Source organism: Oenanthe melanoleuca, chromosome 28 (assembly GCF_029582105.1).
Source record: "Oenanthe melanoleuca isolate GR-GAL-2019-014 chromosome 28, OMel1.0, whole genome shotgun sequence".
Classification (NCBI taxonomy): domain Eukaryota; kingdom Metazoa; phylum Chordata; class Aves; order Passeriformes; family Muscicapidae; genus Oenanthe; species Oenanthe melanoleuca.
This window is the reverse complement of record NC_079361.1, coordinates 743,272-1,013,574: the sequence shown is the minus strand read 5'-3', so window position 1 is coordinate 1,013,574 and position 270,303 is coordinate 743,272. Positions and strand designations below refer to the sequence as shown.

At 57.2% G+C, this 270,303-nt stretch overlaps 19 protein-coding genes across 54 annotated transcripts; 6 read left to right on the top strand and 13 right to left on the bottom strand.

Moving 5' to 3' along the window:
• Positions 1-17,811: 17,811 nt before the first annotated feature.
• Positions 17,812-56,389, top strand: NFIC (nuclear factor I C). 6 transcript variants are annotated; one of them, XM_056512516.1, is made up of 11 exons: positions 17,812-18,173; positions 36,734-37,265; positions 46,996-47,067; positions 47,575-47,649; positions 47,785-47,908; positions 48,416-48,540; positions 50,175-50,303; positions 50,418-50,602; positions 52,190-52,349; positions 53,908-53,993; positions 56,126-56,389. In XM_056512516.1, exons 1-11 carry the CDS (start codon positions 18,171-18,173, stop codon positions 56,141-56,143), a joined length of 1,509 nt encoding a protein of 502 aa, XP_056368491.1. In that variant the 5' UTR covers positions 17,812-18,170; the 3' UTR covers positions 56,144-56,389. The 6 variants fall into 6 exon arrangements, with proteins under 6 accessions (XP_056368491.1, XP_056368495.1, XP_056368490.1 ...); XM_056512515.1 differs by lacking the exon at positions 17,812-18,173 and adding an exon at positions 19,937-20,488; XM_056512517.1 differs by lacking the exons at positions 17,812-18,173; positions 53,908-53,993 and adding an exon at positions 19,945-20,488.
• A 6,924-nt stretch (positions 56,390-63,313) lies between these two features.
• Positions 63,314-64,532, bottom strand: SMIM24 (small integral membrane protein 24). Its single transcript, XM_056512537.1, is given in 5 exon segments — positions 63,314-63,431; positions 63,590-63,628; positions 63,740-63,857; positions 64,302-64,457; positions 64,460-64,532. Coding segments are annotated over 5 exon segments (459 nt in total). The 5' UTR covers positions 64,518-64,532; the 3' UTR covers positions 63,314-63,343.
• A 1,083-nt stretch (positions 64,533-65,615) lies between these two features.
• Positions 65,616-68,279, bottom strand: SMIM44 (small integral membrane protein 44). Its single transcript, XM_056512538.1, has 2 exons — positions 66,111-68,279; positions 65,616-65,987 (listed from the first exon to the last, which is right to left on the bottom strand). Exons 1-2 carry the CDS (start codon positions 66,349-66,351, stop codon positions 65,773-65,775), a joined length of 456 nt encoding a protein of 151 aa, XP_056368513.1. The 5' UTR covers positions 66,352-68,279; the 3' UTR covers positions 65,616-65,772.
• DOHH (deoxyhypusine hydroxylase) lies at positions 68,241-71,743 on the bottom strand. 3 transcript variants are annotated; one of them, XM_056512528.1, is made up of 6 exons: positions 71,676-71,743; positions 71,046-71,365; positions 70,579-70,655; positions 70,170-70,407; positions 69,012-69,349; positions 68,241-68,858 (listed from the first exon to the last, which is right to left on the bottom strand). In XM_056512528.1, the coding sequence occupies exons 2-5, from the start codon at positions 71,317-71,319 to the stop codon at positions 69,033-69,035; spliced, it is 906 nt and encodes a 301-aa protein (XP_056368503.1). In that variant the 5' UTR covers positions 71,320-71,365; positions 71,676-71,743; the 3' UTR covers positions 68,241-68,858; positions 69,012-69,032. The 3 variants fall into 3 exon arrangements, with proteins under 3 accessions (XP_056368503.1, XP_056368501.1, XP_056368502.1); XM_056512526.1 differs by having other exon boundaries at positions 71,552-71,706; XM_056512527.1 differs by having other exon boundaries at positions 68,241-69,349; positions 71,552-71,704.
• Positions 71,744-72,686: 943 nt separating this feature from the next.
• Positions 72,687-75,374, bottom strand: LOC130264396 (uncharacterized). The gene is made up of 2 exons (XM_056512524.1): positions 75,132-75,374; positions 72,687-73,989 (listed from the first exon to the last, which is right to left on the bottom strand). Exons 1-2 carry the CDS (start codon positions 75,324-75,326, stop codon positions 72,871-72,873), a joined length of 1,314 nt encoding a protein of 437 aa, XP_056368499.1. The 5' UTR covers positions 75,327-75,374; the 3' UTR covers positions 72,687-72,870.
• A 3,265-nt stretch (positions 75,375-78,639) lies between these two features.
• FZR1 (fizzy and cell division cycle 20 related 1) lies at positions 78,640-101,343 on the top strand. 3 transcript variants are annotated; one of them, XM_056512521.1, is made up of 14 exons: positions 78,640-78,762; positions 88,890-89,031; positions 89,400-89,525; positions 89,749-89,812; positions 90,551-90,678; positions 91,071-91,153; positions 91,579-91,762; positions 91,959-92,024; positions 92,401-92,503; positions 93,751-93,935; positions 95,285-95,518; positions 96,062-96,166; positions 97,276-97,368; positions 98,404-101,343. In XM_056512521.1, exons 2-14 carry the CDS (start codon positions 88,963-88,965, stop codon positions 98,443-98,445), a joined length of 1,482 nt encoding a protein of 493 aa, XP_056368496.1. In that variant the 5' UTR covers positions 78,640-78,762; positions 88,890-88,962; the 3' UTR covers positions 98,446-101,343. The 3 variants fall into 3 exon arrangements, with proteins under 3 accessions (XP_056368496.1, XP_056368498.1, XP_056368497.1); XM_056512523.1 differs by lacking the exon at positions 78,640-78,762 and adding an exon at positions 79,079-79,285; XM_056512522.1 differs by lacking the exon at positions 78,640-78,762 and adding an exon at positions 79,079-79,289.
• Positions 101,344-102,589: 1,246 nt separating this feature from the next.
• LOC130264398 (GRAM domain-containing protein 2A-like) lies at positions 102,590-106,745 on the bottom strand. 7 transcript variants are annotated; one of them, XM_056512533.1, is made up of 12 exons: positions 105,745-106,744; positions 105,237-105,513; positions 105,068-105,143; positions 104,686-104,859; positions 104,498-104,596; positions 104,297-104,368; positions 104,162-104,221; positions 103,843-103,894; positions 103,488-103,598; positions 103,285-103,387; positions 103,012-103,119; positions 102,590-102,943 (listed from the first exon to the last, which is right to left on the bottom strand). In XM_056512533.1, exons 2-12 carry the CDS (start codon positions 105,341-105,343, stop codon positions 102,928-102,930), a joined length of 978 nt encoding a protein of 325 aa, XP_056368508.1. In that variant the 5' UTR covers positions 105,344-105,513; positions 105,745-106,744; the 3' UTR covers positions 102,590-102,927. The 7 variants fall into 7 exon arrangements, with proteins under 7 accessions (XP_056368508.1, XP_056368511.1, XP_056368509.1 ...); XM_056512536.1 differs by having other exon boundaries at positions 105,237-105,399; XM_056512534.1 differs by having other exon boundaries at positions 105,237-105,361.
• Positions 106,746-108,069: 1,324 nt separating this feature from the next.
• MFSD12 (major facilitator superfamily domain containing 12) lies at positions 108,070-118,062 on the bottom strand. The gene is made up of 10 exons (XM_056512513.1): positions 117,592-118,062; positions 112,758-112,968; positions 111,822-111,945; positions 111,414-111,611; positions 111,089-111,181; positions 110,909-111,001; positions 110,049-110,219; positions 109,720-109,814; positions 109,174-109,304; positions 108,070-108,595 (listed from the first exon to the last, which is right to left on the bottom strand). The coding sequence occupies exons 1-10, from the start codon at positions 118,040-118,042 to the stop codon at positions 108,501-108,503; spliced, it is 1,662 nt and encodes a 553-aa protein (XP_056368488.1). The 5' UTR covers positions 118,043-118,062; the 3' UTR covers positions 108,070-108,500.
• A 1,452-nt stretch (positions 118,063-119,514) lies between these two features.
• Positions 119,515-126,563, top strand: HMG20B (high mobility group 20B). 3 transcript variants are annotated; one of them, XM_056512508.1, is made up of 10 exons: positions 119,515-119,683; positions 120,264-120,324; positions 122,572-122,671; positions 122,930-123,133; positions 123,322-123,442; positions 123,546-123,598; positions 123,845-123,920; positions 124,086-124,301; positions 124,693-124,825; positions 125,488-126,563. In XM_056512508.1, exons 2-10 carry the CDS (start codon positions 120,287-120,289, stop codon positions 125,498-125,500), a joined length of 954 nt encoding a protein of 317 aa, XP_056368483.1. In that variant the 5' UTR covers positions 119,515-119,683; positions 120,264-120,286; the 3' UTR covers positions 125,501-126,563. The 3 variants fall into 3 exon arrangements, with proteins under 3 accessions (XP_056368483.1, XP_056368484.1, XP_056368485.1); XM_056512509.1 differs by having other exon boundaries at positions 119,676-119,703; XM_056512510.1 differs by lacking the exon at positions 119,515-119,683 and having other exon boundaries at positions 120,134-120,324.
• Positions 126,564-126,656: 93 nt separating this feature from the next.
• Positions 126,657-129,462, top strand: GIPC3 (GIPC PDZ domain containing family member 3). The gene is made up of 6 exons (XM_056512511.1): positions 126,657-127,108; positions 127,550-127,735; positions 128,007-128,187; positions 128,601-128,713; positions 128,847-128,928; positions 129,084-129,462. The coding sequence occupies exons 1-6, from the start codon at positions 126,869-126,871 to the stop codon at positions 129,233-129,235; spliced, it is 954 nt and encodes a 317-aa protein (XP_056368486.1). The 5' UTR covers positions 126,657-126,868; the 3' UTR covers positions 129,236-129,462.
• Positions 129,463-129,580: 118 nt separating this feature from the next.
• On the bottom strand, positions 129,581-135,778 carry TBXA2R (thromboxane A2 receptor). 2 transcript variants are annotated; one of them, XM_056512506.1, is made up of 3 exons: positions 135,467-135,778; positions 130,473-131,383; positions 129,581-130,010 (listed from the first exon to the last, which is right to left on the bottom strand). In XM_056512506.1, exons 2-3 carry the CDS (start codon positions 131,277-131,279, stop codon positions 129,759-129,761), a joined length of 1,059 nt encoding a protein of 352 aa, XP_056368481.1. In that variant the 5' UTR covers positions 131,280-131,383; positions 135,467-135,778; the 3' UTR covers positions 129,581-129,758. The 2 variants fall into 2 exon arrangements, with proteins under 2 accessions (XP_056368481.1, XP_056368482.1); XM_056512507.1 differs by having other exon boundaries at positions 135,488-135,778.
• Positions 135,779-138,303: 2,525 nt separating this feature from the next.
• CACTIN (cactin, spliceosome C complex subunit) lies at positions 138,304-144,229 on the bottom strand. Of its 2 annotated transcripts, none has more exons than XM_056512488.1 (10): positions 143,397-144,229; positions 142,617-143,106; positions 141,786-141,881; positions 141,185-141,330; positions 140,925-141,087; positions 140,703-140,820; positions 140,295-140,487; positions 139,843-139,965; positions 139,443-139,735; positions 138,304-138,992 (listed from the first exon to the last, which is right to left on the bottom strand). In XM_056512488.1, exons 1-10 carry the CDS (start codon positions 144,227-144,229, stop codon positions 138,502-138,504), a joined length of 2,946 nt encoding a protein of 981 aa, XP_056368463.1. In that variant the 3' UTR covers positions 138,304-138,501. The 2 variants fall into 2 exon arrangements, with proteins under 2 accessions (XP_056368463.1, XP_056368464.1); XM_056512489.1 differs by having other exon boundaries at positions 139,443-139,711.
• PIP5K1C (phosphatidylinositol-4-phosphate 5-kinase type 1 gamma) lies at positions 143,820-194,915 on the bottom strand. Of its 14 annotated transcripts, none has more exons than XM_056512494.1 (18): positions 194,495-194,912; positions 169,570-169,601; positions 167,290-167,376; positions 166,890-167,020; positions 166,168-166,285; positions 163,974-164,126; positions 161,165-161,464; positions 160,436-160,641; positions 159,238-159,321; positions 158,757-158,805; positions 157,728-157,812; positions 156,878-157,057; positions 156,707-156,736; positions 155,807-155,948; positions 155,490-155,522; positions 153,076-153,180; positions 152,708-152,840; positions 143,820-147,705 (listed from the first exon to the last, which is right to left on the bottom strand). In XM_056512494.1, exons 1-18 carry the CDS (start codon positions 194,592-194,594, stop codon positions 147,703-147,705), a joined length of 1,971 nt encoding a protein of 656 aa, XP_056368469.1. In that variant the 5' UTR covers positions 194,595-194,912; the 3' UTR covers positions 143,820-147,702. The 14 variants fall into 14 exon arrangements, with proteins under 14 accessions (XP_056368469.1, XP_056368474.1, XP_056368475.1 ...); XM_056512499.1 differs by having other exon boundaries at positions 156,896-157,057; XM_056512500.1 differs by having other exon boundaries at positions 155,807-155,945; positions 156,896-157,057.
• Positions 194,916-195,152: 237 nt separating this feature from the next.
• On the top strand, positions 195,153-206,460 carry TJP3 (tight junction protein 3). 3 transcript variants are annotated; one of them, XM_056512485.1, is made up of 21 exons: positions 195,153-195,941; positions 196,328-196,427; positions 199,293-199,460; positions 199,553-199,677; positions 199,877-199,979; positions 200,157-200,580; positions 200,878-200,981; positions 201,856-202,015; positions 202,101-202,188; positions 202,379-202,443; positions 202,546-202,621; positions 202,768-202,924; positions 203,134-203,242; positions 203,683-203,902; positions 204,224-204,420; positions 204,622-204,717; positions 204,937-205,007; positions 205,109-205,420; positions 205,544-205,810; positions 206,010-206,044; positions 206,163-206,460. In XM_056512485.1, the coding sequence occupies exons 1-21, from the start codon at positions 195,748-195,750 to the stop codon at positions 206,260-206,262; spliced, it is 3,171 nt and encodes a 1,056-aa protein (XP_056368460.1). In that variant the 5' UTR covers positions 195,153-195,747; the 3' UTR covers positions 206,263-206,460. The 3 variants fall into 3 exon arrangements, with proteins under 3 accessions (XP_056368460.1, XP_056368459.1, XP_056368461.1); XM_056512484.1 differs by having other exon boundaries at positions 202,531-202,621; XM_056512486.1 differs by lacking the exons at positions 195,153-195,941; positions 196,328-196,427 and adding an exon at positions 198,629-199,172 and having other exon boundaries at positions 202,531-202,621.
• Positions 206,454-213,141, bottom strand: APBA3 (amyloid beta precursor protein binding family A member 3). The gene is made up of 10 exons (XM_056512487.1): positions 212,067-213,141; positions 211,559-211,598; positions 211,029-211,174; positions 210,804-210,890; positions 210,120-210,278; positions 209,629-209,808; positions 209,224-209,436; positions 208,581-208,700; positions 207,696-207,836; positions 206,454-207,600 (listed from the first exon to the last, which is right to left on the bottom strand). The coding sequence occupies exons 1-10, from the start codon at positions 213,078-213,080 to the stop codon at positions 207,529-207,531; spliced, it is 2,172 nt and encodes a 723-aa protein (XP_056368462.1). The 5' UTR covers positions 213,081-213,141; the 3' UTR covers positions 206,454-207,528.
• Positions 213,142-215,771: 2,630 nt separating this feature from the next.
• Positions 215,772-222,670, top strand: LOC130264381 (mucosa-associated lymphoid tissue lymphoma translocation protein 1-like). Its single transcript, XM_056512483.1, is given in 18 exon segments — positions 215,772-216,046; positions 216,752-216,893; positions 217,033-217,199; positions 217,567-217,697; positions 217,809-217,962; positions 218,297-218,475; positions 218,586-218,682; positions 218,825-218,872; positions 218,967-219,002; positions 219,360-219,593; positions 219,596-219,664; positions 219,667-219,880; positions 220,201-220,275; positions 220,667-220,794; positions 220,860-221,006; positions 221,263-221,420; positions 221,508-221,642; positions 221,736-222,670. Coding segments are annotated over 17 exon segments (2,364 nt in total). The 5' UTR covers positions 215,772-216,046; positions 216,752-216,756; the 3' UTR covers positions 221,991-222,670.
• Positions 222,671-224,577: 1,907 nt separating this feature from the next.
• Positions 224,578-227,426, bottom strand: RAX2 (retina and anterior neural fold homeobox 2). The gene is made up of 2 exons (XM_056512481.1): positions 227,184-227,426; positions 224,578-225,348 (listed from the first exon to the last, which is right to left on the bottom strand). The coding sequence occupies exons 1-2, from the start codon at positions 227,424-227,426 to the stop codon at positions 224,905-224,907; spliced, it is 687 nt and encodes a 228-aa protein (XP_056368456.1). The 3' UTR covers positions 224,578-224,904.
• Positions 227,427-235,572: 8,146 nt separating this feature from the next.
• On the bottom strand, positions 235,573-238,124 carry LOC130264379 (complexin-3-like). Its single transcript, XM_056512480.1, has 3 exons — positions 237,296-238,124; positions 236,581-236,668; positions 235,573-236,278 (listed from the first exon to the last, which is right to left on the bottom strand). Exons 1-3 carry the CDS (start codon positions 237,448-237,450, stop codon positions 236,054-236,056), a joined length of 468 nt encoding a protein of 155 aa, XP_056368455.1. The 5' UTR covers positions 237,451-238,124; the 3' UTR covers positions 235,573-236,053.
• Positions 238,125-238,229: 105 nt separating this feature from the next.
• Positions 238,230-245,273, bottom strand: MATK (megakaryocyte-associated tyrosine kinase). 2 transcript variants are annotated; one of them, XM_056512479.1, is made up of 13 exons: positions 245,101-245,273; positions 242,600-242,656; positions 242,268-242,381; positions 241,997-242,112; positions 241,474-241,693; positions 240,558-240,651; positions 240,400-240,465; positions 240,156-240,255; positions 239,984-240,068; positions 239,731-239,804; positions 239,430-239,625; positions 239,007-239,093; positions 238,230-238,883 (listed from the first exon to the last, which is right to left on the bottom strand). In XM_056512479.1, exons 2-13 carry the CDS (start codon positions 242,606-242,608, stop codon positions 238,701-238,703), a joined length of 1,344 nt encoding a protein of 447 aa, XP_056368454.1. In that variant the 5' UTR covers positions 242,609-242,656; positions 245,101-245,273; the 3' UTR covers positions 238,230-238,700. The 2 variants fall into 2 exon arrangements, with proteins under 2 accessions (XP_056368454.1, XP_056368453.1); XM_056512478.1 differs by lacking the exon at positions 242,600-242,656.
• Positions 245,274-270,303: the final 25,030 nt, after the last annotated feature.

Below are 270,303 nucleotides of genomic sequence, written 5' to 3'. Positions count from 1 at the left end.
GTCCTTGCCCCAGCTCACTCCAGGTGCTTTAGTCACATGTTTTTGGAGAAATCTTTGCTGTTGGCAAGAAACAGCATCTCCCTGCTTGGCAGTGAAGGTCTCTGCTGGTGTGAGCCCCACACCACTGCCAGCCCCATCCAATCCCTTCAGCTCCTGACCCTGAGATAGCACCAGCAAAGGGGCTTGGATATTTGTTTGTCCATCCCTCAGCACCTGTGCTGGCCCAAGGCAGGGGCTGTGAATTGCCTTAAACTGGATTTAAGACTGCTTTGGACACAACCCCAAACTGCTTTTGGGAAGCAGAGGAACCTCTCTGCAGCTTCACAGCAAAATATTGAGCCAGGGGATGAAGTTACCAAGCTACCAAGAACCTATCACCCTTTGCAAGGGACCCCCCAGCTCTCCCAGGACAGGATAAGTGGGAAGCAGGCAGGCTGAGCAGATTCCTGCTAGGAAGCACAAGCCACTACTACCACTGAAGCTTGCAAGGGAACCCCAAAAACTCAGAGCCAAACCCTGGGGACACTGGGGTGTCCCCCTCCTCATGCAGAGATGGTGCCTGGCATCATGCCAGCTCTGCTGTGCCTCAGGCACAGAGCACAGGGAGAGGAGACCAGATCCTGCCCTGCACGACCCTGCCGTGGGCAGCTGCAGTTTCCAGGGCAAGAGGCTGGGCCAGAATCAAAGGGCGGGAGGTGGGAGCACTGGCAGTGCCCCTTCCCTCGGGAGCACCCACGCTGCCCCGGCATCCCACTGCCCTGCCTGGTGCCGAACAGAGCCGGGGCTTCAGCGCAGGAAAATCGGGCCTTTGAGGCAGCCCCCGCAGCCGGGGCAGCAGCGCTGGCGCGGGGACGCTGGGTCGTGCCAGGGCTCGGGGGCGGCGGGTGACGCTCAGCCGGCCGGAAGAGGGGCTGGCAGGAGCCCAGGGTGACCCCGCTGCTGCTCGCCCTGCGCTGCGCCCACCAGCACTGCGTCCACTCGGGCAGTGGTGCCGTGCACTCACAGGGTCTGGGAGGGTCCAGAAGGGGTGTGGGGGCAAGTACAAACAGGAGCTGAAAGCCCAAATGAGACCTGTCCTTTGAGCTCCCTAAGCTCACATTTCCCAACCAGGGGACAAGCCTGATCCATCTTCTGTGCCCGCACCCCTGGGAGATGCCAGCAGCCTGCAGGACTGTGTGTCCTCATCCTGGGTGCAGCAGCAATTGGGAAAACACTGTTTTGCTGAATCAGGCATGAGTGCTTTCACCAGAGACAACAGATGTGGGATGCTGCAGCCTCTCCCTGGCTCCCATTTTGGCATCTATGGCTGGGAAAGGCTCAGCTGGTCCAGGAGTGCCGGTACAGGTCAGCACACAATCCCAGAACCAATTTTGCCTCTCAGGTGCTCACTGCTGCATTCACCCTGGCTGCTGGGGGGGCACCTGAGACAGGGGTTTTCTCAGCACTTGGGGTCCCTCATACAGGTGTTTTGTTTTACTCCATAGAAAACACAATCAAATGAAGCTTTCTGAAATGGACTCAGTGTCCACGTTTTGCCTCAGCCCCTCCCAGCACGCCCAGCTCCCAGCACACATCCATCCACTGGGGAAGAATGTGTGATGGATTGGCCAAGGGAGAAAAAAATTAATCAGGTTGAGGTAGCTATGAATTACATGGCTAAAAATATCTCTGCAGCATCTCCAGCCGAGATGTCCCTGAGCAAAGCCCCAAGGAGCCTGAATCTCTGCTGACACCCCATCGATCACCCCCTCCTCGCTGGGCAGGGCCAGCATCCGCACACGACTGTTCCGTGGGCTCGCTTGGCTCCGGCACCGCCGATTTACTGCTGAGCCTCGGCAGCGATGCAGAGGTTGATCCGTCAGTGCTGGCGCAGGAGTCCCTGAGTCAGCAGGTATCGAGCGCAGGGTGAGGCTGTCCATCCATCTCAGGGAGCTCGGGACAGAGGCAGGAAAGCTGCTCCCAGCATCCTGCAGAGAACGGCTCCGCCGGGGTTCACGGTCGGGCGTTCAAGGCTGTGGCAGAGAGGTGGCTGGTGCTGCCTGGGCTTGGTGCCACCCATGGCCCCTCCATGGCACTGTCCCTTCCAGGGAAAAAGAGCACCAGGATAGTCTCTGGTGGGTAAAACCAGCATCCTGCACCCCTCCACCGCAGCCTGTGCCCGGTGAGATGGGGGTGGCTGCGGGGAAGGGTGTGGTGGGACATCTAAGTGCCATCGCAGCAACCCATGCCACCAACCTCTTCCTGGGCACCATGGATCTGTTGGGTTTCTCCCAATTTCCTGGGGAAATGCTGCTCCCCATGCCCCCAGAGCCAAGGGCCCACCACCACCTCAAGGTCTAAAGCCATGGGGGCCCAGCCCACCGGCACCCCCTTAAGAGCACCAAGGTGTCCCCCGGTGGCTTCTCCGGGGCAGACCGAGCCGAGGCACTGCTGGGCAGGGAAGGCCAGGGGCGATGGGCGCACTGCGGGGACTCGCCCGTTCCCGGGCACTAGATGGCAGCAGAAGAGCGCGCACTGCAACGGGCACCGGCACGGGAACGGGAACGAGATGGGCACCGGCACGGGAACGGGCATGGGAACGGGAACGGGAACGGGCCTGGGCACCGGCACTAGCACGGGAATGGGAACGGGAACGGGAACGGGCCTGGGCACCGGCGCCGGCGCCGGCACCGGCACAGGAACAAGCAGGGAGGGGAACGGGCACCGGCACCGACACGAGCACGGGAAGGGCACGGGAACGGGCAGCGGCACCGGCACGGCAATGGGGCACTGCGGCGATAGTCGGGGACGAGCTCGGAGACATCGGGGGTCCCGCTGGCCATCCCCCGCGTGGGACGCTCTGCCGTAGCCCAGCCGGAGCAATTTGGGACAGTTGAGGAGAGGAGCCGAGGTTTGCAGGTGATGGTGGGCCCGGGGCAGGGGAGCTGCGGGGGTGTCTGGGGAGGGGCGAGGGGACATGGGTACCCTGGCCAGCTGGCACCCAGTGTGTCAGTGACACACTGACGCCTCCTGCCCGGGGTGCCACACTTTTTGAGGGGGCTCTCTACACACCCCAAAAAACGCACCTCCAGGTGCTGCTCCAAAAGGCAGGGAGGAAACCAAATGGTTTTGCAGGAACACCCCAGCACCCAGGAAGAAACTGGAGCTGTGGGAGAAAGGTTTTCCTAAACAGAGGGGGGAAAAAACCACAGGTGCTTGTACACAGAGGTGTGAGGTGCCCACACAACATTTCACGTGCACACCATGTGCTGGCCCCCATGCACACAAACATGAAAATACATGTACATGCACACACAAGCACACACAATGAACACAGGCATACACACACACACACACACACACACACACACATGCACAAAAACACACACAGCTCCTTACACCCACACCAACCTGCTCTGGCACACCTGGGCACAGGTAGGTGCCTGCACACAGCCGTGTGCCCTCCTGTGCACGTTTGCAGAGCTCATACATGCACACACATCCCTGCAAGCGCTCACACACCCATGCACACACATGCACAGCCCTTCCCAAGGTTTCTCGTTAAAAAGTACCCGGGTAGGTAAATAGGGGGCAAGGCTGGGGGCCGCTGGCAGGGGCTGGGGCCAGGGCAGTCGTGCTGGGGGGGCTCAGCCCAGCTGCTAATGACCCACGGCTGGTGCCAGCTCTCTAATCCGTGCAGAGGTTCAGGACAAACTGTACCAGCGATTATATAAACCGACTCGCCTCTATTTATTTAATTCCCTTTTATTTATTTATCGCTCAGCCAATTGAAGGCAGGGGAGTGTTGCATCCCCCAGCCCTCTCCCGCCCGGGCCACCCGCCAGCCGGCACCGAGGGCTGCTGTGTCCCCTGGAACCCCACGTGTCCCCCCAGCACGGAGCTGCCGCGGGGTTCTGACACGCCGCCTGTCCTCTGCCACAGGATTGCCGTGTCCCCTGGCTCTCAGTGTTGCCACACGGCTGCTGTGGGTCCCACAGCCCCCGTGTCCCGTCCCTGCCATATGTGCATGGTGTTCCTCGGTGTTTGGTGGTGCCCGTGCTGTGTGCTGAGAGGACAGCGATGCACACGTGTGCACACGTACCTAAGCAGGCGTGCCAGCACAGCTAGGTGTGCACACACACCTGCACACGCACAGGCATGTGCACGTGCCCACGTGGTCGCACGTGCACCTCCAGCCACATGTGCGAGCGCATCTGTGCACAAACACCCCCATGTTTGCACACCAGCACCGTGCAGGCGGCAGCTGCTCTGCCAGCTCCTGTCCCCCGACCCAGGAGGTGACGTGAGGACACGAGGCCCCAGCCATGTCAACAGGCTGCCGGGGCCCAGGCTGAGAACCGGGGGGGCGGGGAGGAGGAAGTTCCATGGGGAAGGCACGGGATTCTCTCGGGGTCCCCCATGTTCCCCTGGCACCCGGTGGCACACTGAGCCAGTGGGCTCCCACCCTGATCCCCTTCTCCTTTCACATGGGGGAGCTCAGGAAGCAGCAGAAGGGAGCACTGGGGGGATGCTGCACTGCACCCCACCCCCCCCTCCGCTCCCCACAGCATCACCCACCCTTGCCCTGCCGTTACATAAAGGCACGATGACAGTAAATCAAGGGGCAAAACGTCTCCCTCGAATTAATAACTGACTTCCTGCGGTTGCAGATTCACCCTCAGTGCCTGTTGTACCCCCCCTTCCCGCCCCCCCGCTTGGGTTAATGCTCCCAGGCGCCGTTTGCCATTAACCAGCTCCAGCACCATGCAGAGTGAGAGGCTGGGGCCCAGTTATCCCAGTCTAAGCCAGGCAGGGATGTGGTGAGAGCCCTGTCTCCATTCTGGTCCCACTCGGGCAGGAGTGGAGGACCTGTGGTTCTGCCACCACTTGCCTGGTGTCCTTGGCCATGGCACCCCACCAGCTCCTGTGCAGGGCCGGGGCTGGGGGCACGGGGAATAATGGGGCATGGCCAAGGCTGCCTCCTGTCCTCACACCGGCTACAGGGTCGCTCTGCAGGCTGCCCAGATGGGGTCTGGCAGAGCCTGGTGATGTCCCCATCACCAACCTCGCCATCCCCGGATCTGTGTCCTTCCCCCAGCAGCCTCCCAGTGCTCCCTGCACTCCCATTTTGTAACTGGGAGCAGGCCCTGCTCGCCGGGAGCTGGGACTGGAGCTGGAGCTGGGGCCAAGCCATTGTGCTGTGCCGCTGACTCGAGCGGGAAGAGCGGGTGCTCCCGGATGAACCCGGCTGGCGCAGCCGTTTCCTGGTGCATTTCTTCTATATTCCAAAAAAAAAAAAAAAAAAAAAACCAAAAAAACAACTAAACGAAATTCTTCTTAAACTAGTTAAGGTTGCTAAGAGACAACAATGTGCTTTATATGGTGCCTTATTGACAAAGCCCAGCTCTTAATAAGCTCTGAAATGAACGGCGAGCAGCTTGGGAAGCCCACACGGCAGGGCCGGACGCCGCGCGCAGTCGCATCCTTCCTCCTGCAGAACAGCCCTAACCCTTCCTGGCAGAGCCAGGGAAGGGGCTGCTCCCCCAGGGCTGGGGCTGGTCCCCGCTCTCACCCCCCATCAGCTGCCCCAGGAGCCCCGGCCAGCACTGGGGTACAGCCGTGCCCCGCTGGCACCAGCAGCATTTGGGAGCCGCCTGCTTGGCACAGGTACAGTGCCGAGAGCCGCCTCCGCGCCCGTCTGCCAAGCACTCGGCAGCGCGGGCACAGCCGGCGATGCTGCGGCTCCCCGGGAGGGGCGCGGGGCTGGCTGGATCCGCTGCCCGTCCCAGGCACGGCGGGCCCGGCACGGCTGCGAGAGCAGAGCCTGACCTGGGCCAGGCTCGGTGTCGGCAGGGTCAGGCTGCGCTCCTTGGCACGGGGCTGAGCGCCGGGGCTGGGCCCGGCTCTGCCGCTGGCGTGTGCGGGCAGGAGCGGGCAGGCCCCGGTGCCAGGCAGGGCTGGCAGCCAGCTGGCACGGCGGGGAGGCTGCGGGCTCTGCGAGCAGTGGGCACCACCCTGGAGCTGGTGAGGGGCGACAGGGGGACGGGCCGAGGAGAATCCTTCTGCCATTCACCCCCTGTGATGGGCCACCCCCAGCATGTCCCCTGCTGGGTGGCCGCAGGGAATGGCTCCTTCCCAAGCAGCAGCCTGGCTGCTGGGGACCCCAGCGTGGGGCACAAGGAATGGGCAGCAGGTGATGAAGGTGACAAGGAGCTGGTTAGGGGAGAAGTGAGAAGTTTTGGGCTGAGACCAAGGGCACTCAGCACTTTAGTGTCTCGCCCTGCCGTCTCTCCTTTGCCACAGCTTCCAGAGCAGCTCAGCACCCTAAACTTTTCCCTGCACAAATGATACGGATGCTTCCCAGTATCCCCACAGTGGGATGAACTGGGCCCCAAGCATCTCCATGGCCTCAGATCCAGGTGCTGGCTCTGAGCCCAGAGCAGTGCCAAACCCAGCCTTGGCCCCGCCACAGCCTCAGCCCCTGAGGAAAGGGGATGCTGCAGGTTCTTGGCTGCTCCCAAAACAGTCCCAGAGGAAAAACACGTGCAGGAGCACACGTGTGAGGAAGAGGAGGATCTGGGGGGGTGGATAGCAGCCCGTTTGCCCGGGCCCCAGGCACTGGGGCGTCCGTCAGCACATGGAGCCTGGGAATGTCGGTGGCTGAGTTGACTTTGGCTGGGGCCTGCTCCCACCTCGCCCAGCCCACGGCGGCGTTTCCCAGCGCCAGTCCCCGTGGCCTGGAGGGGATCCAACAGCCCCATTTAGCCCCATTTCCCCCATGTTACTGCCCTGGCACCCCTGGGCATCCGGAGGGTGACAGCAGAGGCAGCAGGATGGGGGTACCAGCCCACAGCACCCCAGGCTCGCCCATCACCCCCTGCCCAGAGGGCTCCGTTCCCTTGCCCAGCACCGGGGGCAGGTGGGGGCCAGGGCCGGATCCGTGCCTGCCTTGGCCACGTCCCCAGCTTTTCAGCTTAGTGCTCAAATCAGCTTGTGAGGTGCCGGCTGCTTAGCACCCAAATCCCCAGCCAGGGCTAAAAATAACCCCCTAGGCCTGGAGGGTGGCAGCTGGCACTGCTCAGCACTACCTTGGCACCGCCATGGAGGGACCCTAGAAATGGCACTGGAGTGGGGCAGGGACAGGGACTGGGAGGCAGGAGCTGGCCCCATCCCTCACCTGCGTGCCTTTGCCCACCATGGGCTCAGGGCTCCTGTCCCCAGGGACAAAAGAGGTGTCAGAGGGGTGATCCAGTATGCCACCAGTTCCTCCCACTGGCACAACTGGGAGGGGTGCCAGGCATGGTGGCCTTGCAAGCGGGACTTTTCCCTGCTGGCAGTCTCTGCAGTAATCCAGGAGAGAGTTTGGGGGGACACTTTAATGTCCTCATGCTCCATCTGTGCCATGGGTACTGTCCTCACACCACCCAACCACCCTCGTCCCTGGCACAGCCCCGGTGCCCAGTCAGCCTGTGATGAGTTTGTGCAGCCTCAGCCCCAGGGGAGGAATTTGGGAGTGCTGCTGCTGGGACCCCTTGGCTGGAGGGAGCAGGAGGTTGTGGCTGTGTCTCCTCTGCAGCAGTGGCCACCACTGTCAGAGGAGGAAAGCTGAACTCAGGAAGCCTCAAGCTGTGTCCTGCAGCCACCGAGTGCTCAGTGAGAGTTGTCACCTGCCCTTGCACCTGGGGGACAGGGAGGGGAACAAAGTGCCCCCGAGCTCCCTCGGGCAGCCCCGGCGGCCTGGGCCGTGCCGTGCCTGTCTGCAGCACGCTCGGAACATCGCTGGAGTCGTCACCGGTTTAAAAATAGCGTCTCAGCAGAGTGCAACCGCGTTCCCTAAAAGCCATGTGGTTCAAGTTAGAGGATTAATTGGAAATGCTTATTTTGATTTGCAAAGTGATTGGATTTTTCCAGGGCATTTTGAAAGGAAAAAAGTCTGAATTTAATTATCACTATTCCAAAAAGCACCATGGGACTGAGTGTTTGAGGTCGTCTCATGTTTGCTTCACACCCCGCTCCAAAATGCAGACGGGCTGCGGGGACGTGGTGGGACGTGGTGAGGGTGTCCTGCTGTGTCCCACTCCCGCTGTCAGGCTGGTCCCAGCTCCCGGCCATTCCCAGCTCCCGGCCATTCCCAACACGGGGGAGTCAGAATGACCAGCGGCCGTCGGCGTGCGGCACCCAGCAGGATGAGAGCTCAGGGGGAACTGTGTCAGCACAGGCCAGGCCTGGTTTGGGGAGGGCTTTCTTTCACCAAGTTGCTTTGTTTTCACCAAAATGGATTTTTAACAGTAATTGCCTTTTTCTTCTTTCTCAGGGAAAACGTCATTTTCAATTACATTTCTCTGGGTTTCCATTGAAAAATGAAAAGCAAATGCTCTTTCTTGCTGGCAAAACGTGGAAAAATGTCTAGGAATATTTTTGTCCAAATGAAAACAGTTTCAGTTCTTTTTTGAGATCTCTTTTTTCCTGAAAAGAAACCACAGTTGCCTTCCCAGTTATTCTAGTCGGACTGGTTTCGAGACAGACTTCCCAGTTCCAGGGTTGGAGCTGGGTTTACGGTGCTGCAGGGCTGCTGTGGGGTGCCAGTGCTGCTGTGGCCCCTCCATGGCTGGTGGAAGGATGGGGCAGGAGCAGGGTGACACCTGCACCAGCACCTTGGGATGCACCAGGCTGGAGAGATCCTTGCTCTATGCAGAAGGCTGGGGCTGCAGGGTTGTCCCCAGGGATTTGGGAATGTGACCTCAAACCTACATTTCTGAGACACTCTGGAGCCCAGGGATTGCACTGCACTCCCCACAGCCCTGCTCCCATCTCAGTGTCAGACACAGGTACATGGTGGTGTCTGGGGGGTGTCAGGGCTGTTTGGGGTGTCAGGGGTATCCAGAGAGCAGGGCAGGGCTGGGATTCAGGACTCAGTTTGGCACATGCTGGACACAGCAGAGCACCCAGGAGGGCCTGCTCGCAGCCAAGAACCTCCTGGATTCAGAAATGGTGCCTCCATTCTCCAAAATACCCTTTATTTGGAGGCTCTTTCTGCCTTGCAGTTCCCCCTGGCAGCTCTGGGCCCCAGAGCTGGCTGGGATGCAGGGCTCACACGGATGCAGGATGCCCCACGATGGAGGCTCCGGCTGCAGGAGCTGTTGGCTCCACACACCCCCAGTCCTGCCAGGCCGGAGGAAGGGGAATACAGAAATCAATGTTCAACATTATCACTGGGCTGAGATTTGGCTCAGCTTGCTGGCCCGTGACGCTGCCTTCCCCCTCCTCCTGCTCTGGGAGCACAGCCAGGATGGCCGGGCAGGTGGGGAGTGCCAGCGCGGGCATTTCGGGAGAGCCTGCAGGTCCTGCTGCCCTCCTGCACACCTGGGCTGGGCACCTTCCCCACCTCCCTCCCTGCTCAGCCAGGGATGCTCCTTGCTCAGAGTTCACCCATGTCCAAAAAGCCATGAGTGGCCTGCAAGACCCCTTATTTCTGCCACGGCAACAGCCTTCACCCCAAAAGACCCCAAAATGTTGATGTTAAAAGATTTAGGATCCAGCAGGAAAATCATCCCCCATGGGTCTGATTTGCCCCTGCAAGGAGCTGTGCCTCGGTTTCCCCACTTGGAACACAGAGGGACGTGGTGCTTCTCCTGCACCTCCACAGGGATGGGACAGCAGGACAGATCCTGCCTTGGGCCCGGGAGGCAGCCTGGGGTGGGGACCACACATCCCCTTCTTCACCCCAAAACAGCTGAAGGGCTGGGCTGAGCCCCAAGGCAGCGTTTGGGTGCAGCAGCTGGGAGGTTTCAGCCCCAATCCTACGGGAGAAGGAACAGCCCTGACGCTGGCAGCCAGCAGAGGATGTTTGCTCCCGCTGTCACGTGCCTCCACCACATATTTAGACACTGGAGCAAGCCAGCCCCGGTGACAAACATGGTGCCACTTGGGTAAACACAGCCCCTCGGAGGCGATGCACCCGGGGCCACCATAGGGAGAGACCCAAGAAACCAGAAAAAAAGGAGTGAATAAAGAAAAATAAAACTAAAAAAAAAAAAAAAAAAAAAAAAAAAAAAAAAAAAAAAAAAAAAAAAAAAAGTGGGGGAATAAAACGGGTGAAAGGTGAAAAAAAAAAAAAAGAGGGGGAAAGTAAAAAAACAAAGGAAACAAAAGGCAAGAAAAGGAAAATGAAAGACAAAAAAGCAAAATGAAAGGCCAAAGAAAGGAAAAATAAAGGAAAAAAAAAAAGGCAAAATAAAAGGCAAAAAGAGCCAAGCAATTGTCTTTAAAAAAATATTTTCCTCCCGGCTCGCTGCAGAGCGGCTGGGCGAAACGCCGGGAGCCGAACGCCCTGTTTTCCTTGCTTCCTATTAAAAAAAAAAAAAAAAAAAAAAAAAGAGGGGGGAAAAAAAAAAAAGCAGCAGCACCCAGCAGCCCAAAGCGGGGATACAAAGTCCGCTTGTGGCCCTGCGCTGCACCCTGGGCCGGCGGCAGCTGGGTGCTGGCGCGGGGCGCCTGGCACACAATGGGGGCTGTTGTTGCCGGAGCGGGAGCTGGCGGCGGTTCAGGGCCGGGCAGAGCATGTGCCGGCGGCCAAGGGCTGGCGTGGCTGGTGTTAACTCTGCAGGCCCTGCTCCGAGTTCCCCGAGTGCGAAACAGGCAGGGAACAAACCCAAACCCACCCAACTGCCTCGCCCTGGCACGGGGCGGGTGGGGAAACCGAGATGTTTGTCCCCACACAGCTCGTTAATGCCCCCAGCCCCTGGCCCTGCAATAATTTGGGGTTTGTGAGCCAAGGCTTGGCCAGGACCATGAAACAGCTCCTGTACCCCCTTCCCAGGGCTATCCAAGGCCCCCCACTCTGCAGAGCGTGCTTGGCCCTGGCAGTGACCCCACGGGGTGTCACAGAGCCCACTGCCCACTGGGCACCTGCCCCAGGCAATGCCTGGCCTTGGGGCACTGTCACAGCCAGCAGCATCCACAGCCCCGAGTGCCACCACATCCCCCAGGGAGCCTCTGGCAGGTCACAGCATCCCTTGGTGCCTGCTCCATGTGCCCAAGCTGGTGCCTGCCAGGACACCTCAGTGCAGGTGCCACGCCAGCTCTGGGGGTGCCCTGCCACCGCCCTGGGGTGCTGCAGAGGAGGTGACCCTGCAAACCCCACGTTCAAACAGAACATCCCATCATCTCCTGGTGCAGCTCCATGCCCTGTGCTAAACACTTGGGCCACGTGCCCCCAAGCCCAAGGTCCTTGAGCTGCAGGTGGGAGCTGCTGCCCCCCCAGCAGTGCCTCACGCAGCCCCCCCATCACAAACCCCACTTTCCCTCCCTGCTCTGCCGAGCTGCCTGGTCCCGCTAATAAAAAAAATAATAAGGACATGGAAAATTCTATAATATCCCTTTCCAGCTTCTTGGATTTGGCTTTCGTTAATTCGAAGCAGACCCCGGGGGGGGCAGAAGGGGGGAATCAAATCAAACCAGAATCACGGCACGGAAAGCCAGTTTTCACAAAAAAAGACCCAAGCCAGAAACCCCAACATTTGAATGCAGCAGGAAAGGGAGAAAAAGTTTAATATGTGCTTAAAAACAAATGAGCAGTGGTATCATTTTTAATTAGGAGCCTATTTTCAAAGCCCTTATTACTTACAGTACACTCAGCATCCGAGTAATTTTCCTCTCTCGTAAAATCCTGTCAGGGAAGGGGGAAAGAGAGTGAAAATGAGGGAAAGCGGGGAGGGAAGGCGAGGAGGGAAGGCGAGGAGGGAAAGCGAGGAGGGAAGGCGAGCCCTTTGTGCCGCCGAGAGCTCAGTGAGGCGAACGTCCATGCCAATTTGTCTGCAGTAATTAGTTTAGCTGCAGACAGAGGCTGGCAACGGAGTCTGTGAGTTGCCAAACTTTTCCCCGGAAAGGGACCCTTCACCCAATATCACTTTTGGGTATTCCCCCCATTTGTGTCGCTCCGGGACACATCGCTGTGTGCCGGCACAATTGGAAGTTCCTTCTGGAAAACTAATATAATAATTCTTTGCCATTCCCCTCAAACTTTCTTCTTGCAAATTCCAGCCCAGTTTTCTCCTCTGGCAAACAAAATCCTCAGAGAAACCATTTCCTACCACAGCAAAGGCCTCATCTAAGGGCTGCTGGAGGGTGGGAGGCCAGCGCTGCGCTCCGGGGCTGACGGGGAGTGCGAGCCCCGCACGTGGCCCTGGTGTTGAGCGGGTACCATGGGCAGTGGTGGTTTTGCAGGGCTGCTGTGGGGTGTTTGCCCCAGCACTGCCCTGGGCTGCTGCGCCCGGCACACACCGTGGCAAGGGGGCTGGGCGGGGGCCGAGCCGGAGGTGTCGGATCCGGCGGCGGAGCAGGTACCTCGTTACCTCCCCGCGCTTCTGTTTGCTTTGGCAACTGATTAAAATTCCCCCAGGATTCCTTCACACTTGGGTTGGGGCTCCAAAACACCACCACCGGCCACTTTTGCCTCCCCCAGGCCCGGCTCCTGGGCACTGAATCTGCCAGGGGACAGGGTGCCAGCTGGGTCCCCAAAACACTCACGGTGCTCGCCGCACCCACTGCTCGCCACTTTCACTTTCAGCTCCCCAAAGCTTCCCTGCTCCTCCGCCCTCTCCTCCAGCAAAGCCGTATTTAGGGGGATTTTCATCCTCCCCTGACCCCTGGGTGCTGCTCCCCTTGGCACACAAACATTTTGGGGGCCCCCTGGCATCGGGGTGCTGCTGGGCTCAGTGTGGTGGGGCAGAGCCACACCCCTGTGCCAAGGATGTCACCGGTGTCACGGCACTGAGGTGCTCCTGCTCCCAAAACGGAGCTGCGGGGGCCGAGGGGCTGCCAAGGCAGTGTGACCCTTCCATGGGGACAGTGGCAGGACCCCCTTGTGCCAGCTATGTCGGCAGGGAGGAGACAAAAACCAAACTGGGATTCAGTCACTCCAAACAAAGAGTCAGGGCCATTTTCCTCCCCATTCCTCCCATTCCAGAAATTTCCCCAAATTCCCCAACATCAACACGACAAACCAGCCCTGGGAGCGTGGCCAGATTTGATTTATGTCTTTCTGCGGACACAAAAAAAAAACAAAAAAAAACCAAAAAAAAAAAAAAAAAAAAAAAAAAAACCAAAAAATAAAACTAGTGAGGAAACGTTTCCTGGTTGCATTTGGGGTTTGGTTGTTGGGATTTTTTTTTTTAAATGAGTTAAATTCAGGGCTTGCAAGAATTCCTGGTGCTTCCATCCACACGAGGCTGCAAAAGTCCTGGCCCAAGTCCGCAGCATAGGGAGGGCAGCAGCACCATGGGCTCGTGGTGATGTTTGAAGCCATTTGGAACCCCCCAAAGCCCCTTTTTGATTTAAAACCAAATTTTAGGGTCATTTTGGGGGAGATTTGCTCCACTGAGGTCACGTTCCCTGTGCTGCGCTGTGTGAGAGCAAGGAAAGGGCTACATGAGCTCTTTGAGGGCTGGCTTCCAACAAATCCAGAGGGAAAAGGTGATGTTTGAGCCAATGGAAAAAATACAGAGTGGGGGGGGAAAACTGGGGATTCATATTATTTCTTTTTACATCTAACTTGCAGTGAAAAAAAAACAATAAAAAGCCACAGCAAAAATACTAAAACCTCTTGAAATTCCTGCAGAATAATTCCCTGAAATCTGCTAGCAATTTTTAAACTGAAATCCCCCCCTTGTCAGCAACAATTTCACTAGTTAAAAACCTGCTTTAGAAAGAAAAAGAAAAGGGGGGGAAAAAAAATCTCTTTTCATTGCACGTTTTGGCTTTGAATCGAGCCAGGCCAGACCTCTGCCTGTTTGGGACCTAGGCCAAGAGCCATATGCAGGAATAAAGTAAATAAATTCTGGTCAAAACCAGAATATTCTCCTTAAAAGTTATTTTAAAATCAAAGAAAGGCAGCAACAAAACTATCCCAACATGGATTATTTCCCTTTCTCTCCCTCTTTCCATAGAGGGACGTGGCTCGGCCGTGCCGTTGCGCCCAGGAGAATGGGACTCTGGAGAAAAACCTGCAAAAATGCTGAAAATGAGCTCCAAAAAAGGGTTAATGAGGCTGGGGGATGTTTTCCCGTGGCAATGGGGGGGCATCCAGCCCTGTGCTGCTCCATGGGTATCTGCACCCCCTTGGCTGAGCCCAAAAGTTGGCATCGAGGTGTCTTAGCAGCACAAATCAACCATGAAATGCCCTTTAGAAATAAAACCCAGCTTTGAGGGGGGGGCTCACAAATTTCCACTTGTTCTAAGCACTGGTTTTATAGACAGGGGGTCGTGAGCTCACAAACAGGCCGGGATAAAAACCCAAGGAATGAACAAAGGGCCTGATCCAGCCCCTCCCTGGAACTGGAGTAACTCAGCTTCCACCTCCGAGCTTTAATCCTTGTGAAAAACCACTGAGAAACAGAACTGCACCCCAAACCCACCCCACACTTTTTGTTTTATTTGAGGCAGCAGGGATGGCCTGCTCGGGAAAATTAAATTGAGTTTAGATTCCACCTCCATCCTCAAAACACCGTTTACAGGCAGCCTAGAAACACAGACAAAATTTGGGATTTTTGTATTTTTAGTGTTTTTCTGCCTTGAGGTTGCACTAGGAACTGGGGTTCAGGCTGAGGGGGCTGCAGTGAGCAGGGGGGAGTGGGGATGGTGGCTGCAGGGTCTGGTGGCAGCTCTGCAGCCCCATGGGCAGCACAGCCCACAGCACCCCAAACCCTGCAGCACCCCCAGGGACCAGGGGTCAGGATCTGGGGTGCCCTTTGCTCTGCTTCTTGCCCTGCCAGTGCCAGGGCACAGGTGCCACTCACTGCACTGAAATTATTTCCACCCTCGGCCAGTGCTGTTATGGTTCCTGCAGGATGAGTCCCCCCTGACAGAGGAGAAATGGGATCATTTTAGGGGGACAGGCTGCAGGATGAATTTGGGGGGACACAAAGTGTGCCCCTGGGCCACTGGAAACCCATGGGGATGTCTCAAAACCAAGGCCAGCAGCCCTTCAGCTCCAGCTTTGGATCACCCAGGAAATACTTTTAAAAGCATTACAAAAATAAATAGCCACAGCAATTGTTTATTTATTATAAATAAACTATTATTTATAATAAAGAAATAAGAAATAAATAAGAAATAAAAATAAGAAATAAGAAATAAAGAAGAAATAAGAAAGAAATAAGAAATAAGAAATAAATAAGAAATAAGAAATAAGAAATAAGAAATAAGAAATAAGAAATAAGAAATAAGAAATAAGAAATAAGAAATAAATAAGAAATAAGAAATAATTTCTTTATCATGAAGAAATAAATAACCCCTTCCCCATCACCCTGCACCTCAGGGCCTTGCAGAAGAGAAAATAAAATCCCAGCCCTGCTCTTTCTCTCCCATTTTCCCTCTTCACCCACCCTGGCACTGCCAGCCGGGCACGGCCCAGCAAAATCCCACAGCCTGAACCCAAATATCCACATCCCCCCAAAACCACACCAGGCCAGGGGAGACGAGGAATCGCTGGAGAAAAATGAAACCCTGGCAGGAGAGAGGGAGCTGCCAGCGGGCACCACGGCAGCCTTGGAAGCGGTTAAAAATTGGCAAATTCTTCCCAGGGTTTATTTTTTGCGCCGTATCGCGCTCAGAGCCGGGCAGAAAATGCAAACTGTGCTCTGCGAGCGGAGTTACCGCCGAGTTTACATTCCTCGAGGCTTCTGGAGCTGGGACGAGGCGAGGGAACTGCTCATTTCAGCCTTTTTTTTTTTTTTTTTTTTTTTTTTTTTCAGCTTTAAAACAGGGAAGTGGCTTTTTTGGGGGGGAGCAGATGGTGATTTTTTTTAAATAAAAAAAGTTTTAGAGGTTTTAAATTTAAAGAATTTTTCTCTCTTTTTTATAGGCAGCTGGAATAAAATTAGAACTCATTTCCATAAGGCCGATGGCCGTACTTGTGTCTGACAAATAACTCAGTAAATATATGCATATATATAATATATATATAAAATATAATACACCATAATATCCTGTGAATGTACAAATTAATGTCCAGTATCTTGGTATGTATTGGTGGGTTTAGTAGGCAAAAGGGATATGGGAGATGGATAAAATAAACCTCCCATGTATCCAAAATCCCTGCTAAATTTGAGCTGAGCCCTTGTAAAAATGATCAGTCTCCGAGTACCCCCCTTAAAAAATACAAATCTAAAAAAGAGGGAGAAAACTATGGAACAAAAACTAGTGAAATGACTTAGTAGTTTGCTTTAATTTTATTTTTTAAATATATAATAAATTATTTAGCATATTATTTATCACACTGAAACCATTTGAGCTCAAGGCAGACGGAGATTATGTTCCAGTTTGTTCAGGACTACAGAGCGTGCCGAAAAATCCAGGCACACGATTCATGCTCCGGCCCTCAGCAAACTGAAAAAATATCTAATTTTTGTTGCCTTCCTATAGAAAAATATGGTTATTTGAAAGGATTAAGAGATTAAAGGATTACTCGATAACAAGGGTTAAAAATCCAGGGCCAGACACAAAAGGAGTCGATAGAAAGGAGGGAATCGCTCTCCCCCTCCCTGCACAAGCCCTTCGCCACTCCCGGACCAAACCCAGGTCGCTGCCAACTTTTGAGTGGGACTGGGAGGGGGCAAAGCCCCCAGCCCGCCCAGCCCCGGCTGCAAAGCAGCTGTGGCTTTAAGAGATGGGGGCATTGGGGGTGTTCCTGGGGAAGGGGTGAACGACAGGCTGGGGAGAACACGAGAGCATCGGGGGACAGGGATGGGTGGGGAACCCTGGAGGGGATGGAGGGGCAGGGATGGAGGATGCTCGAGAGGGCTGGAGTCCGGGGGGACACAGCCGGGGGGTGTCCGCCCCAGGGACAAGGGGGTGGCAGCGAGGGTGACCGGGGCAGGTGTCTACACTCGGGGTGGGGATGGCGGGGGGGTGACACGGGAGGCGCCCGCGAACAGGGGTGACAGGCGGGGTGTCCGCACCGGGGGATTGGGGTGACGGGGGGGGTGTCCGCACCGGGGGTGGTGAGGTGTGTCCGTGGAACGGGGGGTGTCCGTGTGCCGGGGATGGGGGTGAGGACGAGTCTCCGCGGCGCGGAGCCGGGCTGCGTGCCCGGGGGATGCCCGGGCTGGGGGCTGGCGGCCAGGGCTGAGCGGGGCCGGGGGTGCCCGGGGATGCCCGGGGCGGGGGCGGGCGGTGGGCCCGGCGCTGCCCGCGGCTCCTCCCCGCGCTGCGGTAGCTCCGCACCGGGGCCGCGCCCCCCCAGCGCCCCCCCCCGCTCCGGGCAGGGCCGGAGGGGCGGCCCCGCAGCCAGCCGGCCCCGGGGGGGCCGCGCCGCAGCCCCCGCCACCTACCCGCACCATCCGGGGGCCGCCGTCGCGCTGCCGGGCGAGCGGGGCCGGAGCCTTCCTCCTCCTCCTCCTACACCTCCTTCTTTCCCTCCTCCTCCTCCTCCCTCCCCGCCCCCGCACCGGGAGCGTCCCCGCCGCAACGCCGCCGGTGCCCCGGGCGAGGGGAGGAGGCAGAGGAGGAGGAGGAGGCGGGGGCGGCGGCGATGGGGCCGGGGCGCTGCGGGCTGCGAGGAGGAGCTGTGCCCGGCCGGAGTGGGGCTGCGCCGGGGGGGCGCGGGGGGGATGCCCGCGCTGCTCTGCCGTAGGCGCCGCCCGCCCGCCCCGCTCCCGGGGCTTTATTTTTTTTTTTTTTTTTAATTAATTTTTATTTTTTTCTTTTTTTAAAATTTTTAGAAAAAAAATTTTTTTTGCTTGCCTTCCAAAAATACCCATCGCACCCCCCCCCGCCATCCCCCAGCCCCGCCACCCCCGCAGCGCATAAGGCCGGGCCGGGCGCGGGCTCCGCGCTCCCGCCGCCCGTCACCGCCGCCCCGCGCCCCCCGCCCCGCAGCCCGGCCCCCCCCGGAGCATGGCCCCCGGCAGCGCCACGGAGCCGGAGCGAGGGTGACCGCCCGCGGGGGACACTGTGCTGTGCCGCTGGCCTCGGAGGACTTTTGCTATAATTACCATCATTGTTATTATTATTATTATTATTATTATTATTGGGGTTTTAATTTTTTTAATTCTTTCGCGGGGCAGCGGTTTTTTCCTCCTCCTTCGGCGCGGTGGAAAACACACGTTTTAGACCAAAATCCCAAACCAGCCCATCCATCCTCTTTGCTTTGCGCTTCGCAGCAACTTGGAGCCCGTTAATTGCACTTGGCGATGGTAGGTCCCATGACACTTTCGTTTTCTCTTCTACTTCCCCACCTCTTCCCCCCCCCCCTCCCCGTGTGCGTGTGTTTGCGGGTGCCCCACGAGCAAAAGTTGCTGCCGGGGAGGGGGCGGCGGGGCGAGTTTAATACGGTGTCGGGGCGGGGGGGCGCGGGGCGGCGGGGGCGGGCGGGGGGAAGCTGCCGCCGTCTCTCCTCCCCCTGCCCACCCGCCCCGCGGTACCGGGGGGCGGAGGCGGCGGCGGGAGCCGCCCGGCGGGGAGGTCGCGGCGCGGCGCGGGGGGAGCCTCCGCAGCCAGCGGAGGGCTGGATGGAGCTGAAAATGGCCGCTAAAAAAGGGGCGGAGAGGCCGCCAGCCGCACCGACTTGAACTTGGAAGTGACGCCCGGGAGGGTCGCGCTCAAGTCCGCGCTGCTGTGCGGGGCCGCCCTGCCCGAACTGGGGTGGGAGAAGGGAATCACCGTCCTCATGCGAGAATAAAAACATTTCCCCCAGCCCCGCTATGCGGGGCTTGGCCCGCTCCTCCTCTTGCCAGGCCACGGGGGCAGCGCGGCGGCGCGGCCCGAGCCGCCCCGGGAGGATGCGGAGAGCGGGCCAAGTTTGCGCGGAGCCGCCGCATCCCGCGGGGACGGGGTGTCCCTGCGGGGGGGAGTGTGCGGGGTGAACCCCAACCCCCGGCGGGGATGGGCCGCGGGGGTCGGCAGAGTTTGAGAGTGAAAATCGGTTGTGCGGGGAGAGACGCTGCGGGGGCTCGTCCCCGCAGAGGGAAAAAAAAAACCAAAACCAAAACCAAAAAACACCAAAAAAAAAAAAAAAAAAAAGGAAAACAAAAAAAAAAAAAAAAAAAAGAAAACAAAAAAGCGGTTTTCGTGATTTTGGGGGAGAGAGAGGCAACGCTGGAGCCGCGGCCCCGCGCTGGGAGCCGCCGCTCTGCGGGTCGGGTCCCTGAAGGGAGCGGCGACCCCCGGTGCGGGAGGGGAGCGGGGCGCGGCCCCCCCGGCCCGGGAGGTGCCCGGGGATCCCCTTTGTGTTCCGCCCGTGGCGCTCCCCGCGCGCTCTCTAATTAGCGTCATTAGCGCCCGCGATCGGCCAGGGCCGGGGGGTTGCGGACTGAGAACTTGCGGTTGGGAGTTTGCCGGGCGCAGGCTCCGCTTTTTTCACCTCCCGCTCCCTTTGTGCGGGGGGGGTTGCGGGGCTCCCCGGGACGAGGGGGGGCCGTGGGCCTGCCCGTGGTGCTCTCTTCCCCCGTGGCGCCGTGATGCTGCCGCTGGTTAAATACCGCGGGGGGGATCAGCGTCTCCGCGGGATGCGGCGGGGCGGCCCCCCCGCACCGGGGCTGGGTGCGGGGAGTATCACCGCTACCACCCCCCGCGCCGGGGCCGCTGCCCAGAAGTTGCACATGAATCTGCAGGGCTTTTTTTCTCTCCCATCGCTGGATTGGCTCCGTTTAGTTTAAAAAAAAAAAAAAAAAAAAATTAAAAAATAAACCCCCAAAAGAGCCAAAGCCGGGCGCGCTCGGCGCTGGCCGCGCCGGGGCGAGGGGGATTCGCCGTCCCGCGGGGGCCCCGTCCCTCCCCCGCCCCCCCTGCCCCGCAGCGCCTCGGCCCTGCGAGCCAAAGGGGGTTCCTACATCTTTAAATGGGATGTAATATTTTGGGATGGGCTTTTTTCATAACGTCACTTCATTCCTCGCTCTTTTTTTTTTTTTTTTTTTCTTTTTTTTTTTTTCTTTTTTTTTTTTTTTTTTTTTTTCATTTTCTCATTCTTTCTTTCCTCTCTCTCTCCGCTGCCCGGGTCTCGGATGGAGCCGCTTCCCTTCTAACTTCCCTGCCGCCCGTGCCTGCAGGCTGGGTGCGGACCCCCGGCCCCCCCGGGGCGAGGATGACCCTTCTGCCTCTTTAAACCGCCCCCCCAAAACCCCCAAACAAACAACAACAACAACAAAAAAGCGCTTTATTTTCCAAGGGGGGAAAATTTTGCTTTTTATTTTTATTTTTTTTTTTTTTTCTAAGGGTTGGTTTGTTTTGGTTTTGGTTTTTTTTTTTTTAAGTTTTTTTGGCGGGGGGGTGGAAGTTGGAATCTTTTTATTTCCTCCTCGGCCCCCCCTCCCGCGGGGCCGCCCCCCCGAGCCCGGCTGCCCCCCCCCGGGCCCCGCAGAGCCGCTCCGGAGGAGAGAGAGAGAAAAAACGCCCGGACTGCTCCAGCCTCCGAAATGACTCAGTAACTTTTACGCCTCGAGTCTCAGCCCTGCAATTAGGCACTTTCCCAGCACGGCTCGGGATGTATTCGTCTCCTCTCTGCCTGACCCAGGTAACCGGGACCCCCCCGCGCCCCCCCTCCCCCAATTTGCTCCTTTGGCCGCAACAGACTTTAACAGTAGCAATGCAAAAAAAAAAAAAAAAAAAAAAAAAAAAAAAAAAAAAAAAAAAAAAAAAAAAAAAGAAAGAACAAGAAAACCCATGAAAACGCAACACCCCCCTCCCTAAAAATAATCATAACAGAGAAAGGCGGGTTGGGGCCGTGCAGGGCTGCTCAGAGGAGCCGCGTTCCCCTCTTGTCCCCCTCCCTTGCCTTTGCAGGGTTTTTTTATGGTGTTTCTGGTGCTTTTTGGGTTTTTCAGCCTTCACTTTCACTTGGGGCGTGGGGGGGTTGGAAGATTGCGTTGTGGTTTGGGTTTTATTTTTTGTTCGCTGCGCCCAGAGGTGGGTGGTGCGGGGAAGCCGCCGGCTTTGGGGGTGCGGGGGGGCACTGTGGGGTGCGGGGAGTCCTCGGTGGGTTTGGGGAGCCTGGGGGGGGCTCGGTGCTGCAGATTCGGGCTCGGCCGTGCTGCCTCTTGCGTAGCGTGAAACTTTTCGCTTTTCCCCCCCCGCCCAAGCCTAGCTGCACATGGTGGGGTGCAGGGGGTGGGGGGGCACAGGCATTTTGTTCAAAATCCTCCAACTTTGGGACAATGTGCACCCGGCCGTGCCACGCTGCGCTGGCGGCCGAGAGGGCAGGGGGTGGCGCACGGCAGGATGTGGGGGCACCCCCTGAGTACCCGAGGCCAGGGGTGATGCCAGTCCCCGTGGGGTGACGAGGGGCAGCCCCAAGCTGTGCGTGGGGACACTGGTGTCACCCCAGGCCACGCTGCCATGGTCCGGCGGCACGCGGCAGGGTGGCTGTGCCTGGGCCCACGCTGCAGGCAAGGGGGTGTCCCCAAACCTCCCCCCAACAGCCCGTATGGCCACAGGGGGAGATTCAGGAACCCCCCCCTTGCCCACAGCACGACCACTGCGGCTCTGCTTTTGCATTGTGCTTATTGATCGCTGATATTTATTTAATTATTGAGCAGGCAGCTTTCCCCGCCTCGTAACCTGTTCCCTGCTGGCAGCCGCTGCCCGCTCGGGGCCCGGCCTCGTGCTGCACCCCGGGCTGTGCTGTGGGGAGGGGGTGCTGCTGCGGGACCCCTGCCCGTCCGGCCCCCCCTCGGGACGGATCCGGCTCTGCCTCGGGGCTCGGGCTCCGCTGCCCAGGGGGGTCCTGGGGGTCCCCTCGTGGCGCTGGGAGGAGCGGGGACAGCGTGGGGTCCGGCCCCGGCTCTCCCCGGCCGCAGCGTGAGGCTGGTGAGGACACGGGCAGGGTGGGCAGCACCAGGGCTGCTCAGATGACCCTGAGGTGGTGCTCCCTGTCGTGTGGTTGACTTGGCAAGGGTCACACCTCAATCTGGCTTATTTACTTCTCTTTCTTTCTTTTCCTTTTTTTTTTTTTTAACTCTTTTTCTTTCTTTTTTCTCTTTCTAATTTTTATTTTTTACTTTTCTTATTTTTCCTTCTTATTTTTCTTTTTAATTTTTCTCTTGCTTTATTTTTTTTTTTTTTCTTCTTGCTTGCTTGCTTTCTTTCTTGCATGCTTTTTTCCTTTTTTTTCCCTCTCTTTTTTCTTGCTGGCTTTTTTTCCCTTCCCCCCCCACCCTTTTTTTTTTTCTTTCTTTTTTTCCCTTTCCTTGCCATCCCACCTTTCCCACCCTGCCTCCATCCCTGCCAGGGGTCCCACTACCTCCCAACCCTCCCAGTCTGCAGCTGGTGCTGGGTTGGCAGCGCCTGTTGTTGCCAGCTCACAGTGCTGGTGTGATGTGGGAAGCCGTGCGGCGCTGGCCGGCCCGGGGCTGGCAGAGCCCTTCTCCTCACAAACCCGCGCTGTTCCCAGCGTTCCTCCTGGCTCCTCGGAGGGGAGCTGGCTTTCCCTCCGCGGATCCTCTGCCCCACTGCCTGGGCGCAGGGAAGGCTCTGGTGTCCTCCCCGTCACCCTGGCACAGCCTCAGCTCCGGTCCAGCCCGGCTCGGATGGGACCAGGCATCGTTCCCCGCCGCCAGCCCAGCCGTTCCCGTTCCCATTCCCGTTCCCATTCCCGTTCCCATTTCCCATTCCCGTTCCCATTCCCGTTGCCGTTCCCATCCCACCCGCGGGCAGGCTCGCCCGGGCTCGGGAGCTGCGGATGGTGATGTGGATACATTGGAACGTGCGCGGGAGCCGCCCTGCCCTGGCCTTTGCGCATCTCCCCGCCACCAGCGCTGCCGGCCCTGGAGCCCGCACGGCCCCCGGGACCGCGGGACCCCTCGGGCAGGCGCTTTCCCAGCCGGAACAGGCCCAGGCTGGAGAGCCCAGCGGCACCAAAATAGCCCTGGCAAAGGCATCGCCCGTGACACGCTGCTGGCCACGGCCTCGGCCGTGTCTCCCGTCGGGCAAGAGGGTGGCTCTGTGCCCTCCCCAGCTCTGTGTCCCTGCTTGGGGACTTCCTCCCGCTTCCGCAGCTCACCTCTGTCCCCCCTCAGGGACAGGCCGGGAAGTCAGGAGGGAGCTGCCTAGATTAGCAGGGAAGCAGCGCCGGAACCAGCGCCACGCACGAGGCCTCACCCTGCCCACGGGGAAGCAGGGCGGGGGGCGGGGGGTGTCCGGCTGCCCGGGCTCCAAAATAACCCTGGAGCTGAGCACCTGCCAGGGACCTGCACGTGTGTCCCCTGGGAGCCTCTGCCGAGAAGCCGAAGGGATTTCCAAAGCTGTAATGGTTATCCTTGGCTCCTGGATCCGCAGCGGGGGGAGATTTGGGATACTTCTAGTGGGAGAATATTGCGAATTTTATGGCTGGTGATGCTTCTGCATCTCTGGCTCGTGCCTGGTACCTGGCAGTGCCCCCAGCACACCCCCGGTCCCCAGCCCTGGTACCAGCAGGGGGGGAATGAAGTGAGATGGGCGCCATCCTCCAAGGCAGCTGCAATGTTGGAAGCCGGGCATCCCACCGGGGTCTGGTCAGAGACCCTCTTCCCTCTCCCAGGCTCCATGCTGGGGGTGCAGAGCTGATTATGGGATGGCAGAGGCAATGCACCCACACTGTCTCACCGAGAGCCAGCGCTCAGGCACGGACCACAGTCAGGGGCTGGGGGTCCGAGGGGTGTTGGGGAGCACCTGGCTAAGCTGGCCTGGCACAAACCTCGGTACCAGCAAACGGGCACAACTCGGGGCTTGGAGGTGGAGCTGGGCTGCCAGAAGCATTGCGGCCACGTGGCACGGTCACAGCCACATCTCCAGGCATCCGAGGGGCTCCCACCTCTCCCCGGCCACGGCTGGGCTCCACACATCACTCGGCTGCCACCGCTGCTGCAAGCACGTGGCTGGAGCAGGGAGCTGCCTGCTGGGCACGTCTCATGGGGCATCCTTTGGCAAGCCCCCTTCCCAAAAGCGCCGGGGCTTTTCAGCACCGGTGCTCACCCTCCACCAGTAGCTCCGGAGAACTGGTTTCCAGCCGGGAGCTCAGATCGGCTGCCAAAGGATGGGAGCAGCAAGCCGGGCATGGCGGGGGAAGAGAGGGAAGGTTGCAACACACTTTCAATTCTCCCATCTGCTGAGTATTGTTTGGGAAAAACAATGAGGCTGTTCTTTAAATGCAACCTTCGGGAGATCCTCGCTTTCCCCGCGGCGCCTGCCGCGCCGTGCCCGCCTGCCCTGGCGAGCCCTGCCCCGCTGCTCACGCCCGCTGCTCCTGCCTGATCCCGTCTTCAATCCTCAGCCGGGAAAAACAGATCCTGTTTTCAGTGAGGTTTCTGATGCTGGATCGAGGGCCGAGGTGGGCATGCGGGCAGGCGGATGGGATACAGCCTGCTGCAGGAGGGGCTGCTGGCCGGCGCTCACGCTGTGCCGCTCTCCCCTCATCGCCTTGAACTTGTCTGGGGCCTCGTGCAGTAAATCAGCCGCCCTTTTTCGAGGTACCTGCCGATTTCTCCCCTCCCTGGGCAGCTTTGCCGTGCTCACAGTTCCCTCCCTGACCGTGGTTCAGGTCCCTCACGCCCGCGGTTCCCTCCATACCGGGGCAGGGAGCGATCCCACCCCGTGCCCAGCGCTGCGGGTGCGCGCACGCCTTTGCAGACTGCTGAACAAAGCCCAGCTGCCAGAGCCCAGAGCACTGCCCGGAGCTCTTGGAGAAACTGGGAATAGCTCCCTTTGGCACTCTTTATTCCCTGAGCCTGGTAGGGTAGGAGATGGGTGCTGGGAGCCGTAGCCTGATCCTGTTTTGGCCTGGCAGTTTTTGACCTGGCTGTTTTCCCCACTTTCAGGGGTGACTGTGGTGTGGACGGTGTGGCCAGGGTAGTGCTGGCGTGGCAAGGCTTGCTGGGCAGAGGAACCACGGCAAGGGCCAGCCCAGCCAAGCCTTATCAAGGCACAGCAAAGACCAAGAAAGGCGGCTCCCCGAGGAGCCCGGGGCTCCTGGAATGGGGAGCTCAAGGGCCCAGAGGAGAAGTGCCACGGTGGCACCGAGGGATCCGTCCCGACTCAGGGCTGTGCACGGCAAGGGGGGCCTGAATAGAGATTTGGTACTCACAGGGAAATGGAGGGTCAGTGTCTCCCACTTTTCGAGGTGGTGGAGGCAGGCAGGGCTCTCTGGGAATGGCCCCAGGGACAAGGACAGCTTGCACTGTCTGCTCACCCTCCTTCCTTGCCCGATGGTGCCTGTGCCAGCCATCCCTGTGCCTGGCCCCTGGACACGTTCCTGCAGCCCAAGGGGTGCCCATTTTCCCAGTATCACTCCCATTGTGCCTGCACCTGTTCTAGCCACAAGCCAAGTCCTTGGTGGCAGGATGAGGATGGTGATGGTGATGGGGAGCATCCCCAGAGTTCCTCACTGGAGGGGAAGGAGAGTTGTCAGGGAGTAACATCCCTCCCTGTGAAGCTGGCATGCTGCCTGCCACCCCCGGCTGTGCTGTGTCTCCTCTGCGCAGGGATGGCAGTGCCAGCACAGAGCGTCTCCAAGGGGGCTGGCTGCCCGTGGGAAGGGGCTGGGGGGGCTGCTGTGCCCATCAGTCCTTGCACCCAAGCTGGGAAGTGCAGGCAGGGCACTGGGGTGGCAGGGATGTGCTCCTTAGGGACCCATGGGGAGAGGATTTCTCCCACAGCACCCTGGGGTGTGCCGGGCAGGTCAAGGCAGGGTGGTGAAGGCGATGGGAGCAGCCAGGGCATCAGTGGGTGCCAGGCCCTGCCAGGATCATGTGGCATCACTGGTGACGTCCGCGTGGCATGGCTGAGGGCTGCTGATGGGGCTGAGTCTGAGTGAGGCAAAGCTTCATGGTGGACCAGGAGTGCCCAGTGCGCAGGCAAAAGCCTGATCTCAGTCTCCCTCCCTGCCCTGGCAGCCAGACACCCTGAGATCCTCGAGGGGGGTATGCAGACCCCTGGGACATGCCAGCTGCAGGGAGGGGACGCACAGGGTGCCCCCGGGCATCCCGGGCCTGGCTCGCACCCGGGCGGGCGGCTGAGCTCGCCGTCCGTCATGTCGGCCCTGGGCAGGCATCCCCCGCGGCCGGGCGCGCTGTGCCAGCTTGGCCGGGACCCAGCCCTGCGCCGGCCGCCAAGACCCGGAGCTTCCCAAGTCCTGGAGAGGAGCTGGGAAAGGATCCCGTGGCCCAGGTGCGGCAGCGCTCACGCGCTGGGGGACCTGGGGCCAGCCACTGCCAAGGATTGATTTCTCGGTTAACTCACCACTGCTCTAAAAGCACATTAATCCTCCTTCCCCGGCCAGCAGCCAGCGCTGAGCAGCATTTTGGGCGAAATCCCCAGGTCTGGGCTTCAGGCTGCCTGCCGTGGACATTGCCCTCCCTACCACCGCCACACTCCAGCAGCACTGCCTGGCACGGGAACACCGGGATCCGGCCCTCCTGCTGACCCCTCTTCCCTGGGAGCTTGTTCGAGTCGGTAGCCAGGTGGATTTTTTTTAAAACTGGGTGTTTTATTTTCTTTTTTAAGAAGACTTTCGCTCTCCTTGCAAAGGGCCCCTGCATTCCCTTCACGGGGAAATGGTATTTGACCAGCTGTTGTCCAAAAAAACCCCCAACATGTTTCTGCTCACGAAAAACCAAGAAATATTTTTGCTTTCAAAGGAAAAAAAAAAAAAAAGCCCATGAGAGAGAAATGTTGATTTTCCACCCAGACATTTCCCCTTTCCCCAAACCAACCCTGAAAAAGAGAAGCACCACTGCTCCCTCCACACCCCAGGATGTCATTCTGGGGGTACAGCCCAACCAGGGGCACGGTGAATATCACCCAGGGCTCATTTGGGCACTGGTGGGTTGTGGCAACGCCAGCTGTGTGCCCCCCTCTCTGCTCAAACCCCCTTTTCCAGGTGCTCCCGCATTGTACAGGCACGTGGGGCTGCCGGAAGGGCGGCGAGCCCCGGTGACCTGCTGGCTGTCCCCAGGGAGCCACCCATCACTGTGTGCTGCAGAGGCGCCGCCGCCAGCCCGCCTCGCCCCGCTGCCACAGGCGACGAGGCCGCTTGGTCCCACGGTTGCCTGGCGGGAGCTGTGATGTGCCGGATCCTGCACCCCCTCCCGCCGTCCCTGGCTGCTGCCCAGCGATTTGGGAAAGCGAGACGGCGCAGGCTGAAATGTGACCCCCGCCACGCTGCGCCGCAAAATCTCCTTTAGTAACCTGTGCGCCAGGACAGCGAGCGCGCGGCGTGAATACCAATGAGGGGAAAAGTGCCGAGTAAAGAGTTTTTGATGGAAATGGCATCGCACGAGAAAGAGAGCGGGAGCGAGCGGGCGAGTGCGCGCCCGGAGCCGCCGCTGCGCACGGGCACAGTGGGGCACGCACGTGTGCGCACCTGTGGCCCGCGAGGTTGGAGGCTGAGCGTGGCAGCGCGCCAGGGCCGTGCCACCCCGGCGAGCACGAGGGACGTGGAATGGGGGTGACGCGAAGGGGCTGCGAAGCAGCAGTTGAGGGGACACGTGGCAAGGGGTTACCACGGGCAGCGTGTCCGCAGGGTCCGGGGCAATTCCGTGGCACATCGTGGCCCCGGCCGCAGGGAACGGCTCCCTTTCCCCGGCGCAGTGCGCTGCTGATCAAAGGTGCAGGCGGGGAGGGAGCGGGCCTGTGTGAGCAGCGCCCTGGCCGCGCGCCACCCCACCTTCCCTCTCCGCTCCCCCGGGAGTTTGTTAAACAAATTTCTCTAATTGCACAAGCCAAGGAGTTTGTTGGAGAAAAAAGCCGGGGAAATTCCCCTCCTCTGGGCCACCCCTTCCCCGCTTCCCCCGGGGCAGCTGGCGCAGAGCGAGCAGGTCCTCCCCACGACCCCCGGCTCTGCGGGAGGCTGTGACCCCGCCGCCTGCGGGGCGCAGCTGCGGGGTGTCCTCATGTCACCCCTGCCTACGCGAGGACGTCCCCTGCGCGACCTCTTCGCAGCCGGGTCACACACATTCCCTGCCGTCCAGCCCCCGGGGTCAGACCCTGTCACCTAACGCGGTGACACCCAGCACCGCCGTCTGCCCTTCCCGGCTGGCGTTCTCCATCGCTTGGCTGAGCACCCCTGGAAACGGCCTTTGTGAGCCTCCCGTGGGCAGCCCCTGACATCGAATCCCGCCGGATTAGCGAACGTACGGGATAAAAGCCTCGGCTTGGCGGCAGTTCTGTGCCGGGTGGGGGCTGAGGCGGTGGCCCTGCCAAGAAGGGACGATGCACGGCCGGGTCCTGCCCCGGCTTTCGCTGAGGTCATGGCTATAGATAGCCCGGGAGGGCGCAGCGCCGAGGGCAGGATCCTCATGCCCTTGCCAGCTGCACCGAGAGCCCTGTGGGCACCCGCTGCCTGGGAGGAGACGCTGCCAGGGCGCTGGGGGTTGCTGATGGACGGGTTGGCTGGGCCAGCTGCTGGCCACCGCCAGGTGACAATCTGGTGCTGCAGGGTGTGACCCTACACCTGCAGGGATGTTCATCCTCCATGGTGAGTGGGGTCCTGCAGCCCCCACTGACGCAGTGACCTGGGGTGGCTTTTCCTATTGCTTCCTACCATGTTTCTTTCTTCCTCTGCTCCCAAGCAAATGCCAGGCTGGGCACCCCCATCCCCACCCATGAGTGCAAAGCTGCTGGGTCGGGGAATGCAGGGCCAGGGTTTGCCCCCTCCAGCTGCCCAATCTGGGTGCAGCTCAGCTCCCAGCAAAGCCAGGCAGGCGTGTGCCCAGGGTGCCCCCACCAGCCCCATGGGGCTCTGGAGCGCCGGGGTGGCTGGGAAAGGCGTTGTTGATGAGGGCACTAAAAATAGAGTGGGACTGGGATCTTAATGGGACTTTGTGGGAAACCTGGAAACATTTTCTCATCCCCATAAATGAGTCCAGATGCATTAACGATGACTGCATCGCATCCTGAGGTACCGCCGGAGGGAACCGGGACGCGCTCACCAGCTTCCTCGCCCTGCGGCGGGGAATTGGTTGGAGAGAGGAGTCACCAGCGGCAGCCGGGGCCGAGCCGTGACTGCTGTCTCATGACAGGAGCTTGCCCAGCATCACCTTGGTGAGGACCTCAGACCCCATCCCAGGGTCTCTGTTGCCACAGTGCCCATGGGCGCTCACAGCTCTGCGTGCGGCAGGCACTGTGCAATGTGTGCGGGTTGGTCATGGCACCGTGCCCCCGTGAGCTTTCTGGAGCCCCCCAGGCCTTGAGGTGGCCAGTGGGGGGAGGGTGAGGTGATGCAGGAGGGCCCTCAGTCCCAGGGCCATTGGTCTGGTACTCTGGTACCCCAGTGTGCCCTGCGGTGGCATCGAGCTGGTGGGATCTGGCCTGTTGAGAGGTTTTTCCTGTTCTGTTATGGAGCTGTGACTGGGGTATTGGCTCCCAAAGCGCCCGACCCCACTGGGGGACCTTGGACTCCCCTAGAGCATGGCTCGGGGCCAGCCTGGGCAAGTAGCCCAGGGCGGGTGGCTGTTGGAGCACCACGAGGCAGATTGTCACGGCTGTCTCTGCGGTATGGCAGTGTCACTTAGCGGTTACAGCAGCACACGGGAGGCAAGGGCAGTCCCACCCCGGGCCTCAGTTTACATCCAGGTGGGGAGCAGCAGCCGGCACGGGAGGGGACCCATCACGTGGGGGACAAGGGCACTGCCACTGCCACCAGCCTCCGCGCCGGGCACTGCCGGAGCCCAGCGTCCCGAACAGAGCCCCTTTGTGCAGGTCAGCCCCCACCCACTTCTGTCGCTTGGGAGGCATCCAAAACCCTCCCGAAATAGGACCCAGCCGGGCTCAGCCTTTGAATCTCCCCAGGAAGGCTCTGCTGAGCTGCCGAAAGAGGATGAACATCCCCTTTCCACCCCGTTGAACCAGTCCCATCCTTCAGTGCTTGGGGTGCAGGGCCCGGCCAGGCTCCGAGCTGACCCTTTGGGGACACGCCCAGCCCCTTTGATCTCCAGGCACCACCCCGTGCCTCAGTTTCTCCATCTCTCTGTGGAGGGTCCTGGCAGGTTGTCCCAAGCACACAAGGAGCCGATGAGGTACTGGAGGAGGGCTGAGCCTTTGGCACATCCCTGGCACAGCAAAGGCACTGGGGCTGTGGGGGGGGGCCATGAACTCTTCACCTCCAGGGCCCCGGGGTGGCTGATCCTGCTGCAAGGTCGCTGATTCCGCGGCAAAAGGCCGGGGCTATTTTTAACCACTGACTTGCTCCAGGGATTGGATTTGCAGTGGAGTGAGACCCATAAGCCCATCAAAACACTGCCCATCATGGAATGCAGAGATACCCCTAAGTGCCAATCCCTCCCAGCAGGCACCCAGGAGGGAGCTGGGGACACCTCTCTGCACCCTTACACCTTTAATGGTGCATTATGGGGGGGAAATTAATCCCCCTCAGAAAGGCCAGGACAAAGCAGGCAGGGCTAAAAATATGTTGGGAGGGAAATAAAACCTCCTGCGTCAGGGGCTAAAGCTGGGCTGAGAGCCCTGGGCCTGGCCCGAGGGGGCTGGAGGGACCCTTTCTGGTGGTGGCCCCTCCCCAGAGTGAACACGATGCTGCCAGCCCCAGCACATCTTCTGCCTCAGTTTCCCTCTGTGCTCCTGGGAGCAAACTCCGTCCCTGGGTCACATCCTGGCAGCTCCCAGGCTGAGACCCTGGGATCTGGGACGGGCAAAGTGCTGGGTCTGGGACACCGCAGCCCCCGCCATGTGCCAGGAGCAGGGGTGGTGGGGACGGGCCACCCCCAGGGCCCCGCGCTGACGCAGGGCAGGGTGGAGGAGCTAGCAGCGCCAGGACCCGTTGGCAAAGCTTTTTTTTTTTTTTCCAGTTCCATAAAATATTTCCCTTCCTTGGAGCCCCGGGGGGGTTTCGGCTGGGAAGCCACGTGGCTGTGGTGCTGCTGGCCACGGGATGCTTCCCAGGACGAGGGGACATCTCCTCGGCCATGGGCTGGGTCCCCCCTATGCTGCTTCCAGACCTCTCCCAGACCTCAGCAGTCACCGTCGCATCCTGCCTCTTCTGTGGGGTGGCCTGGCAGGTGACGTGCCTCAGTTTCCTTATTTTTGGAAAGGCAGCGCCTCACCCTGGGGGCACGTGGGGTCACCTTGGGAAAGTGGCTGAGCCTTTGGCTCCCAAACCCCAAAGGAGACGCGCAGAGACGGCACCTGGGGAAACTGAGGCACCCGGGAAGTCCAAGTGAGTCTCCGGGAAGGTAGCAACTGGTTTTGGGCTCTCACACCGTCAAGTCTCTCTGAGCAGAACCCTCTTGGCTCCTCCACCACCCAGCGCTAGCCGTGTTGCTACTGGATACATCCCTGGGGCATCTGTACCCCTCCCTGCATCTTGGGCACGCTGCTCCCTAGGACGGGCTGCATTTAGGAAACCCGGGGACCGGCAATGCCAGTTGTTGCTGGGGTGGGGGTGCACGCAGGCAGACCAGAGGCGGTGCTGGGCACGGTGTCGGGGCACGTACCGTGCCGCCGGAGAAGCCCCCTCCGGCTCCATCCCACCTGGGCCACCCCCAGCTGCCGTCTGCGGGGCGGGCTGCGCTGGCTGGCGGGGGCCCAGGCAGCGCTGGCACCGGAGCCCGGGGCTGCCAAGAGAGCTGCTTTTCTTGCTGCTGTTTTCCAAAGCAACTGGCAGGTTCTCTGCCGCCGCGGCCTCCTGTGACCCGCGGCCTCGGCGCGCTCCCCGCGCCCCCGCTCGCAGCCGCAGCACCTGCGAGGGCGAGCGCCGGCACCGCTCCCGCCCCGGCACGTAGGCGCGGGCAGGTGGGCACCGGCCCGGCCCCGGGGCCGCGGGGACCCGCCTGCTCCGGGGTGCCTCAGAGGACCAGGCGCGGCGTTTTTGGGCAGCGCCAGGTGTGGGGACTCAAGGGCAGCTCGGTGAGGGGTGTGTGGTCACCGTGGTCCCGGGTGCGTGGTGAGAACCGGGGGCTGTACGAGCCCACCCACCCACCCCCTACTGGGCTGATCCTGAGTGGGGCTGAGCATCGCGGCGGCAAATGAGGGGTGGGAGCCCCTCTCTGCCCCACCTCTGCTCACCCTCCCACCAGAACCCGTAGAGGGAACAGTCCAGCCCACCCACAGCCCCCAGCTGTGTGTGGATGTTGGCCGGGTATGCTTTTGGCTCTGGAGGGGAAAAAGAAGCCACAGACAGGATGAGGAGAGAGAAGCTGCGAGGAAGCTGCACGGTGTCCTGCCTTCACCTCCACCTGTGCCGGTGGTGCCAGCCAGGTGCCCTGGGCACCGAGGCTCTGTGCCCCGGCGTGGGCTGCGGGAGGGGTTTTGCAAGTGAGGGGCTGGGTCAGCCGGGAGCTGGGGGGAACGCGGCTGTAACAGAGTGTTCTGCCCCACGGGCAGCTATGTCGAGGGGCCGGGTGTGCATAGGCAAGGCCCGCACAGCTCGTACCTGCCCTGGGAGCCTCAGCTGCCCCCGTGCGCCCTCGCTGCCCCCGCCCCAGCGCAGCGCTGCCGCTCTCCCGAGCCGGGGAAGCCGCGATCCGATGCGGAGCAGCCGGGACGCCCGGCCGCGCCACACCGGCGAGCAGCAAAAATTATGAATAAGCTCTTGTTAATAAATACTTTATGATGAATCCAAATAGATTTCCTCCTCTGGAGCAATTATTGTAAAATGGGCTCTAATAGGGTGCAGGGCGGCCCCGGGAAGGGCTGGGTGCCTTTCAGGGCCTAAGTGCCTCCTTCCATCCCCTCTAATGAGCACTTCCCAATCATTTGCATCTGTCTCGGCAACAGGTCTCATTACCAGGTTAACTCATTACCCAGAGCCGCTTCGGCGAACAGTTATAAGCAGCTACCGGAGGCTCCGCGGTCCGTGCTAAGGGCATCCGCGGGCTCTGGTGAGGGGAGAGCAAGTCCCCGCTGTGCTCTTTTAAGGTACCGGGATTTTCATGATTACCGGAACCTCTGTAGTCGCATCCCCCGCCTGCCACCACGCCAAGGCTTCCCATAGGGGCAGGGAGCCCGACTTGCCAGCCCCTGTCCGGGCTCGCAGGGCCGCGGGAGCTGGCAGGAGCGGCGGCCGTGGGAGCCGGCAGCGGTTCGGAGGTGTGCGGCTCCTGGGGGGACGGCTGAGCATCTTTTCGTGGACTAAACCCTGTGTGGTCCCTGCAGGGCTGCGGTGCAGCGCGGCTGTCCTGCCCGCGGTGGGGATGGCACCGCGCTCCTCCGCACAGCCCAGGCCGTGCTGCTGGGGAGCAAAACCAACTGCCGAGGTGTCTGACCCCTCCCGTCCCGCTCCTCCTCCTCCGCCCCTCACCCCAGCGCCTCCCCCGTGAAAACTGCTCGGGAATTTCCTGAGGAAACGTGGTTTCTTTTTTTTTTTTTTTTTTTTTTTTCCCTTTCATTGGAAAATTCAGGCTGTTTCACTGAGCCCAACCTGTTTGGACAAGGCGCTGGAGCGGAGGATGCTCGGAGGGTGGCCAGCCCATGCCGTGGTGCCCGTGCCAGCTGCCGTGTCCCTGCGTGGCACGGAGCATCCCCGCTGCCCCCAGGGTGGAGGGTCCCCGGAGTGCCGAGCCCCACGCTGCCGAGCCGGTGGCAGGAGCACGGGAAGAGGCAGCGCCTCAGCTGTGCCTCTTCCCAATCCCTGGCGCTGCCAAACTCTGGGCTGCAGAGGAGTTAATCCTCCATGGCATGCCCTGCTCCACACAGAGCATCCCTGCTTCCTTTCCCCACTCCACCGCAAGACAGAGCCGGGCTTGACCCGTGCCTCAGTTTCCCCTCACAGCACCTGGCACGGAAAGCCAGCGCCCCAGCAGCCCCTGGAAAGGGGGTGCAGGGGAGCCTGGAGTGGGGCCGGCAGCACCCGACGCAGGCGTGCTCCTGCCTGGGTTGCAGGGCTTTACAAGCCTGGGTTGGATGAGGCCCAAGCGCAGGCTCTGCTGCCAGATTCCCATCCGGAAATGCCCCGGGAGCAGCCTCGTCTGGGGTATTGCAGCACGTCTCTGCTTCCCAGCCCCGCAAAGGAAAAACAGCAGGAGAAACACTTAACCAGTCCTCTGCCGGCACTCGGGCTGCTGGATGAGGGGACCCCGGTGGGAATCCGGGACTGGGACGGACAGACAGTGCGTCCCTGCCTTTGCCTTCCCGAGCGGACCCGGTGCGAAGCCGGCTGGTGCCTACTGGGATGGTGTGCCCGGCTGAGGGGCTCACTGGCTGCGCGGCTGGGGACAGTCCCCACGTCCTTTAGCGTGTCCCCTGAGCCCCCAGCAGCAGCCCTTCCGTGTGCTTGTCCTGCTGCCCCCCAGCCGCCCTCGCCTGCCCTGCTAAAGCGGCTTAACCGCGGCATCGCGGCGCGGGTTAAGCCGGGCGGGAGGGAAAGTTGGCGAGGGACTGATTGGCTTTGGGTGCAGGTCCCGGCCGGCCGTAATCCCGGGGAAGTGGGGGGGCTGCCGTGGCCTCGGGGGCACCGAGGGCTCCAGGGGCTTCTGCACGCAGCGGGTTTTTGAAGGCTGTCAGTTGTGTATCCGAGTGAAAATTGCAAATTCTCGGCACCGTGGCGGGGGAAGGCACAGAAACTCGGGTTTGCTGCCGCCGTGCCGAGGCAGAGCACCAAGCAGCCCCGGGCCCCCCAGTGAGCACCCAAGGGTGCTGCCTCGCCCAGCCCGGATAACCTTGTTCCTGCCACGCTTCCCTGCAGCGGTGCCTGGGGTGGCACTTCCCAAGCGGGAGAGCAGGGATGGGGACAATGGCGCGGTGTCCCCCTGGCCCTGCGGCCAGCCCTGCAGCCGGCTGCCTGGGGAGGGTGGCGGGGCCAGGGGATGGCAGCAATTTGTCGGGCTCGTCTGAATAACCGGCCACCAAGGAAGATCAGCCGCCCACCGCCCCGGCCAAGTATTGTTTTTGGAACTCACTGCTGCTTTTTTCGGCTCCTGTCTTACTTTTCTTTGACCTTCTTCCCTGATTTAAGACATATGCCCAGCCCTTGCCCAGCTGCACTGAATTAGCGGCTGCTGCTGGGGAGGGAAGCGGCAACCAGAGCCTGTGGCCGCCCCGGGAGCAGCCGGCGGGGACAGGTTCCCCAGGCAAGGAGGGGTTCCTCTGCAGGATGAGCCCCCTGGGCAGGGACGGCTCCCCAAGGCTAGGATGGATTTGCCTGCAGGTTTGGGTCCCTGTGGGTACCATGGGCTCCCCAGTGAGGGGACAGTCCCCTGTCCTTTGTTGGGCATGGGAGGGACATCTGTGGGGCCACAGCTCCGGGTCCAGAGAGGGGCTGGTGGCCCCCAGAGGTGGCATGGTCTGTCTCATGAGGAAGGATCTGTGCTTGCAGGGACTTTTGGGCAGTTGGTGGGGCTGTGCCGGGGATTGGGGTGGGCAGTTACCTGTATCTGTGCTGGGTTCAGGGACAGTGGGGTCTCTACTGGGATGTCTGTGCTAAGTCATAGCAGAGTTGGTGGTCAGGGGACACCCAGGGCTGTGCCGTGGGACCCATGCTGGCTGCTGTCAGGGTTTGTGCTGGGGGAGCAGATTTAGTGTTAATGGAATCTGTGCTGGACTTGGGAACAAGTGGGAGTTAGCAGGGTCTGTATGGGGCTGATCCTTGCCGGGAGCCTGTTTCAGGGGGCATTGTTCCCTCCAGGCAGGGTCACCCTGGGACACAGCTGCTTCAGCCAGGGAATGGCATCACTGCTCTGGGATGAGTGGGGCCAGATCTGGAGCGCTCACCCCATCCCACAGCCACAGCTCTGTCCTTTCCCAGCTCCTGCCTGTGGCCACCTCCTCACCTCAGAGCAGCACTAGCCCTTGGCACCCTCCCCAGGTGTGACCCTGTGGCATGGCAGCAGCAGTTGTCACCAGCTACCCCCCTCTCAGCCCTAACACTCCAGCTGAGCTCCCTCCTCCTCTTCCCCACAGTCATGAAGGACTCCAAGGGCCAAATCCTGCCCTTGGAGACCAGCTTGGTGCTGCCCTGGCTGCACAAGGGGATCTTCAACGCTCTGCCTGCTGCTTTCCAAGCTGCACTGCTCCTCACCAGGAAGGCTCCCAACACCTTTCCATCCCATGGTGGGGTTGTGGGTCCCCCAGCCAGGAAGCACTGATTTTCCAAATTGGAAAAAAAGAACGGGATGCAGGAAGGAGGGGCCAGGGAGGGGGATGCATTTTCCTTGTTTTCTTTTTGGGGCCGGACTCATCCAGCAGCGCTCACCAAATGGAAAAAGGCAGTCAGAGCACGCCTTGTGTGCCGGGCTGGGTGCCAGCCGCCGGGTTGGCTGCAACTGGGGCAAACTGGGGGAGTTTCCCACTGGCCCAGAGGGAGTGGAGAAGCACCCACAGCTCGAGCAGGAGCGCCCAGCATGCTGCAGGCATGGGGGACCCAAGGCTGGGGTGTTGTGGTCTGGCAGCGCCTGACGCCAGCGCAGCGGCTCCGGTGGGCACAATGTCAGCTGGGATTTCAGGTGGGATTTCCACACCCTGTGCGAGCAGATCCTGGCATGCAGATCCTGCAAAGGGGAGAGGGTCCAGGTGCTGCTGAGGTGGCCAATCTTGTGCAGGTGCCTGTCCCCCTGCGGCACTGGCTCCAGTACTGCCCAGCCGCTCCCTGCAGGTTGTTGGTCCGGGAAAATTGCAGTGGGATTTGTGGAGGTCTGCTGGAATGGGGATAACCTTGCTGTGTGGTGAGAGGATGCCCATCCCTGGTGGGCATGTGCCTCTTCCACAGCTTTATCTTCTGGTTGCACTGGGACACAGCCCAGTGGGAACGAGCCTGGCACGTCCCCAGGGCTCCACAGCCACCCCGGGAGGGAGCTTGGAGGGACTTGGCCAGGAGTGACCCCCTGTCCCTCTGCTCCCACAGGATGAGTTCCACCCCTTCATTGAGGCGCTGCTCCCCCACGTCAGGGCCTTTGCCTACACCTGGTTCAACCTGCAGGCCCGCAAGCGCAAATACTTCAAGAAGCATGAGAAGAGGATGACGAAGGATGAGGAGAGGGCAGTGAAGGATGAGCTGCTGAGTGAGAAGCCGGAGGTGAAGCAGAAATGGGCCTCGCGCCTCCTGGCCAAGCTGCGCAAGGACATCCGGCCCGAGTGCCGCGAGGACTTCGTCCTCTCCATCACGGGCAAGAAGCCCTCGTGCTGCGTCCTCTCCAACCCCGACCAGAAAGGCAAGATGCGCCGCATCGACTGCCTGCGGCAGGCGGACAAGGTGTGGCGCCTGGACCTGGTGATGGTCATCCTCTTCAAAGGGATCCCGCTGGAGAGCACCGACGGCGAGCGCCTGGTCAAGTCGGGCCAGTGCACCAACCCCATCCTCTGCGTCCAGCCCCACCACATCAGCGTCTCCGTCAAGGAGCTCGACCTCTACCTGGCGTACTTCGTCCGTGAGAGAGGTGGGTGCTCGTGTGCCTGCAGGGCAGAGCCGGGCTGTGCCCTGCCACAGCCAGCTCCGGGGATTAGTTTCAGCTTTCTCTCCCCATGTCCCATCTCCAGCTGAGGATGCTGCTCCCGAACACCTTTCCCATCGCAGACCTTGCAGTACTTCCCTCTCTCCACACTGCTTCTCGTGTGGGTGCCCCCCACCCTGGCCCCTCTCCCCCAGCCAGAACTGGTCCCAGCTGCCCAGGAGTAGGATGACACAAAGGGCCCTGAGGATGCTCCTGTCTCTGGGAATTCCCAGCATGGACTTTTGGGGGTTAAACCCAGAGCTAACCCCACATCCTGCACCTAGCTGAGGGGAATGGGTGGGCAGCCTGGGCAGGGAAGGGACAGCCTATTCCTGGTGCATCCCCAAGGGCTGGAGCTGGGAGAGGTCCAGCAGTGCCCGTTTGCCATGGACTAGGGTGCCAAGCCCCCAATGCCAGAGCAGGCACAGGGGCAGCAAAGCTGGGAGGCACAGCAGAAACGTTGGTGGGGGCAGCTCCTGCTGTGGCCTGAGGGGATGCTGGTCCTGACCCTTCACCTGCCTAGGGATGCCAGGGACTTGCTAGGAGAACTGGCTATTTTCAATGTAGCAAGGAGGGTCAAACCTGCCCTCAAAGCTGTCAGTCAGAAAACTGCAGTGTGTGTGTGCGGTGCAGGCAGCAGATCTCAGTTTGGGTCCCTGAGCCGTTGTCCTCACCACCAGCTCATGTCAGGTCCTCACATGCTGGGAAGGGGAAGCTCATGAGTATTTTACCTGGCCAGGTTTGTTGTCCCCGGCTGGTGACATGCTGGCACAGACACCCTGCCAGCAGCTGGGGTCCCCCACAGACCCTGCCACCCCCCAGCACCCCCAGGTGTGTGAGGAGCCAGAGGAGAAGCCCGGGTGAGGGCTGGGCTGTTGCACGGGGCTGCTTCACAGACAGGAGGGTCTATGACTTGCATCCGTAGGGGCGATCAAGGGGCTCACGGCCACCTCTGGCCAGGCCAAGCTCCCCAGGTGTGTGGGGGTAGCAGGATATTGGTCTCCTCCTGGCAGCACCTCCTGCCCATGCCCACAGCACTGGGTGATGTCCCCCAGCCCCGTGAGCCCACCCTCATCACCACCACGGCAGGGGGAACGTGGGCCTGGTGGCTCTTTGCCTGGTACTGGCCAGAGCCCAGGGACAGACAGTGACACCACAGAGGCCACCGTGGTGCCGGCAGTGCCAGCAAATCAGGTGCCAGCATTGTGAATCATGGTGGGCACATGCTCTGCCCAGCCATCCGTGGGATATGCTGGGTGTCACTGGGGAAACTGAGGTAGGGTGGGCAGGTGACCTCCCCCACTACCCAGGGGAGGGGTCTGGCAGGACTACCAGGCTCTCGGGCTTTGGGGAAAAGCGAGGCACAGCCTCCAGCAGGGAATAGCCAGACCCTGCCCCAGGGCCCAGGTGGGACCCTGGTCTGGTGTGGGGCACATACATGGCTGCACACATGTATGTGGCCAGGACCTGCCTGCCCAGCCGTGTCTCCCGGTGTGTGAGCACGTGCTGCCAGCACCCGTGCCCATGCACGTGACTCGCCCGCAAGGGACCCAATGGGGCCTGGCACCGCCAGTTCCCAGCGTGGGAAGGGTGGGGGCTCTGCTGGGAATGGGGGGCCCAGGGTGCAGGCTGGGGGCTGTGGGTGTCCTGTGCACCTGGGGAGGGAATGGTTCTGGGCTGAGGCATGGCTGTGCTGGGCTGAACTAGGGTGCTGCATGCTGTGTTGGAGGCACCCTGTACTGACTGGGAGGTGGTTGCTGCATACTGGGCTGGACTAGGGGCACCCTGTGCTGGCTCAGCTGGAGGTGTAGTGTCACACTGGGCTGGAGTACCCTGCACTGGGCTGAACTGGGAGCACCCTGCTGCTGGACTGGAAGCCCTACAGTAGCCAAGCTGGAGGCAGGGGCCAGGACCCCCCCCAACATCTGCAACGGGGTCCCCACGTGCCACCTAGTGTGTCTCACTGGGGTGCTGTGCTGGCAGGTTCCCTGGCCATGGTGTGTCCAGCTGCTTTCTCCAGGATGTAGCTGCCCCTCTGCCACCCCCGCCCCTCCAACAGCGACCTTGACCCCAGTGTCTGGGTCCCCAGCAGCCCAAGTCACCTGACTGTCTAATTGGGAACACAGCGGCTGTAAATACTCTCTGATAAGGCCTGGCAGCCTCTCACTTTCACTGTTAAGGTCGCTCTGGTCCTGGTTAAGGGGGACCAGGATGGGCCAGGAGCAATAGCGTGGGACCCCTGGGGTGCTGCAGGGTGCTGAGTGGTGGGTGCTCAGCATGGCTCGGTCTCAGCCCACAAGTGGGCATCTTCTGTCAGGCTGTGGCTGATGAGAGGGGTCTCTGGCCTCCCACCTTGGTGGGGAAACCGAGGCAGGGAAGCAGCCCCGCATCGATGGGACGCTGCATGACATGGCCAGGCTGCTGGCAGCACTGGAGGTGCCCTGGGGATCACTGTACCACAGCCCTGTGTACTCAGGGAGCGTCTCCTGCCCTGCACGCTGCCCTCCTGCTCCCTCCTACCTGCTCCTGCCCGGCACACTGCCCGTTCCGACCTGCCCCCTCCTGCCTGATTCTGCCTCCTCCCTCCTGCCTGCCCGCTCCTGTCCTCTCCTGCCTCCTCTCCCTCCCCGAGCCGCCCGCAGCATCGCCAGCCCCAAAGGCAGGCGGTGGGAGGGTCTGTCCCGCAGCCCCCCCGGCCGGGCAGTGCGGGCTCCCGCAGCCCCCGCGGCTCCCCGTTATCAGCCCGAGCACGTGCGCCCGCGCTCCCCGCCCCCGCCGCCGCTTTTGCCGGTGTCAGCACAATTTCCCAGCCGCTGCTCTGGCAACGCCGGGGAGGGGAGGGATGGAGGAGCCCCCGGCCCTGCGCTCCCCACCCGCTGTCTGGGGCAGCCTTGGCAGGGGCTGAGCGCCCGGACGTCACCCCCAGGCCCGTGCCAAAGGCGAGCTCTGCCCCTCGCTCTTCCCCTTGTCCTCGGCTTTCCGTGCCCCCGAGTGGGCGAACTGGGACACGACCTTTGCCGGATTGGGGAGAGATCCCGTCCCAGCCCTGCTGGCCCCAGGCGTAGCCGTGGGGTGCAGGGAGTGCCGGACGCCTGGGTCTCCCCCAGAGCAGCACCGGCCCTGCTCCCATCCTGCAGCCAGCCCTCCGCCTGCCACCCCCGGTACCTTTGGGGCAGGATGGGGGCGGGATAGGAGCAGGGCTGGATGCAGGATGGGTGCGGGAAGGGCAGGGAATGTGAGCAGGGCTGGATGCAGGATGGGAGCAGGGCTGGATGCAGGATGGGTGCGGGATGGGTGCGGGGCTGGGTGAGGGCTGGGCTGTGCACACCGCAGTGGGGGAGGGGACGGCGCTGCAGCCCAGAGCTGGGTGTGCGGCGGGGGGGCGGGGGGGCTGGGGGGAGCTCGGAGGTCGCTGGTGAAAGTCAAAAGCATTGCAGTAAAATGGTAATCAATCTCCCCAGCCGATGGTGCCAGGACCTTCGGAGCATTACGGAGAGATTCCTCCCAGCATCTCCCGTCGGCAGCAGCCAGTCTGGAGTGGGGACAGTGCCCCCCTCCCTGCACCCTCCCACCAGTGCTCCCCACCTCCGTGGGCTCCCCTGCTGCGCCCTCACCACTAGTGCCTCCATCCCTGCATTCCCATCTATGCATCCCCGCGCCCTTGTATCCCCGTGCTGGTAGCTCCCATCCTTGGACCCCACCCCCATCGCACCCAGGCTCCCAGAGCAGGGTCACTGCTGGCCCCTCACTCTGCCCACCCCCCCCGCCCCCCAGCCGTCATGCTCAGCGGGGCAGGGGTCGAGGCTCTGCCCTGCAGTGAGCTTTCCTCGGCAGTGCCCCTTGGCTGAGCCCCCAGCCCGAGCAGGGTGGGAGCAGATGGGTGTCCAGGGCAAGCAGGCAGTGGGCCCCAGGGTGGCATGGAGCTCCTGGCAGCCCTGGCCATGCTGCCACTGGCAGACAGCACCGTGGGGGAGGCAGGGACCCCCGCGCTGTGCCAGCATCTGCGTCTCCCACCGCCTGGCAGCCCCTTATCTCCCCCCACAGCCTCACCGCTGGGTGCGGGCGCGAGGCAGATGGCACCAATCTGCCGGGGAGCCCGTGCCAGGGCTCTCGGCCCAAGCGCGCTGCGGCCGTGCCAGGCCGGCCGTGCCAAGCGTCTGCTCAGCCCCTCCAGATGGAGGGGCAGGCGTTTCCCCAGGCACCGCCGCTCCGCCAGCCCCTGCGCAAATATTTATCGCCAGGGTCGTGAGAAGATTGATGGGGTTCACAATATTTGGGGTTTGCCATTCGCAGAGCTGGGCACCGGCGGGCAGGCAGGCTGGAGAACACCCCAGCACACAGATGAATACGGGCAAACCCTCCCCCTGTTCCTGGTATCTCTACTCCCAGTCAAACAGCCAGAGAGGCCGGGGTCGAGGGGAACGAGGTAGGCAGAGCCCAGCAAGTCCAGGAGGAGACCCCCTGGGAAAGGGCACAAGGGTACGAGACAGCAGAAAATCTTCAGCGGTTGGATTTCTGTCCCCAGGGCTGCGTGCTGCAGAAGCGGGATGGGAGGGGGCTCCCCACGGTGCCACCCCTCCCCCGCCGCCCCTGTCTTCTGCAGCGTCACTGTCCGGGGTCCCGCCGTTCCTGAGCCCGGCCCCGCTGCGAGCCTGGTGCTGGCACGGCCGGGGCGGTTTCCATGTGCTCGAGCTCTCCGGATCGATGTGCCGGCGACCTTGGGGAGGTCAGGGCTTCCCCGGCTCTCCCGCAGTGCGCCGAGCCGGCGGCGTGCCGGAGCCGGACGGCTTCCCCGCAGTGCCCGCTGCCAGCCGCGGCCTCGCGTCACCACTGAAGCGAGCTGCGCCGTGCTGAGCCCCGGCAGCGGGAGCGGTGCCTGCCGGGGACCTGGCACAGGGTGCCACGTCCTGTGCCGCCGGAGGGGACAAGGGGCCAGAGCTGTTCCGCGCACCGTTAGGCACCCGATGAATAAAAGATGAGCGAGCTCCTCTCACGAGCACCTGCCGTCCCCCGCCCTCGCCACCCGCCGTCCCCCCGCGCTGGCAAGCGCCGTGCCCTCCCCGGGGCCGCAGTTGCCATCCTGGCCGGGTGCCCGGCTTCGTGCTGCGCTGGCAAGGGACAGCTGGGACGGCAGATGCCCACGGTGCTCCCTCCCGCCCGTGGCCGCGGGGGGGCGGGGGGAACAGACGCCGGCAAGCCCCCGGTGTGGCCCTACACCCCCGATCAGGGTTGGCACTGCCAGCTGGGGCATGGGGAAGGTCCCCTGTAACACTGGCCCCTGCACTGGGGTCTTGGCCAGTCCAGGGGAGGATTTGAACCTCCCGACTCAGCCCTGCGATGTGGTGATACAGGGGCTGGTTTTGGGGTGAAACAGGGGCAGAGGCAGGCTGTGCTGTGGGGCTTTGCCACGGGCTGGGATTGGTGGGGCAGCAAGATAGTGGTAGCATTTCCCTTTCCCCGTCCCTTTTCCTTTCCCTTTCTCTCCACTTTAATTTCTTCCTTCCTTTCTCCCCCCCTCCCTCCCTTCCTTTCTCTCCTTTCCCTCTCCCATCCGTCTCTCCTCTCTCCCACCCCCTCCCTGCAGCTGCACCCCCAGGTGCCCCCAGCCCAGGGCGCAGGGGCTGGATGCCAACACCCCGCAGGGGAGAGTCCCAGAGAAGCGGGGGAGCTCTGCCTTCCCTTTGTCTGTCCCACTCCCCCCATCCCTTTCCCCGCTGCCATCTGTCCCCGCTCGCCTCCGCGGGCGCCGGCAGCCCTGGACGGAGCCCAGGCCTGGCAGGGCTGAGAGAGGGGGCGGTCGCGCCGCCCGCCTGGGGGGGTTCCCCCCGGCCGCTGCCATCGCCCCGTGCCGGCCGGGGTCGGCCGAGGACAAACCCGCGCTCCCAGCGCCGCTCGCTCGCAGCCGCCGGCCAACGTGCTCGCGCCTCCCAGGCTCCCGCCCGGGCCAGCTGGCCGCGGCCGGCGTACGTGGCAGCGGGGCGCGTCCGTCCCCCCCGCCACCGCCACCGCCCCGCCACCTCCGGGGATGCCTCCGGCCAGGACCTCCCCGGGGCTCCGCTCGGCAGGGGGAGGAGAAGCTGCCGCCCCCGCAGCGTTCGTGGCCGAGGCCCAGCAAAGCCCCGCAGCTCCGGGCAGGGCGGGGGGCGCCACGGGCGGGGCGTTCTGAGCAGCGCGGAGGGGGGACCAGCGCCCCGGCGCGCCGGCCGGCCCGGCTCAGCCAGGATTTACCCGGCACACGCGGCGGTTCAGGGTATTATATAAAGGAGGTTACACAAGCAGGACTGTTCCGGGTTTATGTAAGGGCCACCCCAGCCTGGCGGCAGGGGGATGGACAATGGGACGGGCAGTGCCGCTCGGACCTGGGGATCACTGTGAGGCTGAGATGAGAAGTTCTGGGAGGTCTGACAGGGCAGGGCTCCCAAATCACACCCTCCCACAGCCTCGCTCGCCCCAGCCCTTGCAGTGGGATCTCCCCCACGGCACATTGGCTCCCTCTGGTTTCCAGGGGTCTTCCATCCTGACCAGGCTGTTCACTCTGGGCTCTAGTAGTCCACGCCGTCGCCATGGACAGCCGGAGGAGTGCAGTGACAACCTGAGGAGGTGCTGGGGCTGTGTGGCCAGAGAACATGAGGCAGAGGGGCAGTTTCCCCCCACAGCCAGCCCGAGGGGAAACTGAGGCACGGGGCAGAAGCCTGCAGGCAGCAGTGCTGAGCGCTCGCCCCTGCCCTGCCCTCGGCTGGCAGAACTGGGGAAGGAGGAAGGCTGCTGCCCTCCATGGGGGGCTGGGACTGCTCACAGCGGCGCCAGCAGCTCCCCCAGCCCCCGGCATCCTGCAGCCTGTGCGCCTGCGCCCCGCCGCTGCCGGTAACACCGTGCCCTGTTACCGTCAGCGCCCGGGCACCGAGCCAGGGCTCTCCCGCAGCTGCGCCGGCCCCGGGGGGCACCCGGCCTGCAGTGACACCCCCCGGGGCCGGCCCTGCCGCCCGGGGGTCGTTCCCACGCGCTGGGACCGCGGTTGGGTGTCGCCGTGGGGCCCGGGAGCACCGTGCCAGCCAGCGGGGCCGGGGTGCGGGATCTGTAATTCAATGGGTGGCACGGGGCCAGGCTGCCAGCGCGGCCCGGAGCCCAGGCAGCCCGCTCCCCCCCCGGGCACACTCTTGGCTATTTTTAAAAGAGATTGGATCGACCTGTTTGGGCACTGAACGCTCCTGTGCCTCGCCGGAGACGACCCTGGCACTGAGCCCCCTCCCCCTGAGCTCCCCACAGGACCACCCCCACCCCAACCCCCATCCCGGCCGTCCCAGGGGTGTGGGGGGCGCAGGATCAACGGAGCAGAGGAGGCATGGGGAACTTTACAGGCTTTTTTTTTTCTCCTCTCTGGTGAAGTTGAGCCATTTGTTGGGTCCCGGATTTGGAGTCTCCCCAAAACAGCCCTTGTGGGGAGCGAGGCCCGTGAGGCCAGGCTCCCTTCGCCATTTTAGCGCGCCAGCCGGCACAGGCGGCCGTCACATGGCGGTGAGAGCAGCGCTTGGCCCGGCCGCCCGCGCCGAGGAGGCAGCCAGAAATCTGCTGGCGAGCTCGGCCACGGGGAGCGCGGGGTGAAATATCACCGGGGGTACCGAGCTCACGGCCCCCCTCGCACCCACGGCCTCCATCCGCCCGGACTCGAGCTGCTGGGAGGGGCTGGCCCTGCTGCCAAACCTCCGAGCCCAGGTGCTCCCTGGGCTGCTGTGGGGGTGAGCAGAGTGCTCGGTTTGGGAGCAGGTCCCCAAAGAGCCCCTTAGGAGCAGGGGTCGGTGGGGTGGCACTGGCGGTGCTGGGTCAGAGTGGTGCTGTGGGATGGTGCGGGGACACAGGGGCATGGGGCCCACCCAAGGGGCACCCAGAGCTAGTGATGGCCCTCCTGAGTGTCCTGGGGCAACAAGGACCGGGCTGGGGTGATGTGGTATGGGCAAAGGTCCACGTGGGGCACCTCAGGACGAGCAGTGGTGGGGATCCCTGGGCTGAGACAAGGGTGCCTCAGAAGTACCAGGCGAGGGCATGGCCTGGGGGGCTGAGCATCCGAGGACTGGGCCAGTGGTGCCATCCGGGAGGCAAGTGGGGTCCCAGGGAGACTGAGGCCACGCTGGGGGCTGTGGGGAGGCGGGCCGGCCTCAGGCTGTGACCGCCAGCCTCCGTCCCGCGCCTTGGCTGGGCTCCACCACTAACCACTTCCAGAGCCGCCGCCAGATTTGTTGTTTTTAGAGGCGAGGAGGGGCCGTGTCCGGCCACGCGGTGCCCGTGGATGCACGGGGGGTCCCTGCTGCCACTCCCCCATCCCAGCTGGTTTGAGCCCCACTCACTCCTCAAGGGGCATGCAGCCGCTTCAAAATGGGGGAATAGGGTTAGAAAAGTAGAAATGGAGAGAAGGGAAGGAAAAAGCCTTGCGCCAGTCTCCAGGGGGAGTTTCTGCTCCCTAAAATGGCTGCCTGGAGGGAGGCAAGGGTGTGGGCACAGGGGGGTGGCAGTGCTGAGCAGCATCAAGGCAGGATGCCATGGGGCTGCCAGCGTGGTGCCAGCCTGGCACAGGATGGGTGGAGGGGATCGCAGCAGATGAGCAGGGAGACAAGATGGCTGATTCGGCATCGCCGTGAGCAGTCCCGGGGGTGTGGGCACACAGGGGCGTCAGGATGGGACGTGGCACAGTCCCACTGCCCCCATGGATAATCTGCCTGGTGGCCAGCACACAGGGGTGTCAGGGTGGGGGATGGCATGGGGCCCACTTGGACAAGTTACCCAGCCAAGAATAACTAGTCTGGGAGCCACATGTGAGTGCAAGAGACTCGAGGGGAGAAAAAGCAGAAAAATAGGGAGAAAGGGAAAAATCCCTAGGCAGGCACATGGGCTGGCAATGGCAGCTGCGTAGTTTTGATGGTGTTTTTGGATTGTCTCAACCCTTTCCTGACATCTGCCAAGGCTGCCAGAGAGAAATGCCGAAGGCCAAAGGGTGGGAGGAGGAGGAGGAGAATGGAGAAGCAGGGGGAAGGAGGAGTATGGGGGAGAAATACACAGCAAAAGTTATGGGAGAGCTTTGGGAGCAGCCAGGTGAGGAAGGATGCTCCTGACTGCAGTGTCTGGGCTGTGCCAGGCTATGCCAGGGCCACTAAGCTCATTGTCTGAGCTGGGATATTTTTAGCCTTGAGGGAGCAGGGCCAGACGGGGCTCCAGGGGTCAGAGCAGGTGCTGCCCCAAGCCCTGGTGCCCTGCAGGAGCTGAGCAGAGGCAGGACAAGGTGCCACAGGTTATGCCATGCTGTGGTGACACTGCCTGGTGGGGCAGCACTGGTTCATGGATGTGGCTGGAGAGAGGAGAGGAGACGAGGAGGAGGCTGGAGGAGGGCCAGGTGACCATAACCCAGCCCAGCCTTGGGGATCCCCTCCTTTGGGGAGCAGTGCCCAGATCCTGTGTGTGGCAGGGAGGGCAAGGGGGGCTGCTTGGGGACTGTTCCTCAGTGGCTGGGGACATGCCAGCTTGGTGGCAGCCCTGCTGCACAGTGAGAGCTGCTGGGGAGCCTATGCCTCAGTTTCCCCAGCAGGGCAACGAGGGGGCAGTCAGCTGGTGGGCAACCTTGGCTCCCTGCAGCATGGACGCTGACACTGGCACGAGGGGCTCACCCTGGTGGGTTTTCCTCTTGCAGATGCAGAGCAGAGCAGCAGCCCCCGCACAGGCATTGGCTCGGACCAGGAGGACAGCAAACCCATCACGCTGGGTGAGTGCAGCGGGCAGGGCTGGGGAAGGAGGACAGGGGACACCCCAGCCTGTCCAGGATCCCTGCCATGGCAGGGGAGGGGGGCTATGACAAATAATCAAGCTGCCTGTGCTACCGCTCTGGTGTTCCCCAGGCCCAGCCAGCCACTGCCTGGCCCCTGCAATGAGCTGGGCATAGCATTAGCTTTGTCCTACACCCAGCAGAGTCCCACTGAGGCCACAGCCCTTGGGTACAGCGGCTGCCAAGGAGTTCCCATGGTGGGGGTGCAGCCCCAAGCCTTGCCAGCATTTTCAGCTACAGGGAAACTGAGGCATTGAGCAGGTCCAGGGCATCTTCAGTAGAGGGAACTAGCTGGGGTGTTGTCTTATTGGAGCAGGGAGTGGAATGGAGGCTGAGGGAGGGGACAGATGGGGATTTGGGGTGCCCTCAAGCATTGTCACAAGGCAATGCAGGATGGGAGGGGTGGTCCTTGTGCCCCCTCAGCACACCCTCCTCTCTCCTTTACAGATTCAACAGACTTCCAGGAAAGCTTCGTCACCTCGGGGGTGTTCAGTGTCACCGAGCTCATCCAGGTGTCCCGAAGTGAGTATGACTGTGATGCCACAGCCCAGGCCTCATCTGCCTGGGCACAGCAGCGTCCCAACAGCCCCCCTTCCCCACAGTGGGCTGGGGCTCCCCTCCCCACCAGGCCCCCCTGACCCCTCTCTCTCCCTGCAGCGCCAGTGGTGACGGGCACAGGGCCAAACTTCTCCCTGGGGGAGCTGCAGGGCCACCTGGCCTATGACCTGAACCCCTCTAGCACCGGCATGAGGAGGACACTGCCCAGCACCTCCTCTAGCGGGTAGGTGCCACAACGACTGTGCCAGGGCGGTGCCAGGGCCAACCTGAGCATGGCCATGGGGAAGGCGAGGGGCAGCCAGATCCTGCCATGGACTGGCACTGAACCATGATGAGCTGGGAGAGCTGGGGGTGCTCACCTGGAGAAGAGAAGGCTCTAGGCAGAGCTGAGAGACCCTCCAGTGCCTAAAGGGGCTCCTGGAGAGCTGGAGAGGGACTGGGGACAACGGATGGAGGGACAGGACACAGGGAATGGCTGCCACTGGCAGAGGGCAGGGCTGGATGGGTTCACTTCACTGTGAGGGCGGAGGCCCTGGCAGAGGGTGCCCAGAGCAGCTGTGGCTGCCCCTGGATGCCTTGAAGTGCCCAAGGCCAGGTTGGACATTGGGGCTTGGAGCAGCCTGGGACAGTGAAGGTGTCCTGCCCATGGCAGGGGATGGCAGTGGATGGGCTTTGAGGTCCTTCCCAACCTAAACCATTCTGTGATTCTGTGACCCTTCCCTGTCCCCAGGAGCAAACGGCACAAGTCAGGGTCCATGGAGGATGACATTGACACCAGCCCTGGGGGCGAGTACTACACCTCCTCCAACTCCCCCACCAGCAGCAGCCGCAACTGGACAGAAGACATGGAAGGGGGTAGGTGTCACCTCCTTATCAGTGCCTTTCCAGTGCCCTGGGGCCCTCATCCTGCTCCCAGCATTCTGCAAACCACTGCCAGAACACCCTGTGGCCATCTGTGACTGTCTGTGCCCCGGTCCCTATGGGCCTTCAGGTCGCAGGTCACACTGGCTGTGGGGGCTGCAGTGCCATCCTCAAGTCACCGAGAACATCCCTGCTACCTTTCCATGGGATCTGTGAGGGGTCTGTCAAACCCCCCTGATTTAGGCACAGGCTCTCAATAGGTGCCCAAGTGTGCTTGTGGCCCCCCACTTTGAGCAGGGCTCTGTGTGGCCATGGTGTTGCTACAGGAACCCCCATTTCAACATGGGCTCTCTCTGTAGGGCCAACCCAGTCTCCAGCCCCATGCCTGGTCCTGCAGCCTCACACCAACCTCTCCCAGCCCCAGGTCAGCTCCCCCAGCCCCACATCACTGTGGACAGCTTTCTGGCTTGGTGTTTTTTTTCCCTTTCCTGTCTAGACAAGCCCCAATTAGCTGTTCATTAAGAAAGGGGGGGCTGGGCTAATTAAAGCAGTGCTGCAGGGCTGGCACAGCAGCTCCCACACCCCGAGGTGCAGGCAAAGAAGATGCTCCTCTTCCTCCTCCCTTGGCTGTTCTCCTGCCTCCCCCAGTAGTGGGGTGGGTTCCACACCAGCCCCCTAGCCCTGCCAGAGCCTGGGGATGCCCAGCTGGAGGCTGGAGACACTGATCCTGTTGGAAGGAGATTTGGGGGATGCAGGTCCAGCCACCAAACTGTGTCCCGTGTGTGCAGGGACTGTGCCCCATCCTGCCCCATGGGGCTGGTGGATGGGGGATCCTGGGAAAGGTGCAGCCCTCTCCCCAGAATGGTACATGGAGGCAGGAGGGAGCTGTGCCAGGGCATCTGTCCCCTGCTGGCGGCCTGACCCGGGCAGGGGTGAGGGTGGCTGGCGGGGGGGCTCAGCCTTGGTGGCGGGGCAGGCTTGGCAATCCTGTACAGGATGTTCTGGGAAATCCTTCTAACGCCTGGCTGAGAAAGGCTAAACCCATTACCAGGCCCGGGCCAAATGGCCAGAGCTAAAGCCATAGTGGCAGGGGATTAACATGCCTGCCAACCCCCCCAGCTCAGCCCCATGCCCCGGGGTGGCCTCGGGGACCTGGGCAGCTGCTGCTTCCAGGGGTCTCTGGGGAGGCCACCTCTCTGCCGTCCCAGGAGCTCCTGCAGCCCCCAACCCCGTGTGCCAGGGGAGGTGGGTGCCATGTAGGGGCTGCAGTATCACAGTGGCACCCGTGAGGGCACCCACTTCTGCCACCAGAGTGAGACAACATGCACAGAGCTGTGTGCACCCACATGCACACGCCTGCAGGAACACACACCTGAGCATGGGTGTGCATGTGCACACACACAGGTACACAGGTACAACACATACACACACATTCATGCACACAAGTGCCCACACAGGTGCCCACCCTCCTGCTGGCACAGCACACACCACACGCTCACCATGCCCACCCTGACCCAGGAGTGCCCCTTGCCCTGGAATGAGTGCCCCTAACACTGCACTGAGATGGCAGCAGCCATGGGATTTGGGGTCCCATGGCAAGTCCTGACGTTACACCCCGCTTTCCCCAGGCATCTCCCCCACCGTGAAGAAGACAGAGATGGACAAATCCCCCTTCAACAGCCCATCACCCCAGGACTCCTCACCCCGGCTGAGCAGCTTCACACAGCACCACCGTCCCGTCATCGCTGTGCACAGTGGTGAGTGTCCTGCCAGGGAAACCGAGGCACCGAGTGAGCGCTGAGCGGGCAGGGGCCTGGGGCAGCCACTAGCTAGTGACACAGGTGTGTGTCCCCTTTTGCTGTCGCCCCCAGGTATCGCCCGAAGCCCGCACCCATCGTCTGCGCTGCATTTCCCCACCACCTCCATCCTTCCCCAGACGGCCTCCACCTACTTCCCGCACACGGCCATCCGGTACCCGCCTCATCTCAACCCGCAGGACCCGCTCAAAGATCTCGTCTCGCTGGCCTGCGACCCGTCCAACCAGCAGCCCGGACCGGTAAGGACGCAGCCCCGTCCCTGCACCCAGCACTTGCCTTGCCGTGGGCACCGGGGCTGCTGCCAGCCGGGCTGCCCGAGGACAGTCCCTGCCTTGGACCGGCACCGCCGCCGTCACTCTGCCGCCGCACGGGGGGTCTCCTGGTGGCACCGGGGGGCGTTTGTTCTCCGGGGCTGAGCTCCAGCCGTGCCGTGCGTTGGCTCGGGAGCGCTGCTGCGCCTGCTGCGTGTTGGCTCCGCGTGTCTGCGGCGATGGAGATGCCGTGCCCCGGCTCGGCGCGGGGCTCCGCGGGTGTTGGGTGCTGGGGCCGAGCCGTCAGTGGAGCTGGGGTGTCTGGGGGAGCGAGCTGTCTGCCGTGGTGTGTGACCATCTCCTGGAGTCACCGACCGCCACCGTGTCCAGGAGAGTGATGGACTTGACGTGCCCCATCCACCTGCTAAGCCCACGGGTGACCCGTCAGCTCCTCACTGTAGCCGTGTCCCCAGTGTCCCCACAGGGGTGGCAGAGCCACACTGTGCAGTTGTGGGCCTTCCCTTGCCACAGCACCTTGCACCCCCATGCACCCAGTGCACCCCACAGATATGGGACTCCTCACACCCAGCACTCCGCACCCCATGCTCCCATCAGCAAACAACCTCTTTAACCAGCACCATGCACACGCAGCACCAAGTGCATGCAGTACCCAAACCATCACATCATACACCCAGCACCCCAACACACAGCACACCCCACACCTCCAACACCCTAACACACAGCACACTTCACAGCACCAACACCCCAACACACAGCACACCCCACACCACCAACACTAACACACAGCACACCCCACACCACCAACACCCCAACACACAGCACACCCCACACCACTAACACCCCAGCACACAGCACACCCTACACCACCAACACACAGCACACACCACACCACTAACACCCCAGCACACCAACACACCCCATGAAGGACACCCTTCATACCCAAAGCCAGCACCCAAAGGCAGAGCCTGGATGTGTTCCTGCTTCCATACTGTCCCGTGCCACCCTTTGTCCTCCCAGATGCAGAGCTCTTGGGGAGCCCTTCTGACCTCTGCCCACCGTTTGCCTGTTTCCCCTCACCGGCAGGGACTGATGCCAGGGTGAGGGGCACGGCCGCCGTTCCCCTGTGCAGTGGCTCAGTGCTGGGCTGATGGACACCGGATAGGGAGCAGCCCACGGCTGGGTTGAGCATGAGCACTGGTGCAGAAGCCTTTGGAGGCTCTGGGTGCCCCTGCCTCTCCAGGAGTGCTTCAGAGACCCCTCTGTCACTGCAGGGAGGAGTCCCAGCAGCCTGGCTCCAGCGTGCGCCGCTGTGGGTTATGACCCCCATAGGGCATGTCCTCCACAGCCCCCCAAATCCCTCCTGTCCCGCCGTCATTTCCTGCCTGCTGCCAACGCCGACCGTTCAGGGCTGCTCTGAGACCCAACAAACTCATGTCCGCAGTGAGGGACACCCCGTGCCTGTGCCGGCGGTGTCCCGGGGCTCCCCGGCCGTGCTGGTGTGCGCCTGCGTCCTAATGGCTTGTGCTGTTTGTTTTTTGTCTGTGTTGTCCCCAGTTAAATGGAAGTGGTCAAGTGAAAGTGCCCAGCCACTACCTGCCCACGCAGATGCTGGCGCCGCCACCTCCCCCCGGCATGCCCCGCTTGGCCGTCTCTCCTGACACCAAATCCACCACGACAACTTCCGAGGGAGGGACGACCTCGCCGACATCACCCAGTAAGCACCCGCGGCGCCCACCCTGCTCCCCGGCCCGGCTGGCCCCCTCCTCTCGCAGCCCCCCAGGGTGTCCCCCCGTCCCGGAGCTGGGGGGATGTTGGCGGAGGTGGCCTCCCCGCAGCCGGGGAGAGGGCGGCAGCTGGCATGCCATGAGTTTGCTGGGTCTCAGGCAGGTCGGAGTGGACAGGCTTTGGGCACGTGGCTGCTGAATCTCAAGGGGTCGTGTGCTGGTACCAGGGACCAGCTTGAGCCCCGTGATTCTCTGAGCATGAGTGGATCTGTGACAGGGCTCCCCAAAACAGTGTCTTGCCCAGACCCTTGGTGTGGGCAGTGCTGTGGGGGAGGCTGTGCTCCCTCTGTATCTGTTTATTGCATTATGGTCTTGGTCATGCTTCTGGGGACAGGACCAGCTGGCACACGGGTGGCACTGGGAGTAGGGACAGTGTGCCTGGTGCATTGCGTGGGCTGTTGTACTCTTGCTGCCATGGGGATCCTTGGCGCCGGGGATTCTGGTCTTGTTGGGGATGTGAAGTGATACTGGAGCAGGGACTGTGTGTGGGTCCCCCAGAGCCCTTGGCAGGTGGCACCTGGGATCTTTGTTAGTACTGGTGGCTGACAAACTTTGCCCTCCGCTCCACCTCAGGGGCCATAAGTGCCTTGGCCAGGGAGAGTTTTGGGTGCTGGGCCCAACTGCCGGAGGGGAGCTGGTGTCACCCCAGACTGGCATGGGAGTGTGTGCTGCAGTGGTGGGACACTGTGCCATCACCACACTCTGTGACGGGGTTGTTCCTGTTCCCATCCTGCTGCACCCATGGGACGTGGTACCCCAAGTGCCGTTTCCCCACACAATCAAGCTGTGCCTGATCGAGCCATTACCCTGTCCCTGGGTAATGTGCCAAGGCTGATTGCCAGCAGCTGGTCAGCAGGTGTGGGGATCCCATGGCATGGAGAAGCCAAAGCCTGGACAGTCTGGAGGGGACAGCATGGGATGGCCTGGCTGATAAATGTGTCACAGCCCTGGGGAGGGTCAGAGGAGTGCAAGTTCCTGCAGGCTCAGGGAAGGATGCATTAAGGGGACACTAGCTGTCCCCAAGGAGTACAGCTGACTCCAATTTCCTCATTCCCCTTGCCAGCATTCTGCTTCCAGCAGGGCTGAACCCAGAAGCCCAGCAGAGCTGGAGGTCCCACTGCTGGATCACTAGCTGAGGGATGGAGGTGGCAGCAGGGTGACGTGGCCAAGTGGAATTGGTGGCTCTCATTGTTCTGCCGCAGCGCGGGCACAGCCAGGAGCAGCATCTGCGCCTGCACTCCGGGGCACTTCGGTCATTGCCCCGACACCACAGGTGGCACCGTCCGAGCACAGCAGCCCTGGGTGCAGCAGCCCTGGGCTCCATTCACCTGCCATCAGGTCACAGCCAGGGCCGTCGCCCGCTCGCCAGCGCCGGGTGCCAGGGTGCTCCGTCCCAGCAGTGCCAGGGCGAGGGCCGGGCCTGGCCCCGGGGGGGACAATGGCAGTGCCACCCGCAGCCCCGTTAATGAGCTCTCGTTTGTTCCCCAGCCTACTCTGCACCAGGCACGCCCCCTGCGAACCGTTCCTTCGTGGGATTAGGACCAAGGGATCCTGGGAGTATCTATCAGGCACAGGTGAGAGTGGGGGTGCTGCTGGGGGGACCCTCCTGCCCTCACCCTGGGCATCCTCGCCATGGCATCACCGTGGGCGTCGCCGGGGGCATGGCCAGGGCTGGCATCGCCGTCGTGGCTGTCGCTGATGTGACATTGCTGATGTGGGCATCCCCACCATGGCGCCCCTGCCGTGGCATCACTGCCATGGCATCCCTGCTGAGGACATTGCCACCATGGCATCACTGCCGTGGGCATTGCCACCATGGCATCACCACCGTGGCATTGCTGCTGTGTTTATTGCTCCTGTGAGCATTGCTGCTGTGGGCACTGCCAGGCGTATCGCCACTGTGGCATCACTGCCATGGGACATTGCTGCTGTGGATGTAACCTCCGTGGCCATCACTGCTGTGGCCTTGCCACCATGTCTGGAGCCACGAGGAGTGTCACCACAGAATGTCACCATCACTGCCGTGGGCATTGCCACCGCCGGTGTGGCCACTGCAGACATTGCTATTGTGGACATTCCCACCATGGCATCACTGCCATGGGTGTTGCTACTGTGAGCGATACCTCTTTGGGCACCACTGCTGTGTACATCACCATTGTGGGGTTATTTCCATGTGCAGTGCCTCCATGGGCATCACCAGCATGGCATTGCAGCTCTGGCACTGCCAGTGCTGGCTTTGCTGCTGTGGGCATCACTGCCTTGGCATCACCGCTGTGGCCCACGGGCATTGCTGCCATGACATCCTCACTATAGGCACCCAGTGCCAGGGTTTTAGGCACTGCTGGGGGCTCAGGGCACCCAGTGCCAGGGTTTTAGGCACTGCTGGGGGCTCAGAGCCACCACAAGGCCTCCATCATAGTGGGAGGTCACTGCCGGTCTCTGACTATGCCCTGCCTGGGTGCCCACAATATCCCCAAAGGAGGAGCACAGGGCCATGGGTCCCTGTCTGTGTGGGCACTGGCACCTAGTCTGGCTTGGCTGTGCCCGTGGCCACTCCAGCTGCAGCAGGAGGTTGTGCGCGCCTTTCCAGGGGCTTTCCATTAGTCCTGGATTCTGGAGCTGGCACCGGTGCTGCAGTGCAGGGCTGGCAGCTCCTGGCCTCACTTGTGACATGAGTGGTCTGGCCTCAGCGTTCCCTGCAGGGGCAGCTGTGGTGGCTGCAGTCCTGCCTGGCAGGTGGCACGGGTGACAGGACAGAGGGGTGGGGGTGTGGATGGTGCCATGTTGGGGCACCCTGGGTGCTGCCTGGCTGGGGAGCAGTATTGTGTGCTGTGCCGGGGTGTGAGCAATGACACAGGTTACCCAGCAGTGCTGTGCTGTGCCAGGCTGTGACATTTGGGAACATGAGCTGGGACACCCGAGGGTGCTGTGCCGTTCCAGAGGAAAAACACGGGGGGCCCGGCTCTGATCACAGCTCCTACTCTGCCTCAGTTTCCCCAGTCCTACACATGGGATGGGCACCCCAAGGGCCTAAAGAGGAGACCTGGGGCAGCACCTGGAGAACCCTGGAGGAGCAGGGAGCCAGAGTCCCTGTCCAGAGATAGGGGTCACAGCCACTCACAGTCCCAAGACCCCCAGGGTCCCTGTGTATAGGTGTCCCTCATTATGCTCGGGGCTCAAGGATGCTCTGCCTGGGGAAACTGAGGCACGGGGGAAGGAGTCAGTGTCCGGGAGGGGCAGCTGAGACCTGCCACGCTCTGGTCATGTGTGGCGGGGCCTGGAAGGGTTAAGGGAAGCAGCGGCCCCGAGCTGTCTCGTTTCCAACGGAAACCAGACATGAGGTAATCGGGAATGAACTTGAACTTGGGGCTGGGGGGGGAAACAATGGGAGGGTGGCAGGGGGCCACCTCGCGGGGTCCCCCAGCCGTGCCACCCCCCTACCTGTCCCCAGGCGGCACCATTCCTTGGGGAGAGTCTCCTTTGCCGTGAAGGTGCAGAGGGACCGGCCCCAAGGGAACGCGGGTGGCCGCGGTGCGGAGCACGGACAAACTCAGTGCAGAAATGGGGACGGCAGCCCCGTGCTCCGAGCAGGGGACAGCGCGGGGACAGCGCGGGGACAGCTGTCCGGGGTTTGGGGACCGGCCGGGCGCGGGGCAGCTCCGTGGGGCAGAGCACTAACGCCGGCCTCTCTCCTCTCTCCCGGCAGTCCTGGTACCTGGGATAACCTCCGCCGTGCCGCCCCTTCGCCTCCCTTCTCCTCTGCTTTAGGCACCCCCAGAGGAACATCCCCGTCCCCGAGCGCCAGGCCCAGCCTTGCGGTGACGACGGAGAGCGCGGCCTCACCACGACGACGACGACGACGACGACGACGACGACAAGCAAAACCCACACCCGAAGGAAAGAGCGAGGGAAAGGAAAAAGGAAAAGGGTCAAACTGTTTTAAAACGGAAAAAAAAAAAAAAAAAAAACACCCCAACAAAAAAAACCAACAAAAAAGTCCAAACAAAAAACAAACAAACCAACAACCCATCCCAGGAGGACCTTTCCCCCCACCCCGGCGATGCGCCAGAAAACAAAGAAACAGGAGGGAAAAAAAAAAAAAAAAAAGAAAAAAAAAAGAAAGAAAGAAAGACAGAAAGAAAGAAAGAAAAAAAACACTATTATTTACCCCGTCGGCCGGCGCCGCGCTGAGACCTGACACAAGTCGTGCCAGCAATGCCTCCCGGAGCGGCTGCGGGGCCGCGGCGCCGAGCCCCGCCGGCCCCTCGCCGAATATGCAAACGGCTTTGACTCTCTCGTTCTTGCCTCTATGTGAGTAAAAAAGATCAAAACCTCCCCGCCGACCCCCCCGGCCCCAGACTGTCGGGGGGCCCCGGGGCTGGGGTGGGGCGCGGCGGGCGGGGCGGGGAACCCCCGGCGGCCGGGCCGGGGATGCTCCGTGCTGCGTGCGCGCTTCGGGGACGGTGACATCGGGCTGCAGTGACACGGTGGCGGTTATGCGGTGGCACGGAGACGTGGTGGCACAGGAGGAGGGGACTTGTGACCACAGAGGGTGCGCGGGCACGGCCAGAGGTGGCCGCAGCGGCGGTGACACCTCGGTTCCCACGCGGACGCGGTGTCGGGACTCTCCCAGCACGGCCCCAAACGTCCCAGCGGCGGTGGCGCCCCGATTCCATCGGGGACATGGCATGGGGACTGTCGCAGCCCGGCCCCCGTGGTTCCCGTCGCGCTGGGGCACTAGTCACCATCTCTCCGGTAGCCTTCCTCCCCAAGCCCGCACCGGGCCGGGCCCCGTGTGTTCCCACGCGTGTCCTTGTGTCCCCGGCGTGTCCTCGCGCCCGGGGGTCCGTGGGGCTGGGGAGGGGGAGCGGGGAGGGGGGCGTGCGTCCGTGTGTTTGAGCTATGCATTCCTGTGGACAGGTACCAGGTGGGAGGCAGGAGAGGGTGCGCTCGTGTTGCACATTTTGTAGGAAATGCACTTTTAAGAGGGAATCGTCAAAAAAAAAAAAAAAAAAAAAAAAAAAAAAAAAAAAAAAAAAGGAAAAGAAGAAAAGAAAAGAAAACAAGATCACAAAAAAGGAGGAAGAGAAAGAGGAGGAGAAGGTGGAGTCCCCGGCACTGGCTTGCCGGAACGGCTGGTTTGGGGCTTTTGGGTTTGGTGGTTTTGTTTTTTTTGGGTTTGTTTTTTTTTTTTTTTCTTTTTTTTGTTTTTTTTTTTTTTTTTTTTTTGGTTGGTTGTTTTTCTTTTTTTTTTTTTTTTTTTTTTTCTTTCTTTTTTTGGATACAAGAGGATGGAGCAAAGAAGCCCGAGCGACGGCGAGGGCAGAGCCAGCCCCTCGGAGCCCCTCGAAGTCCCCCGGAGCCCCCGGAGCCCCGGCCCCGCGTCAAGTGCCTGAACTGCGGCGGGGAGGGGCCCCCGGCCGGGGGCAGCGCGGGAGGAGCGCCCGCTGCCCCGTCCCGTGCGGTGACAGCGTGGCCGGAGAGGGGACGCGGGGACGTGGCAGTGCCTTAGAGCAGAGGGACCCCCGCGACGGCCCAGGCGAGGAGGAGGAAGAGGACGAAGGCGCCCGTTGTCCCCAGCGAGATGAGGAGACTGGTCCTCAAACGATCTCCGGCCCAGGGACACCCGAAGGGTGGTGATGGAGAGAAGCCACCGTGGGATGTCCAGGAGCTGGGAATGTCACCGAGGCCACCGTCGGCACCCGCCTGGGCCCCTCCCCTGGCACCCAGAGCTGCCCCGAGGACCACCGGCATCGCATCCCCCATCCCAGAGCCCCCGCTGCCCCCCGCTTCCCACCCCCCGGGACGGCACGACGAGGCACTGGGGAAAGGGCTGACGCAGGAAATCCCGGGAGACAGAAAAATAATCAAAAAGGACAAGAAAAGGAGAAAACCCACAAAAAAAAAAAAAAAAAAAAAAAAAAAAAGAAAAAAAAAAAAGAACAACAACAAAAAAAAAGCGCTTGGCGGAGAGGGAAACCTGTTTTTTTAAAAAAAGATCTGAGAAAAGAAACACATAAAAAAAGACAAAAAGACAAAAAAAAAAAAAAAAAAAAAGACAAATAAACTGCATGGTGCTTTAACAGGATCTGGTGACCTGGCTCAACCCAGCCGCGGCTGGCTGATGCTGTGCATGGCAGACTCTTATTAACCGGCTCTACCTTCCCCTTCAGCAAAAGAGAAAAAAAAAAGAGGAAAAAAAAACAAAAAAAAAATCTGTATAAAAGAAAAAAAAAGCCGTAAAAAAAACACACAAGAAAAAAAAAATCCATGTTTTCCTAATTTGCACGAAATTTTATACCACATGATGTGCCTTGCCTTCGAAGCCTAAGTATTACTGGACCCGATATCAGTGCGAGGGAGTCGCTGCATGCCCGGGGCTCCCGGGGGGCCGGGGGGGCCAGGGGCCGCTGCCCCCCCCTCGCCTCCTGCATGGCTTCTTCTCGGCCAGAAAAGTCCCTTTTTCTCTCTATTCTTCTTTTTTAACCAATTTTCCCCCTCAGAAACGTCTTCCAGTTGGTAATACCGATGCATCCTCTGCGCCAACACACCGGAATATGCAATAGCTGTGGGGGGGGCCGGCCGGGGGGGCGGCCACCCCTTTGCTTTGCCTCTCTTTTCTTTGTTTTCCTTCCCTTTTGGGGGGTTTTGATTTGGTTTTTTTTCTGCTTCCAGCAACCAAAGGCAGCGAGGCGGGAGGCAGCAGGGACCCGGGGCCAGAGAGCCCCAGAAGGCTCGGGGGGGAGCCGGTGTCCGGGCGCGGCAGGACTGGCCGAGGCGCGGTGGGTCCGTGCGGGGAGGAGCAGGGATGGAGACCCCCAGGGCTGATCCTCACGGGGGGCCACAGGGTCCCACCCCTCCCCATTCGGGGACCCCCGCTTTTTAATTGGTTTTCAATGGGGCGCAGAGCCAGGAGGGCTGAGCCCAGCTGCTCTCGTGACAGGAATGGAACCGTGTGAATGTAGCTGTGCGTCCCCCGGGCTGGTGGCAGGGGGGTCACAGCCTGCCCCCCACCTCCGCTGGCACAGCAGGGAATGGCAGCAGGTGCCTTCTTGCCGCCTCTCCCTGCTGTGCCCGCTGCCGAGAGGGGCCCGACACCCCCTAAAAACCCAGAATTTGCCTTAAAACCCCAGAGTTCCGCCGGCTGGAGAGACCCCCCCAACCTCCCCGAGGCTGAGTACTGACGTGGGTTGTGACACCGGTGGGCGGGTGGCACCGGCATCGCTGCTGCTCGGGCATGAAGAAACGTCGTCGTCAACAGTTTTTAATTTTTGTTTGTTTGTTTGTTTGGTGGGTTTTTTTGGGGTTTTTTTGGTGTCTAAAAGTATTAGTGGGGGGTGACGGAGTAGTCGCGTCCCGCCGGGTTTCGCCCATAGCTGAGGCTGGTTTGAGGGTCCCAGACCCTTGGGAGGAGCCTTGGAAGACGCTTCTTTATGCAAGGTGCAGTATTGATTTCTGCAAGGACAATGCAAGGAGGGAGCGGGGGCGGTGTCCAGCTTGGGGGGAGGAATAAAAAATAGAATTTAAAAAAAAAAAATTTAAAAAAAAAGGGGTAAAAAAAATTTTAAAAAGATTTTTTTTTTTTTTTAAATAGAGAAACAGAAAAAAAAAAAAAAAAAGGAGGGGGGGTTAAGTCTGGAAAAGGCTCAGCTCAAAGCAAAAAATATTTTAAAAGAAAAGCATTTTTAAACGGTGACAGTGACAGCGGAGGGAGGGAGCGGGGAGCACCGGGGCAGCCCCTTCGGCAGCCCCGGGGAGGCGAGGGGCGCTGGCGCCCCTCGGGCCTGGGCCCCCCCGCCCCGAGGAAGCCCCGGAGCCCCTCCCCCACGGGGACACCACCGGGGCCGTCCCCTGCCCCCTCTTTGCTGCCTCCCCACCCCCCGGACCGGCAGCAAGTCTGGCCGGGCTGCGGCCGCAGCCCCCCAAAACCCGCCCTCGGAAAGAAAAGCACCTTAAACCAAATTTTAAAAGGCAAAAAAAGAATCAACACGACGCCCCCCAGCCCATATGGCGGCATTGGGGGGGGCGTGCCGGGGGCTTCCCCTTGCGGGGCCGGGGAGCCCCCCGTGCCCCCGGGGTCTTTGCACTGCTCCCCCGACACCCCCCGGGGCCGCACCCCCGGCTCTGCCCAAAGGGAATATGCAACAACCCCCGGCCCCTTCCCGGGGGGGGGGGGGGGCACCACTCATTATTTCTATTTTTGTAATCATTCTCCCTTCTCTTTTTTTCTTTTCTTTTTTTTTTTTTTTAATCTTCTGGCGGCCTCGATGGCCACGGTCGGGGTGAGCGCAAAGCCGGGGTGGAGGACACCCCATCCCTGGGGAAGCTCCGGGGGAGTCCCCCGCAGGATGGGGATACGAGGGGGCTCCGCTCGACAATCACCGCGGGGGTTTCATGCACTACAGTCTCTCCTAGAGGGTTTTTAGTCGGGCTCGTCGGCTTAAAAAAATTAATTAAAAATAGTCCTTGTGACCTATAAATAAAACAAATAACCTGTACATATATATATATATATATATATCTCCACATATATATATATGGGGCTGCCGGGCCGGGGGGGCGCGGGCCCCCACACAGTTAAGGTACTTTAAATCGCAAAGGAATATATATATATAATATCTCATATATATATATATATATATATACATATATATATATATATGTCATGTTTGGTGGGGTTTAGGCTCTTTTTTGTTGTTTTGTTTGGTTGTTTTTTGTTGTTGTTGGTTTTTTTTAGGTTTTTTTTGTACTCGGAGTTTGGAATTTGCTGCTTTCTGCTCCCCTGGGTATCCTGCCACCGGCTGGGATGGTGCCCCCGGTGATGGGTGCCCCGGGAGAGGCCCATGGGTGACCCTCTGGGTCCCCTGTGCGGTGCCCGTGGGTGTCACTGCGGGTGCTCCAGGTGATACTCGCGGGTTCCCCATCGGGTCCCTCTGGGTGTTGCAGATGATGCCCCTCTGGGTTTCCCCTGGGCGCCCCAGGTGATGCCCATGGGTGCCCCTTGGGTGCTCCAGGCGATGCCATGGGGGCCTCTCTGGGTGCCCCCGGGGTGCCTCGAGCAATACCCACGAATGCCCCTCTGGTGCCGCTCTGGATGCCCCAGGTCCGTGGGTGCCGCTCTGGGTACCCCCGTGCCCTGCTGGGGGCCCCGTGCGATGCCCGGGGACAGGCGGGAGGTGGAGCCGGACTGGGGGGAAATCCCACCCCTGGGCAAAGAGCGGCAAAAGGAGAGAAACCGCCCCAAAAAGGCGCCGAGGCGGCAGCCGGCCGGACCGCGCCTATTACCCAAACCAAAAATCCCGCCGCAGTGCCTCCGCGCCGCCGGCTGCCCCGCCGCCTTTTCGGGGGGTCCCCGCTCCCCCAGGAGCTGCACCCTCCCCGCAGTTATATTTTACTCGTTCGCCGGATTCTCGCTTTCGCTTTGCCGCAGCCGATACACACCGCGAGCGCACCAGGGCCGCGAGCCGGGGCCGGGCCCCCCCCGCTGCGCCCCCCCGCGCCCCCTGGCCCCGCATGACCCCCCCGAGCCCCCGCTTGCCTCCCTGGTGCTTCACGATATTTGATTATACCATTGTACGCAGCCATTACCGATAGCGCCGCTCCTGCCTACATACACTTACTGACCCTGATACGGATTTTTGGGTTTTTTTTTTGTTTTCTTTTTTGGTTTGTTTCTTTTGTTTTGGTTTCTTTTTTTTTTTTTTTTTCCTTTTTTTTTTTCCCGTTTTTTTTTTTTTTCTTTTTTTGTTGTTGTTGTTCCCCCCCCCTCCCCTATGCAAAAAAGAGAAAAAAGAGACAAAAAAGAAGAAAAAAACAAAAAAGAAAAAACTGACACACAAAAAAAAGATTAAAAAATGAAAAGAAAAAAAAAAAAGACAAAAAAAGAAATGTATAAAAATTAAACAAGCTATGCTTCAACTCCAGCCCGCCTCCGCCCTTCCTTCACTGCCCCGGGGGAAACTGAGGAACGGTGCCCAATAGGGGAGAACAGGGGGGTCCCAGCGGAGGAGGAGGGCACTGGGGGGAGCAGAGCCCTGCCAGGCAGCGGGCACCCAGCCCCCAGAGGAGGGACCCCCCCACGACTGCTCTTGGCCCGGATGAGGAGGGGGACGGAGCCGGGACCCCGCGGGGCGCAGCCCCAGCCCCAGGCGGGGAGAGGACGCGTGGGGACAGGACAGGGGTGGGGACAGCCGCGGGTCACTCCTGGATTCAGAGCTGCTGCCACTTCCTCGGCTTCCAGACCTTGGCCACGGGACGTCACCACCTCGTGCGCGTGACGTCATCGCCCGGCGCTGTGACGTCACTGTCCTCACCCGTAGGTCAGCGTTGGGCGAAGCTGCGCTTCACCCCCGCAGTCCCCGCGGTCGCTGTCCCCAAGCGCTGCTCAGGACAGCCACGGAGGGGCGGACCCCCACCCCCCTCGGTGCTCCCCAGCCCCCGTGTCCCCTCCGGGCCCACCCCTCGGTCTGGGCTGGTCGGGCAGCGATGTGGCCTCGCCCTGCCGAGGTCGCTGAGGTCTGACAGCTCGGAACTTGCCATTGTCCCCTGCTCTACTGGCACCGGGAGCTGCCGGACAGGCCCCTCCCCAGCACGGTGACACAAGGCGCTTGACGCCGGGGTAGGCTGGGGAAACCTTTACTGGGCACGTCTGGGGAGGGGGCTGTCCTTATCCCCCCCGGCCGCGACCCCTGGCGGCCCAGGCTTGGGGGACCCCGTCCCCGGCCGCCGCCCTCCCCGCTCCTCTCCGGCGAGCGGCTGATCCGCGCCGGGTCTTGGTCAGAGCCGGGGCGGCCGGGGGTAGGGCGGTACCACTGCGGCCAAAGCTGTCGCAGAAACCCGGCGCGGATCCCCGCCCCGCGGACGGGGTGAGGGTGCGGCGCCCGTCGGAGGTGGCCCGGCGCGGGCAGAGGGGCACGGGGGGGACTCAGAGGGACGTGGCCTTGCTCTGCTGCTTGTCGTCGCTCAGCTCATCCAACTCCGCAGCCGGGTTGACGTGGCCGGAGCGCCCCAGCCTGCGGGACAGAGGGAATGCCGGTCAGCCGTGCACGAAGGGCACCACGGCACGGCCACCTCCGGCCATGCCAAGGGCACACAGCCACCATGGCACAGCCGGAACGTGGCCACCCTCGAGGGAATCCAAGCCCCGGTGCGGGGTGTCCCGGTGCGGTACCTGTCAGCTGCCAGGGTCTCCGGCTGGTCGTCCTCCTTCCTGCGAGGGGAGAGAGGCTGGACGGTGCCCGGGGACACCCTGCCCCAGCCCACGCAACCTTCCACACAGTTTCCCCCCTGGCCAGCACCCCCCACCCCGCGGCAATCCAACCTGTGCCTCCTGAGATTCCAGAGCCGGTTCACGAGCAGCATCAAGAAGACGATGAAGAGGAAGACGACGACGGCCGTGAGGCCAATGAGCCATGGCTGCAGCACCTTGGGGCCCGTGTCTGCATGGCCAGGGGACAGGAAAGGGAAAATATAGGGATGGGGACAGCTTCAGGGGAGCTCAGCTCCCCTGAACAGGACAACAGGACAGCTCAGGGGGAGCTCCGTCCTTCAGGGGATGGGACCCCCTCATGAGATGGGACCCCCCATGGGATGGGACATTGGCAGACACTCACTGTTCCCCCTTCCCCACTGTCCTTTGGGTACCAAGGAAGCCACCCCTGACACAGCTCACCTGTCCCCAGCACAGGGAGGAGCACTGGGGCAGCAGGTGGGTGTCTCCAGATCTTTCTGCTCTGCCCCCAAAAGGTTACTGTTGGAGCACTGGGACAGACTGGTCCCACTGGAAAGATCTCCCAGGAGCTGATCTGATGCCTGGAGGGGGCCTGGCCACCTCCCCAGGCACCCCAGGGCACAGCGGTACAGAGGGTCACAGGGGCACCTACCAGTCTGTCCCTGGGTGGTGGCAGCGAGGACAAGCAGGACCAGGAGCGAGAGGGGCTGCAAGGGCTTTGGCATTTTTGGGTGGAGGGCTGAGGCACGTCTGGATCCTGCTCCTGAAGGTGAGCTTCTGTCCCCTGCTGCTATCGTGCCTGCACTCTGCACTCAAGGCAATGGGCGCCTTTATTGCCCCAAGAGGACAAAGTGGCACCAAGCACCATGGCAACATGGCTCCTGTCACCCTTGGGAGATAGTACCACTCCCCTGGCTCAGGCACTGGCACCCCACAGCACCCAGTGGCCACCACCTCCAGGACCAGAGTGGCAAAGGACAGATATGTCCCTGTGCCCAGGACTGGTGACAACGCCCAGGGCAGGGGGTGGATGGAGACAGAGGCAGACAGACTGTGGTGGGGGGTGGGTGCCCAGGTGGAAGAACAGATGGGTGATTGGGTGGAGAAGTGCTACCCTGCCTGGATCCCCCTATCCCTGCTGGCAGGGCTGGGGCAGCAGGGAGGGATCCATGGGCCATCCTCATGGGATGGGGCAGCACAGAGGGGTGGGCAATGCAAGGCCACCCCCAGCCCTCCCCTGGGCACAAGCCAGCTGCCCCCAGACAATCCCAGGTGGGACCCCATCACGTCCTCAGGGAGTGAGTGCCCGCATACCGTCAGAAATACTGACAGGGTTAGCTCAGGGAGACCATGGCAGGGTGCCCACCCACCAGGGCACAAACTGATGCAGAGGGTGCCCAGCAGCACCCTAGGGAGGGACAGTGAACTTGGGCAGGGCCACTCTGCCTGTAGCAATTCTTCAAGGGGCAAAGAAGGAAACTGGTGGCACAAGCATCCAGCCTCAGCCTGGGTTTAAGACGGGATGCAGGTCCATACAACAGCCTCCATCCCCAGTGCCCTCATGCAGAACCCAAGTGAGGCTTCAGGGTGCTTTGTCCCCCAAGGCTGGTTTGAGGCCACCTGTGGATGCCACTGAGCATGGTCTGGCAGTGCCAAAGCACTGAGGGGATGGTGGGGGCACAGCCAGCATCAGCATCCAGCTGTCCATCTGTCTGTCCCTACCCCTCTGCCCACACTGACTTGGCCCATCCAGAGGTGTATCCACGTTTCCCTGTGCATGTGTGCACCTGTGTCTATGTCCCCTGCCACCACTGGCTGTGAACCCACACCATGGCTTTGCAGCCCCAAGCACCTGCCTTTATACACCCATGGCCAGGGCTGCCATGGCTGTGCCAAGGCTGTTGCCCCAGGCAAAGGTTGGGATGTCCCAGCCCTGCCATCCCCCCCACTGTGCTGGGCCAAGGAGTGAGCAGGACTGGGCCAGGTGGCTTTATTGGCATAACAGCCCACGAGGAGCCCCGAGAGCAGCATTGCTGGGCAGTGCCTATGGCCAGGGCCACACTGTGACCCAATGGTCAGGCAGGGCTGCAGGATCCTGCTTGTGGCAGGGCTGTCCTCTGGCCTCAGAAGAGCCTCTTCTTGGGGGAGTCAGCAAAGGAGACAGAGCTGCGTGGGGCGAGTAGCCCCAGGGGGATGTCTGTGCTGGGCAGGATGCCACTGCCTTCGTCATCCACCGCCTGCTCCACCAGCACCTCGTCCTTCTCCAGCCACTCTGCCTCCAGCGTGGTGCCTTCGGCCATCCCCGCCTTCTCCTCTGGCTTAGGCCCAAATGCCCAGTCTGCAAGGGCAGAGATGGAGCTGTCAGCAGCACCAGCCCTGCCACAGCACAGTCCCAGATGGGGGGGGAACCCCTGGCCCCCTGCCCACCCCAAAGCCCCACCCTGCTCTGGGTAGCACTCACCAGCAAAGTCGTGCACCAGGTCCTTGATAAGGTGCCCCACGATGGCATATGCCACCACCAGCACCAGCGTTGCTGCCATCATCAGGTACAGGACGTAGTGGGGCAGGCGGATGCTGTCCAGGGCAGGGGGCTTGTAGTCCACGTACAGCACCCCATCCTCCTCGGGGGGTGACTGCAGCAAGTGCCGTGGCCCCCACGCGCCCCCGGTGCCAGCCAGGGGGACACCCCCCGCCAGGGCCATGGCCAGCTATCCCTGCACCCCCACCCCGAGCCACCAAAGTGTCTCCCAGGCAGGGGACTGCAGGGGAGGAAGTGGCATCAGGGTCCAAAAGGCTCCTCAGCGCTGGCAGCTCACAGGGACAGTGGTGTCCCCATGGCTGGTGGCAGTGCCACTCACCCAGAGTCAGAGCTGTGTTGCTGAGAAGGAGCTTAGCACTTGCTAATCCAGGCACAGCCCAGCTGCCTCAGCATGGGGGGTGATCAGTGGGCTCCAATGTGGGTCAGGGTCCCCAAATCCCACCCCTCTGGAAGCACCACTGGTACCTCTGCCCCCCTGGGTGTGGGGAGTCACCTGCAGCTGGAGATCCCCCAAAGACAGGGATGGGGAGGGATGGCCAAGGTCTTTCCTCCCTCCTCTGGGCTGGGTTAAATCACTCAGCAGGTCCTGGATCCCTGGAGCCAATGGCTGAGATCCCAGAAGACACAGCACCCTGGGGTGGGGAGGTGATGGGCAGAGGGGATGGGGACACATCAGCCAGGGAGGCTCCCTGGCTCTCTGCTGTACAGTGAAGCAGCCCATGGCAAGAGGCTCTTGCCTTCCCAGCTGGCTGCCATGTGTCACCCCAGCACCCAGAATCCCCTGCCCAACACAGAGCAGCCTGCAGAGGGGTGCAGAGTCCATGCTTTCCCCAAAAGCAATCCCTCCCACACCAAGAGGGTGGAGAGTTTAGCCCAGGCCAGCAGCAGCTTTGGAGAAACCTCAAACCCTTCCAGCACAGGCTAGACTGGGAGGGCTGAAGGTGCTAGTGGGGTTCAGTACCAAGGCAAGGCTCAAGGCTCAGCCCTGCTCCACTCCAGCACTTACCAGCTCTGCTGCACCAGCTTACCCCTGCCCAGATCCCAGCCTCAGAAATGCATTTTGTTCCAATTTTCTCTTAGAAGGTGTTTAGGGGAGCAGGGACAAATGTTGGCATGGAATGATTGGGAAACAACCCTGCAAGGTCTGAGTGTGTCACCCGTGGAAAAGTTGGAGAACAAAGGGGCAGCTGAGGTGGTAACTGAGGTAGCCAAGGAGAAACAGCCTGGCAAACTCCAGGGTGCTGCAGCTCATGTGCCAAGAAGGGAACAGTGGAAGTGATTACATGGCCTGGGGGAAATCACGCATCCCACTGTCCTGGGGATGGATATTGACACAGGGATACCCCAGAGGCCAAAGTGCCAGCTGGGTCCAGCCCATCACCCACAGGCTACAGAGGGTGAGGGAAGGGGGACAAGCAACCCATAACAGCTGCTGATTCCAAACAGTGTGAAATCAGATGTCCTCAGTGCTGAGGAACTGCAGTCTGGAGCCCCTCGCCTTCCACATCACACACAGGTGACCCTACTCACAGTACTCAGGCATGTGTCACTGACTCCCAGTGTGTACAGGTCACCCAAACTGGTCACATCTTGACTGAGAGCCCTTTCTGTGGGATCCTGAACTGGGTCAGACTGGGCCATGGCCAGGGCTGCCTCTTGGCTGTGTCCCTGAGCACCAGAACCCTGGGGATGCTGAGCTGGCTTCAGGGACTAAGAGGATTGAGCCTGGGAGTGACTCACAGGGAGCCCTTGGACAAGGGGAAAAGGGATGCCCAGCAGTATGCCAGGCCCTGCAGGGTCCTGCAGTGGGACCTACCAGGGCACCTCAGACAGTTCACCCTCCTCCCCAAGGCTGGAGGTTTGACCTCATGCCATCAGGGACCGCACTTCCTGCTCCTCCCAATGTGGCTGGACTCAATTTTAAAAGTCCTTTCCAACCTCAATGGTTCTACGATTTCATTTTGGCAGCCCCCAGCCTCCCACCCGGAGCTTTACCCCATGGTGCTGGGTGCACTCCACACCTGGGCACAGGTAAATCACAGCTCAACTCACTCCAGCTTCCTGTGCCGATGCTTTATTCTCTGCCAAACCCCAAACCCCAGTGCCTAGGCTGGGCTGGCTGAGAGATTTGGGTGCCAGCAGCAGCCTCAGCCCTCCTGGCCCCAGTTAAACATGGGGGAAAGCCTAGGCAGGCTCTGCCTCACCCTGCCCACCCTAATGGCAGCGCCCTTCCCTGCAGAAAAAAACCCAGCTGAATCTTCCCAACTTTGCCATGAAACAACCCCCATCCTGGGGCAGAGGCTGCCACAGGCTCAGCTCCAGCCTGTCCCAACAGGAGAAGCCGAACCCACTGCGGGGGCGAGGGCCCCGGCTCGGCACCAGCACTGAGAGCAATTTCGAAGCATCCCAACACCATAGCCCACAAGAGCGGATTCCCAAAGCCCATCCTAGCCCCCAGCAAAGCTCAGCTGGGGAGAATGGAGCTGCCAACGTGGAAGCACCAATCCAGGGCAGGCCCAAGCCCTGCAGAGCTGCAGCAGGCTCTGACGTGCCAAGCAGAGCCCACCTGGTCCAAGCCCCAAGCCACGCTCCACACAGGCAGTGCTGATCCTGGCAGGAAAAAGGGGCAGATCCAGGAAACAGTGGTGGGGAGGCAAGTAGCAGCTCAGCCTGGATTTGGAGGGAAAAGGTGGTTGTAATTGTGCCAGAGATCAAACTCAGCCCCTCCTCCAGCTCTGCGCGGCAAGGCACGGATCCACACCGACAGAGGTGGCTGTGAAAGCGCCACTGGCAGCAGGAGAGGGTGGGAGGCAGCACACCCACCTCAGCGCCCCCAGTCCAGGCTCAGGAGGAGGCCTGCAGCTTGCAGAGCCTGTCGGCGTACTGGAACTGGCTGCTGTTCTCGTACTCGTACATGTCCAGGGCCACCTGGCAGCTCTCGCGCACCACGCGCTCCTCGTCGCCGGCGAAGGCGCGCAGGGCGCGCAGGCAGGAGGGCCGGGCGATGGAGCCCAGCGCCTCCGCGCACTCGTGCCGCACCATGGGGCTCTCGGCGCGGCTGCGCAGCGCGGCCGTCAGCTGAGGGACGCACGCCTCGTCCTGCAGCTGCCCCAGCACGTAGCCGATCTCGTGGCGGAACAGCGCGCTGCCGCAGCGCAGCCCTGCGGGAGGGGGGACGGTGAGCTGGGACGCCCCAAAATGCACCAGGATGCCCCAAAACACACCAGGACGCCTGGATGGAGCCCTCACCTGAAAGCTGGGGATGCCAAGGGTCACCACCCCAATCCCATGTCCCACCCTGCTCCCCAATCCCAACCCTGTCCCAGCATCTCCTTCGGTGGCAGCACCCACCCCCCAGCAGAGTTGCTGCTTCCCACCTGCCCAAGTTCTGTCCCACCACACAACGTTCCAGGGGATGGCAGCATGGCAGGGACTCCAGCTCTCCAGGACAAAGCACCTGGAGCAGGAGCTGACAGACCTCATCTTAAGGACCTCAACAGTCCCAGATGGCTGGTGAGCCTGATCCACTTCCCTTGAGCTGGGGGTGGGTCCAAACAGTAGTTTGGACTAGTTTGTCCAAAGTAGTAGTAGTAGTAGTAGTAGTAGTAGTTTGGCTGTAGTTTGTCTCTTCCCCACTCAGGGGACATTCCCTTCTCCAGAATTATTCCCAAACACTAGCAGCCCCTGACTTTCCAGGCCAGAAGAACAGGACCCCAAAAGCCCCAGGCCAGGTCTGACAATGGGTCAGACCAGCTGGTCCCAGACCACATCACAGCTGGTGCGCCCCCTCTCTCAGAGAAGGGGATCTGGAGGGTGGCAAGGGAGCTCTGGAACACCACAGACCACCCAGCACTCCGTAATGCACCAGGGAACAGCAGCCCTAGACACAAACATGTGAGAGCAGCTCTGGCAGTCCTGGACTTGGGAAGGGCTCATCCCAGATTAAGCCTGGACAGACCCACAGCAAGGACAGCCCCTCACCTTCTGCCAGTGCCAGCACGGCAGCCTGGCCCCCCAGGTTGCGCAGGGCAAACATGGCCCGGTAGCGGTCAAACAGCTCCTGGGACTCATCCAGGAGGATCTCCCGGAGCTTGGCCACGTCCGTCTCCTCAGCCGGGGGAGCAGGATCTACAGAGAGGTACGGGCTGGTGCCTCCCTTCTCCTTGTTGTTCTGCAGCCACTCCAGCCTCCTCACAGCCAGCTGACAAGTCTCTGCCACCTATGGGGACACGGACACGGCCCTGGCTGCAGAACAGCAGTGCCAGGAGAACCCCAGCATGCAGCAAAATGTCACTGCAATGTCCCCACCCACCTGCCAGGGGGGACCCGCCTCACCCTCGGAGGACAGCAGTGCTGCATCCCAGAGGAAATGACCCCTCAGGAACCTCACCTCGACCACAGGATCCTCAGAGTAGCGTTTCAGGATATCCAGCACGTCAGGGTTCCCAATAGCGCCCAGGGCTTCACCTGAAGGATGTATCAGGATGTTATCAGGGTGTCTGTACAAGAACAACCCTGCTGTGTCCTCTGGCAATGCCATGCCTTGTTATGAAGCACAGACACAGGCCTGACTGACTGATCCCAAATGGGGCAAATGTGGACACATGCTGGATTGACCAACACCAAACAGGACAAACACAACAGAAGCCTGGCCAGCAGGAACAGCAGAGCCAGGCCAACCTGTCCTGTCAGGTCTGGCAGGGGAGGTGGTGAGATGTTATGTGACTCAGGGTTTGACACCCAAGCCTGATCAGGCCCCCCACGAGCTGCTCTGTACAGTGGAGGAAGCACCCCCAAGCCCTACTTGCCAGCCAGCGCCTTCCCCTGCCCCCAGAGCCGCAGGAGCTGCCGCCGTACCTGCCTCGTGCCTGACCATGGGCTCCTGGGCCGTGTCCTCCAGCACGCGGATGAGCACCGGGATGGCCGCCTCATCCTGCATCTGGCCCAGGCAAAAGGCCAGCTCGTGCTTCAGCAGCGCCGAGCCGTCTCCAAAGGCGCGGCTGATCCACTCCACGGCCGCGCGGCCGCCCAAGTTCCGCAGGGTGAAGAGGGCTCGGAACCGGGTGGGCAGCGGCTGCGCCGTGTCCACCAGCGTGCGGCCGATGGCCTCCACCTCCTGCTCCGTCACCATGGCGCAGGCGGCTCTGAGCACACTGCGGGGCTCCTCGGTCACGCTCCTGCATCCAGGGAAGGGAGTCAAGGCGCACCCTCAGCCCGCAGCGGGTCCCGCGGCCGGGGGCAGGGTGGGCGGTAAGGGCTCCGGCCCGGCCTGTGTGGAGAACCTGACCCCGGGGCCGGGGCTGACCCCAGAGCTCGTGTCCGTACTCGGTATCACCGGATACCCGGGACGGACATAGACCCACCCCTGCCGCGACCCCGCCAGACAGAGCCGCCGGGCCAGCGGAACCGGGTCCCGAGAGGAGCTGCTGGGGCCGGGGGATACCGGGGGGTTCGGGGAGCGCCCGGCGGCGGCAGCGCCGCACTCACCGCGCACCGCCATCTTGCTGCTCCTCCACGTGACCTACCGCCTACCGGCTGCGCATGCGCACTGTGCACGAGGTGGGGGCTGGCCACGAGGGGGCGCTGCCTCCCCTGCAGCTGAGGGCGCGGCCGGTCCCGCCACCAGGCGGCGCTGCGGGAGGCGCAGGGCGGGACCATGGCCGCGGCAGGCTCGGCTCCACCCGGCCCGGCCAGCGACCGGAGAGCGGGCAGCGCCACAGGGACCCGGGAACCGAGCCACAGACCCTCCGGAGAGGGAACGCGGCTGCCAGGCTGGGAAAACCCCCGCCCTGGCAGTGCCACGCTGGGCAAACCCCTCTGGAGAGAGGCTGGAGATGCCAGGCTGGGCAAGGCCCACCCGGGGAAGGGCCTGGGGGTGTTCCAGGCTGGGTGAAATCTCACCGGAGAGGGTTTGGGCAGTGCCAGGCTAGGCAAACCCCCACCCTGAGAGGGACCTGGAGTCAAGACTGGACAAAATCCCTCAGCAGAGGAGGCAGTGGTGCCAGCCTGGGCAAAATCCCACTTCAGAAGAGCCAGGGGTGCCAGGCTGGGCAAACCTCTTCAGAAAGGGGCTCGGTGTTCCAGGCTGGGCAAACCTCTCTGGAGGGAGCCAGGTGTGCCAGGGTGAGCAAAACCCCTCTGGAGAGGGGCTGGGAGTGCTAGGCTGGACAAACCCTCAGGGCAGCACAGCCCTGAGTTTGTGGATGCAGTTCAAGTCCAGGCTGGTGTCAGCCCTTTCATGTCAGCCTTGGGTTGGTCAGCCCTCACACAGGGTGTCAGCCCTGCTCAGCCTTTTCCTTCCCTCTCCTTCCTATGCATGTTTACACAGCAAGTTTCAAACCTTCAAAGCAGTTTTGCCTTATTTCAAGGCTCCTGCTGATTTTGGCCTAATGGAGAGGCCTTGAGACAGAGGAAAGGGAGATCCCAGCAGCCTCCCCCTCCCAGCCCTAATCCCCACTGTACTCCAGCAGCACACAACACACCACCAAACAATTTAGATCCTGGGAGAGAGAATGGGCATAAAATACATTCCACTGCCTGAAATCTCTACAGCAAACCCAGCACAAGCATGACACGGCCACCCCTCCCCACCCTGGGCCTCCCTGGTGCAGCACCGAGTCAGTTTGCCAGAGTCCACAGTGAGTCCGCAAGCAGAGATGTGCAGGCAGTTGCCCCTGGTCCATCAGCCCTCCCCACAGCTCTCGAAGTACTGGCACATCAGCTCACGCACTTGCTCAGCCCGGTTGTCCTCCATGGCAGCCGGTGCAGGCTGGCAGGGCTTGGGCAGCTCGGTGGGCTCGGTGCCCTCCAGCCACTCCTCATTGAAGGGGTTGTCGTGGGCCTCACAGACGTTATGCAGGATGCAGCAGGCGAGGACAAGGGTGGGCAGCAGCTCCAGGCTGCAGTCATCACACTTGAGGAGGATCTGCCAGCGTGCCTTGAGGCGCAGGAAGGCATTCTCGATCACGCTGTGGGCCCGCTTCAGGCGGTAGTTGAACTGCAGCTGGCGCTGGGTGAGGTTCTCATCCTCCTGGTAGGGCTTGAGGATCCAGTCTTGCAGGGGGTACGTGGCATCCCCCAGCAGCACGTACTTCTGTGCCTTCCCCATGAAATGCTTGGGAGGGTTGGGGCACAGCCGGCCCTCCTTGGCCAGCACCCACAAGCTGGAGCTCTCCAGGACCGCGCTGTTCTCCATGCTGCCTGGAAAGGCAGTGGAGACGTCCCAGAACTGTCCCAGCCCATCCACGGTGGCCTGTGTGAGGATGGAGTGCCAGCCCTGGCCGTTGCAGTAGTCGGCGGTGAGGCGCAGGGGGGGGTGGATGGGGATGTGCAGGCTGTCCAGTGCCCCGATGCAGTGCGGGAAGCCCCAGCGCGTGCAGAAGATGCGCACCATGTTCTCCAGCTCCTTCTCATCAGGCAGCCGGAGGTAAAGCGGCTTCAGCAGCAAGACGACAGCGTAGCTCACCTCCCGGACACAGCTCTGCACTGTGGAGGGCCCCACGCCGAAGAGCGGGCTCAGAGTCTGGTACTCCACGTTGGTGGCCAAGTGCCACAGGGCCACAGCCACCCTCTTCTCCAGGGGCAGGGTGGGGTGGAAGTGGGCGCTGTGGGGAGCCAGCCCAGGCCGCAGCTGGTTGCAGATGTAGAAGAAAGTCTCCTTGGACATCCGAAACTTCTCCAGCCAGTCCTGGGGCCCAAACTCTTTCAGGACCACCCGCTCCCACCAGTCCGTGCCCCTGAGGCTGGGCCAGGCGCGGGGGTAGAAGCAGCAGCTGGTTCTCCTCCGGTGAGCGATGAGGAGCTGCAGTGCAGGGGAGACACAACAGCAGTGTGAGACAGCACCTCCCTGCACTTCACTGGGACCCCCTTCTGAAGACCACCCAGCTCAAGAGACTTGCTCAAGGCAGGAGGATGGCCAGTGCCAGGTGGTCCCAACTGGTCTAACACCAGTCAAATCTTCTTGTTCCTGCAAAACGTCACTGCAAACCCACCAGGCAGTAGGTGTAACTCCAGACAAGATGCCTAGGTGTTGCAAATGGAGTTTTCTGGAAAAGCCCCTTTTTGGGGTGGCACTCCCTCTGGGGGTTTGTATTGTAATGAGCACTACTGGATTTCCACAGGGAACTGTGGGCTAAGTCCTGATTTGGAAGGGGGAGAGAGCACCCCTCAAGGGCGGGAATCATGATTTGGAAGGGGAAACTCCTGGACTGCACACAAGAATTATTTTTCTGTTATTAAATTCTACAATGCAACTTTAAAAAGAGGCTTTAGTCACCTTCTTCAGCCACTTCCCAGGACAGCAGGTTCCTTGTGTTCCCCCCCTACCTTGTCCTTGCTGCCAGGGATCCCTTGTATCCCCCACTGCATCCCCCACCTTTGATGTCAGCCTCTCCTTCACATCCCCATGTCCTCTGCATCTACCATCCTTTGTATCCAGGATCTCATCCTGTGTCCTTCAAGTCCCATCCTTTGTGTCCTACACAACCCCCACGTTCCTCATCCTTTGTGAGCTCTATGCCCATGTGTCCTTCCAGTCCCACATTCTATGTTTTGAGTCCCACTCTTTATGTTCCCCTTGTGACTTGTGCTCTCCATCCTTCCCACCACGGTCCTTTGCATCCTGCACCCCCACCCACTGTCCATTTTTTGTGTTCCTGTGACCTGTGTTCCCCGTGCCCCAAATCCCCCACGTCCACGTGTTCCGTGTCTCACGTCCCCCATCCTGTGTCGCCGTGATGTCCCCCGCGTCCCCCCATCCTCCATGTCGCCGTGACCCCCGCGCGTCTCCCGTATCCCTTTGTGACCCCGTGACTTCAGAGCATCCCCGGTAACCCCCCCCCCCCCCATCCTTTGTGTCGCCGCGATCTCCACGTGTCCCCGCATCCCCGCACCCTCCGTCCCCCGTGACCCGGTCCCCGCGTGCCGCGGCCCCGCCCCGGTCACCGTCATGAGCCGCTTCTGCCGCTGGCTGTAGTAGTGCCGGAGCCAGGCGCGCCGCTGCGGCCCGTCCCAGCCCCCGGCGCCGCTGCCGCTGCCGTTCCCGCTGCCGTTCCCGGTGCCGTTCCCGGCCATGGCCCCGCCGCGCCGCCGCCGCCGCCGCGCCAGCGCGCACAGCAGCACCAGCAGCCGCTCCCGCATTTTCAAATCGGGAGCCGGGGCCGCCCTGGAAGTGATCGGTGATGGGGTCACGGTGGCACCGTGGGGCGGGACGGGGCGGAGCCGCTCCGTTCCGTGCGGCACGACGGGGCTCTGCACGGCACCGCATGGATATCCTGTCCCTGCCAGCAGCTCATCGTAGAGACATCCCCATACCCACCGCACCGCACCGGCCTCCCCATCCCCACAACACCACCATCCCCATCCCCATCCTCATCCTCATCTGCAGGGCACAACCATCCCCATCCCCACAGCATCACCATCCCCATCCCCATCCCCATCCCCATCACCATCCCCATCCCCATCCCCATCCCCATCCCCATCCTCACTGCAGGGCACCACCATCCCCATCCTCATCTGCAGGGCACCACCATCCCCATCCCCATCCCCACAGCACCACCATCCCCATCCCCAGTGCACCACCATCCCCATCCCCATTCCCATCCCCATCCCTATCCCCATCCCCACAGCACCACCATTCCCATCCCCATCCCCATCCCCATCCCCGTCTCCATCCCCATCCCCATCCCCATCCCCATCCCCATCCCCCTCCCCATCCCCATCCCCATCCCCATCCCCATCCCCACAGCACCACCATTCCCATCCCCATCCCTACAGCACCACCATTCCCATCCCCAACCCCATCCCCATCCCCATCCCCGCCTCTCTGCACCATTCTGCACAGCTCTGCCATCTCCATCCCCATCTCTGCCACCACCATCACCAACTCTCACCAAACCACACCATTCCACCATCACCATCCTCATCACCATCCTCATCCCACCCTACTGCCTTCCTGCCTCCAGGCTGGGCTGGAAAAGGGTCACTAGGCTCAGCTGCGGCGAGGACTGGCACTACAGAAACAAGGAAAACTGCAACAACAAAATCCCAAATCTGCCTTGGATTTGCAGGAAGGCTTGAAAAGGCTGGGAAAAGCTGGAAAAGACTGGACTCACTGGGTTCAGCTTGGGCAAGGACTAGCACCAGAGTGGCAAAAGGCCCAACCACAGACAGGCAGTGACAGTGCCCTGATGGTGCCCAGTTAAAGGAATAACATGAATGTGTCTTTACAAACAGACTGTGTGAATCTGCTTGTAGATAAGAAAGTAACAGGAGAAACCATCCGTTTCAGAAAGTGTTGCTCACTCACTTGGACTGCTGCTCAGACAAGGTCCTGCTAAGTTCCTGAACTTGGAGGAGAACAAAGACAATAGAACTATGAATGTCATATGCTAAACAAAGGGGGGATGCATATTAGAGGGGGACATACAGTAGGCAATTCAGTAAGTTTGTACCTTCCAAGTACCTGAACCAGTGAAGAAAGGGAGAGGGTGATGTGGCCAGGAAAACTAGGATAAAAAGGAGGCTGCACCCCTCAACTGTTTGAGAGACACCATGGGAAATGCCCCATGGCCTCTCCCTTTGTTCATGAATAAAGTTACAGGACTCTTCTGTCTTCTTTTTGGACATAAACCTCCAGTATCATATTTCCACACACATGGGAGTAATGCCAAGGGCCTGGATAGTACCCCAAAAGTGGTGCCCACTCTCCCAAAGTGTGTTGGATTTCCGAATGTGCCATGGCCAGGCAGATCCCACAGGTCTCCTGAGACAATGGAGAAGGTGGGGATGCCTGCAGGAAAGTTCCTCATGGCCTGAGTCCAGGATCTGTTGGATGGAATCATCTGGAGTTATGGAGGCACCTTGGGCACCACAGGGTCAGAAGGAGCCAAAGCTGTTGGAGAGTGTCCAAAGGAGGGACCCGGAGCTGGGGAAGGGCTGAGGAGCAGCTGAGGGCACTTGGCTCGTTCAGCTGGAGCAGAGGAGACTGAGGGGAGACTCCTCGGGGGCTGCAGCTCCTGCCGAGGGAAGGCAGAGGGGCAGGGGCTGAGCTCTGCTCTGGGACAGGGCCAGGAGCCCAGCAAGGGCTGGAGCTGTGTCAGGGCTGGCATGGAGCTCAGGGAAAGGTTCTTCCCCCCGAGGGTGCTGGGCACTGCCCAGGCTCCCCAGGGAATGGTCCCGGCCCCAAGGCTGCCAGAGCTGCAGGAGCGTTTGGACAGCGCTCTCAGGGATGCTCAGGGTGGGGCTGTTGGGGGCTGGGCAGGGACAGGGGCTGCACTGATCATCCATGAGGGTCCCTCCAGCTCAGGATATTCCAAGAGTCTATGAATGATTCTGTTCTTTCTCAGGGCTGCAGTTATCAGCTGTTTCTTGTTGAAAGTAACATACAAGGGAGCCTTAGAGAGAGACTTTATTATGTGAGGTGGAGCTGTCAGGGAGTCCATGATGAATATGAGGGAATTGCATGCAGCTCTCTGCATTGCTGCAGTAGGACCAGAATGGTGCTGGGCAGTGTAACAGAGCATCACAGATGGACAGTCTACAGACAGACATCCCTCCAATGAGCACCCCAGGCCCAGGGCACCAGCCCCCCTGTGGGCATGGGCAGGAACTGGGGGGTTCCAGCACACACCAGCGCTGAGAAGGGCACAAGGCCTTGAACCCTCCTGCAGCACTTAGCTCCTCCCAGGCCATGTGGAGTTGAGCTCTGTTGGAGCAGCAGCCCCCCCTCCCAGTGCCCTCCCAGGACAGGGATGGACACACTACTGGCTTCCTCCCACCCACCCCATAACTCCATGGTAAGAGTAATGGGGATCAGAGACCAGAAATGGGGGAGACACTGGCACTCTGGGGTCGTGGGAGGTCCTGCACTGAGTCACAGACAATCTCTGGGGGGGCACAGGAATCCCACACCCTCCTGGAGGGGCCAGAACCAACCTCCAGAACCCAGGAGGCCTCCCAAGCACCTGAGGAGCTCCCTAAAGGACACAAGAACCTTCCCCAGAGACCCAAGAACCCCTTCAGGGATCAAGAAACTCCCACTAAGGAGCCCCCCAAAGACCCAAGGACCTCCTTAAGGACTCAGGGAGCCCCTCAGGGACATGATGATTTCCTTCCAGAGATCAAGACGCTCTCCTAAGAGCTCCTCAAGGACAGGATAATTCTCTTAAGGACCCTAGAACACTCCTCTCTCCCACCCACAGCGACCAAAAGAATCCTGTAAGGACCCAGGAATTCCCCTCCCAAGGACCAAAAGAACCCGTCTGAGGACCCAAGGGGTCCGTCAGACTCCCAGCATTCCCGGGCCCGGTTCCCTCCCGGGAGGGACACGCCCAGACACCGAAGCCCCGCCATGACGTCATGGCCATGTTGTGACGTCACCGGGGCCGTTGCCATGGCGCCGCGCGCCGCCGCTTCCTGTGTGTGTTCGAAGCGGCGGGCGGGGCGCGCTCCCGTCGTGCCCCGCGCGGGGGCGGGGGCGGCCGCCATGTTGTGGAGCGGCGGGGCCGGCGGGTGCTGACGGAGGAGGCGGAGCTGGGCCGGGCCGGGCCGGCTGGTGGCACCGGCACCGGAGCAGGTACGGCCGGGGCAGCGCCCGGGGCACGCTGAAGAGCACGGCATGGCACGGCGAGGCGGGGGGCCTGCGGCAGGCTTGCGCCCCGCATTTACCCCGGGGGCACGGGCCTGTGGGCCGGGCCGGGCTGTGCGGAGGGGCCGGGCCGGGCTGGGCCGGGCCGGGCGGGGCTGGGGGTGCCTTGCCTCCTTTAGTTCCCTTTCTCCCTCCCTCTCTCCCTCGGCAGCCGGTCACCGAGCAGCCCCGCCTCTCCCTCCCCGCCCGTTGTGGTGCCTTGTCAGCCCTGGCAGGATGGGCGCAGTCCGTGCCGGTTCCTGCGGGCCCAGGCGGGCTGTGCCCTGTCACGGCAGGGCCGGTGAGCCCCAACGCTCCGGTGTGTTTGGTAACGGGCATCCTGCACCTGCACCCGGGGCCGGAGCTGTGCAGAGCGGCTGGAAGCTCGCGGTATAACCCCTTCCTGTGCCCTGGCCCTCTGGGGAAAGACGCAAAGAGCCGGAGCCTGGATCAGCTCTTGGTTCTTGGTCAAGTTGGTTACACAGACGGTAACATAGATTTTAGTGGTGTGGTTCTTACTCCTGATGGGATCTGCCAAGCAGCAGCAGAAACTTTGGCCAGCAGTCTGTTGTTTACGTGCAGCATCGGTGGATGTGCCCCTGCCCACCCGATGGCTCTGGGGTCTGAGGGAGCTCCTTATCGCTGTGTGTTTCATCAGAGTGTTTTTAACCTGTTCACATTTTGCACGTGGGATTTGTACGCAGGATCAGCCTGAGCTGAAGGTCCTCAGGTAGTTAGCAGGTTCTTCTGGGGCAGGGAGGTTTATCAGGTCACATTGGAGTCACCTCAGGAAGATGTTGTTTGATTCATGGCACAGAGAATTGTTTTCTCTTGATTTGTAGCTCTCTTGAAGGCTTTGTGCCCATTTTCTTGTGAGGTGCTGATTCTTCCCATGTGTATTTAATGATAACACCCCAGTATTTTGTGCTGAAGGTTCTTCAAAGAGCAGTTCTGCTGTGTGCAACAAAACCTCATTGCAACCTTCTAGAACCTGAAAGAGCTGACAAAAAAAAGATGGAGAGACTGTTTACAAGAGCCTGGAGGGACAGGAGAAGAGGGAATGGCTTCCCACTTACAGAGGACAGGATTAGATGGGATATTGAGAAGGAACTGTTCCCTGTAAGGGTGGGGAAGCCCTGGCACAGGGTGCCCAGAGCAGCTGTGGCTGCCCCTGGATCCCTGGCAATGTCCAAGTCCAGGTTGGATGGGGCTTGGAGCATTGGGAAATGGAAGGCGTCCCTGCCCAAGGCACTGGATCAGTTTTGAGGTGCCTTCAATCCCAAACCATTCTGGGATTCTGTGATGTGACGTGGATCTGGTACCTGGGGCATGGTTAGTGGTGACCTTGACAGTGCTGGGGGAACAGTTGGACTCTGATCTTAGAGGGCTTTTCCAACCTAAATGATTCTTTGATTCTACACAGAATAATTAAACAAGTAAATTTCTTCTAGGTGATTACCAAAATAGCTGCCATCATATGCTGGTTGAAAGCGAACCTTTGTTTCTCCTGTCTGTCCAGTTACTTGTACAAAATGTGTTTGTGTGGGGAAAACTGCCTTCAGGTGATGGTGGAAACAGAAGGTGCTGTGGCTGTAACTGGCCCTCTCTGGAGGCCAGTGACTACCCAGAGCTCAGCTCTGTATCCAAGGGGAGTTCCCGGGGCCAGGCAGTGTGGAGAGAACTGTGGGGTTTGATCAGGCCCTGCCTTGTGAGAAGCACGTATTTGGTACTGGTTATGTCCTGGACTGAGATGAAATCTCAAAACAGAACATTGTAAAGTCCCCTCCTTGCCAAAAGTACCTTGGGGAAATCATACCCAGCGCCTTTTCCAATGCAGGAATTAGCCTCCAGTGTCTGCAGAAGGGATGGGCTTCTGTGCTGTTCTGCCTGAGCACATGAGAACCAGCAGGAACCTCTTCAACCGGCAAATGGGAGCAGCAGAACTTGTTCAGCACTTGGTGTTTCTCAGGCAAAATCTGCTGGAGCTGAACCTGCTCTTCACCCCAGCACTTGGAGTGTCCCCCAGCCAGGTGACAGCCAGCACAGCCCCGGGGTGCAGGTGCTGCTTCACCAGGTGCACTGGCCAGTTACTGCATCTCTGAAACTGGAGAGTTCCTCCTGCTGCCCTTTGTTTGTTTTGCTTTTGTAACAGATAAAGCTCTTTAAGGAGACTTCCTGTTTGTTAATTAGTGGCCTTTTGGCCCATGGGCAAGAGGTACCATCAAAGTGACCCCACGTGTTGTGCTTTGTTTCCCAGTGCAAGGCTTCCTGCACTGCTGAGGATTTCATGCTGTATTTTGTATTCCCTGGGAACAAGTGTGTCCCTCTTACTTATGGAGCATCATGGTGAAAGGGTGAAATAATCACCACCTGCAAGCAATAAAACAGGGGTTTAATAGTGGTGATTTTCTAAGAAATCCCCTGCTGAGTGTGTGGTTGTCATGTCTGCTTGGATAAGTTTTGCACTGCCAAGAGACAATGGTACGCTGCAGTGGGATGTGTATTGAATGAAAACGTCATCTGTGAAGGTAAATAACAGCCCTACAATTCTCCTGGCTTGTTAAAAACTGGCTGAGGCGAATTTGGAACCCTCAGCAAATGGCCTGGCTGCTGTGTGTCTGCATCAGTGGGGTGACTGCTGGTTCTGATCTCTGTAGTTGCCCATCACTTGTATTTGAGTTTCAGTTGAATGGTTGAAAATAGCCTTGACTGTCATTTTCCCTTTTTTTTCCTTTAGTTGTGGAGAAAGAAGGGTTTTAGCAAAAACATCTATGCTGAAAGCAGTGGTGATACATGAGCATCATCTGCCTCTGAGAGGCAGCAAGACTGACGTTCCTAGTGGGCTTTTTGGAGTGTCCTCTCCGAGGAGCACTTGCATTTAAGAGCAGCTGTTGTGTATACAAAAATCCTGATGGGCTTGTGATGGTGTACTGAGAAGATTTATTAGATATTAGGAAGAAATTCTTCCCTGTGAGAGTGGGGAGGCCCTAGCACTGGGTGCCCAGAGCAGCTGTGGCTGCCCCTGGATCCCTGGCAGTGTCCAAGTCCAGGTTGGATGGGGCTTGGAGCAGCCTGGGACAGTGAAAGATGTCCCTGCCCATGGCAGGGGGTGGCACTGGATCAGCTTTGAGGTGCCTTAAATCCCAAACCATTCTGGGATTCTGTGATGTGGTGGCAATGTTTATCTTTGGTAAAGGCCCTTCCAGAGACAGAGAATTTGCTCTTTCCTGAAGATCTTAAAACCCTGAGTTTCTGCTGGCTCGTGATAGTCCAGGCCACAGACAGAGCTCTGTGTCATGAGCATTACATCCTTGGCTACCACAGGCTTCCTGCAGCCTTGGTCATCAGAGTGCCTTAAATTTTTGTGGTTTGCTGGTCAGAGTTTTTCTGTCATCATAGTAGGATTGTGCATCACTTTGAGATGGTGGATGTGAAGCTTTACCTGAGCTTCTGAAGCTGTTATGGAGGGTTGTGGGAAGTCTTGAAGCTTATCTGTAAGTGCAGGTGGAGTTACAGAAGGTCAAATGTTTGTCACCTTTAATCTGTATTGCAAGTTGTGCCCATGTCTGTGAGGAATGGGGGATATTTTTTTGCCTGTGAGGAAGGAGAGATGTTTTCTGCCATGGGAAGTGAGGGGAGGCATGGACCACTGTGCATTCAATTATATCTCCAGCTTCTGTACTCCTGTTTCAGACTGGCTGGCTGAGTGCAGGCAGGAGATTAAATCAGTGTCTTGGCTCTGCCCTTGAACCACTCTGCCTTCAAATAAAACTGGAGTTCAGTGTGTGTGTATTGCTGGGCACTAAAAGTTGGCACTTTTGGAACAGAGGCATTGTAAGGCTGTTGCCAGTGAGTGCGTATGATGACAATGAGTGCATAAAGATGTTTCTGAGTGCCTAGGGCAGGAGGTGCTCAGCAAGATGCTTTGGAAAGGCAGAAAACCATGGGATTTTGCAGGATCTTCAGTGCAGAGCAGTTTCCCACATCTTGCACTCTGGAAGTACACTGCTGTGGTGTGACAGCTCTTGCCATAGTCCAGCATCTTGAATTTTGGTGGAGTATTGAATCTTCAGGAGTGTTAGGAGTAATGGTGAAGATCCCATCTGACACCATAACACTGGAGTAATTTTTTTCTTGTCGTTAGTGTGATCTCTGTTGCACAAAGCTGTGAACATGCTTCTCTGATGAGGGCGAGGCAGCAAAGGTTTTAGTTGGTTTTGAAATAAAGCTTTAATTGCTCCCATTGCATAGGGGTAAATGGCTGATTTTATAAATGCATCTCACACTATAGCCTAGTAAATTGCTGGGTAACAAATTATAATTGTAGCTTTACAAAGATAAATATTGGTAAAACACACAGCTCTTAACTTTTTTGTGCTATTTTGTGCTATTGCTGGTTTGAAAGGAGGCCAGTTCCTGAAAAGGTTTGCTTGCTTGGTGTAATGTTCCTGTGGGTTTAGTGTAGACAAGTTCTGCTTGAACTTGGCCAAGCATGGAGTATCTTGCTCGTTCCCAGTGGTTGCTCTGTGAAGCCTTGGCATTCTGAGTGCATTCCAAATACTCTTCACTATTACATAGCTAAAAGCTATGGCTTAGCTTTTTTTGTTGGTGGGGCTTTTTTCCCCCTTTTCCCTTACAGCTTGTTCAAGACCCTGTAAAAGAATCTTTAACTGGTAATACTCCTGCAGTACTCGGTTGAGGAGGAGGTGATGCTTACTAGACCAGCCACAAACTTCAGCCCTTTGGGGGGCTGAGTTAGGTTTTTTGTGACATGGTCAGTACCTGGACCTGTTGTGAAGAGGGGCAGGACACTGCAGCTGCCAGGGATAAAGGAACTGCCACTTCTGCTGCCAGCTGAGGACTTTACCTTATTGATTTGCAAGTGTTGTGATTGGGTTTAGTCAAATGAAAAGAAGATGAAAACTTTGGATTTGGGAAGCAGGACATCTAGGTTTGATTTCAAACCCTGCTGGTCATGACTTGGAGAACTAAGTACTTGTGTACTTTTTGCCTTAGCAAATGATGGGGCTGTTCCAGAGAGCTTGAAATATTCAACACCTGAGTAGTGTAATGTTTTTACGTTAAAGCCTGTGCCATTTAATACAGGCCCAAAGAGCAGGCAGCATCTCTGGGTGTGGGTAGGTTCTTGCTGGCTATAAATTGGGGTCTCTTTAGGACTTAATAGTGAGAAAAGCTCCAGGCAACCTTTTTCAGACTTGAGATGCTTGAAAATGGAGCATCAACTTAACCATAATTGTATATAAGTTACCAAGGCATTCTTTACCCTCTTTTGGCCCTGTATAAATTAGGAAATATATTCAGCTTTACATTTACATCCTGTCTTTGGTATTCTGAGTCTCTCACTTTTGTCAGCACCTCTCATGTTAAATGCTTACTCACCCAAATACCTTCCAGAAGAGAAGGTACATGAAGAATTTCTGGAATAAAAAAGGGCCAGGAATCATCCAGCCCTTTAACTGCTTGAGCAGAGTGTGTCTGAATTGACAGAACCAACCTGCATCTCTTACCCCTCCTTCAGTGTGTGCTGGAGAATCCAAACAAGTACAGCCTGCCTCAAACCACAGAAATCATTTTGCAAAATTACTGCCCTGTTTCTCTGCCAGGCCTGGCATTCTGCATGCTGGCTTATTAGAAACACATCCATACCAAGAAAGAACACTTTTGTGTTTGAATATATGATGGTTTGGTCAATAAAAAGAACAAAAGGCCCTTGTTCAGTGCTATGACTCTGCCTGTAAGTACCGTTCTGAAGGTAATGAGCTGTAAGGGAATCCAGACAATTCAGACAGGGACAGAAGGCATGAAGAACATAAAGTCACAATACAAATTCTTTTCAAGGAGTCCAAACCCTTCCACCAAATCCCACCTTTCTTCTCCAAGCATAAACTGCGTAATTAACGACAAAATAGTGTCTGAAGAATATGTAACACATGTAGCTCCTCAAGATCTCTTATTTCTTCAACTTAGAGGGAACTTGAAGTCCATTTATTATAGAAACACAGAATCATTCAGGCTGAAAAAGTTCTGTAACATCAAGTCAAACTATTCTCTCAGCACTGCCAAGGCCACCACTAAGCCATGTCCCCAAGTGCCACATCCACACAGCTGTTAAATCCTGGCAGGGGTGGGGATTCCATCACTGCCATAGGCAGCCTGTGCTGGTAATTGATCGTGCTTCCCATGAAGAAATTCCTCATGATGTCCCACCTAAACCTCCCCTAGCATAGCTTGAGGCTGTTTCCTCTTGTCCTGTCCCTTGTTCCTTGAGAACAGAGCCCGACCCCCACCCAGGTGCACTCGCCTGTCAGGGAATTGTGGAGAGCAAGAGTGTCTCCCCTGAGCCTCCTTTTCTCCGGGCTGGGCTTCCCTCAGCTGCTCCTGGTGCTCCAGCCCCTTCCCCAGCTCCATCCTCTTCTCCAGACATGCTCCAGCCCTCTTGTGAGAGGCTCAGAACTGTCACCAGGATTTGAGGTGGGGCCTCAGCCGTTCCCAGCACACAGGGATGGTCACTGCCCTGGTCCTGCTGACCATACTCTCTGAGTGTGTATGTGTACCATGTGTACCATTTGCCTTCTTGCCCACCTGATCACACACCAATTCGTGTTCAGCTACTGTCATCAGCAGCCCCAATCCTTCTGGCGAAGCCTTTTTTACTTGACTGGAGGGAAGTGGTCTCACTTGCACTCACTTCCCAAGGACAAATTTAGAGCAAGAGCACACCACAAACCAGAGGTGCTTGCTCCCTGGGCCTGTGTTATTGGCACAGGTTTTAGGGTAAAAACATGTCACTCTTCAGGTGCTGAACATTCACTGCTGTGTTCTGCCTCTGTGGTCTCTCTATTGAACAATCTGTGCAGTGTTTCTGAGTGAAAATTGTAGGTGAAATTTGGGCAGATGGGAACTGAAAAGCTTGATAGTCAAATGTGTTTCAGATGCAGAATTTAAAATGTCTCTGCTGTGTAAGTGGATCTGGATCTCTCACGAATACTGTGCTGAGCCATTCTGGGAGGACACTTCAAATGTGTGGTGTTCCCTAGCTGATCATGCTCCTCGTGTGGGTTCTGCAGGCTGAGCTCTCTTACTCATGGTGTTAAAACAACAACAACCCAAAAAAAGAAAAGGGGGGAGGGGGCATTTTGTTGAACTGTTTAGTTTGAGGCACATATTTGGTAGCTTGTGGGTCGGGAAGGGCGGTGGTAAGTAAACTTCAAATGGAGGGAGAGTATTTGATATGGCATGTACTAATTTTTATTTTTAAAATCTCCTTTATTAATAGCATCACAGACTTTTCTAACTTTTCACTGCAATTATGTAGTCCCTGACTCTTTGCTTCATTTGGTTGAAGCTGATTTCTGTTAAATTTGGGAGCTCTCTCCAGTTTTGCCACTGAAAGAACATATGGGAGTAATGTGTTAAATTAAAAAAGAGAAAAGCTTGGGGGAGGAGGTGGTGGAGGTAAGCAGGTGTGATCAGAACCAGCTTGGCACTATCTATTTCAGGGATGCTCTTGTAAAAGTGTTGGCATGCTTAATGTTAAGAAAAATAATTTCAACCTTTGTAAGTAGTCCAAGTTTTGGTACTGAAAAATTATGTAGCTCAAAGAACTTCAGGATCTCCTGAGCGGGAGGGGACCCTCAGGGATGATCAGTACAGTCCCTGTCCCTGCCCAGCCCCCAACAGCCCCACCCTGAGCATCCCTGAGAGCGCTGTCCAAACGCTCCTGCAGCTCTGGCAGCCTTGGGGCCGGGACCATTCCCTGGGGAGCCTGGGCAGTGCCCAGCACCCTCGGGGGGAAGAACCTTTCCCTGAGCTCCATGCCAGCCCTGACACAGCTCCAGCCCTTGCTGGGCTCCTGGCCCTGTCCCAGAGCAGAGCTCAGCCCCTGCCCCTCTGCCTTCCCTCGGCAGGAGCTGCAGCCCCCAGGAGTCTCCCCTCAGTCTCCTCTGCTCCAGCTGAACGAGCCAAGTGCCCTCAGCTGCTCCTCAGCCCTTCCCCAGCTCCGGGTCCCTCCTTTGGACACTCTCCAACAGCTTTGGCTCCTTCTGACCCTGTGGTGCCCAAGGTGCCCCAGCACTGGAGGTGAGGCTGCCCCAGTGCAGAGCAGAGTGGGACAATCCCTCCCTGGCCTGGTGCCCCAGCACACGGTGACCCTTTGGGCTGCCAGTGGTGACTCAGATCCAACTTGGCACCGACCAGGACCCCCAGGTCCCTTCCCAGGGTGCTGCTCTCCAGCCTCTCATTGCCAGCCTGTCCCTGCATCCAGGGCTGCCCCACCCCAGGGCAGGGTCTGACACTTGCCCTTGTTAAACATCACACGGTTGGGGATTTCCCAATCCTCACATTTGTCAGGGTCTCTCTCTGGGGCATTTCCTTCCTTGAGAACATCAGCAGTTTCTCCCAAGTGAATGGCCTCAGCAAACCTACTCAGGACCTTCCAGAGTCACTTCTGCCCCCAAATCACTTACAAAGACATTTGAGAGAACTGGCCTTAACATGGAGCCCTGTAGAACCACAGTGGTCACCACCTTGATGTCACCCTATTTCCTGTAACTTTCTGAGGTGCAGGGCCATCTGCTCTGCAGTGCAGAGCCTTATTTGCCTTATTTTCAAGCTTATTTCACAGAATATTGAAAAAACTTCATTGTAAAACTTCATATGTAAAACTTCATTGCATCTTACTGAATTGCAGCGTGTACTGCTGGATCCCTTGTAGTTTGGTAGCTTGCCCCCAGTTTTAAACTGTAAAACCCTGGGCAGTTCTGTGGTTCCTGGAGGCAGCCTCTTCCCAGGAGGGAGTGGGAGGCAGTGCAGGGCTGTCCCTGAGTGGGGCACTGTGCAGCTGCTCCCTGGGCAGCCTCCTCCCAGCACAGCCTTTGTGTGCAGTTGCCTTCGGGATTTTACTGCGAGTTTGTATCTCGAGGCTCCATTTGTGCAGTTGGGACTCTGGCCAGGTGCCGTAAATGTTTATGCAATAACAGGAATGAAGATCCCTTTATGTTCTGCGCAGCCTCCAGATGCGTGTGTGTTGTGGGGATTTGCTTATGTGTTAATTGCACCTTTGCCTTTGGACATGTTTATCTTGGGTTGAAAGACCAACTAGATGTGTCCTCTGGTGCTGGTGTTTTTGTGCCCATGTCAGCTGTGGACAAGGCACACGAGGTGTGTGCTGGGGGAGGTTGGACCCTGGGAGTGCTGCTCTCTGCCCTTGGGACTTGGCAAGGGCTGTGACTGTATTCTCATGCAAGTGTCAGCTCATTTCTTTTTTATTGAGGCACATGTTAATTTATCAGGCAAATCTCAGCTATGAAGCAGCCTTGTCCTAAAATATATGCCTAAAATACATGCTTAAATGATGTTAGTGTTGCTTATAGACTATATGAGTGAGCAAGGTTTGTGCCAGCCAGGAGGAATATTTGGGAGAGTGCAGGCATCAGACATGGAATTTCACTGGGACTACTAGATCCCTAGTGTGTTCCTCCAGTGGGTGGTGTTAAAAGTCTGCTGTACTTCTGACATGCTAAAAGCATCCCACCTTCAGCACTGCTCCTGTGCCCTTGACCTGAGCAGTGGGACAGGCTGTAGAGGGATCACAGAATCCCACAATGTTTTGGGTTAGAAATGACCTTAAAGCCCATCTCATTCCACCCCCTGCCGAGGGCAGGGACACCTTCAGTACACCAGGTTGCTCCAAGCCCAGTCCAATCTGGCCTTGAACAGTTTTATGAATGAAGCAGCCACCTCTTTTTGTGAGCCTCGTGCCAGTGCCTGAGCAGGATTGGCTGCAGGTGCCTGGATTTTTCCTGCCCATGTCCTGAAGGACTGCCAAACTCTGCTGCTGCAGGGCCTGCAGCACTTGTGGTGGGGACTGGCTGAGTCCTGTCAGATACAAAATACCGGCTGCTTGCATTCCTCAGCCTCACACAAGTTTGGTACCAATGCTCTGCATAGAAAAAGTGGTCTCAAGTTCAAAGAACAAGCTTAAGAGACTTTATGGAGGCTGTTTGAGCGTGGAGGACTGTAACATTTTGTTGATGTTCTCCTCCTGTCTGTTGCAGCACACTAGTTACTGCTTGGACTTTGCATACATAAATTCCTGAGCCAGCTGATCTCTCCAGCCAGCTTCCCACCATGGATCAGGACTACGAGAGACGTCTCCTACGCCAAATCAACATACAGAATGAGAACACAATGCCTTGTGTGAGTACAGATGGGCCCAGGCCCACTATGTTGTTGTCTGTCTTACTTGTGACTCTTTTCCTTCAGCTTTTGAAAGACCTGTGACCTCTTCAGACGAAATCACAGTCTTTTGTTGGGTTGTGAGCAGATGTGAGCTCCTTAGCTGTCCTATGAATATCCAGATAGCTTGACTTTAAGAGAGCTTTTGAATATATAACCTCAGTTCAGGTAGCAAAAAGCGGTGAAGATATTTTTGTGGAGTTCAGTAACACCTTTTTAATACATAATCTCAGCAACTACACATATAACATAAAAGTTGAGTGCTAACAAACCAACCAACTCTAGAGCTTGACAAGAGTAAGTTCAGTGTCTTTTATTCTTTAATTCAGGTAGCAGAGATGAGAAGAACATTGACGCCTTCCAATTCTCCAATGTCTTCTCCTAGCAAGCATGGTGACAGATTCATTCCCTCAAGAGCTGGGGCCAACTGGAGCATCAACTTCCACAGAATAAATGTAAGTTTTGCTCACTTCTCCTACAGCCCAGCCTTGGAACTGAGGAAATGGTACCTTTTGTTTTGGCTGGCATGATTGCTCTGCTTATCTTCTGTACCATGTGCTTCTGCTGCCCCAGAGGAGTTCCATTAAATGTGTCCTCAAACCCTATGCTCCCTGCATTTGCTATTTTATCATATACCGTGAGGCTTCTGTATGGTGATGGCATGTTCCTTCATTTCAGGAAAATGAAAAATCACCAAGCCAAAACAGAAAAGCAAAGGATGCTACATCAGACACCGGCAAAGGTGAGACCACCCTTCTACTGCTTGGCAATGCCCAGAGCTCTTATTGTGAGCTGCAGGGAAAGTTAAGGCCACACTGGCACTTTCATGCTTGTGCCAAAACTCATGTTGGTGTTTTGGGAAATGCCCACATCATGAAAGAGTACCAGGTCACTGCTTTTGATGAGTGTCTGGATGCAAGAGGCTGTCTCCATCCCTTGATTTATTGTGTCACAGAAGTACCTTCCTGATGGAGTGGAAGGAGGGGAAACTTGCTACTAATCTTGATTCTGAATGGAGGCCCCAGGCTTTTTAAGACTCTGTGAGAGTACAAGTTGTAGAATCCCAGACTGGTTTGAGTTGGAAGGGACTTTAAAGTCCATCCAATCCCACCTCCTGCAATGGGTAGAGATACCTTCCACTGTCCCAGGCTGCCCCAAGCCCCATCCAGTCTGGCCTTGGAGACTCCCTGAGATCCAGGGGCAGCCACAGCTGCTCTGGGCACCCTGTGCCAGGGCCTCCCCACGCTCACAGAGAACAATTCCTTCCCAATATCCCATCCAGCCCTGCCCTCTGGCTATGGGAAGCCATTCCCCTTTGTCCCCAGTCCCTCTCCAGCTCTCCTGGAGCTCCTTTGGGCCCTGGAAGGAGCTCTGAGGTCTCCCTGGAGCCTTCTCTTCCCCAGGACAGGCACACATGATCCTGACACTTCCTACTGTTGCTGCTCTGAGCTCTCTCCTCAGTGCCTGTTTGGGTTTACAGATGGCCTTGCCTACTCTGCCTTGCTGAAGAATGAACTCTTGGGAGCAGGGATTGAGAAGGTTCAGGACCCTCAGACAGAGGACAGGAGGCTGCAGCCATCCACCCCAGAGAAGAAATCTCTCTTCACTGTAAGTTGGTTACTTGCATTAACAGCAGTGGAGGTTGTGTGTGTATCACAGGAAGAGAGCACAGGGCTCTGCCAGGCTTCTCGTGCAGTGAGTTGGTGTTGGGGCTTAGCTGAGATAAGCTGCTGACAGATGTGGTGGCCTGCAAAGGGAACCTGAGTGTGCAGCAAGCAATGTGCTTCCTGTGTTTGTGCTGGCAGGACACTGGTGGAGCCAGGCTTTTCGGGCAGTGTGGTGAGTGGCCAAATCAGGCTTTTGCACTTGAGTGTTGCTATGGGGTTTTGTATGGTTTTAGAGCACCTGGAAAAGGAAAAACTGGGTGTCAGAATGAGCTTAGTACCAGTGCACGTTGGGAGTGATGCCCTAGGCCTCACAAGGTGTGTTTCTTTATGCAGTACTCGCTCAGCACAAAACGCTCCAGCCCAGATGATGGCAATGAGGTCTCACCCTATTCCCTGTCTCCTGTCAGCAACAAAAGGTAACACTGATCCTCTGCAGACTGAAAGAAGGGAAGGGCTGGGACAAAGGGTTCGGTGAGGTTCTCTAGGACTTCTGTCTAAAGCTCTAAAATTGCAATTTGAATTAAGTTTGGAAATCTGGAGAGAAATTAATTAAAACAGTCAAGTTCTAAGAATTTCTTCAGATGCCCAACCTGCCTATGTGCTTGGCATGTCTTGGTTAGCTCTCAGTGATAAATTTACCTTTCTGCTTCATAACTCCTTTGTAGAAGCAGAACCTAATTCCTTCCAGTCTTTCTGCTGAAAGAGGGTTGTACAGCCTTTTTGTCTCTGCATTTCTGTAGAAACTTCAGAGTGCTCTGTCAAGAGTGGCTACACCTGTGCCTTCCATCTGCTGTGATGTGCAGATGCCTGTAGTTGTTTTCTTTTGTGTTTTTGTAAACAGTCAGAAACTGCTAAGGTCACCTCGAAAACCAACTCGGAAAATCTCCAAGATTCCTTTCAAAGTGCTGGATGCCCCAGAGCTGCAGGACGACTTCTACCTGAACCTGGTGGACTGGTCCTCTCTTAACGTGCTCAGCGTTGGTCTTGGGACTTGTGTTTACCTGTGGAGTGCTTGTACAAGTCAGGTAAATGGTCATAAGTGCCTGGAGATTGGATTGCCCATTGATGCAGGGTTTTTGCAGCCTTCCAGAACTGTGGAATGTGCTGTATGAGGGCTTCAGCACTTGTCACACTCTATCTCAACCACAGCACTGGTCTGTGAGCCAGCCAGTAGTGCTGTGTGACAAAACCACGTTTCTTACCCCGTTCTTCTCTCTGAAGGTGACCCGGCTGTGTGACCTCTCTGTGGAGGGCGATTCTGTGACATCCGTGGGCTGGTCAGAGCGGGTCAGTATGGCACTGTTGGCAAGGACACCTGACACGTGGGTCACTTAGTCACTGTCATCACAGCTGTAGTTAACTCCCTGAGCTGTTTTTTTCTCTGCTAAAGAGAGGGGATAGAGAGTAGCCTCTTGTATCTTGAGGTTCTGGAGGCATTGCTAAGAGGAGTGGGAGGGAGAAGGAGCCAGTTTGCTTCTTCAGCTCTTGACAATAAAATGTTACAATAAATATATTCCAGACAGGCTGCTTGGGCCTCTCAGTAGGGAAAAACATGTAAGATGAAAGAATTCTGGATGCTTTCCATCTTGTGGGATTTATGTCAAGTCTTTTCATCAGCTTTCAGTTTTCTGACTGTACTGATCCTGGTTCTCTCTTTGTCCAGGGAAACTTGGTGGCTGTTGGTACTCACAAGGGCTTTGTACAGATCTGGGACGCAGCTGCAGGAAAGAAACTCTCCATGCTGGAGGGACACACAGCCAGAGTCGGTAAGGAGTGGGGAAGCAGAGGGTTCTCAGGGGTCTCTCCTTCTTGATGGAACTTTGTTAGGGATCTGCTGAAAATACAAAACTCAGAGTACCAGGATTGATATTCATCCCCGGCTGTGTCTTGAGCAGGTTCAAAATACTATAATCTCATAGCTCTGGTGTTCTGGGCTGGGTGTGATGGTGGTTGGGTGTTGCAGCAGGTGTTTCCTCCTTGCTTGAGGCTTTTTGGGTTTGGTTACAACATCTCTTCACTGCTGCTGGCTTCCGATTTCAGCCCTGCTGGCAGCTCCACACTGAGATTTCCAGTTCCCTTTTTTGGGGGACTGTTTTTTTCTGCTCGGAGATGTTTGTGAATCTAAGCTCTGGGGTGAGATTTGGGAAATCCATGCACCTTCCGAGATCTATTCCTGTGCTTACTGCACTGTGAAGTGGGGTTGATAATACCTGCAGTCAGTCTGTTCGGGGTAACCTCTTATTTGTGCCTGATCTAGGACTCCAGAGAGTGGATGTAAGGGAGGTCTGTAAGGAGTGGTTTGAGGTTTGTTAGAGTTTTTTTTTTTTTTTTTTTTTTCTTTTTAACCCTGGCAGCTGTGATAGCTGCATTTTGCTTACCAACTGCTGCAGGTCTGGAAGGGTTGTGCTTGACAATGTGGCCAGCAGGACCAGGGTGGTGACCAGGCAGTAGTGCTGGGCACTACTGAGGTCCCACCTCAAATCCTGGAGTCAGTTTTAGATCTCTCACAGCAAGAAAGACATTGAGGGGCTGAAGCATGTCCCAAGAAGGGAACAGAGTGGGGAAGGGGCTGAAGCATCAGAAGGAACTGAGGGAGCTGGGGAGACTCATGGAGAAAAGGAGGCTTAGGGGGGCCCTTCTGCCTCTGCACAGCTCCCTGAGAGGAGGGAGCAGTCGGGGGTGGTTGGACTCTGCTCCCAGGGAGCAAGGGACAGAATGAGAGGATGTATCCTCAAGCTGTGCTGGAGGAGGTTTGGATTGGATATTGCGAAAATTTCTTCACAAAAAGGGTTATAAATCATTGGAACAGGCTGCATATGGCAGTGGTGGAGTCACCATGCCTAAAAAGTGTTTAAAAGACGTGTGGATGTGGCATTTGAGGACATGGTTTGGTGGTGAGCGTGGTGCTGCGTTGACGGTTGGACTTGGTGATCTTAGAGGTCTTTTGCAGCCTCAGTGATTCTGTGATTGCATGACTCCTGCAGCACCCTCTGAAGCTCTGCCCCTGTTGCAGGTGCCTTGGCGTGGAATGCAGACCAGCTCTCATCCGGGAGCCGGGACAGGATGATCCTGCAGCGGGACATCCGCACCCCACCCCTGCAGTCTGAGCGGCGCCTCCAGGGACACAGGCAGGAGGTCTGTGGCCTCAAGTGGTCCACAGACCACCAGCTACTGGCCTCTGGAGGGAACGATAATAAGGTACATTCCTTCCAAGGGGTTGTGGGAAATGTCAGACCCCCTTTCTTTCTAGGGCAAGGGGAAATGTTGTCAAGTTGTACCAGGGGTGGTTCAGGTTGGATATTATTATATCAAGGCCAGGCTGGACAGGATGTACAGTAACCTGGTCCAGTGGCCCATTGCAGGGGATGGAACTAGATGGGCTTTGAGGTCCCCTCCAACCCAAACCATTGTACACTTCTATGATTAGGGAAAAATTTCTTCGCTGAAAGAGTTGTTAAGCATTGGAACAGGCTGCCCAGGGCAGTGGGGGAGTTGTCATTCCTGTAAGTGTTCAAAAACCAAGTGGGTAGGTCATTTTGCAATATGGTTTACTGGGCATGGTGGGATTAGGTCAAAGATTGGACTTGATCTTAAAGGTCTTTCCCAACCTGAATGGTTCAGTGATTCTTTAAGGATGTTTGGCCTCTCTGAAAAGGACTTTTGTTTTGGTTGTTGGACTGTGACCAAACATAAATCATGCTAAGCTTCTACTCAGTCTTCTCTTCCTAATAAAATGAAAAAGGCAAATTTAATTTTGCTTCTGTTTTTTGCTAATTAAATCTCTAGCTTGGCTCAAGGGGTTGAGTTCAACAAAGCCACTGCTAAGCTGCCCTTCCTGGCTTTATTTGGGTAGTATATGGTCACGTTTGTTGCAGCAATGTTTGTGTGCAGCAAGAACCTGAGGTAGAGCTCTGTGAGTTCTCATACCTGTAACGCAGGCTTGCAGCTCACTAAGCACCATATGGGAGAAGCATCTGTCACAAAAAAGCAGTGTTCCAAGCCCTTTGGAGTGGGTTGCTAGGTAGAGAATGTGCCCAGTGCCTGTGTGACAGCATGGTTGGACCGAGTTCCTCCTGCTCAGAATAACTCCTCCTAATGAACTGAGCAGATTTCTAGATGTGTTCTGGAATGATAAAGCCAGAAAGGCAACAGAAGGGTCTGAGGCCCCCTTCAGTGAAGCTGTTTCCTTAGATTTATTCCCTTAACCTTAGGGCCTGTTCCTGCCATGTGGCCTGTGGGTAGGACAGTTCCTCAGCTGAGTGTGGTGCTGGGGTGGTTGTGACTGCCCCATCCCTGGAAATGTTCAAGGCCAGGTCAGATGGGGCTGAGAGCAATCCAGTCTAGTAAAAGGATTTTAACTGAATGAGCTTTAACCAACCCAAACCATTCCATGATTCTGTGAAGTGCAGAGTGGAGCTATGCATGTCTGGACAGAGCTGTGGGATATTAGTTTGTTGCCCAGCTGCCCTCATCGGTCCTGTTGTGGCTTGTGGGTATAGTGAACACATGACTGAGGCACAGGTTTGATCATGTCTCCTCTCTGCCAGCTCCTTGTCTGGAATCACTCCAGCCTGAGTCCTGTCCAACAATACACAGAGCACCTGGCAGCAGTCAAAGCCATTGCCTGGTCCCCACATCAGCACGGGCTCCTGGCCTCAGGTGGGGGCACGGCCGACCGCTGCATCCGCTTCTGGAACACGCTGACGGGGCAGCCCCTGCAGTGCATCGACACCGGCTCCCAGGTGTGCAACCTGGCCTGGTCCAAACACGCCAATGAGCTGGTGAGTCCTGCCCTCAGCTGCTGCTGAGCTGCCCTCTCTTGGGAAGCATGGCTGAGCACGAGCCAGGTGTGTCCAGGGCAAGGAGACCAAAGACATCCTGGCTTGCACCAGTAGGGTGCAAGTGCCCTGTTCTGGACACTGCTGAGGCACCTCAAGTGCTGGAGTTAGTTTTGAGCCCCTCACAAGAAAGACAGTGAGGGCCTGGAATGCATCTGGGGAAGGGGCTGGAGCTCAGGTCTGTTGGGGAGCAGCTGAGGGGCTCCAGCCTGGAAAGAAGAAGGTTCAGGGGGGACCTTCTCTCCCTCTGACAGGAGAGTTGAGCCAGGTGGAATTCAGGCTCTCCTCTTCCAGGTAACAAGCAGCAGCACAAGAAGAAATGGCCTCAAGTTGCACCTGGGATATTGGATTGGATATTGGGAAAAATTCATGGTGCCCAGGCTGCCCAGGGCGGTGGTAGACTGTTGGACTTGCTGATCTTGGGGGTCTTTTCCATCCTTAGGAATTCCATGATTCTATGATGCATGTTCCCCTCTTCCCTTTCAGGTGAGCACCCACGGATACTCCCAGAACCAGATCCTCGTCTGGAAATACCCCTCATTAACTCAAGTAGCAAAGCTCACAGGGCACTCTTACCGAGTCCTGTATCTGGTGAGTGATGGCCGTGGCTCTGTAGCTGCTTACCTGGCTGTAGGTGTGCTCAGATGGGACCCAGAGCAGCAGTGCCAGTGGCACCATAAGCTGCCTGGACAGAGTAGAAAACTCTGTCGTATTTCTGTGCCTGTGGGGGACATTTTGAATTGCCTCTATGGAAATGCGAGGCTTTGTTAATGATAGCAAAGTCTGCTAAACTCTCCTGAGGAAACATCTGAGTTCTCTTCTAAGAAAACTCCTCTGAGCCTGAAGAAGAGAAGGCTCCAGGGAGACTTTCCAGTGCCTAAAGAGGCTCCAGGAGAGCTGTAGAGGGACTTTGGAAAAGGATCTGGAGTATCAGAACAAAGGCAAATGGATTCAGATCACCACAAGGCAGGGTTAGATGGGATATTGGGAAGGAATTGTTCCCTGGGAGGGTGGTGAGGCCCTGGCACCAGTTTTCCAGAGCAGTTGTGGCTGCCCTTGGATCCCTGGCAGTGTCCAAGGCCAGGCTGGATGGGCCTTGGAGCAACCTGGGGTAGTGGGAGTGGAACAAGATAAGCTTTAAGGTCCCTTCCAACCCAAACCATTCTGGGATTCTATGATTTTACGAAAGACAAGCTTCTCTGCTTGCTTCCAAAAGACTTTCACACCTCTTCACTGATGAGTGCTGCCCAGGGAATTAAACATTTGTTGCAGGTAATTTTGATCCATCTCATATCTGCTGTTACTGTTTCTTCGGGGTGTCAGCAGCTCACAAATGCTGATAATGTTCTGGGAGGTAGATCCTAATGTAAGCAACCAATAGAGCCCGAAGATCCAGTCATAGCATCTTCCTGCCTTCAGGCATGTTGATAATCCCAGGAGGAACAGCCTCAGTTACACGTCTTTGATTTCTGAACACAAGTATTCTTTCCACATCACTCCCCCCATGTGTTCCTTAGCTGCATCATGAGGTGTGAGTGCCCAAATTGCACCTGAGGCTGCATGAGGCATCTGGAAGCAGAGGTAGCTGGCTTCTCACTATGGAGTAGGAAGGAGAGTTAAATCTCTCCTACATTCCAGCAGAGACTTGTTTTCAGCCTCAAAAATGTGTCAGGTGCTAAAGGTTGTTGTCTTGTCCTTAGGCAATGTCCCCTGATGGGGAGGCCATTGTCACAGGAGCTGGAGACGAAACCTTGCGTTTCTGGAACGTCTTCAGTAAAACTCGCTCAACGAAGGTAAGGAAGCTGCCTGGGGGAACTCAGGTCATGTTGGCTCTGCTCTGCTGCCTCCTCTCTGATTCCCTTCCTGCAGATCAAGGGCTGGGGCAGTGAAGGATTTAATTTTGCTGAGATTTATGTAAAAGGTCATCCTGTGTGCTCAAGGCAGGTGTGACACAACATCTCTCTCCAGGCTGGTCCAGAGCTGCTGAGCAGAGCAGTGTTTCAGGGGCCTCACCAAACTTGAGCCCTTGGGTGACAGCAGGCTGGGAGAGCTGGGAGTGTCTATCTGGAGAAGAGAAGGCCCGGGGAGACCTTACAGCTCCTACTAGGGCCTAAAGGGGCTCCAAGAGAACTGAAGAGGGACTTGGGACAAGGGATGGAGGGACAGGACACAGGGAATGGCTGCCACTGCCAGAGGGCAGGCCTGGATAGGATATTGGGAAAGAATTGTTCCCTGGGAGGGTGGGGAGCCCTGGCACAGGGTGCCCAGAGCAGCTGTGGTTGCCCTTGGATCCCTGGGAGTGTCCAAGGCCAGGTTTGACAGGACTTGAAGCAATCTGTGACAGGGTGGAAGGAGATGAACTTTAAGGTCCCTTGAACCCCAAACCATTCTGTAATTCCATAATTATCCCTGGCCTCCTTACAAAACTACTTAAAATGGATTTGGATGAAAATGGGGTCATAGATTCTGCCAGTGACAACTCGCCATTACCAAAACCAGATTGTGCCTGATGCTCTGAGAGCTTTCCTGGGTGCCTGGTGGAGGGTTTTGGAGGAGGGGATTGGGACGAGCTGGCACTGCTCCTGGGGGTCCCCCAGTTCTTTCTGTCTCTGAAATACAGCTGCCTGCAGAACGCTGGACATGGGCCAGCTGCACACTTGTTACCATTTGGAAGAAACCCATGGGAATATTTATGGTGTTGGACTTTGATTTGTGAGCTGGTATTGTGCCCTGAGCTAGAGATAGCAGATTAAAAACAAACCAACCCAGAAGCACATGAAATAACAGCTGTTTACCTCCTGCTTTGTTTTCCCTTCTTCCCTTGTCAGGAGTCTGTATCTGTGCTCAACCTCTTCACCAGGATACGATAAACCCCATCCCTGTGCCCCGGAAACCTCAGCCTGACATTCCAGGATCAGACCACTCCCTCGGCCTGCATGGACCCCCGGAGCCCAGCCAAGGGGAGGGAGAGCCATAGGACTCGAGGAGAACCCAGCTCATTAAATATGTGCTTGTGACCCACAGGGCTGGGCAGTATTTGGGATGGGGTGGGGTGGGGAGGGAGCTGCCAAAGGTTATTGGATTCATCCTTCATAAAGGGAAACGGGTACAAGAGAAATGTTAACCCAGCATCCTCCAGCCGTCAGGATGGTACTGGGGAGGACTCGTGTGACATGGACCATTGAGACTGAACCGAGGCCATCTCCACTGCCATGCTGTGCCTCCTGTGAGAGAGGAGAATATCCTTGCTGCTGTGGGAAGGGGTATCATGTGCTGCTCTGTGTCCTAGAGTGACATCTCTGGAAGCAGGAGCCAGCCAGACTGGTCTGGTACAGCTGGTGTGAGGGGCATAGCTCCATGCTGGGCATCTAAGGGCTTTGTTCATTGCCTGGCATCCCCATTCCAGGAAGAAACTGGACAACTGCCTATTTTCCTTTTTTTTTTTTCTTTATTTTTCCCCCCAGACAGGTACTGTAGTACTTGATGTGATCATTCCATAAGACAGCTTGATTTTTTTTGGCGTGCTTGACAGCTGCCTCTGAACAAATACACTTTGGGGTTCTAGACCTTGGAGGAGACTTGAAAAAGCTTCACCTCTAAGGGAGCAAATTCGGGAAGTTCTGCAGTTGCTGTTTCATATTCTGGGCTGATCCTGGGAGTTACCAGAGAGAAGCAAGGACTTTATAAAAAAGAAATCCACCCAACCACCTGTGCATGTGAAGCTTCCTTTGGTGCCACCAGGTGGGTGCCTTGCTGTGGAGTCTCCCTGAGGCCAAAAGCAGTTGGGATGGATTTGAGAAAAAAAATCCTGAAGATCTGATTTTTGGGGTGGGTAGGGCCTCTTCTGGCTGGAAGAGGGGTACTGGCTCGAAGCAGGGCTGCAGCATTGCTTTTTTATTACCTTCAAGTCAACAGGGCCCTGCTGTTGAGTTTTGGTGTGTGATTTGGGGTTTTTAGGTTGTGTGGGACAAGAGTTCTGGCTGGTGTTGGAGCCCGTAGGGTGTAACACAAATGCTGTGTGTGTGTGTGGTGCTTTTAATTTAAGAGAAGCTGTCAGGCTGCACAGCCTGTTCCATCTGACCTGTGCCTGCCCTGCTCAGGCCCTGCCTGCCTCCTGCCCTCTCCCAGCGTTGCTTCCTATTCCCACGTGGAATTCCTTGGCTGTGTATATAGACTTGTCCTCTCTCTGTAGATTGCATAGGTAATGCTTTCTCTTTCTTTTTTTTTTTTTCTTTGTTGTTTTGTCTCCTCTCCCTTCTTTCCCTGAAACCTGACAGTAGGGTTATGATTGCCTGTCCCCAGTAGCACCAGTATTCTTAGGGGGAGCCAAGGTGTGAGAAGGCCAATACAGCCTTGACCACTTGTGCCATCACACAGTGCCTGGATCAGACTGGTGGTGCTGTGCCTGTGTGACACATACTGGGAGCCACTGGTGAGGAGCTGGTATGCTGGGAGCCCCCTGGCAGCCCCCTCTGAGTCTCCCAGGCTCACAGGCCACTTTGTCATCTCACAGTCTCACTTGCCACCAAAATGAAATTTTTGTGGAGTTTCTGAAACACTGTTTTAGTGCTTTAGTGTAGTTCTGGCCATGGGACGCGAGGCATGGTTTGAAGTCACCCCCGAGCCCAGCTTGTATTGTTTGTTCCACTTGTGGGCACTGTTCTACATCACTGTTGGTTGGGAGCACCCCAGAGCATCCAGGATGTTGAAAATTGAGTTGGATCATTAAGTTGGGGAATGGGTTTGAAACAAATAGTCACCTGAATTAAGAGGTGGTTGTCATCACCTGGGGAAAGGGCTGTTCAGGGAGGCTGGGGAGACTGGTGGCTGTGTTGTGGATTTTCCTGTTGTGGATTGCCTCCTGCTATGACACTGTGCAGACCCCCAGGACACACTGCTTTCTGCTCTGGGTAGGCATAGGTGCTTGGGCTGGGGGCACACAGGAGGTCTCAGCCCATTGTGGAGCAGGAGGGAGCCAGGCGCCCAGCTGGAGTGCAGGGTCATGTGTTGATGATTGGGCTCCCCAGTACCCAGGAGCTCCACAGGAATGGATTTGCCTCTCACCCTGTGATGAGGGAACTTCCTCAAGGAGTCCAGAAGCTGCTGGGGGGAGTGGCAGTGCTGTGGGGTGGACAGTGCCAGGTGGGCTCTGCAGACACTGCCCAGTGCTCCCAGCTGCAGAGCAGGGATAGCTCCTCACTGTTCTATCCCCCACCATTGTCCCCTGTTGCCAAGGACTTTACCTAACTACATCTTGTGTCTACATCTAGCTTTTCTGTCTGCCTTGGGAGCAGGTTGGCTCGTGGTAACTTCTCTTACGGCACTTGGCAGGGAGGCTGGTGATTCCCAGGCCAGGGTTAGTGGTTCCCAGGCCAGGGCTGTTCTGTGCCCACACACGTTGTGACAGAGCATGGCAAGAACATGCTGCTCACTCTGACCTGGCTGTCAGAGCCCAGTACAGCCACCTGCTCTGCTCCACTCCCAGCTGCCAGGCAGGAGCTCCCAGTTGTATCCGTGTGGAGATGGGTGTGTGCAAGTGTCTCAGGGTGATACTGTCATTGTCACCTGCTGCTTAAGAGGGAAAAGGGCAGAGCTGAGGTGGTGTGGGCACTGACTTGGGCACAAGGTCCTCCCAGAGCTGGGTGACAGAGTCTGTGGCATCATTGTATCCCAGGCATCATATGATGGAAAACAAACATGGAGCACGCTGTAATTTTTTCATGTAAAGCAATTGAACTGGCATTAAACAGGTTGTGAATTTATTGGGATTGGTCTCCATGGCTCTGCTTTGCTTCTCCACAGTGAAGGGTGCAGCAAGTCCCCAGGGTCCCCCCCCCACACCTCTGCAGGTACCAACTTTCTTGGCACAGCTCTCACCTGAGGTTTATTGCTCCCAGCTTCCCACTCCTGTTTGCTTTCCTGCTGCTGGGAAAGGGCCCAGCCCCCCTCCCTGCCCTGCCCTGTGCCCCTCAGCATGGCAGGAAGGAGGAAAAGGGGCCCCTGGCCTGGCTCAGCCCCTCGGTGTGGGGCAGCTGCCAGAGCCCCTCGGTCCTGCAGGCCCTGGAGGCAGAAGTCCTGCTGTCCCCATGCAGGTGGGACCCTCACATGGTGGGGGGGCACCCCCTCCCTGGGCAGTGGAGCCCTGTAGACAGGGGACACCTCTCCGTGGGGTACAGCCCTATGCCCCACGCCTGTGCCTTGTTCCAGGCCTTGGGAGGGAACCCGGGTAGCTCCTCCCCGCAGTGATTAGTGTCTTCTGCTGTGGGGACCAGGCTTGCTGCTGGAAGCCCCCCCCGGGCTGGGGGTGTGGGGCAGAGTCCATGGGACTGAGCAGCAGGATGAGGAGGATCCCTGACCTTGGCATCTCCCACTGCTGCTGCCCCAGGCACGGAGCTGAGCCCTGAATCTGGGGAAGGGATGGCCCAGGAAATGGCACAGGGAAAGGAGTGGTCAGTGCCTCAGTTTCTGCACCTTGGTGCTTGGGGGAAGCCCCAGGGCCCCTTAACTGGGCCAGAATGGGATTGAGCTCCAGGGCTTTGGGCTGGGTGGATCCTTCTGTGGGGTGCAGGTTCTGGTGTGCCCCCAGCTGTGCTCCCACCCCTAGCTTATGCTCAGAACCTGTGTGAACCCATTGTCCCCAGCATATACCTGTGACCCTGTGCCTGCTGGAACTCCTTCCTCTGGCAGGTGAGCCCTGTCCCAGGGAAGGAGCAGGGCAAGAGCCAGGACCTGGCCAGCTGCAGGACCCTGGGGCTCCCTGGTGCACCCCCACTGCCCCCTGTCCCTCTGTCTCCCATTGTCACCAGGATCCAGCACCCCGGGGGCTGCTCAGGGTCTTCTGCTGCTCCCTGAAACCCTGGCACATCAGCATGTGGAGCTGCCTCCCCGCACCAGTCAGAGTCAAAGCCCTGGTGCTGCTGGTCTGTTCTGGGGAGCAGGGTGCCTGTGATGGGGGACTGGTTCATGCTCATCCTGTGGCATCTCGCCCAGCAAGGAGTAACTACTAATACAATACAGATTTTATTAATCTTTATTAATAGAATATTCTATTCTCTGTGCCCCTGCCTTGCCTGGGGCTTGGCCCCCTCTGCCTGCCCCCTTTAGCAGGGAGGGCTGGGTGGGGGTTGGTGCTGACTCCAGCCCTGTGCCCTGCTGGGAGCTCCCTGGGTCTCCTCTGCTGGGCAGACACGGGGCAGTGAGATGGAGCCTCACAACACACATGGGCTTCCCAGAACATGCGGGGGGCTGGAAGGCACTTGGTGACAGAGCACCCCCTGAGAGGCCAAGGAAGGAAGGGCTCAGAGCAGCCCCTGAACCCCTGGCTGGAGCTATGGTCATGGTCCTCAGTGGCCTCACGTTGTCTTGTACCTGGGGGGAGGCAGGGTGAGGGAGAGTCTCTGCTGGGGACAAAGGTCCCCCCATGCTCCACCACTCACTTTTGTGACAGGTTGAGGTCTGGCCAAGCCCCCACGAACTCCAGCTGCTGCTCCAGCTCCGCGATGCGTAGACCGATGTACCCCGAGGACAGCAGCAAGGCCACCATGCTGAGGACAGGCCAGCGTCAGCCAGGGGGCACAGGGTGGCACCAGGGGGCAGGAGCAGTGCCATGGCCAGGCTCCCGTGTGATCTCCCTGGGGAAATGCAGGAATCCTGGCCTGCCAGTGCACCCTGGAGAGGCTGTGCAGGGCTCAGTAGGGATGGGGACTCACAGCAGCAGGTAGATGAGGATGATGATGTTGACAGGGCTCAGCTGGGGTTTTAGCTGGGACCAAAGTGCAGTGGCTCTGGCCCAGACCACGGTATGGGGTCCCCCTGCCAGGACAATGCAGCGTTAGCGGCACTGAGTCTGTGCTCGGCTCTGCAGGCTGTAAACCCCCAGGATCCTCCCCCTGTCCTGTGCCCCCTGACCCACCCCAGAGGCCACGTGTCTCTGCTGAGGGCACCCGTTCGCTGCTGCTGGGAACCAGCAGGGCCACCTCGTCATCCTCGTCCTCCGCTTGCCTCGATCTGGGGTTTGGCTCATCTGCAGGTGACCAGGAGACACTCGGTGAATGCCCCACAGAGGGGTCTAGGTGTCCTGGGGGCACACCGGGCCACAAAGAGCCGATCCTGCACTCCCTGGAGCTGTGGGAGATGCTGGTCGGGGGCTCGGCCCACACGCGTCCAGGGAGGAGGAGCAGAGCCCAGAGCTGCCGGTGGGGCACGAATGCAGGGGGACACGAGTAGGGCTGTGAGCATGCAGGCGTTGCACCAGAGCAGCCACTCACCCAGGGATTCATGGAGGCTGTTGGGCTCCGGGGTGCTCTCTTCCACATCTGACTGTCTCGAGAAAGAGGACAAGCCTTAGTCATGATGTGTGTCCCCAAGGCACCTGCCCACTGCCATGGGGACATGGGCAGGACCTGATGGGACCCATGTCCCTGACAAGAAGGGAGGGTCCTGGGGTCTGTGCTGCCCCGGGCTGGAGCTTTTCATGTTTCTCCCTGACGTCTTCCCAGGGTCACTGCACCCAGCCCACCCTATCCAGGGGGCTGGGACCACTCCTCCTCCTGCTGTACCCTCCTGCCCTCCATTTCCTGGCCTTACCTGAGACTTCCTAGGGGTTTCCCCATTGTTCAATGAGTCTCGAGGGCTCTGGCCACTGTCCTGGACAAGGAGAGGTGAAGGGAGGTGCCCTGCAATGGGTGGATGGAGTCCCCCTCCCCATCCATCCCTGCGTACCTGCAGGTGTTTGCAGACCGACCTCAGGAGCTGGTACGTGGCCTCTCGCTGGCGCAGCGACACAAAGAGGAACTGCCGGGGAACGGGAAGGGGATTTCTGCCAGAGCTGTCCCCTCGGTCATGGCCCAGAGCCCAGGGAACCAGGACACTCCAAACAGCCCCCCCAGGTGAGGCTGCCCCCAGCACTGTCCCCGCTCTCACCTTCTCCCCCTTGGCCGTGCGAATGCTGACTGCGTTGGGCACCAGCAGCGCCGTGTTGGTCTTTTTGAGGGCTGAGATGGAGGTGACAGGGACAACAGCCTGTGCCAGGGGGACAGACAGGCTGTGTCACCGTGTTCCCGGCTGCCACCTGTGCCCCTGCAACCGGCCCCACGCCCGCTCCAGCCCACCTTGATGTCCTTGAGCAGGAGGTTGGAGTGGAAGCAGATGTGGCGTGAGGACACATAGAGGCGGCCGTGGTAGGGCATCTCTCTCTGCCAGGCGCATGAGAAGCAGCCCAGCAGCACGTCCTGCTCGGCGAGCTCCCCAAAGGCCCGGCGGTAGCTGCTGTCCTGCTTGCTCAGCTGCGGGAGGTCGTGGGGGTGGTGATCGGGGCCGGCTCGGGGTCAGCCCTGGCACCGCTGGCATCCTGCAGCCCCTTGCTCCATCACCACGCCTGCCACAGAACCGGGACGAGCCCTCCCTCGGTCCCCGCCCCAAGAGAGTGTCCAGCCGAGCCCATGGGGCTGGGGCTGGGGTCCTGCTCCTCAGCTCCGGTATCCCAAGACTCACCGAGGGGGATGGGGGTCCCTGCCTGCCCGTGGCCGCCTGCTCTGCCTCCTTGCAGGAGGACTCATAGGTCCTGGATCTGGAAGGAGACATCAGAGGGGGTGACTCGAGGGGCACAAGTGGGATGTGGCGCTGGGGTGGGGGATGCGTCCCCGTGAGGTGCAGCACCCACCTGGAGAGCTTGGGCTGCTCCAGCTGGGCACTTCCCCTCTCCTCCAGGCTCCGCCACTGCTTCTCCCCCAGCACATCGCGTCTGCCGCGCCTCAGCTTCCCCGGCATGAGAGATGAGTCCGACAGCTGGTAGAGAGGCGGCAGGTTGTGGGGAAGGTCTATTCCTGCAGCACAGCAGATCCCAAAGCTGTCCCTCCACCGGGGAGCACACGGGGACGGGACTCAGGCCACGCTGGGACCGGAACAGCAGAGCTCACGCGGCCGCACGACCCCTTTGCCTGTCCCATGGAATCATGTGCTGGATGCGACCCCCGTGTGTAGCGGGGGCTGGAGTGACGGGGGAAGTGATCCCTGGCCCGAGGGGTGCCGGCCCGGGTCACGGCCCGTGCTGGCTGCGGGAGCGCGTGGCCGGTCTGGCTGCAGAGGGGACGGGAAGGCGGCTGCGGTCCCGAACCCACGGGCGACCCCAGAACCCCGGCCCGGCCAGGCCCCCGCTCCCCGCGCGGTACCTGCTGTGGGCACAGCCGGGCTCCCCCGTCCCGTCGGAGCTGTCCCGCTCCCACTCCTTCCAGCGCTGCTCCTGCTCCGCTGCTGCCTCCTCCTTCTCTTCTTCCTCCTCCTCCTCCTCCTCCTCCTCCTCCTCCTCCTCCCGAGGAAGGGTAGAGGGCGGGGCCGGGCGGCCGCGGCAGGTTCTCAGGGAGCGGCCGGGGCAGCCCCAGCCCGGTGCCGGGGGAATGCGGGACCAGCCAGCTGCTCCCCAGACCAGCTGCGAATGCACTCCAGCCGCAGCAGCGCTGAGAACCAGAGCGGCACAGCCGCGATCCCGCGGAACTCTGTTATCCTGTGCAGTTCGCAGTTCTACGGGCACCCCGCAATCCATGGGCACCCCGCAAACCCGGGACATCCCGCCATGTCACAGCATTGTCCGCCCGGTGCCCGCTCCCTGCTCCTGCCCCGGACCCCAAGGCCAGGCAGTGCCGGGGGCACGTCCGCCCCCCGCCCGGGGGGTTTCTGCCGTGGGACGGGACCCCAAAAGGGAGGTGGGGAGGGGCCGCGGCCGGGCCGGAGCGCTGGGCAGAGCCGAGACCGCGCTCCCCCCGCGGGCCCGGGGGAGCGCCAAGGCCGCGAACCGAGCCCGGCTCAGCCCCGCTCTCTGGACCTGGGCTGATAACGCCCTGCCCGCAGCGAGGAGGGGCCATAAATAAACCCGGGCCGGTCCGAGGGGGTGCGCCCCGCACGCCCACCACACTCTCAGGCTCCCGCTCCATCCGGCTGCATCCCGTTCCATTCCCCCACACCGGGCACACTCGGGGTGTCACCACCTGCCCTTGGCGACACCCTGTCACACCCACCAGTCCCGACCCTCACCCCGCACTCGCGTCCTGCTGTGCCACGCAGCCCCTCCGGCAGGGGCTCGGTGCCAGCCCACGCAGGTGCGCACACGGACCTGTGTGAGCGGCACAGGGCATGGAGAACATCTGCCATGGAGCCAGCCTGGGACAGCTAGGGGTGCTCACCTGGAGAAGGATCCAGGGAGAGCTCAGAGCCCCTTGCAGGACCTAAAGGAGCTCCAGGAGAGCTGGAGAGGGACTGGGGACAAGGGATGGAGGGACAGGAGCCAGGGAATGGCTGCCACTGGCAGAGGGCAGGGCTGGATGGGATATTGGGCAGGAATTGTTCCCTGGGAGGGTGGGGAGCCCTGGCACAGGGTGCCCAGAGCAGCTGTGGCTGCCCCTGGATCCCTGGCAGTGTCCCAGGCCAGGCTGGACATTGGGGCTTGGGGCAGCCTGGGACAGTGGAAGTTTAACGAGTTGAGCTTTAAGGTCCCTCCCAACCCAGACCATTCCATGGGTTATGCACAAACCCTCGGCAGCCTCCTGCTCACACCCAGCACATCCCAGCGCACACGTGTGAACACACAGGGCAGGACACACATTTACACACAGACACACACTCACACACATTCGCACACACAAAGACAGACACGTGCACACATGCTCACACACACATTCACACACACTCACATAAACACACATTTACACACACACACACCCCTTTACACACACACACACACACACACACACACACACACACACACACTCATTTACGCACACATTTACAGTCTCACACACACTATTTACACACACATTTACAGTCTCACGCACACACACATACATTTACACACACAGATTTACATGCACACTCATATTTACACACATTTACAGTGTCACACTCATATTTACACAGTCTCACGCACACTCACACACACATAAACACACACACACATTTACACACACATTTACACACAGTCTCACGCACACACACACTCATATTTACACACATCTACACCCTCTCTCAGTCCCCGCCCCCACTGGCTGACCTGTCCCGGGGGCGAGGCCCCATTGGCTGGGCTGCCCCGGGGGCGAGGCCCCATTGGCTGTCCTGCCCGGGGGCGAGGCCCCATTGGCTGTCCTGCCCGGGGGGCGAGGCCCCATTGGCTGGGCTGTCCCGGGGGCGAGGCCCCATTGGCTGTCCTATCCCGGGGCAGGTCCCCATTGGCTGGGCTGCCCCGGGGGCGGGACCCCATTGGCTGTCCTGCCCGGGGGGGCGGGACCCCATTGGCTGTCCTGTCCCGGGGGCGGGGCCTCTCGCATGGACCAATCAGTAGTGTCCGGCTCCGCCGCCGCCATGGCTACTGAGGGCGGACGCCCTTACCGCCCCCGCCCCTCAGGACGCCGCTCTTTGAGGGGCCCGGCGGGAGCAGCGCTGAGCCCCCTCCGAACCCCGTGCGCGTCCCAAACGTGCCCCAGAGGTCAGCCCGCTCCCATCCCAGGGCCATCAGCGCTGCGCTTGGTTTTTTCTTTCCTTTTCCTCCTCCTTTATAAAGTGCCGTTTGTACGTATTGGCCTTACAAAAGCAGGTTAAAACCTCGGTCCGGGCGCCCCCCTCTTGTGGGGCTGCTCCGGCCTGGCCTAGGCCCTTATAGTGTTCATTGTGCAGTGAGAGGTGACGCTGCACCGCACCAGGGACAGCCTTCATCGGCCCGGTGGGGTCTGGAACACGAGTTCTGGATGGGGACACGAGTCCAGGGTGGGAATACGAGTCCAGTGCAAGGAGACAGGGTGGGGGTCACCCCCCTCCCCAGAGCCCAGTGGTCCCCAGTGCAGGGGACGCTCCAGACTCAGCGTGTGGCACCGCGGTGGCCAAGGACGCGGTGGCTGAGGACACAGCCCTGAGGACATGGTGGCCAAGGACACAGCCCCGCTCAGTTGATGGTGCTGCTCTGGCTCTCTCCCTCGGCGCTCCCAGTGCCACTTTCAGGGATCCTTGTGCTGCTCAGCCCCTGCAGACTGACAGCACCTGGAGGAAGAGGAGGAAGGGACAGGTCAGGAGAGATGGCAGCGTGGGGTGACCCACATGCGCTGCTTTCGCCTTCCTGGAGTCTTCTGCTAGCACCAGGGCCTGACCCAGCAGGGCCCCAAGCAGCACGAGGGGTCTGTCCTGTTCCCCCACCCCACAGCAAGGCACAGGCACCCAGAGAGGCACAATAGGCACTGAGCCTGGGTGTTGGCTCCCCAGCCTGGCAAAGGTCACCCCACTGTCCCCCACATTTGCTGCCAGCACATCGAGCTGTCCCTGACACCCCTTGGAGCCCCAGGGCCAGTGTGGCCATGACCAGGCCAGGGGAGTGTTGTTCCCCAGAAGGGCACAGCAAGCAGACACAGCCCCTCTCTGGGGACAGCAGCAGAAGCGGGACAATGGCCCTGCCCCATGTCCTACCATGAGGATTCCCCTGCAAGCATGGCCGCAGCCAGCCCAGTGACGACAGGGCCATCTGCAAAGACACCATGGCTTTAGCCCAGGCTGGCACTGAGCACGGAGCTCCCAGTGGCCCCAGCCCCACACTGGGCTGCCCCCAGGCCCTCAGCCCCACTCACTGTAGCGGATCTGGATGGGCCACACCATGATGGAGCACAGCGTGGCGACTGCAGCAACGGCAACGCCGCCGGTGACCAGCACCATCACCCAGCGGTAGAAGCTGACACAGGCAGGGCAGCACAGCTCAGTCCTGTGAGGACAGGCAGGGATATGGTTAGAGGCTGGGACTGGAGTCCCAGGCTACAGGCTAGGACAAGGGGGAATGGCTTCCCACTACACTACCAGAGGGCAGGTTAGATGGGGATATTGGGAAGGAATTCCTCCCTGTGAGGGTGGGGAGGCCCTGGCACAAGTTGCCCAGAGCAGCTGTGGCTACCCCATCCCTAGAAGTCTTCCAGTCCAGGTGGGACAGGGCTTGGATCAACCTAGTGCAGTGGAAGTGTCCCTGCCCGTGGCAGGGGGTGGAAGGAGATGAGCTTTGAGGTCCCTTCCAATCCAAACTGGTTCCCTCCTATGCCTCTTTCTCAGTGCAATACAACATCAACCCTGGAATATTTCCTCGTGGCCCCCAAGAGTGGGGGTCCCAGGCCTGCAGAAGTGCTTACGGGCAGGGGTGCAGGTTCTGGATCATCACAACAGCCAGGCCATTGGCCATCTTGTCTGTGAAGCTCATGGCACCATAGACGAACGCACTGCTGTGCTGTGGGAAGAGAGGGAACCATACTGTGCTGTGCTGGGCCACGCAGCCCTGTGTGCCCCCTGACGGGCAGAGCCCTCACTGCAGCAGAGCATGGGGCACAGCACTCACAGGGCTGCCCAGCTGAGCCCACTCCCAGCGTCTCCATCCCCTAACCCTAACCAGTGCCCAGCCCAGACTGTGGTTCTGTGCCTGCCGTGACCCCCCACCCCATCCCACCAGGAGCAGTGGCCGTACCGTATTGGTGCCAATGAGATCTGCAGTCATAGACAGGGATGTGACCAGGACTGTGGCTGAGCCAGCCCCGAGCAGCACTGCCAGCCCGTAGATCTCATCTCCTGTTGGCCTGGCCAGGGCCACCCAGGAGGCGAAGGCCAGGACCACCAGGATGCCCACAAAGTAAGTCAGCTGCAACGGGGATGGGCAGAGAGAGAAGGGGGAGTTCAGACAGCTGACACTCGGTGAGGGAGGAGCAAGCAGGGAGGGCACAGGGCCAGCATTGCCCAGGACCCAGGAGGAACAGCCCTGGCTCTGTCCCAGCTATATTTAAACAAGGAGACCCCAAAAGCAGGTTGTTGCTGTGCTCCAGGCTGTTCTGCAGCCCAAGGGTTGAGCCCTGGGCAGAGTTGTGGGAGTGTGTCTGTGAGGGCAGGGGACACTCCCAACAGCATGGAGGGGACACACTGTGGGGGCAGGTCCCTCATGCTGGCATTGCAGACCATGTGCCCACCCAGACCAGCATAGCCAGACCACCCCTCTGCCCCTGATGGGCACCACAGTGCTCTGCAGCCCAGTCAGACCTGCATGGGACGTGGTAACTCTGGGCCAGCATTACCTTCCCCAGCCCCAGGGATGTACAAGACAGGCCCCTGTCCCCACCCCTGCCCACCATCCCCAGACCCAGCAGGACCCAGATCCCCATCCCTGCCCACTACCCCCAGTTGCAGCAGGACCTATGTTACAGTGGGTGGTTGCTGGCAGAGGGTTTTATGAGGGGTCCTGGCTCTCCAGCTCAGGTGCACCAGGAGCAAAGCAGGATTTGGCCCCTGGGCCTCTCCTGGGGTCAAACTCCAACCTCTCCAACACCCTGGACTCACATTCCGACCAATCCATTTGTTCACAGGCTTCATGAGGAATGAGGAGAGGAAACCACTGACATACATCACTAGGGGAATGGTAGCAATGTACTTCTGCAAGGGACAAATAAAGGGAGGAGATGAGCCCCATGCCACATCAGGACACCCTCCCATGCGCCCCAGGACCTGCCCTGTTCCCACCTTGGAGAGCAGCAGCGAGTTGGTGAGGTACATGGCGATGTAGGTCTGGGACAGATTGACGATGAGGCGAGTGGCCATGTAGAGCACCGCAACCTGGGAGGGGACAGGGCAAGGGCATCACTGCTCAGCCTGTGGGAAGGACCTTCCCTGCCCAGCTGTCATGGTGCAGCTGCCCAGCAGGAAGGGGATGGCCCCTCTGAGGTGGTGCCCAGAACAGCCCCTATCTCCATCCTCACCCACACCTGGGCAAGTCCCGTGGCTGCAGGACACCCAGGGTGCCAAGGGGGGCAGCAGCCCAGGCCAGGGGAGCCCTGGCCAGCCGTACCTGGTAGAAGGAGGGCTGCAGCAGCCAGTCCTTCCAGAGCAGCAGTGGGCGTGCGGGGCCTGGGGGCTCCTTGTGCAGCAGCGGGGTGCTCTCCTCTGGCTCAGGCAGCACCCCTGATGGGTATGGCTTCTCCTTGGTGCCCAGGTGGAAGATGAGGGAGAACACAGCCCCCAGCCCCACCACGATGAGGGCCAAGTTCTGGTGAGGAACAGGGGTGAGCACAGCAGTGAGGGCAGCCCACCATTAGCCCCCAGCACTCTGGAGGGGAAGGAAGAGTGCCCAAACCCCAGGGAGTGCTTCATGTGGCTCTTGCCCAGTTGGTGAGATTTTAGGGCACTGTCCCCTGAGTCACCTCCCCAGCTGAGCTATGGGAACAGGGAGCCCCAGGGACTGTGCCTTGCCACTCACCCGGAACACATGGATGTCCTGTGGGCCCAGGTGCTCCATATGGTCGGGCTGGTCCATCTGGAAGTTCAGCAGGAGCCAGGTCAGGCCGTACACAGTGATGTTGGCCATGACAGTGAAAGCATACCTGAGCAGAAGGAAACCTTGGGGTGATGCAGAAGGACAAGCATGGGGACAGCACAGCAGGACACCTCTGCCCACAGCTGCCCTCCAAGCCAGATCATAGCTGACACAACACCTCTGAGGGCACAAGGCTCCTGGCCAGGCATCAGCCTTACTGCTGCAACTCCCAGTGTGCCCAATCCAAACCTCAGGGCATGACTGGGAGGAAACCAATATCCCTACAGCCAGTCTATTTCCCCTCCAGGCACAGTTCACCTCTGCTTCAAGGATTCCATGAGCTGCCTGAGCCAGTGCCCCCAGATTGGGAGCACTTGGACCCACAGTTACCCCACATCCTCCCTGTTCATCCTGCTCCACGGGATAAACATCTCCTCTCACATCTCGATCCTGACAGAGATGAGCCAAGTGCACTGCCTACCTGGCCCTGGAGACATCTCACCTCCAGAACAGTCCCTAGGACAGTGGCCAGCTCTCCTTGAGGTCATCTGGGAGGGACAGTCCCTCCCCTAAATTCCACCGTCTATTCCCAAAGGAGAAGTGTCCCCAGCTCAGGGAAGTGTCCCATGGGCTGTGTCACTGACATCCCTGCCATCAAGTATTCCTTCCTGGCAGCAAAGGCTTTGGGCCACCAACCCAAGACCAGTATCCTTCAGCACATCCCACAGAACACTCACATGGCCCAGTCCTTGTCCTGCCATGCCAAGGTCTCTGGTGTGCCACAGCACCCAGGGACCTCCTGTCACACAGTGATGGCACCCACCATGGGCAGGACAGCTCCCCCAGGCCCAGGGGTCTCCCAGGTGTGTCTGTGCTCACCTGAAAGCTGTGAGCTCCACCTTCCCATGGTCACTGCTCACCAGCTCGGGGATGAGGGCCAGGTGGGACACCTGCGTGGCTGCCCAGCCAAACTGGAAGATGACAATGAAGGGGAGGTAGTAGATGAAGGCTGCCCACTGTGGAGTGCTCTCTCTGCAGGCCAGGCAGGGGCTGAAGACAAAGGGAAAGGACACGAGGACACAGGTGGTGCCTGAGGAGAGAGTGGAGCAGTGAGAGGCTGCACACCTGGCTGGGACTCCAATGTGACACAGACAGCCCTCTCCAGGACAGGTTCCACCCCTGACCTGGGGAGAGAGGTGGGCCCCTTCTCCAGCCAGATGAGACATGTGGAACTCCAGACACCCCCTCAGCATGTCCTGCACAGGGAATGTCCTTCCCTCTGGCACCCAGCACAGACACCCCCCAGTCAAGGTCCTTCCCCAGCACAGTGCTGGAACTGCTCTGTCCCCTAAGAGATCATGACAGACCCTCAGTGTCACACCCACAGACACCAAGAGGTTCTCACTGCTCCCAGGTGCAGATAACCAATCAGATAACCCCTCCCTGCTGTGTGCCCGAGGTGATATATCACCCCTAGGGTGGGAGGGCTCTGGCTGTCCCACGGGCACTGGCACCCTCTCTGTCTCCATGTCCCCTCTCCCGTGGGGCTGGCAGAGAGAGCTGTGCTTCTGCCACGCCCACAGACATCAGCCGCAGCATGGCAGGGTGACACACAGCCATGGGGGGCTCTGGGAACGCCCTGCTGAGTCAGGGACACCAGAGCCAGGCTCCTCCCTCGGCTGTGACACAGCACAGGGACACAGCCAGGTGCAGGGACCCTACGTGGGGCAGTCAGGCCAGCCTGGCCTCTCCCTCCCCTTTCCCAAAGTTACAGTCCATCTGCCAAGCAGCTCCACAGACACCCAGACCCCAGTGCAGAGCCTGGTGCCCTGTCCCACGTGTCCCCCTGTACTGTTCTACATGTCCCCAGCTTCACTGTGTGCTGATGAAGAGCTATTCCTACAGCTGAGGGTAATCTACTTTGCCAGGTCCCCAAGGTACCCTCTCCACTTTGCAAGAACCTCTGTTCCTCATGAGTGATTCCTCTTCCTCCCCGCTATGAAGGGGAATTCCTCCTCCTCCTCCTCCTTGCTCCCTCACAGCACAGCCATGCAGGCCAGGGCAAAGCCAAGGACAAAGCTAAGGGCAGTGACAATCCCAGCCCAGCCTCATCCATCCCACCAAGGGATACTGGCTCCCCACACTGGTTCACAGTTGGCTTTGGTGCTCCAGGAGCTCTGAAGGACAGGGGACCCAGGCACATGTGATGCCTGTACCCCAGACAACAAACACGGGAAGGTCCATGAAGGCTCAAACCAGCCCAGATCCTCTCTGTTCCCTGGGTTATAACTGGGCCCAGATGAGGAGTGAGGGTCCCAGGGCCCCACAGGGTCAGGCTCTGCAACCCTGTGAGGGCTGTGAGGGCTCCCAGGGGAGCGCTGGGGCAGGAGCTGTGGGACCCAGCTGCTGCAGCCTCCAGTGCCCACCCATGAGCCATAGCCACCAGCACAACCAGGTGACAACAGGAGTGTCACCTCCTCCTCATGGCCCCCTAGAACAGGCAGTGTCACCACCAGGGTCAACCCACTGGCTACCCCATGGAGCCATGCTCATCTGGCACAGGGCTGAACCCCAATACCCATGTATGCCAAGTGCCTAGGAGTGGCTGCACTGAGTCAGAGGGACCCTGGGGACCCCCTGCTCACCCAAGGGGGCCAGGGAGCCCCTCTAAGACCATTCTGCCCATCTGTGCAGCACCCCTGGGCAGGCAAAGGCCCAGGTTCACATCTCTGACCCCGCGGGGCAGGATCATGAGAATGCCGGGCTGCTCAGCACTGGCACCTGGGGCAGGGATTTTGGGACAACACTGCCAGACAGGCTGAGACAGGCAACAAAGTGACGCTTACCCTTCCTCCCCGAGGGGCAGGATCACAGGAATGCCAGGCTGCTCAGCACAGGCGCCTGGGGCAGGAATTTTGGGACAGCACTGCTGGACAGGCTGAGACAGGCAGCAAAGAGACGCTTACCCTTCCTCCCCACTGTGTCAGGAAGCTGGACCCCATAAAAGAGCTGGCGAGCAGGCTCGCACACACTCGGGACTGCCTGTGGGAACACACGGGACCGCCGCGGTGGGAAGATGCCACTGATCTCACCGCCGACTCGTGGTGTCTCCCCGCCCCGAGGATGCGGTTTCACAAAGTTTCCTCTGATCTGAGCACGGGTTTGCCACCGGACGAGACACCCCGCTCCCACACAACACCCCTCGCTGCAGCGTGACCCAGAGAGCCGAGCGGCCCCGGCACAGCCGGATCGGGTGGGTCTGCCCCACCGCTGGTCACACTGTGCTCAGCTAAGGTGGGTGCCGGGGAAGCCCCTGCCTTGGGAATAATCCATGCTGCAGCCTGGAAAACAGCCTGCATCCCTGCTCCAGCTGCCCTGGGCTGTGCTCTGCTCCCTGCAGCCCCCGTGCAAGGCCTGAGTTAGGACTTCCCCTCTGTGCTCGCGGGGCAGCACCCGGCTGGAGCGGGGGAGGAAACTGCTGCGGCCACTTCCCTAAACCAGGACGCCGATGCGGCTGACACTGGGGCAGGGTGAAGCTGCCCCTTCAGCACTCTCTCTGACTCACCAAGGCAAGCTCCGGCGAGGTCAGACGCCTTATCAGGTTGCTGTTGGGTTGCACAAAGCGTTGTTCGAGATAAATTTGGGATCAAGATAAGAGGACCCACAGTGCAACCGTCCTCCCTCCACACGGGTCTGCTCTGAGCGAGGCAGCGCCCGGTTGTTATCTATGGCCATTTCTTCCACCAACTGCCCTGGCCCCAGTGCCAGCTAAGCAGGACGTGCAGGCTCCTGCACCAGTCACAGCACCAAGGACTCCTCTTCAGGCCATGCTGTCCCCTCTGAGAGGGACCTCGATAGATGGGTCCCCACCAGTCCCTGCACTCCGTTGCATTTTTTGACTCAGGGCACAATGCAAGAGAAACCCGACAATAATTCCTGTGAGCCAGAGCTTCCTGTGTATCCCATGGCTGTACCCCATTGCTGCCTCCTGGGGTGCACAGCCCCAGCACAGCCAAGGGCCCCACGCCACAAGGTCTCCCCCTGGGGACACCAACAACTGCTCAGGAAGCACCTGGGCTTTTGGGAAAGCCCAGATTTTACTGCTGGTCTTGGATTTACTGCAGCTCTAAGGTCTGGGCATGTGGTCCTTACCCCAGCTTGCTGCCACCCACACATACAAAGCGTGAGGGACAGTGGGGAGCCCTCTGGGGTGGGATGGTGCCCAGGCAGGACAGGGATACCATGGTGCCCCTTCTCCATCCAGGCTCAGCATCCTGCTGTCCCCTACACACGGAGCAGCTCTGTCCCCACCTCACTGTCACAGGGGGTCCCAGAAAGGCACCTCCTCGGCCATCCCCTCCTCACAAGGCACCCCAGACCCATCTCCTGTTACCCAGGGCACTGCCAACACACCAGAGCCCCCTTCACCCTCCACAGGGCACCCCTAAAGCCCCCAGGGCAGCTCCCCCTTCCATCGAGGAACTGCTCCCTTCCACCCCAGGGCACACAATTCTGCTCACCTCTGGGGCTGCCCCTCTCCATCTGGAGGGACCCTCCTCACTGCCACATGACACCACCTTCACTGCCACATGATGGTCCTCCTCCTCAGAAAGGATCCCACATCTTCAGGGAGATCTCCATGCCACAAGGCACCGCAGTTCTTCCGTGCTCCAGGGAACCCCCAAGACTAATACCTCAACCCAGAAAGACACCTTTGGTCTTGTTCCCCCTCTTCCAGGGCACCCCAGAAAAGTACCCCGGGGCTGATCCTGTACCCCCGAGAGGCTCCTCCAGGGCCACCCATGTCCACACAAGGCCCGCAGCAGAAAGTCCCTCACCTATGCCCCCCCAGCAGAGCTGCTCGGGGCCAACTCATTCCACCCAGCATCCCCCACTGTCTCCCACCCTGGGCATCCTAGAAAGGTTCACCTGGGTAATCCCCACTCAGAAAGGCTCTTTAGGGCCACCCTTCTCCTTTCTGGGCACCCCAGCAGGGTGTAACCCACCCCTGGCACCCCAGAAAAGCTCCTCCAGGCTTAGCCATATTCACATGTTACCTTGGATAGGCATCCTCGGTCTACTCCCTCAGGGCACCCCAGAAAGGTTCCCCCAGGGCCATCCTCTCCACTTAGAACACCCCAGAAAGGCTCCCCCAGGTGACCCCCAACTCAGAGCACCCCAGAAAGTCTCCCTCACAGCCATACTCCTCCTCTCCCCTAACCAAAGCCCCTCTCTTACCCATCTCTTTTCTTTGGCACCCCAGCAGTGCATCCCAGCCATGGCACTCCGGAAAGGCTCTCCATGGCCATTCATCTCCATCCGAGCCACCGCAGAAAGGCTGCCCTGGGGCCGCCCATTTTCACCTGAGACACCTTGGATAGGTACCCTTGGGCTACCCCAGAAAGGTTCCCCCGGGTGTCTTTCGACATAGAACAACACAGTAGGGTCCCCCGGGGCCATCCCTCTCCACTTAGAGCATCCTAGAAAGGCTCTGGATGTCCCCCAACACAGACACCCCCGAAAGTCTCCCCCGGGAGAGACTGTTCACTTAGAGCATCCCAGACAGGCTCCCCGGGTGTCCCCCACCCAAAGCACCCCATCAAGGCCTCTCAGGGTCACCGCCCGTCACCCCGGGCACCCCAGAAAGGCTCTCCCGGGGTCAGCCCTCTCCACCCAGCTCCCCCCACCAGAGCTCCCGGTGCCCCGCACCCACCGGCCAGGTGCCAGCCCTTCCTGCGCCCGCAGCGGCCGCAGCCGTGGGCCCGGTCGGCCTCGAAGCCGAGCAGGGGCGTGCAGAGCCCGTCGGCCAGCTGCCCGGCGAGGAGCAGCCCGCCGGCCGCGCCGTGCCCGTAGCCCAGCACGGCGTGCAGGAAGGGCAGCAGGTAAGTGAACCACAGCGCCGAGCACGCGTCGTTCAGGAAGTGCCCGCACGCGAAGCTGAGCCGCGCCCGCAGCGGCAGCGCCGGGCCCGGGGACTGCGGCGGCTCCGCCATGGCCCGGCCAGAGCCCGCGGGGACAGCGGCGGGACAGCGGCGGGACGGGCCCGGCCGGCAGCGGGAGGGCGGGAATGGGAGGGGACAGGGAGGGACCGGGAGGGACAGGGAGGGAGGAGGGAGGAGATGGCAGGGACAGGGTGGGACCTCCCGGGAGCGGAGATCCCCCATCCCCCGAGCCGCCGCGTCCTGGGCCCGGCGAGCGGGGGATGATCCGGGCAGGGGGGAGGCGGGAGCGGGTGGGCGCCCAGCTACGCCAGTGCTGTCCCCACGCCGGTCCCAGGGACTCACTGCTGTCCCCACACTGCTCCCAGACACATCTCAGCTGTCCCCACACAGCTGCTCCCAGTCACACCAGTAATGTCCCCATAGTGCTCCCAGTCACACCACTGCTGCCCCCACAGTGATCCCACTATTACTCCCACATTTCCAGTCACTTCTGGCCATAACAGTACCCCAGCACCCTCACACTGCTCCCAGTCACACCAGTGCTGCCTGCAATAGTCACATTGCCCAGACAAGGGAATGTCCCAGTCACTCCAGTGGCACTGCTCCCAGTGACCTCAATACCCACCCTAACAAGGGGATGGTCTCCATGCTGTCAGCAGGCACCCCAGACTTCCAGAGACACCAATACACCCCCTCTGCTCCCAATAACCCCGGCATTTAAGTGAGGGATCCCAATAATGCCTGCAGTTGCCCGAGTTCCAGTGATCCCATTTCATCATCACACTACTCCCAGCCACCCCAATAGCCCAGTATGCACCGAGTGGGGAGTGTCAGACTCAAGACAGACACAAGAGTGAGGGTACAGGGACTGTGGGCACTGGAACCAATGAGATGAGAGTGACTGGGACGCTGGGATGACTCCCCCCTGCTTGGATGGGCACTAGGGGTAGTAGGAGTTGTGTGGGGGTACTGGGATGACTGGGACCTTCTGGGTAATGATGTGTCTGGGACCATTATGGGTCCTGTTGGGGTGGCTGGGGATAGTGTGGGGGGTGTACTGGAATCACTGGGACTCTGGGGTGGCTACTGGAGTTGTGGGACGCCCCCTCTTGGGTGAATACTTGTGTCACTGAGAGTCGTGTGGGCTTACTTGGGCAACTGGGAGCTCCTCTTCAGTAGGTACTGGTGAGACTGGGACCGGTGTGAGCAGTAGTGGGGGCACTGAGACCCTCTAGAGAGGAGTATTAGGGTCACTGGGACTCCGGTGACTACAGGCAATCATGGGGATCCCCAACTGTGTGAATACTGGAGACATTTGGAGCAGACTGGAGGTCGTGGGGCACCTTCACTTGTGTATTTAATGAAGTCACTGGGACCAGTATGGGCTGTACTGGGATGACAGGAAGCAGTGTTGGGGGAGTATTGGGGTCCCTGCGACTCTGGGATAAGTACTGGTGTCACCCCTGCCGGGTGGGTACTGGGGCTGCTGGGAGCGTGGGGGAGGGCAGCTGAATCAGTGGATCAGCTCTGAGGTGGGCACTGAGGTTACTGGGAGCGATGGCAAGGCACTGCGGTCACTGGAATGGGGCGGCGGCGGTGGGGACACCACCGTGACGTTGCCCCTTTAAGGCGCTGCCCTCTCCACACTTCCTCGTCCCTACGCTGGCTGCTGATTGGTTGGGCTGCCAGCCGCGCGCGCGCCCCGCGCCCGCCAGCTCCTCCCCCACTTCCGCCGCTTCCTTCTGACGTCATCACACTCAGCCAATCAGCATGCGGCTGCGCTCAACGAGTCGGCGCCGAGCGGCCAATCGGGGACGGTGCGGCGGGAGCCTCGTTTGCATAATAATAGAGGGGCGTGGTCAGGTGAGCGGCGGCGGCGGCGGGTCCGGCCGGGGGATTCCATGGGGATCCTATGGGGGGGCATCCTAATGGGGGGGCCTGGGGGGGGCCGGGGAGCCGCGGGTAGAGGGCGGGTTACGAGGGCGAGCCCATTGGGGCGCTGCGAGGGGACCCCGAGAGAGAGGGCGAGACGGGGAGGGCCGGCCAGAGGGTGCCGGGGGCACTGGGGCGGCGAGGGCGCGCGGAGTGTTGCGGGGATGAACCTGTTGGGGCTGCGATGGGTCTCGGGGAGGGGGAATTCTGCAGGGGAGGCCTCAGGGGACGCTGGGGATCGCGGCTGGGAGGGGGGCCAGGGGGATGAGCCCGTGGGGGCTGCGATGGCACCCCCAGGGAGAGGGTGGGTCAGCGCGAGCGGGCTGGAGCTTGTGCCGGGATCCTGGGGGCTGAGGGGGCCGAGAGGCCAGCGAGGGGCTGGCTGGGGAGGAGATGCCATTCGGGAAGGGGTCCTGTCCCCGCGAGGGAGACACTCCGAAGGGGGGTTGGGCAGGGTGACCCCGCTGGGCATCACCGCCCGATGGCAGCGCCGGCTGTGCTCTGTCTGCAGGGTGCTGACCGAGACCCCCGCCCATGGCCCACAGCACGAAGCAGCCGCCCGCCGCCCTGCTGTAAGTGCCACAACCTCCTCCTGCCACCCTGTCCTGTGTCAGGGCCCCTGGGGAGAGAGTGGCAGCAACTCATCCTCTTCCAAGCCTTGGGGGTGATCTGTGTGTGCTGGGGAGGGATTGTCCCACTCTGCTCTGCACTGGGGCAGCCTCACCTCCAGTGCTGGGGCACCTTGGGCACCACAGGGTCAGAAGGAGCCAAAGCTGTTGGAGAGTGTCCAAAGGAGGGACCCGGAGCTGGGGAAGGGCTGAGGAGCAGCTGAGGGCACTTGGCTCGTTCAGCTGGAGCAGAGGAGACTGAGGGGAGACTCCTCGGGGGCTGCAGCTCCTGCCGAGGGAAGGCAGAGGGGCAGGGGCTGAGCTCTGCTCTGGGACAGGGCCAGGAGCCCAGCAAGGGCTGGAGCTGTGTCAGGGCTGGCATGGAGCTCAGGGAAAGGTTCTTCCCCCCGAGGGTGCTGGGCACTGCCCAGGCTCCCCAGGGAATGGTCCCGGCCCCAAGGCTGCCAGAGCTGCAGGAGCGTTTGGACAGCGCTCTCAGGGATGCTCAGGGTGGGGTCTGGGCAGGAATGGGGTTGGAATGGATGATCTTGTGGGTCCTTCCAGCTCAGGATATTTCAGGATTCTGTGATTCTAGGCATCTTGGGAGATTAGAACCAGCAAGGGCTGATTTCCTGTGAGATTTGTGCTGTCCTGAGTTGGCCTTGGCCCTCCTGACACTGGAGCTGGCGGATGGGGAAGCACGTCAGAAGTGGAGGGAGGTGGATGCCAGAGTGAACTGGCTGAGGAGGAATCTTGCCTGAGATTACTTTTTAAAGCATCCTTAGGCATTTGAGGAATCCAGATTGCAAGGGGGGAGGGTGATCTCTCTGCTGCTGGAGGGTGTTGGTGTGTTCCTGGTGAACATGATGATGCTCTGGACATCACTGGGAGCATTGCTCTTGGAGCTGATAAAGCCAAAGGCTGACCATGATCCTGCACAGCCTTGGAGGGTTCTTTTCCCCCAGGAGCTGGAAGAAGAGGTGGTCTCACACCTTCCTGTAGGGCTTTTTCTGAGTGTGGGGGTGTAGGGCACAGGGTGCCCTAGGGTGTAGGTGGTTGGCCTCTGATCCTGACGCAGGGACTTGTCCCACTTCTTCTGCAAGGGCTGGTGCAGTGGCAGGCTCTGTGCTGGGGACTCACAGACATGGCCCCTAAATTAACTTCGAGGATGGCTTGTCTGGGTGATAAATGGGTTGCAATAGCTTGGGGTCTCTGCAGGGACTGGGGTTTGCTCTAGGTACATGGTGTGGCAAACACAAAGGAAATTCCAAGGTGCATCCTGAGCAGGTTTGGATCCCTGTAGCTTTTGGCACATGTTTGTGCCAGGGCTTGTGTTTGGCCCTGGGCTAGTTCCCAAGTCTGGGGACCTGCTTTGAGCCCAAGAGAGCATCATTTGGTGACACTCAGGAACCTTTTATGGCTCCCCTCATGTGGTGAGGACATTTCCAGCAGAGCAGGAGCATTCACAGGGGTGTGAATGGGACGGGGCTTGGGGGTGGAGCCAACTGGAGGAGGTGCCAGGGGGGCTTGGGGAGCCCCAGGGTGATGCTGTGGTGGGACATGGAGGCTCTACCACCCATTGTGGGGCCTGCAGGTGCTCAGTGGGGCAGGGAGGCTCTGCCCGAAGCAGCTGCTGTGGCAGTGACCTGAGGAGTGGTGCTGTGCCCCACTCGAGGTGTTGGGGAGGTGTCACAGACAACACGAACCTGCTGGGGTGGTTGTGGCCGGAGCGGGTCAAGCCGGTGCCTTGCCCTCACCCTCTGCCTCCAGGGTTCCTTGGCTGTGGGTGGTGCCCCTGGCGCCAGGATCCAAACCCCTGAGGCTCCTCCTCCCTTGCAGAGTCCCCTGGGACTCCCCACCAAAGTGTGTCCCAAGCCCAGGTGACAGGGATGTGACTGTCAATGTTACCTGACCCCAAGAGCCAACCCCCATCCAAATGTCCCTGACAAGTCCCAAGGTTGCCATCATTCCTCAGGGCAGCTTTAGTGTGCAGGGCTGCCCTGCTCACATGGTGCTGGGCTCTGCTTCAGTGCCATGCTCTGCTGTAGCCTCCCCTCGTGGGAGCCAGGGCTCCGTGGCCGGTGCCCAGTTCGGGCTGTTTGAGTCGGGATTTGCGGAATCCGGTGAGGGCGAGGTTATACTGCTGGGGGATGTGTTGCTGTTGGTCCCCATGGTGTCCCAGCCCTCTCTGACGATGCTCTCTGGCTGCAGACATGCCACGGGCAAGGCTCAGCATGGGAACTTCCTGGTGGCCATCAAACAGGAGAAGGGAGAGTCGGCGCGGGTGGGCGGCGAGAAGCCGGAGGAGGAGGTGAGTCCCGGAGCCCGTGTCCCTTCTCACAAAATCCCTGAAAGTGGGGCCCAAGGTGCCCAGTCTGGGACTGTCCCTGCCCCTCCACTTGCCCTGCAGCAGCCCATGTGTGCCTGTGGCTGTGGCTATGGGCCAGGGAAGGGCTCAGACTTTGTCTTGAGGGCTGTGTGGCCCAGGTGGGCCTGGGGGCTGCTCCCGTGTCCCACTGATGCAATGGCTCTGATCCCTGATGGGCTGTCCCTTCCCCCTGGGTGCCAGCCGGTGAAGAAGAGGGGCTGGCCCAAGGGCAAGAAGAGGAAGAAGATCCTTCCCAACGGCCCCAAAGCCCCTGTGACAGGCTACGTGCGCTTCCTGAATGAGCGGCGCGAGCAGATCCGCACGCAGCATCCCGACCTGCCCTTCCCAGAGATCACAAAGATGTTGGGAGCAGAGTGGAGCAAACTGCAGCTGTCAGAGAAGCAGGTACTGAGAAGCAGGAGAGACCCCCACCCCAGGCTGGGCAGCTCCCCAAAGCCCTGAGCTTGCTCCAGGAAAGGTGCTGGGCCCAGTGCTGGGGAGTAGGAGCTGGGCAGGGAGGGGTCAGCGAGGGGTCAGCAGTTCCTGGGAGCCTGGGTTGGGTCAGGCTGAGGCCCCTCTGTGACCTACCACAGCGGTACCTGGATGAGGCAGAGAGGGAGAAGCAGCAGTACATGAAGGAGCTGCGGGAATACCAGCAGTCAGAGGCTTACAAAATGTGCACGGAGAAGATCCAGGAGAAAAAGATCAAAAAAGGTGGGTTATGGGAGCAATGTCTGCCAAGATCCATCCAGGTGCTGCCAGAGCCTTTCAGAGACATGAGGCTGGCCCCTGGGATGACCTCCTTCCTCCCTTGCAGAGGACGTGGGCGCAGTGGCCGTGAACACCCTCCTCAACGGGCATCCACACAAGGTAAGGCCCTGTCAGGTCTGTGGGGAAACAAGCACATCACACTGCTGGGCTGGCTGCAGGTGTGGGTGGGCAGAGGGAGTGCTGGGGCTGTGAGCCCCAGGTTCCTGGAGTGGTGGGAGGCAGAGCATAGCTGTCCTCCCTCTCCACTTGCCTTCACCCTGTCCCACTGCCCTCATCAGCCCATCAAGGTGTTGGTGTCCCTCTGGGGGGCTCAGCCCTGCCCAACCCCTCCCTCTTGTCCCTCAGGCTGGCGAGTGCAGCGACACCTTCTCCACCTTCGATGTGCCCATCTTCACGGAGGAGTTCTTGGACCAAAACAAGGGTAGGGGCTTTGGAGGGTGCTTGGGAAGCCCGCATGAGGGAGCAGGTCCTGGCTGGAGCCTGGGCGTTGGTGGCACAGCTGCTTGGAAGAGCTGTGTGTGGGGCAGGGCTCGGGTTTGGCACGGGGGGCCGGGTCTGTCCCCTGGACGCGGTGCTGTCCCCGCAGCCCGGGAGGCCGAGCTGCGGCGCCTGCGCAAGATGAACACGGAGTTCGAGGAGCAGAACGCCATCCTGCAGAAGCACACGGAGAGCATGAACTGCGCCAAGGAGAAGCTGGAGCAGGAGCTGGCGCAGGAGGAGCGGCAGACCCTGGCCCTGCAGCAGCAGCTGCAGTCTGTGCGGCAGGCCCTCACCACCAGCTTTGCCTCCCTCCCCATCCCCGGTGAGTGGGGGCAGTTGGGCCCCCAGCTGCTGGGACCCCTGTTGGGGCAGAGGGGCACTGAGGGGTCCCCCCATCCCGTGCAGTGGGATCGTGGTAAGGGCCCATCTGCTGCTGGGGTGGGATCTGGCAGCACTTGGGGAGCTTTCCAGGAAGCCCAGGGATGTGACAGCCAGCAGGCTTCCCAGTGCTGGGACAGGGCAGGCTGGGATCCCTCCTCCTCTGGAGCCACACAAACAGCTGCACCCCAGACTGGCCCAAATCCTTGCGTCCCTGGGCTTGTGCCACTGCAGGAGGTGGCTTCTGGTGCTGGGGTCCCTTCTGCAGTCCTCAGCTAATGGGCAGGGTTCAGTGGGGACCTGCTGGCCCTGCTCACTGGGCTGTCACCTCACAGGCACTGGGGAGACCCCCACGCTGAGCACCCTGGACTTCTACATGGCCAAACTGCACAGTGCCATCGAGAGCAACCCCCTGCAGCACGAGCCGCTGGTGCTGCGTGTCAAGGAGATCCTGTCCCGGATTGCCAGGTGAGCGCAGGGCTGGGGCCGTGCAGGAGTCCCCATGGTACTGCAGGGTTGAGCTTGAGCTGGTGGGGATGGGAGCTGGGTGGGGAAGGTGTGGACAGAAATGGGTGTGCAGCTGCTCCAGGGAGCCAAAGGGGAGGGAAGCCCAGTCCCTGAATTCAGGAGATGTCCCTATGTCCAGAGATGCTGATCTGTTGGAGCAAGTCCAGGGAAAGCCATGGAGATGCTGTGAGGGCTGGAGCCAGGCTGGGAGAGGTGGAGGTCTTCATCTGAAGAAGAGAAGGCTCCAGGGAGAGTTCAGAACCCCTTGCAGGGCCTAAAGGGGCTCCAGGAGAGCTGGAGAGGGACTGGAGACAAGGGATGAAGGGACAGGACACAGGGAATGGCTTCCACTGCCAGAGGGCAGGGCTGGATGGGATGTTGGGAAGGAATTGTTTCCCTGGGAGGGTGGGGAGCCCTGGCACAGGGTGCTCAGAGCAGCTGTGGCTGCCCCTGGATCCCTGGCAGTGTCCCAGGCCAGGCTGGATATTGGGGCTGGAGCAGCTTGGAATAGTGGGGGGTGTCCCTGCCAGGGCAGAGGGAGGAGCTGGGTGAACTTTAGGACCTCTTCCAATCCAAACCATTTTGGGGTTCTGTGACTCAGCTGTGCTTTTCTCCCTCCTCAGTGAACACTTATGAGAGGACCAGTCCTTCCAGACCCCGGGCCTGGCTGGACCCCAGGCCTGTCCCTTGGAGCTCACTCAAGGGCCAGTCTCTGCAGGGGGTCTGGCTGCTCCCCCTGCCCCTCGCACCTTCCTGCAGCTGGGCCCCTCCAGCCCAGACCGCCCCACCCACAGCTGCACCAGCTCCAGGGACCTTGAGCTCTGGGGGACACGCGGTGACAGGGCTGGGAGCCCAGCTGGGGCAGCACTGGGAGAGGGTCAGCATTGACAGCACCCCCAGCTCTGCCCTGCACCCCCCAGCCCTGCCTTGCCAACCAGGGGCTCCCTGAAGCCTGGTTGGGGAAGGGGCACTGGGGAGTTTGGGTCTAGAGTGAACACAGCCCTGGGTGACCAGGTTCCCCCTTGGTCCTGGTGCTGTTGCCTGTCCTTCTGGCCAGCGTGGGACCCCCTTGGTCCCATCCCAGCAAGGGCGTGAGAGCAGCTCCTTCCTGCTGCCTGCCTCAGCTTTTATTTAATGGGTGCCTTCAGCTCCTGCTCTTGTCACCCTGCTTGGCTCCCCTCCTTCCCCTCCATGTCTGGGACCAGGCAGCAAGCTCCTGAAAGCAATAAAACTCTTCGGGCCAGAGGGGAGCTGGAACTGACCCCCTCCCATGGTGGGGACCACTGGAAGAGGGGAGCTGAGACCCACCTTGTCCTGGGTTGGGGACCCCAGTAGCAGGGAACTGTGACCCACCCCTTCCTGCTTGCAGGGACCCTGGGAGTGCTGCACTGGCTTTTGCCTCCTGCCCCTTTTGCCTGAGCCCCCCTGCTCTTATGGGACCACTGTGCTGGCAACCAGGGTCGGGGTTGGTGTCCCTGAGACTGCCTGTCATTAATCTCAGACTGTGTAATTAGAGAGTGTCTTATTTTCTTACTTAGCACTACATGGGCTTGGCCCTGGCCCTGGGTCTGACAGGGACTGGGGTGTTCCCACCCTACCCTTGCTTGCCAGGCCTGTGCTCTGCATCTGCCATTTGCCATCTCCTGGTGCCGCTGGGCTGGGGATGGAGATGGGAGCAAATAAACGTGGGAGAAAACCACTCTGGTCCCTGTGTGTTTGTGCTCAGCGGGAGCTGTGGAGCTGATGCTGGAGTTGGTGGGGTGGATCCGTGGGTGGCAGCCCTGAGCCCATCGCTGCAGTCCCCAGCCCCAGCTGGGAGGATGTGATGGTGCTGGCTCTGGGCCGGCTGCTCTCCCACCTCCCTGGCTGGGGCTCTTCCTACGTGGCAGAGCTCACCCGATCCCCGCGGGTGACCTGCGCCGCCGGCTCAGGTTCCCGGGCGCGGGGATCACCTTACGGCCGGAGGGGAGCCAGCCCCATCCATAATTCAGCAGCGCCGCAGGGATGCAGCGGGTGGGCAGGCACGGCCGGCAGCCCCCCGAGGGCGGCCCCATGGAGAACGGCGTGGGGCAGGAGCCGGGGACCCCCGAGCCCGCCGCCCCCCGGGCCGCCCGCGCCCGCCCCAGGCTGGTGTTCCACACGCAGCTGGCCCACGGCAGCCCCACGGGCCGCATCGAGGGCTTCACCAACGTCAAGGAGCTCTACGCCAAAATCGCCGAGGTCTTTGACATCTCGCCTACCGAGGTGAGGGGCTGCAGCCCGGGGAGGGTCTTCGTGCCCCGGGTGGGGACACCCACCATGTGGCACTGGCTGTGGCCTGTGCTCTCACAAGTTCCTAGATTCTTTCAAATGGAGTCCCTAAAATTTCTTGAAGAGTGTTATGGCCTCAGGGTTGTATTGGCTCCTCTGGGGAGGGCTTGGGGGCTCTGTGCCTCGGTTCTCCCCCATAATGTGGGCAGGGAGCCGTGGCTGCCAATTCTGTGGCTGATTCCAGCTGCCCAGAGGCATGGGAAGGTGCACAGGGATGGGGCAATGCTGGGTCCCCAGGCAGGCTGGGGGTCCTGGGTCCTCTGTTCTAGCACTGCCCAGATCTGACCAAATCCCCCTGAACTGGCTGTGGCTCCCCTGACACCTCTTGCCCTACTGGGCATCCCCAGTCCCTGCTGACGGGGTTCCCTGGGGCAGATCCTCTTCTGCACGCTCAACACACACAAAGTGGACATGCAGAAGCTGCTGGGGGGACAGATTGGCCTGGAGGATTTCATCTTCGCCCATGTCCGGGGTGAGACCAAGGAGGTGGAGGTGACCAAGACAGAGGATGCGCTCGGCCTCACCATCACAGACAACGGGGCTGGCTACGCCTTCATCAAGGTGAACTCCCAGGGACTGTGGCCCTGCAGTGACATCCCCTGTGCATCCCCTCCCTGGGACCAGGCTCCTCCCTGACTCCCCACATCAGTCCTTCTCTGGGCCCACCCTGGCCCTGGGGGTCTCCCCTGCCATGGGGAGGTTTGGGGGCTGACCCAGCTACCAAAGGGCATGGGACCACTGAGGTGGTTGTGTGGGGGTTGGGCTGGGGGCTGTGTCTGACTGTCCCATTGAGCCATGGGGCCGCTGTGTCCTGTCCCACCGTGCTCCCCAGAGGATCAAGGAGGGGAGCATCATCAACCGGCTGCAGACAGTGTGTGTGGGGGACAGCATCGAGGCCATCAACGACCACACCATCGTGGGCTGCCGGCACTACGAGGTGGCGCGGATGCTGCGGGAGCTGCCGCGGGCTCAGCCCTTCACCCTCCGCCTGGTCCAGCCCAAAAAGGCCTTTGGTGAGTTGGGAAGGTCCCCCTGCTCTTGTCCTGGGGACCCCGGGATCCTCCCCAGCCTCCTGTGGCCCTGCAGCCGCTCCCCACTGTCCGAGTGCCTCCCTGTGTACCCTGTGTGTACCCTCTGCACCCCACTATGTGAATGCCCCCACAGCCCTGGGGCACCCACATGGGGGTCCCCACACCTGCTCGTGCTCCCCATGGGCATCCCCTCGCTCTGTGTGTGTTGTCCCAAGCATCCATGAGCACCACATAACCATGAGCAACCCCACCCTGCACCCTTGGGTGCCCCTGACACACCCACCCTGCCCCACACCTGACTCACCCTGGGGGGCTGGGGGATGGCTGGGCACTGAGCAGCGAGGGGCTGGGGACCCCAGCTCCTCCTGTGGCCTCACTCCCCACCTTGGGCACAGACATGATCGGGCAGCGGACACGGACAGGCAAATCCCCAGGCGAAGGCAGAGTGGCCAGTGGGAAGGAAACGCTGCGGCTGCGGACACAGGGTCCAGCTGTGCTGGAGGAGGGGGTAAGGCCCACCCCGAGCCCCCCACCCCGATCCTGTGACTGCTCACACTGGGCCAGGGTGGGGATAAGCATCCCCGTGCCCCTGGTGCTCCCTGTGCTGCACAGCATTCACCCCCCGGGCACCTTGCTCCCAGCCCAGCCCCTCCGAGGAAGAAGCTGCCCGGCGGGTGGACGACCTGCTGGAGAGTTACATGGGCATCCGTGACAGCGAGCTGGGTGAGGAGGGGGCCTGGACCCTGACCCGGAGCTGCCCCTACCCTGAGCTGCCCCTGTCCTGACCCTCGCCCCCATCCCACCCCTGCCCCTTCCCCAGCCCCTGCTCCTGTCCCAGCCCCTCACACTGGCCCTGACCTCCCTCTTCTCCCCAACAGCCTCGACGATGGTGGAGGCGGCCAAGGGCAGCCCCAGCGTGGCCCAGCTTGCCCAAGGGCTGGACTCGGTGCTGGGCGAGTTTGCTTTCCCCCAGGAGTTTGTGGCTGAGGTGTGGGCAGCCGTCTGCCACCCCAAGGGGGATAAGGAGTAGGTAGCTGGGGGGCAGGTGTTGCCCCTCACTTTTGTCCCCTCTCCATGTCCCCACTTCATCTCTGCCCCATCTGGGGCTGAGGTGCTGGTGGGGGTCCCCATCCTGCCCCCCACACCCTTCTGAACAGCACCTAGATCTGTCCCTTGGGCTGGGGGACAGAAGGCACCCAACCCACGCATCTTCCTGAGGATCCCCCTTGCACACCCCCAAATGTGGTGGGCAGCAGCCGTGGCTCATTAAAGGAGACTGCAGGAGAAAGGCTGTTGCTGATTGTCAGCAGGGTGGGTTCCCCCCTCGTACCCTCCCTGGGGCCCCCCGGGCGGTCACCCCCAGCGGGCACCAAGAGCTGCACGAGCTGTGCTTTATTGGGGACAGGGAGGGGGAAGCAGCCCTGTGCCCCCCAACAGCCCCTTGGGTGTTGTGGTTGTGGGGGGGGAAGCCCCTGGATGCAGGTGATGAGGATCCACTGCGGGGTGGGACGGGGGACGGCTGTGTCCCCCCGCCCAGTGCCTGCCCAGGGCTGCTACTGCAGGACAGAGGCAGCGGTGAGCTTGCGGGGCAGGGAGGGGCTGAGGGAGACGATGGAGGGCCGGGGGTGCAGCCGGGGGTAGACGCGCTGCAGCACGGCCCGGCGGAACAGGATGTACACCCAGGGGTCCAGGATCTGGTTCCAGGTGACCATGCGGATGTAGATCAGCAGCATCTCCTGCGTGTCCCTGGGCAGCACCCGCGCGCTGCCAGGCAGGTGCTGCAGGGCTGTCTGCACGATGAAGATCTGGGGGGAGAGGGGGGGAAATGTGTCAGAGGAGGATCCATGAGCTGCTCCAGGGTGGGGAAGTGATGAAAGTCGAGCCCCTTGGAGGAGTCCTGACCCAATTCAGGGCACTGGGGAGCACCTGCTCTACCTGTCACCAGGGGACAGCTCAGGGTGTAGAGAGGTGGCAGGGGGACACCAGCAGGGGAGGTCTTACCGAAGGGAGGACACCCCCAGAGCTGGGACCTCACTAGTAGGGACATGGAGGGGACATAATGAAAGCTGGGACCTCACTGTGAAGGGTGGGGGACACCAAGCCTCAGAAGGGACATGGAGGGAGGTGGGGGAACACACCAAGACTGAGGCCCCAAAGGAAGGAGCAGGTGACACAAAGACCTTCCACAAGGAGGAACAGGGGGGACATGAAGACCCAGGAGGGACATGGAGGGGTGGTAATGGGGCACACCAGGACAGGGGCCTCACCAGGAGGGGCATCCAGCAGATGGTGGCGATAATCATGATGCCCACGAGCTGTACCATCATCTCCACCTCGCTGTCACGGCGCCGCTGCACCGACTCGCGGTCGTGGTAGACGCGGCAGAGCGTGACCACGCTGACGGTGTTGAGGACGAAGGAGAGCAGCACGGAGAGGATGCCCAGCAGTGCAAAGAGCAGGCAGAAGATGATGTCGCCAGTGTCAGGCAGGAGGGTGAGGAAGCACCAGGAGCCGGGGAACTGCAGCGTGTAGCGCCCCAGCCCCAACACCGGCAGCAGTCCCAGCAAGCAGGAGAAGCCCCACACCAGCCCCACGATGGCCCAGGCGCGGCGCTTGGAGAGGCTGGTGGAGCGAGAGAAGGGGCGGTTGATGCCCAAGAACCTCTCCCCGGCCATGGTGGCCCCCAGCAGCAGCGGGCACTGCCCGAAGAAGACCATGGAGAAGCCGAGGAAGTTGCAGAGGTGGCAGCTGGGGTCCACCTTGGCCCAGGAGAACTTGGTGAAGTGGTAGGGGATGATGACCGAAGCCGTCACCAGCAGCCCCATGAAGTCTGTGACCACCAGCCCGCAGAGGAAGATGAGGAAGGAGGAGCGGGCCTGGCTGGAGAGCTTGCGGGAGGAGCTGACCAGGACGCAGAGGGCAAAGAGGTTGGAGCAGAGGCCGATGAGGCCGAAGGCGGTGGAGAACCAGGGCGAGGCGATGCTGTTCTGTGCACTGGCTCGGCCATCGCTGGCATTGAACACCCCGAAGCACGAGTCTGCCTGCCCGGCCACGCTGCTGTTGGGGGGCTCCATGTCCTGCACTCCCTGCTGCTCCTTCCAGCAGCCTCAGGCACCCTCCTGGCTCTGCTCCATGGCTGGAGCTCCCCCGCCGCTGCTGGGACCAATCCCTCCTTGCCCTGCCGGGGGAACAGAGGGAATTCAGGGCTGTTCCCCATGGCCAAGCCCACCCGTCATCCATCCTGAGCCTGCAGAATACAGGGTTCCCCAGAGGCTGTGGAGGGGGACACCATGGTGGAATCCCAGCCCATGGAAAGGGACTCTAGGGTGGGGCCCGGCCCCTGCCGGCCCCAGGCGCAGCTGCAGGGAGTGCCAAGACCTGCAGCCCTGCAGCTGCCGGGATTAACTGTTCCCGGCCGTGAGCCACGTGGGGCTGCAGCCACGAGGCTGAATCCCGGCACAGCAAGTGCTGGGGGAACTCAGCATTGACAGCCTGGCTCCCTCCTGCCCCGGGGGGACACAGCCAGAGATCCCTGGGCCATCACCCTCCATCGTGGTGGGGGACACGCTCTAAAGGATGCAGGCACAGAGTGGCTGCACCAGGGCATGAACCTGACACTCTGCCTATCCCTGAGCACAAACCCCAGGCTCACTGTGAAGATGCCCCATTCCTCCAGTGTGCTGGGGAAACCTGAGGTACAGGTTTGAGGCTGGGCTGCAACCCTGACACCCAAACCACAGCCAGTGTGGGTGACAGACCTGCTCTGCATCCCTCACAGTGGGAGCTGTGGGTGTGACACCAGGACAGTGGTTGTGACAGGGTGCCAAAGCGATGGCTGCAGCGGTGGTCAGCCCAGTCAGTGCCACTCTGCCTTGCTTGGGCCAGGAAGCATCTGGAAATCGTAGAGTCATGGGATATCCTGAGTTGGAAGGGACCCACAAGGTTCATCAAGTCCAACTCCTGGTCCTACAGGGCCCTACATTGCAAATTAGTCCAGGCTGCCGGTGGGATGATGTGGGACAGGACAGAGACATGGCAACAATAGGGACTGGACAACCTGGGGGACACAGACCCCCACAGGGACCAGTCCCCTCCTCTCCTCCTGGGACCCATTTCTCCAGGCTCTGAATGTTCTTGCCACCCCACCTGCCCCAGCCCACCCTCCTGGCTGGTCCTCAGCCCAGTGACCCCAGTAGATGCCCAGTGGGAAGCCCAGCCCTACCTCAACACGCCACCCCTGCAAAGCCCCCAGTGCAGGGTGGCACTGCCACCTGTCTTCTGTCCCCAAGTTAAACCTCACACCAGCCCTGATCATTGCCAACCCTGACTGTTGTTCCATCCCTGGTCTGGCTCTGGGTGCCCCCACTCAGACACCCCTCAGGCCCCTGGTGCACCGCACACACCCGAGGCACTGATTGCACTGGGCTGGGCTGGGGCCAGGCATTGCAACATCCTCTGGGGCCTCATCAGTGACACGTGGGGTGATGGAGCCGGCACCCACCAGTGCCCTGCCCGTGCCCTGTCACCCTCTGTGCCACAGGACCTGCAGCCCTGCGGGGCAGGGACGGGGCCAGGGATGGTGGGGATGCCTCGTCCCCATCTCTCTCCTGTCCTGGTGTGGGGGGCTGGCAGAGCATGGTGGTGAATCACTGCGAGGGTGGGCCCAGCTTTTTCCATGAGCCAAGAGTGAAAACTTGCTGCTGTTTGTTCTCACTGGTCCCCAAGGGACCGCGTCAGCCCCAGAGCCGTCAGCCCTGCAGACACAGGCTGAGGCCTCAGCATGACATTCTAAGACCCTGAGAAGTCACCAGCCTTCCCTACATCCTCTGAGAGGTGACAAAGTCACCCTTGCCCCTTGCTGCATGAGGGCCGAGTGTGCCAGTCCCACTCTAGCTGTCCCTTGCCATGTACCTGCCACAGTTCCAGGATGCTGTCCCCAAACATGTTCCTCTTATCCCTGGGTGTTCCCTCTGCTCACTGGTGCTCAAGAGCCCATGGGGCAATGCTGCCCTGCTGTCCCTGTTACCTGGGGACTCACAGCCACAGGATGCTCCTGGCTGCTCGCTGGCTCACTGTGGCAGGGTATGACCCATCCCTACGACCCCTGTGAGGGGGGTTGGGGGTTTCCCTGCAGTGGTACCTTGGCCAAGCAAGGAAGCAGCAGCCCCAGAAGCTCCAAATCCCACCACTGCATTCCCTCCCTTCAGCTCCTGCCCACAACCTCGTGCTCGTTCACTGCTCACTGTGGACCGGGACCCCGGGGGCTCGAAGGACTCAGCTGGGCTCAGGGGCTGAGCAGCTTGGACCCCCCCTGTGCAGAGCTGCCGCAGCTGGGCCCAGCACTTAGAGGGAAACAAATATTTACAAGGGGCCACTTAGCAGCTGCAGGGCTGGGAGTGTGCCAGAACACACCAGTGGTGCCTCCGGGGGGTCCCCACTTGCATTTACCCCCCCGTCACAGGCAGCCACTGCAGGAGGATGCATGTGGGAAGAGCAGGATTGTTTGGGGTTCTGGATCCAGCAAAACGGACATGCCTTTGGAGCAAGTGTTTGGCAAGGGGTGCTGGGGTAAAATCCTGGATGAGAGGAGCTAGCTCTGAAATGTTCTGCTCGAGGCACTGGCAGTGGGGTGTGGGAGGCTGGTGCAGGCACTAATGGGGCTCCTGGCAGTGCCTGAGCCTGTGGGTTTGGGTCCTGCTGCAGATGCACCAAGGCTGCCCTGCCTCTGCTGGGCACTGCTTCCTGCCCTGGCCACATCCGAGGGCAGTGAGGGAAAGGCAGATGGGGAGTGTGGGAGGCTGCTCCTTATCAGCTTCTGCTCCAGCTCGATGTTTCCCCAGGCTTCCCCAGGCAGGACTGGGCATGGGGTCTGGACAGGGCTTGCAAGATCAGACTGTGGTGGGGCTAGAAGGGGAGAGGCACCAAACACTTGCAAAAGGAACCCCCAAACCAGATAGCAGTGACTCCCTCCACACCCCATGCGTACCCTCAGGATAGGGTCTGCCAGTGGATGTGGTGCTTAGCCACAGGGCAGCTGTGCAGAAGATGCTGCAGGGTGTTTGAATTTATCCCTTTTGTGGCCAGTCCCTGCTTGCTGGACCTCTCCAGGACAATGACTCCCCCTGCTTGATCCCTTCTGTCTCCACAGTCCGATGCCCTCGGTGCAGGCAGTCCTATGGGACACTGTGTCCCCTGTCAGGGATGGATGTGGCCCCACTGCCACCACCCTCCAGGCTGGGGCTCTGGGCTATCAAATCAGGTTGAGGCCATCAGCTGGGACAGGAAAGCCATGGGGATTGAGGACTTGGCAGGACATCAGTGTTCCTCCCTGGGCACACAACCATCACAAGGACCTGCTCCTGAAGAAGTTGGCCTGGCCTAGAGCAGGGACATCTCTAGGAAACCCAGGACAGAGGACATTCGTGGGAAGCAGTGACACACAGGATGACTCCTGTCAGGCATGGTAACTGTCCTTGCCTGTCCCTGCTGTGGCCCAGGGCAGAGGTCCCCAACCTCTTGGCTGACTGGGGAACAATTGGCACCATCCCCATTCCCATCTCCAGGGCCCCGGAGCCGGGCAGGCGGTGGCTGGAGGATCCACCCGGGTGCCCTGGAATGCAGCAGCTGGGGCTCGACAGCCCTGCAGCACCAGGCCCCCTGCCCCACGACTGCCCCCGCCTGCAGCGGCATCTCGAGGGCTTCAAGGCTGCTGGGCCGCCCACTCCGACAGCCCGAAATAGACCCTTCCTTTCCCAGCCCTTTCCTGAGCCTTTCCAAGCCCTTCTCCGGCTCTTCCCGGAGGAGCCAGCGGGGGGAGGGAACCCGTCCCGACCGGGGAGCCCCGAAAGGAAATCCTGGCTCCGACGGGAAGCCAAAGATACGGCCGTGGAGGACCCTCGGTCCCGGGGACAGACAGACAGTGGGGAGAGCGGGGACACCATGTGTCTGTCCCCCACTGTGGGGTCTCCGCTTCCCCTTCCCCGGAACGCACCCGATGCTCGGGGCTGTGCGCGAACCCGGCGGCGGAACCGGCGGCGAGTGCCCCGAGAGCCTTGGGAGCCCCTGGAGCCCCGACCGTCCTACACAGCCCCAGAGTCCCGCACAGCCGCTCCGTTCATCCCAGCCCTGCAGTCTGTCCGCCCATCCCGGTCTCTCTGTCCGTCCATCCCAGTCTTCTGGGCTCTTTGTCCTTCACAGCCCCCCTGGCCCGGTATCTCTCGCCCCGTTCCAAGCCTCCCTCCCGCGCAGTCCCGCGCCCTACCTCGCTGCCTGCGGGACTCACCCGGCCTGGCCCGGCTCGGCTCTGCCCGGCTCGGCTGGTCTCGGCTCAGCCAGGCTCAGCTCAGCTCAGCTCAGCTCCGCGGCGGGGCGGGGGAAGGGCCGGGCTCGCCGCGCCCCCCGGAACCGGCCCCGTCCCTCTCCGCTCCCTCTCTGCTCAGGACGGGCCTCCAGGCGGGGGTCGCCCCCGGCCCCATCGCCCCCGGCCCGGGCAGCGCCCCGGAGACTCGACAGGATCCCTCCGGTGCAGCCCCCCCGGTGCTGGCGCCCAAAACCCCCCCGGCGGATGCACCCGCGGCTGGGTCCGCGTCGGGGCTGGGCTCCCGCCCCGTTACTCACTTGTTTACTCGAGAGAGTCGCTGCCCGGGCGCGCTTAGCGCGGGGGGGTCCGGCCGTGCCGCCCCTCCAGCGGGACCCGCACCGCGCTGGGGTCCAACAGAGGGGTCGTCCGACCCCGGGACCCGAGAAGGGAGAGGCAGCTGCGGCTCCGGGCACCGGGGTGGCCGAGGGTCCCTGGGTGCTCCCGCAGCCCCGGCCGTCCCTGCTTTGGGGGGATTCGGCTCCCGGGGGTTTTCCCGGCCCGGCAGCTCCGAGCTCGGGATGTCGCTGCGCTGTCCCAACCCGAGACCAGCTGGGGTGGCAGGTCCCCAGGCACTGTCTCAGGACGCGACAGCCTCCGCTGCTGCTGCTCCTCGTGCTCCGCCGAAGAGGGCAGAGCTGGGGGCGCCTGAGCCCACGGGGGACGCGGGGACACCCTGTCAAGGCAAGCGAGGGGCACAGCCGCTCGGCGTTCAGGTGGATGCCCAGGCAGGTTTTCCTGGCACTGGCTAGGCAGTGAGGGGCTGCCATCATCCCGCTGTCCCTTGGTTTGGAGCAAAGATTGTCGCAGCCAAAGGCCGGGCAGAAGGCAGGGCAGGCCTGCAGAGCTGGATCGCGGCTGGCCCTGTGTGCTGCGAGCAGGGGTTGCCCCACGGCAGCGAAACGCGCGGGTTCGGCAGCCGCTGCTGCCCGGGCGGGGCCGGGGTGTGCCCCGGAGCAGCTGCGCTCACGGGTGATGGGACATCGGGCATGAACCGGCCGAGCCGCTGTGTCCCCTGCACACCTCAGGGCAGCTTCCCCCGAGACGCTGGGGAGATGTGGACTAGGAGCAGCACTGAGGGAAAAGCCGTCAGGGGCTTCAGCCGGATCCAGTCGCCGATGCGGCCCGGGCACACGCCCGGAGGCTGCAGCAGCTCTCAGGACTTTGGCTCAGTGACCCCATCCAGGGCCTGGAGTCAGAGAACCGCAGTGCCTGGAAGAGGACATGGACCGTGCTCTGGCTGGAGATACACTGGGACGTTTTTGGGGGGGGAGTTCCCCCACCTCTGTGTGTGCCCAGGAAGGAAAGGGAGGGGCTAGGGGGAGGGAGGCTGTGCCTTGCAGCTGAGCAGGGAGGGCACCAAGTACCAGCTTTGGGGTTTGGCTTTTTTCCCCCCAGTTTCCTCCTCCCTGGCCAGGCCTTCACTCACTTCCTGCATTGAGCCCCCAAACCCCCCTGCACAGGCAGCAGCTGGAAATAACTCACAGGAAGGGGAGGCCAGAGAATGTGTCCGGTGCAGCTGCTGGTCCTGGGGATGTCTGGCAGGATGGGAAGGGGGCACCCATGTGCAGGACCAAGGCAGTTGGGGTCCCCCACCCCCATTTACAGGCAAGGCCAAGCCCCACAAGTGTGGGTGGCCAGGGCAGGCATGGGAGTCTCCAGCTCCCACCGTGGCTCTGGGGCTGGATCCTGCCAGCAGAGCCAGAGGAACCAGGAGCAGGACAAGGTAACTTGCATGAGCCATGGCGCAGCCCCCAAGGCCTTGGAGGCCCCTGCAGGGGTTGGCTCTGCCCTAGTGCTGGGGGACCTGGGCAGCCCCCAAAGTCCCTGCACCATGGGCCTGTACCAGGGAGAGCGTGGATGTAGGTAGGAAATGGTGTCTTATTGAAGCCAGGGCAGGGGTTTCCTGCACCCCTGGGCACTCCTCACCATCACTCTATGCTGCCTGCCTGAGTGGGCATACCCCAGGGTTTGGGGGCCTGTGGGGATGGAGCCATGTGGGATGATGCCAGAGGAGTGTGGCTGTGCCCACGGTCATCATCTGGTGGGACCAACACCAGCAAGTCCCAGCTTAACCCTGAAGTGCCCCTAAGGTGCCCAAAACCCATCTGAACATCACTAGAGGCCCTCAGGAACCCCCACCTCATCAACAGGATACTGGGGAGTGCAGCCGCTTCTTGCTCAGGGCAGGGAGAGCCTCACAGCCATGGTGGGGGAGGGACTGCAGGCTCTGGAATCCGGATTTTCCCCTGTAAGGAAACATCCCAACCAGCATCCCTCTCCTCTCCACCAGAGCAGGCGCCTGGCAGCACTAAAGCCTCCCATGCCACAGCCAGGACTGAGGGATGTGGCAGCGCTCCCAGGCTGGAGAAGCCAGATCCCAGGGGAGGACATGCCAGGAATGGGGCCCAGGGGAGGGTGAGGGGCCCCTCTATGAAGCAGGACACAGGGCAGTGCTGGGCTGGTGAAGTCAAGGGCCCTGTGACTCCAGCTGGGGAGCAGCAGCTGGGCTGGTCTGGCACTGTAGGGGGAGGTGTTGGGAGTGGGAGGGGGTTGGAGTGGGGCAAGGAGCACACGGGGCTGACTCTGTGGGGATGGGGTAACAGACCCCAGAGAAACAGGTGTGAGGACACCCTACCCCAAGCACTACCCAGTCCCCAGGAGAGTTCCCAGTACTGGCCCAGTGTGGTACTGGCTGGTGATGTCATGCAGGAGCAGTGGGGGTGCCCACACCCAGGATCTCACGGCTAAAACAACTCTTATTTTATTTATACCAAAGTCTCAGGATCCTTCATGATAATTGCAAGGACAGAGAAAAGCCTCAGGAACATGCCCAGAGCTGGGCCCGGCCTTGGGGCCATGCATGGAACAGTGTCTGTGCTGTGGGATGAGACCCCCACCCACCCCACGGCAGGTGTCCGAGGGTGCCGAGCAGCCCCTCACCGGCGGTACCGGTAACGCTTGAAGTGGAACCAGAGCTGGAAGATGCCGTTGGCAAACTGGCAGCGGAAGCCGTGGCGGTGGGAATACTCCCACTCCCTGTTGACGATCTTGAAGGCAATGTCCTCATAGGGGGGCCCGGCGTGGAAGCGCAGGATGGCAAAGTCCTTGTTGTCCTGGCAGGCCTCCAGGAAGTACTCGGGCGTTGAGCGCTTGTCAATGAGGTCGGGGTAGAAGATGTTGAACTTATAGCCTTGCACAATCTTAGGGGGGGGGTTGTCGAAGTCGTAGTGGGTCTGGTTGTACTTGTTCCACTCGAAGCCCGTGTGCACACGGTTGAAGAAGCGGGGCTTGCGAGGCCGGTACTTGTCAGCCCACAGATAGGCCTTGCCTGTGAGCGGCATCTCCACGCTGAACTGCGCCTCGTCCGCGCCCATGCCCTCCTTGGCCTTCCGGAAGAAGATGTCATCGGTGCTCTCGGAAGCATCGCCTAGAGGGCAGGAGAGATGACATCAGGTTCTGCAGTGCCAGCCAGGCCTGGGCCATGCCACACTGCTTCAAGGCACACAGAGAAGGAGCTGCTGTGCAGAGGATGCAGAACAGGACACGGGAATGCATGGGCTGCCCTGAGTGGGCATTGGGCTGAGTTGTGCTGGAAAACTTGACCATAACACTGCTCCTGCCTGCCTGCACCCAAACACTTTAGTGGTACCGAAGCAGGTCCCCCAAGTACCATCTCCCTGCTCCTGTCCAGGCCACAGTGCCCTTTGCTCCAGGGGCACCTCTCTGCCAGGTCAGCTCTGTGTGCCTGCCCCAGATCCAGCTCTTGCCCTTTCCTGAGGGCAGAGACCCCTCCAGTCCTGCAGCCTGAATCACTGCATGCCCTCCATGCCATGCAGGCTGCAAAGCTGGTGGGTGCAGGGCCTGCCCTGGGGCTCACCTGTCACCTGGAGCTGCTGGCGCAGGAGCAGCAGCCGGTGCATGTCCTCCTCAGCCTCCAGCACGTGGGCATCGAAGGGCAGCTCGTTGGGGCCCAGCAGCCGGGGGCTGTACTTGCCCGCATCATAATCATCCAGGCTCTGCTGGATCAGATCCTCCTCCATCAGCACGGCCTCCCCCTCCGCCTCTCCCTTGGCCTCCGTGTCCTGCTCTGCCTCTGGCTCTGAGGATGGCCCTGGCTGTGCCTCAAGGCTCTCCTCGGGATCCAGCCTGTGTGGAAGAGAGAAGAGAGGACTGGGACGGGGATGTTATCCTCGTTAGCTGCTCACCTGAGCTCTGCCTGAAGGGTGAGGGCACAAGACTGCCTTTGTGCCTGGGGACAGGCCGAGGTGTTTGCTCACCTGTCGCTGGGGGAAGCTGGCTCCCGCTTGATGATGGGGAAGAGCGGTTCACTCTCCACACCCTGCTCCTGCTTCAGCTTGTACAGCTTCTGACGCAGCACGTCCTGGTGCCGCTCCCGCAACCTGAGAGAGGAGAGGAGCCGTCAGGTCCTGCCCAGGAGAACCACCTCACTCTGACTGCCCAAAGCTGTGACACCCACCTCCGTGGGCAGAAACCTGCTGGGCTTGGACAGCTTTGGGCTGAATAAGCCCCAGTTCAGTTCTCTCTTGGAGATCTCACTAAATATCACCACTGCAGAAGGGACTGCAGGTGTCCTGCCCACTCCCCTCTAAGAAATGAGCCATCTCAGAAAAGGTAGAACACCCCACCCCATTCCCTCCATCAACTGGCTTTATGCTGCCCCAGCTTTGCCCATGGAAGGGTCTGCACTGCTCCCACTCTCTGCTCTTACCTGGCCCGAGCCATGTAAGCCTTCAGCTGCTGCAGAAGGCTCTCCCAGTACCCAATGTCCAGGTTGGGCCCTCCTGCCCGGATCTTGCTCTCGATGCCCTGGTACAGAGCTTGCAGCTGGTTGTATGTCTTCCCCTTGAACACGGACTGCACATCTGAGCTGACTGAGGCGTTGACACCATCCCGACGCTCCCCTGGACAGGTGAGGGCAGCCAGTCAGTCTCCAGGTACTCAGCTGCACTCATCTGGGTTCTGCCAACAGCAGGAGGCTGGACCCTAGCCAGGGACAGCTGCCAGACCCACAGCCTCCATCCAGCAGGTCCAAGAGCCCCTCTGAGCCTGAGCACGCATGGCAAACCCACCACTCACAGTCCCTGCCAACCACACCAGGCTCTGCTCTCTTGCTCACCTGGTCCTCCTTTCCCAGAGGCCTCCAGCTTGCGGAGCTTGGCTATCTCATCCTCCGTGATGATGGTCATGTCCCTCCAGAAGTCCACGTTCTTCCCTTGCTCCAGTTCCATGTACACCTGCAGGCAGGAGATACATCAGGCACCTGCTCCACACCATCAGCAGGAAAGCAGAGCTGGGAGAGAAGCCCTGAGCTCAGGCAGAGGGGCAGCAGAGGAGGCACCTGGATGTCCTCCACCAGGTCCTCCATGTCAGAGACAGTCAAGCCGTTCAGGAAGGTGTAGGGCTCGTGCATCTCCACGGCCAGGTCATCGTCCTCTGCGCTGATGTACTTGGCCAGAAGATCAATGGGTTTCGCCCTCCCATCCCGAATCCGGATCTTAGACCTGGTGAAGGGAGAGGAACAGAGAGACAGTGGGGGACACTGAGCAGTGCCATCCTCTGCTCCCTGCCAGGCCTGGCTCTGAGCAGCTGCACACCTACCGCAGCTTGGCCTGTTGCAGGTGGAAGTTGTCCTCCTGCTCTTCCCAGGTTTTGAAGTGCTCTGCCTCTTTCTCCCGCTGCAGCATCTCCAGCTCCTGCTCCCGCATGGCTTTTTCCCGCTCCCGCTCCAGGCGGAGCTGCTTCACCTGCCCAGGGTGACAGAGCTGTGAGGCCACTGCTGATGGGCCACTGTGCACACACCACAGACACCTGCTCGAGGACACAGCCACGACATAACCTGTCCCTGAGCTGCCTTGGCTCCTGCCATCAGCCCGAGCTCCTGGAGAGTGGGGAGCCAGTGGGGCCAGGTTGCCTGGGCTCACTGCCAGCCCTGTGGGAGACAGGGGACACAGGCACAACTGAGTGCCTCAGTGTCATGACCTGGTATTATCCTCCTCAGCACCTCCTGACCTCCTGGGCTTAACCCCAAGGGAAGAGGTTTCAGAATAGTAGAAGACAGGACTCTATGGCTCCAACAATCCTACAGACTGGACATACCCAAGAGAAGAAAAAGGGGACTTCCCAAAGAGGGATGGAGAGAACCAGGCTGTAAACAGGGCTCTCTGTCAGACAGTAACACGGAAAGGAAACTTTATCCCACCTTTTGCAGCTCCAGGCGATTGTCCTCCTGGATTCGCTTGTTCCTCTCCTTCAGGTCCTTCTCGTCCAGATGGCTGATCCCTTTCTTTTCCAGTGCCTTGAACAGAATGGCCAAGGGAAGCTGTAGAACCCAAGGAGCTCCGCAGCCCCTCACTGGCCAGCAAATGCTACTCCATTTACCTTTTTCTGCTGCTCAAGTGAGGTCTGATACTGTTGAAGGTCCCTAAATCACTCAAACACTGCTCCTGAAGCCCCCCAGCAAACCCAGGCTCAGGCCACATAGCCCACCTGGCCTGGCAAGGTGAGTGCTAGCACAACAATATCAAGGACTCATGAGGGAAAGGACTTTAAAGACCATCTTGTTCTACCTTCTGCCATGACAGGGACACCTTCCACTACAGCAGGTTGCTCCAAGCACACTTCCAAGGATCCAGGGGCAGCCACAGCTGCTCTGAGTAACCTGTGCCAGGGCCTTCCCACCCTCACAGCCAACAATTCCTTCCCAATATCCCATTTTACCCTGCTCCTCCGGCAATGGGAAGCCGTTCCCCTTGTCCTGCCCCTCCAGCTCTCCTAAAGCCTTTGTAGCCACTGCAAGGAGGTCTAAGGTCTCCCCAGAGCCACTTCTTCTCCCTAACCGTGAACATCTCTTCTGTCATTACTGTAGCAGAAGTGCTGCATTCCTGTTACCATCCCCACATCCCTGACCCAGTAAATGCTGCCCAGCACCCAGCTAATCTCACTGCCCTGGATACAGACCCCACCTCAGGCACAAATTCCCCTGACTCCCCCTGTCTGTTCCATCTGGCTGGAGAGACAGGACAGAGCTCACCTTGCTCCAGATGAATGTGCCCAGCAGGTTGTTGTCCCCGAAGGGATTGTCGGTGTTGGTGTAGCCCATGTACTCTTCACCCCAGCCCATCTTTTCCCGCTTCTTTCTCTCCTTGGCCTCCTTCTTGGCCAACCTCCGTGCTCGCTTCTCCTCGGGTGTCTCCAGGGCCTTCAGCAGAGCCGCCTGCTTCTTCTTCTCTTCCCTCAGCCTCAGCCGCTCCTGCAGGCTCAGCTGCTGCCCTGGCTCCTCCCGGCCCCGGGGCCGCGGCGGGGAGGGGGAGCTGACGGAGGACACGGAGGACTTGGATCCATCCCTCCTGCGGCGCCGCTCCCGGCTCCGCGCTGCCCTGTCCCGCCCGCACTCCGGGCTGGAGCCGGAGGAGCGGCCCCGGGACCGGGAGCGCCGTTTCCTCCGCTCCTTACGGTGCCGGTCCCGGCTGCTGCTTCTTTTCTTCTTTTTCCATTTGTGTCTCTCATCGCCGGAGTCCGAGCTAGGGGGACACAGCTGAGCTTCAGCGGGAGAACGCCACGGCCGTGCCGAGCACAGAGCGTCTCCCCGCCGCAGGTGAGGCCTGCCCAGCACCGGCGCCACCGGCAGCGCCCAGACAGCGAGAGGTACCCGCACTCCCCACCCCTGAGTGCGGCAGCACTCCTCCCGCCCCCCGCCGGGCCCGGGCTGGGACAGCGGCTGGTTATGGCCGCGCGGGGCCCGGCACACCAGCCCCGCTCCCCCGGGCCCGCTGCCCCACGGACAAGGCGCGGCCGCTGCGGGCCCACTCACCCCGAGCTCGGCTCCCGCCGTCGGCCGCGACTCCGGCTCTTGCTCCGGCTGCGGTGCCGCCGCCCGCGGCTCCCAGACCGCGAGCGCCCCCGATCTCGCTCCCTCTCTCGGTCCCGGTCTCGGTCCCGTTCCTTGTCCCGGTCCCTCTCCCGCTCCGAGCGGCCGCCCCGGGCCGGGCTGCGCGACTCGGAGCCCATCGGCAGCGGCGGCTCCGCCCCGGGGCCTCGCGGGGCCTCAGCGCACCAGGCTGCCCCGCCGTCCGCCTGCACCCGCCCCGCCGCACCAGCGGCTCCGGCGCAGACAGGAGGGCGGCGGGGCAGCCCCGCGCCGGGGGCGGAGCGCAGCCGCTTTCGCCCGTCCCGACCCGCGCCCCTCTTCCCCAAAGCGCCCACACAGGAGGCGGACAGCCCGGAGAGCACAGCACAGACTGCAGAACGCTTTATCAGAGCGGGGTACAGATCTCTGGAAAACGGGCTCCCCGGAGAAGGAGGGGGAAAACCCTCAAAACAACCGAGAAAAGAAAACCGCCCAGGCCTCGAGCCCCCGACACAGAGACGGGATAGCACCCCACCGTCGGCTCCCCGTCCGGCCGCAGCGGCCGCGCCCCCTCCGCCGTACATTCGGCACACGGTGCACGCGCAGCACGGACACGGACACGTGTGGGAACAGCAACATCCACCGGGACACGCGTGGGGACAGGGACAGCCACCAGGACAGACGTGGGTGGGAAGAGGGACAGCCACCAGGACAGACTTGGTGCATGTAGACATGGACAGAAAAAACCCCTCAGACGTGAGCCAAGACGCCTCAGCCCTGGCTTTTTCCTTATCCATTTGGGCAGCGCTGGAGCAGTGGCTGGGAATGAGAAGAGGAATGTGAGCGATGGAACCCTGTAAGCGCCTCTGCCTATCTTGGACCAAGGTCTGTGAGTGTTTCACTAAAAAACTCCCCTAAGTGCGATTCCAGCACACCTGGCCAGAGAGGCAGCGGCAACCAAAAGCTGCATCCCCTCTGCACGTGTTGAGGATCTCTACAAGCTTCTGGGTTTGCCCCAGAGCCTTTACAGGAGCCTGACTGCAAACTCAAGGACAGAGATGCCCATTTTCTCCTGCCAGCCCCTTACCTGGCAGGGAGAGCTCACCTGCATCCCCAGCAGCAGGCAATGGTCAGGGCATGTCACACAGAGCCTGAGGCTGTCCTGTGGGGTCAAATCTCAGAGTACAAGACTCGTGGTGCCTCCTTTAAAGATGGAGAGCCAAGACAGCACCTGCTGGGTCACTCAGTAGAACCTGGCAGAGAACAGCAGCTCAAGTCCAGAATAAGCTGAAGTGGAAATGGAGGAACACCCAGACCAAGGGTGCTCTTTGCCATGGGCAAGTGCTGTTCCTGCCCAGGCAGCACTGGCAGTGCCTGTGACATGCCCCAGAGCTTCTGCTGCTCCCCTGCAGTGCCATGCAGAGGGGGACCAAGAATGAGCTTTAAAATCCAAGGTCCTTTCAGCCTCCATGGGAAGCAGAGGCCAAACAGTTTCTCAGCACTGAGCTGCTGGGACAGGAGATGACATGGCAGGGACTGTGCCGCCTGAACAGGGGCAGTTTCCATTTCAGATCAACATCTGCCTACAAGAAGGTTCCTTCTTGTCCCCTTGACAAAGCTGTTTTAAGTCTTTGCCTGTCCTCTTACAGGACTATCCCACCCCATCCAGACCTGATCCAAAGGGTCCAGCATTACAGAATTGCACAAGGATCTTCTCAGAAAGGGAAGACAATTCTTCGAATGAACGTGCTGCAGGAGCTCTGGGTTCACCCCCTCTCTCAGCACCCAAGCACAGCTCCAGCTCACAAATCTCATTTTCTAGGACACTCCTTGCACAGAGGCCAAGCAGCTTTAGAGACCCCCTAGAAATGAGGGGAAAGAATAAAATCTCCATCAACGATGCTTAAACCATCTCAAAAAAGATGCTTGATTTCAAGTGGCTGGAAAGTCCTGATGAGGCCAAACCCTCCAGCCCCTGACTGGGCAGGGTCAGAACAGCTCGAGCCCACCCGTTCCCCCCAGAGCCCTCTCCTCCAGCACAGCACCCAACAGCAGCAGCTGCAGCATAGATGTGGCTCCCTCTGGCCATTCTACACACACTGCTGGAGGAAAATGAGGTTGAATTTTTATCTTTTTGAAGCCCCTTGCCTTGAGCCCTAAGGTAGGTGAGGCTGTAGGCATTGCAAGGCTCCCATTCCCCTCCACCAACCCCTGAGCCCCCCCAGCCTGCAGAGCCCCCCAGGTGGGGTGGGGCAGGAGCTCCAGCCGGGAGAACGAGCTGCCAAGCAGCAACAGAAAGGGGAGAATTTCTTGAGATCGACTTTTGATATTTGGTAAATACATGGATACATGAACAGCAGCAACTTGCACAATCCCCAGACTGTGCTCCAAAGAAGCACAACTCACAGCCTTCTGCATCTACAGGTAGGGAAGGGAAGTCCAGGTCCTGCATTCTGGGCAAGAAAAAACCATCAATTCCTGAAGATTCTCACTAAGTTCAGCACAGTACAGAAGGAAGAGCTTGCCATCAGCCCAGCTACCTTCTGGGACCCAACACAACCACTCCTGAGTGCTGCTGTGAAGACAGATTGTGGGGACTGAGGCCTGAGAGCAGGATCCCACTTCTCCACCCCTCTACAAAGAATCCCAAGGGCAGTGAAGATTGTAAAGGGAATAAAGAGATTTCAACCCTCTTTCTCAAGCGAAGTTCACAAAGCAACGGACAAGACTGTCTCCTTCTGGTCTAAAGGGCTTCCTGGTTTCTCTGTGGGAGATGAGGATGGATTGCTGGATTCCAGACTAGGCTATGATATGTGTCCTGCTGATGGATGAGCCTGAACACTACCCCGTGACATCCAATTCTCTCACCTTTACACAGCCCTTGCAAACCCAACCCTCTCAGACACCCGCAGCAGGGATTTCCACCAGCAGATGTGACCCCAGGCAACACCCCAGTCACCCAGCTTTCTGTCCAGAGTCCCCGAGCACAGCAGTTGGCACAATTCCGTGGCAGAGTCAGGCTCCCATTCCTGCCTCCAGTGTGTGAACGTGCCCTTGTCTCCCTGCCTGCCCTGAGGGGCAGAGGGCACTGTGAACCAAGTGTCCATGACCCCAGGGTACACCCACAAGCACGTGAGGGGCTGAGTGGCTCCAGGAGGATGCAGGGTCTGGACAAGCCCCACGTGGGCTGGGCAGAGTGGGGAACTTGCCCTCTAACGTGGCCAGGCTTGGGAGGTGCCCAGTTCCATCTGTCTGTGCCTGTGGGGCTGGAGCAGGAGGTGGCAGGTCGGATGAGGTGCAGACTCCAAGCACAGAGGGAGGGGTGGCGCAGCAGTGCAGCACAGGGTGAAGGTGGAACCCATCACGACTTCAGGGAGAGCTGAGGTGTCCATGTCACTGTCACCAGGAACTGTGCTGCCCCGCACAGTGTTACAGACAGGAGAAGTCACTAGAGAGTTTGGATCCAAATGAATCGGCATGGCTGCTTTGGACTATGGTTACATGGGAGCAATTCTATTCCATGGCCTTTAATACATTGCATTTTCATAGCACCTTTCATCCCAGGGTTTAAGTGCTGTAACAGAAGCAGGTACTGTGCACCCACTAGCACAGGGGAAATCGAGGCACAGAGTGGTTTAGTGACTCGCCTTGGGCCACCTGGAAAAACTGTGGCAGAGTCTGGACAGCCTTAAACTTCCTGACTCACTCAGCTGGTCAGACCACACTGCTGCCTCACATGAAGCCACTCCGCTCCCTGCCCTCCCCAGCAACGTGCTCCTACCCATTCTTCAGTGAAGTCTCATGCTCCTTTTTGATGCACAAATATATGGAGAAAAAAAAAAAAGTGCAGTAAACTAAATGTTTAAAAAAGCACATTTGTGCTGTCTCTGTGCAAAGATAAAAGAAATAAATACATGATTAAAAAATTAAAAAGGTTCACAGTATCACACATGGATAGGTAGCTACGGTAGTGCACATCTGGAAAACACTGTGTTACTACCCAGGATTCTCTACACCCAGCTGGAATTCTCTGCTAGGAGCTGCGGGTGAACGGGTGGTTTCTTTGCTGCCCACGTCTGGGGTAAGTAGAAATACATGGTTATAGTTTTGCTCCATTCTGAAACGCAGTGCCCGGGATCCTGCAGTGCAGCAATACTGGTGTCAGCAAGCTCTTCCCCATCCCACTGGAATGGCTGCATCAACGAAAAGGGAACACATCGACCTGCAGAGGGAATCGCTGCTCTCTGGGACTTCTGTGTCTGCATAGAGATTACTGCAAGAGGCAGAGAGAACAGAGTCACAGAATCATGGAATCGTTAAGATGGGAAAAGACCTCCAAGAATACCAAGTTCAGCCATCAGCCCAGCACCACCACCATGTCCACCACTAACCCATGTCTTCATGTGCCACAGCCACACGTCATTTGAACACTTCCATGGACAGTGATGCCACCACTGCCCTGGGCAGCCTGTTCCAATACCTGACAACACCTTTTCAGTCAAGAAATTTTACCACATATCCAACCTAAATCTCCCCTAGCACAGCTTGAGGCTGTTTTTTCTTGTCCTGTTCCTTGTTCCCTGAGAGCAGAACATGACCCCCACCTGGCTGCATCCTCCTCTCAGAGAGTTGTGGAGAGCAAGGTCTCCTCTGAGCCTCCTTTTCTCCAGGCTGAGCTCCCCCAGCTGCTCCTCATCACACGTGTGTTCCAGCCCCTTCCCCAGCTCCACTCCCTTCTCTGGACATGCTCCAGCCACTCAGTGAGGGGAAAGAGGATCAATCCCTGAGCACCAGTGCCCACATCAGTCAAGTCCCAGCACAACCAAAGAGGCTGGTTTACAGCCTCCAGAAATGGCAACATGTCTGGAAAAACTCAACTCCCCAAAGCTTTCCCTGCACCAAACAACTGGGAATAAGCCACAGCCCTTGCTGAGCAGGCCCGGGCTCTGCCAGCACAGAGCTGACCTGAGAGGCAGCCAGGCTGTGCCACAGCCATGCAGGGGCCTCACAAGGCCAGAGGCCAAGCTGTCCTTGCAGAGGGAGCACCAACTCTGACCTTGACCCACCGGGCACCCAGCACACGGCTGTTGGACACTTACTGTATCGCTCTCCTCATCGGAGACAGAGTGGAGCTGAGCGCTATAGTGGAGCGGGGAGTAAACCCAACTCCTCTCGTCTGTCGGCTGCCAGAGTGGCCAGAGACGGCAGGGAGAATGCAGGGAGAGCAGCAGCAGAGCAGGGAGCAAAGGAGAGAAGAGGAAAAATAAAAGGAGAAAATAAAAAGAGTAGGAAACAATACAGTAAGAACAGCTGTCCACTGGAGGAGAGCACTGAGCCCAGAGGCAGCTCTCAACAGAGAAGCCCTCCTCATCCTCAGCACATACCTGCTTCCTACTAATGGGAACCTGTGCCAGCTGTAGTGGGGGTACAACATCTCCTCTTGTAGGGTCAGAGTTTTAGAGCTTTTGAGATGTCAGGAAACCTCAGCTCCCTGCCATGGCATCACCCGGCTCCAGAGAAACCAAGAAATCTGGGCAGTGACTTACCTAAGAGCAGTGACAGCTCTGGGTTCCTTCTCCTGCTACCAGCTCTCACCCTCCCATTTCGAGCCCTGTGTATGCTACAAACTGATGTCCAGGAGGGCTTTTACAGGGAAACTGGATTTGTTTGCTGTACCTTCCTCCTTTGCAGAAGGCAATGGAGGTGGGGTGAGACCATGGCGGATGGTGGCCACAGAAAGGAAACAGTTGTTGCTGAGATCTTGGGGACAGTGGGGTGATGGGAACAAGTACAACACAGGAGGCAAAACACAACTGGACCCTGGAAAAAATGACGGGAAGGAGGTGTGCTTTGAGGGACAGTTATCACAGCACTGGGCATTGGTGTGAGAAGACACATTGCTTCATACACAGCACAGATTCAAGGGCTGGTTTCTGCTTCCAGGCTTCCCAAGGGGGGCCCCTTTTACATTGCAAACAGGCTCTTTTGTCTCCAGGGGAGCTCCCACAGAGAAGAAACTGCCCCCTTTGACCCAGCCTGACATTTGCAAAGGAAGAGAAGCAGAACTGGATGCTTGGAAGAAGCTTGTGGTGTTCCCAGCCGAGGAACTAAGCGACAGTTTACAATGTACAAGGAACTACAGGAAGCCAGAGAAGCTTTGAAGCACTGGGCTCCACATACTGAACCCTCCAATAACTGCAATTCCATTAGCAGAGACTGCTGGGAGGAAGATTGAGAAACCCCTGTTTGGGGCTTCTGACAGGGCTTTGTCAGAGATTCTTTCAGGAAAGCTCCCCACCACATCAAGCTTGTCCCACATTGTTTTTCATCCATGATGCTCCACCCTTCCTGACTGAACCACATGCTCCAGCCAGTCTTTTTCAGAGCCTTTTAGGATCTTAGATGCATGCGGGGAGCTGTGGGAGATAAAGGAGCATTCAGTGCTTGGCATTACCCCTCCGGGTGCCAGAGCAGCCAAACCCAGCTTAGGGACAGGAGGAGCTGCAGGAGGAATTGCCTGTTTGCCCACAGAAGTGCAGCACCTTCCTCATGCCATCAGCCACAGCCAGGGGCACATTCCTGCCCCTGCTTTCCCATGCACCCTGCCTGTAATCCAAATACCCAAATGGGAGCACCAGGCTGCACCAGCGAGGCTCCAGCAGCACTGCCACCACCCCCTGGGGACAGCAGCTTTCCCAAGGCTAAAAATGCTAAACAGAACAATCTCAGCTCTAGATTCAGCCCCTAAAATCTCTAATACCCCCCTGCATCTTTTGGAAAGGAAAATCCTCCCTGCTCACAGAACATCTTTAGTGAGGAGGAGTCCACTGGTGATGCTGAGAAGGGCAGAGAACTGAAACCAGTCCTAGCAGCACCAGCTCCTGCCTCATTTGGCTTATGAGCTGCTCCCCACAAGCCAAAACAGATCTGTTTGCAACTGGAGTTTTAAAAGCTTCAAAAGATCTTAATGGTGTCTTTAAAACCCTCTTCCTGGACTGAGGGAGATGAGCCTGACATCACCTACATCACCTACAGGCCCTGGTGCCACTCCAGCCAGATCTGGCTCTTAAAATCACAGAACAGTTTGGGTTGGAAGATCACCCAGTACCCCTCCTTGCCATGGGCAGGGGCACCTTCCACTGTTCCAGGTTGCTTCAAGCCTATCCAATCTGACCTTGGACATTTCCAGGGAGAGGACAACCACAGATTTCTCTGGGCAACATGTGCCAGGGCCTCATTGCTCTCACTTTTCCCAAGGGCTGGGTGACACTGCAGCCCATCCCAGGGTAGGAGCTATATCACCAGTCTTCAGAAAAGCAGGACAGAGCTCATGATGCTCTCAGATCCTACAAGGAAATCCACTGATGTCATTTTGATATGTTTCCCCCATTTCTGCTGGGCTGGTTCCTAATGCCCATTTAATCCAGAGCCCCAGCCATTGACAGAAATGGGGTGCTGGCCCCAGTGTTTCAAAGCTGCAGCTCTGCTCCCCTACATGCTGTGCTGGCATGGTCACTTACAATCCCAGAGGAACGCGAGGTAGTTCGGAGTCTGCGCTGGCGGGGAGAGTAAATCCAGTACCTCCCATCTGTGAACTGAGTGGCCCCAGGACAAATGAGGTGAGAAAGGAAACAGAGGAAAAAAAGGATGATATGAAAGAGAGGATGAAAGAGAAAGCAAAAAACAAGGGGTTGGGCAACTCCAGGCCTCAACAGGTGAGCAGGTGGGAAAGCCGTGCAGGGGAGAGCAGCACCCAGGCCCTGCCACACTCTGCACTTTTATTCCCTGGGGATGAACAGGAGAATGAACTGCTCTCCAGGAGTAGACTTCCAGTGATCAGAGCACAGTCCCCTGGGACTGGCCAAATCCTCCTCTGCACACACCATCCCTTCACCCACCATTGCCCCTGAGCACTCCTGTAGGAGCAGCTGTGGTGCTACTTGAGCACATGCGTGCAGCCCCACCTGAGCTCCAGCTCAAGTGGTTTTCCAAGGAGAGTGCTCATGGGAGCTCAAATCAGCTTTTCCCTTCATCCCAGCAGTGACAAACACTCCACAGCACACGACACACATTTAATGCAAAACTCCGACTCAGATGAAGTATGAAATGCTGATGAGCAGTCACACTCTCTGTGAACACACTGCAGAATTTTCCCTTGGATAGAGGTGCCCCCTCAAGCTGGGGGGAGTCATATGCCCAGGGACAGGAAGAGCAGCTGACCCTAGTAAGAAGACACTTGCCAGGGGAGCAGGCAGGATCTGCCTGCACACAGCTGCCATCCACAGGCAAGGAGGGGCCATCGGTACTAAGGAGCCGTTTGCACTTTGAACAGCATGCATCCAACCCCAAACAAGCTGTAAAACGGCTGATTCCTTCCACAGCTCCCAAGAGCCTCAGAGTGACTCGGCAATGAGTGAGCAGCTCTGCAGCAGAGTCACAAAAGCCCAGGAAAAGGCCTGCATTTTAGTTTAGCCTGAAGGAGCCCATCACATGGGCTCAGGTCATCTCCAGCACCACAGAACCAACAGCAACAGTCGGAGCAGGGAGGAGCCGGGCACCTCTTTTAATGAGGGTTCCAGTGCCCAGGCACGAGAGAGAGCTCAGCTCTCACAGGACAGGCACTCAGCTCTGCTCTGGGAATCCATGGGACAGGTAGGTGTTGCTAAAAAACCTCTTCTCTGGTCTGCAGAAGTTGCTCAGCCATTGTGGGAGCTGAGTGAGGACCAGCGCCAGGCTCCACGGCACTCTGCTGCCAACCACCAACTTACTCCCTGGCTCAGCACTAGACTCCCACTGCATCACCTAATGCAGCCTGCAGGGAAAGGAAAAGCCGGAGTTCACCAGAGCCCAAGGTCACCCTCTGCAACCACCTCCCTTTGGGTCTAGGCCATGTTTGTGTCAGGAAAGCAGCCAACATCTGTGGCTGAGGAAGGAAGAACCTCTCTGTTGCACCCACATCACCTTGGCTTGTCCCAAGAGCAAATATGCTGGCCTAGATAAGCACTTGTGCTTGGAAGTAGAGCAGCACAGCTACAGCTACATCCACAGCAGGAGTGCCACCTGTGTGAGCCCCACTAGATGCTGTTTTGAGTTCTCCAAGTTTAATCCAGTTCCCTGCATTTAAAAAAACCCACCCAGCACCGAGGTTTCAAGGTGCTCCACACCAAGATGGTGCAGGACAGCCAGTGCCTTGCACCTAACTGCCTGGAATGGATACTGACAGCCTTGTCCAACCCTTCCCATCACACCCCAAGGGTCAGGTGGAGGTCTCTTACAAAGTATATGTCTGTGACTGGCACGTCATCTTCATCCGAGGCCTGGCTGGCTGGTTCTGAGGCCTGGCTGGCTGTCTCCACCTCTACAGTGGCTGTGGATGTGACAATGGCACAGGCTGAAGAAGCTGCCTCTCTGCAGAGGGGAAAGAGATGACAATCTAGTCACTGCAGTCAGGACAGGAGCAAGAAAATTGATTTATTACAGGGGAGCTGAAGATGCTATGCTGTCACATCTTGAAAGGTCACATCACATCAGGGCAGGTCAGGTCAGAACTGTGCTCAGCCTCACCAAACACCCATGACTCCAGCAAAGCCTCCAGCACAAGCAGCCACAGCTCAAAACCCACTCAACACTTCAAAACACTCACTCTTTGACTTCTTCCTCAGGAGCTACAATCTCAACGTCACACTTGGGCTCCAGCTCGACACTGATTTCCTGAACCTCCTCCTCGACCCGCACCTCCTCGTGTGACCTGGAAACCAAAGAGACAGGCCCAAAGACTCAGCTGGGCATGAGTTATGCATAGCTCTCAATTCTAGGTCAGCCTGAATTAGTCCAGAGCCAGCCAAGCCTTTCATGCAGCTCTGCCTCAGAACACACCTGCTACTGCTGCTACTGTGACACTGGGCTCCCAGCACAGACTCAGTGGCTGATTTTAGCTCAGAGGGAGCACTCAGACCTCCTAGGATTGAGGGTTTGGATAACCAAAACTCCCAGGAAAAAGAGTCAGTCCTGAAGATTGCAGCAATCAGGAATAACAAGGTGGGAAAAGAGGACAAGAGCAAAGGTGTTAAACAGCCAGTGCTGCAGGAAAGACAGGCAGTGTCAGATGGAGCATGGGAGCAAAGAGAACTGACCTCTAGGGAAAACTTGTGTCCACAGTTAGCCTGGCACCAGGCTAGAGCCTCTTATCTCTTCCAAGACCCCCACTACACCAAAGCTGCTCTGAGGTTGAGATCAGATTGATCTGCACACTCTGGAACTGTTTCTGACAATCTTCACTTTAATACCTCATTACTAAAGTAATTACTTGTGCCAGCAGGGCTGACTCCACTGTCCCCATGGGAAGGAGCAGGAGCCTGCCAAGGCGAGGGGCAGTTGTCAGAGAAGGGCTGAGCTCTGGGTACATGGACAGCACTGCCCTGCTCCAGGCTGACTGACCAGAGCTGGGGTCAGTTCCATTCAAGGAACTCATTACATTCTTTCTCACAGGGCTGGACCTCAAATCTGGAGTAGACCCCAGCAGACCAGAATAACTAGAGATGTGACACATCCTTGAGTAAACTGGGTAAAGGTTTTTTCCATCTCAGCTCAGGAGTGTAAATTCTTGCTTTAATAAATTTATGTCTACACTGGTTTTCCCCAGGGGATCCCAGAGAGCTCCACAAGTGCACAGGTCCCTTCTCTCTCAGGAAGGGCACATGGAGGCACTGGCTCTAGAAAGGGACAGATTAGGCAAAAATCAGCAAGGGTGGCCACACCTGCAGACAGTCAGTGTAGCTCTGGCAAATCTGTGACAGACAGATCTACTCTGACCAAGCCACTGAGCTCCCTGAATGCTCCCAGGTCACTGATTCACCTGACCTATTTCTGGGTGAGCAGTCACATACTACAACAGATCCTTCCCTCCATGAGGTACCATTGAGTCTGAACTATTCTGGATGAAGTCACTGCATTTTCCACATGGGCCCTACCACTGGGGCCTGAGTTTAAGTCTCCAATTTTCAGCAATTTCTAACACTGGATTCTGCAGGATATGAGGTGTCCTGACAAGTCCCTGACACTTCACATAGGGAGCAGGTCCCTGCCCTGTAAGGACAGGAATTTACCAGGATTCAGCAACATGCAGCATCCAGAAGTATTTTCATTGGGAAACACCACAGAAAGGGATTCTTCCACAGGGCACGTCAACAGAACTCAGCATATCACTCAAAGCTTGGAACAGCAGCAGATGCCTGTAACATGGGGCAAACCCTCATCTTCCAATGACCTTTCCTTCCAAGCACCAAACACTGACTGCAGGGAGAGAAGTGATCAGCCTGTCAGGCTCCTCTGGCTATGGCACATCCCAGGACTGAGTCTCTGATGTCATTTCAAAGCGTACTATACCTACACAATGTCTTGGAAAGAGAGGGCAGCATTTGCTGGCTCCTTGTGCAGATCCTGCTGACAGGGGCAATGGGATGATTTTTACTGGTGCAAAATAATTCCACAATAATGCACAATATTTTAATTATATGAGCCTCTAAATCAGACACCCCTCTGCAGCAAAGCATTTCTGTCCTACCATGCCCTTGGCTCTGAGACACCACAGGAGGGAAAAAGTCTCACAGATTTCTGAAAACACTGGAAGCTACTTCTATGAGGACTGAGGGTGCTCAGTGCCTCACAAAGTCAAAGCCCTTTCACTTTGCCCAGGCCACAGGCAGATGCTCAGAGAAGCAATGTTCCTGCTGTCACTTACTTGCTTAAAGGGACTTAAATGACCTTCCTTGACTCTGGTGCTGGGTGGATGGGTAAATTTGGACAGCAATGTTTTCCCCTTTCCTATCAAGCAACTGTGGTACTTTCAAAGCACTAAGAGATCTGCTTTGCAAGGAAAATTCTGTGTAAGAAATGGGGATTATCTGTTTGCAGAAGCAGTTCAGCATTCATGCCAAAATCCTGGAGCAGCTGAAATTCCCACTCAGCCCTCGAAGAGACCTTTGCATGGGGATAAACATGAGTTCTCTGTGCAGTAGAGAAAAGATGAGACAAGAAGACAGGAGACCCATTTCTCACCTGCCATCCTGCCCTGAGGAGTGTGTACGCCTCCTGTGGAAAGAAAACAGAAGAGTTTGGAGGAGCAATCTGAGCCAAAAATCCTGCACTGTCCCCAAATCTACCTACTCATTCCATGAGGGAGATGTTCTACTTAACAGCTGACACTTCTTCCAGCAATAATTAATCCCATCAAAGCTATGTCTGCTTGCTCCCAGGAGAGATTTAATTAAAATCGGTCTTTAGCATTCTAGAGTGCAGGGCAGCCTGCCGGGATGTGCAGCACGGAGAGCAGTGGCAGCACTCTCTGCCAGTGGGAGCAGGGAAAGTGTCCTCACCTGTACCTGGGCTGCTCAGAGCTCTCCGAGGGCGATCGCTCGGGAACAGAGAGAGATGTTGACGATAGTGTTGTGGCTATGGAGGCCGTAGTAGCTTCTTCAAAGGAAGGAGGAGTGCAAGGGAGCAGGTCTGGCCTGCCTGCTGGCCCAGAGCAGGGTCGGGGGAGAGGCAGGAAGAAGAGATGATTAAGTCAAACACCAACACTTCACCTACACCAGCCCTGTGGAGGCTGTTCCACCATGAGCCTGCACACCCGTACTGGGACTGGGCACTCAAAACCACAGACAGGCAGGAAGTTTAGTTGGGTCCATGAACATGACAGCTTCTCCCAAGGTGTCCTTTGGAGAGAGCCAGTCAGCACCACTTTCAGCACAACAGGCAGGACATAGAATGCCAATGAAGACTTTGCACTGGTGACCAAATCTCTCTTGGATCACCAGAGATAAATATCCAAGTAAATTAAGAGATGAACTGAGTGTCCAGTGTACAGGGAGCAATCCAAACCCATGCACTGGAGGAGCCTGTCCTCCAGCCCTCAGCTGTAAATGCAACCAGATGGAAGTGAAGGAAAGGCAGCACAGAAGCAGCCCATTCCTGTTTTCCAATGGCAAGATCCTGCCTGTAATAACTGCCCAAACACTGTTGTTGGAGTGCTGCAGTTCCCAGTCACTACCCCCTGACCCCCATTTTTTTTAAAGGGTAGAAAATGCAACTTTCTGTTGGCTTTTGGGCTATGACTTATGGTGCCCCATGGCAGCTGCTGTCTTACAGCAGTGATGCAGGTGACCATTTTTACTGCAGAACCCCACAGTGCTGCAAAGAAGGGGTCTGGTCTCCTTTGATGCAGAGGTGTTGCATCAAATACCTGCTGGTGCTGCGACAAAATGATGCACTCTTACCTTCTTCCCTGTCCTTGTTAGGTTTAGCACCTGCAAAGCACAGCAAGACATGCAATGAAGAGCTACCCATGAGGAAAGATCTGCAGTCGGTGCACAGTGGGGAACTTGACGAGAACAAGGGAGGATCCTAAGGAACTGCTAGGAAAGAGAGGGTAACCACAGAGCCAATACCCTGAGCGGGGCTGTCACCTTCATCATCGAGCGTGGGGTAGCTCCTGGCCGCCCGCAGGTCGTACTGGGTGTCATCCTTGTCGGAGGCCAGCTGGCTGGCCGAGAACGCCGCGGTGGGACCCGCCGTCTTCACGGCCAGCAAGGCACTGCGCCCCTTCTTCGAGGGGGACGACTTCAGAGCTGGGGGATGGAGGGAGACACAAGGTCCAAGTACCACCACCAGCTACTGTCACACCAAAGGTATTTCTCTCTTCACAAGGAGAAGCTCTGCCCTCACACACATCCCTCCCGGACCGAACCCAGGTCAGGTGCAGGGACTGGGTGGGAGCCTGAGCAGACCAAGGCAAGCTGTGACAATCTGAGGGCTCGGTAGTTCTTAGTTTTGCTCTGTATTATGGAATGTTTTGGGTTGGAAGCGACTTTAAAAAACCATCTCATTCCACCCACTCCATGGGCAGGGACATGGGCACTAGAGCAGGTTGCTGCAAGTTCTGTCCAACCTGGCCTTGGACATTTCCAGGAATCTGGGCAAGCTGTGCCAGAGTCTCGCCACTCTCTGATTTCCTAACTTCTAATCTAACCCTGCCATCTCCATACCATTGCCCCTTGCCTGTCACTATCTGCCTGTATAAAAAGTCCTTCCCCCTTCTTTTCCTAAGCCCCCTTCAGGCACTGGAAGGGGCTCTAAAGTCTCCTGAGAGTCTTCTCCAGGCTGAACACCCTCAGCTCTCTCAGCTGTACCACAGTGGAAAACCCTGCTCAGGCTCCAACCTAGACTCCTTGTGAGGTCTGCAGCAGCAAGGCCAAGGTAAAGCCTCACAGCACAGTAGCCCCTGAACCTGGTACTTACAGGAATTCTTTCGAAACACCGTGTTGGTCATGAATTTGAAGAATCTCTCTGCATAAAAGCTGGGTCTGTGTACTGACACCGTGTCCTACAACAGCAAAAAACAATTGTTTAATTTTAAAATGATCCCTCAAGGCAGAATTTCTGTAACAACCAACACAATCTTTTTTATTCCAACATTTAGCACTGACAGAGCCTTAAAATGGAAAGGCTTAACTGAAACACTCTAATTAATGCTATAAATAACCCTGAAGCGTTGCCTCTGATTCACTTGATTATATTCTTGCTGTGATTTTATAATGGATTTTGGTGATTTTATTCCTTTGCAGACTTCCTGGATTTTTTTAAACACTGGCCTGATTGCATACATGAAATTTCTTCTGCCTTTGGTGGCTGCCATTCCAAGCACACCTGGATACCTTTGCATGTCACAGAGACATCCAAATTTAGCCCCACACATTTCAAATTATTTTTTGTTTAAAACAGTAAAACTGAAGCTTTTTCTGCTTCTGATGTTTGACTGTGCTCCCATGACTTGGCATCTCCACATTTCCTTTGCCATTTTAAGGGAAGCCAGGAAATGCAAGGCTGAAAAATGGTTTCCACATCCAAGGTTGCTCTTTCAGAAACACACACCTGGCTGCTGCAGGAATGAAGCCAGCAGGGAAATATGGAAAGGGATTTGCTGGCCTAGTGGAAGTGGAAACAGCCAGTCACCAAAGAGAACAGCACAGGGCTCCTGACAGCCCAGGAACACACACACCTGGGTGTTTGTTCCTGGTATCATGGGAGGAAGGGAAGGACACATAGGAGCAGGGGAAGAAAGCTGTGAGCACAACAGCTCAACATGTGAGGAGCTGTACTGAGCAAGGAAACCTGGCTGGGAATAAGTGGCACCACCCTACTATGCAGGAATTAGAGACAAGAACTGCTTCTTGCATCAACTGCAGCTGTGCCAGGTCAGTCTCTATAAACAGCCACCAGGTAATCCTGGGAGGCTTGGACAACTCCTGCCTCTGCACAGGCACTCACCCCATCATGGACAAGGGCCTTCCAGGTGTGTTCTAACTTCTTGATGAACCTAATTCCAAGGAGAAGTGGAGAGAAAAATAAAGATACAGATTCAGACACGTACTTGGTACCAAGCTCCCTTTCATACCCTATGGGCAAGGTCCCTGAGCTGCCAATGCCATCAGGACTGAGCTTTCTCCAGCATCTCCCCAGCCAGGTCAGGACTGCCTGGGAACACCACAGGGAAGGACTTCCAGCTGGGCTGGAAGAGGTGTTTCCCACACTGAGGTGGGAAACTGCTCCTTTATGAGCAGCTCATCATCCTGGACAAAGGGCTGTGTGTCCCCAGCTGTTCTAAGAACATAAAGGAAGCCCATGGCCAGCTTGGGGCAGCTGCATCTACTCAACCTCAGAGTCTCCAGGAGAGGACATCCCCCCTGCTTTCATTTGGTACTAAAAGAGATGTTATCAGCCAGAAAAAACACACTGCCAGGTTACCTACCTGTATGACTGCAGGATATCTATGATTCCTACGTGCAGCAGGAGACGCTCTCCTTTGCCGTTCACTGCTGGGATCCCTCCCATCCTGCAAGTAAAGCAGAACTTCAGCAGCTGCAGCCTCAGCCAGAGCACCTCTAACACCCAAGCTCTGGGGAAGGGCAACCAGAGCTAAGGGGCTCTGGTGTGGTGTCAGATACATTCCAAAAGTGATGTGGTCACTTTGTGCATGACCACAGGAGTCACCAACTGACCTGGCCTGACCCCAAGTGTCCCAGGGTCACTGCCTGCATGGCCAAATACCACTATCATGACAGAACCTGAATTGTGTGGCACAGCTCTGCCCAGGCCAGAAAGGACCATGGAATTTTCTCCTGCCTACTTTATTCTGGGGGCCAGGTTATTTATGGTGAGAGCTGTCTGCCATTAGGGCAGTAAATGCTTAACAACAAGATATTCCCGGTCCCATCCACACTAATGCCATCCTGCCAAAGGTGCCATCAGCACCAGCACACAACCAAAGCACAGGAGTACCAGTACTTCTTCAGGTAGCCACTGCAATTATTGATGCTGCCCAAAGGACTGGTAACACCATGGTCTTACCTCGGCTCTCAGGACTGACCTTCCATCAAACCCACAGCAGCTGGTTTTAGACAGCAGCAAGCTCCACCATTCCTTGGCTCAAGAACTAGGGAGCCAGGCAGAACCCCAGATCAAGCACAGCACAGGCTTGGGACAACTCCCAGCCTCCAGCTCCACCAGTGACTCCAGCACTTCACTACACTGCTGTCTGCTAACCCCACTGGGATGGCCTCAGGGAACTGCCAAGGATTCCAAAGGTGGGAGTGATGGAGAACTCCGAGCTCCTAGGGACAGGCTGATCCCTACTTCTGCTCCAGTATTTGGGTGTTGAGCTAGAACTGAGCTAGTATCTCCTCCCCAGGGCATGGGTGGATGTTTAGAGGTTATTACACAAGCTGACAACCTACAGCTGGCCTAAGAAAAGAGACTACTGTGAGGCTAGAGCCTACAGAACTACTTCCCACCCTGGCTTCCCCCTTTCCCATGACAATGGCAGGACTACCAAAACCCCAGGACAGCTGCTCCCTTGAGCAGTTCCTGTGGGTCTCATTAGGGATTTCCCACTCCAGCCTCCACCTCTGGCCCTCCCAGCAGCACGAGCGAGCCCAGGTTTCACCTACGTGTCGTCTGTGTCTATGGACTCCCCCCGGGCAGCCCCTCCCTGGATGGACTCCATGGCAGTGGAGTACAGAGCCTTCTGCCCCACGGGACGCTTCTCATCCGACGTGCTGTGGGCTCCCTCCGACAGCTGCTCCCGCTCGTACTGGTCTATGTTATGAACCCCAAGCAGGAGGCTGTAGTCCATGATTTTAAAACTTTCCAATACCTATAGATTAGTAATGAATTCAAGAACAAAGACAAAATATCAAGCCAGCAGCAGAAATACAGACCCCAAAGCCTGGAATCAAAGCAATCAAAGCAAAGCATCCCACTCACATCCCCACTAACAACTCCTTTGACAGAGCCTGAAAGTTTCTGAACCAACAGTCACCTCTGGGCCTGATTGCACAGAGTTTGGCCATCCCACAATCACACCAAAGGCCCGAAGGCTTGCAAACAACACCACTGTATCTGCTGCACAGTGATTGGGAAAATGCACCAGTAGAACAGCTAGAAGTGGAGCAGGCTGCCAAAGTGTGATGTGCCAGGCAAAGCAGCACAGCCTCAGTCCTCAGAGGCTGCCATGAGATCCAACTCTACTGCTTGGCTTTCAGGAAAAGGGCAGGAGAAAGCATTGATCCTGTTCTGGGGTCAGCACATTAGCAAGGTTCTCAGTCAGGAACTGCTCTTCCTCATGCTCGAGAGCCACAGAGGTTCCTTACCCTGTCCCTGAGCTGCCCCCTCCTTACCAGACAATCTCGCTGCAACGTCTTCACCAAAGCACTGAAGGTGTCTGCATCCAACATCAGGCCCTCGGGCATGTCTTGGATGAAGTCCAGATCCTTGTATGTAGGGCTAGACTTTTCTTTTTCCTTCTTGGATGCTCGGCGTTTGTAGGTTGAACCTTTGAGGTCGAATTTCAGGTGCATTTTCACCACTCGAGGCAGGATGTTGTTCATCACCACCACACGGATGTTTTTGCCCCCAGACTGCACACAGTATAGTCCATAAAACTTGGGCAGCAGGGTCCGGGGGTTCTGGTTCAGATTCTGTAGCAAGGGTGGAAAAAAGCATGGAGAAAGGTCATTTGAGCAGAAAATTCCTGCTGTGTTCACCACAAAGCATGTGAACAGTTGGACTAGGGATTCTTTGCTGAGAGGTTTTCTGAACTTAACAGGAGCTCAGTGTACACATTTGACAAAGTCCTGCATTTCAGTGGCTTTAGGACCTGAAAATACAGGGACTGAGATGTTCAGCACTCTCTGGGCAAATAACCAAGTCCGGAAATCCCCTGCTTTCCCCAAGTACAGCAGCTAAAAAAAAAAGAAACCAAACTGGGAGAGAAATAAACACAATGAGTGGGAACTTCAAGCTTAAAAATAACAGCTCTCTTTATCTCTCCACAAGTGTCAGAATCAAGAGCCATTCTCTGGCCCAGAATAAACCAGGGACAGGGTTGTTTTTTAAACAAAACAACATAAATGTTCTCCTCCTGTTGTAGAGTTGCTTTATAAAGCAGTCAACCAGAGAGCACGGATATCCTGTTCTGCTGTCATCTCCTTTTTTTAGGCAGCAGAATAATTAGGAATGACATGACAGGCAGGATTTGCTTGTTCAGCTTTGGGCACATTTGGGAAGGAAACAGCTTCTCTGCAGGCTGTAGCAGGAAAGACAGTCCTGACAGGTTCTGACAGACAGCAGAAACGTGACTGTATTAAAATTTCATTCCCTTCAGCTCACCCACCTGGGCACAGCAGTGAGCCCTCTAGTAAGAGGCAGGTAATGGAAACAGCTTTAAAGTAATTCAGGACGAAACCACTCTGCTTCCTTTCCCTGACTCCTTTGATATGGGTGGTTTCCCAGGATCAGCATGGTGATCAAGGGTAGCACCACAAAACACAGACACTGGAAAACTGCAACAGGTAGCTCAGAACCCTGCATCAGACAGGTAAGTTCAGTTGAATTCACTGACTGATGATGGCAGGATTAACAGTGCAACTCCATTCCCACTCAAAACCCTACACCTGATTTACTACATACATTAGGCAACAGGCAGTGCTTTCCAAGAAAACTCATCCTGTCCAGGAATGTGAGTGTTACCTGCAAAAGCAAATGATTCACAGAATCTCAGGATGGTTTGGGTTGGAAAGGACTGTAAAGACCATATGGTTTCACTTCCTGCCATGGCCAGGGACACCTTCCACTGTCCCAGGTTGCTCCAAGCCCCATCCAACCTGTCCTGGAACACTTCCAGGGATCCAGGGGTAGCCACAGCTGCTCTGAGCAACTTGTGCCTCCCCACCTTCAAAGGGAAGAATTTCTTCTTGGCCTGGCTGTCACTAACACACAGAAATCCCATAACCTGCCTCTCTTGGGTAAATTTTCCCCAGTAAATACTGAGCAAGGAAAGGAATTTCACAGGACCAGTTAGGATCACATAAACCCACTGCACCAGGCACACAGATAGGGCAGCAGCACGGCTTCTCATCATCTTCTCCTTGGCATCTTCACAACGAACAAATCGTTGTAACTGAATGCCAAGAGTCCTCATCCATAAAGCTGGAGCCTCCAGTTGTGCAGGAGACCAGCTCCTGGTTTTTACACCAAAACAGCACCTTTGGGTCCAATTTACTTGACCAAATGCAAGTCTCTGGGTCTCAATGTCCTGCCTTCCCAGACTGATGTGCAAAGCTGGCTGCTACCATGGAAGCCTCCAGCTTGGAACTGCAGCCAGTGGGAGTCAGGACAATCCTCAAACAGCAAGAACAAGAGAAATTCAAGGACAGTAGCACTTTCCCCACAAAAACAAGTTGGTTGCATTATTGCCTGGAGAAAAGGAGGCTCAGGGGGACCTTTTGCTCTCCACAAGTCCCTGACAGGTGTGTGCAGCCAGGTGGGGGTCAGGCTCTGCTCTCAAGGAACAAGGAACAGGATGAGATGAAATAGCCTCAAGTTGTGCTAGGGGAGGCTTAGGTTGGATATAAGAAGAAATTTCTTCATAGAAAGGGTTGTAAAGGATTAGAACAAGCTGTCCAGGGCAGTGGAGGAGTCATCATTCCTGGAAGTATTCAAATAATATGAGTCTGTGGCAACTGAGGACAAGGTTCAGTGGTGACCATCATGGTGCTGAGCTGAAGGTTGGACCTGATGATCTTGGTGGTCTTTTCCAACCTTAAGAGTTTTACTAATCTATGACTGCAATCAGCAGCCACCCCCAAACGCAGGCTGGGGCAGATGCATGCTGCCAAGTGAAGAGGAATAACTAGTTCTGGGAAAAGGACACTCAGAAACACATACCTGGGAAGCCCTTCTGAGGCCAGAACATGCCTCCAAACTATGGCACAATTATCTGCCTCATGTTTACTCACAGAGTTTGCAAATAATCAGTAGGATTTGTGCTTCTGGGACTGGCTTCATGACATGCTGTTAACACTGTCCCTGGCATGGGGGCAGGCCACAAGACACCCAGGTGGAGGATATGCCCTGTGAGATGTTCTGCCTGACAGAAAAGCTGCCATGATAAAGCTGAGCTGGGTCCAGGTCCTGGGCAATACACACCATGTAGTATCCAGGAAGGAGCTTCTGCAGGAATTCAGCTTCCTTGTGCATCACAGTTTTTATGATGAATTCATCGTCGCTGGTGACATAGAAGAGGGAGCCGCTGGCCCCGGGGTTGGACAGCTCGATCAGAGGCTCATTACATAACGAATACTGGTGAGAAAAAGAAAAGAAGGTGATGTTTTATCCCCCATTTATTGCAGATTTGAATTCTATGCCCTCAAGGGCCTTCCTCACCATGTCATCTCCTGGGAGATTAAGGGGTAGCAAAGCTCAAGTGAGAACTATTTTCATTATAGGTTAGGTCTGAGCAGCCAAACTGATGGACAGTTTATAATTAGAGACTAAGATTACAGTTCAGAGCATCCCAACTGCTCAGTATCCAACTAATCATCTGCTTTCAGGAACATCCAGCTTTCATAATGACATCTTATCTGTTCCCATTGTGACTGCACGCACGTATCACATTCAGGCTCTTTGAGCACAGCCCAGCACATGCTGACGGACACAGAGGATTTCAGGGGACACCACAGTCTGCTCAGGGAACCACATATCATTGTGCTGGAGGGAACAGAACACACTGGCTGTTCTCAGCAGCCTCCCCTGGCCTTGTGCTCCTCTGCTCCCTGCAAAATCCAGTGCTTGATTTGCAGAATCCCAGAATGGTTTGGGCTGGAAATGACTTTAAAGCTCATCTCATTCCATACATGGGCAGGGACACCTTCCACTAGACTAGGTTGCTTCAAGCTCCATCCAACCTGGCTGTATTTTTACAGCCACACTTCATCTATCCTGCTGAAAGCACGTGACAAGTCTTATCCTAAGTGTGCAAACAAAAGGGATGAGCCCTGCTCAAGCCCAGCAAAGAGTTCTGCACTAGGACCTGAACTGGGACTACATGTCTAGTCATCAGGATGCAAACAGCAGGTCCTCAAATAAGGACTTGCCCAGCAGCAGAGGAAACAAAAAGGAGAAAGCAAAGCAGGCAGATGCATTTTTTAGCTCAGTGCCCACCCAGGTACTGCAGGGGTCAGATGGGTTCAGGGCAGGATCACAAAAGTGCACAGTGAGAGGTGAGATGGGGAGAAGGAGGTGGGGCATGGAAGGGAGGTGATCAGAGCAATAAATTAAATACTCCTCATTATGTAATGAAAACGGCTTTCAGCTCTGCACAGATTAACAATTCCAGACTTGATCAAGTTAATGATCTCATGCATAATTAAAGACATTTGCCAGTGTGGCAGGCAAGAGACAATCAGGAGAAGCAGAAACAATGAATCAGAGCCACGACCTTTGCAACTGAGGCAAACTCCTTGCCTGTCCTCAGAACACTCAACCATCACACAGCACTGCCTTGGCTAGCACAGGAGCGGATCACTGCTACCCTCCCACCAGGCACTGGCACAGGTTTGTTTCACTGGCAGATGTTCAGCTGCCATCACCCCTATCAACAAGTAAAGTCACACAGAAAGGATTGTTCCAAAAGGGAAGGGTGTGCACTCATGGACGTGTTTCCTTCTCCAGTTCACAGAGAAGAGGACGTCACATAAAGGCAAGGGCCCAAATTCAACCACAGAGCACTCGAAGCCCCAACAGCTTGTACTCCAAGGTATTTGAAAACCAGCTTTTCCAGCTCTGAGGAGCTTTTGAAGCACAAGAACAAGCTGTGGTTTATTCTGTCTTTTTAAGATGATTAAAATAACTACACTCACATAGCTCTCCAGTGAGTACACAAGAAAAAATTCCCATCTTTGTCCCCTGAGCCACAGGGGACGTTTCAGGGTCGCACCCAGCAGAACACAACTCCTTTGGCTTGTAAACACAGTAAGTTATTGTTACCACAAGGGCCACAGAGGGAAGCCCATTGCAGGGCTTACACAGCCCACACTGTGTGCAGGTCACGGCCTCCCTCCAGTACAGGCTGGCAGCTGCCGTTCAGCAAACTCAAACTTGGAATCATGGAATGTTTTGGGATGGAAAGGATTTTAAAGCTCATCTCATTCCACCCCCTGCCATGGCCAGCTACACCTTCCACTAGACCAGGGTGCTCCAAGCCCTGTCCAACCTGTCCTGGAACACTGCCCAGCTGTGGGCAGCCACAGCTTCTCTGGGCAACCTGTGCCAGGGCCTCACCACCCTCATGGTAAAGGTAAATAAAGGAGGAAAAGACAGAAATCTAAAAATATATCCATACCAAATAATCATCTGGACGAATCCCAAAGAGCTCTCGGAAGTACCGGAAAGCCACTGGGGCATAGGTCTTGAACCTGAAGTCGGCGTAGTGGTGAGCTGGGGTGAGGTTACTGCCTTCACTGCACAGAACACACACATGGGCAGGGCCTGTTACCATCCACCAGACATGGACAGCCACACCAAAGCTACTGGGTATTTCAGATGCACTGAGCCTTGCAAAATGACACCTTTGGAACAACAGCCACCACCTTTCTTCTGTGGTAGGAAAACAGGTTTCAAACTATCTGCCAAAATCTATTTCCAGAGATTAAAGGAACAACCACTTGCCAAGCAGAATATATTTACACAGAGAACATAACTTTTATGAGCTTTGTTTATTCACGGTTAGAGAGCTCTCAGAAGGAGTTTTTTCCATCTAAAACATGGTATGATTTTGTGGACGAAATTCTAGATGGACAGCTAGAAAGACAAGCATATATGAAAGGTAATAAACTGAAGTGCACAGTACTGCATCTTGCACTGTGCTTCCCTGCAGGCCAGTGCACTGCAAATTCCAACATTTCCCACCGTATAACATTTCTGTTTGTATATTACCGAGCAGATTTAAAACATTCAGAGCATGCAGCTCTCATCTAAAGACAGATGGAAGCTCTCTTGAAAAATCAGTGAGAGGAAAAGAAAAGTAATAATTCATGCATTCATTTTTTTCCCCTTCTCCTTTACCTTGGGAAAAAAATGCTCTCCACCACGTAAAAGTCCTGCATCAGGACATCCCTCTCTGGCTTGGAGCTCAGATTGCCCACAGTATATCCAATCCCCAGCTGGATGGCCCCCTTCAGAGTGGATGAGGTGGTCTGGCAAAGGAAAACAGCAATCAGTGAGCATTTCACAGCAGATAATCACAGTAACATCCCCTGCATTACAACACTGGCACCATACACTGCTAACCAAGTTTACCCAGCTGCTGAAGAGGTGAATTAGAGCTTCAGATTTGCTGTTTGCAGGATTGTGATGCCCAAGAGTGCTGCATAAAAATCTCAACCAGATTAATAACTACTGGGCCATAACTTCTCTCAGCCTGTCACCCACACTTGGGTGCCATCCCCCACTCCCCAAATCAAACCTTTTTGTAGGTGGTTTCCCCAGAAGCATCCACACTTCGATGGCCAATCTTCTTTCCTTGGCCTGGCTGTCCTGGCAATGATGGGCCCTGCAAGGAGAGCACAAGGACACTCAGGGCACAGCCTGAGCTGCCACCAAGCACATAGAGAGCACAGCCACATTTCCCCACTGCACTGCACACAGGGATCATGGTACTGCTGGAGAAAACCCTGCAGAGTGCCAACAGGTGAAACTGAAGCTCTTCCACCCCTCAAGATGACTGAGAACACCTGACACCCCCACTGCTCACTGGCAGAGCCCTCAGTGAAGATGCCGAGCTCAGAAAAGATCCAGCTGCCAAGATTCCCCTGGTGCTTGACTGCAGTTGCTTATTGATTTAAAACAGTGATGTATTAAATCAAACAGCCACAGAGATTTATTCTTAAAATCCCATGCCCTCAGGTGTCACACTGACACCTCGGGTTTTGCTGGAGAGATCAGAGCCACAGCCCAGCCTCACTCACACTGAGATAAATCCATTTAAGCAAGATCTCATCTGTTTGTAATTTCAAGGTTGAGCCCACACAGGGTGAGCCACAGGAATGTCTCTTCCACAAATTTTGAAGTTTACAGAAATGCTACATACTGCCAGCACTTCAGGGTGACAACAAACCTGCTCCTGTCCCCTTCTCCTCCCCTACCTCTGAGTGTGCCTAGGCCTTTCTTTGCCAACCCAGGAGGTAGCAGGTTGTGGCTGCTCCTTTAACAGCCTGGTGTAACCAGATTGGGAAGTTCCCTGCAGCTCCTTTTGCAGCCCTAGGGACTCTCGACTCCACCACCAGTCAACACTGCACCCACACTCAAGCTCTCAGCCAGTTCCAGCCAGGATCCCCATGGATCCTGGAGCTCACCAGACAGCTAGAAATGCTGATGAGAGACCTGCACCATTTCGGGGTTTGCTACATTGCAGTACACTTTGGATGTTCCTTAGAGCAGCGTGCAGAGAGATCCAAGGTCATTTCCCAAGTGACACTGTTCTATCCCTGTCCCTCAAGTGCTGCACAGACCCAGCTCTGAACCAATGGCTCCAGCAGACAATGGATAATTTTGCTCAGACTAAGAAGTTCTTTGTACTTCAGCTTTTGATCAAGAGCTTGCAGTTATTTCTGGTCAATCTGCTTGTGCTTCTTGTACTAAGGGGCAGACTGAGCTCTCCTTCAAAAATCCCATCTCCCACTCTATTTATTAGCAGAGCCAGCGTTGCTTCTGAGCACTCCTCCTCCAGCAGCTGTGAGCAGCAGCACAGCTCAGCCTCTCTTTCTACCAACCAGCTGGATCTTACTCCATGCAAGCCCAAGCTGTGCTGTCCTGCATTGCCAATGGCTCACCATCATCCCCCAAAAATGATGAGCAGACACAGGCAGGGGGATGAGACTGCCATCCTAGGCACTGCAGTGACAAAAGTCTCTTCCAAGTCTCCTGCTCTGCCTGTGGCTATTTCAGGGGCAAGAAAAAGTGGCCCTATTTATGCATTGAACAATACAACCAACTTCCACAGAAGCTGAGCTTCCCACTACACGTTTTCCAGTACAAAAGAATCAAGCGTCACATATCAGGCAATTTTATGGGAAGATTCTGCTGTTCATGTATAGCAATGCTCAGCATCCCAGGTGAGGAATAACAAGCAGGATGTAGAAAAATTTGATCAAACAAACATCATTGGAACACAGTGCCCTAAACCATGAGTGTGGGTTTCAGGGAACATTTTTCAGGCACAGAGCTTCCTACCAGATTCCCTGCTGCCAACTGGGAAGAGTTTTGCTCCAGAAGGTAACAGTGACTCAGAACCTGTGACCTGGAATATCTACAAGAGAAGATGAGTCCTTGGAGATGTTCCCCTGTTTTAGGGCTTCACAAATCACAGCCTCCTGACTTGGCCCCTCCCAGTGGGTAAGATGCACCACAGAGGGCTGGAGATGCCCAATACTTGCATTCTCCAGTTCCCACCTCCAGGTGCTGGTGTGGAAGAGGTGGTCTCACGATGCAGAGGCATTGTGGATCACACAGCCAAAACCAGCCACATGATGGGCACAATCATTCCACATCCCTTCTGTGGCTGTGGTGATGCCATGAAGGGACCCTGGAGACCTGCCACTAATTTTATTTCTCCCAAATAACAGATATTGATTTTGTAGTAATCTCAATGCAGTTTTGTTGAAAAAAGCAGGCAGAAGAGTTTCCTAGAGCTCTGTGTTCTCAATTCTCAAGAAAGGATTGTCAAATCCAGCTTTGCACATCTCACCTCAGTGATGGCTGTCTTCTTTGGGCCCAGACCTGCAGACAAAAGGGAAGAGCATCAGGAAAAATAGGGACATCAAATAAAAACCCCCAACCCGATCACCAAAACTCTGAGAAAAGAGCTCAATGTTTTGTCTTTTCAAGTACAGCCACCAGCCTTTAGAGCAGCTGGTTTACTCTGCTTTCAGCTTCACTAGCACAAGAATCTGATGGTACAGGAGCCACATGAACAATTTCATATTCAGAAGCACAAAAATGCACATTTTTCCCAGCAATAGCATTTCCTAGGGACTTGAGCAGAGAGGTCTTGCAAATCTCTGCTGCCCCATTAAGCAATGGGTCCACATTACACTGAAGAGTTGGCTCCAAACAGAAGCCCAGAGAGACAATCCTGAAGCTGTTTTCCAGCCACTCAGAAGGCACTTGACAAACTATATTGATAACTGAATGTATTTATAGAATCCTATGTCCAAATATATCACACAAATGAACGCATCATTTATCTTTATCTCTGCCTCAGGAGAAGCCACTGCTGCTCCATTACAGCCAATAGTGGAAATCAGAGTTTTGCCTCAAGCTTTTAGGTATATAATCAGAGCTGGAAACACAAGCCCAAACCCTCTGACAAGAGGCCATCTCCCATTTCCTAGCATGAGTTTGTTTTTCTGAGATTTTCCAAGCCCAAATTTGCAAGAATTAAGGAGCTCCTTGCTCCTTAATTTCAGACAGCAGGGAGCACAGGAGTGTGGAATGTGGGACCACGAGATCCAGCCCAGCTGGCTCCCAAGAGCTACCATGAAGGATCAAGAGCTGCTGAAGAGAAGCTCCCCACACCATCCCAGCAGTCCCCCAGCACCTCTGTGTGCACAGGTCAGTTCTCATGGAGAAGTCTCCTGCACAGAACACCAATTCAATGGACAGGTTTAAGGCCTTGCTTCCAGGCAGGAGTCTGCCACAGCCTGCTCCTGTACTACAGCGTTCCTACAGGCACAGATCCTTATCTACCCATTCAGAAAGGGTTTAGTTTTGCAAGAGACCATGGAGTGCAGTTTTGAGTTCATCTACACTCAAATTAGGGGGTGGTCTTCTCCAGGGGGAAGTGGATATCCTCTGTCCCTCCTGGCTGGAGAGCAGAGCACCCAATTCAACCTCTACTGCTTCAGCACCCCCCCATTTGACAAAGGAAGAACTTTGACAGTTCACCTGTGGTACCTGTTCAACCCCCCAAAGAAAAGCAGTGATGCTGCTCCAGGGCTTGTTTCAGAAGGAGCCTGAGCAAGAACCTGGGCATCAGTACCTGAAGGGGCTCCAGGAGAGGTGGAAAGGGCCAGGACATGGGATGGAGGGACAGAATGAGAAGAAATGGCTTCCCACTGCCAAAGAGGAGGGTTAGATGGGATATTGCAAAGAAATTCTCCCCTGTGAGGATGGTGAGGCCCTGGCACAGGGTGCCCAGAGCACTGTGTCTGCCCCTGGATCCCTGGCAGTGTCCAAGGCCAGGCTGGACAGGGCTTGGAGCAGCCTGGGACAGTGGAAGGTGTCCCTGCCCATGGCAGGGAGTGGAACAAGATGAGCTTTAAGGTCCCTTCCAACCCAAAACATTCCAAGATTCCATGAAAATGGATGACAACACCAGGGAAGTGTGTGATTCAGTTACATTTTGGAAAGTATTTCAGACTCTGGAAAGCAAATAAACAACAAATCCAACAAAAAACTCTTGGTGATCACAGGGGAGCTGAAGCTGCTGTGACTTGGATGAGCTGCAGGTGTCTCACCATCCTGATCTCACAAAATGGGCAGTCCCCCATGTGAAACAGGTCTTGTCACGTGGCATTTGGAGCTGTCTGCAGAGCACCCCTGGGCCTACAGCCTGGCCTGCAGGGCAGAGCCAGGGCAGCATGGGAAGAGCCACTTCTTGTTATTCTCTTTTAAACACTGCCCAACTCCTGCCTCAGGAACAGCCACTGAAATACCACTCCCTGTGTCAGACAATCCCACTGCAAACAGGCAGAGGGAAGTGAGCAGAGTGGGAACCCGAGAGGTGCAGAGCAGCTCCCCTCGCTCCCCACTCAGGCAGGGTCCCCTCAGGTGAGGGGGTGTCACTGACATGTCACTGTCAGTGACATGAACCCTGTCACTCCTCCAGCTCTTGGACTGCAGCAGCACATGGCTCAGGACCACTGTGAGCTCACACTGTGCTGAAAAATTAGTTCTTTTGCCTAAGCCAACACAATTTTGTGACCATTGTACAAAACACCCTGCAATGGCCCAGAGTGCAGGAAATAAGGTTCTGAGTGAGCATTTGGCTAATGAACTTACAGGGTACAAGCTGAAGCAGCACTTCCAGACCATTGGGGAATTCAAAGGAGCTAATGCTGCTCCAGATTGAGCACTGGAAATGACTGGGAATGCAGCTGAGAGCCCTGGGCCAGGGGAATGTGCATGGCTGTCACTGCTCTCCTGCTGCACTAATCTCATTTCTGCACTTTGTCACAATTCCAGAGCAGGAGATTAATTTTATGATAATTACCACAAGCCACTTTCATTCCCAGCTTTTAGGTGTCTGCTGCTGTACATGTACCAAATGTGGAATCAACACCAACCGTCCGCACAAAGGAAAGGTATTGGAGGCAGGAAACCACAGATCTCTGGCAGAAATGATGCCTGATGTGGGCAAGAGCAACACCAGCAAAACTTCCCTCGGTCCCCACCACTAATAAAAAGTAATCAGCTTTATAAAATCAACTTGTCTAGTCAGAAAATGTAAAAATCTTCCACTGGCTCCTCTGTGCATGGCACACGGCTGTGCTCGGCTCAAGCAAGCTGACAGATGGTCTGGTAAAATCTGATTTATCTCCAGCTCCAGGGGTTATACAGCCATGAGGCAGCACTGGGGTGTAGGGGAGTGGGAGCACTGCTGTGGGAAGTTTTGACACTTAGCAAGCTAATTGAAATGATTCTTATCTGATTTGGTGTGGCTTACAAGGCTGTGCTCAGAAATGCGATGAGCAGGGAAACCCTGAGACAAAACCCCACCTCGCTGCCATGCCTCCAGTCTGTGCCTCCAGTCTGCCAAGCACTTCATGCATGCTTGACCTGCTGCCTTCAGTTCTGTTCACATCTGTGCATGGCTTTGAGTGACCCTGTCCCAATGCTTGAGCTTCTATGGAGCCTCTGAAATAAACACTTCAGTTGTGGCATTCTGCAATTCCCATCTCAGACTTTACTTGTGTTTTTTCTGTATTCACAGTCACATTGGCCATCTCCACCACAAAGCTGACACTCTGCAGGACAGGCAGGAATTTCCTCCTGGAAAGCCTCTGCACAGGAAAGGGCTCAAGTTTCAGCCAGAGGAGCAAAATCTCCACAAGGTAAGGGTGGTGAGGCCCTGGCACAGGTTGCCCAGAGAAGCTGTGGCTGCTCCATCCCTGGAAGTGTTCCAGGCCAAGCTGGATGAGGCTTGGAGCAACCTGGTTTAGTGGAAGGTGTCCTTCCCACTCCCTCAAACCAGCCGAGGCAGGTTGACTTGCCAAAACCCTTCATCATCAAAACAGGCATTAGAGGCTTCTGTCCATCAGAAAGGAATTTCTGAAAAGGTTTACAAAAACCCAGCAGAAGCTTAATTTAAAATCACAGAATCCTAGAATATCCCAAGTAGGACAGAACCCACAAAGACCATCCAGTCCCACCTCTGGCCCTGCCCAGACCCCCCACAGCCCCACCCTGAGCATCCCTGAGAGCGCTGTCCAAACCTCCTGCAGCTCTGGCCTTGGGGCTGGGACCATTCCCTGGGGAGCCTGGGCAGTGCCCACATAATAATGAAGTTTTCTTTCTAAGATAGGTCTATACACACAGATGTACATTTATAAATTGCAATGCCTTATGATGCCCTAGAGAAGTCAAAACAAATCTGGACTCTTCTCTGACCAGAACTGCTGCTGCATCCTTACTAAAAGCTTCACTTTATTTAAGGGTTTATAAGGATATACAATGTGACTGGAACTAAAAATATGTGAAAATAAAAATGCCACGTAAGCTCCTTGGCTGGAGGCTGCAACAGCATGACTCCCCCAGAAATCCTGCACACCAGAGACCGGCAGATTGCCACTCACACCCAGCCTGCTCTGGTGGAAGGTGTCCCAAAGAAATGTCTATATCTCATTTTTCACTTTCTCCATAGAGAACAAGACAATGTGACACATCTGAGCAGCCCATCTGGACAATAAGGGGATGCGGAGACTGCAACCAGGACACGATTCCCTGTTCCATCAGACCCCGACATAGACTCACTCGGTCAATGCCTTACAGGAAAAGGCAAAGAAACAAGAATGCCAAGACAGGAGCTGTGGAAGTTAAAGCCCCTACACATGTATTGCTATCAAAACACAGAAATAAAGGACGGAAATTAAACACATCCATCGAAAGAGGCAGCTGTTACTGCCTGTAAGGGACTGCTGGTAAAAAAAAAATAAATTTAAGGTGGAATAGGTGAAGGCAATTCAGCAAATCATGGAATGGTTTGGGTTGGAAGGGACTTTAAAGCTTATCTTGTTTCACACCCCCTGCAATGGACAGGGACACCTTCCACTAGACCAGGGTGCTCTGAGCCCCCCTCAGACACTTCCAGGGATCCAGGGGCAGCCACAGCTGCTCTAGGCACCCTGTGCCAGGGCCTCCCTACCCTCACAGGGAAGAATTTCTTTGCAAAAGCTCATCTAACCCTGCCCTCTGACAGAGCATTACCCTTTTTCTGTCCCCCCAGCCTTGTCCAAAATTCCTTTCCAGCTCTCTTGTAAGCCAGAAAACACTCCTGAGCTGGGAAGCCCATGAGCCTGAGCAGCAGCCAGCTGGGCTTCCTAAGGAGCCAGCAGAAGTATCAGGCTGTGTCTCAAGGCACAGGCAAAAGCAATCCTGAATTTATTCTTGCACTTCACACATGTGGCTCCAGCTCCCAGCACACAGAACAATCCTGGGAGGGGAGACCACAGGAAGCAGGAGCTGGCTTAGCCATCCCCCAGAGAAAGCAGCTGAGCACAACCTGCCCGTCCCAGGCACCCTACTTCTGATCATTAAACATATTTTCTTCCCATAATTCAACACAATTTGATTCAGATGAGAGTCATCAAGTAAGGCACAAAATTAAATATTTGGGGGTTTTCCCCCTTAAATGTGCCATTTCTTGGCAGAAAGAGCTGTAGCTGTTCTGCACCCTGGGAATGGATCACTGCTCCTGCCATCCAAGAGCTTGAAGAAATAACACAGAAAAAAGGAACCTGAGATAAACTCTGCTTGTTATGTAGAACATACATAAAGCTTTACCATCTGAATGTATATATTCTTCCCTGGAGCACTGCCAGACTAATCATCCACACAAAATTGGTGCTGGTCAAATCCAGCTGACAATCTCTACCACCTGGTTCACCCCATTATTCAGCCCAGTGCTCAGGCAAGGCTGGCTCCATCCCTATGGGCAAGCATATAGGGGGAGGAGAGACCTGGCTCTGATGCACCTGCAGCACAGGTAGCTCAACATTCCTCAGGACACTTTAGCCAGCATCCAAAATCCAGCAGCTATTTGCAGCAGAAATGCTGACAGCACCAGTCAGCATCCAAACTGGGCTACCAGGAGCAGCCAGAGATAAATAACCCTGTTGAATCCCATCTCAGCCACCCTGACCTCCTCCCTGTCCCCTGCTCCTTCTCGTTGCCCACATGGGCTCCATGCCTTGTTTGTAGCACACAGGAGCCACCTTCACATAAAATGACATTTGCACACCAGGCTCTGCTGCTCCAGCTCCATGTGCTGCACTCTTCATGGCCTTTGTCTTTTCTCTGCAGAAATGCTGGGGATGAGAACAGCAAGGCTTGTACAAATAAATGGCCTGTACAAATGAAGGGAAGAAGCTTAATGCACAGGCTGGGCCTCGGGGCACTGCTGGGGTACCTGCTAAGATCAGTAACACAGCTGACCCCTCCTTTCCACCCCAGGCATTGACATGCTTTTCCATTAAGTGGAGACAGTCCTGTCCCAGCCACCCCCTCAGGTTTCTGACCCCAATCTCCAGAAGCTGCTCCCCTGCCAGCTCCCAGGGATCAGCACTGAACCTGTATTTTACAGCCCAGCTCGGCTGATCAAAGCAAACTTCCAGCTTATGGAGCATCAGCACTGCCAGGGACTGCCACAAAAGTATGTTCTGCAGTAAAGGCATCTACCAGCCTGGTTTATTTTTGGGTTTATGCAGAAACTCTTTCTGCCTCAAAAATAAATCCGTTTATCCCAGCTCAAGAGGCAAGGCAGAAGCTGAAGATGTAAAAGGAGGGAGTTAACACGTCCTTTTCTCATCATCAGCTGCAGGTGCCACCACATCCGGGGTGCAGCATCCCGGGTGCAGCCCTCCTCAGGGAGCTGAGCCAGGACATCATCACGCTGGAACATTTCCTTAACAACTCCCCGGAAAAGCACTTACAGTGCCAAAGCCCAATTACAGTAAGGAATGAGCAGGACAAGGCCAGGGAAATGAAATTCAAAAAGAACTGATTTGTTTTCTTGTTTTGGATCAGCTGCATGTAGAAAAAGCACAATTTTGGAGTGCTGAGCCCAAAGCGTGTGACACAGTGACAAAAAGCAAAACAAGAATCTCATCGAGAGCAGCACACAATAGCTGCCACCCAGCAGCAGAACAGGCTGCAGTGCTCGGCTCAGGAATTATGCAATGCAGTGGGGTTCGGGCAAACATCTGCTCCATGGGAGAGGTGCAGCCTTATCTGAACAGCGTGTTCCTGCTCCCTTCCACGCGCCGGCCACAGGAGGATTGAGGAGTGGAAGGACACACGCTCCCAGCACGTCCCTCACGGGCAGCGGGGGCAGGAAGGCCACAGGCTCCCAAGGTCAGGGACCCGGCAGCGGGCTGGAAACGCCAGCCCCATCCCAGCTTCAGGCTTCTCTGCTTATTACAACCTGCAAGTCCAATCTGCCCACCAGCACTCACAGCAAAGCTTGATCAGGATTAGAGACAGCAAACATGGAGCAGGAAGAGTCACCTCTGCAGGACTGAGCCACTTCTGTGTCTGTGTCGACACTCAGGCACAGACAGAGATGCCACACTAGAACCACGACGCCAATTTAGAGCAGGGCCATAAAAGGCTGAAGGACTTTGAAGCCACATTCCTCACAATCATCCAGAAGAGCCAGAGCAACATCCAGCTGCCCTTACATTTGTTCAAGCGTAGGATAAGCTTCAAATCCCCTACTAGCAGGTTCCAACCCACCGACTCCACTCACTCAAGCATCTCCTGCCTGCCCAGAGCTGTGGTTTGGCAGCAAGAGGACACAGAACCTCCTGCTGCCTTTCTAGTTGTGTTGCAAAACCACTGGGGACCTGAACATAGCACATGACCCCAGGCAGCCCTTGGGATTCTATTCTCTGTGTTCAGATGGAGTTTCCAGCTGCCAAAAGGTCCCGAAGAGCCACTTCTGAAACCTGGGTCAGAGAAGCACAAGGCAGTGAAGATATTTACTTCCCTCCCTCATTTTCCAAGCATCCCCTTCACCCTGCCTGCAGACTCCTGCTGAGAAGCAGGACCCAGGACCTTTAACATGCCATGTGCAGGGAATGAGGTTCACCTCCATCCTCCAACATGCTGCTCTCCCAGTGCCACTAATAAAGAGGGAGAAGCACAACCTGACTAATCCAGGTTACACCCTGCCTGCCACAACCAGGACAGTTGTTCTGTCCCATATACCCAGGGTTTCCATCGTGGCACAGCTCAGGGCTTTGGCTCTTTGGGACTTAGTGTCAGCCCCAAGCACCTCCCAGCCAGGTACGGATTAGTGTTGCTGAAGCCTCTTCACTAGCCAAGCTCCTTTTGGAGCTCGCTGGCTCTGTGAGGATACCTGCAAGGCAGGTGCCAGGCAAAGGACAGGGAACTGCCAGCTGGAAAAAAGATCTATTCACTGTGATCAATCCTGAAATTTCTTATGCTGATAAATAGCACAGGATATTGTTATTGAGTGGACAACCCCCTTTTCACTAGAGCAGAAAGATGGCTGTGTACATCAGCTTGGCTCCCTTTCCAATATTCCTTCTCTGGGTATCCTGCAAAGGATCTCAGCCTGTCTGAGAGGAGCACTGGCAATGCAAAGGAATCATTCCAGCTGCTTGCAGGAGCAGCAGCACAGCAGATAGCAAGAGGGCTGGATTGCAGGCTGCATGACACAGTGACAAACTATCCCCCCCAACTTTACCTCTCAGCCCTGCAGGAGGGATCAGCCAGATAATTCCTAACTTCCACTATTTAAAAGTTTATTATTTTATGTATTTATTTATTATTTATTTTATTTATTATTTTCCTCAAGCAAGACTGGTCCCCTTGCTCACTCACCAGCAGGAAATATTCTAATCTAATTTTGTCTGCGAATACAAGAACGTAACCCACGAAAGATATCCACCATTTTCTGACATTCTAAAAAACATGCTGAATCCAGTTACTACAGTCAAAGAAGATAAGGTAATCTACTTGAAGTTTCCCAATAACCACCTATCACAACACAGGACATAGAGATGTCACCACAGTCAGTACAGCTTTACACCCGTGGGATCCCAGCATCCCAACCAACAGCATTTCTGTTCTGTCTGCAGGCCACCCTTCACAAGACATCCCAAAGATGCACCTGGATTTTTACCTAGTGGGGCATTTCCTGATTTACTCTAGCCAAAGCTGCTTGCCTAAATCCTGTAAGATTTAATTCCACTCTGGCTAATGTCACCTGACAGAGATTTTCTGAGGGTGCTCAAGCACTGGAGACTTGAAAGGGGATTTCAGAGCAAGGTTATGTATAAAATGCGTCACTGGAGATCAAGCCCTTGTACCCAGCCTGATGGAAGGAGCCAACAAACTCCTTCATCAAACACTTCCAGGTTGCCACAAGTGCTGCTGACAACACTGCAATGTAGAGCTTTGCATCCCAATGCTGAGGACAAGGCCTGGGTGGGAAAGGAGGCAGAGACATCTTTAACTTCTGCTTCAAAAACAGATGTCCAGGCAAAAACATTAGGTTATATTTCCAGTTTTTAAAGTGAGTTTGTGATACAGCCCTCAAAGAGCACATCCTCTGCACAACTCAGACGTGGTTTTCAAGTTAACCAGGTACCAATGAAAACACACAGTTAAAAAAACATGCTCAGAAAAGCAGAGCAGTGACACATCCTTCTTTGAGAAACCAAAGGTTTGACTTGATAATCTTGCAGGTCTTTTCCAACCTTAATGGTTCCATGATTCTATGACCTACTTCTAAATAAACCTGAATTTTTGCTGATGTGAAAGGAGAAACCCAAGCTCTCCAGGCTACAGATATGGCTCATCTAAGCTCGTTTCCTGGCCTCATTCAAAATTCACTTTTCCAACTCTATTGCTTCCCATCAGCATGTCCTGTGCCTAGCAGCACCTCACCACCCTTGCTGCCTCTGCCTCTCCTGCACCACTCATCCAGACCCCACAGTACAAAACAAAGTGAGGGGTAGCCAGCACTTCAGGAGCAAACTCTGCTTAATCCATCCCAGCTACTGCAAATTCTTCCCTCCAGATAGATCCAGACCTGATCCTCCTGGGCTGCATTGAAAGAATTGTGACCAGCAGTCTGAGGAAGGGGATTCTGCCCGTCTGCCCCACTCCAGTGAGATCCCACCTGCAGAGCTGCTTCCAGATCTGGGGTCCGACATCAACAGGATATGAAGCTGCTGTAGCAAATCCAGAGGCCATGGAGGCCCTCTGTTCTGAAGCTGGGGGTGTTCACCTGGACAAGGCTCCAGGGAGACCTCAGAGTCCCTTCCAGTACCCTAAGGGGGCTCCAAAGAGCCACAGAGGAACTTTGGACAAGGGCTTAGAAGGACAGGACAAGAGGGAATGGCTTCTCACTGGCAGGGTCAGATTGGGTATCGGGAACAAATTCTTGTCTGTGAGAGTGGTGAGGCCTTGGCACAGGTTGTCCACAGGAGCTGTGGCTGTCCCAGCCCTGGCAGTGATCAAGCTCAGGTTGGATGGGGCTTGGAGCAGCTTGGCCTAGTGGAAGGTGTCCTGCCCATGGCAGGCAGTGGAACAAGATGATCATTAAGGTCATTCCAACCTGAACTGTTCTGTGATTCCACGATCCCTCCCCTTCATGCCCACACCTCCTCTCTTCCCCAGACTGAGGGGGCTGGTTCCCAGGACGGGCCCTGAGCCTCCAGTCTTTGGCCCAGCTGGGGTTCTGGGAGCAAACATCCCCCAGACAGGACAGACAGGACCCTGTGCTGTCAAACTCAGGAATGATCTCCAGGCAAAAGCTACTGACACAAGGTGTGGGGAGCTGGAGGTTAAGAATAAATTTACATTATTGCTCATTACCATGTTCTTTTCTTACTGGCCTAGCTAAGGCCTTCTGCTCTCTGTGACTCAACTGTTTTGGTCAGGTGCTCCTGCTCTGCTCCCACAAAGGCACCTGAACAGATGGAAGAAAACAAGCCACAGCAGAACAAGCTCCAAAGATGGAGTGTGCTGCCAAAAATCGTAACTCAAACTTTCAGCAAGAAGTCTCTCCTCTCCCTGGCATCCTGGCCGTAGCATGGCAGCTAGTGACTCAGCTAGCAGCTGAAAAGAAGATACCTAAAAGCAATGACATTTCAAAAAATACTTCTAGAGCTCTTACTAGGAAATTCAGACAGGTGAGACACACAGAGGGCATGAGGAGATAACCTACTGCCCATGCTGGGCTACAGGGACGTCCCAGGAGTGTTACACCAGCAATCAGGGACAGCTCCTACAGAGCAGAGGCCACGAGCTGAAGGACAGGCTGGTTCTGGCACAGACCTGCAGCCTGCTCAGAGCTGGGGCTGAAAAGCAGCTTCTCCAGCCTGGCCTGGAATACTTGCACTTAAGAGGCTGAGCCAGGAATTTATTACTTCTACTTAACCAAGTGTAGCAATGCCCATTTATTTATTCATTTGGGAACCAGATCTCCAGACTCTGCACAGGTGTGTGCCCAAACGAAGAGCAAAACTCAAAAGAGCACTCAGGCTCCCAAGGTGCTGCTCAGGCAGAACTGAGGCTGTTGCAGAGCTTATTCTCCTAAACTCCTGCAGGCCCCCAGCTGTTGAGGACCCTGCAGATTGCTGGCACTGCTCTCCCTGAGGCTGAGCACACACTTGTACCCAGCACAGCCACAAACCTCTCTGGGAGCAGCACCAGTGTGGGCTGAGCTTGCATGGGGCACAAGATGTGCCTACCCTTAGTATTCCTGCACTTGCACAGGACAGAGGAGTGATCAAGGTCTCTCTGAAGTGATGTTGTGGTTTCTAGGATGTGCCTGATAGAAGACTCTGAACAGGTGAAAGACAACAAGTTACCTTGGAGTTGAACCCCAGCCAGCTGGGTCAGCTCTCTTCCCAGCTTTCCAGAGCCTCCAGATCTTGGGTTGTGGGTTTCAGAGCAGCTCTTCTCCATTGGGAGGGTGGAAGAAAAGCATGCCTTAAACAGAGAGAACTACTACTAAAGAATACTGGGGCTCCAAATACAAGTGACTACCTCAGCAAAAGCCCAGGCTAGCTACCTACATGGCTCATAAATGTGCACTGAAATAATTTTGTAAGCTCCAGATGCAACTGGGAGCAATTTCTGGTCTCCAAGGCTCTCAAACAGAGCCCTGAACCATGAACAACTTGTGCCCTTCGCAGGGCTTTATTCAGCATCTGCCCAACATAAGGAAAAACTTGGGATGCCATACAAATCATAGAATCATTAAGGTTGGAAAAGACATCCAAGGTCTCAAGCCAAACTCTGTCTGAAGCTCATCATGCCCACTAAACCATACAGCAAAGTGCCCTTTCTACTTTTTTAACACTTCCAGGGATATCATCACCACCACTGTCCTCAGTAGTCTGTTTCAAGGCCTGATCACTCCTTCAGTGAGGAAATTTTATGGTGTCCAACCTGAACCTCCCCTAGGCCAACTTGAGGTTGTTCCCTGGAGCACAGCCCGACCCCCCCAGCTGTCCCCTCCTGTCAGGGAGTTGTGCAGAGCCACAAGGGCCCCTGAGCCTCCTTCTCTCCAGGCAGAGCCCCTCCAGTTTCTCCAGCCCCTCCCCAGCTCTGTTCCCTTCTCTGGACATGCTCCAGTCCCTCAATGTCTTTCTTGTTCAGCATTTGAGGTGGGGCCTCAGCAGTGCCCAGCAGAGGGGGTGGTCACTGCTCTGGTTCTCCTGGCCGCACGACTCAAGTCAGTGAACTCCACAGAGTGAACTTCAGCTTGGCATTTCTGAACTACACAGAAGAACCTCATGAACTCTTTAACACTGTTTACTAAGACTTCAATAAAACAAGAAATTCATTTGTTCCCCTGAACCAGAACACTACAGGTTTGGATAAGCCAAACACACACTACCACTGACCTGCAAAAGAGGGGAACAGCACAATCTGCTCCTCTGTTTGGAGAAAAAACAGAAGCCACAGCCAGACACACTGACATCAAATACTCCCTCAGAAAAGCATCTCCAGAAGGACAACCCAGCTGTGTGTTCAGGCTTCTCCTCCCAACCACCAGCTTTCTGCTTTATGGTGGTAGTTGCAGGGAGGCAGGAAGAGACAGAGGTGTGTGGTGATGCTGGCCAACACTTACGCAACAGTTCTCAGTGGGGAATAAAAGATACCACAGGCTGGCATGGGCAGTCTCATGGTTTAAGGCCTACATTTCCTGGCTCCCAATCCAGTAGCCTCCTTCCAAACCAGATGGCTTCAGCCTACATCTCTGTCCCCAGCAAGCACTGGGGCTCCCCAGCCACAGCAAGCAAGCCAAGCAGGTTTGAGCGGGGGAGTTCTCACAAAGCACAGCAGAAGGGCAGGGGAAAGGCTCAGAGCATCCAGGAGCTGAAGGCTGTCTGTGGGAAGAGGAGAAGGCAGGTGTGATGAAGCAGAAGCATCCTGCAGGTACCACAGCCCCTTTTAAGGATGGGCCTGACCAAGCTCTGCAGTTTTGGATGGGGTTTCTTGGCTTCCTTTTTCCCAAAATGGGTGCATTGGTTTTGCCAGCACTTAAAGGTGAGTCATAAGGCAAAGGAGGTTTAGAGACTGTTTTCTTGTGAAGTCAAAAGCAAGAGCTCTAACAGAAAACATGAAGCACCAGGCAGCACTTGCTATTCCAGCCTGCAACACACTCCTTTTTTCCTTTAGATGGGCAGATGCCATTCAGACACATCTCACCCCTCCCTCCCACAGGTCCTGAATTAAGTAATTTTTCACCCCACCTCACCCTTACAGATTAAGTTTTTACCCTGCTTCACAGCAAAACTTGCATTTAAATTTAATTTCTTCAGCTGCTGTTAAAACTCAGCTTGTTTCTCTAGGTCACAGCTTGCTCTTCATGCTGGGTGTTTCCAGCCTCCTTGCACTCTCATTTTTCAGTTTAGAAAATATTAAAAATAAATCCCACCTTTGTGTTTTAAAACCTGGGAGTTCTGGGAGCCACAGTATCTCTCTGAGATTGTTATAAACCTTAAGTCTCATCCCCTGAGGAAGCTTGTGCATTGCCATCCCATCCATACAAAACCAGAGCCTGCACATATTAAACCAAGTTCCTCCCAACTTGCCACGTTTCTCATTTTCTTTAATAAGCATTTTCTGGCATTATCAGTACAGAAGCCAGTTGCTCAAAAGAGTGTCCCAGATAGTTAATCCACCAGTGACTCCTGCCCAATACTGAGAGGAAAACAAACATCCAATCCTCTGAGACTACAGAGGAGAAAGACTGTCAGCAGTTCTCTACCATCAAAATTAATTTAAGCCTGAAGAAATGCTGGGTTGAGAAGAAGGATCTTGGAATTAAAAAAATCCATACGCATATCAATCAGTATAAGGCTGCAGCCTCACTTTGAGTTCTGGAGGCAGTTTGGTCACCATAACGTAAGAGGGATCCAAAGCTGTTGGAGAGTGTCCAAAGGAGGGACCCGGAGCTGGGGAAGGGCTGAGGAGCAGCTGAGGGCACTTGGCTCGTTCAGCTGGAGCAGAGGAGACTGAGGGGAGACTCCTCGGGGGCTGCAGCTCCTGCCGAGGGAAGGCAGAGGGGCAGGGGCTGAGCTCTGCTCTGGGACAGGGCCAGGAGCCCAGCAAGGGCTGGAGCTGTGTCAGGGCTGGCATGGAGCTCAGGGAAAGGTTCTTCCCCCCGAGGGTGCTGGGCACTGCCCAGGCTCCCCAGGGAATGGTCCCGGCCCCAAGGCTGCCAGAGCTGCAGGAGCGTTTGGACAGCGCTCTCAGGGATGCTCAGGGTGGGATTGTCTGTGCAGGGACTGGAGTTGGAATTGATTCTTGTGGGTCCCTTCCAGCTCAGGATATTCCAGGAATCTATGAAAAGCTACAAAATGCAACACAATATCCACCTCCTGAAAAACTCCATTGTCCTGTAATTTAAGTCAGAATTACAGGTGGAAAAAACATTACATTAAGCAAAGGCAATTGCTAACCTTCCAGATTTCAGCTCTTACCACTGAATAAACAATCCTTACCAACCACAAAAACCACCCCATAACATGTGCTATTTAAACCCTCAAATAATTCCCACCTGCTAGGCAAGAGTGAAACCCAAGGCCTTATTTCTGAATTCCACCTCAGCAAGTGTCTGTAACTGAGCATGTCATTAACAGTGACAAGCACAGCTTTGAGACTTCAGCTTCATTTTCTGCTCTCTCTATTCCAGCTTTGAAGTCAGGGACTATTTTTTATCTCTACAGTTTGCATTTCTGCCAGGAAATGCTCTGCGTTTTGTACACTGCCCCCGTCAACACACAGCCAGCCAGATGGAGAGAGAGGCACCCAACACGTACAGAGAGGAGGAAAACTGTCATTTTGCAGATGACACCCAGTTAAAAGTGACATTTCAAGAGAAGACAAATGGTTTCAGGTATTACATCTGCCCTCTGGGCTGCATGTGGGACTGAGCACACCACCCCTTCATGCTGGCACAGGGATGCATAACCAGCTACACTGACAGAAACTGCGGAATCAAGAACGCAGAGAGACAACCAAGTTCCACATCAGCATTCAAGTGGAGTGACTGTGACTGCTGAAGTGCCATTAGCACATTCAGGGAAGGAGCACTCAGCTAGAGGATTTTAGTCAGCTCCCTCCCTTTGAAAAATGTAATAATGAACAATTTTACTGAAATACTGAAAAATCCACGAAGTCTGGTCTATCAGATGTGCAGAGAAACTACAGAAAGAAAAACTACTGCAGCATCTTTGTCCTCAGCTGCTGCATCCTACTCAAAGCAGAGGCTTTGGCAAGATTTCCTTGTGTCTTAACCCAGGTCACAGAATGTGCCAAACATGACAAGGCAGCACAAAGACAGGCAGATCTTCCCTGATTTTTTAGAGCAGTTAACAAAGTCCATCACTTTTGCCTGCAGAGAACTCTCCCCTCTCCCCCCTTACCCACGTGGTAAATGGCATCAGTGTCACAAAGCCATGGTGAGCTCCAGTTCCAGCCCTACACTGGAAGAGAGCTGCACATCCTAAGGGAAGACCCAATCAGTGGCCATGGCAGGCTCCAGCTCATCACTTCACTTTACTTTGTACAATGCACATGTGTGTTTCTAGGCTTAGGCCAAGCCTGAAGGTTTTCCTTAAATCCCTCAGTTTTTCAGGACCTTAGGTAAAATCAATGGACACCAGAGGTGACAACTGACTTAAGTTGGGCTGTCCCCTCTGTGGACAAAGTGCTAACAAAACTGAGCAGGCTGCAAGGGCAGAAACTTGCCGTGTCCCATCTCAGCTGTTGTGACTCCCAAGATTTTATCAACTGTGTTGACAAAGCAGGATATGCTACTGCTGGTGGCTGAGGTCACCTGACCTCTGCCAGAGTCCACTAGTGTTCAGACAATGCTCTCAGGCACTTGGTGGGACTCTTGGGGTTCTCCTGTGCAGGGCCACGAGCTGTACTCAATGATCATTGCGAGTCCCTTCCAACCCAGGAGATTGTATGACTCTGTGGTTTCTGGCACTGTGGTCTGCTGGGAGCCTCACAGGACTAAGGAGATGAGTCTTGAGCTTTGAAAGGACTTCATGAAACCTCTCAAAACTTGACAATTACATAAAAATACTCAAATGCTCTGAACCCTTTGTGAGTTGTATCAATGCACCAACCCAAATTGCTCCCACTCAAGTTGCTTAAATTGGTGCCAAGTGGCCTGAATTACCTGAGCTCAGACAGCCTTGAATGAGATAAAAAATCCATACACAGCCATTCTGAGCCAATTCCATCACTGGAGGGCTGACAGGACCAGAACTGAACAGTATCTGAAGCAGTGCTGTGACTGTACTGCTGCCCAAGTATAACTGGTGAAAAACCAGAGCTCAAGAGGATGCTGTTTACTTGCCCTTAAAACAGAATCACAGTTCCATCCACAAATCAGGAATTCCACCCCAAAAAATAATTGAATTAAATCACCTTGAAATCATTCATCTCGTGCACAGAAACACGACAGTTCTGCTTAACTGTTGGAGAGCAATATTTGATTTTTTTGGTAGGTAATAAAAAGATAGAGAAGCCTTCCAAGAACACAGGATGCTCCACAGGTCGACAGCAGAAAGACAAAGGTGGTCCCCCCTCATCATCACTCTGCAGCACACGTGGCCGGGATGTGCTCCCATCCCACAGAAAAGGGAGGAGGGAGCATAGATTAAGGTGACCTACATTACTCCTGCTTTAAATATAGAGGAGAGTTGCTTTTATTCTACCTACCTCATTCCTCCCTGGCCTTCCTGTCCCATATAGGGTTGGCAAGACCCCTCTGCCCAGGTGAGGGGAACCCAGCCTTAACCAGAGAGGCAGAAAGCAAATTTGGGCATCAAGCTGGAGCTCCCAAGAGACTGACTTTGCAAACAATGGTCTTTCAATGGAGATGACAGATGTTTCTATGTCAATCCTCAACTCTACCAGGTTGCACTTCACCAGTCTCAGTGATTGTCTCTGCCACTGGAAATCTGGACCTTCACTTACTTGGGGTGACAGAATATAAAGCAGCAACTGGGAACAGCAAACTCCAAGGGAAAGAAAAGTCTAACCAGCAATTTAAAAAACATCTTGTCAGGCAGCAAATGAGCAGGCAAAACCATCTTGACTAATTCTACACTTGCAGAAGCAAAACGTGGTCACCAGCACAATCTGACACATCCAAGACACCCATTTTGAAGGGACAGCATCCTGATGTGCCCAAAGTTCGTGTCACAGTGAAGACAGGCTTACAACACCAGCCCTGCTGAATGACTGTGAACTCAGGTCCCTGGCCCCAAAAGCAGAACTCTTCTCCTATGGAAAAAAACCACAAAACAGCTGGGGAATTACTCTGATTTACTAAATTCAGGGAAGGAGTAGAGGCCTGACTGGCTCCCAGCCCAGCACTCCCTTCCTCTGGTGAGCTGCATTTCCTCCAGGAGATGGCTGAGGTCAAAGCACTACCAGATCTTCTGGAAAAGAAATTAGGAGGTGTCTGCCATGGTACAGGAACGCAGACAGCTTGAATGTGAAGAGTCAGCAGTTTGACAGAGCTTTGTCCGAAAAAAGCATTACTGAGTTTAAATCAAGAGTTAACAGCTGCTGTGCCTAAACAGGCCCTCAGAGCACAAGAACTCATTTTGCAGGAGCCACCAAGACCCATGCAAGAACTCCCACAGGAGAGCAGAAGCAGGAAAGCTTTAACAGTGGCAGCCAGAGCACATGGCAGAAGCTGAACCAAACCTCATTCCCCTGGCTAGGAGAGGTGGAACATTATGCAGTAAAGCAAAAATCAGCATTTGAGCTCTGTGGAGCCTGACCATTGTGACTGAGCTCCCCACCAGACATGGCGCCAGTGGCACCATCCCAGCAGAGCTGCTGTGTTTTAATGACCACAAACAAGGCAAAGCTGCCCTCATCTTGTAATCCATTAATTCCTCCCAGTTCAGGACACTGAGCTGTTTCACCCAGAACAAAGACAGGAGCTGCTGCCTATGCTGTTCCCGTGCTCAGCTAATCTCCAGGCCCTTTCAGTCATGGACGTGGATCTGCCCAGGCTGGTCTTGTGACAAACCCCAGGCCATGACCTGGTTCCCTTTCCTGGATCAAGGAGTGCCTCGGGCAGCAGGAGCAGCTATAGTTGTGCTCCTGGAATGTGAGCCCTTGCCTTTCAAACTCTCCTCATGCAACAAGCAGGTCTTCAAGGATGAAGGCAAACAGCTGGTTTACAACTTCTCTTTTCTCCCAGGAAGTCTTCCCCACCCTCTCTAGTAGTAATTTCTGCAAAGAGAACATACAGATTCTGCTGATTACAAAGCAGATGAGGACTGGCCCCTTAATGAGTCTGCAAAACATTTACACTCCTCACACTAAATACAAACTGCACAGACAGTGGCTGGACACAGCAAAGTTTGTTCCCTGCAACTCCAGATCTAAAGTCAAGCAGTTATCCACAGGAACAGCACAGAGGTGCAACTGTAAAGAACATGCCAGTTCTATGCTATAAAGGAACACAGCTCTTCTGCACATGTAGATTACTCCAGCCTGCTTCTGTGTTACAGTAAATATTTAAGAGAGCCCTTCACATCACACACTGACTCCCTAGCTGTACACATGTGTATTTTTTTCAACAGAATTAGGAAAGAGCAGTAGGGCTTGCTGTAGTTGAAATCCTACAGCTTTCAAAGAAAGCTGGAAGAGAAGCAAAGGGACTTGCAGCCTCCCCCCAGAGCTGTGAGACAGAAGCATGGCTTACTGTGACACATTTTGTGATGATCAGCTGCATGGGCAGGGCTGGGAACACTGGGACAGCCCAGCATACTGGCAGCTTCAGATTTCCTCCCCACCACAGCATGTCCTCTGACTCAGCCTGGTAATTCACCAAAAGCCAGTGCCAAAACCCACATGTAAGCTTGGGAAGCCACAAGAACACAACATGGAAGATGATGACACTTAATTAGGGGTTGACAGCATTTTCTGCTAAATATGTGGGTAAGGAGACAAAGTAACAGAAAAGCTGCTCTAATCACGTTTAGCTTTTTAATTACAAAAAAATGCTTTCCAGAAAATCTGGAGGTTAACCCAGCTATTGGCATCACTGAAAAAGTCAAACAAGGGCCAGGCTGCTTAGGAACTGAGTATTTCAAAGACCTACCTAAGAAGGAAAAGCCCCAACATTGCCATATGATCACAGCCTTGTGCAGGGCTCTTGGAGGAGCCAGGCTGCTGTCCACAGACTGAGTCTGTGAGTTCTCCCCAGAGCAGGTGGAGAGCCTGGGAGAGCCAGCAGCTGCTTTTCCTTTGGCACATGCTCCCCAGGCAGGCAGGTGAGCAGTGCTGGGCTCTGCTGAGGTTTGTGCTGATGGGAATCAAGACCAAGCCCACTTCACGCAGGCCACAGGTTTGGTTTTTTACCTGATCCTCTTCCTCCTTGTGCTTTTGCTTCATTTCAGCATTGAACAGTCTTTGGCTTTCAGGCCTTTGCAGTGCCTTGACTTCCCTCTCTGCTGTGCTCTTGTCTTTTCCTGTTTGTGAGTGCATTCCCACGGCAGAACAGCCGGCAGCAGGGGTTCAGCATGGTGTGTGTCCTCACCCCAGAATTAAATGAAAACACAAGTGGCTGCACAGGCACCCCCAGCCAGCAGCAAACATCCAGACCATGCCTGGCCAGGAATTCTGCTCTGCCAAAGACTTACAGAACACAACAGTACTTTTCTACTTTGTGTTCATGCACTCATCACGGATTTAGAAATTGTGAAATACTACAGAGGTATGTCTATCTAACAGTAAATACTTACAGGGAACCCACACCTAGGCTTTGCACCTAGTTTGTACAATGCTTCTGCCTGGTCCCACAGACATGATCAGACAATCAGCCTGATGTGACTAAAAAATGATGTTGTTGGGCACATTCATGAGGTGACCCAGCTGGTAGGCCTGGGAGATGGGTGAAGGACAAAAACACTGTCACTGGGTTACCAAACAAATCAAGGGGGACAAGCAGAGATCTTGATTAGAGACTTGGAAAGACTTAATGGAAAGGAAATACCCCACACACCTTGGCACCTGCTGTACTGCAACTATTTACGAGTTTCAAGCCCAATCTGGATGGGACTTGGAGCACCCTGGTCTAGTGAAGGTATCCCTACCCACAGCAGAGGTTTGGAATGAGATGGTCCCTTCCTACCCAAACCATTCTTTCATTCTATGATTCTAACATTCTGAGTAATTTCTCTCCCAACATAAGCATCTTGGAGAAAAGAAGGTGCCAAGGCCTCTGTGTTAAATCAGAGAGTGTGTCCCGAAACTGGCAGTCTGCTCTAATACCTGCTGCCCCCACTGTCATCCCTGGGACTCAGGGAAGATCTGTGAGAGTGCACCCATGGGATCAGACTACCTGGGGAAGGCAGGACGTGCTTTGGCTCCCACTTTCCTGCAGCCAGGATGCCAGAGAGAGCATCTCCTGCTAACGACATGGCCAGCAGCTCCCTCCCCAAGCTGTGGATGGGAGCATTCAGCAATCACTTCCACATAAACAAAGCCAGCCCTCCTTGCACTGGGATTAGCAAGTATTTCCCCCTCCCACTCTGCTTCTGACATTTCCCAGTGCAGTGCAAAAGGTGCAGTGATTTCTGCTTTTTGAATCACAAGTTAATGACCCCCACATAACACCTACAGCTCCCACACACACAGATGAACAGATCTCATACCAGTAGGTCCCAGCAAGCATAGAGTACTGCACCCATGTTGGGAGTGAGGAACCTGCCAGGCCTCCAGAGATTAATTATGGTACATTGGAATAGGCTTAGCAGCCCTAAAGGATGGATGGGAATAATCAAATACTGACAAAACTGAAGCAGAGAGTGATGAGAAGAGTTCTCAAGTCTTTGTCAGGGTATCACACAGCCATGGCAGGACTATTTCTGGAGTCAACTGGTGCTAACTGAAACATGTGTCCATGAAGGAAGAAAGTGCTGGAATTGCCGCTGCTGCTTTTCAGGCTATAACCACCTTATATGGGAAAACCATATTTATTAAGATTATGCATCTGGCAAGAGCCCATAATGGTCATGTCAATGAATCACTTCAATAATAGTTCCCAAATTATACACTGTTCATACTGAATCCACTTAGGTCATTCCCTGAGGAGCTCATCCAGAGAGGCCCATGTGCCTCCCAAGTGGGATGAGGCAGTGGCAGCTCTGCCAGCCTTGGCCCCAGCAGTGGTGCAATGGGCTGTTATATACAGGTCAATGCCAAATGCTGGTTAATGAAAATGAGACTAATCATTCCCTACTCTGTGTGTTCTCCAGCCTGCCCTAACACCAATATAGGTGGGCTCAGCATCCTTTGGGCAGTGCCCACACCTGCCTGCTGTGTACACTGCCCTTCCCAGCTCCCATCATTCCCTGCCCGCTTCCAGACAATTCATATCTTAAAGAACAATTAATTTGCCAGAGCAGCCTGAATTCTATTTTCATTGCCTTCTTCCTTCCCTGCAGCTGAGCTGTGACTTATTGACTGTGAAGTAACTGCAGGGTCTTTAAGAGTTCAAGGCGCGGGGTGTTTTTCTGCCTGTTCCTGCCTGGCTGACTCCCTCTGTAATCATCCTCGCCAGCACCATTTCACGCCACCGAGGCATGTGACATCCAACTAAGCTGTGAACCATAATCATGCTGGGGATGATGTTTACATTTGATTTTTCCTCAAGCTGATAAGCTCTCTTCAATTTCCCCTCTCCATCAAGTTGGTATGAATTGAACTGCTTATGCCCCTCAGGGTGGAATTCTTCTCTTATCTCTAATCTGCTCACTGAAAAAATTGCTTCCAGCAACCCTTCAAAAGTCACTTCAAAGTTATCACTGCTAAGAGGGAAGAGCTGCAATACTGTTCCTGGGCTGTCACAATCAATGCTTTCCCAGTGCTTTTTGGAGACAGCCACACAGGTGCCACCAGCACACACGACACCTGGCTGGGGCTGGGATCTTAATCTTGCTCCTTCAGCCAGAGGTCAAGACAGCTGTCCAACACAAGTGTAAAACCTTGTTAAATCATATCAGCTCTCTAAAGCATTAGAATCCAACTTTGAAGAACACAATGGAGACTTCTGCTCCAGCTCTGGACCATAAGTGATGGGCATAGTGCAACCTGTGTAATAGGAGACCTGACTAACAGAAATAAATCTAATACCAACTCTATTTCCCTATTAGACTTTAAAATTCCCACTTCAGAAAGGAGATGGTGGAGGCCAGTTCTGCTGCCCAGCACTTGGACAATGCTAGTTCTTTTGTAGTAACAGTTCTCCAATAACTCAACCACCCTTGAATAAAAAGTTTCCAGACCCTGTGTTTCCAGACTGCACCTGGCTACAGGAATGGTGATGCACCATTTGCTTACCTAACCATCCCTGGGATCAGGGTACCCCAGTCTAAAGAAGCCCAGCACTCACCTGTCACCTCACAGCACTGTACCTCCTCCCACCATCTCTGCTCCTGCCCACAGCTCACTAGAACCCTGGAACAGTCCCTTACACTCCCTGCAGTCTCTCCCCAGGGCTTGAGGGTACAGATTCAGGGAGAAGGTACAGCCAGCATCTGCACTAATCAGATTTTGAAACTCCCCTTCAACTAGTTGGTCACAAAACTTCTTAAAACTTTGAAGCCAAGGTCTCAGGAAGGGATGAATTGGGCCTGTGTGTTCATGAATGAGCCCTGCTGCTGGCAATGAACATGATTTTCTCCCTCAAAGCATGAGATTTCCAAAAGTTCTCTTTAGAACACTCTGTAACTTAAGTCAACCCACTGTCAAGGCCTTCCCAACTTCCAGCCCTTCTCCATGCAGTTTTACTCCTGTACCAGACTAACTGGCAATTTTTCTATAATTGCTGAGGGTTTGGGAGGATCTGTACTGGTCTGACCCACAGTCTGGATTAACCCTGCCAGGTTCTTCAGGCAGAGCACAGCGCTCTCTTCAGCCATGAGCCAGGCAGCAGCTTCAGCCATGCTGGTGACCCTTCACCAACAGCACGTGCAGAGCAATGAGCACAAGGGGAGCAGCACGAAGCACCTGTGTAGGTGGGTCATGGGCACTTCAACACCTCCATACAGCAGCAAAGGCACCAGGGTCATGGAGATTTGTCACCCAGTTCAGGTCACGGAGCACAGTGACAGCCCCAGACCTGCAGCACAGCCTACCCTGTGTGGGTGCAGCCATGCCATCCCACAGCCCATCAAAGGCCACCTCCACCCCCCAGGGTTTATTCTTCTCCAGCAAAAACTCATTTGCTGCTGTGCATGTTGTCCCCAGCCCCCAGGAGCTCCAGCTGCAAGAGCAGCTGAGGCCAAGTGACACAATTTGGACGCTACCCAAGTGAGGAGTAAGCAACTTGACTTGAGAAATCAAAGCATCGGTGAGATTACTGGCTCTGTTTCATCTTTTTTACTATCAGCATAAGGTAAGACAGCCTACAGGTTCATAAATTCAGATTTACGTGCTCATGGAAGAGGAAAAATACATGTTCCCTGCTTATACCCTTCCTGAGCAAGTCTCCACAGACACTTTGCCTAGTTTGGAGCAACAGCCCTCTGCCCTCCTCAAAAACCAGATATGTGACAGAGAAATCAGAAGGATAAATGATATTTTAATTGTTCATTGGTGTCCCTCCCCATGGCACAACGGTGGAACAAGATGAGCTTTAAGGTCTCTTCCAGACCAAACCGTTCTGTAGCTCTGATCAGCAAGAGGTTCTCTCCCCCTTGGCATCACCTGCCACCTCTGCCTGTGCTGGGAGAACACTCTCAAAAAGAGGTGAAAGGGTGTGTGGGAGCACAGCAAGCAGCCTTGGGGAGGCAGGCTGCAGGCTGCCAGCCCCTGCATTTCTTTGCAGCACCGAGGAACTGCAGCAGAACTGGGGATGGCTTCCCTCAGCTAAACCTCGGCACCTTACCCAAAGTTACACACGACACCCACAGCCCGGCACAGCAGATGACATCGGCGAAACGAGCACAGCTTCCACAGTAATTAGCTGGTTCTCAGGAGATCTAATGATGCTCATTTAAAGGCCTGACTACAGGAGATCGCTGTCATCACACAACCAAACCCTGAGCACCCTGGACTCCGGCAGGCCAGCAGCAGCGGGGCTGAAGATCACGAGCACTGCTCAGCCAGCAATCCTGAGGCTGTTAATGAACTAGAAATAATTAGGCAGCAGCGGAGGCGGGGGCAGGTGCATAAGCACAGCCCCATGGATCCATCCTGCCACTCAGGAACCCCGAACCTTCTGCCAATGCCGCTGCCGGGCTCGGGCTCGTTCTGGGCCCTGACCAACGGGTCCCCTCCGGCAGGAGGGACCCCGGCCGGCGGCAAAGACACCCGCCCCCGCTGCAGGGTCTGTCCAGACCCCCGAGCAACCCCTCCGCCCCGACCCTGGGATCTCCGGGGAGCGACCCCCGAGAAGGGACCGAGCAGGAGGGCCCCGCCACGGCCTTCCAGGCCCAGCCGGGGTCGGTTCCGAGGCTGAGAGCAATGCCGGAGGTGGGCGGCCTGTGGCCCACACAGTGGTCCAGGCGTCGCCGCTGCCCCTCGCAGCTCCGAGACTGCCGAGGGAGAGATGGGGGAGCCCCATCCCGGTGTCCCCCGGTGTTCCGCGGTGTCCCGGGATCCCGTGCCGGGGGCGGAACCATCCCGGTGCCGGGGAAGAAGGGAAGCAGCAGTTGGACGGGACCACGCCGTGTCTGGGGGAGGGGGGGCGCACTCCGGGGAGGGGGGGCGCTGGACCGAACCACTCCGAGCGACCCGCGGGGGGACCCGGCCCGGCTGGGCTAAACCACTGCGAGCCGGCGGGACACGGTGACACGCCGGGGCCCGGCCGGGTGGGGGACAGCCAGGGGCGCTCCCCGGTGCTCGCGGCGCGTTACCTCCTGACGCGTCCGGTCCCCCTACGCCGGCCTCCGGAGTGATGGCACCGGCACTCGCCGCGGCCGAGCCCTCCGCCTCCTCAGGCACCTCCAGCTCCATGGCGGCCGCGGGCAGGCGCAGCCCCGGGGCGAGACAGGCCCCGGACAGGCCAGCGCCCGCCGCCGCGCTCCTCCCGGGTACCGGCCGCGGCGCGGGGGACCCTGGGAGCGCCGCGGACCATAGAACGCGGGTGGCGCCGCGGCCAGACACGCCCCGAACAGTGCCGGAAGCACAGCGGGGCTTTTCCGCCGGACTTAATTGCGATGCAGCAGAGGGCTGTCGCGATAACCGGCGGGCTGTGGGATTCGACGGAGGGGGCGGAGGGATAAGGAAGGTCGCAGCAACTACCCCCGGTCCCTCAAGGCGCGGCGACCGCAACACCTCGGCTGGAGGGGAAAACACCACAGGGCCGGGGGGCGGAGCCTGCGGTCGCCATGGCACCGGGGCGGGGCTCCGCTGGGGGCAGGGCCTGTCGGCCAGTTGCCATGGCAGTGAAGGCGAGGCTCTCGAGGGCGGGGAGTCCGTCGGTCGCCATGGCAGTGGGGGCGTGGCCTGTAGGTGCCCGTGGCAGCGGGGGCGGGGCGCCTGCACGGGGGGCGGGACTCGGGGGCGTGGCTGGGGCGTGGCCGGCCGTGCACGGCACTGCCCGCGCCCCCCGTCCCGTCGCGGTTCGGTTCCCACCGCGCTGCCCTTGCTGCACCGGGACCCTCCAGGAGCCTTCCTGATCCCGGGCGCCGCCTATTCGCCCCCCCTTCCCGTCTTCGAGAGCTCCCGGTAGCCGCACAATCCGCCGGGCTGAACCAGGCCTGCCGTGCACCGGGACCCGGACACGCTGCTTTCCTCCTGCTCGGCCCCGGCGCCGTTCAGCGCCGCCGGTTCCTAGCCCGGGCCGGGTCCCAGCTCCTCCCGACCCCGCGGCACCATCTAGTGGCGCCGCCCGGCCCGGGTCAGCCCCGAGGCGCGGGTCAGCCCGGGCCGGCCCCGCCGGTTCTCGGAGCCCCGGGGCCACGCGTGTCCCGGATGGGGAGCCGGGGCTGGGAGGCAACGCTGGAGCCACCGGCACTAATGATGCTGCTCGGCGGCGCCGGCCCCCGCCAGAGGGTCTCCCGGCTGCGGCAGGTCCTGGGGAGCGGCGGGAGCTGCTCCAGGCTCCCCGCGGGGCTCGGCCGGGAGCAGCCGGTGCTGAGGAGCGAGCGGAGGGGCAGGCGGCGGCATGGCCCCGGCTCCGGGGTGGCGGCTGCGGGCCGGGGGCTTCCGCAGAAACTGGTCCCCCCACGCCGCCTCGGCGCTGGGCTGGGAGCGATACCGGCCCCGGCGGGAGGTGGAGACCCGCGGCGTGGACCTGATCGCTGTTACCGCCGGAAAGCGGCCCCGCGGGACGAGGGATGACGGGGGTCTGGTCTTCAGGTGCGGACAGGGGCAAGGGAAAGGGAGGAGAGGGCGCAGCAGCCATCACCAGCTTCTCCCACACCTCCCAGGACAGGGATCCCCAGGCTGGCCCCGCGTCTGTCCCCTCTTGGGACAGTGGGTAAAGCTGGGAGGGTTTGGGAGTCTGGGGCAGAGTCCCATCGCTTCCCTGGACAGGGCAAGGACTGGGGGGAGGAACCCCTATCTACAGGCACCGCCACCGCCAGTATCCTGTGAGCCTGTCCTGGTGCAGCGCTGGGAGGGCGATGGGTGCGGGTGGAGGACATCCTCCATCACGGTGGAGGACACCAGAGGCACCCTCCGGGAGACCTGCTGTGCCCGGGAAGCTGCCCCGGAACCCCCTTCCTGCTCCTTCCCCGCTGCAGGCAGAGTCTGGGCCACAAAGGGTTACGCAAGGCACCCTGGAGTGACACCACTGCCACCAGCCCGGGAGCTCAGCTCCTTCCTGGTCGGATCCCAGGCTCGGTGAGTGCCTAATTCTGTCCCCCGGGATCTGTCGGCTGTGCTTTCTGGCTTTCAGCCGTGCTTTCACCTGGGGAACCGGCCATGCTTTGTCCCTCTCTGGGTGGCTCCAGTACCTAGTGACCCTTCTGGAGCCCTGTCTCGTAGCAGAGGCATACCCCGGAGGATCAGAGCTCCACACCCCAGCGCTGGAGGACGTGCCTCTCTGCTGCTGATTTACGCTCCGTCCGGAGCAGCCCTTCCAGCAGCCCTTTTCCCAGAGCAGGGGGTCAGCTCATCGCTCTTTGTGTGGGGGTGGGGTTGGGGTAGAGCAGCCTCTGGTGGGATCCGGGACTTCAATGCTGCATGGCCAGGACCAGACAAGGGACGAGTAGTTTTGTGGCACTGGCTGAGAGCAGGGACTTTCCTGATCCCAGGAAGGCTTTGAGGTTGTCAGGATGAGGGGGAGGGAGGTTGGGAAACATTATGGGTGGGGGGGTTGGCTGTGTGCACGGTTGGGGTGGACAGTGTGTGTCACTTTCCAATAAATGACCCCCCGACTCGTTGCTGTCCCCATGGTGAGCATTTTTGGTGGCACAGCCCCGAACTGGGGACCTGGCCGTGGGATGAAGCTGTCCCAGCACATCTTGGCTTTGTTTAGCTTCAAAAGCCCTGGGAGGCGCTGCCACGGTACATGTGTGGGGCAGCATGGGCGGTGTGGGGCTCCCAGTGCTGCCGGTGCCCGGTGCTGGGTGTGTCGGGCTGGGCCATGGTCAGCTCTGCCCAGATACTGCCTCTCCCTGCGGGGCCATTCCAGGTGCGGGCTGGTTTCTGTCGGAAACCGGCTGAGCCGGCTCCTCCTGCTGCCAGCCTCGGCCTTTGGCTGCTGCAGGCCCTACGCCAGATCTCGGTGGGAGACTGGGGACAGGGACAGGGCTTGGTGGCACCGTGGGCACACTGCCCGTACCACTGCTGCCATCCCCATGCTGCCCCAACCACTGCCTGGGGAGAGCAATGGGCAGCAGTGGAATGTAAGTTTGTGGCACCACGGTGGTGGGACAGTAGTGGCAGCCAGCTGGGGACAGTGAGGGGCTGTGTTGGGTGGTATCAGGGGTGGCTCTGGCACAGCAGATGTCACCACCCTAGGCAGAAGGATGATCTGCCTGCTCCAAGTTGGTGTCTCTTGGACCTATAGCTCACACCATGTCACTTGCAGGTGCCCAAGGAGCACAAACAACACAGGTGACAGAGCTTAAACCACCCCAATGCCACACTGGGAGTTCCTGTTTATTATCAGCTTTCCCAGTGCTAGGACAGTGGGTGCTGCCATACTGGGTCCTGCCCCGCCCCAGTACCCCCTGGTCCCACGTGTCCCTGGGCTGGTTTCAGCAGCTGGTGACGCAGAGGGGACTCTGCCCTCCACACCCGTGGCTGTTGGGTGAATGATTACCCCAGGCCTCCCTTTCTGCCTTCTGCAGAGCTGCAGTGAGCTGGGTCTTGTTTCAGGGTCTCAGGCTGGTCTCATTTTGGGGGCTCAGCCAACTGCCTCAGCACTGCTCCAGCCAGGGCTGCCATGGGATGTCCTTGTGCCAAGGCTGAGCTGCATCACCTGCCCACGGCTGGCTGCCCACTGCCAGATCCCTGGTATGGCATCACCCCAGCACTGCCCATGAGGTGTCTCTGTGTCCCACCAAAGCTGCCCCATGGCCAATTCCCAAAGGGCTTGTGGAGATTTTGGCACCAATGTGGGCATTGCTGGCTGGGCTTGAGGGTGGCTGAGCTGCATTGGGAGGCAGTTAGGAATGAGCACAGCCCTGGCACAGCCACTCCAGAGTCCTTGGACACCACGGCCATGTGGTGCCAAGGGAACTGGGGGTGCTTAGTTTGGAGAAGGGTGCTCAGGGGATCTCACTGCTCTCTACAGCTCCCAAAAGGAGATTGTAGTGAGGTGGGGATCAGCTTCTTCTGTCAAGTGTCAGTACCAGAGGGAATGGCCTCAAGTTGCACCAATGGAGGTTCAGATTAGATACTAGATAATTTTTTTCACTGGTCAGGCAATGGATTAAGTTGCCCAGGAAGGTGCTGGAATCATCATCCCTGGAAGCATTCAAGAGGCTTATGGATGTGGCTGTTGGGGACATGGTTTAGGGGTGATTGTGGTGGTGTTGGAGTGCCAGTTGGATTTGATGATCTTGAAGGCATCTTCCTACCTTGATGATTCTGTGAGGCCCGATCAAAGTGGCCTGTCCTTGTCCCACCCCATGGGAACTGGTGGGAGGCTCTGCTCCTGTTGTCTCCCACCATCATGGGGAACTCATGTCTGTCTGGGTTCATGCTGACATTCCCTCTAGAGAGCCAGGAGCCGAGGAGTGGAGATCCCTGGGCCCACCCCAGGAGTTTCAGCCTCAAAGGGGCATTGTTCTGTCAGTCAGGCTCATCTGCCTTAGGTGGAAAACATTGCATTTGGGGAAAACCCAGGGAAACCAAATGTTGAAACTGGGGCGGTGGTGCTACCAAAACATCTGGCAGAGCTGCTGGAGCCCAGAGTGGATGCACAGGCACTGAAACACCATCCAGACCAGGACCTCAAGGTCTGCCAGCTCCAGGGAGACAGAGCAGAGACAGACCACCAGCTATGGAGATGGGTCCTGTCCTTGCCCTGCGTAAAAACTCCCCTTCTTTGGACACGTGTCTGAGGGGATGGAAATGGACCCCTAGGGGGTGATTTCATGGTGCACAGGGGCAGCTCTGGCTTCGGAGCCATGCAGGGTTAGCTGGGGTGTGACATAGCTGCCAATGCCAGTGTCCTGGCACTGAGGGGCTCTGTCCCCTGCAGCCTCACAGCCCCTGGTGTTTATGGCTCAGTTTTGCTGCTGCTCTTTGTTGCAGCCTGATGTTGGATTGAGGAAGGGGCCAGCAGCTACAAAGAGGAGCCGGAGCCAGTCAGAGCCCCCCGGCCGTCCGGCTGCCACTGTCACTGTCCCCAGCTTGTGCTGGTGGGTGCCCACCATGGAGGAGATGGTGATCTGGGAGCAGCACACAGTGACACTGAGCAGGGTGAGTGTTGCCTGGAGTGGCCCCACTGTGGAAGGGGATGGGGTCTGTGGGGTCAGCTCTGCCTGACCCCCCCTTCTACCCACACCCAATAGGACCCTCACCGGGGCTTTGGATTTGCTGTCTCTGGAGGCCGTGACCATCCCAACAGGACAACTGGGGACACAGCGGTGTTTGTTTCAGATGTGGTGCCTGGGGGACCGGCAATGGGTCAGCTCCAGTGAGTACATGGGGCTATTGGGGGTGCTCGCTGCCAGCAAGGGTGGGAAGGATGGAGAATTGCTCCTGCTGGGACAGGGCCAGCAGCAGTTGCCCTGCCTGGCTGGAGTGGGATCGCTTGGGGTACACTCACCACCCCATCAGCTCTCCAGCTGGGAGCTGTGCCTGGGGCAGAGTCACAGCTGCATTTTCCATTCCAGGAGGAAGGATCACATCGTGATGGTGAATGGCCTTTCGATGGAGAACGTCCCATCCTCTGTCGCCATCCAGACACTTAAAACCTGTGGCAAGATCGCCAACATTGTGAGTGTGCTCTGTGGTGGGATGGGGGCTGGCATCATGTTCACGCTGTGCCTGTCCCCATCCCAGATCCCCTGTCCACACAGGCCCAGAGTTTGGGGCTTTGGGGTTTCTGCTGGGACATCTCATGGCAGAGACAGCTGTATCCATCATCCTCTCCCGCTCACTTTGCACCTGCAGACACTGAAAAGACCGAAGAAGGTTCACCTTCCTGTGAGCAAGAGCAGCCCTGGGTCTCCTGCTGTGCCCCGGCACTATGACTCAGATGAGGAGTACAGGCTGCACCGGTCCCGGGACGACCTGGATCACAACCAGGGCTATGATGGGGACTCATCTAGCGAGAGGAGCTCCGGTCACCACCGTGATGACCGTCGCCACCACAAGCCGGTGTCACGGAGCCGGAGGCGGAGCCAGGACAGCAGCCACTGGATGCAGAGTAGCTCAGATCGGAGGGGCCACGGCCGACATGGCCCTGCCAATGCCTTTGGCCAGGACGGGGACACCAACGGGCTGGCCCTGGTGTCAGGTTTCAAGCGGCTGCCACGCCAGGATGTGCCAATGAAGCCTATCAAGTCAGTCCTGGTGAAGCAGAAGCAGAATGAAGGTGAGGCTCTCCTGCTCCTGCTGTCCCTGGGTCTTGTTGCCTGATTTTTGGCCATGCCTTCCTCTAGGGAGGAAATGATAGCTGGGTGGGTGCCAGGTCCTGCCTGCAACAAAGGGACAGCGCATGCCATGCTGGCTGCACTAAACCTGCCCTTAGCTGGGGAATAGAGAGCTCAGCTTTGGGGTTTGCCACTACCCCAAGGGAAGCTGGGGCTTGTGGCATTGGTGCCAAGGGGGGACCTTGAGAGGGTCTTGCATCTGTCCAACTCTGCTACCATCACGGCTCTCTTTGGTGCAGAGTATGGTGTGAAGCTGGGGAGTCAGCTCTTCATCAAGCACATAGTGGAGAGCGGGCTGGCGGCCAAGGGCAACTCCCTGCAGGAGGGAGACCTCATCCTGAAGGTAGGGGGGCCCTGGGGTGCAGGGCACTCACTGGGGGTCACATCTGCCCCTCTTTGGAGGGCTTGTCCCTGCCTGGTGTCATTGCAGGACCCAGCCATGGCTGTGCAGGAGGCAGTTCTGTCTGTGCCTACTCCCTGCCCCAGCCCCCCTGGCTGTCCCAGGGACCCTGCAGGGGCTCTCAGGCCCAGCTCCCTGCTGCCAGGGCTGGTGGCATGTCCTGCTGTCACAGTGGGGTCATGTCCACCCCACTGTCCCCACAGTGTGTGGTCCCTCACTGTGTGTCCGTGTCCCCACTGGATAACAGTGACAGTGTTTGTCAAAGAAAGTGATGCTTTAAGTATTTGAGGAGGAGAAAATAGAAGGGAGGGAGACCCTTTGTTTGCACACCTAGTCCAGGCAGATCCGTGGCTGCTGGGAACTGGTGCCAAAGTGACTCTGGGGTAAACAGAAGGGATTACATTCCACAGTCTGTTGGGAAAAGCGGCTACCACTCAGGGAGATCCCAGCCCTAGGGCCTGCTTTGGGCCTGCACCAGATCAGGGCATGGAAGGATGGTGCTGGGCTCAGGGCAAAGGAAAACTGAGCTTCAGGTGTCTGAGGGGTCTGCAGTCCTGCCTCTGGGCAGAACCCCAGGTGAGTGGAAGTGGGTGTTAATGAGCCATGCTAATGTTTCCTCTGTACAGAATGGGGTCACATTGGGAAGCAGCCAGGAAGAGGGACACAATAGGTGAAGCTGCAGGATCTGGGGCTGGGCTGGAGGGGCTGGGAAGGGACCAGGAAAGTGGCAGTCAGAGCATCCCATCCCAGTGGGGTGTTCCTGGGGGTGGCTTTCCCAGGAGCAGGTGCCATAAGGCTTCCCACTCTGCCCCTCCAGATCAATGGGGTAGCCAGCCAGGACATGTCCTTGGCTGAAACCCAGCAGCTCATTGAGCAGACAGAGGGGATCCTGACCTTGCTCATCCTCCGTGACCACCGGCAGTTCCTGGTCAACATCCCTGATGTTGACAGCCAGAGTGACAGCTCTCGGATGGACGGTGAGACACGCTGGCAGAGCCAGGGTCAGAAACACAGCACAGGGGCTGCATGGCCACTGATGCATCTCCCCTCCTTTGGCTGCAGATATCTCAGATATCGACTCTGAGGTGTCCCATCCAGCATCTCCAGAGGCCTCCCCACGAGCTCCAGCTGCTGCCAGGACAAATTCACTGTAAGGCCCACACTGTCCCCATGAGCCCCTCTGTCCTCAGGCAGATCCTGCTGTCGTCTCCACCTGTCTGGGGATGCTGGTTCTCCATTCCTAAGCTAATATCCCTGGAGGTGCTACTGCTGTTCCCAGCTTGCTCTTCTGTCTCCACTGCCCATGTGCCCTGCCTAAATCCTGCTCGACCTTGTTCTAGGGAGAGGAGGCAGTTGAACAGGGAGTCTGTGGCTGAGGTGACTGTAGCTGATGCTCACAGCCCAAGTGAGTGGAGCACTGAGGGGGCTCCAGGCTCCTGTGCATCTCCACTGCCCAAAGCCCTGGCAGAGTCTGTACCTGCTCCTGGACCAGCTCTCCTTCCTGCAGACCTTCTGGAAGCTGTGGAGGGGGATGGCCACAGCCCCCACACCAGCCCCGCTGCCCGAGCTGCCCACAAGGACGGGTATGTCTGCAAGAGGCAGGGGATGGCTGGGGGACACAGAGAGCTGCCGTGTCACGGGGTTGGGGTGACAGGGTCAGCGCCTCCCTGTCCTGTCCTTGCATGTCCCCTGGGCATGACACTGGGTTGACTGTACTTCTCTGTGGCAGGTACAGCACCAGCTCCAGGGTCGTGCGGTTTGTGAAGGCCAAGAGCGTGGGGCTGCGGCTGACAGGTGGGAACGACGTGGGCATCTTCGTGTCGAGCGTGCAGGAGGGGAGCCTGGCTGACAGCCAGGGCGTTCGGGAAGGTGACCAGATCCTGCAGGTATCCGAGGCTGAAAATGCTTCATATGCTGCTGCACCTGGACTGGCCCCAGCCATTTTGGGTCAGATATGTCCCCAGGGCATCACCTCCAGGGTGACCGTTCCCTCTCCCTGGCGCTGTTGTCCCTGGGTCCCCTGCTGGTGCTGGTGCCCCTGTCCATGCCCTCTGTCCTGCTGGCAGGACCACGTCCAAATGCTTTTCTGTGGCAGGTGAATGACACCAGTTTCCAGAACCTGACCCGTGAGGAGGCTGTGGAATATCTCATGGCCCTGCCCCCAGGCGAGGAGGTCACGCTGTGGATTCAGAGCAAGCAGGACAGTGAGTGGTGACCAGGCTCATCCTGGGCTTGTGTGTCTCCATCCTCTGTCTCTTCTGGGCAAGCATCAGACTTGCTGGACTTGCCATGGCCCTACCCGTCCCTGCAGGGTGGTACTTCTTCCCTCCTCCTCCTCATCCAGAGAGCTGATGGGAGGAGACAAGACCATCCCAGCCTTGTTTGTGCCTCGGCTTCTGGAGCACAGGGGCTTTCTGGTGCCATGGCTCAGCCTGAAGAGGCCAATATACACTGGGGAGTCAAGTCCTACTGTCCCCAGCATGTCTGAAAGTGCCATGGGAGGAAAAGGTGTCCCCAGTACTCTCCTTAGCAGCAAGGGCTGCTGTGGAGCCTCCCAGCCAGCCTAGTGCCTTCCCAAATCTCTCCAGCATCTTCTTCCTCAGCCACCTGTTACCCTGATGGTCCCTCTTGCTCTGGGCTTCAGTTTACAGGAAGATGATCTCGTCCAATGTGGGTGACTCGTTCTACATCCGGACACATTTTGACTTTGAGAAGGATACGCCATCAGGGCTCAGCTTTGTCCGTGGGGACGTGTTTCATGTGCTGGACACCATGTACCGGGGCAGGCTGGGGAGCTGGCTGGCTGTGCGCATGGGCAGGGACCTCCAGGAGCAGGAAAAGGGCATCATCCCCAACCAGAGCAGGTAGGGATGGAGCCAGGAACAGCCCCTAGACAAGCAGAGCCAGAGAAGGCTCCCAAGTGAGCTGAGGACATGGATGGTGGGCTCAGTGAGAGGCAGTGCAAGGGCTGGTGGGACAGTGGTGGGAAGCGTGAGCTGGTGAAATCCCTGCTCAGGGTGGTGGGGCAGCTGATGGTCAAGTTAGCTTGACGAAAGTCCCAGAGACAGAAGTCTACCACAGAAAGAAGTCTACCTCTGGTGGCTGTGCCACCAAGCAGCAGTGCCAGATTCTGACCTGCTCCTCAAACCCAGAGGCTGCAGGTCCTGAGCCCTCTCCTCTCCCAGGGCCGAGCAGATTGCCAGCTTGGAGTCAGTGCTGAAAGCCACGTCTGGTGCCAACCCCTCCGGGGCAAGGGCTGAGTTTTGGAAGCTTCGGGGCTTGCGGGGAGCCAAGAAGATGCTGCGGAAGAGCCGGGAGGACCTGTCTGCCCTCACAAAGCAGGGGCGCTACCCACCGTACGAGAGGGTGGTCCTCAAGGAAGGTGGGCAACAGGACAGCCTGACCCACCTTGGGGACATTGGTCCTGGGGCTGCCCTGCTGCACATGTTGATGGGCCCCCTCTCCTGGGGGGAGAAGGGCAAGTTGCAGTCCTGTGGGCACCATGAGGAGCAGGGCTGGGTGCTTTGGTGCTGGGACCTCTGCCCTTGCCCCAGCCACCCTGAGCACCTCTGTCCTCCCACAGCCAGCTTCAAGCGGCCAGTGGTGATCCTGGGCCCCATCGCAGACATCGCTGTGCAGAAGCTGAGCAGGGAGCTGCCCGAGCTATTCGAAATTGCCCGTAAGTGCCCCCACACTGAGGAGAAAATTATATCCAGCAGCCAGACAATGGGAGAGTTCTTTACCTTTGGCTCCCTCCCTATGACACCTCCCCCACACCTCCCTGGACTCAATTCACCCTCTCTGTGAGGGGCACAGCCCTGGGACTGGGCATGGCCATGCCCAGCCTGGGGCTGTTGGAGGTGCAGCCCCTCCCATTCCCCATCTCTGTGTCCTGCAGCGAGTGTGCCCCGAGATGGGGCATCGTCCAAGGTCATCAAGCTGGACTCGGTGCGGCAGATTGCAGAAAAGGTGAGACCTTTCCCACGTCCTTGGAGCCAGCTGGGGCCTGTGGGAAGCCCAGGGCTCCCATCCCTGCTCCCAGCTGGGCTGACAGCTGTGCCCTGCCCCAGAACAAGCATGCCTTGCTGGACATCACACCCTCGGCTGTGGAGCGCCTCAATTACGTGCAGTACTACCCAGTGGTGGTGTTCTGCGAGCCCGAGAGCCGGCAGGGCATCAAGGCCATGCGGCAGTGGCTGGCGCCCGACTCCAGGAAGAGTTCCCGGCGCCTCTATGCCCAGGCCAACAAGATGAAGAAGTATTGCAGCCACCTCTTCACGGCCACCATCAGCCTCAGTGGCAGTGGCAATGCCTGGTACGAGCAGATCCAGGACATCATAAGGACACAGCAAAACCAGCCTGTCTGGACAACAGCAGAGCAGGTAGGGGGCACAGGCTCTCTGTGGCAAGGCTTGGCTTCCTGGGGCTGCAGCCAGGCAGGTGATAGGGGCTGCACACGGACCCCACGGCTGGGGTCCCATATCTCCATCATCCCCACCCCTCAGGCAGATGTAGCACCCGAGGACAGTCTGGAACTGCTGAACCCACCGAGCACGGTAGCCTCGGGCTACCTGACGTGTGACAGCCACGCCAACAGTGACTATGACGACACAGATGGGGAGGCAGGTGCCTTCACTGATGGTGAGGCAGACGATGCCTATGACCAGCCTGGGCTGGCCCGTTCCTCTGAGCCAGCACAGCTGGCCCCAAGCCATGGCCTGGACTCCTCTGAGCCAGCACAGCTGGTTCCACGCCACAGCCAGAGTGAACAGGTGGGTTGGCCTAGACTGGTACCAGAGCCCAGCGGCGCAGAAGAGGGTGGCACCGTGCTGTGCCTCATGGCACAGGCAGGGTGTCACCTCTGGCTGCTGTAGAGTCCAGCTGTGTGTCTGTGCCCAGCTCTGGGTGTCCAGGGGCAAATGCCCCGGGCTGGAGCACAGCCCCTGACCCCTCCCACCTCTTCTTCCCCAGGTGCCACGGCAGGGCAGGCGCTATGACAGCATCAGGTACCCTGATGAGATCGCAGCCGTGTGGGGTGGGGATGGCAGTCACACAGGGCTGGGGACAGGCCTGGGAGGGCACTGTCCTCTCATCCAGAGCCATCACCACCCTTCTGTCCCCCAGGGAATACGAGCATGAGGCGGTGAGGAGGAGGTTCACACGGGCCAGGGATGACTCAGACCAGGATGAAGGCTACGAGTGGGGCCCAGCCACAGATGTGTAGTGGTACTGCTGGCCTGTCCTTCCCACAGCCCTGCACAGCTGCATGCAGGTGACACCTCAGGCAGTGCCCCTGTGGCCAGGCTGGGCTGGGCCCAATCCTACTATACCCTGCATCACCAAGTGCCTGCACTATCATGTGCCTCCTTCCCTTTTGGCCACAGCCACTGCTATTGGAATAAAAGGGATGTTTGTATCAAGACAGGCTGTTTCTGGAGGTGTTGGCTGGTAGCATACAAGGGACACTGTGCAGCAGGGTGGCCTTGTGAAAGATGGTCAGGTACCTCCCTGGCCAGTGGCCCTGCATATGATGAAGCTTCGCAGGGGGAACTGGGGCCTGGCACCACTGCAGGCCTGGGATGTGCCCCCCAGAGCTGAGCCTCCTCTGCTGCAGTCTCCCTGCAGCTCCTCAAATGCAGCCTCTTGTATGTCCTCAAATTTTTATTTTTAGAGCAACCAAGCACACAGGTACAGCCAGGTGAGCACTGCTATAGCCCTGGGGGCCAGAGAGCTGCTCACAAAAAGGCTCACAGCCCAAAGCTCACGGGATGTGGGGCTGGGCAATGCCATGTTCCCTTTTGCTGCTCCAAGGGCTGTGACTCTGGGCCAGGCTGTGCCTGCAGAGCAATTCAGGGCAGCACCAGGAAAAAGCTGAGGCAGGTTCCCAGTTTGGTGCAACGTGTCTAACAGAGAGTTTGCACCCCAACAGGCAAGCCATAGGAGGAGGTGCCACGAGTGCTTCTGCCTCCAAGGCTGAGTCTGGGAGCTGCTGGGTATCCCTCAGGGGTGCCAGTGTACACCCACACATGGGTGTGCAGGGTCAGTGCTGCTCTGGGGCTCTGCTGGCTGAGCTCTGGAGTTGAGCTGTGCTTCCAGCACTGTCCCCACCTTGGGAAAGGCACTGTTGGTAAGTGTAAAATACAACAGTCAGTGACTGGATGAGGGGAACTTTCACATAGGCCCCCCCCTCCTCCCACTAGCACAAGGCCAAGGCGAGGGATCCTGTGCAGCAGCAGTATAGGCACTGTTCAGGCACTGTGAGGTGGCGAGAGGTGACTGGAGTGGGAGAGGTGCCCAAAGCATGGCACCACAGGCCTTGACAATGCTAAGGCTGGCATCATCCCCAGTGTCCCACTGTGTCCTGAGTACAATAAAAGACGTGCAGACTTAGGCCCTGCTGAGGGCTCTGATGCAGGGCTGGGGCAGAAGGCAGAACCAGTACTGCCCCTGCAGCCCCAGGCTTGCTCCTGCTGACTCCAGAGACGGTGGCTCAGAGGAAGAGGGGCTGCTCCTGCCCTGTCAGCAGACGGTACGTGGAGGCTGGCATGGTCTTGATGTGTACCTAGGCAGAGAGACAGAGATTAGAGACCCCAGCTGGGGCTGGAGGGTGCTGGTGCACAGCTCTGAGCCCAGCAGCTCCGTGGGGCCCTGGCTCACCTCGCTGACCGCCTCGGTGAGGATCTGGATGATCTTCTCGTGTGGCGTGGCCACCACGCTCTGCCCGTTGATCTCAATGATGCGGTGCCCCACGCGGATGCCGCCCCGCTCCGCAATGCCCCCGCGCATCAGGCTGCAGATCTGGGAGCAGGGGGTGCTGTGAGAGCAGGGCTCTGCCCACAGCCCAGCCCTGTGCACCACTGCTCCAAACCCTCACCCCCTGTAGGCTCCTGGCCAGAGCTCTTGCCTGGGGTGCACACCTCCTCCAGCCCCTGGCACACAGTGAGGGCAGGGACCTCCCTGTGCATTGCTGCCACCAGTGATGCGCTGAGCTGGGGCCAGGGCAGCCCCCAGGATTTTGTCCCTTGGCTGACAAGGCTGTGGTGCTCCACCCACTGAACCCTCCCGTTCCCCTCAGGCCTGGGCTGTAGAGACTGAGCTTCTGTTTGGGGCATCAGGAGAGACCCACATTCTAGTCCTAGGGGGAGCACCAGTTGGTGTGCAAGGTGCCACCCACCCACCCAGATCCCACCGAGCCCAGGAATGCACCTCTGCCTTCCCAAAAGAGTGACAGGAAAGCCCAGGGCAGGGAGTGGCTTGGGCACAGGGGACAGCAACAACTGCCACTGGGATCATACCCAGAAAGCCAAGAAGAAACCACCCTGAAAGCAAACAGCTACAGAGCACCAGGTAGAGGGATACAACCATCAGTGCTGCACAAAGGCTGTGAGGAGCTTTTTGCTGTGCACAGCAGAGCCGTGTGACCCCTTGGCCCAGGCAAGCACACACAAGAGAGTGGGAGCTGGGCGCTGGTTCCTGGACACAGCCAGCTCTGCCCACCCCTCAGGCAGACCCTGGCCCAGCTCCAATCCCACGGGCACTCACCACACCGTTCTCAACACAGAAGCCCAGCTGGTACTTGGAGTCGGGGCGTCGGATGACAGCTGTGGTGACAGGGGGACAGTGCACAATGTTCAGTGTCACCTCGGTCTGGTGCTTCAGCTCCTGGAAGGAGGGATGGGGCTTGGTGAGATTTTGGAGAGCTATTCAGACTGGCTGAGGGGCAAAGCAGCACATGAGGGCTGAGGATTAGATTAGCAACCTGTTTTCAATGGGGCAACTCAGGCACACAAAGAGATACTGCAAATACTAATCCAGGGACAAGAACTTACAAACCCAGCCCAAGATATTCCTGCCCCTGAGGCTATGCTGTCCTTGCTTTCAGCTCCTTCCCATCCTACAGAGAGGTAGATGATGCAACAGATTCCCTTCAGGAGAGGTGCCTGCCTCCTCCTCCTCCTTTCAGGCAGGGCCTCAGCAAGTACAGTGCCCAGCTTTGTCCCTGCCTTCCTCCAAGCACTCTGAGCAGGAACTGTCACAGCCTGCAGGGCAGGTATGACCTCTGCACACCTGCCTCCAAAGCTGGGGGTCCCAAGGGAATCCCAGTGTCACAGACACTCCCTCATCATCAGGCCAGTCCCCATCTCCCTCCTGGGGCGAGGCAGGAGGTCACCCTGCCCTGGCTGACCCGGATGATGCTCTGGCAGGTGCCCAGGGGCAGCCCCACCAGGCTGGTCCTGTTGACTGACATGAGGCGGTCCCCAATGCTCAGCTCGCCCGAGCGCTCCGCGGGGCCCCCGTGCATCAGGTTGGCGATGACCACGGTGGGCAGGATGGAGCCCCAGCCCGACTCCACAATGGCAATGCCCAAGATCTCCCCCTTCTGCTTCCGGATGCAGACCTGAGGGGAGAATGGGTAGGTTATGGTCGTAACCTCCACCAGAGTTGTAGAGCACATGTCCCAGCCCACAGCTGTGCTCACAGCTGGCTGGGATGGGCTCTGGTTTTGTAGAAAGCACCTCAGCTGCATAGGGAGCCACAGAGGTGCCCGTGGGTTCCCCAAGTTGTCCCCACCCCCCGGAGCAGCTCTTACGTCCTTGCAGTTCTCCTGCTGGGAGAAGTGGGTCAGCTCTGCATTGTACTGCTCCTGGTCCTCCAGGGCACGGCTGTACTGGCGTGGGCTCAGCTCGCTCGGGTCAATGCTGTTGGCCTCCAGGAAGCGCTGGTAAGCCACACCAAACGCCTGCCCGATGGCCTGGGCGATGACCTGGGCCTGAGGAACAACAGGCCCATGGCTCAGGGCTGCAGCCAACTGCTCCCAGTGCCCTGCAAGGCATGACTCCAGGACAGGAATCATCCTTGGCAGCTCCAGGGTGTCCTGGCTCCTTCCCTGCCTGAATGGGCCCCTCCCCTCCACTTTGCTCGCTGGGCCTCTGCATGTCACAGAGATGCTCAGGCTGGGATCTTGCTCTTGGGAGCGGTCTCTGCTGCAGCTCCAGCCCGTAACACCCAGTCATTACAGTGGGATGGGACTCAGGTCCCCAGGGCCACCCTCCCACCCCAGGGATCCGTGTGTTGCCTCACATCAGCCGAGTGGAAGACGTGGCAGATCATCTTGTAGAGCCGCTTCTCCTCCGCCACCTCCGAGCGCCGCGGCAGCTTCCGGCGCGCCATGAGAACCACAAGGGAGCCGATGTCGGCAATGTAGGAGATGGTCTGGAGGGAGTGATCCATCATGGCCTCCTGGCAAGGGCAACACACGCAGAGAGCTCAGCCCTCTCTGGGCTGTCAGACCACGTGGGCAGCCGTGAGCCTGCTGGCACTGCAAGCAGGAAGGGTTTGGCCATGGTGCTGGGTGGGCAGAAACCACGGCTGTACCAAAAGCTACAAACAGATCCTTCATCAAGGACTCATTTGTGTCCTTGATGTTGCCAGGGAACAAGACAGCTCTTCCCTCTTGCTATAATGCAGAAATTAATCCTGAGGCAAAGAGCTCCCCGGATTTCAAGCCTGGGTTCCCCAGATGCAGGGATCCCATCAGCTCCACTGGGTACAGGTTGCATGGGAAGCCTTGTGCAGCAACACAGAGAGGCAAGGACATGACACAGGATGGCTATGAAGTGACATGTCCCCTCCCAGATGTGTCCTCATCCGCAGGCCATCACTGGGCAAGACCCTGCTGGTGTGGGAGCAAAGCTGAGATCCTGAGACCAAACAGGAATGTTGAAACCGCCACAGAGCCACGTGGTTAATGCTGTTCCAGCTCACCTGAGTATCAGCAGTGAGCACCTTGATCCTCTGTGTGGAGACAAACAGATCCACTTCTGTCATGGGCTGGGACTCCCCCTCAGGTGCCTGCATAATGAAGGAGAGGTCATAGGACCCTGCTGGGACCCAGCCCCACAGCCAGGTGCCCTCAGGCAGATCCTGAGCTGCCCCACATCCAAAAGGGAGCAAGTCTTGGGGCAGCCGTGCCCCCCATCCCTCCTGCACCTTGATCCTGTCCACCGCCTCCTGGGCCTGCGCCATGCGGACACTGGTTGGGGGGTTCCTCTCTGAGGCCAGCTGCGTGGAGCCCAGGTACTTGGCCCCAAAAATCACACCATCCAGCAAGTCCTCTGGGTCACAAGGGCCTGGAACTGAGGTGTTGGGAGGGACTGAGCAGAGGCTGCTCCCCCACCTCTGGAACTGGGGGTACCAACTCCTGCTGCCTGTTAGCTGCCATTCCTACGCATGATGAAGGAGCTCGGTGCTTGATACATGGGCACCTGGCATCACTGGGAGACCAGGGCTGCTTCCTCCTTTCCGTGGGAACACATGGCATCCCTTTCCCCCAAGTATACTCCCTCCCTGATCCCTGACACACCTCTATTTCCTCAGCAAAGGCTCGAACAAGCCATATGAACCCACTCTGGATGGATGAAGAGCTGGCTGTTCCCTCCCCGAGCATCCCCATTCAGGGTCAGAGCAGGTGGGTCAGGACTCCTGAAAGCTCTTGCTGTGCAAGCACAGAAACAACTCACCCTCTTTGAAGGCTGGGCAAGATGATGAGGATCCCCTGTTCTGCAAAGCAATGAGAGAGCAAATCAGGCTGTGGCTGGGACCTCAGGGGTTGAGCCTGCCTGGCCTTGGAGCAGTGGGACAGCAAGAGCAGAGTGTCCCTAGGGATGGGGGAAACAGCATAGGGTCCCAGGGATGGACAGGGAGGAGTACGGTCCTAGGCCTGTGGGGGTGCTAGTGCAGAGGAAGAGAGGATGACACAGGATCCCAGGACCAGAGGGGCTGTTTGGACCCACCGGCCTCTGCCCCAGGGCACACATGAATCAGCCAGCCATGCAAGCACGCATTCAGGGCCAAAGCTGGCACCGAGGGTCTTGTCCAGGCAATCTCACAGCACGAGGCCCTGTAAGATCTGAGGGAAATCACCCCTGGCTCCCCTTGTCCCCATCCCAGACCCCAGGAGGGATCAGAGCCAAGGGGCATGTCCTGGCTCCTGCTGCCCCATCGCAGCCCAAGGCACAGTGCACTCACAGTCACAGCGCCCTGAGGTGGTTGCTCTGTCCCGGGGGCCAGAGCAGAAGGCAGGGCTGCCCATGCCAACTCCGGGGACCCTTCCTGAGCACCCTCGCAGGCAGATTCGTCCTCACAAAGACCCTCTCCATAACAGCAGCTGCCAGAAGGTTCTTCCTCCGAGCTCTCTGGCCTCCCCAGCCCTTCAGGCTTCTCCACAGTGGCTGGTTTCTCCTGAGCCTGCAGCACCTCCAGGTTGGTCCCAGCCAGGACATCGGAGCGGGCCAAGGGGGTCTCGGCATCACCCGTGGGCAGCCCCCCCTCGTAGCACAGGAGGCTCAGCAAGTCCTCCCGGCCAGCCTCGGCCAAGAGCAGCCCGTGGCAGGGCCGCTCGCAGGCGGAGTGCTGGGGGCAGCAGGGCGGCATGGCCAGGCCCCGGCCCGTGGCCACGTGCAGCGGGCACGGCCGGCAGCTGCCCGGGCACTGCCCGCGGCCCCGGCGGGCACCAGCGCCCGAGGGGCACGGCGAGCCCTGCTCTGGGGCGGACGAGCGGTCGCGGAGGTTGGGGTCGAGGGTCTCGAGCTGAGCCAGCAGCCCCTGGATCTCCGAGGGTTCGTCCTCCACATCCTCGCTCCACTCGGTGCTGCCCGGGCGGGCGCGGGGCTCGGGGGTCTCATCCAGCTCCATGCCCGCGGGGTCGGCGCTGCCGGGGCCCCGAGGGACAGTCCCGGCGCTGGGCTCCCAGCGGGCAGAGCCCTGCGGCACCTCGGGCACCGCCTCCGCTGCCATCGCTCTTCCCGAGCCCCGGCACAGCTCGGTCCGTCCGCCCAGCTCCGGGGCTGCGGCGGGCCACGACGCCTCCGGCCCGGAGCCGCTGCCGGGCTCCTCCGGCCGTCCGCCCCCCGCACAGCGCCCGGGGGTGTCCGGCCCGTTCTCGGTGTCCATGGCCCGCGGCTCCGCGGCGTCATCGCTGCTGCCGCCGCCGGGGGCGGGGAGCGCGGCTCCCTGGCAGTCCATGGTGGTGCCGCTCTCCATGGGGCCGGTAGCCCGGGAGGGGCCCGGCCCGGACGGACCCAGTCACTACCGGCGCCCCGCCCGGGACACCACGGGACGGGACGGTCCCACGTCGTTTCCGCCGGCCCCGCGCAGGCGCGGCCCCGCCCCGCTCCCGCCGCGCCCCGCTCCCATGGCCGCCCGGGGGCTGCTGCGGGCCGCGGCAGTCGCTCTTCGCGCCCCGGCCCGCGCCTACGCCAAGAAACCCGGTGAGGCTGCACGAGCAGCGGCCCCGGCCCGCGCTCCTCGGTCCTGGCCCCGTGTGTCCCCCCGTGTGTTTCTCCGTCCCTCCGTGCCCCGGTGCCGCGCTTCTCGTCCCTGGTACCGGCCCTGTCCGCGCTCCGACCCCGCGTCCTGGTCTCCGGCCTCGGCCCCGCGCCCTCCCCGGTGGTGCTGCCGCCCCAGCTCCGTTCCTCGTGCCCCCCACGCTCCCCCGGCCCCGGCCCCTGTTCGCGCCCCGCGATGTCCCTGCCCTCGAGTCCCCATCCCTTCCCCTGTCTGCGTCCTTGTCCCCCGGCACACCCCCTGCACTCACCCTGCGCTTTCCCCCACAGCCGCCAAGTCCAAGGGCAAGGGGGCGCCGAAGGAGGTGATAAAGGGACCGGAGGTGTGCACGGACCCCACCATGCTCGCCACCCACGCCATGGGGGTCAACTACTTCAAGGAGGGTCCGGAGGTGGCCCTGAAGCCCGACTCCGAGTACCCTGACTGGTGTGTACTGCCCACTCCCCTCTGTGTCCCAAGACAGGTGCCATTCCAGGGGCACAGAGCTGTGTAAGAGGGACAGGGAAGTGTTCTGCGAGGAGGCAGACTACCCCTCTGCAACCCAAACACCTTCCCCAGGGTCAGGAGACAGGACTGGGTGCACTGTGGATGTGCGGTGAGGGATCTGCACATCCTGGTCACTCATGTCCATTGCTCCATCCGGTGCTTGTCCCTTTTCCTCCTTCCCGCAGCCTCACATCCTTTGCATTCACCTCCAGGCTCTTTAAGATCCACCTCGGGCCCCCCAAGAAGCTGGAGGAGCTGGACCCGGACTCGCTCGAGTATTGGAGGCGCCTGCGGAAGTACAACACGTGGCAGCGCAACAGGTTGAAGAAGGGCAAGAAGCTGTAGGTGCTGCTGAGCTTGGGGCTTCTCCGTGTGCCAGCACAGATGGCACTGGGACCTGCCCTGGCTTTTGATCTCTTCTCCGTGCTGTAAATAAGAAATAAATCTCTAGTGAGGCTGATACCTGTTATAAAGGCTGTGACAAACCCAGACCCTGTGCAAACTTGGTGCAGGTCCCCTCCATGCCGAGGGCTGAGGCAACACAGGCCACAAGGTCTGAATGTGTTTGTTAAGACAGAAGCTCAGATTCTGGGTCGTAGAGAGAGCTCACACTGCACTGATCCTGTTCCATCATTAGCTGTACTGCAGCAGCAGGAGCTGAGGGCTCCATAGGGATGTGGGGTGGAGAATGACCCACCCGTGTCACTGCATCCCAGGCCAGTGGATCTTGGGACCTGAGCAGCCTGTGCTCCCCGGGGCTGGAAGGAGGAGGGGCAGGCTCTGGCAGTGCTGTGGGGCAGCAGGCAGGGCGAGGGAGGGGCCATGGTGGCCCTTTGCAGTGCCATCCGACACCATGCTCTCCTCCTCCAGCAGCAGGACCTCCTCCAGCAGCAGGAGCAGTGGTGCTGTGATGCCAGGGCTTGGCTGGACTGGATAGTGAAGGCAGGGTCTTCCCCAACAGCAGTGGGGGCCTTACTAACCTATCTCTGTTTCTCCTTGGGCAAAGCTCAGCCCAGCAGCTTTCCTGGCCTCGGTTCTACAAGTGTGTTGGGCACACCTGGCTGAGACATGCCTCAGCTCACCTCCACCCTGGACTTGCAGCCATGCAGCAGCCTTCTGGGCTTGAATTGGATTCAGGGGAAAAGAGGCATCTGTGCGGTTCCTGCAGTGATGAAGGGACAGTGGAGCCTCTGCCTGGCCTGGTGTCGGCCCCAGAACCGTGTGCCCTGTGACAGGGCCAGGCTGTGCCCGGCTCCCCTGTTGCTGTGTGCCCTGTGACAGGGCCAGGCTGTGCCCGGCTCCCCTGTTGCTGTGTGCCCTGTGACAGGGCCAGGCTGTGCCCAGCTCCCCTGTTGCTGTGTGCCCTGTGACAGGGCCAGGCTGTGCCCGGCTCCCCTGTTGCTCTGTGCCCTGTGACAGGGCCAGGCTGTGCCCAGCTCCCCTGTTGCTGTGTGCCCTGTGACAGGGCCAGGCTGTGCCCGGCTCCCCTGTTGCTGTGTGCCCTGTGACAGGGCCAGGCTGTGCCCAGCTCCCCTGTTGCTCTGTGCCCTGTGACAGTGCCAGGCTGTGCCCGGCTCCCCTGTTGCTGTGTGCCCTGTGACAGGGCCAGGCTGTGCCCACCTCCCCTGTTGCTCTGTGCCCTGTGACAGGGCCAGGCTGTGCCCAGCTCCCCTGTTGCTCTGTGCCCTGTGACAGGGCCAGGCTGTGCCCGGCTCCCCTGTTGCTGTGTGCCCTGTGACAGGGCCAGGCTGTGCCCAGCTCCCCTGTTGCTCTGTGCCCTGTGACAGGGCCAGGCTGTGCCCGGCTCCCCTGTTGCTCTGTGCCCTGTGTCTGGGCAAGCCGTGCCCAGTTCCCCCGGGGCTGTGGGCGGGGTGGCAGCTTTGCTCCCACACACTGCACAACAGGAAGGAAGAGGGAGGGAAGCAGAACTGCTGTGCTGCAGCACGGGGCCCGGGGGAGATTTTGGGCTGAACCCTCATTTCCTCTGTGTGGGGCTCAGTGCACACCCTCGGAGCTGATGGGGCTCGGCCATACCCTGTGGTGAGTGCCCATCCTTGCTGGACCTGCAGCTCACCCTCCCCTCATCACACCCAGTGTGTCCAGATCCCAAATCCAGCAGCAGGTAAGCAGACGGAGCACCTGGGTCCCTGTCCTCTGTCTTGGAGCCCCCTGCTCGGGTAAGTGTAACTCAGCTGTAATGGGCTGATCAGTCCTGGGGACAAGGGCCCTTCTGGGGTGGATTGTTGGAAAGGGACCTGAGGGGAGGAGGAGAGAGCTGGCCCTGTCCGGGTGGTTCATGTCACACTGAAACCTTTTCCAGGATTCAAGGCAAGCTGAGCTGGGTCCCAGTCCCAAGATCCCCATGTACCCTATGCTGATCCCCTGTAGGCCCCTCATGATGGCTCCAGAGCCACCATACAGATAGCAAGAGAGCTGCTGCTGCCCCAGTGGGCCCTCTGCCAGAAGGAAAAGGGTACTAGGGCCCCATTCTCTGTGTCACCTTACAGAACAGAGAAGGTGATGGGGGCCATGCCTCTTTCTAGTTGTATGGAGCCCCCATTCCATGAAGGTCCCTTTCATGGGGCTGGGCTAAAGTACCCTGGCTCCTTGCCCAAGGCTGTGGGGGTGAGCAGGGTCCCCTGTCCTACCCAGCTCCCAGAATGGGAGTGTGTGTCACTCCTGGCTGGCTGCCGGTGGCCAGATCCAGCAGCGCAGCCCAGCCAGGCTCCAGCACCTCCTCAGGCTGCTGCCGGGAGGTGTCCTGACACCAGGGATCTCACTGTTCTCCCCTCGAAGTCACCCTGTGCCCAGAGGGGTCCGGTGGGGCAGGGGTGCCTGTCACCCCATCACCCCCTGACAGCTGGTTCCCTCGGCGTCCCCAGGAGGGATGGGGGACTGGAGCATGCCCATCGGCTCGCTGGGCGAGGAGGTGGTGGCCCGGCTGTGTGAGCTGCTGGATAACGCGGGCCGGGGCTGGCGCAGGCTGGCCGAGCTGGCTGGGGCCGAGAAGCGCTTCAAGTGCAGGTAGGGCTGGGGAGCCCTGCCGGGGCTGTCCCCACCGCGCTCCAGAGCGCACGGGGCTCGGCTCAGAGCGAGGGGCGCACGGCTCGGCTCCCCCCGGGCTGGGGCCCCGCCGAGGCTCTGACGGCTGCGGCACTTGCAGCGCGGAGGAGCTGGAGATGTGCTCGCTGAAGGTGCTGGAGCCCCGCGGCAGCCCCACACAGTGCCTGCTGCAGCTCCTGGCCGAGCGCGACTGCACCCTCAGGTACCTGCTGGGCTGCCTGGAGCGCATGGGGCACGAACAGGCCTGCCGGGTCCTCAGCTCCGCCGGTACGGACTGCGGGAACCGGGGGCTGGAGCGGGGCCGGGGCAGGGGCTCAGCAGGGGGAAATGGGCATGCGGTGAAGACCAGCAATTCCTGCTGGGGTCTTGCTCTGGTAGAGAGGTCCTGGGCAGGCAGGGTGGGATGGGATGGGACGGGATAGACTGAAACAAGATGAGATGCATAGATGGGATAGCACTGAATATGCCAATGGGACAAAGTAGATGACATGGTTGGGACAGGACAGAGGTGTGGGATGTGATAGGATGGGCTGGGAGACAAGAATCTGTTGTGGGTGGGGATGGGACTGGATGGAATGGGGTAGTGCAGGACAGAGGACTCAGCCAGCCCAGGCTGGTCTCTCCTCTCCTGCAGTCCAGGATGTGATTCGCATCACGGTACAGCCAGAGTCACAGGTGGCAGCGGAGGGGACACAGGTGTCCCTGACCTGCTGTGCGACTGGCCCACCCGGGCTTGTGTACCAGTGGTTCCGTGGGAGGCAGGAGGTGAGGTCCCGCTGTGCCACCCTGAGCAGGGCCCCTGCACCCTGTCCATGGTGAGGGACCCACACGGGTAAGAGGGAGCTCATTACTCCTTGGCCTCCTCCTGTCTTGTAGGTGCCTGGAGCCACATCCCCAGAGCTGGTGATCGACACAGCCAGCCCAGCGGGCCAGCCTGAGTGGTACATCTGCCGGGTGAACTGTGGGGCCACCTTCACCTTCTCCAGGTGGGCTCATGTCCAGGTGGAGAAGAGCAGCAGCCCCAGCTCAGGTGGGTCTCAAGATCTCTGTCCCTGGGCAGGCAGCTATGGGAACCACTTGCCTGATTGGGACATCTCCTGCAGGCACCTCTGACCCCACTAGGACATGGATGAGTCCTGAGTGATACCATTTGTCTTGTAAAACTCTAGCTCAGCTGTGAAGGCCTCTGGGCTTGCTGGGGTGATGGTGTCTGCAGAGGAACCACATGCCCTATGTCCTTATGCCTGCTGCCTCATGCCATCCATGGATGCCAGGGCCTGTGGGTGAAGAATGTGGAGCCTGGGGCAGCTCTGCAGAGTGCTGCCATGGCTAGGTCCTAATTTGCCACCCTGTCCCTTCCCCAGCCAGTGGCTACTGCCCGACTATGGCAGGGCTGCAGATCCTGCGGCAGCCGCGGCCGTGCTGCCTGGCCGAGGGGGACACGCTGGTGCTGGAGTGCAGAGCCATTGGCAACCCCCCACCCCAGTACCAGTGGTTCAGGAACCGGCGCCCCGTGGAAGGGGCACAGGCACCTCAGCTCCAGGTATGGAGGGACCTCTGGCATGGTCCAGTATGGCATAGCATGGCACAGTGTGGCACAGGGCAGCATGGTCTGGCACACTGCCCCAGCTTCCTGCTCCGTCCTGCTGGCAGGTGAAGCTGGTGACAACGGCCGAGCGGGGCAGCTACTCCTGCCGTGTGTTCAACCTCTTCCATGAGGTGTGGAGCCAGGAGGTGGATGTAGAGATTGGTGAGGGCCCCAGACAAACCTCTGTGACCCCCCAACTGCTCTGTTCCCAGTAAAGCTCTCATGGCTGCTCCACAGTTTTGGGGGGACTGCAACCCATGCTGGGAGGTGATGCATAGGGTCCCTGACATCCCCTCTGCCACAGGCCCGCGGCTCTTCACTTCTGGAGGCTCCTGGCAGGAGGGGGATGGAGGTAGGTGGGGGCACAGTGGACATGTCTGTGCTGCTCTGCCCACCGTGCTCCCCTGCTACTGGAGAGTCAAGGCACAGCATTTCTCTCTTCCCAGGCTCCCCAGAGCATGGCGGCCCTGGACAGCTGTACGGTAAGAGCCTGCCCAGAAGGGGCTGGTGGTCCTGGGGGGCTCTGATTGTTGCCACTGTCATCATTATCACCCCATAAAGCTTTACTTGGCCAGGAATGCTTTGGGTGCAGCATACTGGAAGAGCAGCCCAGCCCCAACTCAAATTAGGAGAGCAGATCAGCACCTTTACCCTCAACCCAAAACCCCAACCCTAACCCTTATCCATAACCCGAGGGATCAGCAAGGCAGGGATGCCACAGGGTACCTTGGTACCCAGGGACAGTGATGCTGGCCAGAGTTGGGTGTTACCTCTGTGGGCAACATGGAGAGCAGGTGTGTCCCACTCTGTAACAACACCTCCCTCTCTGGTCCTTGCAGCCACGGACAAAGTGGCGCTGCTGATTGGCAACATGCACTACCTGCACCACAAGCAGCTGCAGGCGCCCATCGTGGATGTTCACGCCCTCGGTGCCCTCCTCCGCCAGCTCGACTTCAAGGTGGTGTCACTGCTGGACCTGCGCAAGGCCGAGATGCAGATGGCTGTCGATGAGTTCCTCCTCCTCCTCGACAAGGGTGTCTATGGTGCGACAACACCTGCCAGGGTGGCTCCAGCCCAGGAGAGCTATGTGCTTTTATGCTGGTGGAGTCTTGGGGTGCAGCCAGGCAAGAAGCAGGTACTGGCAGGTGTCACCGTGTCACCTGCCCTCTGTTTCCCCAGCAGGTTTACTCTACTATGCTGGACACGGCTACGAAAATTTTGGCAACAGCTTCATGGTGCCCATTGATGCGCCCAGTGCCTACACGTCAGAGCACTGCCTGTGCGTGCAGCGGGTGCTGCGGGAGATGCAGCAGCGCCGCACCGGCCTCAACATCTTCCTGCTTGACATGTGCCGCAAGAGGTGACCCAGCCCTGCCACCAGCCTAGGGACAAGCTGCCAGTCGGGGAGAGCCAGCGCAGGAAACTGGGGGTGGTGGCTCCTGGGGGTGGTGGCTCCTGGGGGAGGGGAGCGTGGCTCCCCCAGGGTCCCATCTAAACCCATTGTCTTTGTCTAAATTCCTCAAGACTTCACTGCCCCTGTGAGCTAGCAAATGCTGTAATGGGTGGGCAGAGGGGCACAGAGCAGCCCTCAAAGTCTGGTGTGGGTGGCTTTGGGGTGGGTTTTTGGGGAGGACATGTTCTCACTCTGTCCAGCTTCTCTTCTCTTTTTTTCTCTTGCAGGAACCTCAATGATGACATAATTCCGCAGGTTGGGGCACTGGAGGTCACGGCCAACATCGTCTTTGGCTATGCCACGTGGGTCCCCTCCCACCATCCCCCCACAGGCAGTGGGGCTGTCTCCCTGCCTAGCTCAGGGCACGCCTGGAGGGGCTGGGGAGCAGCAGTCCCTAGCCCCTCACAGGGCAGGGAGGTGCCCATGGCACTGCTTGGCTTTGGGCAGCACCTGCTGGCATGAAGCTCCAAGACTCCTCCAGAGCACAGGGGTTTGGGTTGGTGAGGCTTTAAGCATGCAGGATCCAGCCATGTTCTCACCTGTCCCCAGCACAGTGGCCAGATGGTGTGGTGGGAACAGGAAGAGCGCTAAACACCCAGCTCAGGCTTCTTTAGAGCTGTCATCCTTTTGGGGGCCAGTTCCCAGGGAGTGCCAGACCCCATGCCAGATCCAGCCACTGCCCTGTCCCCACAGGTGTGCAGATGCTGAAGCCTATGAGCTGAGCCAGGGTGAGCTCTCCAACGGCATCTTCGTCACCTTCCTCAAGCGTTGGCTGCTGGAGGATGAGAAGATCACGGTGCTACTGGACAAGGTGGCTGAGGGTGAGTGAGCATTGGGGAACAAGGATCCCCCTGGTGGCCCCTGCCAACCCTCTATGCCACTGCAGACATGGGCACTCTGGAGATCACGCGGGGACGGCAGGCCCTGGAGCTTCGCAGCAACCTCTCAGAGAGACGGGCTCTGACAGACCCCATCCGCCCTCCGGGCCAGGATGAGTCCTCTGCCAGGAACCTGCAGTGGGCCAAGGCTCACGGTGAGTCATGGCCACCCTGTCCCAAGCTGGCATCGAGAGCGGGGACAGCCCAGGAGCAGAGAGGTTGTGAACCACATCTGCTGGGTCCCTCCCACCTGGAGGAGAAACTGCTGGCACAGAGCCACCAGCCTGGAAACAGCAGCACCATGTTGGCACCCCTGCTCTGGGGTGACCCAGAAGCCACCTCACCTGTGGGTACAGCTCCAGCCCTGAGCCCCTGCAGGTCCCAGCCCTGTGCTCCCTGTCCCCTCCCCAGTCCTGCCCGAGAGCCGGCACCTCCGCTTCGACTGCGGTGTCACCGTCCAGCTGGGCTTCGCGGCCGAGTTCTCCAACATTATGATCATCTACACGCGTGTGGTGGCTGCCCCCAAGGACATCACCAAGTGTGAGGCCCGGCTCACTGATATTCCTGAGGTGGGAGCAGCTGCTGAAGCCCCATCAGGGCAATGCTGGAATGGGGGGAAGCTGTGGTGGTTTTCACGTGGGTGCTGTCCATGGCAGGAGTTGGATGTGGATCTCAAATGCACCAACAAGGAGAGCCCAGAGGAGTTGGGCAGCCCGCTGGCGCCCGTCTGGAGCCTCGGCTGCCCCTCCTGCTGCCTCTACAGCCGGATCTGTGGCTTGCAGAAGCTGCGGGTAAGAGCCATGGTGGTCAGGGGCTGTGGAGCTGGGGGCACAGTGACCATGGCCATGCCAGGACAGAAACCCATGGTGCTGGTGTCCCTGCAGCAGGAGCTGGCCTTCACCGTGTACCTGCAGTACCGCTACCAGGGCATGGATGACTTTGTGGAGGAGCGGCAGCGGGTGAACGTGGGGCGGCCGCTCATCGCCAAGCTCAACCTGCAGCGGGCAGCCTCCCCCTCACCACCCCACAGCCTCCTCTTTTCCTCTCCCCCTGGGAGCTGGGGGATGGTGGAGAGCTCATGGGTCAACACCCCTGAGGAGAACCTGAGCCCTGAGGGCCCCAGCTCCCACACCCTGTAGAGGGACAGTGAGGCACCCCCCCCACCCCCCATCCCTCTGTCCTGCTGGGGGCCGGGGATGGAGGGGGTGGAGGTGACATGCACAGAGGCTGGGCTCCATCCTGGCCTGTGCCAAGGGGTGCAGGTCTCAGAACACAGCACGACTGGGACTGTGGGCCCCCACCCCACGTCCCTGGCATGGAAATGCCACCCCCACATCCCTGGGCAGTGCCAGCCCCATGTGCCAGGCCACCAACAGGCAGCGCCAGGGCACAGTGCCCAGGGGCCACGGCTCAGCGGGCTCGAGGCGTCGTGCTGGGGCAGGGCTAGGTTCGTTCAGGCCTGGGAGAAATAGAGAGAAATAAGCAGCTTAGGGGGCAAATCCCGCGGGAGGAGATTACAGGGGGTGGGAGTGGGAAGGCTCCTGTTCGGCCACGAGGGTGTGGGGGCACCAGGGGGTGCTCCCAGTAGTGCCTGCTCCTCACAGTACATCCCTCGGAACCGGCCCCATCCGAGCAGTGAGCGATTCCAGGACAGGATTGGGATCTAAGGGGGAAAGAAACGCCTTTTTGCTTGGATTTTTCCCACACAAACCCCCACCCGCTGGGGCATGCTCCAGCGGGTATACACGAGGAAAATGCCAATAAAGTTGTCCGGACAGGCGGCTCGGCTCTTCCGCACCCTCCCTGCGCTTAAATGGTATTTTTGGGGTCAGAAATCTTGCCCGTTCCTGCAGAAGGTGCAGCGCAGCACCCGGTGCACCCACGGCAGGGAAGGGGGGACCAAGCGAGGCTACCCCGACATTCCCTGTGCCACCCCATGGAATACAGCTCATTTCCGTAATTCACACAGCCCCCACCCCAAGGACCCGGGGAGAAGCATCCTCGTCCCGGGGCCCCTCCGCTCCGGGGCGGCGGTTGCGGGGCCGGGCTGGGGGAGCACCCTCGCCCCAATTAGGCTCCGATCAAACGAGCCGGGGGTGCGGCGCTGCCGCTCCCAGCGCCAGCCGGCCTTTGTTGGCGCTCGGGAGGCCGAGGGGTGCCCCGGGCTGGCGCCAGCCTCGGCAATTATGTCATGTGAAAAGCGCAGCCCCCATTGAGCGCGTCCCGTCCCCCGGATCAAACCCCATTACTTCCGCAGCCGTTGCTTCATTATCTGCTCGCCTCGGCCGGGGCGCTTCACCCCATTAGCTGGGCCGGGGAGCCGGGGAGCATCGATTATGCGTTTAATGGGTTGTTAAAGGTTTAATTGCTGCTAACGAAACAGACGAGCAGCAGCAGCCGGGGGACGGGGCACAAGGAGAAGGGTCTCGCCGGGGTCAGTGCCTCGCCTGGCCCGCTGGCATCCCGGCCAGAACCGCCTGACCCCGGGGCTCTGCAGACGGCAGAGTCCGGCCCCTGGGGGTTCGGCTCGGGGTGAGACCCCGGGCTGGGGGGCTGCAGGCGGGGCGCTGGCAGTGAGCGGGATCTGGGCTGGGGGGCCGCGGTGGGGATGGGGCTGCCCTAGCACAGCCCCGGCTAGGGGCTGGTGTGAGGTCCGAAGTGGAAAGATTTTCTGGGGAAACATTTTGGTGGGGAGAGGGTTGTCCCTCATCTGGCTCCTCCAGGGACTGGGGCACCCCTGGAATCTAGAACACCTCTGGACATTTCAGGGACCCAGGGCACCCGCTCACCCAGGGATAAGCCTCCCTGTCTTGCTGTCCCAGCTGTGCTTAAGCACCTCAAAGCCACTATGGACTCAGTCGTGTGCTGGGGCCATGCTGGCCTTTGCTATGGGTGAGGGTGCTGGTTGCACTGGCTGTGCCCCAAGCTCCAGCAGGTGGACAGATGGGGTCCCCCAGAGTTGCAAAGTCACTCTGGGGACCCACAAGGACACGGCACCTTGTCACCACCACCCAGTTCCCACCTGGCAGGAAACACTAGCAAGGGGTAAGCCAGGTCTTGGTGTGCCCCAACAACCCTGTTGTGGTGACCCCAGGTCTCACAGCCGCTCCCTCTTCTCACCAGCCCTGGCCAGGGGTCCTGCTGCTACCCATCCTCCCACCAGCACAACTCTGGCAGCCCTCTGCCACTGGCACCCCTGGGAGTGGTTAGGGTGGGGGGCAATGGGCACAGCCCCTAAGGGACAGTCGAGCAGGGGACCTGCATGAGGCCACGGCGCAGCACAAGCCAGTCCCAGTCCCAACTGGGGCTGGATCAGGTCACCTGTGCCCTGCTGCTGGCCCTGCTGCTGGCCCAGCCCTGCACGCAGCAATCTGAGGGAGCAGGACAGGAGAGTGCAGGGATGATGCTCCCATGCCTGACAGGGAAAGCTCCTTTCTGGCAGAGGCTTGGTAGCCACCCAGTGCAAAGGAGGGCACGGCATGACCGAGGCCCCGGCAGCGCCCGACTCCAGCATGCGGCAGCTGTGCAGCTTATCTCTTTACTGATAATACACCCGTGCTCTCGGCGCTGCTGCATCTCCTGGCACAACCAGCAGCGTGCCCCAACGCAGCTAAAACATCCCCCCAAGTACTTCCTACAAAACTAGACCTTTCTGTTCAGTTTTGTTTAAATCTGCAGCATTAAAAAAAATTAATAATAATGGAAAGGGAGTGGGGTGTAGAGAAAGGAGGTGTCCAGCTGGGGTGTGGTGGGTGGCCCAGTGGCACAGTAGGATGCCAGAGCTTCAGCCAGGTCCTCAGCTGATCTTGGTGCCTCAGAGAGGCAAAGGGGCTCTCCTGGATTGCTTCCCCCCTGCCGTGGAGTCCTGCCAGCACCTGACTCTCTCTCCTGACACCACCAGTGCTGGGTCAGCGTGGGGAAGATGCAGCTGGCATCCCTGCCCGGTGCCAGCTTTGGTCCTGCTGAGCACCCACTGTCGTCCCTCACCCACCGTGGGGCCGAGCCAGCACCAGGGGCAGGAACGGCGGCCAGGAGCTCGGAGGGCAGCGTTCATCAAATGGGCTGCCAGGTCTTGTCAATGGTCTGAATGTGCTCCTTGGCTTTCATGCGGAGCGAGGCGATGCTGGAGCTCCTCTGGTCCACTTCCTCCAGCGGGTACTTGTCCACAAAGGGGGTGCCGCACTGGTAGGGTGCGGGGGCCATGGGCTGCATGCCCTGCGCCATCGGCGGGGGCGTGTTGAGGAAGGAGTGCCCAGCATAGGGGGGCTGCAGGGCCTGGGGGGCTCCCATGAAGCCGGGGATGCTGTGGACCGTGGTGGCGCTGGAGATGGGGGATGTCAGCCATGGGTCGAGTGGGAGGGAGTTGCTTATGGGCCCCACGTTGGGGGTCATGGGGGGTCGGTTGAAGGAGAGCACAGGCGTGTCATGGAGTTTCATGGAACTGGCCTCCATCTTCTCCTGCCTCCTCCACTTGGCTCGTCGGTTCTGGAACCAGACCTGCAAGGTGAGAGCCACGGTGAGCTCACTGTGCCCAGCTGGACCCTTGCAGTGTGTCCCATGCAGGGTGCCCCATGTCTCTGCCTCAGGCAGGGTGCCCCGTTCTGCAGTAACCCATGGGGGGTGCCCCACAGGGAGTGCTCGAGGCGAGGGTGTCCCATATGAGGTACCCCATCCCGTGAGGGCTGTCCTACAGGGCTCCAGCAATCCCAGCACCTTTGCCAGACCTCTCCCGCAAGCCCCAGAGACCAAGGACATCTCCAAGGTGTGGGAAGTGAGAGGTGTAAGCACACAGCCCCTTCTGCTCCATGGGAACATGCACCCTGGCCCTGCAGACTCCCAGCAGTCCATGGGACAATGTTGCCCAACCTTCCCAGCCCCTCGGTCACAGCTTTTATAAGTTAAACAGTCACAGTTGTGCCAAAACCCAGCAGGAACGACAGGGACCGGCAACCCAAATCCAGCGGTGACGTCTGGCCCCGTGGGAACTGCTCATTAAAATGCTGGTCCCTGTGTCCCCGGAGCAGCACAGGGCACAGGGGTCTGCTGCAGGAGGCAAAGAGGAGGAAAGATGAATGGCTGACTGAGGAAGGGGAGGGTTCCATGGATGGTCACTGGACTGTCTGGTGCAAACTGAATGTCAAGAGAAGGGAGCTGGGGAAAGGGCTGGAGCACGAGTTGGATAAAGGAGCAGCTGAGGAAGCTGGGGGAGCCCAGCCAGGAGAAGAGGAGGCTTGGGGAGGACCTTCTGACTCTCTACAACTCCCTGACAGGACAGTGGAGCCAGGTGGGGGTTGTGCTCTTCTCCCAGGGAGCAAGGGACAGGACAGGAGCAAACTGCCTCGAGCTGTGCGAGGAGAGGGTTAGCTTGGAAAGTTAGTGGAAACTTCTTCCCTAGGGCAGCGGTGGAGTCCTCATTCCTGGAGGGTCTTATAAGACATGTGGATGTGGCACTTAGGGACATGGATTGGTGGTGGCCTTGGCAGTGCTGGGGGAGCAGTTGGACTCTATGGTCTCAGAGCACTTTTCCAACCTGAACGATTCTGTGATTCTATGAAGTTGGTTGTTGCTCTGAGAGCTCAGCAGAGTTGTCTTTACAGTTTGGACCCCCACAAAAAAGGCTGCATTGTCTTGACTGGGGTTGAGGCCTGGGGAATTCAGTTCATTTTTTGGGGGGTTACTGCTATGGTTCACAGTGGGTTTATTACTTCAGCTCCCTGACCCTTTCTCCCTCCCTGATCTCACCCCACCAGTCCAGGCATAGTGGGGAGAGGACTGGTGGGACCCCAGGCTCTTCCCAGGCTCTGCTGTCTCCCCATGAGCCTTTTGCTGCAGCCTAAGGAACAGAACCTCCCCAGACCCACTGCCCTGCCAATCTGCCCTGCTCTAACAAGCTAAAACCCTCAAATCCATGAGGATCTTGTGCTTTCCCAGCCCAAAAGACCTGGAAGGGGCTGCAATCAGCCAAGGTGGGATTTTTGGCCATTTTCCCATACGAGCAGCAGGAGGGATGGGAACAGCCACTACCAAAAGGGGGAAAAGTTTCTGAAAACCATCCAGTTGCCCTAACAGAGCCTCTGGCCTATGGGCCCAACTGAGACCTTGTGAGTCAAACTGGGACCCCGTGGAGGAACAAGGCTCAGCCATTGAACCCTTTCCCTGGCTTTGTCAGAAGCAGCTGGCTCTGCAGAGATGCCGCTCCTGTCTCAAGCGAAGGGGAAACTGAGACACAGAGGGAGGCATTGGCACTGGAGCCGAGAGCTGAGCAGAGCTTGCAGCACCTCGGGGTCCCTCTGGCACTGCTCAGGGCCAGGTGCAGGTGCTGCCCTCCCTACCTGCACGCGGACCTCCGGCAGGTTGACCTTCATGGCCAGCTCCTCGCGGCTGTACACGTCGGGGTAGTGGGACTTCTCGAAGGCGCGCTCCAGCTCGTGCAGCTGGTACGTGGTGAAGGTGGTGCGGTTCCGCCGGTGCTTCTTCTTGGGCTGCTCCTCCTCGGCGGCGGCCGGCGGCGTCCCCTCGCCGTCCCCTGGCTTCCGCAGCTCACCCAGCTCCCCCTCGCACTTATTCAGGAACATGGTGGCACCTGGGGGGCACTGCAGAGTTAGAGGGTGTGGGGGCTTAGGACCCCGCGTGTGTCCCCACTCCAGGGATGGACGGACAACAAACAGAGGGATGGGAAGATAGGGTGGCCCTAGGAACAGGTTATGCAAAGGCATAATCCTCTCTGCCACAGCAGAGGATCCCAGGGCTGTGGTGTCCTGGGGGCTGATCCACAGTCCCAGGGACTGACCCAGGGTCCTCAGGACTGACCCAGAATCTAAGGGATGCCTTGCACTTGGCTCTGCTGTCCGATGCCACTGGGCCAATGAACCCACTGGTGCTAAAAGTCAAATTTCCTATAAAATAGAGGATTTTATGAAAGTGCTATCACAGAGAGCCAACCTGATCTCTCTGTGCCCTGGCCTGGAGGGGACCAAGTCTGGGTTAATTGCCTTCTTCCTATGCAGCTTCTCTTGTCCAGCCTCTTGTGTGGTGAAGGCTGGCCCTGGAACGCTGGAGGACAGTGTCAGTCCCCAGGCTGGGTGGGAATGACCTGGCACTGTCCCTCGGCTAATAACCGTTTTGGTGACTCTCATAAGCATTTTCAACCCTGGCAATGTTTCATCTTTAAGCTTTTTATCCGGCATCTGAAATCTTCCTGCAGTATTTGCAGAGGATTAAGGGTCTCTTTCCACCGTGAGGATGTCGGCAGACATGGAAATGGGGCAGAAAACCATAATCCTGGGGCAAGGGGAAGGCACTGCATTGCCCAGACCTGCCAGCAAAGACAGGGGAGGGAAAAGGAGAGTGGGTTCATGCTGGGAGGGGGAAAATGGGGGTCCTAGAGGGCAGTGGGCAGGGCGTGAGTGTTGGGTGTTGCCCAGGCTGTGCACACAGGGGTGTCTGTGTTGGGGTGCTGTGTGTGTAGTGGGGGTGTGCACAGTGTGCCCACGGCACCTGTGTCCATGCCTGTACCTGGGCAGGGGCCCAGGGGTGCTCAGGGGTGCTCCCAGTGAGGCACAGGTGTGTGTGGGGAATGTGGAGTGGGCTGAGCATGCGGTGGAAGGTGTGCAGCGTGTGCACGGCACAGGTGTGTACGTATGGGGGTGGGGCTGTGCAGTACTAGGGTGCAGTGCCTGTGTGCCATGCATGCAGCACACGCTGTGCAGTGCCTGCATTGATGCACACAGGGCTCAGTGAGTGTGCACAGCGCCGTGGGGGTGCAGGCAGCACAGTTTGTGTGGGGCATGCACAGCCAGTGGGTACCAGTATATGTTCAGTGTGCAGTGAGTGCAGGTGTGCAGCATGTGCAGTGAGTGCAGTGTGTGCAGGTGTGCAGTGTGTGCAGTGTGTGCAGTGTGTGCAGTGTGTGCAGGTGTTCAGTGAGTGCAGAGTGTGCAGGTGTTCAGTGAGTGCAGTGTGTGCAGTGTGTGCAGTGTGTGCAGTGAGTGCAGTGTGTGCAGGTGTTCAGTGAGTGCAGAGTGTGCAGTGTGTGCAGTGTGTGCAGTGTCCAGTGTGTGCAGCAAGTGCAGTGTGTGCAGTGTGTGCAGGTGTTCAGTGAGTGCAGAGTGTGCAGGTGTGCAGTGTGTGCAGTGAGTGCAGAGTGTGCAGTGAGTGCAGTGTCCAGTGTGTGCAGTGAGTGCAATGAGTGCAGTGTGCACAGCATGTGTCCAGTGTGTGCAGAATGTGCAGTGAGTGCAGGGAGTGTAGGGAGTGCAGTGTGTGTGCAGTGAGTGCAGTGCACGTGGCACATGCAGCAGAGGCATGTGCAGAGCACACGTGTGGCACACACCATGCAATACAGCACAAGCAGTGCCTGCATGTGTGTGGCAATGTGCAGTGTCTGTGCAGTGCTTGTGAGGCGTGTGCTGTGCCTGTGTGCAGTGTACCCAACACAAGGAGCGTGTGCCTGGTGCTGCTGTGGGTGTATGGTGTGGGCAGAGTGTCCAGTGCAATCAGTGCATGCCCAGGAGCTGTGTGTGCAGTGAGTGCAATGTGTGCAGGGTGCAGTGTGTGCTGTGTATTCAGTGTGTGCAGTGAGTGCAGTGTGTGCAGTGTGTGCAGTGTGTGCAGTGAGTGCAGTGTGTGCAGGGTGTGCAGGTGTGCAGTATGTGCAGTGAGTGCAGGTGTGCAGGTGTGCAGTGTGTGCAGTATGTGCAGTGTGTGCAGGTGTGCAGTATGTGCAGTGTGTGCAGTGTGTGCAGTGTGTGCAGTGTGCAGTGTGTGCAGTGAGTGCAGCTGTGCAGTAAGTGCTGTGTATTCAGTGAGTGCAGGTGTGCAGTGTGTGCAGGTGTGTGCAGTGTGTCCAGTGTGTGCAGGTGTCCAGTGTGTCCAGTGTGTGCAGTGTGTGCAGTGTGTGCAGTGTGTGCAGCGAGTGCAGTGTGTGTTGCACACCCAGTGGGTGCTGCACTCACAGAAGGGCTGTGCACATGCAGTACTGTGTGTGCAGGGAGTGCAGCACGCTGTGTGTGCCCTCGGCAGCTGTAAGCCCCCCCGATGCCCTACAGACCCTCACGGGGTGTCTGTAGCCCTTGGAGCTCTGGGTCCAGGCAGTCTCAGGATGCCTCAGGGGAGCCACAGGTCAGGGCAGGGGTGTTGGGTGCTGCACCCTGAGGTGCCCCAGGGCAGCAGGGGAGGATGAGGGGGAGGGTAGGGGAAGCAAGGAGCCCTGTGGTCACTGTGTGAGCATCACAGTGTGTTCTGGGGTCAGGGACACAGGGAGGGGATGGAGTCCCCCACTGCCATCCTGTTGTCACTTACCTGTTTCTCATTTGCACAGCTCCACACCTGCAAGGAGAGGAGAGAGGGGGCTGAGCACCTAGAGCACCCTCCTGGGGCACAGGCCCCCCAAGGGACCCAGCACACCATCGGGATCCCCATCTGCCCTGCCCAGTCATGTCCCAAGGTCCCGTGGAGCAGTGAGGGGAGCTGGGGCAATGGGGATGGGTGAGATGGGCACTGGGGAGGATGAGTGAGAGAGGCTGGGGGGGCTGGGGCGAAGATGGGGCATGCGGGAGAAGAAGTGGGGCAAAGGTGGGGGGCAGGGTTAAGGTGCGGAGATGGAGCCCCATGGTTCACCCCCTAACCCCATCAGAAAGCAAAGGAGCCAGAAACTCCCCAGAGAGCAGCAAATCCCAACCTGGGAGCACAGATGAGCCAAGAACAGCCAAACACCGGAGCAGCAGTGACCGGACAGCAGGGCGGCAGCACCCGAGCCTGCGGGATGGGGCGAGGGCGGGACCCCCACCCCGATCTGCCTCGGCCTGGCCAGGGGCACAGATGTCCCTGAGTGGGGAAGGGGGAGCATTACAGACAGGCTGGGAGCACATCAGCACCAACCAACCACCCCATATTCCCCATCCTCCAGGGACTGACCTCAGGACTCCCAAGCCTTTGCCACCAGTGTTTTGGGAATCCTGCCTGGAAACAGGCCACGCTGAGCTGGGGGTGGGGGAACTGCTAAACTCTGGCTCCCACAGGACATCTTCCTGCAGCATTGTCAAGCTAGCGGGAATTTTTGGGTTTAAGCCTTTAAGCTGCAAACTTGTGCTGGGAAACATAAGGACCCCATACCTCAGGAGAGTTCTTCCCCACTCTTCGATGCCCCAGCCCATGGTTTTCCTGTGGGGGCTGCCAGCTGGGGGGAGGGGATGGCTCCCCCCAGACGTAAAGACGCCCAAAAAAACAACATAAACAACATTGAACCCTGGTCTAAGTGGATGAAAAATCTCACTTCCAGAGTACTGCAAAGCAGCAGAACATCAGAGAGAACAAGTGGCCTCCCCTGGCAGCAGGGGATGTGGAAGAGACAGTCCAGGGACAGCCCCAGCTTCCACTGAGACCCCATTCTTTGCCTTTGGAAGCCCATCTGGGTGCCAGGACTTGGCTCCCTGGGCTCAAGCCACCTGGGTGGTATGAGCAGGGTGGTAGGAGCACGGGTGGCTCCTGCCCCTGGCTCTGTGTGATTCGGGGCGAGAGACACTGGCGGGCGCCCACACCCGTTCCTGTGTCCCCAGGGAATGGTGCCAGCCCCGTCCCCAACACCAACACCAACCCTGGGCACACCCTGGGGACACCCACTCCCCTCCTCAGCATCTTCCCCCAGCACTTTGTCCCGAATTGGAAAAAAACGGCGTTACCTGCTGGGCCCAGCTCGGCTTTTCCAGGAGTATTTAACTTTGCTGGTCCCTCCCGGGAACCAAACAAGCGGCTCAACCTCACCAATCTCGCAGCTTTGGCAGCCAAAGTTGCCTCTAGTCTTCTTATTTGTCACAGAACCGCCGTGCTAAGGCTCGGGAGAATCTTTATTTAGTGTTGCAGATGTCACCAAGGCACCGCAGATTGGAAATGAGTCCAAAGGATTAAGACGAGGTTATTAATTGGAGGCCTTCCCCTTTAAGAATGATTGACAGTTACTTTCTGGACAAGTAATTGCTCTAAATGTCCCCCCAGCACGGGTCCGGGGGGGCAGCGGCGGACAAAGCCCCGAACTGCCTTCCCCACTCGGATTGTCTCCCCACAAAGGCGTCCTGCTGGAGTTTGCCATGTAATCCCCTCATTACGGGCGAGGAGAAAGAATTAGAAACAGGGGGAGAGGAGAAGAAAGGATGGAGGGGGAAGGGGCAGGATTTCCTTGGGCTGTGGAGGCTCTGCCCCAGGGATGGGGTCTGGGGCAGATGCCCCAAGCCTCGTTGGGATGGGGATGCTGCAGTGATGGGTGTTGTCCCCCCTGGATAGGGATGGTGAGCCTGGGGGTGGCCCTGTGACAACGTGGGTGGCCCTGTGGCTCCCAGTGATGCTGCCTGCAGAGCCCTGCCCATGTGGGGACCAGAGATGGGGATAGGTGTAGGGACAGGGACCAGATATGGGTTCCAGCTATGAGGACCCAGGCTGTGGACACGGTCTGGGGACCTGCTCTGGGATCTGGCTGTGGGCCCAGATGTAGGCACCAGTCATAGAGATCAGGCCCCTGAACAACCTTGGGGACCTGGTATGAAGACCAGGTGGGGAACACTCACAGGGACCAGAGAGGGTCAAGACAGGAGGGCCAAGTGTGGGGAGCAGCCACACTTGCCCATGCCCATGGAACCAGGCATGGGGATGAGTCATGGACTCATGGACTGAGCACTGGGACCAGGCATGGGAACACCCTATGGGGACCAGCTGTGGTCCAGGCAAAGGGACAATCCCTGGAGAGTGCCCATGGGCCCTGGCCTGAGGGGGTGTGGGACAAAGGCAGCCAGGCTGAGGGGCAGGGCTGCCATTCTTCTTCTCCCCACTCCCACTGCGGCCCCTGGGCCCCAAGGAATGATGGAAACATTATGGTGGGGGTCCTGGGCTGTGCTGGGGGATGTGCTTGGTGCTGCTCACAGCCCCCATCATGTAGGGTGGATTTTGCCCTTTTCTTTCTTTGCTGACTTTTACTTTCTCCCAAAACTGTCTTCCTGCCACCTGCAACCGCTGCCGCCCCCGGACCTGTCTAGGCTTCCTCCCACTCCCTTCCTCTCATTGCCTTGCTTCCCCTTTCTGATGGCAAATGTCACTGCGGGGGTTTTGGACCCCAGCACCCTGTGTGGGTGGCTGCTGGCCCTCAGAGGGTCTGTGCCCTCCCCCCAAGAGCTGCTGGCAGCGAGACCCCACAGCCCCCTCTGTGTCCTGGTGCGGGTCCGAGTGCATCCTGTTGTCCCCCGCTGGGGCTGTGAGGCTCCATCCGCTCTGTCTCACCCCTCTTTGGGGACAGTGTGATGTTGTCTTGGGGATGGCACTCCACTGCCCCGGGGGCAGTGCGCCACCACTCCAGGGACAGGCTGGCACTGCTCCGGGGACGGCAAAACCACACACCAGGGATGGCATGACACGTACAGGCGGGCCGGGCAGCCCCTGGGATGGGGTGACACCCCCATGCCGTGCGGGGAGTGCGGGGAGAGCAGGGAGGAGCTGCCTGCGGAGGCACTGGGACATCCCCGGGGCAGGGGCGATGTGTGGGGCCAGAGGTGCAACTGCACCCCACTCGCCCACATGCCCGTGCTGGCCACGGTGCCGAGTGCTGGAGCCCTGTACCCCACAGTGATGGCCCTCGGCAGGTTTCCCCAGGGTGCCCCACTGGCCCGGGAGTGCGGGGAGTCCCCAGGGTTTGGGGGCAGGGAATCCCCAGGATGCGGGTTTGGGTTCAGGGGGTCCCTAGGATGCCGGGTTTGGGTTCAGGGGGTACCTAGGGTGCCGGGTTTGGGTTCGGGAAGGTCCCCAGGGTGCCGGGTTTGGGGGCGGAGGGTGCCCAGGGTGCGGGTTTGGGTGCGGGGAGTCCCCAGGGTGCCGAGTTTGGGGGCGGAGGGTGCCCAGGGTGCGGGTTTGGGGGCGGAGGGTGCCCAGGGTGCGGGTTTGGGTGCGGGGAGTCCCCAGGGTGCCGAGTTTGGGGGCGGAGGGTGCCCAGGGTGCGGGTTTGGGGGCGGGTTTGGGGTGCCCAGCTGCCCGGCCCCGCGCTGTGTGTGCCGGGCCGGCCCCGCGGCCGCCGCAAGGTGTTGCCTCGCCCGGGGGGAGCCAGCAGGCTGATTTGCCAAATGATTATAATTGCCTTTTAGGAGCAGATAGCAAATTGATTTGCTTCCTTGTCCAAGGCCCGTAATCGCTTCATCACTTTAAAATATTAATGCTATACTTCTTTGCTAGTTTCCCAATTACCCTAATTGAAGGCAAATTGGTTAAGAAGGTGCAATGCAGAGTATCAGGGGGTTTAGTTCACTCAAATGACAGTTTTAAACCTCCCTAATCCTATTAGCGCGCAAAGCTGCTAACGCTTAGAGACGCTGCGTCAGCTTACCGGGGCGGTGGGGCCGGAGGCGGGGGTCGGGCCGGGGGGCGGCCGGGGGCCACCGGCCTCACGTGACCAGCTCGGCCGGGGATTTATCACTTTTTTAGTTCATTAAGAGGCCTTGGGCAGGCGGGGAGGCAGCAGGGGTGACCCAAAAGGGTGCTGAGCGGGAGGCAGGTGGCAGCATGGGGAGGGCGGGGGGGCAGGACGATTAGCTAAGGAGACCTGGCGGAGGGTCCTGACCCGAATCCCAGCTGGCGCTGGGAGACCCCATGCAGCCCCACTGGGAGCACTGGGAGAGGGCTGCCCATCAGGGCACGATGTGGTGACAGAGCTCGTTGAGGACCTCAGTGCCACCATCCCAGCAGCCGGCACTTGGTGGCGAGCCCAGCCCCGGGGAGAGCACAGCGATGTGGGGTGGGACCTGTGCTGGTGCCGCAGCTGCTCCCCCTCAGGGACCTGGCGAGGGACGGGCGTGGCACAGACGGTCCCATCCCACGCGTGCGGTCTGTGCCCGAAGGGAGATTTCCTAAGTTCTGAAGAGAAGCTGGCGAACGGGGATGGGAATGATGGCAGAGGCAGCAGGGATGATGAGGACAGCAGGGACAGTGGGGCCATCGAACATCGGGAGGCTCCCCGGTGTCAGGCCCAGACGAGCCTGTCTCACGCTCCCCGGGATGCTCCAGCAGCCACCAGCCCCTGGACTGGTACCCGGCGGTATTCCAGGGGGAACTGGGCACCTCGTGCATCCAGGGAGCTCCTTGCTCCGTGTGCTCCAGCTCCTCAGCAGCGGCTGAGCCCCACGGTTGCGGTGCCAGCGCCGAGCTCGGTGACAGAGCTCCCAGCCCACCTGCGCTGGCTCCGGCCGCCCCCTCGCAGCCCGGCCCCGGGCCGTGGGCAGCCCGGGCAGGGCCGGCCCGCAGCCTTTCCGGAGCAGATGGCAGCGGCGTGGGGAGGACGGAGGCGGCTCAGCGCGTCCTTCCTTTCATGCACACACAGCGTGATTCCCGGCGGCTCCGGCTCCGGCGGGAGGTGCCGCTGGGGCCAGCGCTGGCCGCGCATTTCACACGGGTTCAGCGAGCTTAGTCCTCGGGGACAGGCGACTCAGGAAGATTAGACCTCGCTAAAATAGGCAGGTATTAGTGATCTCAGCAGCCCCCGGCCTTCCGGCGCGGCGGCATTTAAGCCAGCGCTGCTGCCGAGCCCCCAGGACAGAGTCCCTGGCGGGGCAAGAGGCAGCCGGGCACCCTGGCCCAGGCAAAGGGATGGCCCTGCTGCCCCACTGGCAGGGGATGCTCGAGCACGAGAGTAAATGCTCCACACCCCTCCCGGTGCTGTCTCCAAGGCATAGGCAGGGTCATCACTGGGTCGCAGTGGGGGCTGCTGCAGAAGGGGGGAGACGCACCCAGTGGCCAAGCACCCTGGGCTGGCTGGTGGCTCGGGGAACACGGGGCAGCCCGGCTCTAGCGCTGTCATCATGTCCCCTCACCAAACAGGACAGGGACTGTGCAGTTGCGGGATACGGCAGGACGACCAGAATGGTGCCAGCAAATGCTGTATTTATTGAGCCAAATGGTGCACGGTGCCAAGGCTGGTGAGAGGGGTAACAGTGCTAGGGACCTGCCCCATACGGGGCCTCACACCAGGAGCACCACGAGAGGGACCCGACCATAACGGCCGGAGGGGACCCAGGCATCCTGCATCCCTGCACACCCTGAGAAAGCAGCTGGGAATGGTTTTGGGGAAGAAAACCCACACCTGTATTCCGACCCGCACCCCAAGTAAAGGCACCCAGAGCCTGCGCATCCCGTGGCTCCCGGGGTCAGGGGCTGCCGGTGTCACCTGCCAGCCGTGCTACATCAGGGCGCACTTCTCCTTCACCTGGTCCACGCCGCCCAGCGCCCGGTCCCGCAGCGCCGGCAGCTCCACCTCCCGCAGCTTCGCCAGGAAGGCGAAGGCTCCGGCGCTGCCATCCTCCTCCTCGCCCTCCTCCTTCTCGCTGTGCACCATGGCTGCCAGGTCCTGCGGCAGCTCCACCGCACCTCCCGCCACGTGCACCTGGGCGTCGTCCCGCTCGTCCTGGACGCGGGTGGGAGAGCGTGTCGGGTGGGGACAGACACGGTGCCTTGCCACGGGGGAGCGACGGACGGGGGAACAGAGAACAGCCAGTCCCAGGGTGCTGGGGGCACGGGAGGATTCCAGGACTGTCCAGTGCCAGACTCGGATGCTGGATGGACAGTGGGCGGCAGCCAGACAGAGACAGTGGCCGTCTGCTGCCCTCTTCAGGAATCCCTCCCATCCGGGGGAGCACGGCAGCCGCTGTTCTGGGTGATGTCGGGTCAAGGGGAGCCCCCCAGGTCCGCAGACAGGCTGGTTCTTACCTGGGCCAAGTGGTACTTGTCCCGCAGGTGCATCCGCACCGTGGCCCGTTCTGCCTTCCTCTGTGCAAACATCTTGTCCCGCTCGATCCTGCAGCAGGGGCCACACCATCATCCTACCCCACCGAGCCCCCCAGGACCACCCCCACATCTCCCTGCTCTTCCTGCAGAGCCTGTCTAGGGCAGGAAGGAGAAGGTCTGAGACCCATAAGAGGGTGAAAATGGGGATCTGGGAACAGGAGCTGCATCCTGTCCACCCAGCTCAGCACCCAGATTCAGAGGTGCCTGATGAAGGTGCCCATGGCAGGGACTCGCTCCTGCAGCCTCTCATCTCCCTGGTGCCGAACCACTGGGTTCCCACAGCACCCGCTCCTAGGGAGGAGGGACCTTAATCCAATCCCAAGCTGATCCCCCATCCCTTGGTTCCAAGGGTGCTGGGCTGGACCCATCCTGGGGCTTTGACACCTGAGGGTTCCCCTTGTTACCTGTGGTGCACAAAGCTGCTTTCACAGCCCTGTGCCAGCACCCCCATGGACCCCCCATGCTGTGGGGGAGACACACTGAAGGGCACATGCCCTGCACTGTCTTGTGGCCCAGCTGCCTCCCTGTCCCCTGTTCCCTGTCCTGTGCCACCCTGGGAAAAGCCCACAGCAGGTGGGATCCTGATTCTGGTGTGTTGGGGGACCCTAGTGACCCGCCAGCCCCAGCCAAGCCTTACTTCGCCTCCAGCAGCTGCCGCTGGTACTCCTCAAACTCCTCGCGGGCCATTCCGTTGGGCAGCGCCGCCGCCTTGTCATCCTTGGGGGCCCCCTTGGGGGACTCGTCCTTGCTCCCCTGGAAGCTCTTCAGGGTGGCCATGAAGAAGGAGGCCATGGTGGGTGGTCGCAGCAGCTCTTGCCCCAGGGTGCCCACCAGGTCCCAGTGCCTGCAAGGTCAGTGGAACCAGCCCCAGGGGCGCCGCGGATCAGGGGCGGATTAAGGCATTAGGAGGGGAAGCCACAGCCAGGGTGGAAAGACCTTCCCTTCGCTGCACCCAAGGGTGCTTGCAGGGGACAGTGGCAGTGCAGGGGGGCAGCAGATGCTGCCACATCAGAGTGATGGAGAGGTGGAAGGGTCATCGAACTGCAGCTCACACTGGGTCAGACTGAAATACCCCCATTACATGGGCCCCAAATTGGGGCAGCACCCATAGGGCTAGCACAAGCCTGGCAAGAGCCCCATGCCATGGGCACCCAGAACCACACATACAGGGGAATTGGGGGTGCAGGAAATCAGCACATAGGAGACACAAGAGGATTAGCTGAAAAAACCCAGTCGGGGGTCAAAGGAGTGGCAGCAGACAAGGCGGTGGCGGGTGCACACCCACCCGCTAATCCCTGCTCCACCGAGACTCGAGATTGCTCGGGAGCCTGAGGGCTGGGGGCTCCCCACTGCTGGGGATGTGCCCCTGCCTGTAATCTATATGAAAGCAATTCCCATACAGCCTCTGATTAAAGCATAATCCCCTGCTGCACAGAGACCCGATGGGAGAGGGGCTGGATGGCATGGGGGGCTCTGAGGGCCAGAGCTCCTGGCCCCTCCAAAGCCTTTCACTGGGCTTTGTCAGGCCCCAAGTGAGAGATAGGCCTAATTTCACCTCAGAGGCTTAAAGATGCTGTTGAACTAATTTCTTTGGTTTAATCAAAAAAGCTCAAATCCATGTGGTTTAGCTGGCTGTGCTGGCATCCCTGTGTGGAGCTGGAGCAGGGCTGAGTCAGGGTGGGGCCTCATCCTCCAGTGAGTGATGTCCAGTCCTGTCTCCTATCACTCAGAGTCACAGCTTGAAGGGACCCCACATGCAGCATCTGCTCCTGGGGCTGAGCACAGGGGGTGTGGGCATGGCTCCCCTGGGGTCTGTGCTTCCCACTCTGGTGGGTCCGGGGAGATCAATCCCATGGCAACCGTCTTTGGGCTATGTTGTGGGTGGAAGGACCATGCTGGGATGGAGGGAGGCTGCTGCCCCATCTCCATGGGGTGAGAGCAGCACCAGAGGCCATCCTGTTCCTGGCCTCTATTGTCCTGCCACTCCCAACCCTGGGCAGTTTAGGGGCTTCAGGTCCCAGGTCCTGGTAGCAGAATGGGGATTAAATATCCCTCAGGTGCTTCAGCTCCTTCTGCAGCTTCTCTGTGAGTTTCTTGAAGGATGGGCGCTTGCCTGGCTCCAGCTCCCAGCAGCTCTTCATCAGGGCATAGACGGTGGGTGGGCAGCCCTCGGGGGGGTCCATGCGGTACCCCTGCTCCAGCAGCTCCGTCACCTCCTTCAGGGCCTGCCAGGATGGAGAAACTAGCTGGCACCCCCCTTCCTGCTCTGCTCAGGGGGCAGTGGGATGTCCCTGTCCCATGAGTGCCAGTGGGGTGTAACCTGGGCTGTTCCCTGGCACAGTGCTCACCAGCTTGGGGTAGGGTGCTCGTCCAAAGGAAAAGGTTTCCCACAGGAGGATCCCGTAGCTCCACACGTCTGACTTGGAGGAGAATTTCTGTGGCGGAAGGAGAGGGGGAGGCTGAAGCCAGATGAGGGCTGCCCTGGGGCCCTTCTGCTCCCCAAGGGCAAGATAGAAGACAGTGACTGCCCCCTGCCCCCCCCAGCTCCCCAGGCTGTGAGCACCTCCCAGTCCCATCATCCTGCCCCAATTCCCACTGCATGCCTGCTCAGCACAGAGACAGGATTTTGGGAGATGCAGGGCTGACTGTGCCAGAGGCCCCTGTGGGGCAGGGTGGGTCAGTGGGGATGGGAGCAAGCAGGGGCAAGCCAAGGGGGTGAGATGCTTTGGAAGGACCCCCTGGCCAGCCCCTTCCCTCTCAGTGTCACTCACATTGTGTTTCAGGGCCTCTGGGGCCGTCCACTTCACAGGGAGCAGTGAGGCATCTGCACCCTTGGGGTTGACCCGGGCCAAGCCGAAGTCGCTCACTTTGGCCACGTTCTCCTCGGAGATGAGGATGTTGCGGGCAGCCAGGTCCCGGTGCACCAACTTCTTGGACTCAAGGTAGTCCATGCCCTGAGCCACATCCCTGCCACAACCGAGTGAGACAGAGCCTGTCACCGTGTGTCCCCTGGGGCTGCACAGGTAGGGGCAGAGCTCTGGATGCCAGCCCAGAGGAGAGACAGGGACTTACAGGGCGAACAGGAGGAGCTGCTGGGTTGGGACGAGCGCTCGGCCCCGCGTGCGCAGGAAGTTCACCAGGTTGCCCTGACAGAGGAGGATGAAATGAGTCAGGACCAACAGGATGGGGCTGCCAGGAGACTTGGCCTTCTGCAGATGCTGCAGTGCCTGGCATCTGTGATGACTCAGCCCCCAGACAGGGATATTGTTCCCAAATCTAAGTGGTGATGGGTCCCACGGGCTGAGGAGCAGCCAGGTGCTCTCACCTTGCTCATGAACTCCATGACAATGTAGAGACCATTGTGCAGGATCACTCCCAGCAAACACACAAGGTTTTTGTGCCGGACCTTCCTGGAATGGAGGGGATCTGGGTCAAGGAGATGCCTGCTCATCCCGGGCCGCAGGCAGGGCTGGGCCACAGCTCCGTGGAGCACTCACGTCATGGCAGCTGTTTCAGCCAGGAAGGCCTGGGCAGTCACATCGCACTTGATGTTCTTCACAGCCACCCTCTGCCCCATGTACTCGCCCTGCAGGACATCTGGGAGAGCATGGGAGAGACAGGCTGAGCCCCACACCTGCACGCCAGGCTGAGCCCCCCATGCCATGGGATGGGGAGGGGATCAGGCGGTGCTGTCTGGGGAAGCTGCTCCTGGGGAACATCCAGCCCCATCCTCTCACCCACCTCCGAACTCGCCTTGCCCAATGCGGTCTCCCAGTGTGAGGTGCTTCAGGTTCAGCAACCAGCCAGCTGGGCATGGGCACAAGGGCAGGTTAGCAGGGGCCACCACTGGGGCCTTGTCCCTAAAATGCAGACCACAGCCCTCTCCCACTATCCCCTACCTTTGGCCAACTCCTCCTCAGCTGACTTCATCCCAGATTTTGGCTTGGGCTTCACAAGCTTGGTGCAGATGGCTCCCTGCTCCTTCATGTAATGCTGCCAAGGATGAACAGATGGAGGTGATGCCAGCTCTTACCCTCAGGCTCGGGTGTGAGTCCAGGGAACAGCTTTGGGATGCTCCACAAGACTGCACCATCAGCACTCTCGAGGGTAGCCCATGTCTCAGCCTTGCTCCCCTCTGAGCACAGCCAGAGGAACACCACGATGGACTGCAGAGGATATGGGATGCTACCAGTGTGGTTGAACCCCCTGCAGGTGCTGCAGCAGCTGAGGGCAGTTTGCAGAGGTGATGGGAGTGGAATCAGCCAGATAGGATGGGACAGGACAACTTTTGGAGTTTTAAAGTGAGGCTGGGGCAGCTGAGAAGGGAAAGGAGCCACCCAAAAATTGTGTCTAAAACGAAAACATGAGCCGTGGCAACTGCCAGGAGAGGAGACAGGGTGAGGTATGGGCCACCAGGAAAAACTCACTGGAAGGGCGAGAGCTCATACAACAGCCTGGGAACCCTGTGGGGTCAGAAGGTGAGAGTGGGATTTGAGCAGAGGGAGACATGGCAAAATGCTTCAAAATCCAGGGGAGGCAGGGGCCACCAGGGTCTTCCTGCCATGTGAAGCACTGAATAAGCAGGGATAGAGGTAATGTGGTCCTTGGCCGGGGACTGGGACTGCAGCTAGTTTGCAGAGACATCCTTGGGATATCCCAGATCTGCCCATTGGACCCCAAACTGAGTGGGAACAACCAGGTAACAAACACCACTGAAAACCACAGAGAGCAGGACAAGGATCTGCCTCCATGTGAGCCCATGAGGTCCTTGCCCTTCTCTGGCACTGGTGGGACTCTCTGCCCGGGGGGTCTCACCTCAATCATGTCAATGAGGTTGGAGAAGTACTGCTGGCTGTCGATGCTGAGCGTGTTCTCCTCGTGCACCACGCGGTAGTGGATCACCTCCTTGCCAAAGCTCACGCACAGCACGTAATCACCGGGGTGCCGCACAGACTCACGCACCAGGAACAGCCCGTCCTCAGGGGGCTGCAGCTCCTGCACTGCCTCCACCCCTGAGATCTTCCCGTGGAACCAGCTGAGGAGAGGGGCGTTGGAGAGGGGGCTGAGCCAGGGGCAGCAGTGAGATGGGGAAAGCAGAGCCCCTGCCAAAGCTACACAGAGCCTGCTGCATGAAACCCCTCCCCAAGCTGGGGGTCCTTAAAGCCTGGTACGGGCCCCAGCAAATCCCTCCATTGCTAGGGCACAGCTAGAGGATGCTGTGTCCCCAGCTGCCCACCCAAAACATGGATGGGGGGGAGTACGCTGGACTCGTCTGCTGTTGCAGCTCGCAGGGGCTCAGCTGGGTGCCCTGGGGCCCCCCAGTCCCCCCCGTACTCACGGCATCAGGCTGAGTTTGGGGTCGGCGCGGATGGCCCCACGCTCCCGCAGGGCGCTGGCTGCCAGCAGCCCCTCCTGCCCCGTCTCGTTGTGCCTGGCGCGGTACCAGCCTTTGCCCTGGGGACAAGAGGGTCTCAGAGCAGGGGAAGGAAGGGGGGATCCCCCTGGGAGAGAAGGGACTGGCTGTGGCAGCTGAGCTGACGGCACTGCAGCCCCGTTCTGGCCATGGCTCTCAGCACAGCAGCGTGTGGCTGAGTAGCCGCAGCTCTCACCTCCACAGCCGCGATGATGGTGACCATGTCGCCCTTGCGGAAGGCCAGCTCCCGGGGCTTGGGCTTGGTGTGGTCATGCTTGGTGACACACTGCGTCCCGGGGGGCCAGTGCTTCTGCAAGGAGAAAGCAGTGTCAGTAGGGACAGCAAGAGCTGGACCCCTCTGCTTCCCACCAGCACCAGGGCCAGCCCCAAGGACCATCTGAAACCCTGGCTGGGGTCCAGGGGCGATGGGCACGAGCCTTCCTCCACCCCACGTCAGTCCTGGGGGCACACCAGGTGTCCCCCCGGTGTCAGCTGGCATTGGGGGTGTCCCTGTGCAGCCCTGCTCACCCCAGGCATGGCCAACCGTCAGCGCATCAGGGGCTGCCTGTCCTCTCCTGCTGCCACCTGCAGAAGAAACCAAAGGGGCTGTGGAGGGACAGGGCTGAGCTGACTTGTCCCAGGTCACAGCTGCTGTCCCCTGGCCAGTGCAGCTCCTGTCCCTCACACAGCCTCACACCACAGGATGGAGGAAAAGGCTGCAGACTCTGCGTGTGGCAGGTGTGTCCTGGGGACACTCCTGCCCCACACACGGATGGGAGCAGGACCCAGCACTCCTGCTCTCTGCCACCAAAGAGGGGCCCCAGTTCCCACCAGCTCTGCTGGCACAGCAGGAGCCCAGCACCACAGCTGTGCAGGGGTAATGTGGTTTTACAAGGAACTTGCTTTTTCACCTCCTCTTTTAGGAGCTCTGAGTCACCAGGGCCCCAGGAGGCACCAGCCATGGCCCATGATGTGGGATGCAGCAGGGCTGATGTGGGGGCTGCCTGGCAGCTGGGACATGGGCAGGGCTGAGGTGGGACTGTCACATGCACTGGCTGTGGGATGGTTGCACAATGTCCCTGTGCTGCCCTTGACACCAGCTGGTCATGCTCGCATGCATATGACAGCTTTGCAATTTAAAATTGTGGGTCTTTTCCTCCTGGAGTCCTTCATCCCCACTGTCATCTCCTTGGGAGAATCATAGAATCAGGGAATGGTATGGCTTGGGAGGGACCTTAAAGCCCATCTCATTCTACTCCTTGCCACAGGCATGGACACCTCCCACTGTCCCAGGCTGCTCCAGCCCCAATGTCCAGCCTGGCCTGGGACACTGCCAGGGATCCAGGGGCAGCCACAGCTGCTCTGGGCACCCTGTGCCAGGGCTCCCCACCCTCCCAGGGAACAATTCCTGCCCAATATCCCATCCAGCCCTGCCCTCTGCCAGTGGCAGCCATTCCCTGGGTCCTGTCCCTCCATCCCTTGTCCCCAGTCCCTCTCCAGCTCTCCTGGAGCCCCTTTAGGCCCTGCCAGGGGCTCTGATCTCTCCCTGGATCCTTCTCCTCTCCAGGTGAGCACCCCCAGCTGTCCCAGGCTGTCCCCAGAGCAGAGGGGCTCCAGCCCTTGCAGCATCTCCGTGGTTCCTCTGCACTGGCTCCAGCAGCCCCACGTCCTCCTGCTGCTGTTCCCCAGGGCTGGGGCAGCTCTGCAGGTGGGGTCTCACCTGAGCAGGCAGAGGGGCAGAATCCCCCCCTCCCCTGCTGCCCACGCTGGGGGATGAGCTCCTTGGAGCAGAGATGACTTTGCTCCTTTGGAAGGTGAGTCACAATCACTGCTCTGCATCACTGGTGGTAAAACTCATCTCTGTGGCAGTGTGGATCCAAGGACTATCTGATTATGCCAGCCCATATCCACAACAACAAAACAGGGACAGTGGCAGCTGCTACAAGGTCAGTACCAAAAGGCAGCAGTTTTGTCTCTGCCAGAAGCCATTGTTACCCAGCACTGCCATCCCCTCACCTCGAGCCCACCCATGGATATTGTCTTGGTGAAGTTGGGGCTGCAAAGGCAGCCACTGTGTGCCTTCCCCACAGGCACAGTCAAAGGCTGATGTGACTGGGTGCAGCTCAGATCAATTCCAGGTTAGTGAGGACCTCATGAGCACAGAACATCAGAACAGGGTCTGCTCCACACCCCTGCCATGGTGCATCCTGGCCCAAGGAGTGATGTTCTGGCTGAGCCAGGAGGGCTGGTGGCAGCTCTGACAGCAGTCCTTCACTTCCTGCTGCTCCAGGACAGAAATTTCAGATGAAAAGAAGCGACTGTTTGACAGTTGGTGCTGGGAAGGGGCAGATCTTCCACTTGAGCACCAAAGGGAAGAGGTTTTCCTCTGCCCAGCTGGGCTTGGGGCTCAAGGTGATGGACACACACCCCATATGGACACTTGGCAGAGCCTGGGCACAAGCCAGTGCCACACCCAGGCACCAGCAGGGACAGCAGTGAATCACCTCCCTCCTGGTGACACTCACATGCCTTGTCCTAAAGCAGCTCTTTGTTCCTGGAGCTGTTTGATCCATGAGGTTCCCATCACTGGAATGAATGTTCCCACAAGCAGAGGTGCAGGCAGAAAGCCCGAGAGGAGAAATTTGCCCCTTCTTTGTTTTGGGGCAGTTCTGTACTTTTATGAATTGGTAAACCTGAGTAATTGCAATGAGGTTGAGAAGCACAGAATCATAGTGGGGGTTGGTAGAGCTGTCCCAACGCTGGGCTGGAGAGCTCAAGCTTATTCGCAGTGCACAGTTACCCCAGCTGGGAGGTGCCAGACCTGACAGCGCTGTGGCAGGAGGGGACCGCGCCTGCAGAGGCTGCAGCTCTGCTGAGATGGAGCTGAGAGCTGGGCACAAACACCCCTGCAGTGCGGCTCGCTCGGACCCAGGGCAGCCCCACCGCTCTGCTGGCACACGGGGACAGCCGGGCATCCCCCCGCCCAGCCCCGCGCCCGCCCTGCAGCGCCTCCCGCTCCTCACTCGTACCTCAGCCGTGCCCATGGGGCCGGACAGCGATGTCAGGGGAAGCTCACAGCTGAGCCTGGACTTGGATTCCTCAACTCCTGGAGAGTCTCTTGCCCCCACAGAGCCAAGCACTACGTTCAAGGGTATCTCCCAGCCAGAGCCGGGGCCCAATTTCCTGATTTCTCTCTGCTGAGGCTGTGATGCAGCCGGGCGGTCCCTATGCTAGCGCCGCCTGCGCCCTCAAACCTCCATCAGAAATGACTCATTATTTGACAACACTTAGAGCAACTTCTGCCCTTTGCGGGCACAGTTACACACCCTCGCTAGGAGGGAACTGGAGCTCACCAGCTCTGTCCCCTGTGGCACTGAGGGGGAATCAGAGTCCTCTGAAAAGAGGGACAGTTCTGTAAGCACTGCTGGCCTGGCCACGGCAGGGACAGTGGAGTGGGTGTCTGTGGTGGCAACAGCTCTCCAGGGAGGATGAGATGCAGGAGAGGAAGAGCTGGGACCAGGGATGCCCAAGTGTAATCTTGTCTCAGCATTGGCTCTGTGAGCCTCAGAGCAGGTTGATCTGGGAGCAGGCCAGGGAGTGATAATCCAGAGGCATGGTGGGTTGGGACAGGCAATGGCAGAGAGACCTTTCAATGAGTAGCACTGTGGAAGAGAAGCAGCTTATCTGTATTCTGCAGCACCCCCAACGAGTCAGGAGGGAATAACTGCCTCGGCAGCTCATCATCCCAGCCAGAAAAACCACACACCAGTTCTGCACTAATGTTCAGCATTTCCAATATTCTGAGCAAAATGGTGAAAAAGAAGAAAATGCAGTTGTAGGCAAACACCAGACTTCATTCAGGGGTCTTGGGGTCTTCTAGGGTATACTTTAAAAAAAAAAAAAATAAAATGGTGTTTAAGCCTTCAGAAAACATTGGCAATTCAAGGGCAAAGGCACTGTAGAAGAAAACTAATCCCAAGTAGCTGGTTCTTTCAGGTCCTGGTTATATTTTTCGATCCACAAACAACTTCCCCAAGCCATTCAAGCCAGACTGTTCATAGAATTTTTGGGGTGGATTTCCCCAGGGGCACTCCCTGTATTTGTAGGGATGGATCCTTAGAAGCCTGATCTGTACGGGTTGGAGAATGAACACATGAGCTCACCCTTACAGCTCTGTGCTGCTCTCCCAGGATCTGCACAAGGCTCCCTGCCACAAGCAGAAATGTTTTGTACCTTTGGGTTTTGCCACATCCGGCCGTTGTTACAGACGTGACCATGGAGAACTCAGTGTCACACACGGAACCAGTCCCTCAGATGTAATAAATGACCTTTCCCTGCCCTGCTGCACAGCCAGCAGAGACTCCCACGAGCGTCTGCCTGAGCTGGTGTCCCCTTTACATGCTGGTGCATGCCTCCCCCACAGAGCCTGAGCCTTCACACAACCTCAGCACTGCCTTCTCCCTTCCCTGCTGCAGCAAGGCAACACCCGGCTCGTGGCTGCAGCTGAACCATGCCCAGGTCCCTCCAAAAGCTACAGAGCCAAAATATCAGAACTGTGCAGCCTTCCTTCCCAAGTCACTGAGTAAATGGACAATAGTATGGGAATGTTTGTCTCACATTCTAGGCTGGGGCTTTGCCTACTCGCCAGTTCTCCTCCTGGCATTTTGCACTTGGGCCTGGGAGAGTGAGGCTCAACATCCTACAGAGCAAATTACTGAGCAGTGCCATTCCTGGCAAAATCAAGGTTATCCAAAGGAGCAGAGTTTGGAGGTGGAGAGATAGGAAATATTCATCAGGAAGAGCCCACATTTTGTACAAAATAACAGCTCCTGTCAGCACAGCAGGATCTGGGCATCAGCAATCCCAAACCCTCTCTTTGCCCACTCAACCCATGGACAATTCCTGGACAATACCATTGTATTTACCAGAAATGTACCTTCCAGCCTCAGGAGTCTGCCCTGCATTTCAGACATTCAAAAAGGGAACCAGAAAGTGGCAGTAAGTCATAAGAGCAGCCATGTCTTTGACATCCAATCTCCAGCATTTAAAGGGAATGTCACTGAGTTAAAACATGCTTTATCATAGCAAAGATATCTATTTCCACCCAGAAATATAGAATTATGGAATCCCATAATGGTTGGTCTTGGAAGAGACCTTGAATAGCATCCCTTTCTAAACCCCTGCCATGGCAGGGACACCTCCCACTGTCCCAGGCTACTCCAAACCCCATCCAACCTGGCCTGGGATCCAGAGATCCAGGGGCAGCCACAGCTGCTCTGGGCACCCTGTGCCAGGGCTCCCCACACCCTCAGTGATCAATTCCATCCCAATGTCCCATGACAGTGGCAGCCATTCCCTGTGTCCTGTCCCTCCATCCCTTGTCCCCAGTCCCTCCTGGAGCCCCTTCAGGCCCTGCCAGGGGCTTTCAGCTCTCCCCAGAGCCTTCCCCTCCCCACACTGAACAGCCCCAGCTATCTCAGCCTTCAACAAATACATGAAGCTAAAGCCTGTGGCAATTCTCTTGCTGTCTGCTGGTGTCACATCCAAAAGCTGAATGTCCAGCTCTGGTTCTTTTTGCACTCTTTTTCTAGGTACCAGTATGACAGCAGCAAAGCTCGGTCAGTTTTGTTCAAAACCACCAAGATGGAAGTGTCTCCACGTGTCTGTACCACACTGTGCACTGCTGCTCCCAAACAGCAGCCCTGGATCCCTGCTCCAAAGGGTGGGGGGAAGCCCCAAACCCACACACCAAACCTGGCAGCTTCAGGCACTTCAGGCCAGAGGGCAGAAATCTAAAGTGATGAAATGTTTAAAGGATACACATGATACCAGAGTGTGTGTAGGATTTTTTTTTTTTTTCTTTAATATATCTCTCTATATATTTTGCTGTGGGAAGAGTTTCTTCTAGAGCAAGGAGTGGGAGGGAAGGAAACATAACAGGAGGAAAGGAACTGTTGCTACAGGCAACTCAGCTCTTACACAACAGTGCAATTTCTGTAGTGATTATGGAATCACAGAATCATTAAGGTGGGAAAAGACCTCCAGGATCAGCAAGTCCAACCATCAGCCCAGCACCATGTTCACCACTAACCCCTGTCCCCAGGTGCCACTGTTTGAGCACTTCCAGGGATGGTGACCCCACCACTGCCTGGGCAGCCTGTTCCAATACCTGACCACCATTTCCATGAAGAAGTTTCCCCTGTTTCCAACCCAGACCTTCCCTGCTGCGATTTGAGGCTGTTTCCTCTCGTCCTGTCATTTGGTACCTGGGAAAGAGACTGACCCTCACCTGGCTCCCCGTCCCATCAGGAGTTGTACAATTTTGGAGAATTATAGTACAACAAAACTACCTGAAATGGACTATTTAAAATGCAAGATATTGGACTAACCCAGGACTTACTACAGGTAAAAATTGCAATCATATTTCATACATGCAATATGATTACTATGCAGCATCTCTTGTTTGTAATTTTTTCCATCTCCTTCACTTTCTGCTCTTCTACCTGTCTCTCTTCTTTTTACTGTGTGCAACAAATGTATTCTTTTGAGATTTAAATGCCCTGATTGTTTTTTTTCCCCTCAAAGCCATTATTTTTACACCATGCCAGGAGAAGGAGATAAAATGGTAACAACCCAACTGAAATGAAGGCAGCTACATGGAGGAAATGCACAGAAATCTGCAGTTCTTCCCACATACTTATGGAAGATGGAACTTTAAGTTCTTTAGAAGTTCACCACCACCACACTATGCTCAGAAATTAAGCTTATATTGCAAAACCTCACTTAAAGCTACAGTAGCCAGAGTCTTTGAAAATACCTAACCAAGAATTTGGTGTCCAAGCTGAAGCCTTCTTCATCAACCTCCTGCCCTGAGCCACAGAGGCTACAGGCAAGACTGGCCACTGCTATTTTAATATAATCTCAAACTGGGATCCCTTTCATTTTATTTAACATGAGTAACTGTAGGATTCTAATATTTGCTTACTTGATATTGATCAAGAAAGTCAGTGCTCTCATTGCACAGTCAAGAAAATTGCAACTATTAATGAAGAAAAGTGATTACATGTAAATGACCTTTCTTGCTGTGTATCAAACCAAGAACAACTGAGCAAACAGGATGGGAGAGGGCTTGAGTCACAGACTGTACAAATTTATGCCCTACAATAAATTCTGTGGTTTTCCACATAAGCAATAAAGAATGTGACAGAGGAGTCAATGGCACAGAGAAACTGAGGACATGAAGAATTTCCTTTACAGACAGTGGGACACCCCAACCTCTCACTGTCAGTGTGGAGAACAAAATTAACCAGGACCCTCATGTCAGGCCTTGGCACGGAGCTCAGGGAAAGGTTCTTCCCCCCGAGGGTGCTGGGCACTGCCCAGGCTCCCCAGGGAATGGTCCCGGCCCCAAGGCTGCCAGAGCTGCAGGAGCGTTTGGACAGCGCTCTCAGGGATGCTCAGGGTGGGGCTGTTGGGGGCTGGGCAGGGACTGGGGTCGGATCAATGATCCCTGAGGGTCCCCTCCAGCTCAGGATTTTCTATGGTTCCATGCTCCTCTCACTTTAATGAATGTCTTTAGTTAAATCTGAGCAACATCAACACAATTTTTGGTATTGCTAATGATAGAAGTATAATAATAAATGGAATGTACATAAATGAAATGTCCAGATCACTCAGTTGTTTAAAAGTGTTAATTGCAGTGAGAATCTCCTGTATCCCACTGACAGGGACATTCACTAAACTGGCATTAACTGCACTTATCTACCTGAGCATCATTTCATTACAGAATGGTTTGGGCTGGGAAGGACCTTAAAGCCCATCCCATCCCACCCCTGCCTTGGCAGGGACACCTCCCACTGTCCCAGGCTGCTCCAGCCCCAATGTCCAGCCTGGCCTGGGACACTGCCAGGGATCCAGGGGCAGCCACAGCTGCTCTGGGCACCCTGTGCCAGGGCTCCCCACCCTCACAGAGAACAATCTCTTCTTCTACAGTTAAGAGTTCCTGGCAGTTTACAGTCTCTCAAGCATCCAGCTTACCTTCCTAACAGGGATCTTGCAGTCCAGGTTCATCTGTCAATGCAAGAGATGAGAAAGAAAACCCATTGCAAAAGTAAATATATTGCAGTCAGATTTTTAACAGCAAACATCAGCAGACAAAGAATTAAAAACATGTTTAAAAACAGTTTAAATAATTCTGAAATGTTGCTTTACCTGAAGTAAGAAAATGAGAAGCTGATCAACTGAGCTTTAGATTCTCTGGAATGAGCCAACAGTACAGCATATGAGACTTCCCTTAAAAGCCTTTCTATAAATAACAACTGTGAGTGTTCTGAAAAGCAACATGAGCTTTGTGGAAGTCAAGTGGGAGTGCCTAGGGCTGGAAATACAGTTCTGAAAAATCCATAGAATCATAGAACCCCTGAATGGTTGGGGTTGGAAGGGGTCTTAAGGCTCATCTCATTCCCCACCCCTGCCATGGCAGGGACACCTCCCACTGTCCCAGGCTGCTCCAGCCCCAATGTCCAGCCTGGCCTGGGACACTGCCAGGGATCCAGGAGCAGCCACAGCTGCTCTGGGCACCCTGTGCCAGGGCTCCCCACCCTCCCAGGGAACAATTCCTGCCCAATATCCCATCCAGCCCTGCCCTCTGCCAGTGGCAGCCATTCCCTGGGTCCTGTCCCTCCATCCCTTGTCCCCAGTCCCTCTCCAGCTCTCCTGGAGCCCCTTCAGGCCCTGCAAGGGGCTCTGAGCTCTCCCTGGATCCTTCTTTTGTCCCATTGTCTCTAGAGAGGATTAAAGTGACACGTTATAAGTAAAAAAACAGACAAACACTATTTCCCTTTTACCAATCCTTTCTACTTCTCTGGATATTTGCCCATTCTTGGAACTCTGCCTTGAGGTTTGCAGTGCTTTGAAATTAATTACCAGACTGCTTGGTCACAGGTGTCAAACTACCAGCAATGTATCCACTTTTGTGGGAATTTTAATTACATAAATAGCCAGGTAAGAAATCATATTTGCTCTCTTATCACCAAAATGCACACAACCCCCAACAAATCAACTCTTCCACCTGACCCTGGTGGCAGAGCTTCCTTGGGATGAATGTCAGGAGAGCCAAGAGCTGATTTCAGAGCTCCTTTCTAAAAATGTTAATGATCTCAGACAACCCAGTGCATGCAGGATTTTACAGCTGCCTGGTAATCTTCTTAACTGCTGTAATCATACAAGAAATTCTGCCTCAAATGCACACCAAGAGCTGCATGTATCACCACTGTCACTGAGACTGAGTCTTTGGGGGTCTCCATGGATATTCCTGTTATTTACTGGCATTTTCCCATCACTCACCTGCTGCAGTTTGACAGCTGTGTGCAAGAGGAGAAGTTTTTTCCCCACCTCCTGTCACATCTTTTATCTGGATGTAGGATTCTGGCATTACTCTCTGAATACTAAACACAAACCCACTGCAGCTGCACTCAGAGCTCACAAGGAAGTTGGATATTTTAACCTTCACCATTTCCAGTCTGAGACACAAAGCACATCCTTCAGGATAACTAACCATGACAGTAACAGCAGGAATTTCTCCCCAGAATGTATTTTCTCAAGCTGTACATATTTATTCCTTAATAAAATGTTGCCACCATTTTGAATAACAGTGACTTTAAAAGCTCCCAGCCACCTTACACTGCAATTCAAGACAGGAAGGAAAAGCAACATCCATTGAATCTGCAAAGGGCTCTAGAAAGAGCCAATTGAAAACCCCACAGAGAAATTTAACTGGAGCACAGTTCATTCACATACATTGACAAGGTTTGTCACCACAATGGACATGTCTTAATTTTAAAGCTCATGGGAAGTAGCAATCATTTAGCAAAGAATTTCTTATAGCAAATTTTTTGGAGTCCATTGTGCACTCAGGTAGGTTCTCTTGAAGGTTATCACCCCTTCCTGGTGCCAGTCAATCACCTGCCTGTGTTATGGCATTTTCCAGGCATAAATAATACTTACATTTGGCATTTTTTTCTTTTTATCTGCTCCTGCTTATAGTAAGAATGGAAAGAATAAAACCTGATCTCACTGGAAATGAAGATGTAATTTAGATTTTGAATCTTAATGTATGATTTCATAAGCAAAAACAAAGTAACATTTTCAGGAGTCATCATCTGTCTCAGCATTGAAAACAGTATTTGCACACAGAAAAAAAAAAAAAAAAGTCTAATACAAAACCCTACATGAAAGCCCAAAAACATATATATGAAAATTTAAAGGTGATTATGCACAAAACAAACCAGCATGGCATAAGTTCAACAGCTTGATCAAGCATTGTTGAAAAATAATGTTGTAAAAAAGTTTAAAATCATGATGAATATATCTGAAATCAAAAGCCTCACACAACAATTTAACCCACAAGGAAAGTTTCAGCTCTCCTACTCAGTCATGTCAAAGAGGATGTACACCCAGCAGGCCTCAAGGTACACTTCCAGAGACACTTGTCATCTGCTTCAGTTTTGTCACCTTCTCTTTCACAAGTTTTCTGCTTCCTTCCTCTTTTTTAGCAGTTTGTGAATGAAGAAAACTGGCTTAGTAGCCCAATTCTTAGCTATTTAGGAAGACATCCTTAATAGCATTTGAGTTAAATCCTTCATACTATTGCTGGCTGTTTGTTCCTATGAAATCTTCCCTGATTTGTTCTGTTCCTTCTCATTAGAGCAATTATTAGAGCAGCTGGCAGTAGTGGATTAAATTTATTACTGACATTTGCACCTCTAACCCAACACTGAAGCAATGCCCTTGCTAAGAGCTTTGATTTGTTAAGCAAAAGCTTCAGCTTGGCTGGCCCTCAGCCTCCCCAGTGTCCAACAGGTAATGTTCAAAAGGCACAGCCAGAACCTCTGCACAGCTGGGCTGGAGAGGTGGCTCTGTGCCAGTCTGTGAAGGTCACCAAGGCCAAGCACAACTCCTGACCTGGGTCAGAGCAACCCAAGCACAAGCCCAGGCTGGGCTGAGAATGGATCAGGAGCAGTCCTGGGGAGAAGGATTTGGGGTGTTGGTGGGTGAGAGGCTCAAGCTGCCCCAGCCATGGGCACTGACCCCAGAAACCCCCCTGTGCTGGGCTGAGCCCCCAGCGTGGGCAGCAGGGGAGGGGGGGATTCTGCCCCTCTGCCTGCTCAGGTGAGACCCCACCTGCAGAGCTGCCCCAGCCCTGGGAACAGCAGCAGGAGGACGTGGAGCTGCTGGAGCCAGTGCAGAGGAACCACGGAGATGCTGCAAGGGCTGGAGCCCCTCTGCTCTGGGGACAGCCTGGGACAGCTGGGGGTGCTCACCTGGAGAAGAGAAGGATCCAGGGAGAGCTCAGAGCCCCTGGCAGGGCCTGAAGGGGCTCCAGGAGAGCTGGAGAGGGACTGGGGACAAGGGATGGAGGGACAGGACCCAGGGAATGGCTGCCACTGGCAGAGGGCAGGGCTGGATGGGATATTGGGCAGGAATTGTTCCCTGGGAGGGTGGGGAGCCCTGGCACAGGGTGCCCAGAGCAGCTGTGGCTGCCCCTGGATCCCTGGCAGTGTCCCAGGCCAGGCTGGACATTGGGGCTGGAGCAGCCTGGGACAGTGGGAGGTGTCCCTGCCATGGCAGGGGTGTGGAGCATGATGAGCTTTAGGATCCCTTCCAACCCAAACCATTCCATGATTCCAAAGTTTTCCAATGGTAAGAAGTCTTTCAAAACAAAAGGCAATTAAAGACTTTCCTAGAATCTTTGTGCATTGCAAATATAAATTAAATTATAATTATTTCTTTGATGTTTATATCAACTACAAAGCTGTATACTTAGGCCTGAGAGATTTTTAGCTTTTTATCACAAGCAGACATGAATGTCTCCATGATGTTATCCTTTAAATGCTTTCAATATAGCAGAATATTTTTGAATAGGTTATAGCTCACACCACTTTCTCCATCCTTAGCATCCCTTCTCTGTGCAGCTCTCAGGATCAGCTGCTGCTAAGCTTCTCTTCATGCCATTTTTCCAGCCTCAGCAAAGAACATTAACTGCTAAATAACTTCAGATATTTGGCTGGTCCCACAAAAACAGACCTGCCACAGCCTAAGAGTGAGAAGTAAGTATTGGCACTCTGTTGTAAGTACTTTGGGATAGAAGTAGACATTGGGAAAACCTCCAGTAAAGACAACTCTGAATGACCACAGTGTGATCATGTGCAGGATCTTCTTCCAGACCACATGAAAAATTTGACAATTCTTGTACTCACACATTTTCAAATCCATAACTCAGAGAAAAGATTAAGTACAATGTCCAAAGATGAGTGAACACTTTGAGCAAAAGGTTTTCAGAGACATCAACTTGAACAGCCAAAACTAATTGTGAAATTATTTTCAGGAATATTTTAAGAAATAACATTCGAGGTTTGATTGTGCTCTGCTTAAGTTCTTGGGTTTTTCTGAAGTGTTAACTTTATTTCCTTGCTAACTGTAACATCAGCCTAACTTCTGAGAAAAATGTGATAGAAAACCTTTGTGCCATGGTTTAGTTTCATACCACAGATGACAACTTTAAGCTAGGAACTTTTGGCAAAGCTAAACACAGATCACGCCGGGTTGTCCCAAGAGCTTGTTTACTGCTGTGAACTGACTTGAAGCATACACTTCTATCACAGTTTTTGTTTCAGAAATGTTTCTGAAAGAGGTTTTCCTTGATGTACACCCTTCTGTGGTGTTCATAGTCCTGCAAACATGTCCCACCTCCCAGGGACCCGGATCCACATTGCACCTGCTCCTGTGAGCACAGGGCAGAACCACAGAGCCCACATTGATGGGATTTGCATCCTGCAAACCTGTTTCCTCGGCTTCCTGCCTGCTGAACAATGCCTTTCTTGTTGCACTTCTGTCATTCTAAGTGCCCCTGGTGTGACAGGGCAACATATTCATTTCCCTTTCAATGAAAGTACTGTTTTTCTATTAAACATTGTGTCCTCTGAATTTAAATGGAAAATTTTCTCAAACACTCTGATTAAAAACAACAAAACACCCTTTGGAGTCACATTCAAACCTGTAATGCATAAAAAGCTTGCAAACACTGGTGGTTTGATGAGTTTCTCCTTCACAGCCTCCCACTGCTGGTGTCCCTAAAGCAGGGTTCTGCCACCCTGTGTGCAAGAGCCAGCCCACACTCCCAGTCAGGACTGGGTTTTATCACCACTCTGCAGAACAAGGTGCCAGGCCCCTCACAACATGGCACACCTGAAAAACAAGTACAGGCTCGTATGCAAAAAGGTAACACAGAAAAATGACACAGAAACAGGTGATTAGTCACTCACACTTCCATCATGTAGTTCCTAATGTGCATCTGATGTCTTAATCCAGCTCATTACACCCTCATGCACACAGACAAATTTCCCTGAGGGGCTGTTTTCTGGCATTGTAATAATCTAAGGTGACTTCAGGCTATATTTTCATCCTATCAGCTACCACCAAGTTAATATTTAACTTTACACTTGATTACAGTTTCTGCATGAATCTGTTTGAACAATTGTCAATAAAACAGGGATTTCTGGGGTTGTGTTCCTGGGGGCTCCATTGCTCTGCATGCTGTTCTCGTGGTGTCAAGTTGCTGTGAACTTTCTATGAATTTTTTAGACTTCATCTGACATCACTATTGCAAGAATTCACACAGAACCCATTTATTTTAAGCTACTTATACATCCAGTCCAGTCTTGGCTGCAAGACTTGCACATGGCACGGACTGAGTGGGTCCCTTCCCACCAGGGCATCCCAGGGATCTGTGATTCCCCATGTCCTCCTACCTGGGACATCAGCTCTGGCTGCCTGCAGAGCACACCTGAGGCAGCTGGTTTAGATCCAGGTGACAACATTGTTGGCTTAGCTGGATGCACTGACCTTACCAAGTAGGAAGAACTAAAGACCCTTTTGCCTCAACCTGTTTGTCATTGAAGTTTTCAGTAAGGGACAGACTGAGCATTACACCAAACGCAGAGCAAAGTTCAAAGAGGGCAGGAAATTACTGGTACATCATGTACTTGCTCTGAAAAATGTGCAGTTTTAGATGTGGTAACTTGGGGGTTAAACACTTGTGAGGTGTTGCAGCTCTTTGCAAACAGCCCTTTGAGGAACAGATCTCTTTTGTCCCACCACAACCACCAGCTGTCATTCAGGTGGCAAACGGGGACAAAATCCACCCTCGAGTTTTGTGTCTCTCAGTTGACTGAGCTCCACACACCCCTCCAAGGGGGGGGCTGGCCCTGGTTCCAGGTATCAGTGGGCACATTAGTAACCAGCTGCAGGACTGAAGGCATCCCAGAAGATGTATTCCCACACTCTCATAAAAATTAAATTAGGAAAGAGTTGTTTAGCACATCAATATATATTGCTTCTTAAAACAAAAGGAGGTTATTTAACAAAAATCGTAAGAATTCACATGAAAAAAGAAAAGCTTTGTAACTGTAAATTCTAAAACAGCACATAATCACTCCACAAAACTACACTTATAGAAATATTTGCATTTTACCTGGAGAGGAAAGTTGTTTTGTTTTGTTTTTTTTTAATTTACTGAAAATAAATCTCAGAGGAAAAGAGAAATGTGAGCCAGTTTTTAGCACTTCTTGCTTCCTCAACAGGACAAATACAGCAATTTTAGTTACAAATATACTCCTCACTATCTCCTGTTTTTTGAATATATACATGTTGAGAAGGTATAGTATTTTTGTAGTCCTTCAAAGACTGCACCTATTGAAACTTCCCTTCCCTGCCCACTCCACATCAAAAACAAATCAGTGCTGGAGTCAGATAAAATACATCACACCTTAAAAAGGTGAAATACTTATTCTGTAACAGTTTAATTTCTCAAATTCAGTGCTACAGGAATATCACCTTCTAGCATAATTTCAAGAAATTAATGAAGAATACTTACAGTTCACAGTTCATCTCATCAATTCTCTTAACAAGTAGATATGGAAAGATATTGCTTATGCACTCAAAGTTCTTCAAATCCTGTTTGGAGACATGATTATCACTGAATCATAGAACCATGGGATGGTTTGGATTGGAAGGGACCTTCCAGTCCATCCCATTCCCCAAAGCAGGGTCACCTTCCCCTGGACCAGGCTGCTGCAAGTCCTGTCCAGCAAATTTACTGCACAGCATGCATTAAACACAACCTATTCATGAGAACTGAATTTCTGACACGAGGCTGATGTTTGAGCAAGAAGGTTGTCATTTCACACCGAATAAATTATTTTTCTCTTTACACAGAAAGAGCCTCTGGGCAGGAAGCTCATCCCCTTCCGTGAATGAAGTTGTTTGAAGTGTCTAATTTGAGAACCAACTACCTGTACTGCAAGAACTTTCAGATAAAACACAAACATACAGAAGCCATGGATGCTGGATTCCAGCAGCAGTGGTCCTGCTTGCTCTTCCTAGTTGCTCACAGATGTTTACTGTTCATAATTAATTATCCTGTATACAGAATTCCAACAGAAAAACAGAAAAAAGAGGAATTAAGCCAACTGTAGTAAAAAATAGTTGGTTATATTTGATTGCCAAGGCAGACAGCAGACAATTCATAAATTCAATTTCTTATTCTGCCTCAAATATTGCATAATTATTTCTAGAAAAATACCTAAGGAATCTTTGTGGTGTTAGAAGGGAATAGGTGGGGAGCTAGAATAAGATAATTGTGCTCACTCTGGGGGAGCAGGGAAACAGGAAGAATCACTGACAGAACTCTGAGCAAGAAGGCAGCTTTAATTCATTCCCACAAGAGGCCCATTCCATTTCCAAACAGTTTTCAGTTTGAGTCAATCCAAAATTAGATTATGTCACAAACTTCTAAAGCAAGATACACCACCGCATTAAAACTTAGACAATCCAATGTTCTTGCCAGCATGACAGGTATCAATTCAAAATAGGTTATTTTGCAATGGGGTTTAAAAAAGAGAAATATTTGTTAATTTTGACTCTCTAGAAATAACAAGGTCTGGAACACTGATGAAAAAGAAACACATCATGTCACCATTCAAAGGAAGCAGGTGAGGTGCTGAAGTCTAGAAGCACTTCTTACATTTACTAGAGAGTCAAAGCTGATTCTTTAACACATTATCACTCACTACCTGTGGCAATGCCAAAAGATATTTATTAAGGACTAAAACCCATTGTATTACTGCAAAAAGCTCATCCCTCAAAAAAGGAGGTCTGAGATCCGTCCCACAACAACAACAACTCCTTTCACCACTTCAGTCAAAGCTGGAGATTGTCCCACTCTGCTCTGCACTGGGGCAGCCTCACCCTCAGTGCTGGGGGCACCTTGGGCACCACAGGGTCAGAAGGAGCCAAAGCTGTTGGAGAGTGTCCAAAGGAGGGACCCGGAGCTGGGGAAGGGCTGAGGAGCAGCTGAGGGCACTTGGCTCGTTCAGCTGGAGCAGAGGAGACTGAGGGGAGACTCCTCGGGGGCTGCAGCTCCTGCCGAGGGAAGGCAGAGGGGCAGGGGCTGAGCTCTGCTCTGGGACAGGGCCAGGAGCCCAGCAAGGGCTGGAGCTGTGTCAGGGCTGGCATGGAGCTCAGGGAAAGGTTCTTCCCCCCGAGGGTGCTGGGCACTGCCCAGGCTCCCCAGGGAATGGTCCCGGCCCCAAGGCTGCCAGAGCTGCAGGAGCGTTTGGACAGCGCTCTCAGGGATGCTCAGGGTGGGGCTGTTGGGGGCTGGGCAGGGACAGGGACTGTACTGATCATCCCTGAGGGTCCCTTCCAGCTCGGAGATGCCCTGGTTCGTCACTCAGGTACTCTGGCTGCTGACATGGAGCCAGAGGCTTCACACAGGCTGCAGCGCCGAGGCAAAGCAAAGCCCGGGCACCCTGACAGTCCGCTGGCCACCAGCCTTGAAACAGCGAGCCACCAACAGCAGCCGTGTGTCCGCACGGGCGCGGAAGCCACAGACACCTGCCAGGACCTCGCGGGCCCGGCAGAGGCAGTCGGGACTGGCTGACACCGGAGCCACCAAACCGCAGCAACGCCCAGCGGAGGAGAAAAGCATGAGGTGGTGATAAAGCGGCTGCGTGAAGTCCGTCACAGAGGTACTACCTGACAATAAGCACATTGTTGGAGGTTAGGATTTTTCCTTGTATTTTTCTTTCCCCAGGGAATTTTCTCCCTTTTGCTGCCTGATGGTTAGTGCCGATACTTTAGAGACAAAAGCCGTGCTGGAGGAGGAGGGGGCAGGCTGCAGGTTGCTGCCATCCTAAGCTGGGGATGGGAGGGCAGAGGCGCTGCGGGGTTTGGCTGGGTGTGCGGGGCTGGGCTCCCTCTGGGGCAGCTGTGCCTGCGGGAGGAGTTCGAGCCCTGTCCCGCACGGCTTTCTCCTTACTGCCAGTGAGCTCCGGCTCGCAAGGGCAGCTGTGGAACTGGGACCGGTCCAACACCCGACCTCACTGCGAGGGGACCCGAGCCCTCCCTCTCAGGAGGGAGCGTCTCCCGGCCGCTTGTGGCAGCTGCTTGCGTGCTTTCTTGGCACACACATCTTTCAAACCCAGTCAAACATTCAGGTCTGTCCAGCAGGACAGACTGTCTCCAATGGTGCCTATAAAAAATGCTGAGGAAAGAGGCAGCAAGTCCCTCTGCTTCAACTGTGAACCAGAATAAGCCAAGCCTGTCATAATTTGTCCTTTGGTAAAGCTCAGAACATCTCAGAACTTGCTCAGCCTGTTGTTTTTTTTCCCGTTTAACTTTCTGTAGGTGCAACATCCTTGAGCATCCCACGGATACGGAGCCTATTCCCAGGATCCTCGCCCCCTCCACCTGTGTTGCAGCCATCTCCTCACAGCCTCACTGTGCAGTACAGGAAGAGACAGCAAACAATCAGTTCCTATTCAGTGGCTTTGTGCCACTGCAGATCCAGTATTTGCTTTAAATCATCTCTCCAGGCTGCAGAGTTTCAGCCTGCTCGCTCATTCGTTCAACAGCAGCTCTGCTTTGTTTTTGATTATTAAAAATATTTTTTGTTCTTGTCAGCACCCCCAGGCCCTCTCCACTTCCTACATATCTTCTCCAAGAATCACAGAGTAGTTAAGGCTGGAAAAGACATTTAAGACCATTAAGTCCAACCATCTACCCAGCACCATCACCATGTTCAGTACTAACCCATGTGCTCAGGTGCCACATCCACAAAGTTTTGACCAATTCCAGGGATGGAGACTCCACCTCTGCCATGGACAGCCTGTGCCAGGGCCTTTCCTTCTGTGGGGAAATGTCTTGAAGACAAGAAGAGCAGAACTGCATGGCATCTCTATCCTGAGCACAGGTGAATCACTATCATTACAAAATAGCAGCATGATCTTCTCTGTCCTCTATTTTTGTTCTTAATGTCCAAAATTTTATCATTTTATAAGCTAATGCTCTGCAACATCATAAACTCCAATATTTTGTTCCTGAGTGGTGATGATCAGCGTGGCTTTTCAACTTGTGGAAAACCAGGAGAGTTTCCCCCAGGCTTTACTTCTGTATGTTAACTATTCAGTCATGCACAATGGCTTCCTGTAACTCCTCACATCTGCCCTACAGAACCATGGATTATGTCATCTCCCTGCTCATCTATTTTTCAGATAATGAATATACTGACCCAGACCTCACTGTGAAGTTTAAAACACACTGTGTGACTCATGCCACACCATGTCACCAGAATCACTTCCTATAATCTGGCAGAAATTCCCTCATACAAGAGGGAAAATTCAACATAAAACCTACCAGAAACAACCCAAATATCTTAATCTCCAACCAATTCATTCCAAAATTCACTGTGGTTCTAACAGAAATTAATGCATAGAGCCAATTGTGTTGGATCCCAGCACCTCTTACAGCCAAGAAATTAAGATTCAGTTAATATCATACTGTAAGCTGTAAGTGATACATGTATTCCAAGAACAAAATATATACAACTCTGTTTTCCTAGTGGTCCATGAAAACTATGGGAATTCCAGTCTTCAGTCCTAGAAGGGATTTCTGTCTGTATGAACCACACAATTTATTCCAAGATGTAATCTGGTGGCCCCATGGTTCTTACCCTTCTCTACACTACACCAGGCACAGGCAGCATTTCAAACAAGCTTTCCTAGCTTAAAACCCTTACTGACAATCTTGATTTGGAGCAAGAATAACAAAGTCCATATGTTTGGCACATCAGATCTACAGACTTCTATCAGTGGCATTGAACATGGACCAGGTAAGAACTGGTGATATGGGCAAGGAGGGCTTATCATTGAGAAGTGTGCTTATGATGGGAGCTGGATAATGGTCCTGTTTCTCCCCTGTCCTCTGCAGAACAACTCCTCACTGCTGTGACCATGGAGCATCCAACAAAGGTTACAAGCATTTTCTGTTACAGCACAAGTATCTCGACCTTTGACTCCTTGACAGTTCACAGGAGTCCTTCCTCCTCCAAGCATCCCATCCTATGCTTGGCAGTAATTTGGTACTTGCCTTTAGAATTAATCCTTTGGCTTAAGACAAATATTTAATCTGTATTTTCTTTTTGTTTTAGTTCTTGCTATAACTCCACTTTGTGATCTTCATGACAAAAGATGAAGTAGATCATTAGTAGATACGTCAAATGAGCCTGGAGAAATTAACCTGGGAAAAAGGAGGCTCAGGGAGGACATTGTGGCTCTCCACAACACCCTGACAGGAGGCAGCAGCCAGGTGGGGGTCAGGCTGTGCTCCCAAGGAACAAGGGACAGGAGGAGAGAAACAGCTTCAGCTTGTCCCAGGGGAAGTTCATGTTTGATATTAGGGGGAAATTCTGTCTAGAATGGGTTGTCAAGAGCTGACACAGGCTGCCCAATGCATTAGTGGAGTCACCATCCCTGGAAAAGTCTGCAAAGCATTTGAATGTGGTACTTAGGCACAGACTTGATGATCTTAGGTCTTTTTCAGCCTAAACAATTCTGTGTTTCTAGGAAATGCTAATGACAGAGTGGGTTGGAGATGTTACAGTACCATGTGTACTGATGGTCAGCCTAGGCAGTATTCTACTCTCTCTACTTCTTTATCAAAGCTCCCCACCTGCACCCAGTGCAGATAAGCTTCAGGCATTCAGAAAGAGAACAAAACATTGATGTACTCTTATAGACTAAAAGCTGTTGATGAATTTATTCATCCTTGATGGCAAAGCAGAGATACTCCTATGAAACTGATGAAAAACATTCTATGAGCTCCATTGTCTGCTGAAGTGCTCTCAGTACATAGATTAAAAGAGCAAATCAAAGCAACTCCCTAGTCAAGCAAACTCCCAACCAGACCAGTAGTTCAAAGCCACAAGTCTGAACAAAAGGTCTGTTTTTTTCCTTGGAAAGCATTAGCAATGTATGTCTGTAATAAATCACATGAGATGTAAAGACAATGACTCACTTCATTATCTTCAAAGTAGGAGAACAAAATATTCTGCTGAGACAAAAGTCCCTCAGAAATGCTGATACTGGCTGCACTTTGCTCTCTGGTGGCAGCAAGGAACAAGAAAACAATTCCAATAAACCTCCACAAAAACAGAACTGCAGAGATTACAGGATTTTAGTCTGGATTTCTGTGTTATACACGCTCATCTTACAGCTCCAAAATGGCCCCCTTTGAGTCCCACAAATGAAACTTAAAGTCTCAAAACTAAATATGCACAGAGCTGAGGAGCAAACATGCAGTAAAAGTTCTGGAGGCCAGAGAAAAGGAACCCGTGGGACGTGGTAATTGTTTCTATGGATTAGATTAATCACAAGGATTAGTTCAATACATTCCAAAACTAACACACTACAAGCAATAAAAACCTGCAAAATCTTCATAACTTGACATTATGCCATACCAGGAAATTTCTAATTTAATCTACCCAGAGCCCTTACTGACCACAAGCCACATCCTTTCCTTCTTGAAGTTGCCTGAGTACTTACATTGACAGGTCTGTTTTATCTGCTCTATCAGACAGCTACAGGTGAGGGGAACCAATTTCTCATAAAATGATCAAAAATCCTGACTCTAATCCAGGAAATAAACATAGTTGATGAAAGCTCAAAAATACAACCATGATGCCCCAAAGGATGCACTGCTGCTGGTGAGGCATTCCTGTCAGGAGTCCTAGGGAATTACTTGGAACAACCTAGACCAAACACTGAGATTTTATTAATCCTCATGCACAATTACTTTTAGAGTTACATGAGGAGAAATATGCAGCAGTAAAATTCAGACTGCATGAAACTACAGTGTAGCAAAGGAAGTTCCAAAATGGGGTTTTCTTTTCATTATCCCATCATCTAAAACCCACATTGGAATGCCAGGAAGAACTGTGAAGGCATGGAGAGCACTGAAGTTAGTGACAACTGAGTCTTTTCAATCAAACACTTGCCACACAAATTGTAGAGAATCTCAGTCTTTACCATCTCTACTGTGTAACTGGCATACAATTACTGAGGGGCAGGAGTGTGCCCAGAGAAGGGAACAGAGCTGGAGAAGGGTCTGGAGCACCAGGAGCAGCTGGGGGCTCATCCTGGAGAAAAGGAGGCTCAGGGGGCCCTTCTGGCTCTGTACAACTCCCTGACAGGAAAAAACCCAAGAAAAGCTGCCAAGAGGATTTCTGGTACAGCCTCAAGGCTAGGGGAAGGGAAAAAAAATTCCTTCTTGCTTCAAGATGGCAAAAAATTAATGCAACAAAAGGAACAATGTAGTGTCCCAGTCCATGTCACAGCCCAAGGCTCCCCGCCCACCCTGGGTCCATCTTAGAGCTACAGCAGCAGTTTCTGGGCATAAAGCCCTTGATTAAGGAATAAAGTATCATCATAAAATCACCTCACCACGATTACAAAAAAAAAAAAAAGCTGCTACTTTGTCTATGTGGACAGGTAGCAGCTCAGACCCCAAGAGTTACCACAGCTGGGCTGAACATTCCTGAAAGAAAATATAATCCTGCAGTTGCTACCTTGGAAATTTTGTGGCAGACTTGATTTAGAAAGCAAATAAATTATCTTTTCATGTGTCTCTAAGTCATTAACTTAGAACCCTTCTGCATTCAGCAGCTCTAGCTTGCTGTTAGATCTAAATTAAAGGCATACCATGCAGATCAGATGGGTCATGGCACTGGGGAAGCTCATGCAGAAACACAAAACTGAAGAAGGAAAAGCATTAAGGTCCATTAGTTGCAATAACCAACAGAATAAGGTCCCTAAAATGATGCTGTTAAATTGCATGAGGACAACTGATGTAAGAACCTGCTGTAAAAGCCTTTATGACATCATACAGTTTCTCCTTACCAAGGAAAACAGAAAAGTATCAGAGCATTCCTCCCCTTGCTGTACCTCCATCTCTTGTTCATATTCTATTCTGAGGCCATGGTTCACCTCAACATTCAAATAAGAGAGCTTTTCTTTTTAAAAAGTCAACATTTGCAAAGATTTTACAAATATTTTATAATGCCATTTGTTTCCATGCTTAGCTATTTAACTGCAAAGGTGAAGTTACAGCAAAAATTACTTCTTCCAGCTTCAGAAATTATTGAAATTGGATCACTAGCAAAAAGTTACATGAAAAAAAAATTATACTAGTACTACAGTAATAATTGCAAGCATTAGTTTCCATTCATGAGAAGAGCCTTGAAGACAGAAACAAGAATCATCATACCTTGTAAAGAGACTTTAAAAGGTACAGAAGAATTTGTATACCCAAAAATCCATGAACTCAAGAAGCACTGTGTTGCAAGTCTCTAAACCCTGACAGGTTTTCTTTCTCCCCAGATAGAGAATTCTGTTATTTGAAATGAAATCTGGGTCTACATTGTGGCCTTGGCTTCAGTTTATTATCAGATTAACTCTTCAAATAAACCAAACCTTGAAATGCAGGTATCTTCTAATGAGCAGGGTAACACCTTAAAAAATAAAGCAATGCAGAGGAGAAGATCTTGTCACTTCTATAAAGAGAAATTATTTAGTCACATTGGCTTCCCCACCACCCCCTGCCCTTTTTAACACATCACTGTTATTAAAAGCTGGTTTAGAGCTTTATCTAATAGCTAGGTAAGTAGCAAAGATACAAGCAATAAATGCATGAGCTTAACCTATAAAGTAGGGGAAAATTATTCTTTATTGCTCTCAGGCAGATCCTGAGGCACTGTGACATCACAGGAGAGTCTGACTGACTTCAGCAGCCCAGTGCTTACCTGGTTCAAACTGCATTGCACCTTTTCCCACACCACATCCTCCAGGCATACAGCAACACCCACATGCACTGCTGAACTCTGACTGAAATATGAGAGGTCACGTTGGGACACAATAGACCAATAGTACAGGACAATTAATTATCATATAATTGTCATATAAGACAGATTACAGTTACCTGCATGACAGCCAGCTCAGCAAGCTGCAGAGGAAGGATGGGAAGGGCCACTCAGCATCAACACTGGGATGTGACACCATCTGAAGGCCCTGCTGGAGGTGCCTGGGCCATTTGGAATCAGTTTGGGCCACAGCTGAGTGCTCACACATGACCATGGTGGCTGATATGCCCCAGCTTCAAAATTCAATGAATTTTACCCAGGAGCTCTGGTGTTTTGCAGCATATCCAAGCTGCTCTTGTGAGGGATTTTTGAGAGATTGTGCTTGGCTTCTGTAAAGGAACCTTATAAAATTTAGCCAGAAGAGGTTTAGTCTGGATATTAGGGAAAGGTTCTTCCTCCAGCAGGTGGTCAGGCACTGCCCAGGCTCCTCAGGGAATGGTCACAGGCCCAGGGCTGCCAGAGCTCCAGGAGTATTTGGACAACAGTCCCCAGGGAGTGGACTGTTGAAGTGTCCTGTGCAGGGCCAGGAGTTGGACTTGATTATTCTTTTGGTTCCTTCCCACTCAGGAGATTCTATGAATCTATGATGCTATGAAATAATATATTCAAATTATATTTATTTTGTAAGCCATTTAAAGCAGATAAATCAATTAAGTCTTGGCCAGCCTTTCAATACAAATTCATGATGTCAGATGGAACTGGTGCTGCCCAACTGACTTGAGAACTCTGAAGATTTTAGAACACTTAGTCCAGATATGGAATCCCTCACACAATGAGGCAAGGGCTCTCAGCCTCCAGGAGTTCCATTGGGCATCCCAACCCACAGAAAGAGTCCTCAGCTGCAGACCTAGTGCTCCAAGGAGGACTGACTCCACTGGCAGCCCTGGCAGGGCTCCACCAGAGCGCAGTCAGATCTGACCTATGGTCATGCTCACCCTCCCTGGTGGGCTCTGACCTGCTGCCCACCACAGCCACTCTGAAATGTGGTGGGGTCCAGCCTGCACAGGGTGGCAGTGATTCATCCCTGGAGCCACAGCTAAGGCAAATCGAAGGTCCCTGCTGGGGGCAGCACCTGCACAGGTGCTGAGGATATGCATCTCCTGACTGCTCTGACACCGAGCATGCTCATGGCTGGGTGACTGCAATTTCTGCAGTTAACCCCTTCGAGGAGCACAGCTAACCTGGTCATGTGAGCAGATCTCCTTCAGACACCCCACCTATTCAGGAAAGTGTTCAGCATGTAAACACAAAGCACTTTGTTGGAAACAGGAGCAAAATATCCCAACCATCAGCAGTACCACCGGACAGCCACACACACGCAACACAGCAAACAGCAGAACCACACACACTGACCGGCACAGGCGCGCGCACCGACCGGCACAATGTCCTCCTGCTGCTGTTCCCAGGGCTGGGGCAGCTCTGCAGGTGGGGTCTCACCTGAGCAGGCAGAGGGGCAGAATCCCCCCCTCCCCTGCTGCCCACGCTGGGGGCTCAGCCCAGCACAGGGGGGTTTCTGGGGTCAGTGCCCATGGCCGGGACAGCTTGAGCCTCTCACCCACCCAAGTCCTTCTTCCCAGGGCTGCTTCTGATCCATTCTCTGGGTTTGTGCTTGGAATGTTTGATCTCAAGACTAACAAACCACTCTCCAATAACATTATTAAAGTACAAACCTACTGCTAATTCATACTACCACATACAGTACCATAGTGAGTGGTAGGTTTTGTCAAACATTCAAAAGTACTGAAAAAACAGGTGTTTCCCCTAGGCTGTTGGGGAAACAAAAAAAGTAAATTGATAGTTGTGTTTACTGTACACTTTACTACTGCTTAATATCTTCCTGGGAAATGGGGACTGGAAAATCATGATAAATGTAATTAATATTGTCTAACTGACAGTCTGACAAAGTGGTTTCCACACCAACAGCTCACTGGACAGATACAACTATGCTACAAATTCATTCACAACCAGAATAAAACCACACACAACCACAAGCCTCATAAATTATGAGTTGTTTTTCTGTTAAATCCTTTACCTAGTGATAAATTTTAAAGGAGATGATTTCAGAAACTGGGCTAATAGATAGTGGTTGCTGCACAACAAACATGGAAGGGGGAACATATAGAGAAGTCATTAATACATGAAGGAAAACAGAAACAAGAGTGAGCAAAATATCAGTTTCAATAACAGCTTATAGTAACTGCACATTTAAATAAAATTAAAACTTTTCCATATCTATCCACAAATGATTAAGTGTGGCTGGTTTAATTAGAGCAGCTGAGGGCAGAGAAGCCTGAACTGACACGTTCCTTGGCCAGTGTGCTGCTGGCGGCAGTGCTGCCTCAGAGCTCACACAGCCAGAGCCGGCGTTTTCTGCACTGACCTCAGGAAATGCAGAAAAAGTTCTCCTGCAAATCACTGGGAATATAAACAGCAGTGATCTTTCTGCAGCACAACTAGAGACAAACATGCTCCAGGTGACATAATTCACCTCACAAGTGAAATGACAGCAGAGGCAGAACAAGAACAACAGTTACAGGTAACGCCAGGGAAGGTGACTCCCATGGGAGTGAAGTGGCAAGGGTGAGTCCTTCCTTCTGCAAACAGCCAGAAGCGAATTCCATAGAGGGCAAACTGCTCTAGACAGTGGATATTATTCCTGCCCAGGGGAGGAAATAACACTTGGAGCAAAGACAAAAGCATCAAGGAACAGGACACCAGCGTGAGAGCCCAGAGTATTCCTCTGGCTTCCCTGGAAGGTTTAAGACCCCCCTGGCGGGGTCCCCAAAGACCCTTAAATGAGACCCAGGTGTCTCAGGGGCTGGATTTAGCTCCTTGGAACAATTTACCAACATTGAGAGAAGAAATGCAAGCTGCAAAAATAAACAGAGTGCAAATTAGACTGTTAGAATGTAGAATTAGCAGATTTCTAGAATGTTTATGATAAGGGACACGTGGCCAAGATGGAGGATTTGGGGCAGGGTATACCTCTTCCTCCTTCTTCTCTGTGTCATCCATGCTGGGTGACATGCTGGCACTTTCAGATTGGATGGGGACAATGCTGGACAGTTTAACAAAGTTGTATTGTATTGGGAGTCAATTGTAAATACCTCATATGTAATTTAGACTATAAAAGATAAGTCCTGCTTTTCTCAGGCAGATTCTGCCCTGGAGGTCTAACGAGCAGACCGCTGTTGGCTGGACAAAGCATTCCTGAGATAAGAAACAATAAACAACCATGAAAACCTCTAAGAACAGCCTCATGCAGTCTCTCATCAGCAGGCATTGGAAAGAGCTGGGTTCCAAACCACCTGCATGTCCTCGTAAGGTGATCTCAAGTCTAAGGAGACACCTCGGGCAGTGACACACCAGGAAGATTGAAGAGAGCACAAGGGAACACCAAGGAAAGAAAAAGGAGAGTTATCTAGAAGCATGCTGTCAGCAGAGCAATACAGGAGCCCTCAAGTCTGGGTGATAGACCCACAAACCCAAAGTCAGAAAGTGTTGATAAGCAAAGCCTTGGAACAGAGCAGGGGCATGTGTTGAGAGAGGCAGGGGTGAACCAGAGGATAATGGAGAACAGGGGCTGAAAGCCTGTGGAGAGGAAGACACAGGAGACTGAAGATGATTGCACAGAGGCGAGAAATCAGAGAACAACATGTGAAACCCCGAAGAAGGGAAGAAATCCAGACACTGGGGAGCCAAGGAGGGATGGCTGGAAGGCACCAGGGCACCTTTTCAGAGATCACAGAATTAGGGAATGGTTTGGGCTAAAAGTGACCTTAAAGCCCACCCCATCCCACCCCTGCCCTGTCAGGGACACCTCCCACTGTCCCAGGCTGCTCCAGCCCCAGTGTCCAGCATGGCCTGGGACACTGCCAGGGATCCAGGGGCAGCCACAGCTGCTCTGGGCACCCTGTGCCAGGGCTCCCCACCCTCCCAGGGAACAATTCCTGCCCAATATCCCATCCAGCCCTGCCCTCTGCCAGTGGCAGCCATTCCCTGTGTCCTGGCACACCAGGACCTTGTCCAAAATCTTCTCCAGCTCTCCTGGAGCCTCTTAGGTACTGGAAGGGACACTGAAGTCTCCCCTTCTCCAGACTGAACATCCTAAACTGCCCCATGCGGAACCAGGGCGAGAGATCAGGGCAGTGCCCAGGGCGCTCCAGCACACGCAGTACTCGCAGTGCCCCTGTGGCGCTGGGCCCGTGCAGGGGCAGAGGAAAAGGCCCAAAACATTCCACACGCGGCCCGGCCCGGCCCGGCCCGGCCGCCATTTCACCCTGCGCCCTCGGGGGCGGGACGTGGGCGGAGTCACAACAGGCCCCGCCCACCCCGCGCTCCCGGCTCTGCCGGCCGCCATTTCACAGCCGCGCCGGGGCAGCGGTTCGGCCATGCGGCGGCGGCGGAGCGGCGGCTGCGGGGCTTGATGGAACCGCTGTGCGGGGCCGTGCAGCGCTCACAGAGCGGCCGGAGCTTGACGCCCCAAGGGCTGCGGAGCCGGCACTGCCGGCTACAACCGTGTCCGGGGGCGGCCGCTCACGACTGTGAACGGGGAGAGTGCACCCGAGGTGGGGCGGCTCCTGGATCCTCCCTGCTGTTCTCTGTGTGGCGTCTGTGCCGCTAGGAAGCTATCCATCCATCCATCCATCCATCCATCCATCCATCCATCCATCCATCCATCCATCCATCCATCCATCCATCCATCCATCCATCCTTCTGTAGCCCGGAGTGCCCAGCTGAGGGCACTTGGCTCGTTCAGCTGGAGCAGAGGAGACTGAGGGGAGACTCCTCGGGGGCTGCAGCTCCTGCCGAGGGAAGGCAGAGGGGCAGGGGCTGAGCTCTGCTCTGGGACAGGGCCAGGAGCCCAGCAAGGGCTGGAGCTGTGTCAGGGCTGGCATGGAGCTCAGGGAAAGGTTCTTCC

What these genes read in the sequence shown, in the direction of transcription:
- NFIC (XM_056512515.1), top strand. Translation starts at nt 20,459, where the DNA reads ATGTATTCGTCTCCTCTCTGCCTGACCCAG. An exon ending in CTCCTCTCTGCCTGACCCAG is followed by an intron (nt 20,489 to 36,733) that starts GTAACCGGGACC and finishes CTGCTCCCACAG; the next exon opens with GATGAGTTCCACCCCTTCAT. An exon ending in GCTCATCCAGGTGTCCCGAA is followed by an intron (nt 47,650 to 47,784) that starts GTGAGTATGACT and finishes CTCTCCCTGCAG; the next exon opens with CGCCAGTGGTGACGGGCACA.
- SMIM44 (XM_056512538.1), bottom strand. Translation starts at nt 66,351, where the DNA reads ATGGCCCTGGCGGGGGGTGTCCCCCTGGCTGGCACCGGGGGCGCGTGG. An exon ending in CCTGGTGCACGACTTTGCTG is followed by an intron (nt 65,988 to 66,110) that starts GTGAGTGCTACC and finishes CTGCCCTTGCAG; the next exon opens with ACTGGGCATTTGGGCCTAAG.
- DOHH (XM_056512526.1), bottom strand. Translation starts at nt 71,688, where the DNA reads ATGGCGGTGCGCGGTGAGTGCGGCGCTGCCGCCGCCGGGCGCTCCCCG. An exon ending in CTGGCGGGGTCGCGGCAGGG is followed by an intron (nt 71,366 to 71,551) that starts GTGGGTCTATGT and finishes CCCTGGATGCAG; the next exon opens with GAGCGTGACCGAGGAGCCCC. An exon ending in CTGAGGATCCTGTGGTCGAG is followed by an intron (nt 70,408 to 70,578) that starts GTGAGGTTCCTG and finishes GTGTCCCCATAG; the next exon opens with GTGGCAGAGACTTGTCAGCT.
- LOC130264396 (XM_056512524.1), bottom strand. Translation starts at nt 75,326, where the DNA reads ATGCGGGAGCGGCTGCTGGTGCTGCTGTGCGCGCTGGCGCGGCGGCGG. An exon ending in GGCAGAAGCGGCTCATGACG is followed by an intron (nt 73,990 to 75,131) that starts GTGACCGGGGCG and finishes CCTGCACTGCAG; the next exon opens with CTCCTCATCGCTCACCGGAG.
- FZR1 (XM_056512521.1), top strand. Translation starts at nt 88,963, where the DNA reads ATGGATCAGGACTACGAGAGACGTCTCCTACGCCAAATCAACATACAG. An exon ending in TACATCAGACACCGGCAAAG is followed by an intron (nt 89,813 to 90,550) that starts GTGAGACCACCC and finishes TTGGGTTTACAG; the next exon opens with ATGGCCTTGCCTACTCTGCC. An exon ending in CCAAACACGCCAATGAGCTG is followed by an intron (nt 95,519 to 96,061) that starts GTGAGTCCTGCC and finishes CTTCCCTTTCAG; the next exon opens with GTGAGCACCCACGGATACTC.
- LOC130264398 (XM_056512529.1), bottom strand. Translation starts at nt 105,343, where the DNA reads ATGCCGGGGAAGCTGAGGCGCGGCAGACGCGATGTGCTGGGGGAGAAG. An exon ending in AGAGACACGTGGCCTCTGGG is followed by an intron (nt 103,388 to 103,487) that starts GTGGGTCAGGGG and finishes TTGTCCTGGCAG; the next exon opens with GGGGACCCCATACCGTGGTC. An exon ending in ATCCTCATCTACCTGCTGCT is followed by an intron (nt 103,120 to 103,284) that starts GTGAGTCCCCAT and finishes GCCTGTCCTCAG; the next exon opens with CATGGTGGCCTTGCTGCTGT.
- MFSD12 (XM_056512513.1), bottom strand. Translation starts at nt 118,042, where the DNA reads ATGGGGGATCTCCGCTCCCGGGAGGTCCCACCCTGTCCCTGCCATCTC. An exon ending in AGGACATCCATGTGTTCCGG is followed by an intron (nt 111,612 to 111,821) that starts GTGAGTGGCAAG and finishes GTTCCTCACCAG; the next exon opens with AACTTGGCCCTCATCGTGGT. An exon ending in ATCTCATTGGCACCAATACG is followed by an intron (nt 109,815 to 110,048) that starts GTACGGCCACTG and finishes CTCTTCCCACAG; the next exon opens with CACAGCAGTGCGTTCGTCTA.
- HMG20B (XM_056512508.1), top strand. Translation starts at nt 120,287, where the DNA reads ATGGCCCACAGCACGAAGCAGCCGCCCGCCGCCCTGCT. An exon ending in GCGAGAAGCCGGAGGAGGAG is followed by an intron (nt 122,672 to 122,929) that starts GTGAGTCCCGGA and finishes CCTGGGTGCCAG; the next exon opens with CCGGTGAAGAAGAGGGGCTG. An exon ending in TGCAGCTGTCAGAGAAGCAG is followed by an intron (nt 123,134 to 123,321) that starts GTACTGAGAAGC and finishes GACCTACCACAG; the next exon opens with CGGTACCTGGATGAGGCAGA.
- GIPC3 (XM_056512511.1), top strand. Translation starts at nt 126,869, where the DNA reads ATGCAGCGGGTGGGCAGGCACGGCCGGCAGCCCCCCGAGGGCGGCCCC. An exon ending in TTGACATCTCGCCTACCGAG is followed by an intron (nt 127,109 to 127,549) that starts GTGAGGGGCTGC and finishes TCCCTGGGGCAG; the next exon opens with ATCCTCTTCTGCACGCTCAA. An exon ending in CCAGCCCAAAAAGGCCTTTG is followed by an intron (nt 128,188 to 128,600) that starts GTGAGTTGGGAA and finishes CCTTGGGCACAG; the next exon opens with ACATGATCGGGCAGCGGACA.
- TBXA2R (XM_056512506.1), bottom strand. Translation starts at nt 131,279, where the DNA reads ATGGAGCCCCCCAACAGCAGCGTGGCCGGGCAGGCAGACTCGTGCTTC. An exon ending in TCTGCTGGATGCCCCTCCTG is followed by an intron (nt 130,011 to 130,472) that starts GTGAGGCCCCTG and finishes CTCTCCCCCCAG; the next exon opens with ATCTTCATCGTGCAGACAGC.
- CACTIN (XM_056512488.1), bottom strand. Translation starts at nt 144,229, where the DNA reads ATGGATAAGGAAAAAGCCAGGGCTGAGGCGTCTTGGCTCACGTCTGAG. An exon ending in CGGCGGGAGCCGAGCTCGGG is followed by an intron (nt 143,107 to 143,396) that starts GTGAGTGGGCCC and finishes GTGTCCCCCTAG; the next exon opens with CTCGGACTCCGGCGATGAGA. An exon ending in CCAGCAGCTCCAGGTGACAG is followed by an intron (nt 138,993 to 139,442) that starts GTGAGCCCCAGG and finishes CCTGCCCTCTAG; the next exon opens with GCGATGCTTCCGAGAGCACC.
- PIP5K1C (XM_056512505.1), bottom strand. Translation starts at nt 194,594, where the DNA reads ATGGAGCTGGAGGTGCCTGAGGAGGCGGAGGGCTCGGCCGCGGCGAGT. An exon ending in AGAAGACAGCCATCACTGAG is followed by an intron (nt 167,377 to 169,569) that starts GTGAGATGTGCA and finishes CTCTCCTTGCAG; the next exon opens with GGCCCATCATTGCCAGGACA. An exon ending in CCCCACGCTCGATGATGAAG is followed by an intron (nt 155,946 to 156,895) that starts GTGACAGCCCCG and finishes CTGGGCCAGCAG; the next exon opens with GCAGGCCAGACCTGCTCCCT.
- TJP3 (XM_056512484.1), top strand. Translation starts at nt 195,748, where the DNA reads ATGGCCCCGGCTCCGGGGTGGCGGCTGCGGGCCGGGGGCTTCCGCAGA. An exon ending in GTGGCAAGATCGCCAACATT is followed by an intron (nt 199,980 to 200,156) that starts GTGAGTGTGCTC and finishes TTGCACCTGCAG; the next exon opens with ACACTGAAAAGACCGAAGAA. An exon ending in GAGGGTGGTCCTCAAGGAAG is followed by an intron (nt 204,421 to 204,621) that starts GTGGGCAACAGG and finishes GTCCTCCCACAG; the next exon opens with CCAGCTTCAAGCGGCCAGTG.
- APBA3 (XM_056512487.1), bottom strand. Translation starts at nt 213,080, where the DNA reads ATGGAGAGCGGCACCACCATGGACTGCCAGGGAGCCGCGCTCCCCGCC. An exon ending in TGCTCACTGCTGATACTCAG is followed by an intron (nt 210,279 to 210,803) that starts GTGAGCTGGAAC and finishes TGCCCTTGCCAG; the next exon opens with GAGGCCATGATGGATCACTC. An exon ending in AGCAGGAGAACTGCAAGGAC is followed by an intron (nt 209,437 to 209,628) that starts GTAAGAGCTGCT and finishes TTCTCCCCTCAG; the next exon opens with GTCTGCATCCGGAAGCAGAA.
- RAX2 (XM_056512481.1), bottom strand. Translation starts at nt 227,426, where the DNA reads ATGTTCCTGAATAAGTGCGAGGGGGAGCTGGGTGAGCTGCGGAAGCCA. An exon ending in TGCCGGAGGTCCGCGTGCAG is followed by an intron (nt 225,349 to 227,183) that starts GTAGGGAGGGCA and finishes CTCACCTTGCAG; the next exon opens with GTCTGGTTCCAGAACCGACG.
- LOC130264379 (XM_056512480.1), bottom strand. Translation starts at nt 237,450, where the DNA reads ATGGCCTCCTTCTTCATGGCCACCCTGAAGAGCTTCCAGGGGAGCAAG. An exon ending in CGGCAGCTGCTGGAGGCGAA is followed by an intron (nt 236,669 to 237,295) that starts GTAAGGCTTGGC and finishes CCCCTGCTGCAG; the next exon opens with GATCGAGCGGGACAAGATGT. An exon ending in ACAAGTACCACTTGGCCCAG is followed by an intron (nt 236,279 to 236,580) that starts GTAAGAACCAGC and finishes ACCCGCGTCCAG; the next exon opens with GACGAGCGGGACGACGCCCA.
- MATK (XM_056512478.1), bottom strand. An exon ending in CCATCATCGCGGCTGTGGAG is followed by an intron (nt 242,113 to 242,267) that starts GTGAGAGCTGCG and finishes TCTTGTCCCCAG; the next exon opens with GGCAAAGGCTGGTACCGCGC. An exon ending in ACCTCATTGACATGATTGAG is followed by an intron (nt 240,652 to 241,473) that starts GTGAGACCCCCC and finishes CATCCTTGGCAG; the next exon opens with CATTACATGAAGGAGCAGGG.